The sequence below is a fragment of the Pogoniulus pusillus genome, chromosome 12 (assembly GCF_015220805.1).
Source record: "Pogoniulus pusillus isolate bPogPus1 chromosome 12, bPogPus1.pri, whole genome shotgun sequence".
NCBI classification, from domain to species: domain Eukaryota; kingdom Metazoa; phylum Chordata; class Aves; order Piciformes; family Lybiidae; genus Pogoniulus; species Pogoniulus pusillus.
This window is the reverse complement of record NC_087275.1, coordinates 13,963,978-14,252,335: the sequence shown is the minus strand read 5'-3', so window position 1 is coordinate 14,252,335 and position 288,358 is coordinate 13,963,978. Positions and strand designations below refer to the sequence as shown.

Here is a 288,358-nt window from a genome sequence, read left to right as displayed (position 1 = left end):
TAGATACTTCTACATATGCAGACATGTTGCAAAGTCAGTCAAAACTCAGAGAAAATGATCTCATTGCTGAGAGCCTGATCTTTCAGGATTCCTTATTAAACTGCTTGTCCAAGCTTAGTTTGCACTATAAGTATCTGCCTTCAGAGGATACACAACATGGCAACCACAGAAAATAATCATTGACTGCATCATCAGCAGTCAACTAAGTTCTGTGATCATTGACAGCCATGTAACTGCGAGCATCTGAAATGTGTGTGGCATCAGAATTTTGACTACCCATAATGACTTCAAGGCTGGGTGTGGTAAAACCCTGCTAGCTAGAAACTGGGGTCCAGTGTTGATAAGTCAGGAACCAGGTACCGCTTTCTGCTGGTGGTGCCCAGTGGCATAGAACATTTTGCTTTTCAAGCAAATGCAAGAACCTGGAAGACTGCGGACACTGCGTTCTGTTACAGTTCTGTTGTTGTTGGCACAGGTCTTGTAGAAATTGTCACTTCTGACAGGAAATCCAGGCAATCCATGATGGCTAAAATAATCCTGCACCATCTCAGGTTTCAGGTTTCCAAAGCAGGTCTCTGAAAGCTGTTTTATCTTGGATATAATGTGAAAAACATATTTTTCCCAATATTCTCCAAGAAAAACCTGTGTCAGGAAATTCATTCAGTATTGCAGGACTAACCAGCACTGCAGATTCTGGTCTTTCATTAGATCATACAAGCCAGCATGTTGGGAATGCAGCAAGTGGTTTCGTTCCTAATATTGAACAGGAACAAGGTAACAGCTTGAACAGGCTCTACAATGATCATAATTAGAAGTGTGTCCAATTTGTAAGCTTTTCCTAAAGTAGTGTTTGGAGAAAGTTTTACAAAAACAGTTTTTATATTGCAATCACTGTAGGACCCTCTGAAAATGTTCTTCCCAGTGCCTGGACATAATAGCCAAAGTTCCATATACTTTAGATAATCCATCAGCTGTTCTTAAGTAGGTTCTCTTCCTATGGCAAATACTGAATAGTAATCCTAAATTCTGGGTTCAAATTCTGTCTGCATATGTGAACAAATTGATATTTTCTGGTGAAAGTCCAATTTTTATTAAAAAATAATAATTAAAAAATTCATGACATTACCTGGTAGAACTGTTGTAGAAATATACTGAGATTGTGTGCTTCTCTTCAGAAAATGCTCTGGCTGTAATAACCAATCCTTCTTAAAGTCAGGTTAAGATTTTAAATCTCTTTTTTATTTAGCAGATAGTCATTGAAAATCATTGCTCTTTTACATATTACATAAGAATTCCAGCATAATTTATTGACTAGCTTTTCTTTCTGAATGAGATGAATACAACAAAAATCTCAGATCTCAACTGACTTTAAATATCATTATATCAGCAATTTCCATTAATGACTTTTCTGAAGTAAAAAAAACAGGTCAGATCTATCCTTGAGCTAATTTTTTTAACAAGACAGATTGTATGCTTTCAATATAGACTTCATATTGTATGTTCAACTGCAATGTTGGCTACATACTTAAGAGTTTTCTTTCTTGATTATGCTTCACCTGGAACCTAGAGGTGAAATTAATACTCCAGTATGCAAGTATACTTGTATGACAACTAAAAACTTGCATATAGACATGCTCATTGATGCCATATAAGTAAGGATGACACAGCATAGCACCCAGAGATTAAGCAATGATCAGGTGAAGTAAAGAAGAAAGATATTACTACTCCATAATATTTTTCATTGATTTTCACATTTCTCTTACAGTTATCTGACATCTACTACCAAAGGTAGATTAACTGATGAAGGAAGCTATTGTTCTGTTTTACTATCAGGATGGTTATGCTTCTTCATCCAGTGAAAAGTTACAGATTTGAAGATGTTGGGGAGTCTGTGTGAATCATTAATTACTGTTAGTTTAATGCATAATTGTCAAATAGTGCAAGAAATTGGAAATTAAAGCCCACAGGATATTTACATCTATGCATCCCCATGTTGTCTATTCATGAGAATGGAGTAGTAGATATTTATAAAACCTAAAGCATGAGGGACTCACAAAGGGAATCAAATCCTAGCTGCTAAGTGCCGGTATTCTGTTTGTTCTCTGCTGCCTAGTTGCAGAGTCTATTACTTTTTTCACACACCTTCTGTCAAAAAGTGTCAGCTATATATTGCAACTAAGTCCCAGGAATAAAAAAAAAGGGATAGCTAGCCAGTATCTGTGGCTGTATTTATGCTCTTGGTAGGAATGCATGTGTGGTGTCATAGAAACCTTGATTAGTAACTTCAGAGTCATGCTGAGAAGAGCACAGACAATGAAGAGATGGCCAGAGAACCTATCAGGTATTAGCACATGAACTACAATTTACATTGTACACCCTCCAAGCCTGAAATCTTAATTATTCCACAGGTCTCAGATCAAAAACCTTACTTTCTTCCCATATGGTCCCTGTACAGCCTACATTTCTCTGAGAAAGTAAAAAGAGTGACCACATCGTCGAGCTGTGTTCATATCATGAAACACAAGATTAGGATGTTGACACCTATACTCACTACAGCCTGACACTGCTTTGTTATTTTTTCCTCAATAGGTCAGCTCAGTATTAGTCAATGCTGATAAGACCTGGGTCTGTTGTAAAACTAGTCCCAGCAATTTCACAGAATCACAGGATCACAGAATTAACCAGGTTAGAAAAGAACGCTGAGATCATCGAGTCCAACCTAACACCTAACCCTTTTAATTAACTAAACCATGGCACTCAGTGCCTCATCCAGCCTCCTTTTAAGCACTTCCAGGCACAGCGACTCCACCATCTCTGCAGACAGCTCATCCAATGGCAAATCACTCTTTCTCTGAAAATCTTCCTAACATCCAGCCTAAACCCGCCCTCCTGCAGCTTGAGGCTGTGTCTTGTTCTGTCACTGGGTGCCTGGGAGAAGAGACCAATCCCTGCCTGGCTACAACCTCCTTTCAGATAGTTGTAGAGAACAATAAGGTCTCTACTGAGCCTCCTCTTCTCCAGGCTAAACAACTCTAGCCCCCTTAGCCTCTCCTCATAGGACTTGTGCTCCAGCCCAAATTTAACTCATGAAACTTCACATACAGTAGTGCACTGAAGATTGTCAAAATCCATTGCAACAGAATCATTGCTAATAGACAGTCAGTCAACAACATCAGTCACCTCACTTGAGTGATGACTGTGCCACCTAGCTACACATGGTGCTAAAAATGACCCATTTTTCCTAACCAAAACAGGGGAGCACTCATCATGCAACAGAACTTTATCTGTGTGGAACAGGTTTTGCTAGACACCACTGATCCCACATTTTCAAAGCCTAGAAATGATATTAAATGAAATTACATAATGGAACATTTATTCTCCCAAAACTGCACCATTAAGCCCGAAGGACTGGCTGTAGAATTTGTCACCTACCTGACTTTTGAATATATGCCTGCTCCAAACCTGCATGGTTTAAAGAACAGAAACCATCTTTACTTGAATACGCAACTTGATATGAACTTAATTCCAAGAGCAAATTACCACATCTGTTAATCTCTCTGCCTAATGCAGTAGTTCTGTCTCAGTGAGTATCTCTCCACAGGGCTGGACATTCCAGGCATGACATCACTGGAAACGATGCCAGACAACATTACACACGGGCGAATGGATAATGCAGCATTCAGCAGATTCTTGATAGGAACAAGGTTTTGGGGTTTGCATCTGTGGATTTAAAGTTACATTGTCAACTTTTCAAATTTGCAAGCAGTATTCTGACATGAAAGGAATCTCCCACTTTGGAACACTTTTACCAGAGGAAAAGACAGGGATCCAAAAGCACTTGTGAAAAGCTGTCTATTTCAAATCAGGGTTACATCCATGCTTAACTACATTCCTACAATGTTTACTACATTCACTTTTTCAGGAGAGTGTGTCTTCTTTATCCTGTGACTTAAGAGTATCTTTTGTTCCTCTGTAAGAAACAGCACCAAGAAAGTCATTAAAAACTGTTTCGCAGCAATCTGTTTTCCTAATGCTGCTGAGTTTCTGATCAAATCTTCAGTAAAGTTTGGACTTTAAGTAACACCTTGGACTTAATTCTTAGGTACTGCTAGGGGAGCAGAAGTGACAGAGAGGATTCTTGCTGCGTTAGAGTGTCTGAAAGAATTGTTTATAAAATGAAAAGCAACAGTGAGATTCTGCTTCTATTAACTTTTAAAAATGCTAAAACACATGCTCAATCTCTCCTAGTAATACTAGCCAGCACAGTGGCACAGGCACAACCAAACCTTTGCCCAGCTCCTCCCCACACTGCAAGTTTAGGGCTGGTGCTAATCTGGAGCAGATGATCATTTCTAGGGGAGCAAATTTAGCGCTTTGGTAAGGCAGAGTGAATCAGGAAAACACTTCACACTGCCTTCATCTCTGTCCTGCAGAAGTACCCAAATGAGACCTGATGATATGTGGCCTTAAGCTTTGAAAGAAAATACTGACTTTTTAAAATTTTCTTTCTCCTCCTTTCTAAAAACAAAATAACTCTACAGATATTCAAACAACTTGAGAGAAGCAATCAGGCATCCAGCCAACATAAGATCCCAGTAGGAAGGCAACTGTGGAGCTACCACATTATCCTTTTCTGGTTCATATGATGAGAAACTAGGGATTCTGAGTTGTTACTCCTTCCAGAAAAGTAATTGGATTTGCACTGTTAGCTTTCTTGGCAGTAAAGGGAAGTAACATATACAATCAAGATTTCTAATTACGCTGTGTGAGGCAAACAACATTACTTAATAGGTCAATATGTCAAAGCAAAACGTTGTTGGTGTGTGGTGCATATACAAGAACTGTAAGTATCTACAGAACAGATGAGCATTTTGACAAATCTTAGTCAGCTTTTCAGAAAAGACAAGATTTTATATGCTGACCATAAATAAGAGCTTCATATGGTGAAGGTGAATCTTCAGACCTGAGCAGCAGTGAATAAAAAAGACAGGAATGAGACTCTTGACTAGATAATGCCTAATTGCTCATCTCTCTGTGGAAGCACAGTAATTTTGTTAACAAGAAAATATATTCTATGTCTTCTATGAAACTGATGACACATACTATTGGAAATCTTCTTCCTGGTGACCTTGGAGGAGAGGACAGAGATGGAAAATTACCTACTGTCCTATAGTTTCCGTGTCCCTAGAAACCAGATACCAAGAGCCAACTGGAAATCAAAGTTTTATAGTAAGTTTTGCAACCAGCCTTGGGAATGTTGACTTACAAAAAACTTACAAGTCAGCTATTTGTGCTGGAGAAGTAATCACATATTAATACTCAAAGATTCATCCTAAAAGACTGTACTACAGGAAAACTAAGGTGAGGCACTGTCACTACCTCAAATAAATAAATTACAGTAAAATGAAGACAAAAGTGACCCAAAAAAAACCCACAAAAGCCCACAACCAAAACAAAACAAAGCCAAGACAAAATAAAACACAAATGAGCAAACAAACAAACAAAACCAACAAAACCAACCAATCAAACAAAAAAAAACCAGCCCTATATAAAAATCCAATAGCTAGTGCTTACACTTTTTTTGCATGTTCACTGCCATGGAAAGTAGGCTTTGCCACAGAAGCAACTTCTTCAGGTTTCTTGAAGTGTAGCTTTACTGTGTGAATGAAATTAGGTAAAGGAATCTGAACTTTAAAAAAAAAAATAAGGAAAAAACTTTGGCTACAACTCATAAGTCCAAGTTAAAAGCAACTTATTATAGCATTCCTCATCTTTCCAGCCCAAAGTTAATTTAGTAATAACAAATAAGGGTGAACCTAAGTAACTCAAATGTTGTTTCCTTACCTAATGTTGACTTTGCTTTCCCATTCCCATACAGATTCAGATTTCTAAATAAGGTTTTAAAATAAACATGGACAGTTTGGTGGTTTGGCCATGGACAGAAAGATGGAAAAGGGAAAGTGCTTTACTCTAGTAGTAGAGACATTATCGTTTTACTTTGTGGTAACTCCTTTCCTTTAGAATGCAGCAACTGGAGTAATTCTCACAGACACTAGTGAAACAAAGTAAAGGTTTCCAAACATTGTCCCAGCTGTTGTTTGCATGTTTCTATAGATAATTCCTACTCTGAAATTCATGGATGAGTAAAGAATTAAAAAATACAAAAGACTGGTAGTAAGAGCACAGTGTGGTCTGCAAGAAATGCTAAGACCTAGCAGTGGTTTGTTGGGACAATTAAAAGTTTTTAAAGCATCAAAGTGTCCTAAAGGATACTCTTGACGCTTACCAGGGCAGTGTCCAAGGTAAATATTCACTAAGAAAGGCAGAGTCTTGTCTGTTTCTATTTGCTCTTATTTAAGGTCAGCTTAAATGTGTAGCAGCCTATCAGGAATAGATGAGGTTTTTGACTTTCACCCATCTGAAGCTTACTGCAGAACACTTTTTCCCACTGCTGAGTACAGATCTATCTATCCACACTTGCAGTACTGTGTCAGTATAGCTATACAGCCATGGAATGCTCCTGAAAGCTTTCCCAGCGGCTTGCCACATTCACACTGTCATGACCAGACATCTCTTGGAATTTTCACTTCTCAATCTCTCTTAAGGTGACTTTTCGTAGTGAGAAATCTATCACTCCTCAAGGATTTTTCTGGCCTGTCAAAAGTAGTGCAGATGTCATCCTCAAGGTACTTCTTCTATCTCCAGACACAGCCTTGCATAGTATTAGAGTCTGTCATTTCCCTTTACATTTTGTTGATAATCTCTGTTCCCTGTGACAAGATTATCAAGACAGAAGATTCTAGCTGACTCAAATGTCAGGGATTGTAAGTGATAAATCAAATCAAATCAATTGCAAATTTCTTTTTCTAAACATGAGCTACTCAACAAAATTCTTCACATACCTAATTCCTTTTTTTCCTATTGCTCTTCACCTAGATATCAGTTACCCAGGCAAACTAAGTAATGTATTTGACATATACATGGTTTGGGTTCGTTTTGCAAAATTAACCAAAAATCCTACTATACTTCTGTTCTTTCTTGTAAAAGAAAGCCAGTGAAGTCAGCTAAGTCAGAGGCCAGCTCCATGGAATGATGCATCTAAGTGGGAAGTTTCAAGCACAACTGGGATCTGAGCAAGTAGTTGCTGTTTCCGCTCTTGGAGTGAACCAGAGGACAGGATACCACAACTGTTTACATCTCCGAGTAAGAATATTCTAACTGGGTTTTCCCTTTTACTTAATTTATCACGTTGCTCCAGTTCTGCTGTAACTCAAGCTTAAGTAACTTAACTTGTTTAACTTTTTGAGTTAATCCTTTGGTTCTCTTTACTTCTTTTCCTCTCTAAAATCTGTTTACTTGCCTTGTTCCAAAAATAAAAATTCCAGAAATGAACCCAGGGTTTTCAGGAAAGGCTTTTAGCAGGTAAGAACACGACTCTACAGAAGCCTATTGCCATTTCCTCTAGCTGAATATCAGCACCCAAATATGGCAACACTGCTTATGAACAGAAGTTAATTTCTTCACACATTCTCCATGATTTTGTTGCAAGAGTAGTCCAGTCTTGTTCCTCCTTTGTAGTTGCTATTCTACTTTGTTTACTAATGTGTAATATGCTTTTCTATGTCTGAAGACATTTTTAGCATCCAATCTTCTGCTCCCATTCAGTTGTGTGAGTTTTAGATCATGATAGCAAATAGAACTCTCTCACTTTAGCTGAATATAAAATTGCATTACCTTGGCTGGGAAATATGGGGTTTAATTAAAGCCAAAAGCTTTCACAAGTTAAAACAAGCTTTGTGAATCCTAAAGATTTTACAAGCATCAGACCACACTGACTTTCTTTTGATTTTGATTTATTTTTTTCTAAGATATATTAGGGGTATTTTGATGTCTTCGAAGGCAGAAGGCTAGATGCTACTTTAACAGAAGAATGAAAGGTAGGAGCACCAGGCCCAGTGTTGTGTTGCCTTTCTTTAGTTGAAGTATCACATGTTGGGTTTTAATTGTCAGTCTGCATATTCAAGTTTCTGAGGAGCTAGCATCCTGCAGAAGTGAAACTGCATCTCAAGTCACCAGGATGTCCTGCCTCAGAGCCCTAGATCCCCTTGTAGGAAGATCATCCAGTATCCAGCCATTCTTGCAGCTGTCAAAATACACAATAAGTATATTTTATAGTGATATGATGCAAATTTTAAAAGATAAATGTGTATTTGTGGAGTGTGTAACTAAATCTAAGTTAATGCTATTAACTGCTTGAGAGAGTCCAGAGCAGAGCCGCAAAGATGATTAAGAGAATGGAACGTCTCTCTTACGAGGAAAGACTGAGGGAGTTGGGTCTCTTTAGCTCAGAGAAGAGGAGACCAAGGAGTGACCTCACCAATGTTTATAAATATGTAAAAGGTGCATGCCAAGAGGATGGAGTCAGGCACTTCTCGGTGATGCCCAGTGACAGGACATGGGGCAGTGGGTAGACGCTGAGGCATAAGAAGTTCCATGTAAATGTTAGGAGGAATTTTTTCACTGTTAAGGTGACAGAATTCTGGAACAGGCTGCCCAGGGGGGTTATGGAGTCTCCCTCTCTAGAGGTATTCAAAACCCACCTGTACGCATTCCTGTGTGATCCAGTATAGGTGATCCTGCTCTGGCAGGGGGCTTGGATGGATCATCTTTCAAGGTCCCTTCCAGCCCCTGACATTCTGTGAGTCTGTGATTGATTCTATTAGTGTATGCTTCCTCTTTTTGCATTTGTCTGGCAGGTTCAAGTCTCCTATTTAGTGAGCACTTTGTTTTGCAAGCTGGATTCAGCCCACGTGCAAATAATGAATGCCCTTCTAAACATTGCTTGACAACACTGCTTGCTGTCCTCACTGTTGCTGTTCACTTCCAGATCTACCAAATCCAGATGAGTAAAGAAATTCTTATAAGGAAGCTATGCTTAGCAAGAACAATTTTAGTTCCTGTTTTTACAATCCTCTCCAAAGACTTTGGAGTTAGCTTGAACTGCCTGATCTGAACACTTAGAATGCCAAGTTAAACACCAAGGAATCCCACAGGTTTCACAGTAAGTTAAAAAGATGGAATAGGTGATCAAATTACAAAAGAACAGAAGACATTCCAAGGTAAGTATATATTACTAATATGCCTTCCACAATGCATCTACTTGACTTACATGAATATCTGATTTTCAGTTGACTTATACATCTAGACTCTCCAGGGTATTACTAGTCACCCAAAAGACTTAGGACAGTAAAAATCACAGTACATAAACCCACAGGTATGTCCTGACAGATTTAGTACAATCTCTATTATCACAAGGCTACTTTGAGTTAACCTTCATTGAACTAATAAGTAGTTTCATGTCCAGATTTACAAAACAAAGCAAGCAAGTATAGCCTTAAATTCCATTAAGGAACAAATTAAAACCAGCACTATCTAAAGTGAATCATACCCAAGTATTCTGCATGCGATCTTGTATTCGGTTACTAATCAGCAAGCATATTTGAAATTAAATAATTAGGGAGCATAAGGACAGTAGAATCAAAGAAATCTCAACAAAGTATATTTCTGCCATATCAGGAAAGGGCACTGCTGACTGGATGATCTTGGAGGTCTCTTCCAACCTGGTTGATTCTATGATTCTATGATTATTTACTACTAAATTATTTTTCTTATATGGGTAAAAATGTCACTGATTTTTATATTACTATGCAGAACAAAAGTCATATTGAGAAGCATACTACTTTTTTCATCTTGCTCAAAATATGCTGTAATGTTAATGCATTAAACCATGGTTCCTCACCTGGTTTATCCTATTCCTTTCATAAACAGAACTTGGAGAACAAGATATCTATCAAAACTCCATCTACAGCAGATGTGAGACCACAATTCCAACTCTTTTGGTGTTAACATTAGTTGCTGATGTGTTTCAGGTTACAGTAGGTTTTAGTTTTCCCTCATTTTTGTGTTTACTCAGCTGATAAAAGGAAGATGGCAGAAGTGCTCTGGCAGACATGAAAAATCAAAGTAATGTGCTTCTGAAAAACTGTAGCTGGGAACATCTGCAAAAGTGCATTGTTAAACACTGATTTCTGTGTGATTACTGCGTGTGAGGGATTGAGGTTTTTTCCTAAACAGTCTGAAGATCATTAGAATTTTAAGGTTGTGCTTACCAAACATTATTTTTGCATCCTCTGTGCAACTGCAGGTTTTGCCAATAGTACCAGTGCAGTGTCTGCTTGTTGAAGAAGTGCTCATTTTCATGGCCTGTTAAAAACAGGACTGTTTTGACAAAGATTTACTCTTCAGAATTCTCATATGAAAACTGGCCCAGTTGCCTTAGGTGGGGCTGCCCCTGGAGCTGCACTCTGTGGTACATGAAGGTTTATGTCTTCTAGCTTTCAATCTCTAATAATCTCAGCATAGAGGAAAGCATTTTCCCACAAAATAAAAGGTCCCTGTAGAATCACTGAGGCTGTTTGATGTGCATAAGAAGGCTGTCATTTCCCCTAAGCTGACCAGTTAAGCAACTTTTCTCAAGTTAAACCCCACCTCAAAGGATTATTTTGAAAGCTTAGGTATAAATTGCCTGTTTGGGGAAGTTTTGGGGTCTCAGTGCCTTTGATGGTGTCAGCAATGTCCAGTTGGTTGTCAACCACGAGAAATCCCACCGAGCAAAAGTGGTATTTGCACTGTCTTTCTACCACTGCTTTAAAAAGCAAATTCTCTCCACATCAAGTGTCTCCACTGAGCAATTAATGTGTGTCAGCACTCTTCAGTCATAAGTTGTTTGCTGGTTTCTGAAACATGAAAAACACAAGATGTCACAAAATGAAAACAGTGTCTGTTTCTATTCTGTTGATTTAGGAAGCAAAGCAGAGAAATAAAACAAACATTCTCCAAAAAATCCTAAGAGTTCAACCAGGATAACTGCAGAAAGAACTAGGTCTGTGACTCCCCTGAAATCTTGACTGCCCATATATTTTTTCTATTGTATCATCAAGGTAGATAGCAAAGTCACAATTATTACCAAGTCAGGAAAACATATTTTTTATAACATAAGTAGGATAATGGACCTGAGGCACTACCAAGAAACTTCAGTTATGCATATGGAAACCCTTAAATTAGAGGGCAAATGTAATGACAAATCAGTCCCATTTGTTCTAATCGCTGTAAAATATCCCCTTGGAAGTCTTAGTTTCCTGCAATTGTGCAGCCTGTGATCTTCTTTCCATGATTTCTACTAAATCCTCCGTTATGATTAAGCATGTCATTGCAATGCTTCTTCTCTTCTTCTAGTTTAAAATTACCTTTTTTTTCCACCATGTTTCTCATTCTAAGAGTTGGATCTACTTGCAAACCTAATGATTAATGAGAGTTTGGTACCAGGCAGGTTGATTTGGCTGAATTCCAGGATGAGGTTTGCAGCTTTCACATGGATCACGACAGAAGAGTTTTCAGGGTTCAAAGACACATGCCATGATTCTCTTTATCGTGATAAACAAAATGCTAAGAATGTTTGAGTGGTTTAGAACACTGAGACTGTGAGCCAAAACTGAAGCAACTTTCTAGATTAACAAAACAGACAGATGCAAGATATTAAATATTACTTGTCACAAACTCGAACTCAGTGTATCTAAGCAAAAAAAAAAAAAAAAAGGCAAGAGAAAAGCCAGGAACATGATGAACTGACCTTGGAACACTAAAATCCTGTCAGTAAATCAGGCTTCAAGGTCCTCAAAGTTCAGAATTCAGCAAACCACTGTGTGGAGTTCACTGTATCTGATCTTAACACTTCAAGAAAGAAAAACTGAACTATGTATTAATTGCCCTCAGGATTAAAAAGCAGATCACTTTCTTAGGGTTGATTGGTTGGGTTTTTCTGCCTACTAATTCAGTTTTGAGGGTTGGGGTTTTTTTTTTCCTCATGCCTATATTCTACACAGAGACTTTTATTTCCTTGTTTTTTTCATTTGAAGTAGGAATTCTATTTAGCTTATAATCACAGCAGGTATGCAAACACTCAGGCCCCATCCTACAAATTTTTGTTAATGGACCTTTAACCTTGTGTTTAAAACATATAATAAGGAAAAGAAGGCAGAATGTCAAGTAAGCAATGCTGATGTGTTTAAACTGATTTCTTTGGCCAGACTTGAAGAGCACAAGGCTTCCTACAGCTGCAAAGTCCTGGTAATCTAGGGGTCTCACCTTCAGTAGTAAATCAACTTACATGTTGCCCATATTAGAGACTATTTGAATACTCCACACACAGCTCAGTAGAGAAACATTCTCTACTTTCAAAACAAATAGCATTTGTGAATATTCTCCTGTGATTCATGGCAAAGACACTTGGGGGGAAAAAAAAGTAACTCTTTTCCAAGAGGAGAAATGCAGTTAACTGTGTCCAAGTTGGAAACACTCTGCGAAACTTAGAGTCGTGTTTGATGGTGTGCATTTAGTTTGGTGGTTGGTTAAAAATGTACTCTGCAGTAATCTGGCAAGGGGATATTTTTTTTTATTTTTACTGTGAGGCAGAGCTAATTTTTGTGCATTTATTTGGAATAACTTTATTATCTTTTGGAAATGCCTAAATGCTCTTTTGCTGGTTCATATGTAGTATTGAATATGTTGCATTAGGTTGCAAATAGAGCTCATTTTAACTTCCAGTTGATGGCACATCTAAAGAACTTTTAAGCAATGGACAGTGATGAATGATACACACCTGTTTTATTGTAATTATTTCACATAGAGTTGCTGCTTTTACCAGAATTTGTCATCTTTGTAACAATCAACATCACTTTTATATTTGTGCTAGATCTCTTTTTGGGTAACGTTAAAACAGATTAAATCCAGAGAAGGATGTGCAGGAAGTGAAATCTGAAGGAGAAATGTTGTCTTATATCCTATGACATACAATGGGTTGCAATAATTATTCTGAGCTGCAAAAAGTTGGACAAACACCCAGAAAATTTTGGATTTTGCATGACAGCAAAATTTTAGAGAGGGAAGAAGCTGTTTCATAGACCCAGGAAAAAAAAATCGTGAAGCAAAGTTGATTCTATGGCTTTGATGTGGTGGCCACTGCACAGCAGTATCTGCTTGCATTCTGCATCAGAAAAAAATTATATTGGATTCTTATAGTTGTGAGGGCTGTTTTCCACGTGACAAAATGTATTTACATCACCAATTTCTTTGATTTCCTCTTACATGTTTGCAGCATAAGTTTTTCTAGGAAGAAATAACTGACTTTGGTATTTGAAATTTATCCCACACTATCAGTTAATTAATGTTTTTATCAGTGCCTGATAAAAATATGGAACTGAATACAAAATGAAGAAACTGATATGTCTATCAGTACCAGGTGATATTTATTTATTCATCTTTACTTCTTTAAAGAATGGCTGGAAAAGTTTCCATAATATTTCAGGAAATTTGGTCCAGGTAATCCTTAGAGTCCCTTCCAACATGGCATCCTATGATTCTATGATTCTATTATTGTGGTAGTTTAAGGCTTATTGGAATGTTCTAATAAGAGAATTTGGTACTTTCCTGAAAGTCCAGTGCAGGTTCTACCTAAATTAGATCATTGGTTGTGAAAGAACAATAATGATAAAACCTATATCATTAATTGGCTTGCTATCAGTTATAAAAAGCCAATGTATAAACAACCCTCTCTTCATACCTCTTGAGTACTGGACCTATTCACTAGTCCTTCACTTCTCTCTCTCTAACTCCTACACTATAACCTTGGCTGGCCAGATAACATGTGAGTTTTGCTGGTTGTTTTCTATCTAGGGGGAGAGAGGGAGTCATTGACCCATTCTGGGCTTTTTCCTTTGTTTGGGAAAAGGGGATAGATTGGATTTCTGTATTATTTCTAAATTCTATTTAATTGTAAATACATTTAAATATATTGTGTATATATGCTTGTAAAATCAGCTTTGCTGTAAAACATAGCTTTATCTTACTCTCAGGCTGGTCTGGTAAATTTTAGCTGGAGGGGCAAGTTCCTAACCCACCACAATGGTTTATTCTAAAAGCCATGTTCAGGAACAAACAGTAGCTTACATATAAAATTTAAACATGTTTTGCTAACACATTTTAGTGAAACACTACAGCTAAGAAGTAAAGGAAAAAAATTATAGTGCAGTGAAATAATTCCAAAGCTACAGTTGTAGCTGGAGATCAGCCTGAAACATTCCTGGTCGTAAACACCAGCAAAGAAGACTCACAGCTCCAATATCAAAACAAGGCAACATAAATTCAAGAGTAGAAGACTGTCACCAGAGAGTTGTGCTTTATGATTCATGAAGAACAAAAGCAAGAAACATGCAGACTTCTGGTAAGTGAGAAAAAGTATTTGACTGCATGAACATTTCTTTTTGAAGATGTACAGTCACTTTTTCTAACATATTAAAAAGAAGCTGTCCATCATTGGCCTTCTGCCAGTCACAGCAGCTAGTCATTTGCTAGCACCAAAACTTCATATTGTGTCAGTGTAAAATAGAGTCAGAGCCTAGAAAATGTTAGCCTTTTTCCTTTGTTCCACTGAGTACATAAACTGTCAGTACAAGTTCTCTTCTATTTTTGACACAGGTAAATGTCACACATCTACATCTCATAGTCAAGAACCTGCTTTCACTGAATTTCCGGGGTGAGTGGATGCCTGCATAGTTTCACTCAGTTACAGCTACAGCTTCTCTTGTGCTCTCTGAGAGTTTGCTTCATCCTCCCACATGCTCACTGGCTCTGAAGGGTTCCTGGGACAGTGTTATGGGAGGGCAAAACTGCTCCTAATGTTAGGTTAATAACTGGTCTGCACTGTCACTATGTGGTGGTCCTAGAGGAGCAGATGCTGAAGACAGTGGCCATCACGGCTAGCCAGTTGCTGTATGCTGTGCGTGCAAGGCAAGACGTGATCTTGAATCATGAGACTGGGAAGAAAAAACTAAAAAACAACTGTGGGTCTTCTCAATTTATTTTGGAAGCCCTCCAAAAACAGGGGGGGTGACTTGTGCGTCTGTCTGTGTGGATTGCCTTTACACTACTGACTAAAGGTCTCAGAAAACAAATTCGCATCGCTAACAAGTAGCACCTCTTTAAAGTTGCCAGTAAATTTAATTATGTATACAGGTAATGCACCAGCACTAGGATCTCATTAGGGTCTTAAAAAAATAATAATAGTATTTCTGATAAGCTTCCAAAGGTTTTACCATATGAAGCTATTACTGTCCATCACTTTAGCATAAGATGCTCTAGGCCAGCTTAGAAGTAGAGTCAGCATGTCTGGTTAGCCTGTTCTCCATTAGCTGCCAACAAAGAGCTCAGGTTTATAACACAGTGGTGAGGATGTCAGGATTTAAAAGAAAAGATTATGTTCAAACAGGCTGGTATGATACAAAAAATACAAGTGTAGAAAGTAAGATTACTTCAGAACAGATGTGGATAGGTGAGACACCAGGGGCTTTAAAAAGTCAAGCAACCATGGACAAAGTAGGTTCTGTCAGCTGCCTCACAACATGTCACATAAAGAATGTTTTTCTGCACCTCTGACTTCTCATCATAGCAGGTTTTGGAAATTTATCAGATAACATATGACAAATTAAGCTGAAAAGCTATTTTATTTCAGATCAGCTATTACTCTTATGAACAGCCAAAAAATTTGCCAGACCCCTTAAAAGCTCATAAGAAGAAAAATAGTGAGTGTAGTCATTAAAAGGAGATTATCACTTTGATTTTATGTGGTAAAACAAAAATTCACAGAGAACAAAAAGATTTAGGGAGATAGAGTGAAAATTAATGATTCTATCATTCAGACAGGAAATGTGCTTATATATAAGGTTTATATGCTTGTATCTACTATTTTTCATGGTTCAAGAAAGCATTTCATTTCCTTCAGTGGGAAGGCAGAGAAGGGAAGGTATTCAGGTGTCTCTGAGGCAGAGGGTGTACTCTAGCTCTAATGCAAGCAGCTGAGATGGCAAATAAAGAAGCACAGGGTGTCATTGCTTCATTTATTGCCAAATGATCTATTATACACACATTCTTTAGAGACTGAAGTTCTGAGAAGCTCGAAAAAGAAAAAGGATGTTAAGAGTGGAAGAGAGGGAAGGAAGAAAGCGTTACCAGTTCTTTATTACAGCTCAAGAGTTTGATTCATGTCTACATTTTGAAAAGGAAAGAAATAAAATAAAAAGCTGTGAGAGGGTGGTTAATTCATTCGAAACAAGGAGTTCATTGTAGATGTCCCCTTCTTCTGAAGGCAGCATTAAAAATTACAAGCACTGGAGGCTCATGATGACATATTTTGAGAAAGACAGTGTGTGTCTATTAACATAAGCTACACAGTAAATCAGACCAATGTAAATTTTATTTTATTCAAAGGACTATCTCAACCAAGCCTCAAGATTTATGAGACTGCATCACTTTAAAGTCATCTTTTCACTTTTGCAAGGTCGAATTTCTCTGTAGGTGTTCACAGCAGCCTTTCTACTGGTTTCATTTAGACTACATGTTAATCATTTAATAGCAAATACATGAAGCAGAAATTATGCCTGTGAGTATCCAAATCTGTTGTTTTCCAGTGTCATTTGTAACTTTTCCTTTCTTTATATGACCTGGAAAACCAGAGGCATCATTAAGGTACTTTTGTTGGGCAGATTATCTAAATATGCTTGCTGTGATTCTGCTTAAGTCATGGTCTTTGTTTCTGCAAGGCATCAGTGTCACCTATCTTCCAAATGAGATTTCCTTTAATTGACATTTGCATTGTTTAATAACTTGTCTATACCACATGCAATTCAGAGATGGTAAATATATAGATTAAATTGTATCAAGCCAATTCAGACAAATGCAGTCAGGAATTCAGTTAGAAGATGCATGTGATGGTTTGGGGGTTACCCCGCCCCTCCCACACTTTGTATTTGCCCCAGCTAACTCAGACGGCCTCTGGGAATATAGATGAAGCAATTTATTTACAGCTAGCAGAATTTACAAGCAGCTATTTACAATATATACAGTTATATACAATTATATACAGAAATATACAAAGGATAAACAATATGAAAGCACAACTCCCCTCCCAGAAACCTGAGTCCCCAGGAGGGGCTCTCAAACCACCCCAACACCTCCCCCCGGCCCTCTCAACCTTACCCCAGTTCTCAGGAAGAAGAGAGGTGCAGCCAAGAGGTTAGGGAGCAAGGTTAGTAGGAGCAGGGTTAATGAGATGTGACCAGGTCTAAGGCAAAAGCAAGAGTGAGTAACAAAATGGAGAATGTTTTCTTCTTCTTCCCAGAGTTCTCAGCGTAACTGTGAGAGAAGTAGACACAATTGTTTTTCATTTCACTGCCCGTTATCTAGTTCTGTTACCAAAACATTCCAGCTTGCTTCAAACTAGCACAATCCACCCCTTGTCTACTTCGCTCAGAGCATCGCTGAGAATTATCCAATCTAATCTAAACCAATATTTACACTAAAACAATATATATACAAGTTCAGTTCACACTTCAATCAGATGTAGGTGATTCAAAAGCTCAGAACAGGGACTCCCAGGTGATGTTGGGTTCGTGCTCACGTACTGTAGATTCTATCGTAGATTCTCTCAGTGTTGGGCGCCGATGTTACCTAGAACAGAAAACTCCTAACAGCTTAATTTAAACTCTCTCAGCTAAGGTTAGATTTCTTTGTGGAATACACTGGATTTCACCATTCTCCTGCATTACCCAGTATGTATGACCAGGACCTTCAGCAGAAACCACCCCTCGGACAGGTTTCCCTTCGCCCGAAGGAGAAAATACCCAAACAGTTTTCCCTAACAGATTCTTCTCACGTACAACAGGAACTTTATCACCGTCTACTGTTTGGACCAAATCTGATTGTGCAGGTCCTGCTCTGTTTACTGAACCTCTACTATTTACCAACCAGGTAGCTTGTGCTAAATGTTTGTCCCAGTTTTTCAGAGTTCCACCCCCCATGGCTTTTAGGGTGGTTTTCAGCAAACCATTGTAGCGTTCAATCTTCCCTGAAGCTGGTGCATAGTAGGGTATGTGATAGATCCATTCAATACCATGCTCTTTGGCCCAGTTTTTCACAAGATTGTTCTTGAAATGAGTACCATTGTCTGACTCAATTCTCTCTGGAGTTCCATGTCTCCACAAGATCTGTCTCTCCAAACCAACAATGGTGTTACGTGCAGTAGCATGTGGAACTGGATAGGTTTCCAACCATCCAGTGCTGGCTTCTACCATCGTCAACACATACTGCTTGCCAGAACGAGATCGAGGTAAAGTGATGTAGTCAATCTGCCAGGCTTCTCCATACTTGTACTTTGACCATCTATCACCATACCATAAGGGCTTAATTCGCTTAGCCTGCTTAATAGCAGCACAAATGTCACAGTCATAGATGACTTGGGTGATAGCGTCCATGGACAAGTCAATTGACCTATCACGAGCCCATCGGTATGTTCCATCTCTGCCTTGATGTCCAGATGAGTCATGGGCCCACCGAGCTAAGAACAGCTCACCTCGGTGTTTCCAATCAAGGTCAATGTCAAGTTCAGAGTTGGTATCAACTTGAGCAATCTTAGCAGCTTGGTCTGCCTTCTGGTTATGTTGATGTTCCTCAGTGGTTCTGCTCTTGGGCATGTGTGCATCTACGTGCCGCACCTTCACTGGAGTTCTCTCCAGCCGTGCATCAATGTCCTGCCATAGATCAGCACACCAAATAGGCTTTCCTTTCCTCTGCCAACCATTCTTCTTCCAGTCCTTTAGCCAACCCCATAGAGCATTGGCTACCATCCACGAGTCGGTGTAGAGGTAAAGGATAGGCCAATTCTCACGTTCAGCCACATCAAGAGCAAGTTGGACAGCTTTTACCTCAGCGAACTGACTGGATTCTCCTTCTCCATCTTTCGTTTCGGTAACTCTCCTGGTTGGACTCCAAACTGCTGACTTCCATATTCGCTTGTTCCCAACAAGACGACAGGAACCATCTGTGAACAAAGCATAGCTCTTTTCCTGATCAGAGAGATCACCATAGGGAGGAGCTTCCTCAGCACGAGTTATTTTCTCCTCTGGAGGTTTGGAACAGTTTGTGCCTTCCGGCCAGTTGGTGATCACCTCCACCAGACCAGGTCGGTCAAGATTACCCATTCGTGCTCGTTGGGTTATCAAAGCCATCCATTTAGACCAGGTTGCATCTGTGGCATGATGTGGTGATGAACCTTTGCCTTTGAACATCCAGTTTAGAACTGGCAGTCTAGGAGCTAAAAGCAATTGTGACTCAGTTCCAATCACTTCAGAAGCTGCTTTCACTCCTTCATAGGCTGCTAGAATCTCTTTCTCAGTTGCAGTGTAATTTGTCTCTGAACCTCTGTAACAACGTCCCCAGAAACCAAGTGGACGACCACGTGTCTCATTTGGAGCTCTCTGCCAAAGACTCCAAGTTGGACCATTGTCACTGGCAGCCGTGTACAGAATGTTTTTAATGTCCGGACCAGATCTCACAGGTCCCAGGCCCACTACATGGATTACTTCTCGCTTAATCTGATCAAAGGCTGCTTGTTGTTCAGGTCCCCACTCGAAATTGTTTCTCTTACGAGTCACATCATGCAGAGGTTTGACAATCTGACTGAAACCAGGAATGTGTAGTCTCCAAAATCCCACCACACCAAGGAAAGAAAGTGTGTCCTTCTTACTGGTGGGAACTGCCATGGTGGAGACTTTGTTGATCACATCCTGAGGAATGTAACGGCGACCATCCTGCCACCGCACTCCCAGAAACTGAATTTCTCTGGCAGGTCCTTTGACCTTGTCTCTCTTAATGGCAAAACCTGCTTGCAACAGAATGTCAATGATTTTGTTACCTTTCTCGAAGACTTCCTTAGCAGTTTGGCCCCACACAATGATGTCGTCGATGTACCGGATGTGCTCTGGAGCTTTACCTTTCTCCAGTGCATTGTGGATGACTGAGTGACAGATGGTTGAGCTGTGTTTCCACCCCTGAGGCAAACGATTGAACTGGTACTGGATTCCTCTCCAGGTGAATGCAAACTGAGGCCTGCACTCCTTTGCTATGGGAATAGAGAAGAAAGCATTAGCAATGTCTATGGTTGCATACCATTTAGCCTCCTTCGATTCCAGCTCGTACTGGAGTTCCAGCATGTCCGGCACAGCTGCACTCATGGGTGGCGTCACCTCGTTGAGGGCACGAAAGTCAACTGTCAGTCTCCAGTCGCCCGTAGGTTTGCGCACAGGCCAGATGGGACTGTTGAAAGGTGAATGAGCTTTCTCGATGACAGCCTGACTCTCCAACTGACGAATCAGCTGATGAATGGGCAACAAAGAGTCACGGTTAGTTCTGTACTGCCTATGATGAACAGTTTGAGTTGCAATTGGCACTTCCAGGTCCTCTATGTCATGATGTCCCACAACTGCAGATTCATCAGAAAGTTCAGGTCTAACAGACAATTTCAATTTATCATCCTCAATCTCTACAGATGCTATTCTAAAAGCCCATTTGTGACCCTTAGGATCTTTGAAACAACCTTGTCTCAAAAAGTCAATTCCCAAAATGCAAGGCGCAGCAGGACCAGTTACAATAGTATGTATCTTCCACTCTTTACCAGTTAAACTGATCTCAGCCTGTACCTTAGTTAACTCTTGAGATCCACCAGTGATTCCAAAGATAGAAATGGACTCTGTCCCTTTGCAATTTGATGGCAATAAAGTACACTGAGCACCTGTGTCAACTAAAGCCCTGTATTTCCGAACTCTTGAACTGCCAGGCCACCTAATGAATACATTCCAATAGATTCGGTTCTCTCCACTATCCCTTTCCTCCTCCTGGCTGGAGGCAGGGCACCCCTAATGCTGAACATGGCATGTAGGGTGTACACAGTGATTGGTGTTGTTGCGAGAGAAATTGCAACTGTTGGAACAATTGCAGTTGCTCTCGGGAGCTGAAGAAGTGACACTTTGTATTTGCCCCAGCTAACTCAGACGGCCTCTGGGAATATAGATGAAGCAATTTATTTACAGCTAGCAGAATTTACAAGCAGCTATTTACAATATATACAGTTATATACAATTATATACAGAAATATACAAAGGATAAACAATATGAAAGCACAACTCCCCTCCCAGAAACCTGAGTCCCCAGGAGGGGCTCTCAAACCACCCCAACACCTCCCCCCGGCCCTCTCAACCTTACCCCAGTTCTCAGGAAGAAGAGAGGTGCAGCCAAGAGGTTAGGGAGCAAGGTTAGTAGGAGCAGGGTTAATGAGATGTGACCAGGTCTAAGGCAAAAGCAAGAGTGAGTAACAAAATGGAGAAAGTTTACTTCTTCTTCCCAGAGCTCTCAGCGTAACTGTGAGAGAAGTAGACACAATTGTTTTTCATTTCACTGCCCGTTATCTAGTTCTGTTACCAAAACATTCCAGCTTGCTTCAAACTAGCACAATGCACATCAGATTTGTGCTCTACATCAAGACCAAAAACTTATCCTTCCTTCACCTTACAGTTCCACATTATTATTATTTTTGTGGCACTCCTAAATTTTAGCTTTCTTTTTTTCCATCTTTCTTATTGTTTATTTTTCTTTATTTTCCTGGAATGTCTTTTTTCTTTTTGTTTAGTTGGTTGGGGTTTGTTTGGTTGTTTGGGGGTTTTTCTGTTGTTTGTTAAATAGTTCCATTTTCTGGTTGGTACCTCTCAGTGGATACAATTCTCTGCTACAAAATGGGATGAAGCATTTTCTGTACTGCAGGAAGTCATAGTTGAACTACTTTTGAAAGGTTGCACTCTACCTCTGTGAGAATCCTCTGAAAGATGTTGCTCAGGTCTAATTCAAATTTGCACTCAGGTGAAAGGTGTCAACAAGCAGCATGTCTGTATGCACTATGTGCATGGTGAGGGTGGCATTTTAGTGAGTTAAATTATTTTATTTAGTTAAATTTAATTAGTTAATTTAAGTAGTTAAATTTAATTATTAAAAGATTCTGTGAGGTTTCAGTTTAAAATTTTTCTTCCTATTCATCCCAGAGCAACTGCATTGCTTTGCTCCTCCTTCCTATGGAGTCATTGAAGTATTTGTCTACTGCTGAAATGCTCTAACTAATGCCAGCTTTAAATGATATATCAACTCAGCTTGGCAGACCACTGTGTAACCGGAGGGAGCTGTGACACAGAGCAGCACTGCAGTGCTACAGCCATGCTAAGCCACCTCGTTACTCACTGAGACTCACTTGCTCTCAGAGCGTAGCGTAACCAAGACCACAGACAAGCAACTCAGTATTACAGAGTAAAATACAAGATGTTAAGCCTTGAAAGGTATGTTGAATTTCTCTGTGTTGTGACACTCTTCACTTTCATTATGGATATTAGTTATCAAGAAATGTAAATCGCATGCAGTAGTGCAGGAATTACATTCCACAGTGAAAATCCATGTAGAAAACATTCAGCAAAGATAAGTCATTTTGTATTTTATCGTTTAAAACAAGTTTGTGACTAAATGTAGTTAAAAGGGACGTTATCTGGGCCAATGAAATACATAATATGATTTCTTGTCACTCTTCAGCATTCTGCTACAACTATTCTCTCTACCATCAAGAATGTAATAATGCTTGACTCAAGAGACTGAGAAACCTGGGGCTGTTTAGTCTGGAGAACAGAAGACTAAGAGGAGATCTCATCAATGAGTACAAATATCTGAGGGGTGGGTGTCAAGTGGATGGAGCCAATCTCTTTCCAATGGTCAGTAGCAATAAGCCAAGGAGCGATGGCTACGAACTGGAACATAGGAGGTTTCACCTCAACACAAGGAGAAACTTCTTTACAGTGGGGGTGACAGCACCGGAACAGACTGCCCAGAGAGATCATGGAGTCTCCTTCACTGGAGGCTTTCAACACTTGTCTGAGTGTGTTCCTGTGCACACTTACCCTAGGTGATCCTGCCTCGGCAGGAAGGTTGGATTCAATCTCTAGAGGTCCCTTTCAACCTCTAAAGCTCTGAAATTCTGTGACTCTACAGACAGTACTTTTCATTCATTAGTCTCAAAGTCTTTTTCTGAGAGAAAAGTGGTTTATGCCATTTCCAGATGGGGTAAATTTGAAACTAAGTAATTAATATTCCAGTATCTCATGAGGTGAAAATATTCTGATTTTGCTGATTGGATAGCTACACAATATTTACTACAACTAAAATGAGACTTCTTTCTGCTCTCTTCCATTGATTTTGATTTAAGCTGTAAAATATATTGTTTTAAAAAATAATAAAATAAAAAAGAGCCAATACTTGTATAAAGTCACTCAAGAATCAATGGCAAATAGAATAAATGACATTCTCTTTTTCCTCAGCAATAAAGTTAAATAATGAAGTTGTTCTACAGATTAAATTCACAGTAATAACAGATGTTCAACAGTCTTTAATTTCTCTTTTTTGAGTAATGTGGTCTGTGTACTGCCTGAAGCAGGATTTAATTTGTCTCATTGTGTTATCAGACAACTAAGCTGCTGTCAAAACAAGCATAACGAGAACATTTCTCCATACAGTTCTATGATGCTAGTACAGACATCTGTATTTTAATTTCCAAGTATTTAATGTTCACATCTATAAATTTCAGTTTCAAACTAAAATCAGATAAGAATACAGGATAAAGCTCACTTCGCACCTGAAAATCAAATCTTCTCATCAGAAAGAATGAATCTACACACAGGCTAATATAAATTCCCCTTAATCATCACGTTTCCCCAAACCCCTATTACAATTGGCACTAAGACCATTTTTTGTTGACTGGTCTCAACAGCCAGCACAGGGGTACTACTCCAAAAGATCTTACAATTCACACAGCAATGCTTTAAATACACATTTAAACCAAAAGGATTAGTTAGGTGCCTAAACTTCACTAATATACTTGTGAGAATTGTATGATCTTGACTGACCTACCTTCTTGGCTACCTCTCATTGTAAACCTGCATCCCTCTGTTTTGTGTAGACTCACATCAGTGGACCAAGCTAGGAGAAAAAGAGTGATAAATTTCCTTGGGGTATTTTGGTGTCATCATTAAAAGGACCACGTTTGTAATGTGGACACACCTGATTTGTTTTGCACATTCTACTTAATTTAGAAACATTGTCAAAGTCTGGAGAATTCTGTGAATGACTACAAAATGTCTCTTCATAAGCAACTGCAGGTTGCTTATGAAGAGACATTTTGTAGTCATTCACAGAATTCTCCAGACTTTGACCTTAGGCCCTCACAATTAGCATTCAGGAGGTGCCTCTTTATATGCAGTACAACAAAAATGAGAGCATTTTGGTTATGTGGTTATAAAGTGGAAAATTTGTCTTTACTCATCAGATGCATCTGTGTGTAGTAGACTTGATGGCTGACAAGCTTCATGGAGGCATGTAGTCAACTATATTCATAAGAACAGATTTAGTTTGAAGTTTGGGGTTGATTTTTTTAACTGTAACACTGTTGTTTTGTTTTGTTTTGTTTTGTTTTGTTTTTTCTAGTTCAAATTAGGAGTGTTGCTACTGAAATCTGTAAAGCCTTTACTGACCTGATTTTTGTTTCTTTTTTTTTCTAGCCCTGTATCCTCTCTTGTATTGTCCCTTAGATTATTTTATGGCAAATGCTTGTACTGATACACAGAGGGATGTAATGGGAAACTAATCTAACTGAAATGCAGTTTAATCTATCCCCTCCTTTCTTTCCTTTACTTATGCTGACATAACATCAACAGTAAGAGTTAATAGAACTGCCAACTGTATGTGCCAGTCCTGTCACTAAAAACTTGTTCAATTACTGCCTCAACCTGCTTGGTTCAGAGCCCATTCAAATTTATCTTTAATATTGTAGACCTGGTATTCAGCTATTTAGTGTGGAAAAAGTGCACTGCTCTCTGTTCTCTTTCTGGTTTTCATCATTTCCTGATAGCCTGAAAATTTTCAGTGTTTCATTCACCTTTAGTGATCACCCAGTCTGATCTTAAATACTTCCACAGCAACCTGTCCTAGAATCTCACCATACTCAGAGCTACAAAACTCTTCCTAATGTCTCATCTAAATCTACCCTGCTCTAGTTTAAAACCATTGCCCCTTGTCCTGTCGCCACATGCCCTTATAAATAGTCCATCTCCAGCTTTTCTGTAGCCCCCCTTCAGGTACTGGAAAGTCACTATAAGGTCTCCATGGAGCTGGGCTTCTCCAAGCTGAACAGACACAACTCCCTCAGTCTGTCCTCACAGGAGAGGTGCTCTACTGTAGTAGGTGAGCCCTATTCTGTACCCTCTCCAACAGATCCATGTCATTCTTATCTTGGGGGCTCCAGAACTGGACACAGTGCTCCAGGTGAGCTCCCATTGGCAAAATCATCTTCTTTGACCTGATGATCGCATATCTTTTGATGCAGCCCAGAACATGGTTGGTTTTGGGGGCTGCCAGTGCACATTGCTGGCTCACATGAGGTGCCTCATAAGCCAGCATTCCCAAGTCCTTTTCTGTAGGGCTGTTCTCAATCCACTTGTCACCCAGCCTGTATTTGTGCTTGGGATTGCCCCAACCCAGGGGCTGGAACTTGCATTTAGCCTTGTGGAACTTCATGAAGCTCATCATGGGACAACCTCTTCAGTCTGTCAAGGTCCCTTTTGATGGCATCTTTTCCCTCCCACATGTCAACCTCCCCACAGAGCTTGGTGTCATCTGCAAACTTACTGAGGATGAAATAACTTGCACTGTCCACGTCACCAACAAAGGTGTTACACAGCATGGGTCCTGGCACCAATCCCTGAGGATCTCCATTTTGATGTTGAGCCATTGAGAGCTGCCATGTAGATGATTCCTTATCAAATGGGATCATCATCCATCCACCAAATCCTTGTCCTTCTAACGTAAGGATATCATGCAGGACAGTGTCAAATGTTTTGCACAAGCCCAGGAAGATGATGTCAGTTGCTGCTCTCTTTTTCTGTGATATGGATATTCTATGCTGTAACTTCAGTGTTTTGGGAGACAAATTAACATGGATGCCATTTTTTTCTTTTATTGCAGTGAGGAAAGATGCTGAAAGAAGCAGAGAAGATGGCAGGTTACAGCATATTTAAGAACCTAAGATCTATTTCACAGTGGGCTTTTTTGTTTGTTTATTTGAAGAAACTAGAGTATTTTCTATGAAAGTACTCTAGCATTGTTAGACATTCAACTAGGAAGGAAATTAATCAGTATACTGAAATACTTCATTATCCTGAAGGCAGGAGCTACTATTCCTTTTCAGAGACATGTTTCATTCACAATCTCTTTTCTTTCTTTCCAGTGCCTGTAAAAGTTAATTATTTTCTAAAAGTATTTATACCATACCAATACTGGAAGAAAAGCATAAAACCCATTAATAGTTATTTATTTTAAGACATGTTGGGTCCATGTGCTTATCCAGTTCCAGGCAGCTGTTTGGAAATGTTACTGTTAGGCTCTTGACCAAAAGAAATGGAATGCCCCAGGTACAGCATCCCTGCAAAATCTGTAATCATGCACCAAAATCGATAAATCTTGAGCAGAAATTAAGAACTGAGCTTCAGGGTTGAAAGACATTTTTTAAAAAATACCAAAACCTGTCCTCTTTTTTTCCCCCTTCCTCCAAATGTAGAGTTTAATATATGTGTTGGCTTCAAGTAGCTAGAGTATTAACTTTAGATCCAAGGGTCACAGTGCTGTGGCTTGATAACATACCATTCTTGATTGCTGTTTGCACAAAACAAAAAATGCTGTTTGGCAATAGTCAGAACTAGAAAACCAAAATTATAGTCTGCAATAAAATCTGCCTGTAATAATCTGCAGTCTTTAAGAGAGAAAACATATGCTGTGATTTCAGCATTCTCAGCCCCACTAGACTGCACCAACACATGACATTTCCTTTCTTTTGCTTATCAAACCAGTCATTTTATTAATGTTTCATTGTAAACCTGCAAATATAAAACATAGCAGTCACTCTTCAGCCTTTCCACGTAGTCTGGATGTTGCTGCAACGTTATACTATGAGGGCTTTTTGTCAGCTAATGCAAAGACCCTGTCTGCAGGCAGTCAGCCATCTTAGAAGGTATGGATGAGGTTATAAACCTGACCCAAATGTTTAGCTCTCTCGGGATGCAGCTCTGTGTGGAAATCTTGAGGCAAAGGAATTCAGTCACATGGGTCATTCCAGCTGCAAGGAGCAAAGGAAGACTTAACCATCTTGTGAGTGGGGTACTATTCTGAGATTAAAGTTGGGTGCAAAAAGTTTTGGCTTTCTCTCAAACAGTTCTCACTGAGACACTGAGGCATGACAGTGTGACTAACAGACACCCTGCATTGTCGATCCAATGCAGTTGTTACAAGAACAAGAAAATGATCAGTAATATAAATGGTAATCATTCCCTTGCACTACACAGCAGTCACAGAGTCAGTGATGCTGCAGTCATTCAATCCTTCCATGTAAGAGGCTGGTACAATCAAAATACAATACTAAAACCTTTACACCCATCACTGTCTACCACTTTGAGTAGAGGAACTTCCCCCCTGCTCCCAATCGAAATTTACCAGACCAGCTCAGACAGCTTGGGAGTAAGATAAAGCTATACTCACAGCAAAGCATATATACACAGTGTATTAACAAGTATTTACAATTATATATGGTTCAGAAATAATACAGAAATCCAAACTTCTCCCCTAGACAAAGAAAAGGAAGCCCAGAAGGGGCTCAAGGAGACCCTCTCTCTCTCCCCAGACAGAAAACAACCTGCAAAGCTTTCATGTTGTCTGTTAGCCAAGATTAGCAGAAGATATTAGAGTGGATCGAAGGAGAAGCGAAGGGAGCAAATGCTCAAGGTAAAGAGGGACAAATTGTTTATACTTTGGCTTTTTATCCCTTTTAGCAAACCAATGAATGATATAGACTGTATCATTATTTTCTTTCTGCAACCAATGATCTAATTTCTCTTATTAGATTATTCCAACGAGCTTTAAACCACCACACACTTAAATGCAGTACCTTGAGACATCTGTTTTCTGATTGCTCTAACATCTTCTCACTAAACTGTTGTTGACTTTTAAATACCTACATTCCATGCAATATATGGGACATTTCCAGAAAGAAAGTATGAATTACTGGTATGACTGAGTGAGGTGTAGAGTTGTGTGCAGTGGGAGACAGGAACCATGCAGAAGCTTCCACTGGAAAGATTGAGGTAGTGATTTTTGGCCCAGCTAATTAACTCCCAATGGTATTAAGGAAAAGTTTTCTCCTTCCTGCAGTCATTAAAATAACAAGGCTATGGTTATACAAGTCCTTCACAGCTGGCATACCACAGAGCTTAACAGATCAAGGAGATGTGTTCCAGTGGTCCCAATCCTTTCTCTGTGTACGCCTGATACATACTTTGCAAAATGTTTGTGCACAACTTTGGACACTGCTGAAGAGGTTTCAATAAGCACATGAGTTGTAGTGGCTGTGTGAAATTTAAGAAGTTCAGAATGCCTGCTGCAGTTGCTTCCAATTCCTCTGCTAAAGCCAGATCTGCATGCTTCATGGTTTATGCATCCAGCATCCACTTACTGATACGTCTACTGTAGTAGCCGTCCCCTGGATGTCTCCAGAAACAGCTCTGAAACCCGTGTACCTAAGCTGTGGCCACTCCCAAAGCCACCAGATAGAATGGTTATATTAGTCAAATGGTAGCAGATTGGCCAAATTTAGGGTTCTCTGCCACACTTACAGCTAGACCTCCCAGACTGCTCAGCAGCATCTATAACCTGTAATTTGTATTATGAGAGATGTAGATTTTCAAATAAAAGGGCTGTGCTGATTGGAAAAACCACAGCTCAGCTGTAGAGATGCCTCCTTGCCTAAGTCATGTCTTCATGTACTCTCCCATGGCTGACAGATGCACAGCATGTGTTGGAAGGAGCCCTGTACAAATTCTGGGTAAAGAGGGAAGCAGAGCATTTCAGCAACTTTTGCTGCTGTAACATCAAAGCTGTAGCACAAACTTTCATGATTTATAATCTTCTTTACATTCAACTGCCCTGAAGTTTTAGCAGCTACAGAATCACAGTTGAGCTCATTGATATGATGACTGCCACCAACTGCTGCTGGCAGAGCTAAGAAATGCATAACTAATGGTGCCCAAGTTACCTGTTCAAAGTCCAGACATTACCTGTTTAATGCAATAAACGTTGCAGGCTAAGTAAACGTACCTGTTACATTTTTTAAAGCCTGATTTGCTGTGTGTACATAGACCTCTGGGATACAGAAAGAATCTTTTGAGATGAATCTGCAGCCTGTATGAGTAAGAAAGTGAACTTCTTACCCAAACTGCATTTGGTGTCGTGGCCAGATAGCAATTCTCCAGTTATCTCATCCTGGAGTGTTTTGGATGAACTAGAGAAGTTTTGGATAACTGCCTTTTCTATGTGTGGCATGTAACAGGATGTTGGGGAGCTATGTTTTCAGGTTCTGGCCTGGAAAGAGATCCTTGTCTGTAGTTCATCAGTGGAAATGTGTGGCTGCCTAACCACAACATACTGACATGCAATTGTGATTGACAATCCACACACAAGAGCCACCCATTTCACCGTTTTGTAGCAGGTGTTAGCAATATTTCATGCTAACTTGCAAGGGCAAAGTGTTATTGAACTAAGAAAATATCCTTTTTTGTTGAAAAGAGAGGACTCCAGTGAAAGAATTAAATTGCTCTATGAGGAAAACAACTATTTCCTAATGACAGAAATTAAGCATTATAATGGATAGCCTGAACTTTAATAAAACCAAACTCTTCTGATTTGTGATTGCCAGTCCAGAAACTTGTTAATTTGAAAAATTCAGCAGATCAAAGGAAATGTGCTTTTCTTTTCCCCTATGATAAGTTTGTTCATAAAGTACCATTTAATTACCTTTTCACTTTCTAGGGTCATGTTTTGTGATATTTTATGCATTATAACTTCAATTCTTCAGCTTGTCTCAGAAGCCCGTAAGTAATTTTGAGGAGTGTTACAAACAGATCATGGAATTACCCTGCTGAACAACCTCTGCAAGAGAATGGGTTTGTATGATCACTTAATTGTAGAGTGTCAGTGCCTGCTACTCACCTTCAGAAGACATTCAGAAAACACAGAGCAACAGGTCTTTAATCCTTCCTCTGCTATCTATCACCATGCTGCAAAACCTTTGTAAATTGTATGTTGTCAAGGTTCTTCAAAGCCAAATTAGGATCAGGAAGCCCAGATTTTTGCAATTAATTCTGAACTGAAGTATGAACATATTTTATGGACAGCTTTTACATGCAGGCAAAGACAAAATATTTTGAAAGGAACATTAAGTAGTAAATTGTTCATCTGCCAATTTGTTCAGCCCTGTTCTGTGCGAAGTCTGGGAATGCGCAGCAGAGGATGTCTTCCTCCCCTCAGAGAGGACAGCATAGATGGGAAGGGATCCATCCTCCCTAGAAGCTCATCCCCACCCCTGGCTCTCCTGATGGAGCAGCTGAAGAGGAGAGGAACATCTGGCCCCGAGGCGAAGGGAGCACTTCCTTTTTTAGAGCCGGAGCTTCACAGAAGATGGTTCAGCTCACAGGCAGTGCAAGCTTTGTTCAATTCTAGGCTTTCCGTGGAAAACATCTCTTGCTAAGCTGCTGGGTTGTTTTTTTTGTTTGGTTGGTTTGGTTTGGTTTTTTGGCTTTTTTTTATTTGGTTGTTGTTTGGGGTTTTGGTGGTTTTTCTTGTTTGTTTCTTTTGTTTGTTTGTTTTTTAATCTGCTTGTGTTTTCATAAGGCTAGAATCATAGAATCATAGAATCAACCAGGTTGGAAGAGACCTCCAAGAGCATCCAGTCCAACCTAGCACCTTGCCCTATCCAATCAACTAGACCATGGCACTAAGTGCCTCATCCAGTCTTTTCTTGAAGACCCCCAGGGACGGTGCCTCCACCACCTCCCTGGGCAGCCCATTCCAATGGGAAATCACTCTCTCTGGGAAGAACTTCTTCCTAATATCCAGCCTATACCTACCCTGGCACAACTTGAGACTGTGTCCCCTTGTTCTGTTGCTGGTTACCTGGTATGGAGGCTGAACTCATCTGCCTCATTCACCATACATACACCTGTGACTTGTGTGCTAAAGAAAGACCTTAGGAAAACAATCCAAAATATCAATGAAGAAACATAGCTGCTGCTTCTTAATAGTAAAGGTCAAACAATCTACCTAATATTTTAATTAAAAAAGGCTATTTTAATGGCTTTTTTTTTGTTGTTGCAGTGGTAGAGGTAGAAAGGAAAAGTGTGCTACTCTGAAAGGGACCATAACCATATGTACAAACTACTGACCTGCTAAAGCATGTTTCAGCTATTGGAACTAGGCAGTGGATGTTCTCCAAAATACAACTCAAGTTTAAAAAATGTATTGTAGTTCCCTTCCATGCTATCTGATTTATAGGTCAGCTACTTCTGATAAAGAGTTGGTGTTAAACTTTGTAAGTAGCTTGCATTTTGTGATAGCACAGTTTGCTCACAGAACCTGCAAATTCCACCGTGCTGGTTGTCGTGCTGGCGTGACTTGTAATTGCTAACATTAATTCACAAAGGAACTGAATTCCTTATCAATGATGCTCTTAATTCATGAGTCCCTACCCTCCAAAAATTTAAGCCTTTAGCTTTCCAGCAATGTACTCTGCATTTATTTGGATTACTCAAACTGAGTCTCAGAAACATCTTTTTTGGTTCATTTGTTTTCCTTCAGTCATTTGTTAAAAGTACTGCTGTGTTTAACCCTAATCTACCAAAATATTTTATCATACGATTAAAATTAATTCTACCTACCTAAGAAAAAGGATGAGGATTTGTTAAATCAGCTTTTTCTAAATATAAGGGGGGAGGGGGAAAGTACCATATTCAAATCTGATATATATATATATATATATATATAATTTATCTGAAATGAGTGGGGTTTTTTTAGGTCATTTATTTTATTATGTTGAAGTCAGGACAAAAATTTATTCTGAGCTCTGTTCTGTCTTTCTCTGGTTTAAATAGTTGTAAGGGAACAAGATGAAAGACAGCACCTATGGTAGTTATTTTTTCCTTCAGATAATCCAGTATTTACATAATACTGAGATTTTTTTTTTTTCCTAACACTCTTCTTAGGCAGGGAAGCAGAATGTTGTCTTCACAGGACATCTGCAGACACAGAACATGTGGTAGGTTGTCAGCCTGCTCATAAAAAGCGTATCACTTCTTTGAACTTCCACTGAAATGCACAGGCAGACTCCTTCTGAACTGAAAACCTCAAGACCTAGCACTAGGTATTTTTACCTTCATCTTTTCCTGATGTGTTTTCTGTTGATAAGGTCATCCTGGCTATCAAAGTCCCACTAGTTTCCTACTGCTTGAACCTCCTAGAGACTCAGTTTCCTACCTTGAAATACCTGGTCTTTTTTCTTGCCTCCATCAAAATCTCAACAATTTAAATCCTTTAAAATAGCCCTTTATTCCACTTCAGCTTCAACAGAACTGTCTAACTTAACAATAAGATACTGACCAAGAGGTCAGAGAATACCCTGGAAGCTCTGTGGCTCAGGCTTTTTCATTTACAAGTTTATGATCCATAAAATGTTCTAGCAGCTTCTATTAAAAAATGTGACTTTATGTGGTGAAAATTCCCAGTTTTGTCTGCTATCTCTTGCGTTTGGCAGCTCTGGTAAGAGTGGAAATCCAACGCTGCAGATGTAAATGCTTTGCTGCTTTCCTCACCTTCTGGAGGATTTGGCCTGCATTTCATGCACTTCAATGCAAATCTATTGTGGGATTTTTTTTTCACTTGACATAACTTCATGCTAATAATGGTTTTTGATATTCCTGTGACTTGCCCTAGATATCTGTGTGCTTAACGGCTACAGACATGACTGGATTTTTTCTAATCATTTTTTTTTTTGGCTGGTAAGTAGCATTATTCATAGAATCATAGAATCATAGAATCAACCAGGTTGGAAGAGAACTCTTGTCCTTTGATTTATGCTGAGCCAGTATCAAATTCCCAGATCAAAATGCACCCAAAGCAACACTTTTTGCACTTTTACACTTAACCAGCTTCCTGCTATTAAATCTATCTTTTTCCACCACAACTACAGGTTTGTTTTTACTGGGGAATGTGACCACTGGTTCTCCAAAAGGGAAAGGTTTGTTTCCACATTTCTTTTCCAGACTGCTCCCTTCACTGGGAATTAGATTGCTTGGTAAAATAGTTTTGAGCTCATATGAACAAACCATTTGCATCTTGGATGGATTTGACAACAAATGCAGTTTGTTGGGTAATGATCAGATTAAACAGGACATTCTACATCTCACAAGGCATGACATAATGGATTCCACATATTTTAATCACCAGCTACATCCTCTCTAATTGCTGCATCAATGTTATACAAGATTCAGTAAGATTGAAATGCATTAGTATGTTGGTTTCAGAAATGCATACGAGTAGCTGCCATGTTATTGACAAAATCCTGTGCTTTATTTAGCTGCATTGATAACAATACAGCTGTCTCTAAGTCAGCTCCTTTGCAGGCACACATGCAACACACTTTGCTTCTTCCAGTAGAGACATGTATTTTCAGATACCAAGTATGCTGTTCTTCACAACTGTTTCATGTCCTTAAATTGCATAAATAAGTTTTTTTGTGGAGCTAATAAAAATATTTCCAATGTTTTATTCAAAAAGTCATTACATACATTTTCAATGTGTTTGTCTTCCTTTTTTCTTATTTCCACTAATAAATAATACACATTCAGTTAGATATAAACAAGAAATAAAATGAGCTTCTCTCATTTCCTTTATTTTTTCGAATGGGCTGCCCAGGGAGGTGGTGGAGTTGCTGTCCCTGGAGCTGTTCAAGGCAAGATTGGATGTGGCACTTGGTGCCATGGTCTAGCCTTGAGAATTGTGGTAAAGGGTTGGACTTGATGATCTGTGAGGTCTTTTCCAACCTTGTTGATACTGTGATATTGTGATACTGTGATTTCTTCCCTCAGTTTTCTAGTCAAAAAGAAAATGACAAGGATTCCTAATAAAGGAAAAGAAAGCTGAAGCTTTTCTTTTCAATTCAATCTATGACATTTCTTCACATAAAACTTATTGTCCTCTGCTTCTCTTTTATTTTTTTTAACAGCACAGGCACTCTTTCATTAAAGAAATTCAGCATGTGATAGTAGTGGTGTTCATTAGCAGGAACTTTGAAACTATGATTGCACTGAGGTAATCTAATAAACTACAAGGGCAATGAATACTGTGCTAGTTTGAAGCTAGCTAGAGTGTTTTGGTGAGAAGAACTAGATTACAGGCTGTGAAAGGAAAACAATGGTGATGTCTACTTCCCTCATAGGCTTGCTGAGATGTGTAAAAATCTAAGTCAAAAGATAGATAAGACAATCAGCACCCCACTCTCGCTGGGGCTGCTGGCTGAGCTGCATCTCTCTAACCTCATTCTCCATTTCGGACTGATCCACTTTGCTTCCTAACCCTCTGGCCGAACCTCCATTCTTCCTTGGGACTGGGATAAAGTTGAGAGGGGTAGGGGGAAGGTGAAGGGGTGGTTGAGAGCCCCTCCTGGGGACTCAGGTTTCTGGGATGGGGAGTTGTGTTTCTGTGTTACCTTTTACCTTGTATATTTCTGTCTATACTGTAAATGTCTGCTTGTATATTGCGCTAGCTGTGAACATAAGCTTCATTCATATTTCCAGAGTCAGCTGAGTCTAGTCTGGGTGATTTCTAAAGTGTGAGGGGTGGGGAACACCCAAACCATCACAAATACTCAAACTTATAAAAGTCACTACTGTTACAAATTCTATGTCAAACAGAAAAGAAAAGCACTTTTAGTCGGTGATGTGTATTTAACATTATCTTGACTGTGCCGAGTGCATGAGCAAAAAATTTCACTTGGGGAACAGTATTTAATTTCTAAACTCACTGATCAACAGTATCAACACAGATTTTAGACAAGAGTTGAACTGATATCTGGTGCCAAATACCAACTAGTCAACCAAATAGACATCTAGAAGACTTGTTTCTGCCAAATCATGCCACTTTAGTTTTATTTAGATTTATAAGAGCATTCATAGATTAAAGTCAGCAACTAATCTTAGGCTGCCAGTGGGAAGAATACAAAGTTTGGTATATCTGGGTGTGGTATATCTTGGGGTAGCTAAAAGAAGATGTACTAATTAATGCACAGCCACAACATTACTCCCCAGGTATCCAGTATAGTTGGCGTTGGAGGAATGGAGAGGTGGGGACTGAATCTGCCATGGTCATAGCAGCTAAAAGGCCTAGAGGGAGATTTATCCAGTGGTAATTCCTGTTCGGATAAAGGAGACTCCACAGTCAGGTCAATATCGATGGGCTGGAACAAAAGGTCAGAGCAAGGCCAAGCAGTGCCATCAAAACACATTGGTCTCTTTTTGCCTCAGGGAGCTTGTAGAGGAGGGTGAGCAATGTTGCTCCCGTGCTGTGCCCCAGCCTGTGGTCTGACTGATTGGGGTCCAAGAATTCTGAGGATATAAAACCTTGTTCCAAGAAAAGGTGGGTGAGATGCCAGGTGAGAATTGGCAAGGATATTCATGTGCATAGTTATGTTCCTGGTTAGAGTTAGACCACAGCATGTTTCAAGGTTTCTACCTTCTTTACCTCCCTGTGAGGGTATTACTAGAGTATACCAGTCAGAAAAAAAAATGTATTTAAAGCCTATAAACAAAAATAGGGGTGTAAATCTTTTTAATAGGGGCATAAACATTTCACTCTGGGCACTTACAAAGCTGTAGCAAATACCTTCCCCACAGTGACAGCTTCTGGCAGCTGATCATTTCAGTGTTTTGATCCTAGCAGTTTATCCTGTCAGTCTGTGGCTTTTCTGTTTTTCAGTGTAAAGTGTTGTGTGTTCTCTTTAATTGTTCTTCTAGAAAAAACAACAACAACAAAAGTGTTGTTTCCTTGTGTTACTGTTCTTCTCTTAGCATTATCTCTGAAGCTCTGGAGAACATAAAAGTTTGCCTAAATATTTTCCTCGTGGTCAACCGAGCTGTGATTCTCTGGGTAAGCCACTGGTTATCCATCATGGTGCCTTTTCCCCTTTCTAGATCTCTGGATCAAATGCAACAACCTTTCAATCACACATACTTTCAGCTACTATTTGGACGATTCCTCAGCTTTGAGAGGAAAAACCAGTACAGACCAATTCCTATTAGATGTTTACATGGCAGAAAACCCAGCATAAGTTGTACTAGCTACGGCCTCACATAGTTTTTTTCAGGCTTAATTAAAATGATCTCTAGATAGAAAAAGATTAGCCACAACCTTTGAGGAAGTCTTGCGAGTTGATGTGGCAGGGTACTGGAGAAAAAAATCCTCTGCATTCCTCTGCCTTGTGGTGTATTTGATCTGTGGGCAAAGCAAGGACTCTCGTTTATTTTACAGTGTGCTGTGATATTTTTATGAAGGGCGTGATGCCTGCACTATTTGAGGTTGTTTCTCTGTTTCTTGGGCTGTCAGTCTAACACCTTTCACAGGCATTAAGTCCTCATTTAAAATGTGGAAAAACCAAGATACCTAAGATGATATCCAGATATCAAACACTGTCAGGCAAGAACTGAGAGAAGACTGTGCTGCTCAGCTATTTTAGCATTATTACATCCCTGTCTGTTACTTTATATTGCATAAAACTTCAAAGAAACAACATGTTTGATATCTTTTTTTTCTGAGAATTTAATCATTCAGGTAAGTTCTAATGAAAATAAGATGAAATATTGTCCAAAGACCCCTTCTTTTTTAGCTGAATGAGTTCTGCTTTGCTCAGCCATCATCTCTTACTCTCTGAACCATGTTGGATTAGAACAAGAATGATGAAAAGTCATCTACAGAAAAAAAAACCAATTTGATAGCAGCAAACAAAATATATTTCTGTGTGAACACTCTACCTGCAGGTTTTAGAATGATAGAATCAACCAGGTTGGAAGAGACCTCCAAGATCATCCAGTCCAATCTAGCACCCAGCTCTATCCAATCAACTAGACCACAGCACTAAGTGCCTCATCCATTCTTCTTGAACACTTCCAAGGACGGCAACTCCACCACTTCCTTTGCTCTCTTCTCAGTGTTTTGGAGAGTGTCTGCTCCATGACCTGCCCCTATGCCATGAGGTATTTGCTCTACAGCACTTGGTGGCATTGATTCTTTCTAAAATTGTGTTGTTCAGACCTTGAGGAGACAAAAAAATTCACATTGCTCGAAAATTTTCTCATTGGTGTGTTCTTTCCCTTAAACTTATTTCAAGTGATAGAAAAATTGACCAGGTCCTCTGACTTTTAAGCTAATTACAGGCTTGAAGAAATAAGTAATATCTATCCCTGAACCAGACATAAAAAGATAAAGCAGTTTTACATACTTCTCCTTGATGGCATGTGAAAACTAGATGAGGAAGAAGTTCTTCAGCACATTGCCTCATAACTTCTCCAGAAACAGTTTCACACTTAAATTGAGACTTCTCAAAGCAAGAATGCAAAGACTCTGTTTTATGCAGAGGAAAAAGCAAAGTGGGGGAAAAACAAACAAACCAACAAAGGCTATGTGTGCATAACCAAAAAAAAGAAAATAATCATGAAAGAATAGACAGAGATAATCAGGAAATATTGTACAGCTAATCAAAATGTCATGTACTTTAAAATAATGCTGGAGGACATGATGTTGAGCCAGAAATCTTACAGAACAGTGCCTCTTCTCTATTGCTGAATAACTTAAAATAAATATATTCCTTCTGAGAGGTCACCAGCGTGACAATTGTCACCCTTTAGTGAACTATCAACTTCTGATTCTGAAAATTTCTGATTTTCATTTTTAGTTTTTCTGTATGTTCCTAAACATGTGGCGTATTTCAGGTCAAAGTGTTAAGATATGTAACGTGTGAAGTTGGGACAAAGTATGTACTGCTTGCTTACACTGCAAAAGGTGTTTATTTTATTGTTTTCACACTCTGAAAAATGAAAACATTCTGAAATCAAGACAGTCTCAAGTTGTGCTGGGGGAGGTATAGGCTGGATGTTAGGAGGAAGTTCTTCACAGAGAGAGTGATTTGCATTGGAATGGGCTGCCCAGGGAGGTGGTGGAGTTGCAGTCCCTGGAGGTGTTCAAAGCCTGGCTGAGACACTTAGTGCCATGATCTAGTTGATTGGACAGGGCTGGGTGCTAGGTTGGACTGGATAAGCTTGGAGGTCTCTTCCAACCTGGTTGGTTCTATACCTGTTCAGAAGATGCCCTTATACACATAAATATGTTCTTTCTTATTAATACATTAGATCAATTTACTATTTCACAAATATTTCATTCTTTTTTTTCTTATATTTTTTGAATTGAAATAACCCTTTTAAACAAGAGTGGAAATTTTCTTATTATTTCTGAATTTTTTTTTAAAATTTAAATTTTCCATGACTTTTACTCAGAATAAACTGTTGCTGGTGAGCTAAACATTTTGACTAGATGTACATTTTCTTATTTGTTAACTCAGTGGCTGTAGAAAACAAATCTGCAAATATACCCTGCTGCATATGACCTTTAAACCAGCATGTCCAGCATTTCCAAACCAAGGTAGAATAATATCTCAAGCAATACCTCCACGTAGCCCTGATTCTCCCATGGTTGGATCAGCTTGTGTACAAAAACATGTCATGTCATATAAGCACACACATTTAGCTGGCTTCCACCTATGTATTACTCTCTAATTATTGCCTTATATTAGGTCTTCTTTCCAGACATGTGTGCTAGTTTGAAGCTAGCTGGAATATTTTGGTGAGAAGAATTAGATTATAGGCTGTGAAAAGGAAACAGTGGTGATATCTACTTCAGTTATAGGCTTGCTGAGATGTATACAAACAAGAACATAAATACAGATAACACAGTTGCTCTCTCTGGCCTGCCATATGTGTGACTAATCCATCTGCTTGCTAACCCTCCTGGCCAATTCTCCAAACTCACCTTGAACATAAGGCAAAGTCTGGGATAAGTTAGAGGGGTGGAAAGGAGATGGAAGGGTGGTTGGGAGCTCCTCCTGGGGACTCTGGTTCCTGGGAGGGCTGTTGAGTTTCTATATTACTTTTTAACTTGTACGTTTCTGTATATAGCTGTAGATATATTGTAAATATTGTATATAGTGATAAGCTGTGAATATAAATCTTTGGTCTAATTTCCATCTCAGCTGAGTCTCATCTGGGTGATTTCATGAGTGGGGGGGCAGGTAACACCCAAACCATCACAACATGAGGCCTTCATACAGCTCAGAGATGAAGTTTTAAAGCCCTTTTCCAAATCTGTAGCATGGAGATACCTAAAGTAGCAAGATAAAGGTCTGATTCAGTAACTAGCAAAACTATTTCAGGTACAGTTATTTCATGTGTGTATAAGGACAGAAGACACAAACCAACAAATGAACCACCCACTTAACAAATGTTTATATTGAGATTTTTGCCTTGGAACAGCACTGCAGGACAGATTGTTAAAGTCCAAACAGCACCTCAATGCTCAATGCAGAGACTGCTTTGAGTCCCATTCAGGAACCCATTCCCTGCCCACTAATATCAGGTAACATCCTTCAGGGCAACCTCCCACACAAGTGTACTGTGAGGGAGTTGTTTCATGTATTTTTTCAGGCTCAGTGGTCCATGTTTGAGATTGGAACCACGAAAAAGCCAGCATCGTATTTCATTAGCAAGCTCTCTAAAGAAACTCCCCAAGGGGCTTAGGAGTATGTAGGTTCAGAGTCAGTTAAGCTTGAAAATACTCACACTCTGGGTTTTTTTTGTTTGTTTGTTTGTTACCAATAGTTTAGCTTTAAGGTGAAAAAAACCCAAAAAGAATAGAATTCCAGAAGGTCCCTTGTAGTACTGCAAGCCTGTTTAAACAGCCTGAACACTGTCAGCTGTTGCTTTGAACTCATCTTAAAGGGCCACAATTTCTTTCTTCTTCTAATACTCATATATCTGGAATCTCTTCTGCTCATACTCCCTCACCTCTTCCCACAGCTCTTGTGGAGCTGAACAGTGTCTATAAAGATATCTTTGTTACTCTTTTAGAAAAAGGAACAACTTCAGTCTTGTAGCTCTTTGAGTTTTTATTCACTTTGAGTTTTCACTTGGCCCTTGCAAAGAAGATCACCACCTTGGCAGCAGAACTAGAGCCCATTGACAAAAGCATTTAAGGTTTCCACACTTTGGTGGGCAGGTCAGAACTCACAGTTCTCCCTTTCTCCAGAAAAACAAGAAGATATATTGTGCAATTATTTAAAGATACCCATAAACCTCTCATCATGACAAGCATACAGCAGTAAAAGCAAGTATCAAGAGGTTTAAGAAACACTATTCAATAGAGAAACAAATGCGATCTATGTGACTTTGTTGCTTCTGCAGCTGACAGATCTCAAAGTAATTCAGCTGAGAATTCTACTATAACCATAACTGTGAACTGGAAATGACAGTTCCATATTAGAGACTGTATGTAACCTCCCTGTATCAAGCTGATGAGCAAATTTATCACACAAAGGTTCCTACATCTATGTAGCAACCTCTCTTATCTCTACATCTTGGGTGCTATAATGCCAGAGTTAATTTCAGAAAGCAACTTCTTCCATGAAGCTCTTCAGGAAACATTCAAAATTATTCCTCAAAACAGAGCTTCCTAGTCAGTAGCAAAACCTGACCATAGTATATTTCCAAGAAATACAGTATTACTATTGTGGCCAACTTTACACTACAAATAAAATATCTTTGAGGAAGCATTTCCAGAGACCAAGCTTAGGTTATTTGAAAGACTAAGTCATCTGTGTACTATATCAGTTAGAAAGCAACCTGAGTGATTCCAATGTTTTATTCCTGGAGTTTCTACCACGACATTTTTCCCATTCCACTGGAAGATCAATTTCATATTTCATGTCACATGCACCCCATATGCACAACGATAATTTGTGTACCTTTCAGTTAACTTTATGGAGTGAACTGATTTAACTTTTCCTCAGGATAAGGCATCGTAAAAGTAGGTGTTGGTATGCCGTGCCCGAATGTTTTTCCTCAGAGTGAGCTGCAGCTGCTCCTGCCAGCACTAGAAGCTGATAAGAACAGCATTAAGATTCATTTCAGATTTAACCTGGATACACTTATTTTCTTCCACAAAATTTGTTCTGATCAGCATTGAGCACTGGGTAGCTATTTCAGCACTTTGCACACCTAAAATAATCTACCATGGCTTTAGGGTCAATATTTTTCTAATATGCCATGACCAGTGTTTTAGCCTTCTGTAACAGTGCCAAATGCATTCTTTCTTTCTTTCTTTGATTGCTGTTACTGAATAACCAGGCTATTCTAATTTTTTTTACTAGGTCCACAACACATATCAAATTAAAAAACCCTGATGTTTCTACTTAGTGGAGCCTTTAGCATTAGATTGAAATGCAGCCTATCAAAAGACCGGCTTCTGGGGGGAAAAAAGAGCTCTTCACAGAGTAAGACTTCTCTCTCTCTTGTCAAAATCCTGGGGTTGAGGCCATTGTTTTGTTTCAATTTAGAAAGCTGAAAAAGACTTGAAAAAAATTGGAATGATGTTGTGCCTTTTTAATCAAAATTGTCATGTACGCAAAAATCTTCTCAGTCTGTACATTTTGCTTTGATATGGATTTGATGGTTCAGATTTATGATTCAGTACAGCAGTTTAATTCCTTCCACAACAAAGCTGTGACTCTATCTTCTCTTACAAAGAAAGAAAGAAATAAAAGGGAAGGGAAGGGAAGGGAAGGGAAGGGAAGGGAAGGGAAGGGAAGGGAAGGGAAGGGAAGGGAAGGGAAGGGAAGGGAAGGGAAGGGAAGGGAAGGGAAGGGAAGGGAAGGGAAGGGAAGGGAAGGGAAGGGAAGGGAAGGGAAGGGAAGGGAAGGGAAGGGAAGGGAAGGGAAGGGAAGGGAAGGGAAGGGAAGGGAAGGGAAGGGAAGGGAAGGGAAGGGAAGGGAAGGGAAGGGAGGAAAAAAGAATAGAAAAGAAGAGACAAGGTGAGACAAGAAAATAAAAGACAAGAAAAGAAGAAACAAGGAAAGAGAAGAGAAGAGAAGAGAAGAGAAGAGAAGAGAAGAGAAGAGAAGAGAAGAGAAGAGAAGAGAAGAGAAGAGAAGAGAAGAGAAGAGAGAAGAGAGAAGAGAAGAGAAGAGAAGAGAAGAGAAGAGAAGAGAAGAGAAGAGAAGAGAAGAGAAGAGAAGAGAAGAGAAGAGAAGAGAAGAGAAGAGAAGAGAAGAGAAAATTCCTCTTCCTTTACAACATTTCTTCTGTTCATCAAACATATGTCCATAGCATGGAGGATGAATACCAGGGATTCTTTCCAGCCCTGAGAAGAGCAGAGAGTTGAAAACACTCTGAGCTGATGAAAATGTGGATATTGGACTCCCAAGCATCTCATACCTCCAAGCATTAAATTAGTGGTCTCCTGTTAACCTTTATCCATATATTTCATCTAGAAAAAAATCACCCAACTCTAAACGGATTAAAGGCAACACAGGGATATACTTGTGTGTCAAGTCAATAAACGTCTAAAGTTAAAGGACTGTAAACCTATGAAATATTTACTGACGTGTTAATGTTATCCCTACTATTTCCAAGCACACTTGGAGCATTTCCTGTAATGTTAATTAAATGTTTCTCATTCTATTTCTGCCGTCAGCCCAGGTGGCTGCTAAATCAATCAAAACAGGAGGCCGCGAGGGGAAAGCTGCAGTGTAAGGACTTGTTCCCCTCACTAGAGCTCACATAAATGTCCTGAAAACAGACTTGGAACCTCCTCTGGAATAAAGGGTCAGGGACTCATTAACTTCAAGAAGCTTTCCCACTTTATGCCACAGGAGGCACTTGCTCCATTGACATTTAAACAGGAACCTTCTTTTCAGAAGTGTCTTCTCACTCTGGTTTAAACTTTAATCTTTATTACCATTACCTAAAATCTGTTGTTGGGGTTTTTTTTAGCAGTAGTTAGTTTTGTTTTGTTGTTCTTAAGAAGAAAAATAGCTTTCTTTCTCCTCTATTGCATTTTATTTGAAAGTGTGGTTTCCAGGGCCAGCAGCCAACTCAGCAATTGCCTTGTAGAATGGGGATTTGACTGAGATTTATGGAAGAAATATAGGTGTGAGGCCTCTGCACAGGCTCTGGCTGAGCTTGTGTTTATAACAGAGCCTTTTGTCCTGCCTGCTGTGGAAGCTGGGCATGTAAACGCAGCAGAGCACTGTGATGGAAGAGTCACTGAAGTTATTTCAGCACAGAGAAAAGATGAAAAAAAATGGGATGGTTGGATTCAACTTTTAAATGCTCAGATAGGTCACTGAATTTATTAAGGCCTCTCTTTTGTAGTTGCCTGGAGAAGAGCCCTCTTTGCCCTTGGGCGTGTGGTAGTCACACCTTGCTCTAGAGGCAGAATGGCCTGGATACCTATTTTTTATTTAGAACTGAGACCCATCAAAAGAAGATATTATATGATGGTTTTAACTATTTTTTTCCCTGTGTGTATATCAGTTGTTTGTGCTTTTGTTGGAAAAACGTAAGGTTTATACCAGATATGCTCAACAGGTGCCCCTAAAATCTCATAGAGTGCCACTGCTCTTTGACTGCATGCACAAACGTGTGAAAGAAGTAGTAATATAAGCATATGGCCCAAGCCCACCTTCTCTGTTTTGAAAGATGAAACAGCTCAATAGCAGTATAAGAAAGAGCTTTAAAGATCTCTAAGACTGTCATGGATTTTGATGCCTGTCTACCTCAGAGCCAAGACTACAGCAGCTGCTGTAGGATCAGAGAACTGACACTTGCTCCCTCTCTCTACCCACTGTTTTGTGCTGAATAGATTTCAAAACAGTAGAGGATTCAGACAGCATCTCAGTTTAGTGACTTCTGTGAAAGTAGTTACAAGGGAAGTGTAGCAGCCTGCTAATGAGCTGAGAAGCTGGTGGAGTTACTCAGCATAAGGAGCATTACCTCAGAAACAGCTCAGTGGAAAACAACAAATCCACACTAATGTTAAAAAAAATTACAATCAGAAGACTTTTCCCTTGCTATTTCATAGCTCAGTCACATGCTTGAGCCCAGACTCTGACATTTCATGCCTTCCTTCTTGCTGTCAGCTCTCTCCAGCTTGGAGCAAGCCAAGAATCAGCCACTGTATTAAGCAAAGTCTTCTTTATGATGGTCATATGAAACTGACATTGTCCTTTTCTTCAAGGTAGGATGAATACAATTATGTTAGATGGAGTGGTGAACAGAACTGGAGCTCACAGCTCTATGCCACATTATAAATGACAGTATGTATATAATCAGGGCATCCAAGACTAATGCTTTGGAACTTGGGATTTAAATGTTTGGCTTTTTCTCTCCTTGTGGTTTAACTTATAGCTTGTCTTGATTTTTTGCTGTAAATTGCCCTTTGAATTTACTATAGCTTTGGTTTCCTGTTTTTGTTTGACAACATTTTAAAACAAGATGACATTGATGTAGCCTTTCCATATCCTCTCCCGCTCTTTGAAAACAAACCTGGCCTCAATTAGTGCAATGCAAACAGCTATGTGCCCTCAGACTGCTCTGCCAACACAGTGAGCCTGTGTCACACACAGTGGTGTGACATTGACCCAAAGACAAATTTCTGTACACTCTTTTCATGGTTGACAAGGAAGCTGCGCTTCTAGCCTTGGCGGGAGGCATCTTCGTGTAAATAAAATGTTTGTATTGTGGGTTTCCAAATCAAATCAAAGCCACAGAAAATGGTCTGAATCTAGGTGAGGTTTGAAGTCTGTTTAAAATACCTACCTGCTGTCAGTTTTACTGGGGAAAAAAAAATGTAAAAAATTTGTTCCAGGGGAAAAGAAGCTAATGGAAGTCCGCAACAAAAGGAGCAGAGGAGTCTAAAAGTCACAGAGCCTACTCATACATTCATATTTATACACCTTATTGTCTGAGTCTTCAGGTACTTCTCAGTTCTCTACTGTATAGTATACTAGTATATATAGTGTACTAGTATAATTTCCCATTAATGCTATTAACATTAATATTGGTCTTTAACTTCAAATTTTGATGATCATTGTCCAAATCACTTTCCCTTTTCATAGAACCAAGGAACCCATCCATTTGGAAGAGACTTCAAGATCATCCAGTCCTCCATTCAACCCAGCACTACAGGGTGAACATTAAGCCACGTCCGTAAGGGCCAAATCTACGCCCACTTAAACACCTCCAGGGATGGTGTCTCTATCACTGCCCTGGGTAGACCATTCCAATGTTTGATAACCCTCTCTGTGAATAAATATTTCCTAATATCCAGCCTAAACCTCCCTTGATGCAGCTTCTAACCTTTTCCTGTAGTCCTGTCACTTGTCATCAAGAAGAAAGAGGCTGGCAGCCTCCTCACTACAATCTCTTTTTGGGTAGTTGCAGAGAGCGATAAGGTCTTCTCTTTCACTTTTGGTCTTCTCTTTCATTTTTGGTCTTCTCTTTCATTTTCAGTCTTCTCCTTTGTCCCATCATTTGTTCTGTCCAATATTTCCTCACTCATTTGTTTCTTTCACCTTACTGCCATCACATACTCCTACTTTCAGATGAGGAGTATTAGCCATATAATAATGGCTAGTAACACAGCTGAAAGAATAGTCCCAAATGGGAGAGGAAAAAGCTTGACCAAATTTTGTCTGCCACCATTTTTCCCTCAGAAAAACCTTATCCTCAGATGAATTTCCCTGTTCTGAGAGGGTAAGAAGAGTTCTACAAATGAAATGAAGTGGTTTATCCATGTCCAGGTTATCTAGTTATCTAGAGTGTGGCTGGAACAGTTTGAAAATAAAGTTCTGAATAGTAGCCCCATCTGGAAAGATTCACAGGTCTAATATTTAAATGTAATTTGGGTTAGAGTAAGGTGGAAGAGTCACAGTGCAATTTAGTAGATGGAAAACTTCATTTCCCCCCCCCCAAGAAATTGATAACAATGAAATAGCAGTCTGATGTTCTGATACCCATTAGAGTATTATTTTAAATTGTCTTGGAAACAGTTATAAAAATACCAGAAAATGGAGTTGTCCTTTCACAGAGTGAAAAGTGTTACCCTTATTTGGGCTGCAATAGTCCTAAGAAGGTTGAAGTTGTTTGTGGTGGGTTGGAAACTCCCTTCTCCCCAGTTAAAGTTTACCAAACCGACTCAGATAGCTTGGAAGTAAGATAAATCTGTATTCTACAGCAAAGCTACATTTACAAGCATATATACACAATATACTTTCAGATATTTACAACTATATACATTTTTTTAAATAATATAGAAATTCAATCTTCCCCTCTGCTCCCCCAACAAAAAATAAAGTTCAGAAAGGGTCAACATCATCCTCTTTCTCCCCAGATAGAAAATGACCAGCAAAGCTCACATGTTATCTGATCAGTCAAGGTTACTTAGAGAGAGAAGCAAGTGCCCAAGAGCCAAGGAAATTAATTGTTTATACACTGGCTTTTTATACCTCTTAGCAAGCCAATGAATGCTGTAGACTTTACCATTCTTATTCTTTTGCAGTCAATGCCCTGCTCATTCAGATTCTGTACCAATTTCTCTTATTAGAATATTCCAATAAATCTTGAACTACTACACCTTGGGTATCAGTGCACTGCTCTATCTGGTGATGAATGTACCTGGATGACTAAACCTGCACACAGCTATTACTGATGATTATTTTTCCTGAGAATGTTCATGTAAACTTTTTCTTCTCCTTTGGAGTCAAAATTGCCTTTCCTCTCTGCTCTGCTCGAGCTTGACTTCCCTGTGTCTTATGAGAGATTATGCTGTCCCAAAGAGAGGACATGATTTAATAAAGGAAAATAAGGATCTTTGGGTTTTATATATACTTTGATTTTTTTTCCCAGCACTTCTATCCCTTACATTTAGCTCATGGTTAGTTCTCTTATTCACTGTCATCATACACTTATGTGTCTGGAATGCTTTCAAAGGAAAGCTAAGCCTGTCTCTAACCCTATACATGAATTCCTTTAAACTTCAGATTCTCATGTCTATTCAATCTGTTCCCCAAAAATATGCTCATTTTGCAGAAAGTATCCTGCATTTTTATCTGTTAAAGAGAGCACACTGTTTCTGTTCCTCTAGTGCTTTCTCCGTGTACTTAGTGTAGGTTAATGTGAATCCTATTAAGTGACCTGCTCAATATTCCATGCTCTCAAGCCTTGTCAAAGCCACTGCACTTAGTCTCATTTACATTAGTACATGCTCTAACTTGCAAGTTGGTTCCACAAGAAATACAGCTCTTGACAAGTGCTAAGTACATCTTACACTTAATAGCTTTTGTCAAATGTCTTTCCTCGTTAAGTTTAATGTGGGTCTCATAAGAAATTCCCTCAGAGGTGTTAGCTGTTTTCATCTCTTATCATAAGTAAAGAGTATAATAGTCTTTTAATTGATCCCTGGTGAACTACAAATGTTCAAAACTGCCAATTTCTTGAGTGGGTTCTCTCAGGGATATGAGCTCTTGTATGAATTTGCTGTTATCTGATGAATAACGTAATTTAAACACTGCTTGGGTTTGTGCTTTTGTTCCACTTGGTCCAAAGGAAAGAATAAAATTAAAGAAGAGAGAAGGGATTTTTTTTGTTATGCATTTGTTTAGGAAAAAGAGAAAAAAAACCCAGAGAAACTCCAGGATCAGTAAGGCATTGTAGGTTGGAAGCGTTTTGCTTGTTTTCCTGTAGCTCCCTTTAACTTGTGCTCTTATCCTCCTCATTCAGCTCTAGACCACCCTGGTTCCCTGATCTGCTCATCCACAAGACAAGCACTACTGTCTCCTGGCATAGTGTGACATGATGCAGTGTAAACGGGGGGGGTACATTAATTCTCATCACTGGTGTGGACCGAAAAGAATGTGACACTCTTGACAAACTTCCAAATAGGTCTTCTGGAGAAACGTTCCTTTCTGGCTATTTGCCACCCCTAGTCATGGTTTGGGGGCAGGGAAGGAGGTAATGGGACTCCAGTCCAAGACGTTTAGCAGCAGCAAAAATCCCTTTTCCTCCAAAGCATGCCACAAGGTCACTGAAGAGGGAGTAGGAAGAAGGAGGAAAAAAAGTAACCTATGTTGCAGATCTTGTACCTCCACCTTCCCTCTTGTATTAGTGTGAATGAAAGAGCAATTTTTCCTTTGGCCTCAGACTCCCTATTTCTACCCAGCGCAGTTATAGCAGATACTACTCCTCCCTTAATCTACTGCCTACGGTGGATGGATAGTTACTCTTTGAAAGTTGTTTACAGACTATTTGTACCACATTAATACTCATGAGGCATCAAGTTTCACATAATGCTTACTGAAATTTCTGGCACCTAGCTTGTATTTCAGAAAAGGGTTAAGCAGAGATGCACAAAGCAAAGGAGCATACGTAAAGTTGTCCCCACCTTTCCCTTTGCTGTAACAAAGCACAGACTTCATTAAGGAGAAACTTGAGAATACCATTCAGAAAGACCAAACTTTTCTAACACATGGGTAGCTTGCATAGTATAGTCTACATATTATATTCTACAATGTGAAATCTCTCAAACTCTTAGCAATTTTTATACAAAGCTGGGGATGTGAAAGGTCCATCCAGATTCCCTCCATCTTTTCCTTCTGCCATTATTCAGGATCTGTTTCTTCAATCTTTGTCAAGCTGCTGGAACATAGCCTAAAATGTCATGAATGGGACTTTAATATTCTGCACTGAAAATAAAAATGAAATAGAAGTTGTAATACAAATACTGCCACTGACAGACATTTGCTAAGGCAAAGTCATGAGGCTTAATTTAGAAGCTGTAAACTGTTACAGGACTATAAATTCCTGGTCCACTAATGTTGTGCCTTGTACCCAACTGAGGGGTAGGGGTAGGGCAGGAAAGACCCAACCCTGATCTTTCTAAAGCAGGTACCTGGATTTCTCTTTTTATAAAGGTGAAGTAATTGCTTACCACCATGCTTCTAAGCTTCTACCTGTGGCACTTCAAACTCATGAAAATTCAGTTCTTTGACTTTTTTTCTGGAGCTGTAGATTCCTGGATGAGAGTTAGTATTTTCACTTTCATGCTAGTACCTCTCATGAAAACAGACTAACAAATTGCAGTTCAGTAGAGTTAGCTATTACTAATGACTTGCAGATATTTTCCCCTATTAAATCATGTTCTCTCTTTGGGACATCATAATCTTTCTTTCATAAGACACAGGGAAGTCAAGCTCCAGCAGAGCAGAGAAGAAAGGTAACTTTGATTCCAAAGGTGAAGAAATCATTCATTATAGGCCCTCAGGCCAGGCTGTCAGGAGATTGTGCCAGGAATATAGACATTTTTTTGCTTCCACAGGTACTTACTGTTGATGCCCTCACCAGTACTTGCAAAGGTGTATGGAAAATACACACCTGCCTTCTTTACAATTTGTATTTAAAACAGAAGCTGATAAGGACACATTTTTTTTCATTTCCTTACACACTATGTATTCCAAAGGCCTGTCCAACACCTCCTAGATTGCATGGGAGAATAAAATATTATCTGTCATTTGGACTTCTTTCATCTGAGCTGCATCCATTCCTTGTAGAAGCAGGTTTCCCTCACAATTCAGTTTTCTTTCTGAAGCTGAAGTCAGAGGCAGAATGGAGCAATGACCTCTGCTCCTCCATCAATATAAATATTTCCCCAAATAAGACATCACATCATAATTTAGTCTGTGTTTTTTTTATATACTTCTGTGTTTCTATTCTTTCCCATTGGAATGTTATATGGCAATAACACACTTATTTAGTGCAAAGTCATATTGCTCAGTAATAACAAGGTAAATGTTAGTAGTGGTTTGGGTTTGTTGTGGTTTTTTGGTGGGTTTTTTGGTTGTTTTTTTGTTGGTTGGTTGGTTGGCTTGGGTTTTTGTTCTGGTTTATTTTTTATGGCACAAGATACAACCTGGAACTACAAAAGCTGGGTTTTACTGAAAATGCAATCTGTTCAAAACACTTTTTCTGTAACCAAGAAGCAAGCTGGCGAGAGTGAAGTGAGGCCAATGCACAAGTCATGTATACTCTACAATTTCATGTGTAGTAGCTGAGAGATAGAGCAGTTGTAGTACATTCTTGAGTGGGGGAAAATAACTCAAACAGTTCACCAGCCCAAAATAAAATTCAGCAACAACCCAACAGATACTGCATACTGTAGGGTTTACATCAGCAGTAATGTCATCAGTCCTGCTTGCTATTTAACTCCCATCCCTCTTTATAGTACTACATAGTTAATATTATCTTTGAAATCAGGATAGTATATTAATAAGGAAGAGTGCACGTAACTGCCAGGAAAAACTGTTCTCTCTAAAATGAAGGGAGAGGGGAAGTATTTGGTTTGTATATTTTTCAAGCAGTAAGTTTTACAGATTCACAAGAATCGATCTGTTGAAAATCATACTTACTTGCAAATGAAATAGTAACACGCATCAAAGTTGAAGCCAAACACTCATGAGGGCTTTCCTGCAGAACTTGTTCAGTGATGCTGCACTATGCATGTTCTGTAAGGTCATCTATTTCACTTGAAAATCAAATTGAAATTGAGGGTTAGTCCTGCCTTTCTTACAAAAGAAAGGGAAAACCACCCAGGAAAGAGCGAGCCAGTACATCAGCTCACAGCTGAGGATAAACATGATGATGGATGCTGAGTAAATACACAGAGAATGGTGCTTCTTAAAATCCTGGTTGTTCAGTGGGTATTTTACCTTTTTACTCATTTCAGGTTTGTGGCTGCCCAAGGTAAAAAGTTGTAGAGTATCTGAAATCATTTATGGTCAAGGGCATTGCTACTTAGACTGAAACAGGCAGTCCTGAGCACTGAATTGACTGGCATCTTCTTTCTTCTTTCTTCTGCTTCATTATTACTTCTTTCTTCTTCCTTCTTCTTTTTCCAGAGCTTCTTTTAGAGAAAAAGATAAGTTAGAAGTCTTTTCTATGGTACAGAAAAAGACATGAGGTTAAACTGTCTAGATGTAACCACAGGGAACATTAATGTCTTGCCTCTCCTTCAGAAAGGAGTGAGGGGAGGTGGGGGGAGCGTGTGCAAAATCATAGTTCCTGTCAGCCAGGAAATGTCAAAAGCAAATTACACATACCAAGATTCCATCTGGAGAGGACCAGCCATGGAGCCAGTACACTGAGATGAATATTTATAGGTCTCTCTAAAGGAAGATCCTGCTCCCACTGTCTGCAGTCTCACCTGCTCTCACAAAATTCTTCTCACCCTTGTGCCACCAAATGTGCTCTGGGAGTTGTGGCCTTATACAGCAAAGTATTATGGCATCATTAAAGAATTACATCTGAGGTAGTAGAGAACAACTTTGAGAGTTTTCTGAAGTATTTGTATCTGAATTTATTGCTGCAGGAGTGAAATATTTCATGCTTGCTGATTTGCTTCTGTCACTATATCCTTAATTATGGAATAGTAAAATGTGACAAATATTTCTGATTATGTAATTTTGTATAATAATATTTAAAGATAACTGTCTGATAGTAGCTTAGTATGGTGTTGTTGTCATGGGAGACAATGAAACTGTCAAAAACTCAGTCAGTTTAAGCCTTCCTGAAACAATAGGATGTGAGTATCCTTTAACAAAGATGGGAAATCCATGGGACCACACTGGGAAAAAGTCATCAAAAGGGAACTTCACGGAAAGCTTATGTGAATTTCATTTTCATGTGGCTTGCACATGTTTGGGGAAACTGCAACCAGGAGCTTTTGTACTGTTGGTGGTCTTTTCAAATATTGGTTGGCTTTGTTGTCATCTGTGAGTGCCCAGAGAAGTGTAAGTGAGAAAGTGCTTCCAGGAATGCCACTGTGGTGTGGCCACATGAGTTGACTCATTTGATCACGCTTTGTCAGTCATGGTGCTACCAGGCATGAGAGTAGTAGAATAACAATGGGTAACGACACTGCTAGAAATTATGGCACTGTGTTGTGTGGTAATAAATAGGTGAGACAGCTGGGAAGATAACATGAGAAAGAACATTTGCTCTTGTGACTTTTTCATGTGCAGAAGCTACTTTCAGCAGGTGCTTTTGTAAAACCACTTGCAATTGAGTTCTTGCCTAGCTTAACCTTTCAACATATGGGCAGCTAATGAAAGCCAGAGGTTAATTCATCCAGTCACAGAGATATCTTAGGTACTATGAGTCATAACTCAGTTGAGTTACAGTAGTATAAAACCAGCATCAGTGACGCGAGGATTTGCATAAAAAAATTCTGAGTTCCAGAACTGAGATTTGAAGCTTATCAGTTGCCAAGACACGCACAGCCTGGTCTAAGGACAGCACAGCAATGTACGTCATGGAGTAGCTTCTGACTGCTTATGTCACTGCAGCAGGCAAGGACACTTATTACAACAGCAAGAGATAACTACAACAGACTGAAGCAAGGTGGCAGCTTGTGCTGTCACAGCCTAATTTGTAGGCATGCAGTGAATAAGCTGTTGCAGTGACTAAGGAGATAGATAACTCTGAGGCTACATCTCTTAGATATGTCCTCTGAAGTGGGGAGAAAAAAAGGAATGACCCTGTAATATCTCATCCAACCTGCTTCACTTTGTAGACACCAGGCACAAGAAGCATACAAAGCTGGGTTGTTTTTTTTTCATGTCTTTCTTACTGTTCCTGGCTAGAGTTAGCTGATTAGTTTGTGCAATTCTGCAAACTTGTGTTGTGCAAGTTATAGAACATTAGTCTTATTTCTGAACAGAGTAGTTCATTTGCAAAACTCTGTGACAGAAGGAAGAAAATAGATGCTCCCTTTGATACCATGCCAGTGAGCTTTACATTACCAATATGTGTGCATATCAGAATTTGGTCCATCAGGATTCTTTCAAGTCCTTTGTCTCTCCTACACACGTGTGTGGAACAGGATGCTATTGTTTTAATGTAAGTTTTCCCTCCTTTAGAAGGCTTTTTTTTCTGGATGAAGGGTATGATTCTCACCACATTCACATTGCTTGGCAAGAACTTGGAAAGCCATAAGATGCTTCCTGTACACAGGGCTATAAACATAAACATACCTTCATATATCTATCTCTTCAAGCTTGAGTTTTTGGGAACTTGTCTTTTTATGGCGCAGTCTGGACACAAGGACACATTTCCATGGAGCTGATTTTTCAAATAAAGTAGCATGACCAAGCTGAAATTCTAACTGTGTGAATTACATTTTTCCTACTACTTGTTTAACATCTACATCATCACAGTATCACAGTATTATTAGGATTGGAAGAGACCTCACAGATCATCAAGTCCAACCCTTTACCACAGAGCTCAAGGCTAGACCATGGCACCAAGTGCCACGTCCAATCTTGCCTTGAACATAATACACATAATACAGAGAGCAAAGTTGTCTCATGTAAGTGTTCTAGTATCTTTCCAAATATACCAAACCATTTTTAGGAGAAGCAAGAGAATTAACTTCAGGCCATACAGAGCCCACTCAGAAAGAACATCTGGGCTGACGTGCTCTGTAACATGCTTCAGATCCTACAAGTGAGGCAGTCTGAAAAACTGATATGCACACACAGCTTCATCTTCCTTCACTTCTGGCATGACTTTGTTTTAAGTATGCAGTAACAAATATCACTAGATTTGACTGTATAAATTGTTGGCAAATCAAGTAGTAAGGTTATTACCAAGGAACTGGCTTTGTTAAGCTCATGCAATGTCCTTTGAACACTATGCTGGGAAAGCAGGCTTTGAAAGTTGAGAGGACAAAGGTACTCCTCACACATGCAGTGTAGAACTCAGTATCCCTGGGATTACAGAACAGCTGAGATATTTTGCTAAATAATATATTTGAAGGAAGATATAATTCTGACAAAAGTCAGAGTTTTCTCAAAACAGTATGCACCTCGTAATAAATCTCTGTATTTCATAAGAAAACACTCAAGATAATCAGCAGGAAAAATGTCACCTCTCAAACATGGCTTACTAATGATTAAAACAGCCTATCTGAATATTTGATTCATAAATTCCGTTCTCAAATGCTCTCCTTCAATTTTTTATTACCACCAACCATAACCACAATCCAAAGATCCAAAGGTGAATGATGAAAATAAAATGCTTCAGGTGTTTCTGCTATATAGTATCTACACATTTCTGATACTTCCAATAAAGTCTTTAATTCCAGATCATTTTGTATCTTGTCATGGTTTTCCTGGTTTGGTGCCTTCCACAGCAGCATCTGTCTGCCTGTGTAAGAACAAAAATGTGATCTGTTGGCTTTTTTCCATCACAATTTCTTGTGATTAGAAAATGGGATCAGACAATATAATCCGATTAGTACTCTGTCCCTTGTGATTAATTATGGTGTTTCTCTTAATATCTCAGTGTCTGCAAGGGCTCCTTACTCCTGAAGCGCACAGGCTGTCATGAGAGGGATTGTTTTACCACTCCTTAAAAGTTAACCTGTAGTTAATAACATACTCCTACGAGAGACCATGAAAATTAGTCTCTGTGGTGGAATAAAAGTGAAATCAGTTTTGAGTTTCAAAGTTACCAATGAATCAGGAAGAGTGGAAAAGCACTTGAGGACCTATTTCCTTCAAGCCTTATTCTTGCACAGAAACTAGGTTTCCTGCAATACATTTGAAAACTTAACTCCCTTGATAACATTATTCCAAACTTTTCACAGAAGGTAGAGGGGTTTTTGTTTTGGTTTGTTTTTTTGTGCATTTGTAGGATGGGGAGGTTTGGCTGCAACTTTTAGTTGGGGGGGGGAATTCCTCAAAACATTTCACAAAATTTTATTAAGTTCATTATGTTTATTAAATTTGCCTACAATGGATTTAATTCAAAGCTACTAGGAGAGAATGTGCTTTAACATACTTTTGTTAGCATCTCTACTTTTGTGCACACCTCAGAAACTTGCACTGGCTCAAATTAAGCACTACTATATTACCTGAGCCTTTTCCAGTGGGCTTTTGGGCTGATCATCCAACCCAAACCATTACACGATTCTATGATTCTATGATTTGTTCCCACTCCAAACTTGCTCTCTGGTTCCAGTGGTATGTTGCTATGTGTTTTCCACTAACTCAACTCTCCCTAAGGAGAGACCTATCAGTATGAAATTGTGGAAAGTTTATCTCAAAAAGTCTTATGAGCATGGATGCAAATTATTTCCCTTTCTCTTTGCTGCTTCATTTTCACCATTCCATGCACTGAGGCTGATATGAGAGATCACAATAAACCTCATCAATGATGTAATATCTTTTACTCACTGAATTGCTAAGCTTAGCAATGCTTGATCACTTAGAGCACTCGACCCCTTGGGAGACTTCACAAATTCCATGCTTAGGCTCCCATCAGGTCAATGCTTTTGATTTCTCACATCAGGTCGGTGCTTTTGATTTCTGAATGCAAACCAATGGCAGGTAGCACATGCATCTCCTGAACTGTTTAGCAGAATTAGACAAAAAGAAAAGATGACTTTGTGACTGCAGAAATAAATGGAGTAATGGCACAAATTACTATGAGGGGGGAATGCCAACTGTACTCTTTACTGGTATAATTAACTTTTTATTATTTTGAAATACATCAGAGCTTCTATGTAGAGGAACCATGGGACACAGCATTGATAGGGTTGTAGGGCAAAGCCATTTTTAAATACAGCCTGTGATCTTCATGTCCATGCCTGCTTCATTTTTCAAGGACTCATCTTCCAGGTTTTATGCCATGACAGCAGCAAATGTTTTGGTGATATCAGCACCACAAGATGGTGCTGATGGCTGGCTGGCTGGACACATTATTTGGCTATGAGATAGATCAGACTTGAGGACTTCTTAGGTAATCAGACGTGCAAAATGTACATACTCAAGAAGGTATCAGCCAGGGGCCTTTAATACCTGCGAGACCTTGACTACACGAGCAGTGAGGTGAAATTTCCAGGCAGACTTTGGAAGCAGAACTACAACCCATAATTTGATGAGTCTAGAAGATCCTCAGCATTGGCTCCAACTCAGACAACAAACAGTAAGACATTAAAAAAAACCTCTTGGTTACCAGAGACAGAAGACTGTTTAAGTACTCCCATCTGGGGACAGGTTTTGATCATGATGCTGTGATTCTACTACTTTCCACCCATTTATTTCTTTCTATTCTCCTCAGACCTCCATAAACTGAATAGATACATATAAAAGGTCAAACTCACCAAGAACCAGACTGGAGTAAGAAGGAATTTCCATTGAAAGCAAACTGAAAATAATATGAGGAAACCTGGAAGACAACCTGAGGGGTAAAAAAGAAAGGTCTGAACAACTATTTCTGTGGATAACTGAAATAGTTTGCTCTCCTATTCAAATCACAAGAAAAACACAGTGACACTGCAATTTGGGTGACTTCATTCCAATACAGTTTCTGAGGTACTCTGGTATTCTTTCTTAAGCCATGTAGTGCAGGATGAAGAAGCCATAATTTCAAGTCTTATCTTGCTGAAAGAAAATGTTGGGCTCAGAAATGTACAGGGGGAAAGAGGAGAGAAGACACTCATATTTATTAGTTTGCACTGGAAATATAAAGCTACAACCAATCATTTCATTGGAGGTTAAAGGGAGAAAGGATTTGGTTTTCGTTAGTTTTAGAGAATTGCTTTCATGGACTCATTTTTCATGGCTTTCTGTGGAGTTTCACAGCTAAGTAACTTAGTCTTAACTAAGGTAAGTCTCAAATAAAGATACAGACTTTAATTTCACTATTATTATATGGCACACTCAATTGAAAAAAGTAATGCACATTCCCTTTAAATCTCACTCACTGCTGTAATCTTCACAGAAGTGATGCCTTAGACAGGACACATACTTGGGATGAAATATTGGGTCATATGCTGAGCTGGCCTACACCAAATTAACTTCATTTACTAGCAAGGTTAATGTAGTGTGCACTAGATGAGAAACCAGACCTCAGCTATAACTGAAATGTTGTCAGCACTCTTTTCAATTCTCCAGTCATTCATTCCTCTGCCAGTTTCATGGCAAACTCTAGCAAATCAACCAAGGAGAGGATTTCATAGTGTTAAGGATTAGAGCTGGACACCCAGGATTGTGATCTCACGCTCTCATTGTGGTTTAGTATCTGGAAATGTAGGAAAATAAAGCTAAAGTGCATAGTCTACATGAGAACAAATAACCTCTCTTAAGGCTACAGAGTGAAAGAAAACTTTGGAATTCTTAATATGGTTCACTGCAAATCATAACAAAAACCATTAATAATAGATTTCTTTTTTTTCATTATCATCAGAGAATTTCAACCAGGGTGCTGCTTCCTGGATACTCCAGGGACCAGGTTTTACTGGTCTATTCTGCACTGAGCAATACAAAGCAAGCACTTTGTATGAATGGCTTTTTTTTTTCCTTTCTTCTTTCCTTTTCTTTTTTTCTTTTTCATTTATACCACATGGAAATAGGAGTTGGAGACAAGTTAATACTTGATATTATCATTTGTGTTATCACCATCTGGTATACAGTTAAGAAAGTACCTAAAATTATTCTGTTACCACCTGGCATCTTCTGGCAGAGTTAAATGTTGAATTTGGCCAAAGTAAGAATGGCACAGAGAGAGTTTAAATACATTCTGAGACTCAACTAATGCTACACAATCTGAAATGTATTTAGTACTATATATATATATGCATCCCAAATGGAAAAGCTGGGGGCTGCAAGGGGAGGGAAATTAAAATTACATTACTTGGTTTAATTTGTCTACAGAAGGATTTTAAGTAAACAGAAACATAGTGAAAAGAAGAATTTTAAAAGATGCAATATGTTAAAACCTAGCAGTGTTGCACATCAGCTGTTTACTCTCAAAAATACAATAAATCAGTGACTAGTGAAAACAAACAGCTCAGTTTACAGATAAGATCAAGCAGTCAGTAGAAGATTATTGCTTTTGGATCAAAAGTAATCACGCAACATTCATAGTCAACAGAAGAAAATGTGATGCTTGCAAGCAGGAAGGAGCTGAATTAATTGCTACATATGTTTATGCACCCTCAGTGACACTAATCATTCCTGACACACAGGTATCAGGCCACAGATGTTTGTTTTTTTCTAGTTATTCTACCCTCCCACACTTTGGTTTTTAAAATTAAAAACTCCTTTTTGGCAAAGTTACTCTTGAAGAGAAAAAAAAAACCCATAATGTTCCATTTTAAAATCTGATAGAAAGCCAGTTTAGGGACACAACTGCAGCACATTGCACTGTGAACTTGGAGACCTCAGCTGTGGAATGAATCCATCTGCATTCCTCAGACCCCTGCTCAGCACAGGGGAAGGGTGGGACTCCATTGCTTCACTTTCAGCATCCCTGGCAAAGAGCTCTTGGAGCAGCCTTCTTTTTGGCTCTGAGGAAAAGGCCCTAGCAGTTGTCAGCCCTCAGAGAAGAAAAGCAGCACTCATCAAAATGCATATGCTAAACAATCAAATTAGAGGGAAGTGAAGCCACTACAAAATGGTGAGATGATCATTAGCAGAAGCAAGCGGTCACACTGCACAACTTACACGAGGTGACATTGTGTGTCTTTTGAGGGAGAGAAGTTTTCAAAGAGATTTACTGTCCTACTCTCTCTGTAAATCAATAGATGTGATCGTATTTCCTTATGGTCCTTGCTTGGCCTCTGTTAATAGGGAGATATGCTGTGTAATAAATAGAGACCAACAGCAAATTTAGCTTGATGATGTAGCAGGTTCCTGGGAACTGCCTTCTAAAACAGCTAAGATGGTCCTCTCTCTACTCCACAAGCTCAGCAGGCTCTTGCAAACCAGCAAAAGCAGGAATCACGCTGAAGTTGTGAAAGTAGAAAAGCTACTACAAAAACTGTAAAAGGAAGGACGAAGTGATAAGCTTGTTTTAGTGCTTCCTTTTATCAGAAAATCTCTCAGAAATTATTTTCAACTGATTTATGGGGGTTCACTGATGCAGTCCGGAAAGTTAAGATAAATATGGACTTCAGGTGAGGCTCAGGGGTGATCTTATTAGTCTACAAGTATCTGAAGGGAGGCTGTAGCCAGGTGGGGGTTGGTCTCTTCTCCCAGGCAACCGGCAACAGAACAAGGGGACACAGTCTCAAGTTGTGCCGGGGGAAGTATAGGCTGGATGTTAGGAGGAAGTTCTTCCCAGAGAGAGTGATTGGCATTGGAATGGGCTGCCCAGGGAGGTGGTAGAGGCACCATCCCTGGAGGTGTTCAAGCAAAGCCTGGATGAGGCGCTTAGTGCCATGGTCTAGTTGATTGTCTAGGGCTGGGTGCTAGGTTGGCCTGGATGATCTTGGAGGTCTCTTCCAGCCTGGTTGATTCTATGATTCTAGCATTTGTTCCATCTGTGATGTCAAGTATTCTGCCTGTCCTCTAAATGGAGGTGGACAGTCTTTGAGTCTCACAGCTTCAAGCTGGATTCTGCTACTGAAGTAGCACTCTGAAAATAACAGAGAACGTAGTAATTTTATGTATATATATGCATAATAGCATATAAAATTCTATAAATCAATAAAAACAGATACAAAAAAAAATCAGCTCATACATATAAATCACTATGATAGCTCTGCTGCCCTGAAAGCAAAACGAAATAACTGACCTTCTTCTTCCACATTTATATTGGTGGCAAACTATTTGTATCAGCAGATTAAAGAGATGGTTTTATTAATGTACTGATTACCACCGAAAAACCCAGCTTCTTCTTTTGTGTTAGTGCATGGATACCTATTCTGACACCACATATTCTGCCAGGACAGGAGAGGCACAAACACTTATGGGAAGTCCCTAAAAGGTCTGTTTGGAAACATATATTTGGGGCTATGCAGCTTTTGACACCAGCTGGGTTCAGAGAGAGAAGGCTGAAGGCTACTTCATTTTTATGTACTGTAACAACTGAAGGTGTCCTGGGAGATGTGCTGCTGCTCGTGCACTGGTAAAGTTGAGGCAGCTTATTTTGCTCATGCAGATAAACCCAAGCCCAGGTCACTGAGCTTGCAAGCTAAGGAGGCCAGATGGAAATGCGTGGGCCAAAGGGAGCAACTAGTTAACAGAGGAGAGGTGAAGAGACCAGGCCTCAACCTTTAACATTTAACAGGGTTGCAATCCTACCTGTTCAAACCCCAGGACTGCTCACCACTGTGAAGTTAAAGATTTGCCTAAGTGACTTCAGAAGTGGGGCCTGAGCTATCCACCCAGCATTACTGTGGAAATCAGTAGCAGTCCTGTGGATTTAACCCAGATCTCCCAAACTTCCCCTCAAGACTCTGAATCAGATGTCTAGGTCACCTTCTTCAGAGAGAAAATGGCACTTTAACATAAACCCAGAATTTATATCCTTTATTATTGTCTCAAGAACACTTTGAAAATGTACTGCATCAGATTTTTTTCTTATTGGTAATTTTACACTATTTCCTAAGAACAGAATGCTGCTTTAATCCCACAGTTGCCTGCTTTTCAGTGTAAGCTAACAAGAGGCCACATTGTTGAAGCTCTTTCACTGGGAGCTAGAGAGCAAAGATCTTCAATTTTCTTGAGGATCCACCTACAAGAGAGACAACAAACACACTGAGCAAACAAGGGGAACATTTTGAAAGGTAAAATATTTCAAATGCTATCAGATGAAACACTGGAAAGGAAGAAAAAGAGAAAAAGCCCTTAGGAATGAAACAAAAAATCTAGTTTGCTGTATCATAATTATATTCTTGCTTCAGAACAATCTATCTATTTTCTTTCTGAGAATCTTTTCAAGCAGTTGTTGTTGAGCAATTTTTCTCATATGAATAATCAGTCTTTTGAAGCATGACTCCAGTGTAAGGTCAAAGTTGTTTTCTATGTTCTCCAAGCAGCTGAATTGCTCTCCGCTTATGTAATAGAGATGTCAAGCTGCTTGACATACTTGTGCACTTTGGTGACCACTAAGAAGCAAGCACAATCTACAGTATTTGATTTTGTAAGTCTGAAATCTCATTTCTCATTTAAAATGAACTTTTAAGTCTCATCAAGCTCACGCTTGTGCAAAACCTGCCTTCCTTACAGACAAAATGCAGCAGTTGCTAAACTTCCAGCATTGACTTTTTTGTCGAGATTTTGTGGCCTCTTCTCCCAGGCAACCAGCAATAGAACAAGGGGACACAGTCTCAAGTTGTGCCAGGGTAGGTATAGGCTGAATATTAGGAAGAAGTTCTTCCCAGAGAGAGTGATTTCCCATTGGAATGGGCTGCCCAGGGAGGTGGTGGAGGCACCGTCCCTGGGGGTCTTCAAGAAAAGCCTGGATGAGACACTTAGTGCCATGGTCTAGTTGATTGGCTAGGGCTGGGTGATAGGTTGGACTGGATGATCTTGGAGGTCTCTTCCAACCTGGTTGATTCTATGATGATGATGATTCTATGATGATTTAATGGTGCTTGCAGTGGAGTGGCAATACTCTTCAACATGAAATGAACACATTTCAGGCAACTTGGGAGCAATTTGGGAGTTGCATCTGGTATACCCTTGAATCTGAAAGTTTGGTGGTTACTTTGTGAAACGTGTAGGTAATTCTGATCTGAGGGAATGAACTTCTGGCCCCACTGAGCCTGTGTATGTTTTGTACCACTGTGCTGATGTGAGTTTTCTCCACATACAGGCTACAGCCACTAACCTTGTGTAAACTTTGGAGTTTGCCTGAAATAGACCAAGACCAAACTTACAGCACAGCTTCAGGGATGAGTTTGTACAGCCCATGTACATTGAGGCAATACAATGTCTACACGACCAAAAGACTTAATCTAAGATAATCATTGCTACTGTTGCTATTGAGTCCAAACTCAGTCTCTGGCACATTGTCGCTTAACAGTGATTAGCCTGTTCCCAGGCACATGAGAGAACTCTGTATATCACATGGAATTAGTGTCTCAGATTTTCACTACGTGAGGAATCTTTACCTATTTGTCTGTTATTCTGTGTGGATAACTCTAAACTGTGCAATAAGACAGTAAATATTTCCCTCCCTCTTCCTAAGTAATGAAATTCTAGAAAAAAATGAGTTTTCTGGCATCTCATAGATATCATTGGTTAGAGCTGAGAGTAGAAAACCATTTTGATGGTAGAGCCACAGAGCCTTCAGATATTCAAAAGGCAAAACAAAACAGAACAAAGCCTACTTTCATGACTAGAATATGTAGAGTGTTTTCTGCCACATCCACATTAACAGCACCTTCACCTGTTCTGATGGCAGAAATTTGATCTAAACAACGTAACTCTAAACTACATCTCCTTGAGAGGACACATGAGTCACTTTTTGCAGATCTATACATTTAACCTCATTAACAATCACGGAATTGAATTTGATTTGGTGATCTGATAATTCATCTTTGCCTCACCTTCCTCTTAACACAAGTTTAATTTTGACAAGAAACTAAAGAATTTAAAACAGGGAATTCCCGATGCCAAATTTCTCAGTGTTGTAATTTGGGTGGTTCCTGTCCTCTTTCTATTTAATTTCTATTTTATTTAAGCTCAAAATGTATCTTTGATAGGACACAAAATATATCTCTTGATTTGGGAAGTAACACATCAGAAGAAATTAATGTCATCACAAGAAATCTTATTTAGCAAAGAGTATACACACAACAACTGTCTCCATTTGGAAGCTGAACTAGAATTAAGATACATGAAACACCTCTATCTACTTTAGACAAACAGTTTTGTTTATTTGTTCTGTAAGAACATTTCTTTGGTAACAGATTTCTTCAGAAACTGAGTTTTCCTCTGAAAAGGTTGCAGCTCTAACAAGAAAGCTGAATTTGTGTGATGGGCTAAAATATGGCTCATTTCTTAGCAGATGATGTACAGAGAGCAGAATCTGTCCACTTTGGGAAGTTCAAAGGAAATAGAATGTGACATAGCTGAAAATAGCTTTCAGGTTGTAGAAGGTAACTAACTTCAGGAATAGAAAATTGGCCTTGCAGTTGCAATGACAGGATTACAGAAGAAACAGCACTGTGGCCAAAAATAATAGAAAAATCAACTAGAGATGGAAAATAGATGGGTGGACATTCAGAAGGAATATCTAGAGAGAGGGAGAGAATCAAACTGGAAATGAGAAAAGGAGATGTAACAATAACACTGCCTTAATTTAGACCTTGACGTGAAATGTGCCAATATGCAAGTCTCTATCCTCTCGCTGTCCAATACAAGGAATGTTGAAACTGTTTGCCTACTTAGTTGCCTAAAGTAAGACCAAACTTAGCCTGAAAGGTCTCTGTCAAAAGGATCTGTGAGACACTGACTGTGAGAAATAAAATATTTGTTCTATCAGCACTAATAGGTTAACAATGTAAATGCCTGATGATGTTTGGTTACAATATTCTTTGCATCTATGGAGGGAAGCAGCAGAATAATAAACTAATTAAATTGGGCTATTGGGAGAGAATTTAGGAACAATAAGGTGATTTTTTTCTTTTTTTAATGTTCAAGAGATTTAAAGACAACAGTAACAGCAGCTTAGGTGCTGAATTGAGAATTGACCAGTTTAAGAAAGCTGCTTGGCTATAGTAAGTGAGGAATTAGAACTTGAGGAAGGGCCATGAGGATGATCAGAGGGCTGGAGCTTCTCTTCTATGGGGACAGACTGAGAGAGGTGGGGCTATTCAGTCTAGTGAGGAGAAGGCTCTGAGGAGACCTTATTGTGGCCTTCCAGTATCTGAAGGGGGCCTGCAAGAAAGCTGGTGAGGGACATTTTAGGATATCAGGCAGTGATAGGACTAGGAGAAATGGATCCAAATTAGAGGAGGGCAAATTTAGATTAGACATTAAGAAGAAGTTCTTCACCATAAGTATGGTGAGACACTGGAATAGGTTGCCCAGAGAAATGGTGGAAGCCTCATCCCTCAGAGATTTTAAGACCAGGCTGCATTGGGCTCTGAGCAACCTGATTTAAGTGTGAGATGTCCCTACCCATGGCAGCAGTGTTGGAGCTAGATGATCCTTGGAATCCCTTCCAGCCCTGTCAATTCTATAATTCTATGAAGTAGGCTCTGATGTTGTCAGAAACAAGAACAGCAAGCAGAAAAACTTAGGAGGGTAAAATGGAGAGTGATATTTGAGTCGAACATCTCATTAAAGGAGGAGAATTGGCAGGGGAATGGAAAACGAGTGAGGACTGTGTTTCTCTCTTTAAAGCAAACAAAAAGTTAGCACGATATAAAAGAATGAAAGAGAATACTTTGAAGAAAAGCCAAAACTTTAAGAGGAACTTATGTTCCCATATTTATGAGATTGTATCATGAATAAAATTTGAGCAGGGATACATCCCACTAAACCCAAAACTTTAAATGATAGTTCTTCAAAATGTTTTCCAGCACTTCACATTTCCTGTAATGGAAAATGTTATCCTTCATTAAAGGACAGCAAGACTGTCAGTATTTTCCACCATCCTCTACTTTCTCCTAGGTCCATATTAGAATTTAACAACATTCCTTCATCTTAATTTTCTCATCAGTCCTAAAGACCTATCCCAATTTTTCCTCTGCGTTTTCATCAGTATGGAGAAGATTCCATTCCTCTGTGTGGAGAACAAACCCAAAATACTTGCCAAAAGCTCAAGGAAGTGCAAAAAGAAGAGGTAAGGAACAGACCTGATTCTACTGTGCTTTTTTCCCCCTCTCAAGTCAAAGCAACAACAGAAACATATGTCTTTCTGAAGTCTTTCACTAAATATCCCTAGCTGTGACAACCATGTATTCTCTTACTGCTCATTAATCCTATTGAAGTATAATCTCATAAGCCCCAGTTCACACAAATTCTCTATTGACTTCAGTGCAAAGAAGAACTTGCTTTGAATATGTCCCTTCTCCAAACTGGTTTAAGGAAACCAGAGATGGAAGAGTTTAAATTTAAGTGACATAGACTCCCAGGAATTGCAGCATATATGTGTTATCTTTAAAAACAAACAAACAAAGCAAAAAAACAACCAAACAAAAGAAAAAAAATCAACATTCCTGTTGCATCAACCAGATTAATTCTGCCTTTCCACGAGCACAATGCATTGTGTTCTGCATACATGTTCTTCAGAACACTGCCGTTCTTTATGGTACCTCAGCTGCTTTGCCATTATACATCACTACCACAGGCATCTCTTTTTGCTTTGTCACATGCACAGAGAGAATGCACAGCACACAAGAACCATTCTCTCAGCCCTAATAGACTCCAGAATAATAGACACAAGTGGTGAATTATTCTGACTGTTATGCTAGCTCTCTGGCACCAAGCATCTAGCTTGTAGCTCAGTTTGGGGCATGAAGCAAAGCAGAGGTTTTGAATTAGAGTTTGAGGGCCTTCAGTGGAAAATTGAGCTTGCTTAAGTTTAGTTACCTGTTCTAAGAGAATTGACCTAAACTAACAGGTGGCAGATTCAACCAAAGCAAATCACAGCAAAGCAAAACTACTGCGTTTCTTCATGTATTAAGTAGCTGAGCTGCAGGACTCAGAGTTTATATGGTTTCAGAAAGCAACTGTGCACAGCCTTAGAATAAAAAGCCCACAGAGGGCCACTAAGCATATGAAAATTAGTGAAGTGTTAGGCAATGTCTCAGCTACAAATTACCGAAGGCTGGAAGAGTCCTGCAGGGAAGGATACCTACACACCAATTCTTTTCTACACAGCAGTCAGAATAAAAGAAAGAATTCTGGACAAAGATTTGCTGTTCTTTAGGAAGACAATTTTAATGTATGAGAGATTCTCAAAACGGTGAAAATTCGCACAAGGAGAAAATGTCTAAATCAAGTAAATTGACCCTTTTCCCATCCTCTAATACATTTTATAATGGGCTGGTTTCATAACCTTTACTTTTCTAATGCAGTTCCTTTAAAGTAATCAAGAAGTAATATTTAGAGACAATGAATTTAAAATCATATGAGATTTCTTCTTTCTAGGTTGATAGCAAAATGAGCCTTTTGGAGACACCAGCACCAAGCAGAACTGCACCATCTGCTACTTTTTGACCAGCTTTCTTTTTCACTCTCCACTCTACTCACTTGCTCTTCTTAAAGTGAAATGCCTACAAGCAAGCTGCTTAAGAGGGTGCGCAGTACGGTATCGAACCATAAGTGAAATAATCAGAGAGAAATGTAACATGAGCTCAGAAGAGAAGGTACTGGTAAAAAGAGATTCCCACACTCAGATATTCTTTTCTCTTTCTTTAATAATATCCCTAGCCAAACAGGGATAGAATTCACTTCTCTTGGATGTCTCCTTCACTTAATTCCTAAATTATCTCAGCTGTTTAAGGTATTATCCTTAGTCAACTGCAGGCATTTCCAGAACCCAACTAGATTAGTCACCTGTGTCTGTGTGTTTGATACATGGGGTTTTTTTACAGCTTTTATTTAGGTTTCACACAGCAAGATGAAAACAAAAACTTAATATTATAAAGCATATTTCAGGAACTAAAAATAGACTACAGTATGTATTAAGTTACAAGAACACATCTCTGGAGTTATAGGGTTTCTCTAATTTGACATGCATAAAGCATGCCTGTCCTTTTGTCTTCTAGAAAGTTAACACGATTAAGTTTTCTATCTGACATGCCTTTTTGCTGTTGAAGCTACATGAAAACTCCCTAAATTCTTTTTATGTCTTTCCAAAAAGAATTTGAGCTTTTTTTCTAATGGTCTTTTTTTATGGTCTGGAATATGTTTTCATCTCTAAGTGCTTTTCAAGGTTGCAATTCATTACCTTTGAAAGCTTTGGTTACAAACACGCATCTCAAGACACAAACCCAAATGAGTAGATAAAGTGACCACGTAGGGGATGTCCTTTTGAAATCTGAGCTCGTTCTAGGCAATTTCATTCTAGATACTGGTTTTGAAGCCTATAACGTGAACTTCTTCCCTTTGGCAAACTCAAGCCGATAGATGATGTCACTGAAATGAAACTCCAGCACGTGTAAGCATGGAATTTCTATTATGGCCCCTTTTAGCTCAAAGGTTGAGGGGTTTTTTTGGTAGCAGAGCTGGGAACAGACCCATACACAGCACAGGAAAAGTCAAAGCTGTACACTCTGCCTTTTCTCATGTGAGCAGTTTTGTGCGTGCAATTTGCAGCTACAGGCCAAACGGAGAATCTGGGTACAATTGGATAAGCACATGTAATTCTCTCCTTGCTTGAAGTACTGCCTGTGAGATCAGGGAACCATCCAGGAAGAAACTGGGGATCCTGACGGTAAGAATGGGACACATCTTCCTGCCCTGCTGTTGGGAGAAGTCTTTCTAACTGCAGCTCATTGCAGAGAGAAGATGTCTCCCACAGATCCTTTGCTGTTGCAGAGTTAGCAGAGAAGGAATACGTGACAGCACTCCTATCTGCACTTACCTACATGTGCCCAGTTTACAGTCTAGGATATTCATTTTTGGTAGTAAAATAATAGAGGTTTAGATAGAGGTGATGGGAAAATACTGAGGAAAGCAGAAAGCCTTAATCACCTACAAGTCTTTGAACTGCTGAATTCAGGTTTAGGTCTTGACGTTTTTATTCTTTCACCAAAAGTTCCCATCCCAACTACCAAGACAGAAACTGAAACAGCATTTTGATCGAAGTGTTTGGAGAGCAGATTTCCCTGCCATACTTGGAAATTTTGCTATCAAGGGCAGTTAAAATTCAAAACTTTGTTAGAGGAACAAGGAAAGAAAACTTGTGGCTTGCTAGGAAGTATGTTCCCACTGAAGCAAAGTTGAGCTCCACAGCCACTAGGGAAAAAAGAAAGTTTAAAACAAGAATGGTGCCCTGAGGTTAAACTGAAAAGAATATTCAGCCACCCTCCTAGCAGAATGTTGTCAGAACATGTCCAGCACTTTATAATACTGAACACACTATAAAGATTAAGTCTATACATGCAAATGTTTGCTGCACTTATATTTCCTTAGTTTTGAAGAACAGCAGCATTAACTGTAATTCAGTAATGAATTTAGACATAGCTAATCAGTCCATTATGCAGTAAATTCAGTGTTTAAAATCCTTAAGTGTGCCAGTCTAATTTTGGCAGTTAATTTTCCTCTTTAGTGTATTTTTACAAATTCTTTTCAAGCTAGCTCTCCAGATATACAAGTTCCCCAAATGCTACTTCCAGTGTAAATTATCAGCCTTTCCATATTTAGGCACTGGAGATCAAGTTTAGTAAAACAGCCCTACATAAAAGAAGGAGAAATAAAATTCTGGGAGTTGCAGAAAAGAAGTTTTCAAACTTTACATCTTAGCAGCATACTGGGATTCAGCAAGAAAATATTTTGGAAACTTTCTTTGCTTGGAAACAGAAAGAAATTATCATTACAGTAATACCTTTGGGAGGAAAGATGAAAATTTCTTTCAGATAATCCTTTGGAACTTAGAAAATGTTGTTTTCAACCTGTTCCTTATCATTCTCTAATGTCATAGAATCATAGAATCAACCAGGTTGGAAGAGACCTCCAAGATCTTCCAGTCCAACCTAGCACCCAGCCCTGTCCAGTTAATGAGACCATGGCACTAAGTGCCTCAACCAGGCTTTGCTTGAACACCTCCAGGAACAGAGACTCCACCACCTCCCTGGGCAGCCCATTCCAATAGCAAATCACTCTGTGAAGAACTTCCTTCTACAATAGGAGATAATTTACATGCTGTACTCTAAAATTGTTTTCCCTACATTTCATGATTAGAAATAATTCCTGTAAGGTAAAGATGCTGGAATGTTCCATGAACACATGGAGATGGTGGTTTTCTTATAGGCATGAGTGCCATAGTCTAAATGAGATATATATAGGCATAAAAGGATGTCATATTGACTATAGTGATTCTTTGCAATCAAAAAGAGTATTTTCTCCTATCTTTGTTTATCATTTGGAGCACATGACAGTTACCTGTATTTAGAGGAATGCTCTTAGTTCAAATGTAGTTTCATTTATTTTCTACACTTTCTAGATGTCAAGAATAAAAGAGAAGTGACACAGTGATTGTATAATAAAATATTAAAGCTAAGGTGTAAACTTCCAGAAACATGTTGTATGGGATTAGACACTACATTTAGCATTATCCTGATAATGATCATTGAATACTGACTGTTCTTCTGCTGAAATTACACGGGGGGGGGGGGGGGGGGGGGAGAAGTTGTTGGGGTTTTTTTTATAAAGTAAAAGCACACTTTGATATACATTTCCCAAAATATGCTTTCAGATTTTGATTTTATAGTTCTGCATAATCAGGTTCCTCTGGAACTCAGATTGTGCACTGTCATTTGGAGAACAGATGCAAGTGTATAACCAGTATCTGAAGCACTCCAACCAGTAAGTTATTTGTTCAAAACTTTTATTTTTGCTATCTAGAATACATACACTGGGGGCTTGGTCAGCCATTTGAAATGCTTCACAACATCCATTAGCACTGGCCAGCCAGATGTGACACAGGGATTGCAAGAGACCTCTCTTCAATCACAATAGGAAATGGTGAAAGATAACAAGGGTACCCATCAGTAGAAAAGAGAATGGAGCCTTAGGCATTCTTGGCCAGTAGTAACTTACAGACTTCCAGAGGCACAGAAGAGCACAGCAGGTTTCAATGATAAAATTACTATTGAAATATCAGTGTTTAATTTGACTAACACTGTATCTAGGAACAATTACAAGGAAAAGTATGACAAAAGTTGAGTGGTCAGATATTCATTTCTGTTCTTCTGTATGGGACAGAGTTTGCTTAGGAGTGCAAGTTCTCAAGGTAGGCTGAAATTTCTTCTTGTTCTGATAGAAAATTACTTATGCTAATAGAACAGGCAGGGAAGGGAAGGGAAGGGAAGGGAAGGGAAGGGAAGGGAAGGGAAGGGAAGGGAAGGGAAGGGAAGGGAAGGGAAGGGAAGGGAAGGGAAGGGAAGGGAAGGGAAGGGAAGGGAAGGGAAGGGAAGGGAAGGGAAGGGAAGGGAAGGGAAGGGAAGGGAAGGGAAGGGAAGGGAAGGGAAGGGAAGGGAAGGGAAGGGAAGGGAAGGGAAGGGAAGGGAAGGGAAGGGAAGGGAAGGGAAGGGAAGGGAAGGGAAGGGAAGGGAAGGGAAGGGAAGGGAAGGGAAGGGAAGGGAAGGGAAGGGAAGGGAAGGGAAGGGAAGGGAAGGGAAGGGAAGGGAAGAAAAAGAAAAAGGGAAAGGGAAAGAAAAAGGGAAAGAAAAAGGGGAAAAAAAGAGAAAAGAAAAAAGAAAAACCAAACCATCCATTATGCATCTGCATATCTTAATCTAGAGTCAGTATACAAAAACTTATGTTATAAATGTTTGAGGAGGTAGAAAACAAACAGGTTTTGTAATGGTGTTTCATCACAGTAAAGACATCACCAGGAACTCACTGCACTTTTAGGTGGTACTGGTAAATGTGACACATAAGTGCAGCTGGAGCACTGGAGCAGTGCATTTAAGCCAGACAGATGTTTAAACGTGCAGCTGGAACCGGAGCAAGAAGAAAGAAAAGTAGCAGTCTAATACAGTGATCCATTATTTTCCATGTTTGGTTTGGCCACTGCTTTAACATAGGATCCTTCCTTGCCTCGTAGCTGAGATAATCTTCTAATGTCTGTAGAAGCATGGAGACCATTCAAAACATGCAAACATAATTGGGTCAAGAAATCTAAGCCCTAATACAAGATTTAGGCCCAAGTCAAAAGGAAGCTTGGCTGCAGTCTGCCACCATGAGGTCACTGCATTTTCAAATTGTAGTACAACTGTCACTATTTATTATTGTATTGGTTAGAGTTTCAGTGTCTGGAAAGATATATATAGAGATAGATATAGATATAGTTATGTCAGATGAAGCATCACATTCTAAAAGAACTAATACAGCTGACTTTAACAATATTCAAAATCTTAGTACTACTCCAATATACACCTCATTAAAGCAGAGAAAGGTCAAGTAAACTAAAGAGAATCCATCCAATTCTATACAATTTACAGGACAACAAGTCTGTGAGGGCCTGAGGAAGGAGGCAGGAACTGGCTTGCTCAAAGACACCTATCAGGAAGGTCTCTGACAGCAGATTTTGGGATTTGTGGGCTTTTATGACTGTTGCAACCTCTGCCTGTGCAGTTTCTGCAAGGATTCCTCTTTTTACCTTGCAAGGATTATGCTTTCAAATACACATCTTGTGGTTTTAGCTGCCCAATTTTATTTCCATGCAGCATGCATCATCTGTTACATGATTTAGACCTCTTCTGCAAGGAAAGCAGGAGCAAGCGTTGTTTGCTGTACTCTGATTGATCAAATGTTCTTGGTTTCCCCAAACTGTTCCTTTTCTAGCCCATTTTTCTTTTGTTTTGAAATTAGGCACACATGTTCCTATTTTTAACTCTTTTAGTCCTCAGGCCCAAAATATGTTTCTGATTGCAGATGCTGCCCTTCTTTGAACTTTTGCCTCCCTGACTCAGCTGCTGGAGTATCTGGACACTGAACTATCCCTGTGCCATCACTGGCTTTGCCACACTCACCCTCTGTGAGTGAAATTCACTATGTTTGAGCTTTGATCATCTCAGCACCCCATCACAGTCAGCAGGGGAGAAAAACAACGTACGTGAGAGTGAGGATGGGTTATGGTGATGAAGGCCACTGTGTCCAGCTGTCCATCATTTTCATCTCACCAGCAGTTATTTCAGGGTTGATGTGAGCCAAGGTCTTCTCAGTGAGAACAGATATTCAGCTGGTTTACATCCTCTGACTCGCTGTGCAGCAAGTAGGTGAGTTTCCAGCTATTTTGCTGTGTGTAGCCATGCAAAGTGAATTTGAAAACAAATAAAGCTATTACAGGGTAGCTTTGCAAAAAGAGAAACACCAGCTTAACTCAGGCTCACTAACTGCATGGCCCCTACTTAGCATTACTCATCAGTCTGTGGGAACAGTGCTGAAATTATATTTTTGTCTAAGAAGTCACTAGTTTGGGATACTCTTAGCCCTAGAGAGAAGGCTATGCATGTGAGGAATGCAGGCTTGGGTCAGACCATTCTGTCCCATTCCATTCCTGATGCTCATCCAGCTGCTGTGGTTTTCCTCATAAACAAGCTGATTATTTGTTTAGGTTTGTTTCGGCTTTTCCCTCTTGCTTCCTTCCAGAATCCCATTGCTTTGAGTACAACAGGAAAGATATTGGACACCTTCAAGATCCACATTTTTTCCAGTTAGCATGGTATTTTTCCTACTTATTTTTCATAGAAGGAATAAGGAAGGAAAATTTCCAATTGCTTTTTCCTATTTCTTTTCATTAGACACTATGTCATTGCCTATCTATAGCTGTCCCTTACAGGACTATGATCTGAGTCCAGAAGAGTATAAATAGTCTCTGTTTACCTGTTCCTGCTTTCATCCCTACTGAAAACATTTCCAGTGACCTGAGGGATGTCTGCATTTCACTGTGGGTATCTTACCTGTGTTATAGAAACTGCTAACAAAAGGCCACATAAAAGGGGTCATTTTTGTCTCATCTTTTCATGGTATTCTGTGAGGTCCTTACTGCTACCTTTCTAAGACAGAGAGACAGAGTATTTGTCATGAATACATGACACAGAGAGGTCTCAGACACATTTTTCATGGAGATATTTTTTATTAAATATTGCCTATAGCACCTATCTTTACATTTATCAAGTCAGACATATGCTTAAAGATGCTTTGGGGGAAAAAAGTTACAGAGGAAAATAAATGCAGTTGTAGAAATTCATTAAAAGGCAAAATAAGTGGCAGCAGGATATTTCAAGCAGAGAGAAACCACAAGAACAGAGTACCAGAGGGCAATTGTGAGGAACTCTATGAGATCTGCATTTTCCATGTACATGCTATACACATATAGGTTCTATATTTGAGAAGAAAAACAAATGTTTGTTTAAGGGAAGTTGTTTGGATATTTAGGCATCATTCCTTCTTTATGTTTACTGATTGTTTGGATATTTAGGCATCGTTCACTCTCTGTTTCCTGATAATAAGCTTGCTTCATTGTGGTGAAGAAATGTATGAAATGCTAAACGTAAACATGTGCCAGCCTATCACTGATTGTGAAAGAATAAGGTTTTAAATGAGAAAAAAAAAAAAAAAAAAAAAAAAAAAGGAGAAAAAGAAAGTGAAGGAGAAAACTAGCAAAATGGAAATGTAATTGAAAATTCTTCCTTTTCTGTTTAAAAAGGAATTACAGAGAAGACAGAAAACTCTTCTCGATGTGCACAATAGAAGCGTAAGAGGTAATAGTCACGACTTGCAATGTAGGAAGTTCTAGCTGGGCATTAGAAGACTGTTTCACTATGAGAGTAGCTAAGCACCAGCACATGTGCCTAGGAAGCTGTTCTCCACCTCCAGAGGTTTTCAAAAGTTCACTGGACAAAGCCCTGCTTAAGTCTGCAATTAGCCTTACTTTAGCTGGAGGTTGGACTACAGAGCCTGCAGATGTCCTTTCTAACCTATTATTTTCTGTGGTATTATGATTCTGTAATATCTCATTAAAATGTGAAGAATTCAAAGCAGTAGTAGGAAAATGTTAAGCCCCAAACAGACTACTTGTGTTTTCATGGCACTCTGATGGTGCCATGTATTTGAGGGAAGGCAAGAAACATGCCAGCAGTTGGCATTGTATAAAAATTGGCAAAAGTGAATGGTTACTTTAGTTTCCCTAAATGAGCTGTTGGCATATGCAATTGCCCACATTTTAAAATGGATGTATTTTGTGGGCATGATTTAATATCCATCTTCTTTGGTTCCACATAATATTCTCATGGTCATGCTGCCACTGAAAAGCCTTTCGTGATAGCAGACTGATGCTGAACAGTAGTTCAGCAGGACAGAGTTCTACCTCACCCAGCTCAAGAGGGGGCTCCTTTCCAGTGTCAGCTGTGCTCTGCCTGGGCCCTCATATTTCCATCTCAGCTCCCTGAAACTGCTGAGCGTTTGCTTCACAGATGGCCTGCACATGCATGACAAATCTAATGTATTCTGGACATACTGTGCATGTGCAGCAACCATTTGTCCTGGACTTCTGGGTGTCAGGCCGCCGGGTGCAGCTACTGCCCCAGCTGGCCTGCCTGCCATCTGGAAACCCCCTGATATGCAGCCAGATTCTTTTCCCTACCCCACCTTCTTTTTTTGTTTTTTTGTTGTTTGGGGGGGGTTTTGTCAGCTTTGCTCTGAGGAAGCTTTGGAGGGGTGAACTCTTCAATTCCAGAGCATGAAGAGCCTGTGATTTTGGCATGCACAGGAGATGGGCAATGTTAGGGAAACAGCTTCATGCATCATTTCCTGCAAGGCACAGCTATATGAATACTAGACAAAACTGAGCCACTGCTTATAAGCAGAAGTAGGCTGCTAGAGCAGGTGTGTTTATATATGTATATATATATATATATATATGTTTAAGATATGTGTGATATGGCTCAGTTCTAAGTGCTTGAAGAGCAGTGTTTCTCCAAATGAGTAAGCCTCTTGGAAACCAATATGGGTAAACAGTCCATTTCAATCTAATTTTTCCTTACAGCAAATAATCCTAGTCATGTAGTGTCACAAGCATTTTCTGATCTTTTTACACTAAGCAAAGGCCAAGCTTGCATCTCTGCAGCTCTTGATGTAATGTAAAATATTGATGACTGAAGGCGGTTCATTATCAAACCAAGGTCTATGCTGTCTTCTGTCAGCATGTACCCTGGCAAAGATCCCAGAGTCAATGTGAATTTCATGCAATTACATCCAAAAGCAGCTAAATCCAAATATGTGGTGCCTTCTCTGCTTTTCTGTAGAGAGGAAAAGACAGAGAGGTTAAAATTCAATTCCCAAAATTTTATGCTACACAAAGCAGGAATCCTCCAACTGACTGTTCCATTTTTGGGGTCTTCTGGGAGCAGACATAATTTGGAGTGTCTTCTGCACTCATCAATGGAAAACTGGCATGTCTGACATCTATACTAGCACATCTCTTATTCCATTTTTTTGGAGATCACTAACCACCATTAGGAATCTGCAATGAATATGTACCTAGGAGAAGAAGTAAGAAAATTTGACTTACCAAGTCCTGACTGTTACTTGGAAACTTTTGCACATGTAACTAGAGAAACTATTACAAAACGATCGTGGGTTGTTTTACAGATTTTGGAAGTGAAGAAAGCACTTGAGTCACCAGCTAGAAAAGAAAACAACCCAAGCAAAAGACCACCTGCATCAGCTGAAGGGCCAGATACCTACCTTTAACTGAGTGCCTAAAGAAAACACTGTATGACCACCCTTTAGTCTATAAGGAGTTCTGACTTGCTTTCATACAAGCTACATAAAGTGCCATGGACACTGATAATAAGAAGGACATTCTTGTGCTGGAGTACCTTGCGTATCTTTGTAGACCTGAAGCATGGTCCAAAATGTGAAAATGAGAATAAAATCCTGCCTGGCTGAACATAAAATGTGAAAATGTGCAGTACAGGATACACTGGACAGGTATGCTAATCCTTCTGACTGAAGGCTAATCACTTAAGTGCTTTTGTCACCGAACCGCTCATTATATCTTTCTGATCTCCCCGAAGCTAGTGAGAGAAAAGGTAGTCATTTTATGATCTAATATGGAGAAATACATTACTGCCTTACCTACCTGAAATTGAAGCATACTGAGATGCAGGAACAGTCAAGGTCAACCTTTGCCCTGATTTTTTTTTTCTTTTTTTTTTAACCCAGGCTGCCTCCTCTCATTATTTTTTTTAATCATTATATTCCTCACACTTTCTCATGAAGAGCTTATCCTAAATGCATCATAGATCCTAGCCTGCTTTGCATTTCTAACTTTCTGTCACTGCTAGAAATATGACTGCCTTTCTATCCTACCAAATTAGAAAAAGAAAAAGGAAAGAAAAAAAAAAAAGCTATTGTCTGTTTCTGCTTTATCCATCACTCCACATACCCAGCTTTTCTCCACGCACCTCTCAAGCTATTTCCAAGACCTCGTTCCACTGCCCAAACAGCTTTTCTCTCCTCCCTCATGCCTCCCCATCACAGCCTTTTTTCTTACTCTTGAATGCACGAGTGCACATGCACTTTCTGCCAAAATTATCTTCTTAGCTGGTCATCCTGTCTGCCAAACCTGCTTCCTCAGGCCTTTCATTGCCTTCCCTTTCACTACCTAATCTGTGCAAGCTTTTACTGAGAGTCATGAAGTCTTCTTAGCTCTGTGTTCCTGCTTCATCCCACAGATTGATTCCTTGCCAGATATATGAACTGCCCTTTTAGCTACCTCTTGCACCAGGCTGCCTGTTGCCATCAATGCTGTGTTTCTACACAGGTAATTGTTTTTACACTGCTGTAGAAAAGGTGCAAAAGCTATGTTCTTGTCCTCCTCTAACAGGGCTAAATGGTACCTCGATGAATGCTGACAGTATCTGGATTGTTAATTAAATAATTCAGCACATTTTGAAAAGTACAGTATTTTTAAGCCATTGCCATCACATAATCGAGACACTCAGACTAAATTCATATTTTAATACCATTATTTCACTCGTGGGACTTTTCCAGTCCTTCCTTCTCTGCATTTGTCATCTTGACCTTGAAAATACTTTCCTTTGACGTTGCTGTTTTAGCTATTGTTGTACAGCATCTGCTATGGGTAGCTTGCAAGATGTAATTTCTGAGAGAGAAACCCATGACTCTAGAGTGAGCATAGCTTGGAGAGTAAACTTACCATCAGCTAGATGACTTTAGGCCAAGCATGGATTTGTTTCCTTTGCAGTTTATTTTGTAAATCCCTGAAAGATAACAAGCTTTGATTAGATTTTTAAACTCAATGATGTTCCTTTATCATAATTTATGCTTACAGCCTTGTGTCAAATTGGTTTGGATGTACTCAGAGAACACACAATGTCAGCTGTTCATTGTGCATTTTGCCTTGCATAAGAAGGGTCTTGGCTAAATGCCATTATGATACTTCTGACCCAAAACTTCTCTTCCTTTGCATCAGGAGAGTAATATGGGATCAGGATGAGGAACAATAGTAGTCCTAGTTATGTGTAAATTTAGATCTGTAACAGTCATCAGATGACTCACTAGCATGTTGACATTGCTGAGTTAAAAAATAAAACCCTCAACTATCCAATTACATCTGTTTGGGAAGGTCCCTAGGATTGTACAGAGTTGCACTAGGGCTGGAAAAGTTATTCTTGGTCTATATTTAGCTGTAAATTAAAGCATAGTTCATTTAAGAGTAAGGTTTTGAGTGTATGTCCTTACAAAGCAAGAAATATTATGAGCTTCAGGTTTTAGATTGTTTTGTATTTGCAAGCTGCTCTCGTGAAGGTAATTAGCTTGCAAGAGATCTCCAGTGTGCTTGGTATGAGAGACACAAACAGGTCTTTCATCATGATCATTATACAAGAGGAATCTTTATATCAAGCACCGACTGATAATGTTAATAGCTATGATAAAACAGTATAATGAGAAGTACCTTCCAACAAACTACAATGAATCGTGCAGAGCAATTGACTTAAAAGGGCTATTCCAAATCCTTTCATTATACTTTTACAAAGCAACATCATTGCAAGTTGGATTTTGTAGTAAGTGGACAGTGCAGGAGGCTTTCAGAAGGAGGAAAATTGGGCTTTGCATTCTGCTAGATGAAGACTGCTTAATCTTTCAAGACTTTCCAGTCATGGCCAGAGATATCATTTTACAATGACTATTGTGTAAGAACAAATGAAAAGGCTTTTATATAGACCTCTGTGAAGCATTATTGCCAGACAGTATTTTCTTCTCATCTTACAGTATTAAAAGATGATGTAAAACAGGATGTAAATGATCTTTAATTTTCTGAACACACTAGAAGGTAATTCTATTTAACAAGAAGGCATTATTTTAAAAACAAAGGCTATATTCTTAAGACTTACATGCAAGATTGGTCTAACTGAAAGATAGAAAAAATATTTTTGGGGCCCCTCTAGACTGATTCTTTTTTTGACACTTTTAAAATAAACCGTCTGTTTCTTCTGGTACTGCTTTAGCAACTGGGGAACAGCCTCCAACTATTCCATCTAAGAGTAAAACTGAATAGGAAAGAGTTTATAGGTCCTAGTGTGAGAGAAAAATTATAAAAGAGAGAGCTTGCAGAGCAAGTCTACAATGACAAAGTTTTCCCTTTTTGTTTCTGTGATGCAGTTAAGAAGAAGGAAAATACTTTTAAAATGCATTGCATACACTGAGGACGTAGCAAAAGAGTTTTGGGGCAAATGGGCTTCAATGATTCTACATGAAAAGAGTGATTGGCCATTGGAATGGGCTGCCCAGGGAGGTGGTGGAGTCACCATCCCTGGAGGTGTTTAAAAGGAGGCTGCATGAGGCACTTAATGCCATGGTTTAGTTAATTAGGAGAGTTAGGTGATAGGTTGGACTCAATGATACTAGAGTTCTTTTCCAACCTGGTTAATTCTGTGATTAAAAGTCCAGTGCATTTAACCGAGACTCTGCAACTGACAGCAGAATTAATGTTAACATTTATTTTAGAGTAATTTCACATTTCTTTTAAAAATTATTTTTAATTCCATAGAATAGAATCATAGAATAGAATCATAGAATCAGCTAGGTTGGAAGAGACCTTTTTGTGCCTATAAAATACATTTGAAGTCAAAATAACTGCACTAAATCCCATAAATTTGTTGTGATGGTTTTTTTTGGGGGGTGGAGGGGGTTGGTTGGGTTTTTATTTGTTGGTTTTGTTTGTTTGTTTGGGGTTCAGTGGTGGTGGTTGGTTGGTATGGGGGGGGTTGTTTGTTTCAATTGCCACTATAGGCTTTGAGCATATCCCATTGTCAAGAGAGGTTATAATTGTTTACCCTGTATACTTTGGGAACAGACAAGTTAGTTAACAGTAAAGAAGTAATTTTTTTCCCCAGCTTCCACACTGCCGAGCTTTGTTGGACCAGATTCTTTTGTTCCTGTCGTTCCCCTGAGCTCTGTCTTCCATTCCCTGTGGCACAAAGGCTGTACGGTCCGGATGACATCCTGAGGAGAACGCCATCCGACTACTGCCAAAGAGCCATCAATACAGAGAAGGAGGAGCACACAAGAACAAAAGACTCTTAAACCCAAAATCCTCAGCAGGTGAATCATTGGAATAACTGACACGAGTCCTAAGATATCCTCTTCCTCAGTCCCAGGTTTCCCCCAGAAGGCATATTCTGATTCCTCATTTTCCTAGGATACTCTGACTGAGGACACTGTTAGCATTGACTGCCTTTGTCCAGTCCCCTGAGGCTTCTCCAACCCTGTCGCAGCTCAGGATCCCATCTCAGTTCCCTATAGCCATCAGTCTCTGCCTTAACAACACCAGAAGGGGCAGTCTCCAGCTCCCTGTAGCCTTGTCCTGCCCAGCCATAGGCCTCAGTGAGATCTGTGTCTCAGCCCATCCCCAGGATCTTTCACAGCAGCCTCTAGACCTGATTGTGGCCCTCACCTCTGGTCTGACTTCCCAGCTTGACCCCAGACATGTCTCATCCCACCTCATCACCATGATATTGGCATATGATCTGGACTCCTGGACAAACCTGGACACCACATCTGTGTCTGTCTTGCTCCCTCACCCAGGAGGGGCAATCCCTGCTGCTCCCAGAGTCACTCCCAACCGCCCTCCCTCCTGCTGCTCCCAGGCAGTAATTTCCCCTTCATAAGGAACCTCAATATCCTTTTGCCACATGTTGGAATTTCCACCTTCTGTGTTGTGGCAGCTACACAGTGACTACCAGCACAGCAGGAGGGAGAGCATGGGAAGCATTGCAGAGCTGTCAGCACAGCTGGGCAAGTATAAGGCTGCATGTACACCCTTATCAGTGCCAGCCAAAGACCTTCAAGACATTGACAGGGTAAGAGCCCCAGCCAAATTTCAAAGCTCAAGACTCCACTTCAAGGCAATCCTTCAGGAACATGCTACTGGAACATTTAATGATGCTTCATGTGTTTCACAAGAGGTCCAGAGAGGCACTGTGAGAGGAGGTTACATGTTTGAATGCCTTTTCTTCAAATGTGTCTGCAAACTGCCAGAAAATCAACAAATATTATGGATATATATAAAGAAATATAAATATATATACATATACAGTCTCATAAAGAACTGTAGTCATTTGCAGTTGCCAGGATGTGAAGTATGCTGTCCCACAGGATTTTTTTCCTCAGAAGATGACGGCACTGCTCCTAACCAAGAAGTCGAGTATTGTCTCCAGAAAAGCTAGGAAACAAATGGGTTTTTGATAGAGATTACCTTGCCTCTGGGATCTAGACTGTTCTGCACAGAAGGGAGCTGTGATGGGTGATTTGAGAGTCCAGGCCGGATACCTCTGTTGGACATCTTAACCTTAACCTCTGGGATCTGTTGGACATCTTAACCTGAATTTTTGAATGAAAGCAGCTGTACAAAATTATACTTGCCATGAAAAATACAAAATCAAGACAACTAAAGCATGTTTGCAGATGTTTCCAGGCTGTAAGTGAGCTGACAGCCTTAGCAACTACTGTTCTCCCAGATAATATGTACCTTATTCGGTGTTATATGGTTATTGTTAATTACTTCAGAAAAACGAATGCTTCAGCCTCGAGAAATGGGTGGAATTTGTACCAAACTGAAACAAAATATATATTCTGATCATAACTAAGTGAAAACCAGGGAAAAGGCATACATCAATGATGAAGCTACTCCTCTTCTAGCTGACAGCATAGCACTGTTTTCACAATTATATAGCACCGGAGTTAGGTTTGTCTGCTACAGCAAATTCATACATAGTAATAGTTCCCTTCTCTTATAACTGTGCTGTGCCACATGAAGCGTGTGCAAAATAACTGAGAGATGCAATAGCAAAGTGGCATAATGCCCTACAAAAATGTGAGAAATGGAGCTTTAAAACAGCAGGATGACTAGGATGTCTCCTACTCCTGACAAATGTATTAGATATTGCCTTTAGAGACAATATCCCACGCCTCTATCTATGCTGAAGGCAAGTAAACCATGTGTGAAGAGTAACACCATGCAGATATAATAAATTAACTTTTTAATAGTGCCCAGTAATATGATTTGGTGGCACCAAGAACAGTAAGACAATAATACTGCCAGCTTTCCCAACACACTGTGTTTGGAAAAGCCATAAACCCTCCCCCAAGCAAAACTTTACTTTGCTCCTGCTCCCAAGACAGTCATGGAAAGCAGCACAATCAAAAGGAAAAGTATTTTCTGCAGTAGAAAATCTGGTAATGGTTCAATGAAAAGTGAGCCAACTTTGCCAACTTTATATTTTCTTGGAATTGGGCAATATCTAACAAGGCAGAATTGTCTTATTAGATATTGAGAATATTAGATATTAAGATATTGATTTTAATAAGCTCTTTTTAAGAACAGATTTCATACAGCATCTTAAGAGAAGATCATTTCTGTTCTTTGTTTAGTTTGGTCTGTGATTAATTTTAAATAGGTTTTTTTTTCCTCTTGTGTCAATTTTCTTACAGAAAGGGTTTTTTAATTTTTCCTGTCTTCCCTGCAACTAAAAACACTCTCAGAGATTAGATTAGCATCAAATGACCCTTCTTTGTCAGGGCCACCTACCTCATAAAATGGCTTCTTGCTACAAGTACAGGAAGCAATGCAGCAGTTACAAAGTGAGGAAGTTACTGAGCCTCAACGCCTAACCCTCTGCAGTTTCCATAATGCCTACAAAAGCATCCAGTTTTTCAGTCTTAATGAGTTCTGATTGCTCTCACTGTCCTCTAGAAGGCATTAATCCAAGACCTAATGACAATGGTCAAACTTGGAGCCTGCTCTGGAAATATGAATGAAGCTCATATTTACAGCTGGCACAATATACAAGCAGATAGTTACAGTATATACAGTTAGAGACAGAAATAGACAAGGTAAAAGGTAATACAGAAACACAACTCCCCTCCCAGAAACCTGAGTCCCCAGGAGGGGCTCTCAACCACCCCTTCACCTTCCCCAAGCCCCTCTCAACCTTACTCCAGTCCCAAGGAAGAATGGAGGTTCGGCCAGAGGGTAGGAAGCAAAGGGGATTAGTCCAAAATGGAGAGTGAGGTTAGAGAGATGCAGCTCAGCCAGCAGCCCAAGCAAGAGTGGTGCTGAGCGAGAGTGGTTATTTAATGTTTTTATTTCTTGTTCCTATACTTCTCAGCAAGCCTGTGAGCAAAGTAGACATCACCACTGTTTTCTTTCCACAGCCTGTAATCTAGTTCTTCTCACCAAAACATTCCAGCCTGCTTCAAACTAGCACACCTAACCAAAAAAAGCAGGGGGTTCTCAAACTTTGAACACAAAGCAACTCCTTTTAAGAGCTAGATTAGCTACACCTGGAAAGTACCTTTTATTGTCAAAAAGGTACACAAGACACAAGCCCATGTTTGCTCACTTCATCTATTTCTTTCAAAGAATTGGAATTAGGCAAGAAAGTGGAGTGAACATTGAAGGTTTGGGTTTGGGAGTTTTTAATTTTTCCTTTCTGAAACAACAAATTCTCTATTTAGAAGTTTATGGAGGTTTTTTTTTTTTACTTACAAGCTTTGTAAATATCCATCACACTTTTGTCCCAGAAATAGTAAACTTAAAGCCAAAAGTGAATGCTGTCAAGTCAAGAACTCTGCATTTTGTTTCTGCACTTTCTTGAAGTGATTAAACCACAACGAGAAGTGATGCTTAATTAGGCCTAGAGTTGCTTATTTACACTTCACTAGCAGGCAATAAAACCTGAAATGTATACAGAGCATAAAGTTCTTGCTAAGACTTTCAAAAACTATGCAAGCTTTCCAGTAAACCATTTTCTAACACATCCAGTTCTTTGAAGTCCTCAGCTATACAAAATCATGTTTGATCAGTACAGCACTGGTTATCTCCAGGGTTGTGAATATTTGGGGCTGATTTTCTTTCAATGTTTAATATTGTGAGATCTGCAAATATTCTTTCTTATGTTCAAAAACTATATATGTCCTGAAACACCCACAGCAAAAGAATAAAAGATTCCAAAGCTTTACCATAATAAAGGTAAGCAAAGGGAAAAAAAAGTTAAAAAAAACCCCAACTAATGAACAACAAACAAACAAAAAAAAACCCAAACAGGATGTCTTAATACATTAAAAAACAAAAATCAGAAATTAAAGCAAGATCATGAACTGCTTTTTAGAAAGTCTAATGATTTCAAAGAAGGAAGGAGGAAGTTGATTTATATGCTTAATAATCTGGCGAGACGTTGACATGGTTTACTTGCTTTTCAGAGTAATTCTTTTCAGCTTGTGGAGTTGAAAAACTGGTCCTTATCTCATTAACTCTATCAGCAGTGGCATCAGTGTAAATTTAATCAGAGTCATGCCTTCTGGAACGGGAGTGCTGTATTTCAGTGCTGATTCAGTTGCCAAAATAAAGGTGATAAGGGACACTTGAGATGCCCTAGGGATCCTACCTGGCCTCTAACTGCTGGTCTAGAAGGATGCAAGTTTCCCAAGAGACCTTTGCCAGTGCTGCCAATTCTGCAGGACATGCACAGCTACTCCAAGGCATTTCCAGTGACACTGTGTGCTTCTACTTAGGCAACTGAATCCTGCTGGTTTTGACTGCCTCTGCACAGGAACTCTTCTGAATTGCTGTTGTAATCAGAAAGTGAGGCTGCTTTTAGCCTTGAGCTCAAGTAAAGAGGTCTCAGTGATTTCAAATGGTGAAAAGAAATAGAAGACCTTTAAAAGAAAGAAATACATGAGTCAACAGATGATTTTTAAATTGTGATACATGAGCCACACTTCCTTATTCTAAAAGGTCTGAGTGAGGGAAACCATGTAAATGTCTCTTGGTGAGGAAGGAAGCTTTTTGAGAGTGTTGACACCCCACCCTTAGACAAAATTCAGAAGAAGACAGCTGATCTGTCTTAAAAGAGAAAAATAGCTCCACTTCATTGACACTTTCAACAGATTTTCACAAACTTCTTTAGGAAAGTAGAAAAACCCAAGCCTTGCATAGTGACCACAAGTGCTCAGGAACTTCTACAGGTCTTTGTTTTGTTTAATTTTGAGTGTCATTATTTCGTGTGTGAATTAAACTAATGATGTGCATACAGCTGCCAGATGTTTTATTCCACAGATTTACATGGTTTTCTGGGGACCAGCGACTTCTGTGGGAAAAGAAACTGTGGAAGTCGGAGTAACTGCAAAGTTACCACAGTAGAAAAAGAAGGAAAAGACAAATAATCGCAAGATAAGAACAGTTGGAGTTGGAAGGGATGCTGAAAGACTTCCAAAAGGTAGAGGTAAAGCCAGAGAAATTACTCAATCCCTACTCTGCTCTGGAAGGTATAAAGCAGAGCAAAGCCTCCCTCTCAGTTACTAGATGCTTGGTGCCACAAAACTGCATTAAGAAAATGTGCTAATGAATATAATGCAGTGAAAGTAGACACAGTAAAATGCACCTGTTGAGAAGTACTTCAGTTTTTAGGGTAATTACTGCTCAGTAGCAAACTTAAAATAAAAATAGTGCAGGGTTAATAACAGTAATCATGACATTGTTAGTTAGAGGTTTAAAGACATTTTAAATTGAAAGATTTATCTCCCCAGGAGAGAACAGATTATATGCAATTCTGCAAATATGTTTTTAACAATGTGTGACTATTTCACATTAGTTTGACACCCTAAGGGAAGATGGCTCAGTCCTCTACAGGTACATTGTGTGCAACACAGCGTTTTTTTGTTGGGCTAAATTTAGTCTGCATCACTGGGCAGACCACCCTCATCCTGTCTGAAGCTACCAAAAGAACTTGCTGCTCTGAGCTGTTGCTCCATTGGGAACTAGAATGCATTTGGTGTACAACTGTAACAGACCATCTGTCTCAGGTGCTTCTGAAATTAACCTGTTCATAGATGGTGACACTACCCTGAGAACAGAAATGAAGTGCAGCAAGCGTGGACAAGCAGTGGGGCTCACTTCAGAGCTGTGCTACCAGAACAGAGCTGTAGAAAACCCCTTTGCTCCTTTACTTTGCTAGTCTGAGTATGAGCCAGTTTAGATTACAAATGATCTGGGGGAAGAGCCATGGAAATTGATAACAATTTAGAACAGCATAACATACTCAGGATATGGTTCTGCCTTGTTGCATGGTGAGGTGGGTAGGACTTCAAGGAACTCCAGTCCTCCACTGATCAGAGGTAGAAACAAAGCATGGCATGGAGCTTGCTGTAGAAACAAAGGTGTGATGGTAAAACAACAGAAGGGCAACCATGAGGTGACAGAAACTGGGATGTCACGAAGCCGTTCTTGGTGGGCTAATCCTAGCTCTCATGTATTCATCCTTACGTCTCCCTTCCCTTTCCACTAGAATTAAAAACAATAAATATGGAAGAGATATAAGCAGGGTAGGAGAGAAAACTTCCACTCTCTGCTGAAAAAATGCTGATGTTTACAAGAAATTTTTCAACTGAAAGTGTTAATTTTCATTATAAAATCAAATTAAAGCACTGGAAAAAGAAAGAAAAGCAAAATGCTGGTAGCCATAAAGAAAACACCAGCAGTTAAAATCTGTCACAACTGTGAAAAAGGAAAAAAATAATCATTCTCAGCTGAAAGACTGTTTTTTACAAAGAGATTGTTGTTATGATTTTAAAAGGGAAGTAAATGTTCACAGTGTCTGGATGTGTTCTGTGAAAACTCCCAACTTATTGAAGGGATGGAGGTGTGGGAATCTAAAGAGGGAAAAGATGTGCTGGCAAATCTTGAGAAACTTCTTAGTGACTTATGTAAATGTTATCTTACACACAGATTTATGACTACATTAGATGCTTTTGCTGCATTATGTTTCCCCCCAAAAATAGCTTAGGAAAGTCATGGTCAAGTCAGATTAAACATCAGGACTTATTCTCTGGTCTTGAACAGCATTTTTCAAGGACAAGAGATCTGCTTACAACCCACTGCAGTGACTGGAAATCTGAAGGGTAAACGTGATCAAGATGTATACTTATTTCTGTTTCCATTTGAATATAAAGACGTATGTTTGTGCTTGTTATTAACCAGTACTGAGACGCTGAGCAGTTCTCCTGTCTTCAGATGTCATGAGTTGCTTGATGTATTGAGATATTTGTGATGCTGGATTCTAGTAACCTCCTACAGTAGTGACACAGCTTCACAGGTACTGCTGCTTCAGCATATGTCAGGAAGCTGTGTGTTTGTCAGGTACCATATGGAGATTCCCAGAAGAGGCTGCACGCTCTCAACTTTATTGCCTTCCCAGAGTTTGAGGTCACTGAGGAGCATGAAAACTGAACCCTTTAGCAGTTTTAGTGTTTTTTTTTTTAAATTAGATAGCCAAAAGAAGTAGCAACACATGTGCTGGCTCAGATATTTCCATTTCAAGCCAGCCCAGCTTCTGAGCATGTTGAGAGCGTGGCCTCTTTTGGACTTGAGAATAAAAAAAGAGTATCTGAATAAAGCTTCCTTTTATTTGAGAAGAGACACATTCTTTTGAAACTGTCTCAAATATCATACTTGGCTGCCAGCACGTTTTGGGAAAGACAGGTGAGAAGTGAAGCACATTCCTTCCATTATGCCTTTTGCCACAGTGTCCAGCTTTATCATCTGGGCAATTATATGTCTTTGAGAAACAAAAAAAATCAAATAGCATTGCAGTTTTGACTGAAGCCAAGACAGAAAGAAAAAGGGGAAAAATGTATTTTAAATTTATTACACCAGAACTTTACCTCTGCTTCACTTTGGGAGGACCAGAACAGAATTTAAAGAAAGCAGCAGACATTCTATCACTATACGGGGCCTGATCTTTATTCTTAGATGATAGGATAACTCTTAACACACCATAGCTTGAGTACAAGATGGTGAGAGATGGGAGTGATCTCTGGAGTTTGTTGAAGGTTGATTCAAGTCTAAATAATTAATTTAAATTTGTGAGTTACTTTTGTCTAGGTTTTGTACATCAAATAACCTACTTCCTTTTATTATTACATGTATGAGATAGATATAAGTGAAAAACCTCTGCATCAGAACACGTTTTGGGACAATATAGCTATATAGTACCCTCCCAGTATCCTGTATTGACTGCTGAGGTACCAGATGATGTCTGAAATAGCAGCAAGCCACTGTGCTCAAGGAATGTTGCATACCATCGTAACTGCTGCATGCACCTGGTCTGATTTTCTTTTCATACATTTAACTAATATTTTTCTTCAACACTCATATATAATTTCTAATAACTACCTAAATGAGTGCAGCCTCTGTATGAAGTGTGCACCAAATGCACTAAAGAGCTAAGCTTGCCTTTGGAAGAGTGTTACAGTAAAATGAATTTCATCACAGTGCTGAAGATAGAGAGGGCCTTTATAAGCAGTGGGATCACTCATACTATTCTCCTCCAGGTGTTGTAGGGTGAGGGTTTTTACAGTTTGCCTGATTTTAGAGATAAGTATTTTCATAGTCCTGTGCATACTTCAGTTACTCAGTTTATGTTGCTCATTCTGCATATGGTGCTCAGAGTCACAGCAGTGATTAACAGGCTGCTCAGGAGGGCGTTCTTGTAAGAGGAACAGTAACAAGATTGTGATATGCTGGTGGAACAATCCTTGTATTGCATGCCAGCTGTTGCTCAGGCTTTGCAAAGAGCTTAAACCCCACTTAAGACCTACTTTGATATTTTTTTACTGCATCTCCAGCTAGTAAAAATTGACAGTGACATCTCTGTACTATAGCTGAGGAGCTGGTCACTTGATCTAAGAAATGCTAATACTTGTCTAAGAAACTGACTTTTTAAGAGTCTGGGGGAGAAATGTAATACCCTCTGGGACACTGAAGTTCAGAATTGTTGATGTTAGAGTTTTTTTTCAAAGCAGCCTTATTGAATAAAATGTAGTCTTCTTCACTCTCATTTTTCCTAGTATCCCCTCCACTTATGTTTGCTGTTCTCCTGGACCTCTTCCAAACAGGATAAGTTCCTGACTGAATTTTTCTTAATCACCACCTCATAACAGCAAAAGAATCATCTTTTCTGGGGAAAGCCTCTTCCTGAATAAAAAATGAGTCTGTGGTGTGGAGTATCTGCTGCTTTTGAAGACCTGCCCTTGAGAGTTGTTCCTGCTTTGCTTGCAAAACTGAGGTCTTGAAGTGGAGAAACTCTTGTCCTGGACTCAACAACGGAGTCAACAAGACACAAGCAGGACTGCTGATTATAGTTTTTGTAGTAAAATCTGGTCACTGACTGGCATTATCTTGTATTTTTCATTTTCAAGACAAAATATATTTTTTTTAAAAGCTGTAGCTGTGCTAAGTACATGTTGTCTTTTCCCAAGCTCTCCTCTCCCATGCACACCAGAAGTACTGGATGTAGATGAAACCAAGCGGACGAGAAGTTATGAGTTTGGAGCTATTAGGTTGCTTTCATTTGGCTGGGGTTTTATTTCAATTTACACTTATCCAGAAATGCAATTAGACACATACTTAGGGCCTGCCTTTTCTTGAATCTAAACTTTAAAGCTGTAACATTCTTTTATTCTGTAATTAGCTGTGTCTTCTTTAAACTTTACCAAAGTTCTGTGAATCATTTTGGAGGATCAGACCCTGGATTTGTAGGATTTCTCCTGATCGTTGACAGAGATTCCTGGTATAGTACAACAATATCTCCAGGAATTTTCAAACCTCTACCTTCCTATGGCTGTCAACAAGTGCAAAAAAAGCCCTTTGGCACACCTAAACCTGTAATGAAATAGGGAGCTGTGTGTGTTCCATTCACAGACAACACAGGGAAAACCTGGAGAAGATTCCCATGAAAGAGGAAAAGGTTTCCCTGACAGAGTCAATTTAAGGTGAAAATCGATGAGAACAAACAGTAGGTCTACGTGAGTTGTATCAGCCTGGATGCAAAGAGATAAAGAGTTATGTCATGGAAGTACAGTACATCTGGCTAATGGACTGACAACAGGGGAAGTTCAAGTTTTACTGAAGTGTGCCAGTACATAGGAGAAGACTTTACTTCCCATGCAATTAACTGAAAGGAGAATATTCTCCTCTGAACACCTAAAGTCTCAGCTTGACACAGGCAGCCTTGAAAGGGAATCCTCTTGAAGAGACTTTGCTGAGAGTTTATACTAGCTCCCACTTGAATTGAAAGCTGTTCCACCTGCTATCTGGCAGAAAGGCAATGTGCATAATTAAAAGCAGACATTTCAAAGACTATGGGTATCCAGCGGGGTTTTGAATACTAAGAGTAGTGAGGCGTTCTACTTCATCTATACATTTTCCACCCTTTAAGGACTCTGGAGAAATTACCTAGTGATATTTGGTTATTAATCTTTTTTTTAAATGGAAAGAGCATATCAAAGAAAAATTTTTTTGGTGCCAAGAATCTGTTGTTTCAAGCAACTCACTAAGCGACCTCAGACACTGGAAGCCCTCCCTAGTTAAAGCTTCTGTGGTTTAATTTGTTCCAGAGACTGGATCAGCAATGATGGGAAGGTGAAAATTCTGTTTTGGGATTAAATTTAGTGAGACTGAGAAACTGTTTTTCTTCCCAGGCTCAGAAGGGAAGCTGACTGGCATAGAACAGGCTCTTCCTAGGGAAAAGGTTTTATTAGTATCATGGACAAATTTGTATTTAAGGATGCTGATTACAAATTACTTTTTCTTCAACAGATCCATGTTATTAGATACTACAGACTTATAGTTATTCCATCCCAAATGTAATCTGTGCTTGTTCTTATATCTGCTCTGAATAACTGGTAATGTTGCTGAGTGAGGAAGTCTACTTTTTTTTTAATAAGTAGTGGCAATAAAAAGCAAATCATAGAATCATAGAATGATTGATGATATGGTGATGATGATGAAATTAAAATCCTGAAAATAAAAGCCTGACCAGTATAAATTTTCCATACTAAAACAGTCACAAAAACTACTTTTGGTTCAGGAATGCAAAAACATTGTATACACTGACAAAAACCAACTACTCAAAGAAATCACATGCTGATGATATCCCTTACAGACCATATGGTGATAGAGCTGTCTTACTCTTCTAAGAATGTGAGGATTAATCACCAAGTACTAAAAGTGTATTTTATGTTAATTAATGAAAACCAGACAAAAACTTTCTTTCAATCTTCTTCATTACAAGCCAGTCCTCAACATAGCCAAGAACTAGAAGACCACTTCACACCTCTCCAAAACTTAACATAGCCAAGAACTAGAAGACCACTTCACACCTCTCCAAAACTAATATTTATTCTCCTACATTAAAGTGAACAATTTTTTTCTAAGTATTCTCATCTGATCTTTTACTGGTTCCCCCTATTGTACTTGTACTGGTTTACTCATATGAGAGGGATTCATCCTTTGCTGTCTTGATCCAGGAGGTGTACCAGGAAATGTAATCATTGTATTTCATGCCCATAAGCCCTGCGTCCCTATAAAACCGGATGAAAAGTCAGATTTTTCCCTTTTGCCCTTTCTCTCTCCTCCCAGGAAGGACAAGCAGGTTCTTATCTCCTGCAGAGCAGATAAGGCCTGGTTGGCCTTGGTGATGCTGCCAATTAGGCCTGGAGCAGCTTAACTGGGGTCTGGAGTTGCCTAGCTGAATTTTGTGCTGTGTCACAATGACTTTTTTGGTGTGCGAGTAGAGAGGCATGGTAGAGAGGGGGCATTCAGGCCTGGGATTTGGGGGGTTGTATGAAGCTTTGGCTTAATGAGCTTTTGTGTAAACCCAGATTATTAATTTCTTTGTCTATTATATGCTTTGCTATGCTCACCACTATAGAACTGCAGCATTGTAATATATTAATCGCTTTTCCATTCAGACTTCCAAGTTCTCCAATCCTGTGTGTGAGCAGTTTTCATTTGCCCTTTTTTGAAGAGATAAAAGAGCAATCTGTCCTGTTTTAAACCACAACACCATGTAACAAAATAGCATTGATCTTAACAGTTATTTACATGAATATATGTACCTCCATATAAATAGGGGTGTAGAATCAGGCCAGAATCGTGCAAGTCACCACATAAGGATGGAGTAAAGTATTGGAGATGAATAAGTGCATGAATTTGTAAACCCCATTGTACTCCTCATTGTATTTTGGGTCTCCTTTTGTATTAAATATTTATGAGTTACAATGTTTATGAATCATAAAGACACCCTGTGAGAATTGCAAGGCAGTGTTTTAATATAGATCCTGCCTGAGCAACTCTTCTACTCATGCATAAATCGCATTCATTTCCTCTAGCATCCGATTTCAGCTGAGGCTGAAACCTGTCAGTACAAGGAGAGTCCTGATGTTTCTTCTCTGGAGTACTTAAAGTGCTGGGACTCACTGCAAGAGTGCACTAGGCTTTTATATATGTGAACAGTAGATGAGTTGTTTGTATATGACAGTCAAAAATAGGTGTCTGGCTAACAGAAAAATTCCTGAGTTTTATGAGATCAGTAAAACTTGTTGTTGTTCAGAGTACTTGGCTTCCACTAGTAGTCTCTTACGCCGGCTTTAATCAGGTTTCTTCCTGCATCACTGCAGGGAGGGAGGCAGCAGCACTGTGAGTTTCTTTGGCAGCTGTTACAGAAAGCCCAATCTAAGTCTAGGCTTAATGGCCCACTGGAGTGAATGAAGCTTATGGTTGCACTTGAGTGTTTTGCTGAAGAGAGGCCAGCCTGGGCGACAGCTCCAGGCACCCAGTCTCATTTGTTCTGGAGGCGTGTCCGTGGTGTGAGACATTATTTTCCTTTCATGTGCTATTTTTTTGGTGTTTTTAGGCTTCAGGGTTTTGTTTTTTTAATCAAGAGTAAGATCTCCAGAATGAAAATGTGTGATATTCTCTTGTATATGGAAAATGTCATAAATAAGAACAGATGGCTGCAGTACAGAGGCATTTAAAAGGCATTTCTCTTGAAAACAGCAGTTAGTGACTCTTCGTAGCCCTCCTACCTTGGATGATAAAATTATTGAGCACTGAGACCTGAGGTGGGACGGCTCACTAATCAGTTCCTTCCTCTGTAACATAGACACTAAAACACAGGATCACAGGATGTTAAGGGGGTTAAGGGTTGGAAGGGACCCAAAATGATCATTGAGTCCAAAACCCCTGCCAGAGCAGGACACAGAGTCACAGAGGAAGGCACACAGATGAGCCTTGAAAGTCTTCAGAGAAGAAGACTTCACAACCTCTCTGGGGAGCCTGTTACAGTGCTCAGTGACTCTTACAGTAAAGAAGTTCCCCCCTTGTGTTGAGGTGGAACCTCCTGTGCTGCAGCTTATATCCATTGCTCCTTGTCCTATCACAGGGAGCAAGTGAGAAGAGCCTGTCCCCCCTGCTTCTGACACTCATCCCTCAGATATTTATAAACATTTATCAAGTCCCCTCCCACTCTCCTCTTCTCCAGAATAAAACTCCCCATGTCCCTCAGCCTCTCCTCACAAGGCAGTGCTACAGTCCCCTAATCATCCTCCTAGCCCTTTGCTGGACTCTCTCAGGCAGATCTCTGTTTCTCTTCAACTGGGGAGCACAAAACTGAACACAGTACTCAAGATGTGGTCTCACCAGGGCAAATCCTCTCTTCCATTCATTCTAACACACACCTTGAGTCTGAGCTCAAAACCACTGAGGTCAGCTGTGCAGTTGAGGGAGTATCGTATCTGGTATAGACTTGGGAAATGTCAAGGAGGCATTCCTGGCTTTGCTAAGGAGGTGGGCTGCTCTCATTAACCATGGCCTCAGAAACAGACAACCAGTGCCACATCTGAACTTAAAATCCAGAGAAAAGCAGAAAAGAAGGTCAGAATAAACAATGAGTCCATTTGCATTCAGATCCCATTTTTCACATCACCTAGGCCTAGGCCTCGGAGGAAGATTTAATGCTGGCTTCCTTCTAACAAAGTTGTGACTAATGGCATTATATATTTTTATTTTATTTTTTAGACCAAAGGTAAAATGAGAAAACAAGAGGGGAAAAAAACATCTTACAAATAGCTCACATTATGTTCATGGCCTTTCAGGCGGATTGCACAGTGGGTGCACCCCTTACCCCTTCCTCCTGAGGATGGATCTCTTCCAGTTTCCCTGGTTGTCCTTGTTAAACCAAAGACTGCTTTGCACTGCTCATCTTTTCACTGAGAAGACAGTATTTTTGCATTATTTGGGAACCACACCTTCAGCAAAACAAACAAATGGGGGAAAAAACCCACAAGGCTCATTTTGCAATGTCAGCTTAGATATAATACTCTTTAAGAGACGTTTTACTCAACCTTTTTGTCTCAACAAACGCAGCAGAATGACGTTCTGAACAGGCTGCTCATATACCAGTGCTATTTTAATTTGCTTTGAGCTGATAGGTAGCAAAATCAATTAAGATCCTGCATCGTAAAACAAAACATAGTTCAAGAATGAATGTAGCAAATTACCCTCCCTTTTACCAAAAGTAAAACTTGGGTTTTGAAGTATGTAAAAACTCTTCTTTTTAATGGTATATGACTATTTAAATTACCTTATTTGGATAGATAAAAACTGTTTTAGTTGAAACTCTGGTTTAGCCGAGCCAGTAAATATTTGTACAACTAACATCAGCAGAGGAAAAATCAGGCAAGGCAAGTTTGCTTTTGTTTAGGCAAACAGAATGATAAAAATAAAAATTATGTCATTTAAAATGAGTGCTTAGTGAAATCTTACTTTTTCAAGTACTGTTATTAGGCAAAGCTGTAGATCTGTCAGCAAAGCCCTAACATAAATGTATGAAGTAGAACTTTACAGTATCATAGCAATATTACTAACAGAATCAAGAGGCACATGTTTTCAGGCATGTAAATGTGTATGAAAGAAAACTTCCCTTGAATTGGCTGGGGACCAAAGAGTTCTTTTGTTCCAGGAGTTGAGAACAAACTGAGGTAAAGATGCAGGAGAAGAAGATAAAACAGGCTAGCTGAGGTTTTCCAGGACAAATGAAAAGTCTCACCTTTTCACAGATTTTCCACAATCATCTGTGCTTTGGAATGGTAAATCCCTGTTGCTGTGATTTTTCCAAAGTATACTATTCTGAGGGATTAGTAAACATATTCTTAAGCAATTTCAAGTTATAGAAAACTCCTTGGCCATCTCTCAGCCACCTTCAATGGCATTAAATATTTCCAGAAAGGCCTTAGAAACTTACCTGGAATATGAGCCTGAGAAGCTGTGGAGAAGGTTTTTCTGCCATTTCCCAAAAGTATCATACAGGTAATTTTACACACTTCAACTACAGCTCATTGCAAGATGCTTACTGAGTTTGGATAAGGGTCTGCCATGTTCAATGCATCCTTGATAAGCTGGAGAACCAAACCAAAAGAACATGTGAGTTCTGAAAGACTCCTCATTTCTCTCAGTGTCAAAGTTACTCAGAATACCCAGCTGACATGACACCAGCCTACCTCTTCATTTCTTTGTGTGTGCTTTGATAGTTTATGAATGTGCAAAGGGCTGAAAACCTGACCTCAAACACAGTAAAAAAAAAAAATTAAAAAAGGACAAGGCCCTGAGCAGAATGAATTAACAGGAGGGATTCAATAAATAGGTAACAAAGGGAGGAGAAGATCCTCAGGGGCATCAGTATTGCCTCCTTCCTCTCTGGCAGGCAGCTGCCTTGCATATGCACCTTGGGTAAAGCATGATCTATGCAGCAAGAGGGTTAGACTGGAGAAGATGGAGGGGCCAAGGCAGCTCCTCACCCACCCCAACCATAAGGACAGCACTCCCAGCTCTCACACCTGTTGTGTCTGGGACTGCAGCCCACTATTCTCCTGGTTTATGGGCCATGGGTAGGTCCAAGAGGAAACAATTTAGTATAATGGGGGTCACTGTGTTCCCAGGTCAGTGTTACACATCCGTCTCTGGCTACTCTTAGAGGTGACTTTCTGTCCCTGCTGAAAGGAAAACAGCTTCATTATTGTGTTCTAGGGATGTGTTCCTCCAGCCCAGGCTCTCCAGGTGACTGACCACAACACCTGATTTTGTAGGGTATCAGCTTTTCTCACCTGCTTGACTTGGAAAGCAGAGTAAGATGAACTTCCCTGTGTGTAGTGTCATGCAGAGAGGTCTCAAATTCCCTGATAAAGAGGACCTTGGGGAAACAGATGCCACTCATGCTCCTTGTTTGGTTTAAGTTCCTTCATGAAGAATTTCCCACTATTTAACTGATTTTATGTTTATCTACTAAATCTGCATAGCTTTCTGCCACAACTACTTGATAACTAGAGAAGGAGTAGAGAAATGTGCAATAAAAACAGCAATGGCAGGGTATAAAACAGTAGCTTTTGAATCTGCTTACTTACCAAGCACAGTGCTAAAAGCAGAACGGCTAGAGATTTTTGTGTGTATACATGAGGCACTGGATATTTCAAGACCACTTCATTCTAAGCTTTCAGCTTGGAAAGTTGCCTAGTTTCCAGAAAACTTCTGATTAAGAGTTGCAGTCTCTTAAGTCTATGGAATCAGAAATTAGTCCCTCCGGGTAGCAAATACAGATGACAATGATGATGACTACTACCATTACAATTACTGTTATTAAGGAGCTTTCATTGTTGCCATGCTAAACAAGAAAAGGTCCCACCTGTTTACAAATAAAGTTACATTTTAAAAAACAATCAACCAAACCCCACACACATAACCTGTAGCCATCAAGCTGAAAGCAGCTTCTCCATCCCTGCTCATTCCACAGCTCTATGGTAGTAAAGAGCTTTCAGGCAGACCAACAAGTCAAACATGACCTCCCCTGAGGGATGGCAAATAGCCTCTTGGGTATTGGAAAGAGAAGGAAAGAACCAACCCACACAGCCATGGCATCAGGAGCCTAATCAGAGGATACTAAATGTTGTGATGAAGAGAAATGAGACTCCATAAGCAGTACCTGTTAGAGACGTTTTAAGAAAAGAGCAGCCAGCTATAGGTAAAAGAGTGTGTGGAGTGTACAGAGAGTGTAACAAACACACTCAAAGGTCATGAAGATTCCCCAATATTCTGCAAAGGTTTTTTCAAAATGACCTCCCAGACTTTTGAAAATATTTCCTTGCTTTCTTGAGTGGATGCAGTCAAGAGGCAAAACAGAAAGCAAAGCAAATACAGCCACTACATACTGTTAAGAAACGTTATGAACTGTGACCTGAGCCAATAAAACACCATTTGACTCAGCTCCAGATTAAAACACTACCTAACGATCTTTTGGAGCACACTGTTTCACAGAAGAGAGTTTTCATTGTTTCTGTTTTCATTTGAGAGGGAGCTTTTCGAAGGTACAGACAGCATCAAGGTAATGTGAAAGACACAGTCATCCCTGGGCCTTTCCAGGAAAGAAACAACAGAACAGTTATTCTGCACTGGGTTTTGTCTAACAAAGTTTTCACAATCATTCTCTGATAGAAAGACTTTCCATTACCACTTACCTCCTGCCTCTGTAAAAGAGTTGTGAAAAAAGCTGGTAAATGGTAACTTCAAATTCCATTTCAGTAACCTAAGTAGGCTGCCAACAAGGAAACTTTACCTAAAGAATCTGAGTCTCAAAGAAAACAAAGCCTATCTTATCTCCACATCAACTTACATGCTATAATCCAGAATGCTTCCACATTTCATCTTGTTTGAAGAACTAAAAGAAAGGTTTTACAGGAATTTCCCTTATTTTAAAGAGACCTAATTAGTCCCAAAGTTTGCATAGATTTCAAATAAAAAATCAAGTGCAGTGAGACATAAGCTGTTCTTTGCTTTGTTACCCATCTGTTTCCCTGCATCAAGAGCAGAGGAAACGTGGCAGAACTATTTAATGCAAATAGTACTGAGAATATGGAACAAGTTACTACTGTTGGGAGTTAGTGAAGAGCATACATGTGTTTGAATCACTGTAGATTTGTTTCTCTGGTAGGGAGGATTGAGGGATGAGAATGCAAAACCATGGGATCCTGCTAAACTAAACAGAGGAGCTGATGCTAGGTTTTGGATCAGATGGCTTTTTCCTGAAAAGGTTTTGCTTCCAAATGATTCAGGTGCAAACTTGTTTTCTGCTGAGACTGAGAGCCAAGAGTCCTTGATACTGCTTCTGGGTGTGACACGTGACTACAGGCAGGGGGTTTCTGGTTGCTTTTCTTCTGATGTGGGACTCACTTTTTTATCTGTAAAGTACATGCACTAAGGAGGGAGTCCTACAGGCTTTGGCTGAGGACTGGATTTTGGCCAGGCCTGAGTGGGTGCAAAGGAAGGGAGAGAAAGACAGGTTGGGGGTGGAGGTTGTTAGTGAGCTGCAGGTGGAGGTTGTTAGTGAGCTGCTTCATGTTCAAGAGGGAGGTCACTGGGTGCAAGGATGCTCCCGTAAACTATCTGTAGACAAAGCGTCAGTTCTGCAGAAAAGTCTGTTTGGCAAGAGGAATTGTTATGCCACATGTGTAACATAAAAGAAAAACACAAACTCTCTTACATGGTTTTCTTCTGAGGCTAAATTCCTCTGACATCCACGGAGGCAACACAACTCTGAATCACCTGAGGACTGAGGTTTACCTACAAGGCATCATCTCAACCCAGATGATTGCAGGGCTTTGATATTAGCTCAAACACAGAACTGAACTAACATGTCTGCAGGACTTCTAAATTAGAGCTGGCTCACATTCAGGCAGTTCGAAGCATAAGCAAAAAGAGCCTCAGGTCTGTCTGAAATGTCCATATAGATGGATTCTCAGATAGGATGCTCTGAAGTGTTGCCTCTTGTGGTTACAGTTAGTGTGTGGGTGGCTGAGTTCTCTGAATCACACATTGTAAAAACAGCAGTTTGACAGTTCCATTAACAATACAGATGAGTTTGGTTTCAGTATGAAAATGCTTCTTTTTGGAATTCCCCAGATCTGCAGAATGGGTCAAAAGAAAAGAAAGAAAAAAAAATCTGATTCAGAACTTGAAAGGAATTCATGTCTTTGCCACAACACTTACTACTGGGAAACATTACTAACTTTTACTATAAGAGCTATTGACCAATAACTCTCCTACTGTTTCTCTGGTAGCCCAGCAAAGCATTAAGTGAAAAAAAGACTAGAGAATGAGAGGGGTTTAGTTCTCCACATTAAAAAATAAAATAAGATGCTCCCCCTGTGCAGGCAAACATACATGCATACAGAGTAGCTTCAAATCTGCAGAAAAGGTCTGGAACTCAAAATAATGGCACAGCCACCTAAAATTCATTTGGCCTTGTCAACACAGGGTGCTTGTACCACAGCATAATGAAAGCCATTAAAATGCCAAATTCATGTGGCTTTCATGGACTCACAGCATCTCCTTGCTTTGTTTTGGAATTTTGATTCTGTCCCATGCAAGCCACTGCTTCAAAAGAAGTATTGTGAAGGAGTCAGTCTGGGTCTAGAGAGCAGGAACAGCAGGAATATCCAACTTGAACCACTCTGGGTGCTTATTAAAGCAGGTTTAGCCAAAGGAGAGGAGAAAGGTCCATGAGGGTTGTACTGCAGAGAACAGACAGCCTGATATGGCATTGCCTTCCATTTTGTGCAGTCATTAATTTTCATGTGTGCAAACTAGGATTAAGACTCTGCTCCATCAGAATTATTTGGATAATTATGAGGACTACTCCATTAAAAGAACAAGAACATCATCAACAACAAACAAAAAAAATACAAGAGATTAGAAGGCCTCACTCAGACTTTACTTCCAAGGAAAAAGTACAGCTTGTACACAATGATATGCATCACAGATTTTTGCCAAGGCTAAGTGGATTTTCCTCACCCACTATTTTTTTCTCCTTGATACTTAAAACTGAACAGTGAGACTACTATATTGCTCTTCACTAGAAAATGGTCTGAATGGGACCAGTGAGTGGAATGATGTGTTAAAGATTACACAAAAGAGTGGACAGATGTTCTAAGTAAGAAGAAAAAAAAAAAACACAACCAAACAACAACCAAAAAAATATAAACCAACCTGCAGTGAGAATCCACCAAGAAGAGCTCTTCAGAAGATGCAAACAGGAAGGGACAGAAGTGTATGTGTTTGGTTTTTTGTTTTGGTGGGGTTATTTTTTGCAGGAGGTGCTATCTGAGCCCTGTAGGTAGAAATATGTATGAGCAGCAAAACCAAGTTGGAGTGAGGGCAGCAGGCAGAGGATGTAAAGGAGGAAGTGACCTATATGACAGAGAACTATTATCCAGACTTATTACAGTGTAGTTGGTCAGGGTGGTTCATGTGGATTTGCCTAGGCATAGAAAATAGGCAGCAAATCTTCACTATATTGGAAACTGATAGACCTCAACAAGTGATTGTAGAGAATTGCTTATTATCAAACAAGATTTTCTGGATGAATACCAAGAAACACAATTCTTGGCACAATACAATTCAGTGTTTTTATCAGTGACCTAGAAATAAATACAAAATCATTTATTATGTTGGAGAGACACTCTAAGCTTTAAAATGAGCTGGACCTTGACATGAAGAACTTAGGATGCTGAAGAGTAAGTATTGAGCAGAGCAATACATCTGGAAACGAAGACCTTAGTAGAGGAACATTTTTTTTTCAGAGAAGCAGGTACTAAACAAAAGCCAAAGGTGAAGCTGCTGCTGTTAACCAGCTAATGTGAGTTCCTGGTGTGGTGTCAGTTATGGCAAGCCACATTGTATGTGTATTTTACACTTGCATGAGCAGCGTTGTTTTATCCAGCTGCAATATCCACATCCTAGAGAGAACTTTGATAAACTGAAGGAGGCTAAGACAAGACCCTAGCTGAAATATTGAAAAGTAGATTTTTGTATATGCATAAGGTCCTTACCATGTTCTAGCCTCCCAAAATAAAATACTAATGGGTATTAGCTATAACTTTACCAAGAAGGGAAACCAAATAGTAGATCCTTCGAGCTATCAAGGAAATGTTTAACAAGGTGTCATAGCTGGGCACTGCAGCTAAAGGAATTCAGATTATAAATCAGATGTAACTTCTTAATAGTTAGGGTTAAAAAGTATTGGAACATATTACCAAAGGCTGTTATTTCTTCCCTGGAAACATTAAGATATTGATTTTAATTACTCAGGTGGGTCAGGCTGAGTATTTGGGGTGTGAACATATGGCTCTCCTCAAGCCCAAAGACACATTGACTCCAAACTTCATGTATAAACTCTTGCACATACGAGAGCTTCCCAGCCACATCGGGGGAAGAAGCACAAGCACACAGTATCCCTTAAAATGCTCTGCCTTGAGTATAAGTCAGTGACCAAGGAAGAAGGTGGTAAGGCTGAAAACAGGCTGACTTAAAAGCTGCCAAGCAGAAACACGGTGTTAACACTTCCTCACACAACAGGAGCTGGAACATTGTGGGAGACCAGATGGTTGCACTGGTCAGTTTTCCAGGATGAAAAGGGTGGGGTTCTGCTGGGGGGAGGTCATGGGTGGGACATTGTTTTGCTATATTTTCTTTTAAAACTTGTCACCATATGGTTTCCGTGTTCTGAAGCTGTGAACTGCTCTGTGCAAAGGAGAATGGTTTTCCTACACAGGGAATGGGTGAGTTTTTATGAACCATGGAAAGTCATGCTGTTCACTGGCAAGGGCTTGAGTACACACATTTTTCAGTTCATATTGCAGAATATAAACCCCAGTAAACATCAGGGAGGAAAGAAGGTTGCCTGGTGTGGTTATGATCTGGACCATGACGTGCACATTTCAAAATGTCCTCTTGGGAGGAAAAAAAGTCTGAAAACACTGCAGACAAGGAGGCAGAGAGGCAGAAGAGCTCTAAGACAGTGTAGGTAATTTGGGGAAAAGCCTTGAGGCTGCGAAGGATTCTCTGTAACTCAGACTACAGAGGAGAGCAAAAGTTCGGGTTGATCTAGAGGTTCCCTGCCCTGTTCTCCTAGCACCTTGAAAGGCAAGCTGCCTCCATGGCTATATGTGTTTTGTATAGTGCTTTGTAAATCTACTCCACATCACATGAGAAAGCAATGGTATTTTGTAGCATGATGTATAGTGGAGGTAGTGTTGCTGAGTGGGCCACTCTATTTTTCATCCTGCTGAAGATCACAGTAGATGGGTTTTGAAAGACCCACTTGTTTGGATGAACTTAAGATCAAACTCTTCTCTTTTCTGTCCATATGTTATATCTGCTAGGCACTTCATTTGTTCACTTGTTCACTTCTTTGCAAATTTCTGTGCAACATAGCTGATGAGGATTTTCAAAACTCATATTTGACAATATTTTGGGTGTGTAGTAAAGAGGGAAATAATCTCATCTGGTACATTGCAGTGTCATTGAATTGAACTCCAGGAAGATTTATCCATTCCTTTTAAATGCACTCCCTCCTGGAACAGTGGTGAAAATGGAGTCACAACACCTGGTGATTGCCACCATTTAACTTCCTGAAATGAAAAGGATAATGAAATATCATGCACACTACAGTACCTTACGGTCAGGGAAACTAGACAAAGTCTTCCATTGTACCAGTCTGGTTGTTAAGGGAGAGGATCTGCCTACTTTGGTGTAACAGGATGTACTGCATATTTTGTATTTTTGCCCAGTGCTCCAGTCCCTGTGGGCTAAACCTTTTCAACAACAGCAATAAAATTGAAGAAAAAAAACTAAAAAAATACTGAGGCCCTTCTCTTATACCACTTTTATTTTAGGGAGATATTAAATACAAAGTTTCACTCTCTGTGGACGTTGTCCAACTGACTCCAGGATACTGTGTAATCATTAGGAACTGGAAAAACTCAAGCTGCCTGTCTATAGTGGCTTGGATAAGACCTGCTGGGTGCATTCCAGAAATGAATATTGCAGCTGTGATGAGACTTATGTTCAGTCTCTTCTTTCAGGGTGAATTGTGCCCTTATGCCCAAGGCAAGCATAAGCCTTGTACACCATTTGATATCAATTTAAGCCCTTAAAATAAGACTCACCTACCATTTTAATGGTATATGGACCTCCCAGCCTTTTTGATGAAAAGTGTATGCATTACAAGATGTGTGCTAATCATTAAAATGTATGTTTTTCACTGTTAAAGTATATCCAGAAAACTACTTCCCTGTCTTACATATATGCTCTTTTTTTCATTTCTTCATAAAGCAATCTTGACTACAATGTTTAAACCACTTGCATCTCAGAAAGAAAACTGTACAGCCTTGAGCTGATACTGCAGCTTGTTTGCTGTCCCTCTGATATTCCTAAATAGTGGTAGCAGAACTGGACAGTAGTAGGACTAGAAAGTAGTGCAGACAGACAGGAGACGATCTGGGCAGCAGAAAAGCTGGTGCCAGGCATGTGGCATCTACTCAGTATGACTTTAAGTGAATTTATTTGGTCTAGCTCTAGTCTAGCCCCATGAATTTTGTGCCAATGGGAACATATCTGCTGGTTTAGCTTCATCTGAAAAGAATCCCACTTGTGTGCTGCATGGCTCCTACCTGGTAGAAATCAAAGCACAATAATTGGAGATAATAGGGAGAGTTACTTCAAAAGCATGTTCATGATCCTACCCTAGATGCACCCTGTGTGCACCTACGTAACTTTTCAGACAACATACAAGACAAACAAGTGCTCACAGTATGACCATACTTGTGGATTAATGTTACATAAGCTACCTATGGAGAGAGCAATTTGCAGGTTTCCACATTTCCCTTCCATGGCAAAGCATTCTAGGATTCAATGGTTACTATTTTGAGTGATGACAAGCCAGATGAAGCTTTGTGCCAGGCATTAGTGCCACCTAACAGTGCTCCCCTCAGCCCTGCCTCGGAGGACCTGCAAGATTCTCTCCCTTCAAGTTTCAGGGCAACCAGGATTCAGGTGGAAAAATCTGTGCACATGGCAATATTAACTTGATATCTTAAGTGGTGCAGCGTGTGTATTAATGCCAGGTGAGATCTGGCAAGCGAGTGTTTGTTTTAAATTTCCCTTTAATCATTCTTACAGTTTTAACTTTGAAGTCTAGGGAAGTACATTTTCTGGTTTATGCCTCAGATGACATGGAAAAAAGATATTCCACCTACAGAACTGGAATATCATTTATAGATGTGTAAATTCATAAAGCTATGCCTCTAACAGTTCGCCCACATGGAACTATCCCAATTTTCACTGACTGAGAGCTTGCCCAAAAATAAATAAATATATTTAAAAAAAAAAAATAATGCATATGATAATTGCTCTAATATTTCAGATCCAGCTAGTTTAGAATATACAGAAAAATATATATCTGACCTATGTGCAAAAAAAAAAGTCAACAAGATTTGGGTAGAAGTGAGGAGAGGCTGTTTGTCTGCTAAATCAGCACTGAACTAGTTTTTGCTTAGATGTAACTTACTAAACATTTTAAGGCACAAGGCTAGTGGAAAGAGTGGATTTGTGAGCAGATCTAGGAGGACAACAGAGAAGCTGAACACACAAATCTTTGGTAAAATATTTAAAGAACTAATGATAGAAAATGGTAAGGTTTGGAGGGGTATAAGAATACTTGGATTTATTTAAGTTCTGGTTTTCTACTACAGATGCTCTCCTAACAAGAGCAGAGATCTTCAGAAACCACATACTGGCTGTAAAATTTTAGGACTGAGATTAATTAAATGTCTGCTGCTCCTCATACAAACTAGACACCAGAGTTTTTTGAGCCTTCTAGTCTTCTGAAAAAAACAGCTGTTGAATACATCATGTGCATACCTTGCACTCTTGAAAAGCATTTTTATAACAAGTGTCACTTTTTTATAAGGGATGTTTATCATCTTAGCCTCCGATTATCTTGCTGCTGCTCAGGAAAAAAAGAAACTATAAGGATCTGATATTTACTATACTAACATCTGATACTTCCTGCAGAGCACTGCCTCCACCCAACATGTGTTTTTAAACAAAATTCATAGTAAGTTCAATGGTCACAATTATTCACTTATGTTATGGCTTATGTGAGTTCATTTTCTTGCGTTAGCCGTTGGAAGGTGAGGACCCCATTCTGGTCTATTTTCTAGGTCAATATCTAGGAAATACTATTTTTAATCTGTAGCTCCTTTTAATCCTGATTGGACAATGTTACAGGTTCTTTTGATAAGTAAACCCACCTCTCCTTGGAATCCTGCGTTGCAGGCAAGATCTATATTTTTTTTTTATGTGATATTTTTATATAGGATTAATCCTGCAGAAATCTCTTTTCCTCCTCCATAAGTGGATACCCTAACAATCTGACTTGTAGCCAGGCCTCAGACAGTCTTCTATTTCAACCTGATACAATACCCACAAATTCACAATACTCTTATTTCGTTACTCCGAACCAATGCAGCTATTTAAATGGTGTCCAACTCTGCTTAAACACCATATCACTTATGGATGCCTACTCAGCTCTTATAGCAAAATGAAGCTGATGTCAAATGTAAAGTTTTCAGCCTACTGGAACTTGATATATTATTTGCACATGCCACTTATAAAAACTTAAACCCCAAGCCAAAGGCGTCTCCTCTCCCACATGGCTGTAGTTGAAGATGTCATTGACCATAAAGAAGCAAGTAAAACATTTTGCCTTAAAATTACAGTGTTTCACACCAAAAGGGCTTGTATTTCCTACTAAATGTGGCTGATTTAAGTTCATTATTTTATTGTAACCAAACATTATTTCTATTCTGAATACAGCTAAAAGTGATCGTATGCAGAGCTGGCTTGTGAGGGGCACAAAGGTACAATCTGACTAATGCCATTCAGAAGCCTCCACAGTGTGTCTTCACTGTGAAAATGCTTCTATTTTTTTTTCCTGAGGTAGATGTTGCTTGACTTTGAAATAAATAATTTACAGCCTACAAAACCTTTGGACTGGACTCCTTAGAAATGCCAGCTGTGTGTGGAGGAAATGCCAGCCATGGAACTGAAAGAACATGCAGCCCACAGCAAGCTTCCCACTACTGCCTCTGCCACATGCAATGTGAGATGGATTAAGAAGTTAGTTCAGTTTCCAGAAGCACTTAGTTCCCAGCACATAGTTCAAGCACAGGACAATGTTGGCTGCACCACTGTCTTAGAGTAGGGGTCAAAGGCTGTACAATTTATTCCAAGTGGCAGTATATCTGGTCCTTTCCAAAACACTAACCAAAAATATTCATCTCTAAGGGCACTTTGCAGAATTACTTACAATGAGTATTTTATTTAATAACAAGTTTAGAAATTAATACCTTCAGTAGTTTTAATGTATCACCAGAGGGAAGCTTCAAAATGAATAGACTTGGGCATTATAATCATAGAATTTGTATTATTAAAACTGATGACAAGACCAATAAACCACAGTGGATTTGAAAGTTTGAAAGCTGCCCCATGTTAAGAAGCATGTTGCTACAGGTGGATTCTTAGATAGGAACTTACCCAAACCTGGGTCCAGTTTACAGCTACAGGCTTGTGTTGATCACAAATCTATAAGATGTCATTTGGTTGATATTACTTTAGAACATGTTGAGCAGGACATCTTCTTGGATTGGACCTTCCTATGATGGTGTACTAAAAAATAACACATGGTAATTGCTCTCTTCTCTGTGCAATTACATAGAAATGTCAGATACTTCTAACATCAGAATAGCTGAACTGATACCTTTTTCATTTCCAAGGAGGAAGAGTTAATGGTGGTGTTGGGGAGGCAATATCTGCTAGGCCTTAAGTACTATCAGATGGCTATAGGCAGGCACAGGAGTAGTTTGCTGACATCTTAGGTTTATGGTTTTCCACTCCTAGAGAATTGTAAAAATGTAAAACAGGACCCTGCTATAAGGCAGCTTGAAGGACATGTGGATAAAATAATCAGCAATTTTTTCAGTATCTCCATCTCTCTCAAGCTATTCCTTCATATAAGTGTTTACAGTGCTTGACCCTGCTATAAGGCAGCTTGAAGGACATGTGGATAAAATAATCAGCAATTTTTTCAGTATCTCCATCTCTCTCAAGCTATTCCTTCATATAAGTGTTTACAGTGCTTAGAAATTTATTTCTTATGAATGTAAAATACTATATACTCTGAATCCCCAGCTACCAAATCTGCTACTCAAAGGATCCAAAAGGGGTTTATGGGCAAACCCAGAAAGTGAAACACAACCTTAATGAAAGCATCTTGCAGCTCCCAGAAATTCAAGAGGACTGCACTTTTTTACATCAGGATTGAATTTGATCCAAAGTGTACAAAACTTGTGTTATGTCTTAAATCTAATTGAAGATTTGTGGTTCTCAGTCCCTCAGTTAGGAAAGGTCAGCTTTGAGATTTCCAGGTCAGAACTGTTTGACAAGGATTTAGTGTCATCCACAACTTGAGACATGCTAACAAGCTCTCTTGTTTAAAGGCAATGCTGTAACTGCAAAAAGAGACTGAGAAGGCAAAACGAGGAGGAAAAGGAAGACAATGAAACGTTTTATCCTTACAGTTCAAGACTCTCAGACTAGAAGGGTCATGAGGCATGGCTGACCTATCTTCCCATTACTGCACTGATGAGTTATGGTTTTCAAATGTAAATAGGAAAGATTTTGTAACCTATGGGGTAATCTGCGCAGGCTAATTTGTACCTTCCTGGAAAGCCTAGATCCTTGCTCAGTGAAACAGGGCATTATGGAAGTGTAGCAAACTTTTCCTGTCATTTGGGAAATCAAAGACAACACAAGGCACGAGTAGTGAGACACACTATTTAATTACCACTAAGCCTCCTCAGCATTCCTGTTTTTTCCTAGGTTACATGACTGGACAGTTGGAATATCGCTGTAGCACGGGAGAATATTACATTGGCCTCTTGTGCACTATATGCCTTTTCATTAACAAACTAACACTTTTTTAATGAGAGTTTCTGAGGCTGTTATCCAAACTGCATTCCTTATCCTAGATCTCATCTTTAGCACCTCTCCCAGAGGTATCAGGGAGTTTGGAACAAGACATATATGTGAATGTAGAGCTTGATCAAATCCCTGTGAAGTCAATAAAAGTATTTCCTGTGCTGAACAGGTATCTTCTAGGCTGAAATAAAAGATATAAGCAATTCAAGAAACAGTGAGACACAAAATACAGTTTCTTTTTTGTAATCAAAATATGCCTTGTTCTTCTTGATACCTCCCTTTAATTTTTTTTTTTCAACTATCTTTATAACTAAAGTAACTGAGAAAATGTTTACATTTTAAAATGTTGAATAGTCCTGGACCAATGCCCAAAGACTGTCATGTGACCTTCCTGATATATAACTCTTCATTTGGGAATTTACTGACTCCAGTCAAGAATTTTTGGTGATGATAAAATACTGAAATGTAGAAAAAGAGTCGTCAGGACATTGATAAATGAACTTCTGTTCACAGTTACCATTATTTCAGGAAAAATGTACAAGGATGACCTGCAAATTTTTAGTACTTTAGCTATTTAATAAGCATAACCTCAGAGTTATTTTAATGTAATCTTTTACGTGGAGTGTTTTTTGTAATGAGTGTGCATTAGTTAACCTGCTCTTAACAGAAGTGCTAGACTCTCAAAGCAGTCTCTGGAAGCTAGAGAGGCAGGTGTTGGTCTGCTATTCTGTGAGCATCCCACCACCATGATCCTGACTCTGTGAAGTACTGCAGATGTGCACATCATTTCCTTGCAGGGTGAATGTTTGAGCTTGAGATGCTATTTACAAGCTATGAGACCAGAGAGCTGCGTCTCGATTGGAGTCCAGCACTAGGGAGCACCTGTTCTTGACACTCGTCATGGGACATGGGAAGGAAACAAGAGATAATAACCAATTTGTTTCCCATGCATCAGTGTCTGACTGGCGCACGGCAAGGCACCTGGTAATGCTGGCACCTCAGCAGGAGGAAAGCCAGCCCAGTCAGACTCCTCTCGGGTCCTGCCTCCTGTCGCCCTCCCAGAGCCCAGGCTGCCTTCCAACCCTTGCTCTCAGCAGAGTGAGCCGTTTGCGTATCTCCCCTCATTCTGCGAGCAGTGTTAATGTGGAAAGGGCAGTTGAAAAAGTAAATGCAGACATTTGCCCTTTACGGTGTCCCTGGTGAAGCACAAAGTGGGGCAAGAAAGACGAGGGGAACGGGGGAGTGTGCATGTGTGTCAGTCGGCAGAAAGATGATCTAAGTAACTGAAGTCATTCAAAAGGTTAAAGCAAGCAGCAACTCATCCCCTCCCTTTCTTCTCCTCGGGGGCTCGGGGGAAATCACAGTCCGCCCAAACTAGATGACAGCTTGCCGGGCCTTAATGACAGGCTGGGTACAGACGAGCCGCGGCCTCTCAGACAAAGGGAGGAAGTTTGGTGCTGCCACTGATCCGAGCAAAGGTGCCGGCCCCGGGGGCGAGCCGGGACACGCGGGGCAGCGGCGGGAGCGCGCTCTCCACAGCCCGGCGCGGCCGCTCCCCGGCCGCCCCCAAGTCCGCGCCGCACCGGCGCTCTTCCAAAAGCCCAGGCCACTTCCCTCCTTTCCGAGAGCCAGGCGTAAACGTGCCTCCTCCGCTCAACACTGCAAAATCAATGGCCGCGTCAGGCAGGAGAGAGGGACGCAGGCAGGACGTGAGGTAAGCTCAGTCCCGCCGTCCTCGGCCAGCGGTGACCTGTCAAACTCTGGGTGACTGCAGCTTTAAGCGATTCGAGGCAAATCTTGCGGGTTTCACGCACAAACGTTTTTTCTCTATGTCGTTCTCTCCCCCCGGCTTCCTCCCGCTCTTCCCGTCTCCTGCTTCCCTCTCTCCCGTCTACTTCTCCCTCCTTTTCTCCTCCCCCCGCAACACCCCCTTCCCTTTCCCCCTCCCCTCGAGTTTCTCTCTGTCTGATTAAATGAGAAGGAAGTGTGGGAGTGGTGGTTTTGAAGCTCTCCCTTTAAGAGGCAGCCTGCAGTGACGAATTGTTGAAATTGCCATTGCAGGATGGCATTCCGCTATAAATTCATTGTTCCACCTCCTCTCATCTTCACATTTCTCTCCCTTCTCCTCTTGTTCACATCGACAGACTGGGGATAACAACAACATCAACAACAACAACAAAGATACGGGGAGGGGGCTTTTACAAAAAACCGAGACGTTTTGCACTTCTTGGTAGTTTTGGGGTTTGGTTTGGGTTTTGCTTTTGGTTTGTTTTTTCACTTTTGGGTTTGTTTTGTTTTGTTTTAGTTGGTTGGTTGGTTTGGGGTTTTTTTCCCTTGGTTGTTTTTTTCTTTTCTTTTCTTTTATTTTCTTTTTCTTTTCTTTTCTTTTCTTTTTTTTTTTTTTTTTAACTTTTAACCATCTCACCGGAGACGATCGAGGCAACTTTCGGTGCCTGAATTTCTTCTCTCCCCTTCTTCTCTTCATAACACAAGGGGGCAAAAGAAGGAAAGGGAGTCCACCGGAGCCCGAGAAAGTGCCGAGTCGCAGCAGACCTGCCCCCTACCCCTGCTGCTGCTGGTGATGATCCGGTAACTACAGCAGAGAAGTGGAAAAGGAGTGGAAGTGCTCAGACTTCTCTACTTGCCGGGTCCGAGCCTCCTCTCCTTTTTTTCGCTCCCCTCTTTGCCTCCCCAGCAGCAGTGATTTGGGATTTTTTGCCTCTTTCTCTCCTTCCATGTGCTCCCAGCTCTTCCCTGCAGAGAAACACAAAGTTCACACGCGAGCGGCTTTTGTTGACATTTTTTTTTCTTTCCCACTCACACTTGACTCGAGTTTGGGAGGGACAACTTTTCTGTTCGGGCTTGGGGGTTTTGTCGTTGTTTGGTGGGTTTTTTCCTTTCTTTCTTCCTTTCTTTCTTTCTTCTTTTTCCTTTTTTGCCCTCCTCTCGTTCCTCTTTCTCTCCTTCCCTTAACTACATAGCCACACTCTTCCGACCGGCTCTTTCCGCCTCCCTTCCCTAGTCTTGTTATTATTACTACTACTAATTATCACCGCCACTGTGGCCGCTCCTGACGGCGAAGCAAGCATGTTGCTGAAGCTGGTCACCCTGCTACTGGCTGCCAAGCTGCACATCGCTTTGGCTCAGGCGCCGGCACCTGCCGACGACGGAGCGCCGCCGCCCCGCGCTGCTGCTGCCGCCGCCGCCGCCCCACCGCCGCCCCGACCCCAGCCAGGCCCTCCCCCCGGGCCGCCTCGCCGCCCCCAGCTGCCCCGCGGAGCCAGCGGCGTCGTGCAGCGCCTCGATCCGACGTACGCGGGGGGCGGCAAGGCGGGATACGTCCTCTACGCTGGGGGCCAGCGCTTCCTTCTTGACCTGGAGCGCGACGAGGCAGTGGGGGCGCGGGCGCCGCGGGCCGGCCGGCCGGCGCGCTGCTACTACCGCGGCACAGTGGACGGCAGCCCCCGCTCCCTGGCTGTCTTCGACCTCTGCGGCGGCCTCGACGGCTTCTTCGCCGTTGGCCGCTCCCGCTACACCGTCAGACCGGCGCGGCGCGGCGGGGAGGCAGCCGGCCCACGGATCTACGGGGAGGGCCCGGCCCGTGTCCCGCACATCTTCCGTCGAGACCGATTCAGCTTCGAGACAGTGCCGGCACGCACCAGCTGCGAGACGCGCGACATTGCCGGGGCGGCGGTGGTCGCGGCCGGGGTCACTCGGCGGCGTCGACGTCGCTCCGTTTCCCGGGCCCGGCAGGTGGAGCTGCTGCTGGTAGCCGACTCCTCCATGGTCCGCAAGTACGGGAAGGGACTGCAGCACTACCTGCTTACCTTGGCCTCTATCGCGTCCCGGCTCTATGCCCACGCCAGCCTGGAGAACCACGTCCGGCTGGCTGTGGTGAAGGTGGTGGCCCTGGGGGAGAAGGAGAAGGGGCTGGAGGTCAACAGGAATGCCGCCACCACCCTCAAGAACTTCTGCAAGTGGCAGCACCAGCACAATCGCCTCGACGATGACCACGATGAGCACTATGATGCTGCCATTCTGTTCACCCGCGAGGTAGGCATCATCTCAAACGACAGCAATTTGGTGCCTCGAATGGTGTGTCGTGGGCTGGTTGGGCTGCCAACCCACAGCCTGGTGATTGTTTCCCTGCTTGCAAATTTGGTCTTTCCTTTGGGTTGCCTTGTGTCTCAGGGACAGGCACCCATGGTCACAGCCACTGGGGATGGAGAAGGGGTTGGAAACTGCACAAATTATGTATGCATTTGTGTATGCCCCATCCACCGTGAGGTCATCCCTACTGTGGGTATGATCATCTCCACTGTGGTTTGTGCCAGTGCGGTGCTGGGACTCCTGCCAGTGTGGGGAGGTGGTGATTTGCCTGGTCACAGGACTTGGCTGAAACTGCCTTAATTTATCTCTGCTTGAGAGATGACGTTGTTCCATCTTTCTCTTGAGATGATTCACACACATCGCCTTTCTCTCCAGGAAAGTGGTCCAGACAAAAAGGGCTGATAGCGCTTCCTAGCCTGAATTAGCCCCCAAACAAACCTGCTAGTGAAAATGGTAAACACCTTAAAAGTACACATGACTTTCTTGTTGAGTGCATGGAGATGCTATTTCCAGCAAGAATAGCTCTGCCACACTGGAAGCCAGAAGCACTTGTGGTTCAAGGGTAGGACATAAATGCAAACTGCAGGTAAACAGAGCTGCAGAATTTGAGTGAGTTAGGCCAAGTGGTTGTTCCTCAAGTGAAAAATAGGCATTCTGATCAACTCTAGGCTGGATACGGCCAGTATTACCCATGCAGAGCTGTGCCTTGCTCCCTGCCTGATTGTTAATTAACTGCATTACCAGAGGTCGTTAAGGGACATTGCTTTAGTAGACATGTGGCCGAGTTTATGCAATGAAGTTCTTCTGTAAGAATATCCCTTCAGTGGTTTGGGTTTGGTGTTTTCTCTTTTTCCTTTCCCCAAGAATGAAAAAAATAACTGCATGACTTTCCGTTCATTTGAGTTCTGCTTTTCTACATCGTAGGAGGCTGCCAAAAAGGATGCTTTGGATGGTTTGTGGAAGGAGTTACTCCAGAAGGGGGAAAAAAAGTGCCTGGCTTGCTTTTATAGCTGTAAATAGTTGAAACATTAAGTTCTGTGTCAATCAGGGATGTGTAGCAGGAGCCTTTTTTAGCAGTGTAAAAGCTCACTGGTCCAATTTGCAAGCTTTCATTTTTTTATCATTACAATCTGAACAAAAGCAGGCTACCTAGGCTGGGGCAGAAAGCTCTTGCTTTTTGCTACAAACATCCTTTTTAATGGCTTATTAATTAAGCCTGGGCCAGAATCCATCACTTTTCACTGAAGAGTGTTTTTCTCTGCCAGTATTCCCATTTATTTCCCTGTTACTTATTACAGTTCAAAAACTGTATCAGGCTGTGAATCTTCGCATCAGCTATTAAGTTAATTTATATTGAAATAGGATGTGCATTTAAAGTGCACTTGCTTTCCCGATGGTTATCTGTAATTCCTTTGCATGGATGCCCTCCTGCCGGAATCAGTGTGCTGCTAATCAGTAATCTACTTTGAAAGAGTCCTGAGCAATGCATCTTCCATGTGTAGAGTTACTTCTTTTGGATGTAAGTAGTACCTAAAGTAAACAAAATATCACAGTTCCTGTGGTCTGCTTCCACTCTTAAGATGCAAATATCGTTTGCCTTGTTATTTAGGGATGCAAATGCTTTCCAAGAAAAAAGCATCAGCTTCTATTGTCTTGGTTTACATTTTAACATGTTTAACTATAGGATTAGCTCCTCAATGCAGTTCAGTATAGCTTAGTCTGCTTTGGTGATTGGTTGTGTGCACATGCACGTTGTTTGGCATTACATTTCAGTATTTGGCTTAATAAGAACAAGACTGTAGCTTCTTAATGGATGTGCTCACGACGTCCTTTTCAAAGGGTATGTGCATGTCCACAGGGTTTTATATGCTTACACTCGAAATGTCAACATTTGCTCCTCTTGGAATGTAAACACAAAAAGGGTTAAAGGATTAAAAAGTAGTAGAGATGTTTCCCAGATAAAGCAGCCCCGTTTTGAACTAAAGAGAGATTTTTTCCAGTTTAGCTTTTCAATGAGAGTGGCAGCAATTGGCAGGAGGATCTGACTTTTACAACTATGTTTTGAATGTATGAAGTACGTTGCTTAGCTACTTAGACGCTAAGCCATGGCTGCATGTTTTGATGGGCTCTGAATACCGTCATGCTAATTTTTTTAACATCCAGATGTCTTGTTCTAAATGGCTTGGTTTTTAGGCATGGGGTAAATGTGTGAGGTACATTTTCCATCCTTGTTTACTAACTGAGGCCACCTTGAACTCTGTGTGTCTGTGTCGACAGAATAATATTTGGAAATCATTTGTCATCTGAACACATGGCCTCTGCTCCGTGTAACTGTTATGTGTAGTTAGAATCTCACTTTTGCGTGCCTGCTGCCACACAGGTCTCTAATATAGTTCTTATCTTCATTCTAGAGTGACATTTACTTACTTTTGGCATTAAAGGGGCTTTTTTGAAAAGATAGTAGCTTTGCTTTACTTTCTTACAGAGGAAGAATCCTGTCAGAGGTCTGACATGTCAGGACCAAAAAGGTGATCATTTCCTAAGAAATCCTGTGAGAGTTCTCATTAAGGCGACTTGGCTGTAGGAAGGAACCAAGTCAGTGTGAAGGTGTGTGGTGAGATTGAGGAAGAGCTTGTGAAGCCTCCTTCCCCTGGAGATTAGAGCACTTTGTTCTCAGTGGCAGTGAAGTCAACAGTGAATTTAGAATTTAGTCCGTTTCAGCCATTTTTATTGTGAACAGCTCTCAGAAGCTGGAAGCAGGTTATCTTCTGTCTTTGGGTGTTTTGTAAGTGCAACTTGCCAGATTTGTCACGGTAGGAAAACATTCATGACTTGCACACTACACTTGAACTTAGGCTGTTCTTTCTGGAGATCCAGCTTACTGTGCAATTATCCTCTTGTATTCATCCCATCTATTTCATTAGTGACCTTTAGCTATATTTCAGGCGAGCTGCTGAATACAGTTGAATACATTTGGACAAAATCCAGTTCTCTGCCTTTCGTACTTCTCTAATTCCGAATCATGTGAAAATTACAATAGGTATTTCTCACGGTAGATACAGGCAACAAGAAAAAGAAAAAATACTTTCCTAAGTGCTTGTTAGCATCTTCTGAGATAGTACCATCATGCTTGACTCCATCAGAAAGCTCATATTAGAGCCAAAGGCTACTGTTCTGCCTTTCTCCATGCAGTATGGGTCTTGGTGTGCTTTAGTTTAACTGTCAATCTGATGGTGCTGTTGAAGTTTAAAATCAAGCTTTGGATTTGAGCCAGCAGTGTGCTCTTGTGGCCAAGAAGGGCAATGGTGTTATCCTAGGGTCCATTAAGAAGACTGTGACCAGCAGGCTGAGGGAGGTTCTTCTCCTCCTTGACTGTGCCTTAGTGAGGCCAGATCTGCAGTATTATGTCTACTTCTGGGCTCACCAGTTCAAGAGAGGTGGGTAACTGCTGGAGAGCATCCAGCAGAGGGCTACAAAGATGATTAGGGGACTGGAGCATCTCTCTTACAAGGAAAGGCTGAGGCCCGAGACCTGTTTAGCATGGAGAAGAGAATATTAAGGAGTGCATCAACATTTGTAAATATATATAGGCAAGTGTCAAGAGGGTGGGCCAGGCTCCCTTCAGTGGTGTCTACTGATAGAATGAGGGGCAGTGGGCACAAATCAGAACGTAAATGTTCCACCTAAACATTACAGAATCACAGAATTAACCAGGTTGGAAAAGATCTTTGAGATCATCAAGTCCAACTTACTACCTAACACCATCTAATCAACTAAACCATGGCACTGAGCGCCACATCTAGTCTTTTTTAAAGCACTTCCAGGGATGGTGACTCCACCACCTCCCCAGGCAGCCCATTCCAATGCCAGTCACTCTTTCTGTGAATATTTTTTTCCTAACATCCAGCTTAAACCTGCCTTGCTGCAGTTTGAGACTGTGTCCTCTTGTTCTGTCAGTGGGTGCCTGGGAGAAGAGACCAACCCCCACATAGCTACAACTTCCTTTCAGGTTGTTGTAGAGAGCAATTAAGGTCTCTCCCTTGAGCCTGCTCTTCTCCACGCTGAACAACCTCAGCTCCCTCAGCCTCTCCTCATAGGGCTGTACCTCAGCCCCCTCACCAGCCTTGTTGCCCTTCTCTGGACATGTACAAGCATCTCAACGTCTTTCTTAAACTGAGGGGCCCAGAACTGGACACAGTACTCAAGGTGTGGCCTAATCAGTGCTGAGTACAGAGGCAGAATGACTTTCCTGGTTCTGCTGGCCACACTATTTGTGATACAGGCCAGAATTCCATTGCCTTCTTGGCCACCTGGACGCAAAACTGGCTCATGTTCAGTTGGCTGTTGATCAGTACACCCAGGAAAAAAAACTTCTTCCTACTTGGGATGATGGAGTACAGGAACAAGCTGCCCAGAGAGATGGTAGAATCCTCTGGAGACTTTCAGAACCCAATCGAGCATGTTCTGTGCAACCTGCTTTAGGCAAAACTACTTTAACAGGGCGGTTAGACTAAATGATCTCCAGAGGTCATTTCCAGCCCCTGCTATTCTGTGAATATGTCAGCTGTGTGGATGATGATTTCATTGTGTGGAGCACATGCTTTCTTCAGTTCTAGTTCCTTCTTCTTTTTTACTTCTCTGTGTTATCATTTTCACACAATTATTATCCTGTATTAGTAGGACAAGTTCACTGTACCAATTATCAGTAGAACATATTTCACTAATGTTTATTATCATTACATCAGGGAAATTATAATGTGACACTTTTGTAGTGTTTTCACCAATTTTGTTACAAATCTAATGCATTTAGATAATATCCCTGAGGAAAATAAAGTGGTACCTAATTTGTGCAGAAGTAACATGATGCTCATCTACAGAGATGGTGTGGCATTTTCCCTTGGAGGAATTATGGGTTAAGCAAGTTAAATCACATATTTTTTCCTTTATCATTCATCATGTTTTGTGGCTGAAACTTTTTTTTGTCTTTCCCCTCCTCACACAGAGTACAAAAGGTTTTATCTGCATTTTCCCAGTATTTTAAAATCATCTGTGGCTTGCATAATGCTATTTAGGGAAAAAAAGAGGTTGTTAATTTGGACATCCAGAGCTTAATAGCTTAATCCAGTTTAGGCTGTATTTCTAACAGTTTATTGTAAACCCTCCCGAAATGATGACTTCCTAGGCTACTCATGCCTCATGTACTCAGCTTTGGTGAGGCCACACATCGACTATTGCGTTGAGAGCATCTCATTACAAGAGGGATGTTGAGCTGCTCAAGCAAGTGCAGAGGTGGGCAACAAAGCTGGTGAAGGGTCTAGAGAATAAATCTTTTAAGAAGCAACTGAGGGAGCTGGGGCTGTTTAGTTTGAGAAAGAGGAGGCTGATGGAGACCTCATGGCTGTCTACAGCTACCTGAAAGGACATTGTGGAGAGGTTGGTGCTGGTCTCACACGTAAATAGTGATAGAACAAGAGGGAGTGGTCTCAAGCTGTGACTGGGTAGGTTTAGACTAAATATTGGGGATTTTTTTTTTCATTGAAAGAGTGGTCAGGCATTGGAATGGGCTGCCCAGGGAGGTGGTCAAATCATCACCCCTGGATGTGTTTAAAAGTTGTTTGGATGTGGTACTTGGGGATATGTTTTAGTGTGCACCTTGTAGAGTAGAGTTATCAGTTGGACTCGGTGATCCTGAGGGTCTTTTCCAAGCAGAATGTTTCTGTGATTCTGTGATATGGGGAGTGTAAGAACATGGCTAAATATCCAGTCTGATGAGGAGGTAATTTCTGAAGCCAGCAAATGCAGACCCCAGGTTCAGAGAACAGGGCATCACCTAAGCATTGGGTTTTCTTGATTTTGACCTTAGCTAGAATTCAGAAAGACAACTCTATATATTTCACATTCAAATGCCCAGAACTCTGTCCTGAGTGAAGCATATTGACCTGAAAGGAAGATGATCCCAAGTTAAACCAGTGGAGGAAAATACGTGACTTCTGTTTTGATCTGTATGGCAGGTATCCCACTCCTGTTTTCCCAGAAAGTTGACTAGACTTAGACCTTTTCTTTCAAAATATGGCCATGGGAGAACAAAGAAGTAGCTTTATGAGTGTTTACTTGATTTAGGCCCTGTATGTGGTGCCCTAACCTGGACAGCCCCCATGAGTGAGGCTCAGCAGTATCTCCTTGGGGAAAGGACTTTTCATATCAGACTTCCTCCAGGGCAGCTTTCCACTGTTTCAGCTTGTAAAGTCTCTCTTTTTAAGTGTCATAGTATTGACTGAGTGGTGAAACAGATGATTCCCTAGTTGCTCTGTTTACCAGTTAGTCCTTATCTTAAGTACCCTTTGTTTTGTCTTAGGTCTTGTGTTTCTTTTGACTTCCAGATATCATGCACTCCTTGGGTGATACCCATAGCACTCTGAGTGAACCTTACTTTCCCCATCGTGTGTTGTTCTGCTTTCCTGTGACACTGATACACTTTTGCCCACTTTGCAGAGTGGAATGTGAGAGGGTGGATGCAGAGGTCCCAAATACCTCCTGACCCCACTTTCCCTTCACATGGCTGTGGTGGGAACACTGCTGCAGGGAGTTGAAAAGTCATGTTTAATTCCTTCCTCTGCTTGAGGGATTTTAGGTCAGTATCACCTGCCTCCCAGGAGAGATCCTTAACCAGTTGGTTGTGAACTGTTCCAGGTGTTAAGGAAACTTTCCACTCCTCAGAACAAAATTATGTCACTGTTTAGAAAGTAATTTAAGATTCATATGGTGAGGAGAGAAATCGTGACCTGAAGCCTCTGACTGGCGCACACTGCTCAGAGCAAGGTGGGCTGAGTTTCCAAAGCATGGAGAGATGATTCTTTCTGTATTTTACCAAAGGACTGTTCAGTGTTAAATACAGAAGCAGGCTGAGGAATAGGGACCAAAAGGTAGATCCCTCCACCAAGGACTATAAACACTAACTGCAAGCTGGAGTTAGGGAAACCTTTGGCACAGAAGGAGACACAACTCCCTGCACACAGAGATGTGCAGACCTTCATTCTCAGCCATCATCTTTTGTAAACCATGAGCACACTCCTAATAAACACACTTCAAAATATCCTCATCTCTGAAAGGAATTTGGAATTGGATCACCATCTTATTGGGCAAAGGCTTTAACTGGTGAGCCATTATGAAGAAACCAGAAAAGCAAGTCAACAAACATATAGAGATGTAAAAGCCGTTAGCTGAGCTTTAAAAGAAGGTGATGTGCAGCTGTGCCTGCCAAGTCTAATCCCATTGGTTTCTTGTACATCTCATTAGAGAATGTCTGTAAGCTTAGCTTCCCTTGCAGGAATAGATGGAGAAGCATTAAGCATCTCAACCCCAGTCAAGTTTTAGTATAAAAGTGCTAAGGTGCTCAGAACTATGTGGTTTTAAAACTGGGTCCATAAGATCACAAATTGCACACTATATGAAGGGTAAATAACTAAAGACCAGAGGACATGTGAGCCAGTTTTATTCTTCCACCCTTACATTCCACCATATTGTCCATGTGGTGCTTTGCATCAGGTCCGCAAGCTCTGGCCTAATACCAGGTTTCACTAAACAGTTTATTCTTGCTTTTAAGCCTGCCACATAAATACAAGAATTTCAGGTAAAATGAATTAACTGCTCCAGTGGCTGCCACAAGTTAGCTTCATTCTCAGCAATGCCATGTATAGATGGCAAACAGCCAGCTGCTCTAGATGTGCTTAAAAGTTCCAAGAAAATCTGGCCTTTAATAAGCTGTCTAATTAGCTACTCATCTTCTGATGTACAGCTCAACTTTCCTGGGACATTCCTTTGCCAAAGCTTAAGACTTAACATCTATTGTCTCCTGTCTAGCAAATACACTCCCCAGTTATTCTTCTGGTTTGAAACTACTGTAATGCAGAGTGAAGACCAGACTCTCCATTCTTTCTTTACAAACATTAAGAGACAGTTATTCTTCAAAGCTTCTGCTGCTTTGCACTTAAACAAAATAATTATTAGAAACTGATTTTGACTATCATGTGAGTCCTCACTTTCTTAGTGCTTTCTATGGAGTGTGAAAACTTGAGGAGACGCACACAAACTTTTTAAATGGTATAATTTTTTATATATATATATATATAAAATTATTATTTTCACAGGGCATAAAAACTTTCATAGTCCTCTCAGAAATTTTGCTTCATGAAAGTCTGAGACTACTTTCCAAGACTGCCCAGGACAACTAAAAATATGGCTATTGATACTGGTCACATATAATCCATGGTTTATACCAAAAGAAATATTTTGCCATAAATCAGTGAAAGTGTAAACAGATGTGATTTTCACAAATGCCACTTGAAGTCATGTTATTGGAAAGGACTGTGTAGATATGGAATGATGAATTAATCCAGTAGCAAACTTTTCAGAATGTGTGTCTCAGAGATGCTACTTGGTAGGCTTCAATTACGTACATTATTATTTTATTTGGTGCTATGAATATAAATATAGGAAAGGTCAAATCATGCAGAAGCAAGAGAAATAGAAATAAATGAGACTATATGTTGGGAACATACTGGAGCCGAGTCTCCAGTAATCTCACTAAATAATTATGGACAATGGCAATATTAGCTTTAAAAAGGCATCCTCATGAAGTCATGGAGGACTGAAGCCTCCAACAGAAAACTTAGCATATGCTCTCTGTTCAAAGCACAGGCAATACATGACTCTGGGATGCATCTCATCAGGTCCCATAGACTTGTGTATGTTCAGGTTTCTCAAGTGGTCAAAAACTTTGCCTTCGCTTACAGTGGGAGGGACTTTGTTCTGCTGGTCTTCTGGACCACAGTCCTTCAGCCTCAGCCTTCTCATCTGTTGTTACTAGCTTACTTGCCCATCCAGGAGGAGTTATGTTTTCTTTGACTTTCCTTTTCTGACTGACACACCTGCAGAAGATCCTCTTGTTATTCTTCACATCCCTTGCCAACTTCAGCTCCAGCCACAGCCTGCCTTCCTGACCTCATCCCCACACAAGTGAGAAGCATCCCTATACTCTTCCCAAAAATCCTTCTTGCCTTTTAGTTTGGTCAGCAGGTCTCAACTTAGTCATGCTGGTCTCTTCTCTTCCTTGCCCAATTTCAGACAGTTGGGAGTTGAGAGCTCTTGTGCTGTGTGGCAAGTGTCCTTAAAGATCTGCCACCTCTGCTCCGCTCCATTGTCTCAGAATGCTGTTTCCCAGAGGGTCCAAATGACAAACTCCCTGAAGAGCTGGAATTTTGCTTCCTAAAATTCAGGGTCCTGACTATGCTCCTTGTCTGATTTGTATCTCTTAGGACTGTAAACTCCACCAGTGCATGATTGCTGCAATCCAGGATGCCTCCAATCTTGACATCCCTGATGAGCTTGCCTGCACTGGTTTTGCAGCAGATGATGGGGTGGTTAAAATCTCTCAGCAGGATGAGAGCATGTGAACATGATGCCTCCTGTAGCTGGAGTAAGAAGACTTCACCAGTAGGCTCCCTTTGATTGGGTGGCCTGTAGTAGGTTCCAGCCACAAGGTTGCCTTTGTTGCCTCAGTCTCTAATTCCTACCCATAAGCTTTCAATTTGCTTGTGGCTATTCTTTAGGGACATCTCTTCACACTGTATCCATTTCTCAACATAGAGGACAACACCTCCTCCCCTTCTTCCTCCCCTCTCTCTTTGGAACAGCTTGTAGCCTTCAGTAGCCACACTCCGTCCGCAGCACTTGTCCTGTCAAGTTTCAGTAATGACTATTATATCAGAGCTTTCATATGGACATAGCTATTTATTTTTTATTTTGACTGAAGGGGATGTAACACAATCTGGTGCATACCTTTCAAAATTTTGAGGGTGGTATTGCTTACCAGCCAAGAGTTGGAAGGGCTGCTTACCATTAACATTCCTGTAGTAGTTTTCCATGCTCCACACTTCCCATCAGAAGTAACTGAATAAGTTTATGAGATGCCTGCTTAGAAAGATTGTGTTCTTTTAATTACATTTGTGTTATCAAATCTGGAGAACTGTGAGGTCTGGTTGCATTTGCTGACAGCACTTCATGGCCATATCACTGGCATGGCTTTTTCTTTTAGGAAAGTGGAAATAAAATCATGCACTCACATAAGGCACCTGTATATTGGTATGATTTTGTGCACACTGACAGCAGTGCTGATGTATCTTAGCAATAATGACCCCTGAATGTAAGAAAAGGCCAAACAACATGGCATCTGCCTGCAGGGATAAAGCCTGAATTAATTCATTTTATACTATTTCTGGTTCTGTCAACTTGAGAGTAATGTAGACCTCCCCCACTAAGCTACTTACTGTCTGATTTATGTGCTTTTTTGTACTTGTGTTAGGAATTTCAGTTCAACTGCTTGTGTGAATTCAGTGCAAATTCCATTAGAATAAAGGTACCTTAGTTCCTGTATAATTTAGACTCATTTACTTAAATCAATCCTATCACTGGAAAAAGATATTTTTGTTGGCACTATGCACATGCATTTTTTTCTGAGTTTTGTTACTTGTGCTGCTGTAGGTAAACCACTTACAGTTACATTTATGTAGAGTTTACACTGTGTAAACTCTACCCTCAGAGTGAATGGTCCAGATTAAGAAGTAACATTTAAAAGGCTGAGTGGATATGAGCTCGAGCAAAAATAAAAGGTGTTTAAGGATTATATTTTCCTTGTTGGACATGTCCCAGATGTTTGATGCTATAACACAGTCTCACTTAGGGCCTCTTCCAGCATTGATCCAGAGATGCTGAAAATTCCATGAAGTTTATTTGCCTAAATAAAACTGGAAAAAAGCTTGCATTTGTTTTACTTGAAAATTAGCATCCTTATTCTGTACCTTGCCGTAACCCATGCAGAGCCAGAATCAATGTCTAAGGAGTTAATTGGATGCCAAGGGTGGGAGACAGTGGGGGTCAGAAGGAAAATTGTCTGCATTGCTACAGAGTGGAAGTTTTTCTTAAATCATGGATTGTGAAGATCATAGAATGGTTTAGGTTGGAAGGGACCTCAAAGATCATCCAGTTCCAACCGCCTGCTATAGGCAGGGACACCTCCCCCTAGAACAGGTTGCTGAAGGCCTCATCCAACCTGACCTTGAACACTTCTAGGGATGGAGCAGCCACAACCTCCCTGGGCAGCCTGTGCCAGTGTCTCACCACCCTCACTGTAAAGAACCCTTCCTAACATCTAGTTTGAATCTCCCCTCTTGCAGTTTAAACACATTACCCCTTGTCTTGTCATTACAAGACCATGTAAACAGTCCCTCCCCAGCCTTCCTGTAGGCCCTCTTCAGATACTGGAAGGTCATTATAAAGTCTCCTCAAAGCCTTCTCTTCTCCAGGCTGAATATCTGGGAATTGAAATACTTTTGAACTTTATTCCTTCTCTTCCTGTGAGGCTGTTTTGTTTATTGTTACTGTGATAGTTAAATCCTGGTATTAAGTAGCACCAAGAGTACATTTACCAAAAAGAGTTCCCAGACTCCTGAAAGTCAGAACTGATACCAAAATTCTTGTTCCATCTATGTATTATCCCCATGTAATTCTAGTTTGAAAATGTCTATTTCCTTCTTGGTGGGGGAAGGGAGGATAAAAAAATGCACCACTTTTTTTTTTAAAGATATCTTCTGTTATGGTATCTGAGGTCAATGCATTTTTCTTTGACTTCAGTAGGATTTGAATCTTGGGTGTTTTCAAGTTTTCCTAAATTTGAAACTGTCAAAGTCAGTGAATATTTCTGACCTGAAGCCTCCTACAGGACATATGTTATTCAGATAGGTTTGGGTTTTTTCTATGAAAGGCTTCAGAAAGGAAAGTCATTACAAAAGGAGATATGAAGGGAAGAAGAAAGTCCTAACAATTAAGAGGAAAAGATACTCTTTGATAATTTTGATAATAACATTTGGTAATACTTTCCTGCCTTAAAAATAACAATTTCATTCAACCACAGTGAAATGCTAAAGTGTTCTAAGTATCATATAACCTACTTTTTCTTTCACAACTAAAGTATATATATCTACATTCAGACTAGTATTCTTCCCTATGCTTCAGCAGAAGCACTAAAACATTACTGCTGATAATTAAAACACTATGTCTGACCAAAGCTGCTGTTATCATTATACTTATCACTATCATTCTGGAACAGAAAGAATAAACCTCAGGCAACCTGTGTGGTTGCCATATCTACAAGCAGGAAAGGCGATCAAGTTGTTGCACTAGTAAGACAGAGTCATATCACTGACTCTTTAAGCAACCTTTGAGTGTTGCATAAAAATTGGGTATTTTTAGTAATACATTGTATTTCTTGGCAGATGCATGACATCAAGTTTAATATATAGCAATCTAATTTCTTTAAGTGCAGATATAAGACTTGCCTTTAGGGAAAGAAGGTGATTTCTGGTTCAATGACTGATCAGGAGTCTGAAGCTTTCTCTCTGTGCTGCGCTTCATCTTCCAGAAATAAAAAGAATAGTCTATTTTTATTGTCAATGAAGAAATGTGTTTTGAATACCTGACTCAGTGCAGGTTTGAGCCTCTGGATGCACTGCAGAAATAAAAATTTAACGAGGAGCAGTTAATTACAGAACACAGTCAAGTTCTGTGATATGAATGAAAATACTCCCACTGACTGTACCAGGCATAAAATTGGGTCACTGTGCTTTTAAACTGCACTGGCATCTTTAGCTGGAAGCTTCTATGGATGTTTTTTATCCAAGTTCTCCTGTTTGCAAAATTCTGGTGACTTTAACCTGTTGTTGCCTGGGGCTGTAAAAAACTATTTTAACGATTATTTTTTTTCCCCCTTTCCTGGGCAGGATTTATGTGGGCATCATTCATGTGATACTCTGGGAATGGCAGACGTTGGGACCATATGCTCTCCTGAGCGCAGCTGTGCGGTGATTGAAGACGACGGCCTCCATGCAGCTTTTACAGTGGCTCACGAAATTGGTATGCAGTGCCTTTTCTGTTCGCTTGCCAAACCAAACACGTGTAACAGCTGCATTAGTAACCAAAATACTTTGCAATTAATTCCAGATTTCCCCTGGTCCAGATACTCACTTGGGGATTCGGGCTGTATACATATGCACTTCAGAGTTAACTAATAAGGGATCAGAAGGCAAGTGAAGGCACACAGTAGGTGTTTCCTTTCTGACAGTGTCGTTTCTAAGCAGTAGTTGAAGTGAAAATTCAAAGGCTGCTGCTACTGTCCAAAGATGTCAATACTTGTCCCTCCTGAGAAAGCATTTACCTTATCTATTGTAATTTGCATTCATTCAGTGTACACAGAGTGGAAAATAACTCACCTTACGTGGCTCTACTCTTACGTAACTACTTGGGGGGCACAGCATTTGTTGCAGAGAAAGGCTTTTGTGGGTGAAAACAGAAATCTGATCTTTTCCTAAGTGTTAGGAAGTTCCATCTTCCTGGCAAAATACAGTGCTAATGGAAATCTTGGAGTAAATAAAATAAGATTTAGGTGATAAAGGTCTGGTCAAGAAAACTTTAACTGTTTCAGTTTTCACCTCAGTGGGCAACAGTTTAATGTGGGAGCCTTGTGTGTACCCTTCAGAGAGATTTATGAAAGAATTAGTAACAGAAGAAAGTTCATATTCTGACATGCTGACTGCTGCCATCTTGATTACTTTCCTTTTACTAATGTTTTGTGAGCTATATTCCCTGGAAATACTTTCAGTATGAGGGCTATTCGCTTTGGTGAGTGAACAGCAATTTGAAAGTGGAGAACATTTTTTTTTAACATTCTTGGAAGGAATTAACAAGGAAAGGAGAACTTTCAGAGGGAGCCAGTTGCTGAATTGCCTTGTACCTCATGCCAAACCAAAGTAAAGTTTGCTTTGGGAGTATCATTGCAGTAGTTCAATTTTCAAGTAGCTAGCAGGTAAAGCCCAAGAGTGGCGTGCCTTATAGATGCATCTGGCTGAGCAACCAGAGGTCACCAAGTATGAAAAGGCAGCTGGTATATCAGCAACCTCACTCTTCACTGATTAGTAAACTCAACCCTACTGCTCCTGCGGTGCTACAAAGAAATGAAATCAGTAGTGGCTGGAGGGAGATCATGCATTGCATGAAAACATGAAATGTTGTGGCAGAATCAGTCCTCAAAACAGGGATTTTATTTTAATAAGCATGAGAATAATTATGAGAGAAAAAGCTCCAAGAAAGAACTAATTCAAAGCATGTGGAGATAAGTACAGCAAAACATCAAATGCAACTTCACATCAGATGAGTTTAGTGGTATCAGACTTGGATGCTCTGAAGCTAATGACCCATCACAAACTGGTCTAGAAACGGTACAAATGGAGAGATTGGTGAACTTACCCCATCACTCAGAGAGCAGTCTACTAGAAGGACTACTCGTACGCAATCATAGAATCATAGAAATTTAGAATGTAAGGGGCTGGAAGAGACTTTGAAAGGTTGTCTGGTCCAAGCTCCCCTGCCAGAGCAGGATCACCTAAAGCAGATCACACTGGAACACATCCAGACGGTTCTTGAATATCTCCAGAGAGGGAGACTCTGCAACCCCCCTAGGCAGCCTGTTCCAGTGTTGCATCACCCTCACAGTGAAAAAATTCCTCTTCAGGTTCACATGGAACCTCTTATGCCACAACGTCCACCCACTGCCCCTTGTCTCGGTCACTGGGCATCACCAAGAAGAGGCTGGCTCCGTCCTTGTAGCACTCACCCCTTACATATTTATACACATGAATGCACCCCTTAGTCATCTCCTCTCCAAGCTAAAAAGCTCCAGCTCCCTTAGTCTCTCCTCATAAGGAAGATGTTCAACTTCCTTAATCATTTTTGTGGCTCTGCATTGGACTCTCTCAAGCAGCTCTATCTCCTTCTTGAGCTGAGGAGCTCAGAACCGGACACAATACTGCAGATGAGGCCTCACCAGGGCAGAGTAGAGGGGAAGGAGAACAACCATCAACCTACTAACCACAGCCCTTCTAATACACCCCAGAATGGCATTTGCTCTCCTGGCCACAAGAGCACACTGCTGGCTCATGGCCATCCTTTCATCTTCTTGCACCCAAAAGTGATGCTTACTGATGAAAGGTAGTGAGCAGTGGTCAGTGTGGATGAGGAACTTATGATGACAGTGTTGATATGTCTAGTGCATGAAGAAGTGACTAATGTGTTCAGGCTGCATTTTGTCAGCAGCAAATACATGTTTAGGTAGATTAAAAATGGAAGAACATAGATGAATAAAGATAAGGATGAGCACTAAATATGCATATTATTACTTTGAATTCCACACAAAGAAAAAGAGAAGTGAATTTTTGGAGATCTAGAAGCATGTTTTTGAAAGAGAACCATTTTCATACCTGGATGTTTACAGGAATTGTAAAAGCTGTAATTTTCAAGGTAAAAAATGCATGAACTGAAATGAGTAAGTACCCTAATGAACAAAAACCCTCTAGTCTGAGGTTGTTTAAAATAACATCCCTTTTTTTATATACTCACCATAAGATATTAAGAAAGGAGGGGTGTCAAGTCACAAAACTATCTTTGTTTGTGTGGCCTGAAGTGGAAGAAGTTGAGAAGAAAACAGCTGAAATTGCTTGAGTATTCATATTAAATTAGAGGTCAAAAAAGGATGAAAAATAAAAGTGTGGCATGGATACCCTTTAGTTAAGCACTTTGGGGAAAACCTCACTTTATTTTATTTGGAGACCAGATTTCTTCCTACAATGCAGAAGACATGAAGTTCCCCCTGTCCTGTGGGCAGGGTGTAGCTTTACTTTTCTAGAGGCTTAGTTAGTAGGTGGAATTCAGCTGGCATCATAGGAAAGGGGCAAGACAGTGGGGATGCTAAGGGCTCTCAGCTTAAGATGCTCCTTTTTGTCAGTAGGAAGAGCAAAGTGAGCTGCTAAGTCAATTAGTCACCATCTGCAGTTTTTCAGATAACCCTACTGCATGTGCTTGGGTAGCAGATACAGCATCATTAACATGGACTTAATCCAGAGAATGGCTGTGTGTCCTCACTTTGACTTCCAAGGGGATCTGAATGCTCTTATTTCCTCTCTGAAAGATCCAAGAGCATTTTTAAGGATCAGATTCTTTCTCTGGAAGGCAACCAAAGTAAATGGAACTGTAGGTCAGCTAAGGAGGACAATGAACAGACCAGGGTCTCCGGCTGGATACATGCATAGCAAGCCAAAATACAGCCTGCTTGAGAATAAGCCTGCCACTTCTGTTGCCAGGGTTTCTACTACATTATGTTAGATGTTTAGTTTATTCCTTTCAGATGAAATAGGTGAATTTTGACCAGTGGATTTTGAGGGAGAAAGTATGAATGAACAGTAAAGCTTGCAGAAGTCTCCCAAGAGCTGTAAATGAGAGCACAGAAAGCAACCAACCTGTTAGTACAACTTATTAGCTGACAATAACAGGTAGCTATCCATATATATAGATTGGCAAGATGGGATGTGAATCTTCTCTTGCTTGTATGCTTGTATGTGGGAAAATCAGGAATAATTTGTCTGCAATGTCAAATGCAGAAAAGGAGGATAATGGGAAAAACCCAAACAAATGAAAAAGAAAATGGAAAAGAAAACATGTTGTGTTATAGGGGTGTCTCTTTTAACTTAAAGCAGCTTATTCAGCTATGCCTTCATGGCTCTGTTGGCATATCTGAGCTCTCTTAGGCACAGTAAGGAGGCATTCTCCAGTTGCTTGTTATCATCAACCTATTGGCTGTAAAAACAAAAATGATGTCTCCGTATTTTTCACGTGTTTCCATGCTTTACAGAGGCATCTGGAGAAAAGTAGTAAAGAACCTGTGATTGCTCAATAATCTCAACATTTATTTAGTGTTTCACACAGATCAGCACCAGCATATTGCTTCTCCATGTATCTCTTATTAAAATAGCCATCAGGAAACAAAAATAACTAGATTCTCATTATAGTACTCTGGACTTTTGGGTTGAGATTTGTTGCTGTAACTGTGTTGAATTATAAGCCAACTGTACAGCCCAGGAAGATAAGGATGATCCAACAGATACAGTCAATAGATACAGTCCTTCAATTTGAAGTTATGTTCAACAGTTCTTATGATGGGGTATATTTAATACTTTGTTTAGTAGTCTGATTTGATGCAGTCACAATCTGAAGTTTATGCTGACATTGGCTCCCTTGGAGTCTCTGTAGGGTTAACACTCCAGGGGGAGTAACCCTGAACCTGACCCTAGGTGGTCTTGACCACTCCCCAGGGGTGGGTCTGAACACCACCAGGTGATGGTTAGCCCACTCCCCCTTCCTGGCCCATAAAAGCAGGGGGACTGCCTGTTTGGCTCACTCTGCATCATTCCCTGCTCCCTGCGTACCACCATCACCATCTGTTCCTGGCTTCTCTTTTGTTTCACCATGTGGCTGTCACCCACGAGGCGGACAAAGCCATCACAATCAGGTTGTATTTATACCTTTTGTATTTGCTATTTTCCCTAACCTTTGTAACTTCCCTACCCAGATACCTTTTTAAGTTATTGTTAAACTTTTCCTTTTTTTAACTTCCAAATTGAGCAAGAGTGATTTATTTGGGTGTGCTTACCTTTCCTCTCTCTCTACTTCTAATTCCTTTCTTTTGGGAAAGGAGGAGGAAGAGGGAGAGGCACTCTACAAATTGTTATTGGTTCTGTCAAATTTATTGGAGTCTCTGGAAATTTAAATTAGAACCAAGACAGAGTCCCACAAGCTTCAGTATAGAGAGCCCACCATGCTAAAGGGTTTCTCACTTACAAAAACAAAGCGAAGACTTCAAGAGAATATAAGTGGAGCTACTGCTTTTATCAATAGGTAATTTCCCAAAATCACAAAGGAAATCTCAGGGAGAGCCAAAGATTAAACTTGTTTCTTGAGTTTTGGTCCAATCCTTAAACACAAAAGCATCCTTCCTTCAGTCTTTAAGCAAGCAAAGCTAGAGTGTAGTTTAGTGAGAGCTCTATGAGTCTAATAACTTAAATTATGTGTATCTTTATTCTTTCCACTGATGTTAAAGAACTATCTTTTGTTCTTTTTTTCTTTTTTTAAGAGGAGATAAAGAAAATGCACTGGTATTTTGCTCAGTGGCAATGTTCATTTGACCTTTTACAAAGTTCCACTCTGTTATGCAAGCACACTGGCATGCTATTACTCCTTCTATCCTCCTGAGTACTATGGTTTACTGATGGTCTTTTCAAGTGATTTATTTTTAGGATATAACTTTTAAATTGCTGCATGGAACTAATTCAACTTCTGTTCATTAGTTTACTTTTATCTTTTACATATGATTTTAGAGAAGGGGAAGCCAAAGGGCAGCACAAAAGCAATCTTCAAATACTCTATAAAAAAATTTTGATGCAAAGTTCTATATAATAAATCATTCTTGTGTCCACCTGGGACAGCATAAGCGGTAATGGCCTTAAATTGCAGCAAGAGAGATTTACTTTAAGCATTAGCCAAAATCATCTAACCAGAAGGACAGTTAAGGGCATAAATAAATTGCTTGGGAAGGCTGTGAGATCTCCATTACTGGAGGTTCACAGGAGCTGGCTGGCTAAAACAGCTGTAGGTTAGGGTATATGGATCCTACCCCAGGGCAGAGAAATGCACAAGATGGCTTTTTGAGGTCTCCACTCGGCCTCATTTTCTATGGTTGTGAGTAGTTATCACAACTTTCTCCACAGCTATACTGTGTAACACCTAGACCCAAGGAACTGTACAGAAACTAAACCTAAAAACTAGCAATGTGCATGATATTTAAATGATAACCTGCCTATCCATGTCCATGAGTCAGAAATACTCTTATCCCATATTTTGCATGTGCTCACTTTGTGTACACTCAAAAGTAACCAAACACAGTTGTCTCTTCCGCTGCTGAACATAAACTTTGATTTCAAGGCTGTCAAGATAGAGCAGATAAAGGCAAGCTTCAGACTGGACAGGTACAAATCTTTTGTAGCCTTTCATTAAATTGGACTTTCTGATCCTGAGGGTCTTTTCCAACCTGGATGTTTCTGTGATTCTGCGAAAGCTAAACCTTCACAAGAGGTAAAAAGTGGGGCAGAAAATTTAAGGGATGCTTCAGAAAACAAACAGCTGTACAAAGGGTTGCTAGTTAAAAATTCTTGACTTGCCCAACAATATTTTAATTAACTTACAGTGTTGCATGTAATATATAATTGTTCCACCTGAAGCACACATGGTGCTTGAAACAAACCCTTTTTCAGTGAAGTTGAGAGAGCTTTCATGGAAGAGGGGGGAGATGGATGGGGGCAACTGATAGGATGTTGAAAAATTTGAGTCCTGAGGTTCTGAATATGCTACCATATACTTCACCACATACTTTGAAGTCTGAGTTAGGGGATATTTGCCTTGCTAATGTCTGCAAAGTGATTCTTACAGAGTGGTGAGGAGGTAGAGGTTCTCAACAGGAAACTTCAGGAAGTTACTCAGACACAGTACTAACATTGCCTGAGTTTTCAGAGGTTTTTAGGAGCTGTGCTGATATTTGTGTACATCTGACCTCATGAATAATTAGATTAAACAAGCACTGTGCACTGAAAAGTTACTGCAGATCCTGAAACATCATATCTGAAAGCCAAATATGTAGAGTAAGATATCAGTATCTCTGTAACTGTGAGGGAATTGAAAATAAAACTGTTTTGCCTAATGTTTCAGAACAATTATCAAAAGTGACTTAAAAGGACATGGTTTAGCAGTGAACTTCGCAGTCTTTGGTTTATGGTTGGATTTAGCAATACTGACAGTCTTTTTCAGACAATGATTCTGTGATTCTAAAGGAAGTCCACTTCAGCTTTGTGTGCCTAAAACCCTGGTCTTCCAGATTGCAGGAGAAAATAGAGATTGCTTTCTTCTTTGGCAGTTAAGTGCTACTGATATGGTCATGTAATTCTTGTGCAGCAAGTACTTCAGTACAGAGAGGAAGGCAACACTACCCAGTAAACAGGCAGCAGGCAGGGTGGTTTTAATGTTCTTGCATTAGCTGCTGTCACAGAGTTCATTTGTTTACCATGAGTGGCCATCAGTTCTGTTCTTTGCAAGTTACTTTGAGTTGGACAGATGTGAAATGAGTGTCGCCATCTTCTAGTGTTTCATTAAAATTGCTATTTGCCTTCTGCATGCCCCACCGAATAGCATAGCAAATGTAGCATGGACCTCCAAGACCACATCTCTTTAATGATTATCTGAGCCTGTGTGCAGACAGTGGTTTCTGATTGCCCAGTTGGCATTGCCTGGGCAGAATCTTGCCTGCAAATTGTCTGTCTGACGAGGGTGATGTACCTGTGATCTCCCATGGAAGTCTGTTATAACAATCCATTTCAGCAGGAGTTTGTTCTGTGTAAAGTCTGCAGGGCTGGTGTATGAACGTCTGAGTGTGCCTTTTTTTATGTCAGCTCCTGAAAAGGAGCTGCGCTTCAGACTACTGTTTTGTTCAGTTTGAAGAACTCTTTTAACCTAGAAATATTAAGAGCTGCCTCTGGCCTGGAGATTTTAGAGAGAGACTGATTACTTTTTTTCTCTTTAATAAGTGGCAGTAGTGAAAGAAAAGAAAACGAAGGGAAATCGAAGTACAAAGAAAGAAGAATAGCCAGTTATGTGTTCAGTGCTTGGGTTTTGTAAGTCAGATAAGTCAAAACACTTCTGTTTTATAAAAAATACAACTTTATTCATCATTATTGCTTAGATGCATTATTTTTAATGCAACATTTCCTTGACTTGAAGAGGATTTCTGAGTGATACCAGTATGAGTTTCTTAAAGAGGAGTCAAGTACTTGCACAAATTAGTTGTGTGCAGAAAAACCCATTTATTTTAAAAGAGTTACTGCATGCAACCTTTGTTTAGCAAAGCAGACAGCAAGAGAGGCTCATGCAGAAGGTATAGGCTGGTGATTAGAACAAGGAATGCTGAGCCAAGGACTTCCTGGATCCTGGTCCCCTGAGAACCAGTGGCTCATGGGGTAACCCTGGGCAAATGACTTGACCTTCTTTTGCACCCTAGTCATGCCCACTGAAAATTAGCATGACCTCAGTGAGGAACACATGCTTCATTGCAGCTGAGCTTTTCTACAAGTATGTATTGCAATGCCTCCAGCATTTTTGAGCATGCTGTGTCACTTTTCATGTACCCTGTGGTCAGATTCAGTGCAAGAGCTGTACTTTGAAGTGCTGTTCAGTTTGGCTAGAGATCTGCCGGTGTCCATAAACAAAACAAGGTGGTTGGTTTTGTTTTTCCAAAGAGACACTACAGTTTGTATTTTAGCAAAGCTGAGTTTTGCTTGCTGCACACTGGAGACACATTTTGTTTTCTTTATTCCTATTGTTGAGGTACCAGTGGAAAATAAGTTGGCAGCCAGTCACTACTGGTGTGCCCCAGGGATCAGTGCTGAGCCCAGTCCTGTTTAATACCTTTACTGATGGTCTGGATGAGGGGATTGAATCCACCATCAGTAAATTAGCAGATGACACCAAGTTGGGAGCATGTATTGGTCTGTTAGAGGGTAGGAGGGCTCTGCAGAGGGACCTGGACAGGCTGGACATACGGGCACAGTCCAGTGCCATGAGTTTTAACAAGTCCAAGTGCTGGGTTCTGCATTTTGGCCACAACAACTCCATGTAGCACTACAGGCTGGGGAGAATGGCTGGAGAGCAGCCAGGCAGAGAAGGACCTGGGGGCACTGGTTGACAGCCAACTGAACATGAGCCAGCAGCGTGCACAGGTGGCCAAGAAAGCCAATCGCATCCTGGCCTGTATCAGGAATGGTGTCACCAGCAGGACCATTCTGCCCCTGTACTCAGTGCTGGTTAGGCCACACCGTGAGTACTGTGTCCAGTTCTGGGCTCCTCAGTTTAAAAAAGTTGTTGAGGTGCTTGAACATATCCAGAGAAGGGCAACAAGGCTGGTGAGGGGGCTGGAATGTAGCCCTATGAGGAGAGGCTGAGGGAGCTGGGGTTGTTTAGCTTGGAGAAGAGGAGGCTCAGGGGAGAGACTTTAATTGCTCTCTACAACAACCTGAAAAGAAGTTGTAGCTATGTGGGGGTTGGTCTCTTCTCCCAGGCACCCACTGACAGAACAAGAGGACACAGTCTCAAACTGCAGCAAGGGAGGTTTAGGCTGGGCATGAGGAAGTTCTTCATGGAAAGAGTGATCACCTATTGGAATGGGCTGCCAGGGGAGGTGGTGGAGGTGTTCAAGAAAAGACTGGATGAGGCACTTAGTGCCATGGTTTAGTTAATTAGAAGGGTTAGGTGATAGGTTGGACTCAATGATCTTAGAGGTCTTTTGCAACATGGTTAATTCTGTGAGATTAGAGTCATCTTTGCATGCTGTTCACTCAAAGAACCTCTACAGATAGTGTGGCAACATATTTTAATAAAATTCCTGAGAAGAAACTAGGTGCAGTGCAGTTGTGTTTCCCCACACATCCAACATAGCTCTGATGAGCTCCCGATTTACCTGAAAAGCACATTGTGTCCTAATATTTTAGAGCACATGTTGTATTTTAGCTGACTTGTCATAATTACCTAGGAGCATCCCCACTTCATATTAGGAATACATATCCTGTTTCTACAAGGTGTAGGAATTATTTCTGAACCCATTAAGGGATATTATTTCCTGTTGGGCTTTAACAGCTGTTGGCCATCAGTAGTTTCTGGGGTAGGAAAACTTGTGCAGTGCAAGGTCAGCTATCAGGAACAGACAGTGAAACTGAACTGGGATCCAAGGGCTGATGAATGGCTATGGAGTCCTTCATTTCTTGCTTCGGGATCTAAACAGACTGAGCTGTGCCAAGTGCCTGTTGCAGAAGATGTTCCAAAGTCTGCAGGTTGCTTTCATACTGCTTTCAACAGTTCAAGGGGAGAAGGAAGGCTGTGAGGAAGGGCTGTCAGTCCACTGAGCTGGTTGGTCGTTTTGCTGTTTGGGAAGGAACCAATTTACAGAGCTAGCTGCTCTACACTCACATGAGGGTAAACGCTGCCTCCTCGCCATCTGTTCTTTTACCATTCTCTGCATTCCTACAGCATAACTTAACTAAACACCATCCTGCTGCTAAAACTGTATTATGTCATTTGCACTCAGTGGAAACTGTCAACACTAGTAATATGCTTCATTAAGTAGAAAACATCAGATGATCTACTAACTCGTTCCCAATCAGTCATCATTCTACAGAGCTGCTGGTAGCCTTTTTTTTCCAATAGCCTGGTTTCAAGTTCATAGTAGTACAAAACAGTGTGGTAGTAAAACTGACATTGCTTTTAAAGGCCTTCTTTTTAAGACTCTTGTTCCCCAAGTCTTCACTTTTGCTCAGAGTTTTCATACAATTATGTTTACATACAAATTCACTTAGAGTCCACTCTAGCCTTTTCACTTTGGTTCTTCTGAAAGGAACCACCCCCGCAGTAAATGCCAGAAATCATGGTAATGCCCTGAGCAGTGAGGTAATATGTGCATGCGTGCAAGCAGTGGTGGTAGTGATTAGACTTTTCAAACAGGATGATCAGAGGGCTGGAGCATCTCTCCTGTAAAGACAGACTGAAAGAGTTGGGGATGTTCAGTCTGGAGAAGATTCCTAGGTGACCTTCTTGTGGCCTTCCAGTATCTGAAGGGGGCCTACAAAAAAGCTGGGGAGGGACTTTATAGGCCATCAGGTAGTGACAGGACTAGGGGGAATGAAGCAAAGCTGGAGGTGGGGAGATTGAGATTGGACATAAGGAAGAAGTTGTTCAGCATTAGAGTGGTGAGAGCCTGGAATGGGTTGCCCAGGGAGGTGGTTGAGACACCATCTCTGAAGGTGTTTAAGGCCAGGCTGGATGAGACCCTGGCCAGCCTGATCTAGAGTAGGGTGTCCCTGCCCATGGCTAGTTGGAACTAGATGATCCTTGTGGTGCCTTCCAACTCTGATTCTGTGAACAGAAAAGGAAGTGTCCCTTCTTTAATTCTTAGATGCAAAAGTACAAAGGGCACAGGTGTAGAAGTACTGTCATTCTCACTTCTGTGCTAAAAAGAGTATACCTCAACTAGGCACTATTTAGAAATTAGAATTATTTAGAAAATTTGTGTTTTGATTGTTTTAATGAAATGCAGAAACACTGGAAAAGAGTCACTGGAAGTTTTTTACATCCCTTAATCTATTTTCAGTCTGATCAGAATGCCTTAAGAGGCAAAGTTAGTGGACAGAGATTTTGCTTACAGTAAGAATTAGGCAATTTAGTTCCATAAAGTTCTTTAAAAGTTGTATTCAGAGTGTTTGTAAGCAGGCATACAATGTTCACTGGCAAACAGCACGGAGAGCTAGCATCCATATATTTAATGCAATAAACAGCCTTTGTTATGCTCACAAATGTCACTGCTGGCTAATTTAGCAGCTGGGATACTGACAATCCAAATTGCGTCGTTTTCAAATTATTCCCTAGTTGAAACTTCTTTCCTTGTCACCATTACTGAATATCACTCTTGAAAATTTTAAAAATAATGAGATTCACAAATAACTTGGGAAAATTCTCCTCAAAAAGCTGAAGTCTGCCAAGTAAGTGACTTAGTTCTCACCGTGCATCAGAACAATGGTCTGATTTAATGCGGCAAAGCAGACGCTGTTAATGAGGTGTGTCCTCAGCTCACCCCACTTGTTACAGTATGGAAGTTACACTGCACTCTGAAGGTGAAGCCAGTAGCTTGACACTTTCCAGAAGATGGCCCTGTTTTGTTTCCCTGTGTTTTTGCCAAAGCATTTGGGATGAAATGTTCTCTGATGAATAGTCGCCTGAAAAGCATTTCTTTTTTATTTACTCTGAAGACAGAGACTGTCTGAGGGGGACCCTGACTTCAAATCATTTTATGGAAGAATTTTCAGTGTCTGCTCGAAGTGAAGAGCTTAACATTTGGCTGAAAGATTTCTTGTGTCTGGAAGAAATCTCTACCTGAAGGAAAGAGACAGTGAGAACAACTTAAGTCTATCGTTCAGCATTCTCTGAAGAGTTAGCATGTTTGAGGGAAGAAAACTACACCATCTTTAGGCAGGGAAGGCAGGAGCGAGCTAGAGCACAGTATACTCCCTGGCCTGCTCTAGGAGCAGTCACATTGCCTGGCTGTAGGATTTGTGTAGTTTAACATAGTGTAACTGCGTTGCTCTGACAGTAGGTAATGTAAGCTGAGGTTGTTTGCAAATTGCTCTACAGGAACAGATGGAGCCAAAAAATGCACATAGGAAAGACAGAGAGGTCTTGCCAAGGCCAGGGCTGATGAAATTCTTGCAAGGAGGAACTTAAACACACAAAAACTGTGTTAATAGAATGCCACAGGTAGCAGAGAGAGTTATCCAAGTTGCTCATTCAGCAGCATCAGCGTTAACAAGCCTGTGCATATTTGAACCATATTAAGTCTTTTATTGTGTGCTCATGTGAGATGTCTGTCACCTACGATGAACAGCGAGAAGAGGTGACATCTGGTTATGCAAGGGATTTGTATAAAGAACAAAGTTGTATCTTCAATGAGTGGAGTGTTGCAGGGTGTTATCAGAAGGTGTGAAGGTTAAGAAACTTGAATTCTGACCTACAAGACCAAATGCTTCATATCACAGAGTTTTAGGTAGTTCTGAATAGTGCTGCAAAATGTTGAGCACTCTGAAAATTATGTTCTTAAATGTCAGTGAGTGTGTATTGTGTGCCATGTAATGTTATTCAGCTGAATGTTTTAGAACAATGCTCTAGCTTTTGCTATTCACCCAGAGTTACTTAGTACCAATGACTGAGATGTGGAAGTCCTTTTCCACTGACAGAACCCCATTACCTTACTTCAAAAGTGTGCCACAGTGATTTCTTGCAGTGTTACAACTATGAGCAGTCTTGAGACATTATAGACAAATTCTTCCTGCAACCGTTAAGCATACAAACTGTCTCAGAAATGATTGCTGTAGTGAGGCTTAGGTCTAAGCAGCATGGTGTTTCAGAAGAGATTGCTATAGTGAGGCTTAGGTCTAAGCAGCATGGTGTTTTCTTGCTTACTGGTCTATTGTTTGCAAATGATTGTGTAATTGATTGGTAGGGTGTGCATGTTGATGCCCATGGATTGAAGTAATATACAAGAAACTGGCTGAAGTTCCCGAACAGCTCTGCAAAGCAGAGTGTATGTGGTCTTGATTACAGTGGGGAGCTGTGCCACATATTGAGGGGTCTGTCAGCAAAAGCTAGTGGACAGGCCTAAAGCCCTCTCTAGTAGGTGTTTGCTTAAGTTCCCAGGACACTGGTGAAACACATTACAAGGAGTTAAAAGTCAGCACAAAATGGTTCTAGTTGTATTCCTTCTAGGCATGTGCTGAGGTTCATGAACCCGTCAGCTCTGCTTACAGTTCTCAGACACGGGGTGTGACTTGGTGCCACTCAGTGCCTGAGCATGAGTACAAGCTTAGTGATAACACTATAGAATGGCAGCCTAAAATAACATTGTCTTTGCGTTTCATGAAGATATTCATTGTCAGAGTCTAGGACTTTGGCAAAGTCAGAGGTGGCCTTCACTGGCACAGTAGCTGCTGATTCACCAGTTGCTTACACTGTGACAAGTCGCAGAATCCACTCTATGGGTTAGAAGTGATGGCGCAGATTATTTGGTTACTCTGTCAGAGAAATGCATCTGTTTGAAATAATCTTACTAGAGGATTATTTTGCTCAACACCAGCATTTGGCTTAAATAAAATAAAGATGTCATCTCATCAGAGCAAGTATTTATATAGTGCTATATCAGCTTGAAACTTGCCATGGACCTACTGATACTCAGTCATGTCCCAGGGCAAAATGAAAACATCATTATCTGGCCCGTGCATACTAAGTACTGCCAAAGGAAAGTGGGTTTGCCAATCAGAACAAAAATAAGCCATAATCATCTGTATAAAACACACTGGAAATCAGACATGCTTTCTGTATGAAGTTTTGATTTGTTAGGGTTTTGCAGCAATGAACTTGTCCTGTAGCACTGCACTAGCAATTAGCAACAGTAATTGGGAAAGGAGTGTTAGGGCTCCTCAGTGTTAACCCAGGTTACTTGAATAAATTTATACTAGCATTTGTAATACTGGAAGTCCTTTTATTTGAATAGTGGCTATATTTGCATGATAGTGGTAAATGTGTGCACATCAGGCAAAGAGATTAAAAAAGAGAAATGCCCTCTTCATTCTCCTTCCCACCTTTCCTCCAGTGAAGATTCAATTGCTGCAGAAGACAGATGCTTTTCTCAGTCATCACTAATACAATTAGAAGTAATAGATCAAGGTCCTCTTGTCACTTTTGTTGTAGTCTTATCCTTAGTCCGGAACCTAGCATGTGAGTAAGGCTGACAGGTGATACCTTGACTTTTCTAACAGGACAAAACCTAATTTGGATCCTCACAAGTCACAGTATCACAGTATCACCAAGGTTGGAAGAGACCTCACAGATCATCAAGTCCAACCCTTTACCACAGTGCCCAAGGCTAGACCATGGCACCAAGTGCCACATCCAACCTTGCCTTGAACTGCCCCAGGGACGACGACTCCACCACCTCCCCAGGCAGCCCATTCCAGTGCCTAATGACTCTCTCAGTGAAGAACTTTCTCCTCACCTCGAGCCGAAATTTCCCCTGGCGCAGCCTGAGGCTGTGTCCTCTTGTTCTGGAGCTGGCCACCTGAGAGAAGAGAGCAACCTCCTCCTGGCCACAACCACCCCTCAGGTAGTTGTAGACAGCAATAAGGTCACCCCTGAGCCTCCTCTTCTCCAGGCTAAACAACCCCAGCTCCCTAAGCCTCTCCTCGTAGGGCTTGTGCTCAAGGCCTCTCACCAGCCTCGTCGCCCTTCTCTGGACACGCTCAAGCATCTCAGTGTCCTTCCTAAACTGGGGGGCCCAGAACTGAACGCAGTACTCGAGGTGTGGTCTGACCAGTGCAGAGTACAGGGGCAGAATGACCTCCCTGCTCCTGCTGACCACACCACTCCTGATACAAGCCAGGATGCCACTGGCTCTCTTGGCCACCTGGGCACACTGCTGGCTCATGTTCAGGCGGGTATCAATCAGTACCCCCAGATCTTCAGGTAGCTACTTCCCTAGTCTTACATATGGCTTGGCAGTGAGTGCTGTTTCCACCTCTTTCCTCTTGGCTTCTGCCCTAGAGCATATGAAAACACCATAACAGCAAATGTATTTAAGACAAATAGTAAAATTTACTTTTTTGTTCTTTTCCAGCCTGTATTATTGTTATTTTCATGCCTATTGCTATGAATATCAGAATATAATATCCTGTCATCAGTGTCCCTATTTGTGTCACCTTACAGCTAGTCTACAGCAGTTATATGAAACCATGAAGCTGATGATACATGGAAGGCTTTTAATTCTTGTGTATATATACACTGTGTACCATACAACTATATGCAATAATGTCTTTTCAGCTGCTGTTCGAGGTCACCAGGTTTATTTTTCTGCAGTGGCTTTGGTGGATGATCTTTGTCCTTATCACTTAATCTCTCTTGGTTTAGCCCTGAATGTCTGATCATCCATCTCCCGGCCTAGGCTGAAGACTGTCAGTGTAAATTTCAGGCTTTAGTTCCCTGCATCTTTTGTTCTAATTCAGTTTTCTACCTCTCGGATAGTAAGGTGGCTGTGAACTGTTGTTAAGTTAAAGTGAGGTAGCAGTATAGACATGGACTATAAAGTTAAACCTGATGCTTACAGGGGGAAAAAGTGTGTTACCTAGAATTGTTGCTCAGAAGCTGGAGTTGAGGGTCACTGTTCTCCAGGAAAGGTTGCTGTGTCGCGTTTAAAAACTCATCTAGCACTGGACTGGACATTAAGAATATTTGTAAGTTCCATCATGTGCTGCTTTGTGTGCACGATTATTTTGAGTTCTGGTGTATAAGTATCTAATACCATATACATTTAAAAGTAAAACCCAGCAAAACTAAAACCCTAATCACAACCATACTAAAAAGCCCTCCCGCAAAACAAGGCTGTCTACCTGGAAGGGATAACTTGGATCGTTTGATGTATTGTGGGGGTTACTGAGGCTATAAAAATTAACATAGTTTGCTTAGTTATTAGATAAATATTAGTGGGTTTGTGCATTTAGAAAGATATTGCAGCATCTTTCAAGACAGCTGCAGAACATTTTTGCAGTGAAGTATTAGTCTTTCTTGCTGAAGATGACTTGTAAAGCAGTAAGAAACAAATTGCTGCTAATATGAATGAGTGCAGTTGAATTTAGTCTTCATCGTCTTCATCAGGTTTCAGTTGGTGTAAGCTGATGAGACGTCAGCTGATGGCATTCCTTCCTTGCTATATGTTATGGTGTGAACTGTCACAGCTTTTTGTCTGCAAGCAGACACCATGTTTCAAATGGCTGGCTTTGGGCCATTTGAGAATGAATTTTGCACAGTTCATTTTACCTTTACTGTGAGCTCCACATGGAAAAGTCTGTTAAGGATACTCATGTAATTTTATTTCTTTGCCTCATTTCTGTAGGGCACTTGCTTGGGCTTTCTCATGATGACTCCAAATTTTGTGAGGAGAACTTTGGTTCCATGGAAGATAAGCGCCTAATGTCCTCCATTCTGACAAGCATTGATGCTTCAAAACCCTGGTCCAGATGCACTTCAGCAACTATAACAGAGTTCTTCGATGATGGTCATGGTATGTATTATGACCCCTTGTGCCAGCTATGTCTTGGTTTTTATTGTGATTTATTTTTTAAATAACTTTTTATACCAGCTTGTACATTCCTTTCTCATCTTCTTAAGTGCATTGGAAGTGCTTGCAAAATGAGCAAAGGTCTGAAAGGTTGGCAGAACCTTTACATGGTTCAAATGCAAGAGAAAAGGAGTTGATGGAGTGTGTGTTGGCAATAATTTGGCTTGGAACATGTAGTGGCTTTTTGGAAAACATGAAATTAGTCTTGTCTTCCTAAATGCCAGAGATAGGAGCTCAGAGAGTACTTTAAACCAAGAACACAAGGATCACAAAGATCACAGGGATCAGCCTCTGAGATAAACCAAGATCAGCTCCAGAGCTGAACCATACCCACCACAGTTCGTCAGAGTGGCAGAGCTCAGTGGATGGGATCTTTGTTTCCTGAATCCAAGTTACACATAGTGAGAGATGTCTATATCATCATGACCAAAACCAGATCTCTGGTTCCTTCTGTTTGTTGCCCATTCTGTGTGCATTAGTACAGATGAACTTCAGCTGGGCCAGTGATCCTGCCACTGTTTTAGAGGAGAGAAGCCCTATTTCCTAGCTGACTGTTCTCAGCTGCTTTCACAGGTCCCTCTCCTATGAGGACAGGCTGAGGGAGCTGGGTTATCGGAAGCAGGCAACATGGATTCACCAGGGGAAGGTAGTCAGTAGCCTTTTATGATGTTGTGACTGAAGGGGTAGACACAGGAGGGCAATGGCTGTTTTCTTCCTTGACTGTAAGGCTTTTGACGCTGTCTTCCATAACATACTTGCAGGATAGCTCAGGAAGAGTGTCTTTGAAGAGTGGATAGTAAGATGTATTAGGAACTGGCCAAACACCAGAGCCCAGAGGGTCATGATCAATGTCACACAGACCATCAGGAGACCTGTAGGTAGTGTTGTTCCTCAGGGGTCAGTGCTGAGTCCAATATGTTCAATGTAATTATCAGCAACCTAGATGAAGAGACAGCGTGTTCCCTCAGCAGATTTGCTGGTGATGCAGAACTGGGAGGAGTGGCTGACACATCAGAAGGCTGTGCTGCCATTCAGTGAGACCTTGGCAGACAGGACACCTGGGCCATGATGAGTCTAATGAAGTTCAACAAGGATAAACACAGAGTCCTGCACCTGGGCAGGAATAACACTATGCACCAGTACAGATTAGGGGTTGACCTACTGGAGGATAGCTCTGCAGAGAAGTATCTTGAATCCCTAGTTGATAAGAAGTTATCTATGGGAATGCTATGTGCCCTGGTGGTCAAGAAAGATGACAGTACACAGAGTTAATTACAAAGAGTGTGTCCAGCAGGTCTAGGGAGGTTCTTCACTCCATGTACTCAGCCCTACTTAGACCATATCTGGAATATTGTGTACAGTTCTGGGCTCCACAGTTCAGGAAGGGACAAGGAACTACTGGAGAGAGTTCAGCTGAGAGCTATGAGTATGGTTACGAAACTGGAGCATCTCTTTTATGAGGAAAGACTCAGAGACCTGGGGCTGTTTAGTCTGGAGAAGAAAAGGCTGAGGGAGACTTTACCAATGTCTACAACTATATGAAAGGTGGAAGTCAGGGGGATGGAGCGAATCTCTTTCAGTGTCACCCAGTGATGGGACAACGGGCACTGGATGTGAACTCAGTGACAGGAAATTAATTCCATCTCAACATGAAAAAAATATTTTGGTGTGAGGGTGATGAAGCACTAGAATAGGCTGCCCAGAGAGGTTGTGCAGTCTCTAGAGATCTTCAAAACCTGCGTGGAGGTGTTCCTGTGTCATCTGCCCTAAGTGATCCTGCTTTGCAGGGGGGTTGGTACTTTCCAACCACTAGCATTAGATGATTGCATTTTCCTCAAAGAGATTAGAATGGTTGATATGGTCTACTTAGCATTAGACTACAGATAAGAGTAGACTGTATGTGTTCTTGTTACCATTAATTACATTCATTATCTTTGTAGTGCCATTATATTTATTAGATTTATAATGCCATATTATTTATTACATTTATGTAGAGGGATTGTAAGCAAAAAATAAGATTCTGCTGTATATGATGATAAATTACTTCTGCACTTGGAAGGAAATTGCCTTCCAAGTCATGTAACTAATAGTTGTGAAATACGTCATTTACTCTTTGGAGAATAAGTGCAAAACTTTATTTTCCACAAGTATTAATAAAAAGACACCATAATATCTTCTCTTTAATGCATTTTAAAGTCTTCATTGTGCTCCCAAAGCAACTGCAGTTCTTAAACCATTCAAATTCCAAAATGCTGAGATAAAAATGACGTAATTGAGTGAATGGATCAAGTTGTTACAGCAACCAAAATGATTATGGATAAAAAAAGTGTGGTATGTTTGCTGAATGTAAAGTTCTTTTCAGTGTTACATATTTTGTTGGCTAATTTCAGTGTGCTCTGAAATATTTTATCCTATTTTCCTCTATTGGGTAATTATTTTTTCTCTTAATTTTGTTATCCCCATTAATCTGTACTGCTCTGTTTGTTCTGTGGTCCCTATTGCTCTGGCAATGACTCATTATTGCCAAGTTAGTTTCCATGGACAAAGAGAACTTTCCTTTTTTGAGGTTAGTTACTGAGGTGCAGTATGGTTCACTAGGATAAAAAATTATTTATCTCCCTTGCCATCCATCAGTGATCTCTTAGTACAAGGAACTCTGAACTGCATTGCTGCTTCTGTTCCTCTCTTGCAGGCAAGTAGAAAAGTTGTTCTCGTTTTTGTCTCTTTTTTTCATGATCTGAGTTCTTCTCTTTACTCCACATTCAGCTGGCTACTCTCTTCAACAACAAAGAAAGCAAGAAGAGCATTTTTCCCATGCATTTCACCTTTGGTTTGTTTGTTAAGTTTGCAGGTGACACCAAGTTGGGTGGCAGTGTTGATCATCATGAGGGTAGGGAGACACAACAGAGGGACTTGGGTAGATTGGATCGATGGGCCAATACTAATGGCATGAGCTTCAACAAGGCCAAATGCCAGGTCCTGCACTTGGGCCACAGTAACTCCAAGCAGTCTAGAAGCTTGGGGAAATGTGCCTGGAAAGCTGTCTAGCTGAAAGGGACCTGGAGGTTGTAATTGACAAGCAACTGAATATGAGCAAGCAGTGTGCCCAGGTGGCCACAAAGCCAATGCCATCCTGGCTTGTATTAGAAATGCTGTGGCCAGCAGAAGTAGGGAGGTGATTGTCCCCTTGTACTCAGCTCTGGTGAGGCCACACTTCAAGTACTGGGCACCTTGAATCAAGAAAGATGTGGAGGTGCAGAATCGAGTGCAGAGCAGAGCAAGAAAGCTGGTGAAGGATCGAAAGAATAAATCTTAGGAGTGACTGGAGGAGCTGGGGCTGTTTAGTTTGAGAAAGAGGAGGCTGAGGGGAGACCTCATTGCTGCCTTACAGCTACCTGAAAGGACATTGTGGAGAGCTTGGTGCTGGTCTCTTCTCACAGGTAAATAACAATAGAACAAGAGGGAATGGTCTCAAGCTGTGACTGAGTAGGTTTAGAGTGGGCATTAGAAACGCTTTTTTTCACAACAAGAGTGGTCAGGCATTGGAATGGGCTGCCCAGGGAGGTAGTTGAGTCACCGACCCTGGATGTGTTTAAAAGTTGTTTGGATGTGGTGCTTAGGGATATGGTTTAGGGTGAACCTTGTAGAGTAGGGTTATCAGTTGGACCCGGCGATCCTGAGGGTCCAGCTGTTTCTGTGATTTTGTACCTGGAGTGATGCTTGAGAACTGGACCCTTATCCATGAGCTGGATCCAGTCTCAATGTGGAAGTTAAGAATATAATTGACTTTTTTTTCCTGTAGAAGTAGCTAGGAGCTTCACATCCTTCAGAGCTGCATTATGGTCTTGCTGTTCATGATTGCTGACTTCTTGTGGAAGAGGTGTTACAGTCCTCAACTGCTGACACTTTGCTGCATGTAAAGGGCTTAGGATCTATCAGTCTTAACAAATGTGTTGCAGTATGTTGCCCTTTCTAATACTCCTCAGTAGTTAGCACTCCAGCATGTAGTCTCAAAAAGCAACTGATGTGATGAAATAATTCACAGAATCATCACACAGTGCCATAGTCCTCTAGGAATGAATTTTATTAGTGATGCTATTGGTGTGATTTCAAGTATACTACGTTTAGGGAATCTCTTTTCTTGATAGATCAGGCCATTGGAGACCTTTTCTAAATAACAGTCTGCCTTCTCTACTGAAGTTTATTTCAGCTATTTATTTTAGATTAAATATTTCTCTTAAGAGAAGACAAGCACGACATATGAAGTAAAAATGGAAGTCAATTATTTAAGTTGCAGCTGTGCTAAAAAAGTGCTATTTTAGAAAGGGAACTTCTGGTTATTTTCTAGCCAGTGGATGAGTCCATAGGTCCATAATTCCCATTTGTACTGTATGCTGAGTGTAGTAGAGCACTGGCACTGCCTTTCAGACTGCTTTGGGGTTGATAATAAAACAATGCAAACAGGCCATATTTCCATGCCTCCTTCAGGCTAAGCATGTGTCTGCCTTTGGGATGTTCATTTTCTTCCTTAACTGCAGCAGGTGTACTGCTGAATAGTTGCAGTGGGTTTGCTCCCTTTCTGTTTTTTCCAAGAAGGAGCTCACCTACAATCTTTGTATAGAAAGAAGAAAATCCAACCTCTCTCAAGTGCTGCTAGGCAAAGAAAACTTTACCCATTCAGGTGGAATTTTGAACAGTGCTGCAGACATGATGTAGATAAGGCAGGCACAAATCACAGGTGCAAGGAAAGAATACAGGTATGCACATGCCAACCTTTCCTATAGAATGTGTGTGACCAGCTTTTGTGTAGTCACAAGAAGCTTATCTGGAAAATGCTACACAAGAGGACACTTTTCCAGTCTCTGATAGGCAGCATAAACAGTTGTCAAAGGGCTTTTGGTCTGAATGAGCATAAGCTTGTGAGCCATGTTTTGTGACAAGCAGAGCATGGCAGCATTGCTGTAAGGAAACAGAATAGTTCATTGGTCCTCTTTTCAGGTAGGCATAATGAAATGTAAATGAAGTCCAGAAGTTTGGATCTCTGAGCAGTATTCTGTTAAAAAAAGACTTGATGTCTTATCAAAGCTTTATTATATAGATTTAGATGTTCACCTCATACTGCTGTAACAGAAAGCACCAGTTGTGACTCTTAATTCCTTAACATCACTTCAGCAAGTATTGATGTTTTTGTTTTCCAAGTTTGGGAAGTGATGTTGGGAAGCAGACTCATCTTATAAAATGTGGGTATTTACAATGTAGGTAGACACTCCTAAACCGTGCATTTAAGTTGCCATCATAGTGCAGAGGGGGTCTGATCAATAACATCAGTGGTTGGGCTGATCTCATCAGTTGCATTAGTGGTGCTGAATTACACTGTAAGAGTGTTTGTCTGAGTAGTAAAACATCTGACAGCTGACTGAATTGCAGACACCAGCATTACACACAGCTGAAGTCAGCTAAATAAATCCCAATATAAATGTCTTGTCCAAGGTCAACCAGGAGGTCTGGGGAGGATCAAGGTGCTGATTCTGTCTCCTGAGGCCCACTCTGAGAACTATAAACATCATTGGCATGATACAACCATTTGTTTTATACTCAGGAGATGACCCCAGACAGCAGTTTGACATCTAGAAAGAAAAGGCTCAATTAGTGTCCAGAAGACAGTGACATTTATTTCCATCTGCTTTTAGGCAACCCTCCTCCTAAGGTACTAATTGCCTTTATTGTCATGCCAACCACTAGGCTGTAGTATGATTGCTTGCAATTTATTGTGTTTATTCAGAGTACTTGGTGCTCTGTGCAATTTGAAACAAAGACTATTTCTTTTTTAATTAATTTATATCATGGTTATCTGCTTCCTGCACAGATCTTATTCTGCTTTTTTTTCCCCCAAGTGATATTACACGTAACATTGAGGAGAGATAATGAGATGGCTTAATTAGCACCATCATCAGCCAACAATGCTGCTCTATTCCAAGGCACACAGATGTTCTTTGATACTGGGGACGAAAAATGGGAATAGCAGAATATACATGCTCTGCATGTTGCAATGTTATGGAGTGAACAGAAGCCTTTCTGCTTTCTAAACCAGGAAGCCCAGAGCAAGCCATTCTTAATTCCACTTCTTAACTCTGTCTTTTCTGACTATTACAAGTATGAGGCTGAGCAATCTAGTGGTAAAAACACCTGCACTTCATTGAAACTTACCTAAAGATAGACACTGCAGCTACCTATAAATACAAGAATTTTTACTTTAGTGTGTGTGAGGAGTCTTTAGAGGCCTTTGCTGTCTGCAGTTTTGAATTTATCATGTGTGGTCAGATGGAACATTTGACTTTGAGGTGTCAGGAGGGTGAGAAATTCAGCATTTCTGAGGAAATCACACATTTCCTCAGAGCAGTATCAGTTAAGAAGTTTAGATCTCATTCCCCTATGGTCTGGAGAGGAAAAAGTGCTCTGTTTGTTGTCCAAGCTTGTGAAACCTGCTTGTTGTTCACATTTGAAAGATATTCAAGTGAGTGTTAACTAAAGTGATTGACAGATGAAATATATACAAAGATAAGACTTTTTTGTTCTCTCTAAAGTTGTATCACATATCAGTGATGGGCAGCAGTATCTGTCATGTGAAATTAAGTGTTGTTATAGTACTTTCAAATACTGAATAATGCTTCTGCCTGGGAGTATATATGCCACAGCAGTGTACATTAGCAAATGTTAGCATGCTAGTGCCTTCCCATCATCCTAACACTTGTACTAGCTTTCTCCTTCATCAAAGGGTACATGAAGAAAGTGTATTTTTAATAGCAGTTGTGCCAGTTATGGCCTTTTCAGAAACTCCAGGAGAGAAGCTTGTGTTCCTTACTCTTGCCATGTCTCTTACTATTTTGTTTGAGCAATAGGGTGCTTTTAAATACATTTGCCTCATGCCACTCAGCTCATCAGTTAGCACTGCCACACCTTGTCTGCATTAGAAAAGACATCACCCAGATTAAACATAAGGCTAGAGAGAAATCAGGGTCAGCAAAGGACAAATGGAACAGGTTTAACTGAACAGAGAGGATTTTGATAGTAAGTGATGATGCAAAAAGAATCTTTGGGTGATCTGGCTAACTGGCCTTAGTCTTTAGAGGGAAAAAGAGCAGTTGCAGGGAAGGGAAAGCCCAACCCATTGACAGATGGGGTGTTTGTTTTGTTTCCATTCACTGCTGTAGGCTGAAATTCTATTCCTTTTAGTGTAAGTAGTGAGGGGTTTATAGATAGCCTTTTTTCACCCATGGTCCAGTGAAGAATAGCAGCGTAGGTTCCAAAGTGAGGTTAATTGTGGTAAGTTATGTTGGCCAAGGGTGGGTGAAGCTTGCCCAGACCACATAGACTCTTTATGAAGTGTAGAAGAGTTGACACTGAATAAATAGTTCTGCATGTCAACAAGTGAAATTTTCAGTAGTAACAAATAAATTATCAGCACATGCTCTAGACTCTAAATGTGAATTCTCATTTTTAGAGTCCTGAAGACAAATCTCAACCTATACAGTACATCTCAAAACACACATACAATTCTTTGTTTATGCTATTTTTTTTTCTCTTTGTTATGTATTTTTTGTGTAAAATGAATAGCCTTCTTCAAACCAATTCCAGAAGCAGCCAAGTGTCACTCCTTACAAGGGAAGCCCAGTTCAGGTTTACTGCCCACAGGAGGTTTAGTGTGCAGCTTCGAATTTTCTTTTTTAATCTTTTGCATTTTGTTCTAAGTGCCTCATTGGCTATGAGTCTACTTTTTTGTGATTCCCATGACATCTCTTTAGAAGCTTTACCATTTCTAACATTCTGTTCCAAAATTCAAATGACAACTTTGCTTACTTTACCCTGAGTCTTATCATTCCCTAAATCACAAACTAATAGAGTAGAATGTACTTAGTCAATTCAAATAAAGAACCTTGAGTAAAACTCATTTACACCCTGGCATTGGAAGTAAGCAGATAAATACATAGGTCACTGCTGAGCACAATAGAAAAGCCTTGGCCAAAACCTGATGACACCTCAGAAAGCCTTTCTATTAGTGTCAGCATCCTCTGAATGAGATTCTGTGCTATTATTTGCCTGCCTAACTTATTATTGATCTGCCTAACTTGAATGAGGAGCAGCTGAGGGAGCTAGAGTTCCTCAGTTTGGAGGAGGTTGAGGGGAGACCTTCTCACTCTCTACAACTACCTGACTGGAGTTTGGAGCAAGGAGGGGGCAACCTGCCCTCCCTGGTAGCAAGCAACAGGACTAGAGGAAATGGATACACGCTGCACCAGGGGAGGTTTAGGCTGGGTATTATGAAATACTTCTTCACAGAGAGGATTATCAAACACTGGAATGGTCTGCCCAGGGCAGTGGTGGAATCACCATCTCTAGAGGTGTTTATACAGCATGTGGACTTGGCACTTAGGGACATGGTTTAGTGTTGACCCTTCACTGCTGGGTCAAAGGTTGGACTGGCTGATTGTGATGGCCTCTTCCAACCAGATACATTCTGTGATTCATGGTTGGACTCAATCTTAAAGGTCTTTTCTAACCAAAACAATTTTGTGAAATGATTCTATGATTCTGTGAAGCACAGCAGAGAAAACTTGCAAATGAGTAATAAAAGCTTGGCTTGCTCTTTTAGGTAACTGCTTGCTGGACCAACCAAGAAAGCAGATCCTGGGCCCTGAGGAGCTTCCAGGACAAACCTACGATGCCATTCGTCAATGCAAACTGGCGTTTGGGTCTGAATACACAGTGTGTCCCGGTATGGACGTCTGCTCTCGCCTCTGGTGTGCAGTCGTGCGCCAAGGTCAGATGGTTTGTCTAACTAAGAAACTGCCTGCTGTGGAGGGAACACCATGTGGAAAAGGGAGGATCTGCCTCCAGGGAAAATGTGTTGACAAAACCAAGAAGAAGTACTACTCAGTAAGTTACCAGCTGTGAACTTAAGGACTTTTAGAAGGCATGATCCTCTAAGGTGCAGACTTCTGTGGAAATGAAAAGGTCCTTTTTGGGGTCAGATTGAAAGCTGCCTTATTTTTTTTGGCATGCGATCAGAGTGTTATTGGTGATACAGGGAAAATGCCATCCAGTTTCATGGAGCATGTTTTCTTCTTGAAGTATGAAAACCTTCTTTCATGGAAAACTGGGAGAATCCCTTCAGAATAGAGCATTTGCACATTCAGTACGTCAGGTCTCAGGACATGTGGAGAGAGTGTTGAAGACCCATTCTTAGCTTCCTGACTTTTTGGCAACAGACTGCAAATTTAATTTGCAGCCCTCATCTGAAAGGCCCTGGGGCCCTAGCTCTGCTGAAGAGAAATGTGGATGAAGTTCATCCTGAATATAATTTCTGGAGCAGAAAAGGTTGTGCTTCCAGTGACAGAGTCCCCTCTGTCAGTTTTATACACCTGACAAGTCCCCAGGCGCAAGAACTGTGGACTGCACAGTTCAAATACTTAGAAATTACTGGGTAGACAAGTAGCAGTGCCCCTTCTGTTTTACCCACTGAAGATGTATGGAATTGTAGTGCTTCTTGAAGACACTTGCAAACTGTAAGAATCATTCAAATCAAGCTCCAGCCCTTATAACACCCTGTTTTAAAAAAAAATAGATGCTTCTACATACCATTACAGTACTTTACCTCAGTAGCCAGTTTAGCAGAGTTGCAGACTATATCTGACAGCTCTATCTCTTGCCAGTAACTCAAAGCAATATGTACATGCAACAATAACTGCATTTAATTAATCATAGATTAGCCTTGTGAGCCTATTCTGGAAGCCAGATACCCTGGTGCTAGTTTAAGGGAGCCTGTTAGTCAAAGAGCAAACAATGAGAGAGCAGAACATGAGACTAGGGGCTTCTTTCCTGGTGCATGTTTGTCTTCCATGAAACAGACTGAAGGCAGCTGTGCAGAGCAAGGACTAATGTTGCCTTTGCACACACAGTGCCACATAAGATGTCATCAATGCACAGGTAAAAGTCAGATTTAACTATGCTGGGAGGAAGAAAGCTCCTAAGGTCAGGTATCCCAAATTAATGACAGGAGTTGCCTTCAGCTGAGGAAAACATTAGCAGTGCCTTTGAGATGCAACACTTTTAGTCACACATGGGTGATGTCCTTACCTCCTACTATTCCATATATTTCAGGCTTCAAGCCATGGTAACTGGGGGTCCTGGGGACCTTGGGGACAATGCTCCCGTACCTGTGGTGGAGGAGTTCAGTTTGCTTATCGTCACTGCAATAACCCAGCTCCTAGAAACAACGGCCGGTACTGCACTGGCAAGCGGGCCATCTACCGCTCTTGCAACGTCACACCCTGCCCAGTCAATGGTAAGTACCCTCAGGCTGCAGCCTCTGTGTTCATAATAGTAAATGCCAAACATCTGCCATGAAGGGAAACAACAGAGGTTCAAAATACATTTACCAAGGCAAGACATTAATACAGTACCATAATTCTTCCCCTATCCCCACCCTGCTGCTATATAGAAAGGACAGTTGAATCAAAAGAGATTTCAGTCTTGGAAAATCAACTGTAATGCAAACTTTAATCCTGTAGTGACTATTATGTCATGGGGAGATTCCAAGTTAGAACAGGACAGTTCAATGATTTGAAGGCCAGTCCTAAGTAAAGACGTTGGGTGATGTAACTTTAAAATCATGTATAAAAGAAATTGGAACAATAGATGGGCTTAATGCTATTTGCAGCAAGGTCTGAAATAGTCACTAATGGTGTGAATAATTCTACAGCTAAATCTTTTCGACAAGAGCAGTGTGAAGCAAGGAATGGCTATCAGTCTGATGCAAAAGGTGTCAAGACATTTGTTGAATGGGTCCCCAAGTATGCTGGAGTACTTCCCGGCGATGTTTGCAAGCTCACTTGCCGAGCCAAAGGAACTGGCTATTATGTGGTATTTTCTCAGAAGGTAATGACATCTCTAATGATGATTTCATGCTCCAGTTTAGAAGTGTCCTCTATCTTAGAAAACTTCTACGACAAGGGAACAAAAGTTCATCATATGATTTAGAGATTTAACTGCGTGCTTAGATTTAATAGTTTGAGCCACTGATTATACATTTGGGCCAGAATTAGGCTCTAAAATGCAGTAAGTTTTTCCACATCTTAATATGTGGATTCCTGAAAAATATGAGCTTCTCAGTGCGCTCTGCACTCATTTGTTCTCAATAGTGGATAAAGAGCTTTTTGTCTGGAGAGTCATCACTCATTCTGGGGGATTCTGGAGGAGAAATATAAGTAAAAGAATAAGTTTTCACTTCAGCCATATTAAGGTAGCCTGGAGTAACTCTTAGGGACCTGATTAATAGAGCATAATCAACCAATTAGTATAGATGAGACTGTGGTCAGTTTCCTGTATCAGATGCAGTTTGAACTGAAATATCTCCTGTGCTCATACTGGCAGTTTTCTGCCTCTGAATGTTATGTAGGGAACATACAGCTGCAGATAGCTCAAATGAAAGGCTATCTGCAAGTATTGGTATTGTTATTATTAATAAACTGCAAAATGATCATTAAAGCCAGGAACATTGTAGTGTCTCACAGTGGAGTAATCTGTCATTGCTTTCAGCCGTTTGTTAAATCATCAGCTTTTGAGCTGGGAGTGTTAAGAGAAACTGTTTCACCTGTTAGGGTAGGCACTCTGTTCTGAGGAGGTGACCTAAATAAGTAACTGGCTTCTGCCAGACAGACTCACCAAAGCAAATCTTTTCCATGGTAGTTTTGACTAACAGCCACTTGATTGCCTAGGTAACTGATGGTACCGAGTGTCGACCCTACAGCAATTCGGTCTGCGTCCGGGGAAAATGCATAAGAACTGGTTGTGATGGCATCATTGGTTCAAAGCTCCAGTATGACAAATGTGGAGTGTGTGGAGGAGACAATTCCAGCTGCACAAAAGTCATGGGAACTTTTACCAAAAGGAGGTATTGATCTTGAGTATTAGTAAATGTACCTTGTTGTGCTATGTGGTTGCTTTCTTTCTGTTTCTAAGTGCAATTTTTTTGTCATAGGAAGATTGAGCAAGAAACTACATGGCCTGTGCTTTATTGCACTTTCCAGATGTTTACAGCTGGCCTCTTAACATTAACCCAAAGCTGACAAATAATCAACTGGCAAAACACCCTGTCAAATTCTTTTCTGTTATAAAGTACTAGTGATACAGATGAGCACCCCATTAGGAGGAAGTCTGCTTAGAATAAGGCATAGGATCTTGTGCTACTTGCTAATCTTGATGTGTCAGAGGAAAGGGAAGAAAGCAGTGAAACAGAAGGTTGTTTGGGTCAGAATAATCTAGGTGTCTCTGAAACTCTGCATTTCCCAGGTGATTCCATGCTAGTAAGTTACACGTGATGAATGTGTTTTGTCTACCTTTGAATAATAACAGGGACATCCCACCTGATTTAGTAACACGGATTCCTTATGCAGGTAGTGGAGAGAAGCAGACAGCATTACAGCACAACTGTAGAAGTCTTCTGAACACTTGAAAGGGATTATACTCTAAAAATGCCTTGTCACACTGCTGAATACATGTGGAGCTTAGATGGCTAGCTGAGATGTCAGATGTAAACTCAAGTATAGCTTTTGCTTTATCCCTTCATGTCCATTGGCATAGTATCAATCTCCAGGTGGATTTTTTTCATGTCAAATATTTGTAGCAATTATCCATAAGACTTTTTCTGTAAGAGTTCAGCTTTCAACTACAATCACAAGTAAAATGAAAGGAACTACCTCCATGATTTTTCCTGACCATACTGAAGGCAGGCATAAGCTTCATACTGAGATACCAATGTCAAGTGAATCTGCTTTCTACCTGAACTCGTTTCTCTTCCTCTTCAAGTCTTAAGACTCATAGAAAGTTTTCTTAATTATTATATATATAGATTCTAAGGTCTCAAAGGACTGCTCTAATGATCAACTCTTAGAAACTTTGAGTTGGTGATTTCTAATCTGTGATTGCATTAGTGTATCATTTTTTAACATGTATGTGAACTTGATTTTGCCTTTTTTGTCTTCCAAATTCTTCCATAGCATGTTGAAAGCTACCAGAAATTGAAATTTGACTCTTGAAATGACCTTTTATTTCTGTACATTTCAACATGCTGATTAATAACAGTCAAACATGGCTTTGAGAATGAATTTATTCTAAAAATAAACACAACTAATCTTCTTCCTGGTAAACCAATGATTACTCACCTAACAATGCCAGAGGGCCTGTGCTGAAAAGAATTACTTCCCATACAAATCAGTAATTACATAAACCAAATATTTTGTGGTTTGTAAATACTGACAAGTCTCAGATGTCTAAATAAAGAAGACGATGTGAGATATACTTCATGTGATTCAGTAATGATCTTTGTGCTGGAAACTAGGCTCCTGCAGAAATGTTAAAGGGACTCTGTAAATTTCAGTGAGGTCAGATTTGTAGCACAGATACATTTGGAGGGTGAGAGACTCTATTGTGAATTTTCCTATGATTTTGCTACACGAATCATGCCTTTAACTGGAGTGAGACTGATGTGAAAGTAACATACTAATTCATCCACACTCCATTCAGAAAGTTGCCCCATTTAGCAAGTAATAGTCAACCTGTAATTAACAAGTACAGTCCAATTTGATTTTGATTGAATTTTGCAGCAAAGAGGATGTCTTTTTTTGTTGGAAATACTGCTTGAGACAATTCCCTTATGTGACTTTAAAATAAACCCCTCATTAAAATAATGAAATCTCATCAGTAAACTGTTTCTACACGTGAAAGATGTAAAATTATCTATAATATAGATAATAATTAAAGATAATTTTACTATAGATGTAGTAGATCTAGATAATTATATTATCTTCTCCTCCACTGAAAAATATCAACCCCTGCATTTCTGTCCATTATAAACCAATCTATACATAAAATATACAGGAAACTATTCAATGTACAAGGGGAAATGAGCATTTCCAATGCAGACAATTGCCATAACAACATTTGTTTTTACTTTTGTCTTTTAAAGCAATCAAAGCATAACCTGCTAGAAAACTTCCTTCCTAAGAACTTTTTAAGAAGGCTGTAAAGCCATATTGTCAGAAGTTGAAAAGAGGAGAATCAAGGCTGCACGTGCTTCTTTGTGCACACAGAGTTCTTCCTGCAGACAGCTTGAATTCTCCAGCACTGCCTTTTATTTTTTTACTGATTTTTGTAACTTCAGTAACACATTTTAACAGAGTTATTTTGGCAACCACTACATAAAAATATTTGTGCAATGCTGTAGAGGAGAGTTCCATCCCCCAGCCTGTTATTCACACCATATTCCTTCAGCCTAATGGAGGTGCTAAATCAGTAGTTAGTCATTGTCCCATAACTGCTGGAAGTAGCAGGGGAATAGCACAAGCATTTAATCTCTAGTCTGTGCAGTATCTACTTGTGCAGCCAAAAATTCTCAAAAATTAACAGCCTGTTCTTTAAACAATCCCAAAGGAGGAGACCACTTCACTTTTATATAACTTTAGTATATTATTCTTTTTTTTCTAGAAGATTCAACAGTAAACTTTTCAGAAATGAGATACTTGCAGAATGGTTTTGGCACAAATGAAGATAGATGTCTCCCAAGTCCAGCTGGTAGCTTATAGCTATGTATAGTCTTAGATTTTGTTTCTGTATATCAGTATAGTTAAGATAAGTAGCTGGCTTGAGAGATTGATAAGTTCCAGCACACACTTGAAGTTTAGGAATGCCTGTTACTTTTGGTAGAAGAGATAAATGCCTTTTCCTAAACTTGAATTAAGATACCTTGTAATTAGCAACAGAGAGAACTCTGTGATGGTCCAAATGAAACTTTTGGGTGCACCTCATATTAGACACTTGACAATTTATGAATTTCAAAGTAAACAAATTCTTTCTCAGTGATCAAGATTATTTTTTTAATGTTCCCAAGGTACCTCTACCCAGCTGTTACTCTGCTCATGCTTTCCTTAATCATCATTATAGCAAAGACAGCAAGAAACAGCTGTAACCAATGCATATCTCATTATCTTTTCCTTGGCAGGCAAAATGTGCATTGTATTTCACATCTCCCACCCACTGCTGAGACATATAAGCTATCTGTTGTTTTTCATTCCTCTTGTATCTGAGTCACGTAACATTATTACTAAAGCTAAAGATTAAGCAGTCTGAATTAAGTGCAGTAAAAATTTCTTCAAGAACATGTAAAGAATAATACAGTAGACAAACAGTGAAACCTGGTTAAATTAATCTTAGATGACCCTCAATCCAGATGGATTCAGAGCCTGAATTCAAACAAAGCAACGTGTGCCATGCCTGTGACTGCACTAGGCACTGCAGCAAGACTTGAGGCTCATTTCACACTAGCTACTGAATATCCTCTTCTCTTTTTCTCCCTCTTCATTCAGCAAGGGCTACACAGATGTAGTGAAAATCCCAGAAGGGGCAACTCACATCAAAGTTCGGCAGTTCAAGAATAAAGACCAGAGCAGGTTCACTGCCTACCTGGCCCTGAAAAAGAAAAATGGTGAGTACCTTGTCAATGGAAAATACATGATCTCCACTTCAGAAACAATCATTGACATCAATGGGACTGTCATGAACTACAGCGGCTGGAGTCACAAAGATGATTTCTTGCATGCAATGGGACACTCTGCAACAAAAGAGGTTCTTATTGTGCAGATACTTGCAACTGATCCAACTCAACCAGTGGATGTCCGCTACAGCTTCTTCGTGCCAAAGAAGCAAGGGCAAATGACTAACTCTGTCATTAGCAGTGGCAGCAGCAGCAAAGTAACTCCAGAGCTCACACAACCCCGCTGGGTTACGGGGCCGTGGCTTTCTTGTTCTCGAACATGCGACACGGGATGGCACACCAGGACTGTCCAGTGCAAAGATGGGCACGGAAAATTAGCTAAGGGATGTCTTCTCTCTCAGAGACCATCAGCATTTAAACAGTGCTTGTTGAAAAAGTGTTAACCTGTGGTTGTGATCTTCTTTTTAAAAAGAGGCTTTATTAAGCCATTGTTGACATACTGGTATTAGGTCTGCCCAGTCAGAGAGAAGCAAAGGCTTCAATGTACTTATCTACAGTCTCAAATTATGGGCAGAATCTGCCTATTTGGACCAAATGAAGAGGTGCACTGCTTTCAGTAATAGTAAGGTGATCTTAATATGTCAAAACCTAAGCATTAGAGTTGTTATATGCCCTCTATGTCTGCAAAAATATAAAATAAAATAATGCAAAAGAAGAAAAAACAGTGGATCGAGGATCCTGGGATATTTGAAGGTTACAGAATCATCTCCCCTTCTTCACCTACCTCTAATACAGTATGTCCTTAGAAAACATCACATGTACCCATGATACTACAGTAGCTTATTTCATGCTGTTTTGTAAATATCTTTCTTTTGGTATGTCACTTTATATCACTTGGTTCTATTAAAAAAATCAAAAGACAAACTAGATAAGCAAAGAGATTGACCAAAGTATATCTGCAGCTCTTGTGGGCATGGTCCACTCTTCAGAAAGGGCTGCAGATGTTTTACTGGAAAATTAAGAGCTTGCTGCTGGTTCTAAGGTTTTGACAAAAGGAATCATTTTTATGCTAGGAATTTCCTGAAGCAGATCTTTATTCTTTGACAAATACTGTGTTTTTTCACCAGTGAATTCTCAGGAGCACTGCAGCAGTTTGCAGGCCAGGGATCCCTACTGCTCAAATGCCAGCACCAACAGCCACTCCTCACCATGCGTACCAGACAAAGAAGGAGGAGTTGGACTGCTAGAGGAAATTTGTGTACACTTTTCTAGTAAACCTTCTGCTAGTTTCATCTGTGTCACAGCTTGGGGTCTTTGACCAATAGCTGCTAGCTTCTTTCCATAAAACAAAGGCATACTGTAATTTGTAGAAACAGTTAGAGAACCAAAAAATCACAGGTAAGTTAAGTGTCTTCTAACTCAGATATTCTGAGGTATATTCAGCTGCTTTCTCTGTTATTTTCTCTATGGCTTCTGCCTTGACTCTAACAATGTGTAATGTACCTACATCTTCTGAAGAGGCTATAAAGGTCAAAAAAACACAGCAAGCAGTTAATATTTTATCACTGTTTTGTCCATCGTGTCTAACTCTGGTATTTGTCTTACCAGCAAAAGTTTGTAACCATTTGTCTTATTTTTATTGTGTGTTTGGGGTTTTTTTTAAAGCTAGAGAAGGCATTCATGTTTTGTACTTTTGGGAGGAAGAGGGGTCACTAAGAAGTCAACCCACATCAGGATGTGGAGGACTTGCACAATATCAGTAAGACTGTTTCCACAGTACAGGCGCTAGCTGGTAATAGTTTTCATTGGCAGCAACTTCTGAATCCTGGTAGAACTTCTGGTGACCAAGGATGGGCATTTCACCATAAGCAGGTGGAGGCCTGATAGCAATCTGTTAAAACTGCCTCTTTTGCATCAGCAGGCTTTGAATTAAGCCCTAGGATGACAGGTGCCAAAAGAAATGGTTATAATATGCTGAAGAAAGTAGAATCTCATGTGTCTTTTATTCCTCCATCCACACCGGAGTATGAAACTGCAGGAGGATTTTCAGACGAGCCTCACACTGTAAGTCAGTGATACCTGAGCACTGAAATACCCTAGGCTCCTCTGAAAATCCCAGTTATTAAAGCAGGAGAAGAAACTTGTTGATGTGTGTAGTGAGATGGGTAGGTCTCACTTCAGGGTGACACAAACATGTTTTTGCAACTACGGCATGTTTGTGTGAGCTCCTAGAAAGCATGTGATGATTTCAAAACAGCAAAGAATTGCCGCATCTGCAAGTGTGAGACCTGGAGAAGCATCTATTTTTGTACTCCATTCTAAATAAACAGTCATCTCTGTCAAAATAAATTACCAACAAATGTTGTTAGTCAGCTTAGCTTAGGAAAAAGGTGTGGCCTTCTTTTTAGCAGTAATCCTATGAAAAACTGTGGATCTTGAGGAAACCTCCCCACTTAACTCTGATCCCAGTCTAAGAACTGAGATCAAGGCTCTGAATATTTTCAGAGTTCTGGAAAGTTAGGATTTTTGCCTTTGTTGTGCATTAACATAGGATCACTTTGAAATGTCCTCTTTTCCTTTCAAGTAGTCTAATTCTTATGTATGTATTGCACATGTTCTAGAACCTCTCAAAATAGTCCATAGCAAATAGAAACCATCATGAGAGGAAAAAATGTGAACTTAATGTCTCGACATACACTAAACCTTTGTCTAGACACACAGCTGTATTAAGTGGCATTTGTTTTTTCCTGTGTTTATCAAAACAGAGACAGAATGTGCACGTACTTTTGTTTGCATAATAGTAATTTATTATATATTCAACAAGATGAGTAAAGTTTTTGGATGCTATTCAGGCTCCAGAAGAGTAATGCCATAGATGAGTATAAATGTAAAGGTTCCTCAGATCAGAAGTATCTTTTTGATAGAGTTTATTTATAAAAAAAAAAAAAAGTAGGACAATGAACCACTGTAGTGATTTTTCCCTCTCACTAGTGTGGTAATGAAGCATGCAAAACTGCAGTTGCTGTTACATTATGAAAGGGCAAAGAAGATAGACCAAGAAAGTAACTCTCAAATTCTAAGATAAACTAGGTCAGCCTGCTTTAGCTGATACTTGCTTTTAGCTGGTCTTTGTAATCAGACTCCTGTTCCAAACCTCACTGTTGTCAGTCTTAAGATATTCCATGTAGCTGATGAATGAAAAATCGGTGCAAGGTGTGTAACTGTCAATTCAGCTTCTGTTCTTAGCTGAATTCCTTGTGTCTCACGCTGTTATGTTGTTGTTTACATTACTGCTGAGTGTTGCCAAACAGGATTTATAAAGTGCATCTAGGGGATAGAAACCTGGAGTACTGCTCTTTGCATAGAAATCAGCCATCCGCACTGCTAAATTCATTGCTGACTGTTTGGGCTGTATCTCCAGTGCCCTTAAGTGAAGCTGGACCTCTAAACATCAGTGTTTTTAAAAGTATCTGCTTCTCAAATGAGACATTCTCTCTATCAAAAAGCCTATCATCTTTGGGCTTACCAGAGACAAGAAATTAAATTCAGCTGCCCTCCTGTGGAAACAGTTTTATCATAAGGGAAGAGGGAATAATCTTGTGGATTTATCATAACTGTAAAAGGAAAAAAAAGGCAACACAGCACTGAAAAAAAATAAAATAATTTATTGTTTTTACTAGTATGTGAATGGATGTAATGAATTTATTTATTCTTATTTAACGAAAATACCAATTGTGCAAATTCTATATTTAAAATGATTTGCTATTATCTGTCTGTGTCTTTCTCCTCTCTTTTAATTTATGCTTCAGGTTTATGTCGAAAGTACGCCTTGTGAGTTTACATAATGTATGGCACTGGTTATTTTTTTATATGTTTTTACTTAGAAAGCTTTCTGCATAAAACAGGAATATCTGTGTATACGTGTGTGCACACTGTAGAGATGTGTATTCTTTTTCTACTACCACCTTTTTCTTTGAGAAGTTGTGGATTTTTAGTTTTGTGACACCTCAAAGCTCCTTCTTATGCTTCCCTTCAAAAAAAAAAAATCTTACAGCTAGCAAATCACACAGGTCTGTGGACCTAAAAAAAATCTCACCATACCAGCTCCTAAAGAAGTCATAACAACAGACTTAGTTTTGCACAGATCCCTGCAGTTCATGTTGCGTGCCTTGGCAATTTACCGTCAAAGCTGGCAGAGTCTTACCCTTTGCTTCAATGGGAGCAAGTTCAGGCTTCTAGTAAATGGGAGTTCTCTACCTGTGAATGAAGTTTCTCTGAGTTGTCAGGGTGGCAAGTGAGCCTTCTGGTCAAGCAGCTTCTTAGGTTTAAGTGAAAACAAGAGAGAAAGTTGTGCACCTCTAGTAAATACTGCTGAAACAATGTATGATTTGGTTTATGAAGACTGACCCATTAAAAAGCTACTTTTTTCAATCTTTCCAGTGTTTATATACATATACAGTTTTATACATGTGGCTGTAAAAAGTCCAAAGCCCAGTTTGGAAGGCTTTTACAATGTTTTTACCACATCAGGCAAAGCTAAATGCAGAAGAGACAGCAAAGTCTCTATTCCCAGTGTTTCATTGAAAATAACAATAGCTGATTGCTTCAACTGCTACGCTCAAGGGAACTCATATTAGGCCCAGTGTAAGGAGGGAAAAAAAGGCAATACAGACAAACCTGCATCTTTTCTCTATTCACAAAACAAATTACTTCTGTAGCCACTTTACCATAAGTCAAGTGGCTACAGACTGCAAATAATCAGCTTCAGACTGTTGGAAGCTACCTTGCTCATCAGTGCACACATTCACACAATTCCAGTGTCTGCTGCTGTCAAGGCATTCCCAAAGACCCAGAGCCAGCCACAAGGCTTAAGATGAAATTGTGATGGCCAGTGGGTGATGCTTCCTCTTGAAGACCCACTCTAAAATGCCAGGAAATCACTCTAAGCCTTGACTTTGATCTTTAGGGCAGTCTTTTAAAATTACTTGTAAGAATGATGTGTTAATAACTGTGGAGTTTCATCAGTATGTTCAGGTGAGTGTTTCTCCTCGTGCTAATGAAGGCCATGCTGCTCTTTGTCACTGAGGAAGATTAAGCCTACAGCAAGAATGAAAATCAGATTTTCTGAGCAAGAGCTGCAATTTTCAGGGCGGGGAAAAAAGGAAAGAAAAAACAGTTGGTTTGGAAGGGCTTATTCCCTTTTTACATTAAGTGATGAGTGTTTATAGTGCATTCATACTCACTACTGGTAACATTTTCAGGAGATTTGTTTCTTTACTGTGAGTACTAGCATGTATAGCAAATCTAGTTCTTGTTTTGAAAAACATTCAAAGTGCAGCCATTTCTGGTTTTATCAAATGTGCCAGTCTCTTACTGTAAGAGAAATTGTGACACTGCAAAATGTAGCTTTGGCATTTAGAAAAGCTTATTACAAGGGCAAGTTGTCACGGGTAGGGTACAAAAACTGAAAACACTACAAACGTATTCTAAGCCTTCCACATGAGTGGTTTAAGAACTTGTCCTGCAGACAGCACTGCAAACATCTCAACACTGTCCCACTGTTCTGCAGCTCTAAATCAAAACTCAGTATATTGTTTGTCCAGGAAGTTTTCTGTAGAAGCTCATGATCACTGGCAGGATACTAAAGTCATTGTACATCAGCCTTGCATAGTCTGGGTTGAAACACATATGTGAGCACATGTGGAACTTTACTGTGGCTAAACGAAAGTGCTTATTTTTTGTATACTTGTGTATATCTAAACACATAAATCTCCACATACAAAAGTCGGTCTCCATTACTCCTTCTCACAGGGCAAAAATGTTATACCAGTTTTTGTTGTAACTGTGGAAATTCAGAGCAACTTCATTACATCACTTGGCTTTGCAGGAGCTGCTTCAGTCTTTTACCACTATAACTGACAGCATAATTTGTCTTTTAATTTATAGGAACAGGTTTACACAATTTATCATGCAAACTGTGAAATTTTCAGATAGTTTATCATATGAAACATACTCACTGGCAGTCAGGCATACAGGCATTGGTAAAGTCCCATCAGATACAGGAAATAATAGACTGAATTCAAGTAAGTTGGAGACAGCTTAATACTCCTGTATAGCAATAAATCAATTTAATTTCTATTGTCAGGTCATCTGCCCAACATCAGATGAGGTAAAACAAGAGAGGCATTGTAGGGAAGGCAAATGGCAAAGTTTTTGCTTAAGTTTTCTTCATGTGCCTCTTCATCCACTATATTAGTGTCAGCATATTCTGGAAAGTGTCACTTTGTGCATTACAGATAACTTGGCTGAAATACCAGGAACCTCTGAAAATACAAGACCTGTCACAAAACTTTTTGTCACCCTAGTATGTGTCTAACTGAAGAGAAGTTAACATTTTTAGAGCACTATGTCGTCAGTTTACATCGTAAGTAATATGTTATGCAAAATCTAAATTCCTTTGAAACTAATTGTACAAGGTCTACACTGTACTATGACACATTGAAGGCCAATATTTTGTTTTGTAAACTATGCTGTATGTACAATTTACCGGCTGTAATCTTAAAACATTTGATTCTGTGATTTCAGTAAAAGTAATAAATACAAACTGTATCATAGGTCCAAAATACTTGTTCTATATGGTATATTTGTGGGCTGCTGGCTGCCATTCTAGCCCTACTAGAGACAGACAAGTGACAAGATTGAGCTTTACATTAAGGCATCAATATTCTTTGCACATGTAAACAGTGAATTTTAATTGTAGTGAGGTGGAGTTGTGTCAGAGTGTTCTTGTGAGTCATGATACTGCAGGAAGTGGCCTTCAGTGCCCTTCCAAAGCCTTGGACAAAGTTCCTATTTGCTGCAGTTCACGAAGATAGCCTGAGCCTCAGTAAAGCCCCCATGAAATCCATGACATCTGTCCTGCAGAACTGGCACATAAAGATATTCTGAGTAATTAGCCATGTAAGTCAATCCAAGAGTAGTAAAAACCTGCCTGAATGGATAATGGCAGTGCAGGGTGTGTGCTGAACTGGTGGCACAGCATATGTCTCAGAAGAAAGGTAAAAGCAGTAGCTGGAGGTTTGGGCTGGTGAGACCGAGTTGTAGACACACTCCAGTCAAAGTCTGGCTCTTAAGATGAGTTATGACCAAGATTTGCTTTTCTGATAAAACCTTATTACCATGCATAATAATTCAATTTTCATGCTGATTTCCTGCTTATCCTTTCTCATTCCACAACACTACACTGGAGGGGTTTTGTTCCCCTAAAAGATGCTTTCTTTCCAAAAGTGAAAGCAAACCAGTCCTGTCTAAGTCTTACCATATGCATGCATCTAATCTATCAATCAGTGACGCTTTTAATGAATTTGGGATTTTACCTTTTTTTTTTTAATGTGGAGGGTTGTTTTTTTGGGGGGGGGTGCTTTTTTTGTTGGTTTGTTATTGTTGCTGTTGTTTTTTACAAAGTATAAATGACATTCTTAAGCACAGAAAAAAAAACAACAAAGCAGGCACCTGGGAATAACTTCTCTTCCTAGGTTGTTCAAACAGCAGCAGTGAAGTTTGACCTATAGACAGGCCCACAGTCTTCAGGAAAAAAAAACTAATAATCTGTTGCACTACATAGTAATCTGCTTGAATCACACTACAGAACATCTGACCTGCTCTTGCTTGGTACAGTATATGGTTATATATGCATATACACATTATTATCCAGTTGTAATATTATTCTTATTATATAGTCTACATAAGATGTTTCAGAAAGTCTTGGTTTTACATTTACATTGAGTGGTTGTAGGACTGGTTGCTGCAAATCAGAAAGAATACAACATCAGTGAAGGGTGCAGTGAAAAACCTCTACTAGAAGGCAAAATTAGTGTTTGCCCTGCCTAAAAGGTCTGAAGGATATGAGTCACCTGCTACACTCTTCAGTACAAATTGACTAGCAGGTGTTCCTACCTCTCTGCATGTTTCCTTAGCCATGATGTGAGGGCAGAGCAAAACCTCCACTAACTCCTTATCTCTCCCTGCCCACCTGCAGGTAGAAATAGTAAACATACAAACTACATCACAATTTTACTCCTCTAGTTTTATATACTTTTTGTGTCTTGGAGAATTCCCTGTTTCCACCACCTTCACAATACAACAGTGCCTCTGATATATTTTTGTCTGCAGAGAAAGCAGCAGTGTCACCAAATGATTATGGCAGGTCTGACTTTCTCAAAATTAAAACTTTATTTCCCATTTTAGAGTGCAGTGGGTCAGAGAAAGCCATTACTGGGAACGGAAATCCATGTGTATACAAATCAAATAGAGCACAAGGCAGCAGTGTAGACTTCCCTAAATGTCCAGTGCTGTCATAATCCCATTACTATGCAAGGACTGTTCTGTATCAGGAAGATGAACTCATTCTCTTTTAATGTATTTTCCACTCTTCACAATATGACATTTCACCTCTTGAGACACTATACCTAATTACATGTGAGGAGGGAGATTTCTATCCCTGAGACTTGGATCCTGTAGGTTTTTTTAGGTGAGGATGCAAGACGGACTTGATCCAGTTTCAGTCCTCTAACTAAACTGATCCTCAGGAAAAAAAAAAAAGAAAAAAAGATTTTAAAGTTTTTTAAAAAAAAAAAAAAGTTTTGGAAATTTCAAATTATATCCAAGAATTAAACATTACTTGTACCCTTACCTCATTCTCCTTATGCTGTGCACTGTAAAGTTTAAAGTCATAAATTCATCATACTTAGACTACTCTGCATTCTAAGCTGACCCAAGGATAGGGTTGAAGAGTAAATGTGTGGGAAAATTACTTGAGAAAAGCCAAGGGAAAAACTATTCTTTTCCATGCTTAAAGGACCAAAGCAGCAATCTTTTTGCTTTCCCTTGATTATTGTGGGAAAAGTATGTCCAAGTAAAAGTGCACAGACGTTTTCTCAAGCAGCTGCTTAAGATTGCTTTGTTGCAGCAATTGTGTCAGCCTAAGAATGAGCTTATTAAAATAGACACTGTGGCCACTGTCACCATAGTCTCACTGTTCCAAGGAAGACAGGATGAAATCCTGCATTTAGGGATGAGAGAGAGAAGGGTGCCTCAGAAGGCACAAGAGGCAAGAAGTGTTGTATTTTGTAATCTTTGTTAGCTTAAATGCATTTACTACAGGAAATTGATAAGCATGTACTTCTGTCTACTTGATTCACCGGTGTGCCTTTATTTGCTTTCTTCCAGCTGCTCCTCTGTCTTAGTAAGAATTTACCTAAAGGGCCCAAATCTGCAGAATTAAAGCCAAACATTCCTGCACGTCTATAACTGCATAAATCCAACTTCTGCTAACAGACTCATGTCAGCAGCAACTCTTCCCAGTAAGTCAGCACAGTTGCTAGGCTCAAGGCAGCTAATGGAGGGACATCTCCCACCTTTGTAGCTGCCAGGCAAAGAGCAGGGAAGAGGCCTGAGCCCGGCAGTACCACACAAGAGCCCTGCTGGCAACTGGCTCTTGAACTGTCTCACGGGGTGAAGTGGGCTGAACTTTCAGGTCCTGTGTACGTGCAAGGACATGCCCTTCTCATCTGACTGCTTCATGCAGGCATGCATCAGAAATAAGGTTCTTCTAAAAGCGCCAGCTCCACGAGTCACCTTTTTCCCCCCTTAGACATTTGTGATGCTATTTTGAGAGAGTGCAGCTAAAGCAGGTTCTACATTTTTGCTCTGGAGGCACTGAAGCACACTCATTCTATGCTTTAAGTTGCTGATGGGAGCTGGACGTGTCTTGTGCCCACCGATAGTTTTGCTTATCTGCCGTAATGCTGAAAGGCCACATGGCACAGTGAGGTCTGCAGATGCAAATTCTGCCCTGGCCATGCCAGTAACCACAGAAGGGCTGCAAGCATGTGTTAGCACACAGAAAATGCACATCCTTGCAAAAAAATGTGCAAATTGCCCTCGACTGGCAATCCAGCAGAGACCCGTTGAAAACCAACCCCTTGCAGCCATAAAGCTGTGAAGGTACCACAGGGAAACATCTGGTTGTTAAGCAGGAAGGCATTGCTATGGTTCCACAGTGCCTGAGAGCATCAGGTAACTCACATCTTGAAACACTTGAAAGCTGGCAGCAGGCCACCTAGGCAATTGCTTATATGGCAGCTGCCCAGTGGGTTGGCAAACACGCTTAGTTACCTAGTAAAGGTGGTCTGCAACTAAAGGGTAACGAAAATTACCCTGGAAAGGCTTTAAAGTGGTCAATTTAAGACAAGGCCCTGCCCACTGGAAGTGGTCCTTTGCTGAAGGCCTTGCTGTAGTAGGGCTGGTTTTGTCCAGACAAAACAGTGTGAGCTGCATTCTGTGTGGGCTGGGAGGAATGTTTTCGCACTGTCATTTATGTGGCAGGCTAAGATGTGGCAGGCGTGCGGGGGGGTTTCAGCCAGTGTTCAAATGCACGCTGCACACAAGCGACTAAAGGCATGTGAAATGGCAGCGCTTCTGAGGCGCGCGCCCCGCGGCACAGCGGCCGCCAGCAGCCCAGACAGGCTCCATATGGGAAACCAGCAGCCGCGGACGTACAGGTTCTTTCGACAGGAATGTGAGCTATGAGAGGATTTAAGGGGAAATTACCAACCAGTCTGGCATTCCAGTGCCAAAACACACAGTCAGAACTCTTGGCCATACAGGCACACTGTAATGTGCTCGGCTCCACTTCAAAGGGAGAAGGGAAGTTGCAGGAGTTCTCCCTGTAGCCCTCAGTCTCTTCGTGTATGCAGGACAGCACCACCAAAATGCCAGCCCTTCTTCAGGGTGAAACAAAACGGTGAGATGAAGCACTGTATGTTAAGAACTTTCCCTTCAGAGGAGCGGAGAAAGAACCAAAGGATTGTTTATTTCCCTCTCCATCAGAATCATTATTTTAGGATGAATTCAGTATGTATTTTTGGCTATTCTTTTCCCCCCAGAATAGTTTCTTAAGGCAAGGCAAAGCCAGGGCCAGAGCCTAAGACAAGTTGTGAGGTTACTGTGGAACAACTTTGCCTCCCCTGAATGTCTCTGCCTGCCTCAGCCTGCTGAAGGCCCTTACAGTACAGCTCTAATCTCAGGCTCCTGCTCCCCAGAACCTGTACCTTTGTAGCCCAGAAGCCATTGCTTTGCTCACAATTATAGTGGTTATTTAAATCACCACTTGGGGTTCTTTCCAGAGGTAGTCAAGTTTCTAGAAATATGTAAAATAAAATGTTAAAGTTACAGTAATTAGAAAACAAAAAAAAGACATTGAAAAATAAACTAGAAGATGTAGCTACTTCTCATTACATAGAATCATAGAATCAACCAGGTTGGAAGAGACCTCCAAGATCATCCAGTCCAACCTAGCACCCAGCCCTGTCCAGTCAACTAGACCATGGCACTAAGTGCCTCATCCAGGCTTTTCTTGAACACTTCCAGGGACGGTGCCTCCACCGCCTCCCTGGGCAGCCCATTCCAATGGCAAATCACTCTCTCTGGGAAGAACTTCCTCCTAACATCCAGCCTATACCTTCCCCAGCACAATGTGAAACTGTGTCCCCTTGTTCTGTTGCTGGTTGTCTGAGAGAAGAGACCAACCCCACCTGGCTACAGCCTCCCTTCAGGTAGTTGTAGACAGTAATGAGGTCACCTCTGAGCCTCTTCTCCAGGCTGCACACCCCCAGCTCCCTCAGTCTGTCTGAGGGCTGTGTTCCAGGCCCCTCACCAGCTTTGTCGCCCTCCTGTGGACACATTCCAGTATCTCAACATCTCTCCTGAATTGAGGAGCCCAGAACTGGACACAGTACTCAAGGTGTGGCCTGACCAGTGCTGAGTACAGGGGCAGAATAACCTCCCTTGTCCTGTTGGCCACACTGATCCTGATACAGGCCAGGATGCCATTGGCTCTCTTGGCCACCTGGGCACACTGCTGGCTAATGTTCAGCTACTATCTACCAGTACCCCCAGGTCCCTTTCCACCTGGCTGCTCTCTGGATACTCTGTCCCCAGCCTGTAGTGCTGCTTGGGGTTGTTGTGGCCAAAGTGCAGAACCCTGCACTTGGCCTTGTTAAATCTCATCCCACTGACCTCTGCCCACCCATCCAGCCTGTCAAAGTCCCTCTACAGGGCTCTTCTACCCTCCAACAGAGCCACACCTGCTACAAAAGAGAGAAAAAAAGAGAAAAAAAACTCTTCTACCTTGAATCTGGGTCTAAGCCATAACCAGGCAGCATCCAGAAACTTTAGAAAACTGGACAAGTATTTTTAAATCTTGTAGAAAGCCACATATTGGGATAAACTTTAAAACAGACTTTCAAAAAGCATTTGACACTGTTCCCCACAGAATTTTCATGGACAAACTGGATAAAGCACTGGTTGGATGAACAGCTGGAAAGCTGCCTGGCAGGAAGGGACTTGGGGGTTCTAATCAACAAGCAGATGAACTTGAGCAAGCAGTGTGCCCAGGTGGCCAAGAAAGCCAATGGCATCCTGGTTTGTATTAGAAATGCTATGGCCAGCAGGAGTAAGGAAATTATTGTCCTGTTGTACTCTGCTCTGGTGAGGTCACACCTCAAGTAAGGTGTTCAGTTTGGGGCACCTCAATACAAGAGAGATGTGGAGATGCAGAATCGAGTGCAGAGCAGAGCAACAAAGCTGCTGAAGGACTGAAAGAATAAATCTTATGAGGAGTGACTGGAGGAGCTGGGGCTGTTTAGTTTGAGAAAGAGGAGGCTGAGGGGAGACCTCATTGCTGCCTACAGCTACCTGAAAGGACATTGTGGAGAGCTTGGTGCTGGTCTCTTCTCACAGGTAAATAACAACAGAACAAGAGGGAATGGTCTTAAGCTGCAACTGGGTAGGTTTAGAGTGGGCATTAGGAACATTTTTTTTAACAGCAAGAGTGGTCAGGGACTAGAATGGGCTGCCCAGGGAGGTGGTTGAGTCACCAACCCTGGATGTGGTGCTTGGGGATATGGTTTAGCATGAACCTTGTAGAGGAGGGTTATCATTGGACCTGGTGATCCTGAGGGTCTTTTCCAAACAGTATGTTTCTGTTATTCTGTGATATAAAGCAGACCAGATAAGAGAATGGATTAATCATAGAGGGGGGAAATGCTTTGGGATTACAGTTAGATATAGCAAGGGACAAGAAGCAACTAAGAAAGGAGTGTGAGTATTTAGGCTAACTTCATACAAGATTAAATTACCCAGATAACTGTAAGGAACTATTTATTTATTTATTTAAAGGGTAAATGCAGATCTCTATTAGAAGCAGTAGCTGGAAACTTCATAGCCAAATCATGAATGTGGATATTGTTACTGAAAAGTCTAAAACACAGAGCCCAAATAATTCTATCATTTTAAGCCTCTTTAAAGATTGAATTAAATTGCACATTGATTTATTTAATTAGATATGCCAAGAGATTACTACTCTTGTATGGATGCATTTGTATCTGTAATACACATCATGAATCACAAAGAGATGGGAGTGAACCAAACATTCCTTATGGACTTCCTACTGTAACACTTGCTTTTTGAAGCAAGGGGTTAGTAAGTAGACTAGAAAGTTTCTGTGATGCACATGCTCACGCCATGAAGATGTACCTCATAGGGAAGGCATTTAGACTTAACCTTAATTAACAAATACCCCAAAGGCTCTTGGTGCTAGAGGGTAGGGAAAATTTACAACTGGATCTGGGCAGGTTAGATCAATGGGTCAGGGACAATTCTATGAAGTTCAACAAGGACAAGTGCCAGGTCCTCTACCTGAGTCACAAGAACCTCATGGTATGCTACAGACTTGGGGATGAGTGGCTGGAAAGCTACAACATGGAGAGGGACCTGGGGGTATTAGCTGATAGTCAATTAAATGTGAGTCAGCAGTGTACCCCGGTAGCCAAGAAAGCCAGGGGCTTGTATTAGAAACACTGTGGCCAGCAGGAACAGGGAGGTGATCATCCACCTGTGCTCAGCATTGGTGAGGACACATCTCAAGTACTGTGTTCAGTTCTGGGCCACTCACTACAAGAGGGACATTGAAGTGCCAGAGCATCTTCAGAGAAGGGCAATGAGGCTCGTGAAGGGCCTGGAGCACATGGCCTACAAGGAGCATCTGAGGGAGCTGAGGTTGTTTAGTCTAGAGAAGAGGAGGCTGAGGGGAGACCTCATCACTTTCTACAACTGGGACAAACTGCACGTTTTCTGTGATTCTGTGTCACTACACAAGAGAAAGCCACTGGCTCAATAAAGTGAGAACATGGGAACCTCCTCTCTGTGGGACCAAAGGAAGGATCCCAGCTGAAGTTGCACCATGACAACAGATTGCAAAGGCTTGTTGAGGGCCAGTCTCACAGGTGCTCAACACCATAACATTTGTAAGAATTAAGGGAAAAAGCCTGCCTAGGAATGAGTGTTTGAGTAGAGGCATGAGTCCAATTCACCTGCCTAGTTCAGTAGAGGTCCCATGAGTAAATAAATAGCTTGGTCACTTGGGACACACTCAAAGTACTGCAGGAAAGCAGCTAGGAGAACCACAAAAACTATGCTGGCATCCATATGGCAACAGACAAGGTTATTTTAACAGTCTGAAATGTTTTCTGATTCCAACAGCACACCAAAAAAGTGCCAAAGCAGTCTGCCAGTGACAATAACGTGTGGTGCAATGTTGAGGATGAAAAGCCTTTGGCTGGGTTTGACCCAGTATAAACCACCTCTTGGTCTGCTCCAGTAATATTCAGTGTTAACCAACTATACATGGGCTCTTTATCTTAGTTATACCTGTCACTTTAATATAGATAAATATTAAATTATGTCTATGCCTAAGGCAGAGGCTTTAGTGTTGACTTAAAATGTAACTCATGTTTCTAAATCCTTTCAGTGAATTTGTAAATCCCATCCTTAAAGCTTTCAAAAAAGCCATATATTATTATTTGTTCAGTCTGCTATTTAACACCACAGTGTGATTCAAGCCAAGCCCTGAAATCCCACGCAAGGCAGATTATGTTCAGTTCTCTGGCTGTCTACATATTTTCCTCCCCTATGTACCTTACAAGCCAATGCCTGAATATAGCCTTAGCATGCACCCAAGAGACCACATTTGGTGTCTTGTCACCTGTCATATTGAACTGATTGATTTTACCAGGATTAAGAAAAGCTTAATTTCAAAAATATCTCTTCACTTAAAGCTTTTTTTCCTCCTTTTTTTTAAATGGTATAGTAGTTATGGCAACTGCTTCCTGCCACCTTTGCTGCCAAAAGCCACAATCCATCCATGAAAAAGAGCTCCTCCATCCAAACACATTTTTCAGTGGACAGCAGCTTTCCCTGGCTAGAGCACACTCTTCCTTTCCCTTCTGGCAAACTGGAAGCCAAACAAAATCTGTAACAAATGTGAGCTGAGAGCGAGGCATTATGTGAACTTCTTACAAATTACTTTGTGTTTTTACATGTACATGCAAGTGAAAAAAACCAAACAAGCCAAATACAAAACAAACAAACAAACAAAGAAAAAACTCTCAGGGGGAGATGCAGGGTAGAGGGAGAAAAAACTGCCATTCCCAGGGCTGTTCAGTGAAAGAAGGCATTTTCCTTTCTTAGAATGCAGATTTGGGATTCGAACTCTCTTAAAATTCTTGACATAACAGTAATTAAACAATTGGTCATAAAGGGTTTTTTTTCTATTTATTCTACCACAGAGAGCAGTAGCAAAGCTTTCTTAAGTCTATGTGATGACCAAAGTTTGCTTTAGAATCATAGAAGCATAGAATCAACCAGGTTGGAAGAGACCTCCAAGATCATCCAGTCCAACCCATTACCCAACTCTATCCAATCAACTAGAGTGCCTCAGCCAGACTTTTCTTGAACACCTTCAGGGACAGTGACTCCACCACCTCCCTGGGCAGCCCATTCCAATGCCAATCACTCTCTCTGGGAAGAACTTCCTCCTAACATCCAGCCTATACTTTCCCCGGCACAACTTGAGACTGTCCCCCCTTGTTCTGTTGCTGGTTGCCTGGGAGACCAATCCCAGCTGGCTACAGCCTCCCTTCAGGTAGTTGTAGACAGCAATGAGGTCACCCCTGAGCCTCCTCTTCTGTTCTTTATGAATTTGAAAATAAAATGATCCTATTCTTTGCCAGTACCAAAATCCTACTTCTTTGAGCAGGTCTTTCTGGTCTGGACACAAAATAATTCTCAAATTTCCTGCTTGACAACATGGTAAAGCTTTTTGGAAATCTTTACAATTATTTTTATGGACTGTATTTATAAATACTCTTTTCCCTTCCTAGGCATAATTCCAATGCACAGTTATGTGAAGCTTGCTTGTCTTTCCCTTGCTTTGTTAGCTCTGACCTTTTCCCTACTCAGAAAATAATTAGTACATTTTCCAGCATATAGTTGGATGAGTTCATGCTCTCTTATTATGGGAAAACATCATAACAGACCACTTGAGCAAACAGTTTAATGTGCTCCTCTTTCACGCCCCTGTATAGCAAATGAATACAGATGTACAAGAACGTCAAAAAACGGAATGAATCACGAATCATGGTAACTGTGAGATGAAGAGTCACTTACAAAGCAAGAATTCTCTTACAGAGTGAATCTGGGGTTGTTACTAAAATGCCACACAACCGTCACGATTCAAGTGATTTTGAGATTTTTGGCTGCATGGAGAGGATAAGGCTCAATTCCAGTACTAATTAGGCACTGCACACATTGTGATCATTAATAATTTCCACCACGGTAGCTTCAGCCAACGAGATATTTAGCAAACAAATTGTAGAAACAGTGTAGACAGTGTAAGCACCCAAAAGCACAGACAGTACCCAGGCCTGAAATTAGGAAAAACAGAAAGGAAGGTAAAGTAACAAGAGACCACAGGTCCCACCCAGAACTGTGAGGCAAATCTTACTAAGGTTTAGCTTCCAAGCTCAGCAATGGGACATCATCTAGTATTCGGTGTTGGCTTTCACTGATTAAATCCTTTTTCTCCCCATGAAATGGATTTTCCCTTCAAAATTATTTTCACTGCCTTCATGCAAGTGATGTATTATACAGTTATGTTAGGCACTTTAGCTTTAACACAATAAACATAGAGAGCTATGGTAATAGGACTTTAGAGTATTTAAATATCCCTCCCCAGTGGTTAGCTCAATAGCAGCAGTCATCAATTGGCCCACTCATGCTTGTTCTTAGCGTGCATGTGATTTGTGCAGCTAATGGTGGAATTACACCAGGCCTCTCTATGGAGCCATTTCAGAAAAGAGGAAGGCTGTACACCAACAAAGATGCCTCCTCCTTGCTTTGGACTCCAGTCCCCAAACTTGAGCCAGCATGCATTGCAGCAACAGGATAATAAAAAGAAATGAGAAAAGGCAAAGCATACATGTACGATGCTGCAAAATGGAGTTTGTATCTCCAGGAATTCACTGGGGATTGGTTGGATTCTTCTCTCAAACAAGTTATGCTGGGTTGACCCAAGACTGAGCTGGCTACACCAAGACTGGACATTCAAAGAATAATCCTAAATCAAATATCCATGAGATTCACTTAACTGTGAAGTAGAGCTGCAAGATTTCTGGATTTGCCTGTGCACACACAGATCAAAGGAAGTGATGACAAACAAAGAGGCACCAGAAGACATCCTTCACCCTGTTCCTCAGCTGAGGCAACTGGAAGACATGAAAGTCATAACTATCCCAGTTTAAGTCACACAGCAAACAGAAACACAGCAAGAAAGATACGGTAGATTTCCAGGCTCCAAATTAGCAAAAATCCTTTTACCAGGATTTTTGACAGCTACTTTCAGCATTCAACCAACATGTAGAGTTGCATGGAGCTGCTGTAAACCAAGTGCAGTACTTATACTTGTTAAACTTCATACAACAAACCTTGGCCCATCAATCCAGCCTGTCCAGATGCCTCTGCAGAGCCTTCTTGCCTGCAGACAGATCAACAATTCTGCCAAATCTGGTGTCACCTGCAAACTTACTGAAGGAGCACTCAATCACCTCATCCAAAACACTGATAAAGATATCAAACAAGACTGGAACCAAAACTCGAGCCTGGGGAAACTCCGTCTGGGTTTAAATCCATTCACCACCACTCTTTGGGCTCAGCCATTGTCCTGGTAGGGCATAAATCCTGCCTGGAGGGTTTAACCCTGGCTTTCCTCCTCCTCGACCTGCAGGGGTCGGGGAGCAAGCAGATTGAGCAAACAATAAGGGTTTGGCCCCAGCAAAGCCTTGAGGGCTAGCATCTCATGTCAAGTGTAATGTGCTGCCCTCACCGTGCCTGCACAGCCACACTTGTGGCTTAGCAGCATCTCCTTCCTCCTCTGCCTGAAATATTTGTATTTTTAGTTAGAATTTTCCTGTTCTTGTGTCATTGTTTTCCAAGTTCTGGTTGATTGAACTGTTTAATTCTATGCAATTGTTCCTTGTCAACTGAAAATCCAAAGAACCTCAGGGATTTTCCCTGAGTTTTGAATACTAATAATAAAAATTTATATTCATAATTCATAACCAATTATTAATTACTGATACAGCCATCCACTCAGCTTTTTACCCAGTGCAGAGTATACCTGTCTAAGCCACAAGCTGCCAGCTTCCCTAAGAGAATGCTGTGGGAGACAGCACTAAAGGTTTTACTAAAGTTCAGGTAGACAACATCCAGAGCCTTCTCTTCTTCCCCTAAGTTAGTCACCTGGTCATAGAAGATCAGGTTGGTCAAGCGAGTCCTTACTTTCATCATCCCCTGTTTTTCCTGCACATGCTGTCTGAGTGCACTCAAGATGAACTATTTCATAACTTTCCCTGGTACCAAGATCAGGTTGACAGGTCTGTAATTCTCCAGAACTTCCTTATGGCCCTTCTTGTAGATGTGCAGTACATTGGCAAATCTCCAGTCAGAGGACTGTTCTCTGTTCTCCAGATAGAAAAAAAACAGACGCTGGAAAGGAGCAATACTTTTGGATTCTTGATGTCAGCATAAGATGCCACACAGGCTCTTTTTCCTCTTCACTGGACTAGGGTATTGGACACAGAGAAGGCTTCCACCTTTGATCGGACAAATTCACCTCTGGCCTCAGACTGCTCTACAGACTACTTCATGGTACAATGGCTGACTTCTTTGCAAGTTGGTCTACCAAGAGAAACAGTGCTGTCATAAATTATTCCAGTGGCGTGTTTGCTGCCAAGAGTATATTACACTGTTCCTCCTACTATTTTTTTTTAAGTCTAAACACATAAAACTGTAGCAACTCTTTCAATAGTCTTTCAAATTTTTTTCTTAAAATAGTTTGATGCCAGGGAGGGGTTTCCTCTTGTGGACTGTCAAATCTGTATCCAAAACAGTCTTTATAGATACCTTTTCAATTCAACAGAGAGAAAATAGGCACTTCACACATGCTATTCATTTCACCCTACAGTATATGTTCATAACAGGTTAGATGAATAGCACATTGCAAATGTGTATTTCTTTCCAGTGACAAAAGAGACATAGGGTTCAGATGTAGACAGCTATAGTGTAGATGTCTGAAGCTGAGTGAGATGAATCTCATTCCAGGTTTTGAAAGGGCTGAAAGTGCTTGGGAGCAGTATCCTGTTTCCAAGAGTTTGAAAATAAAAACTCCATTCCAAGTGGCTATAATTCTTTCCAAAAATTGACTGAATGAAGGCAGGTTTCTTCTGCAGCACTTTTTTTTCACTGAGTTACCACTCTGAGAATTAGCAATGTTCAGTTCAGACTCTCCCTCCTATCCTCCCCCCACCTTACATCCTCCAGCTCATTGCAAAGTTCTTCTTAAGCTTGTGTAGGAAATTATACATCCCCACTGGTATAGAAAACACCTGCACTGAATTCAAAATCTCTCAGAATGCAAATTATGTATATTGCAATGACTGTCAGAAAAATGTTTTGCTTTTCACTCTCTGCTCAACATACATGCCTGTGGACTGATTTAAATTTTATGCCAAGACTATTTTGCAGATTTTTTACAAATATGAAGCTCTTTAAAATCATATTACAAAGGCCTTGGAGAACTGTGGAAGTCCTGATATGCAATATCAAGATGTTATATTACTACAGAGTTTTTAAAGTCAATTACTGAATTATATACCAGTACTGCTCATTATAGTTCAGTATCTCTATTACACATCTACTGTAAGTAAGCCTTCAGCTTCTACAATGACAATGAAATCTAAAATGTAGCCATGAAAAACACAGTGGCCATGAATGCTGTGTGTTGTGCAGAATCTCTCAATGATTAGACCTCGTTGCTGTGCTACAAGCACAAAAGAGAACTCATCTCCTTGCCCGTTCACTGTGTGTGTACTTTCCACTATCTCTGCTCTCTTGGATTTACCCCATGGTGAATAAAGGTAATCAAGCCAGCTGCTGCTTCATGTCTTTTACACAGGTGCCACTATATTCTCTTGAATATGCTCCACCTCATTCCCTGAAGAAAACCCCAACATCCAGTATTGTCTTTTTGATTTTATAAACAAGTAATAGTTATAATTTAACAAGAATATAACCAGATTATAGTATGACCTGAATGCCTTACCTGAGCTATTAAAAAAATCCAAACCAAACCAACCAAACAAAAAAAAATCCACTCCAGATGTAAAACCTTTACTCAATCTTTTTTGAGATGACACATTAGATTGGAATGCCTTTAATTTCATGTTACGTAGAACTACAGAGTTCAACACTTCATTCTGGCTGTGGTAATAAGAAAGACAGAAGTGATCAAAATATTAGACTCATGAGGGGACACACTTCAGAGCAAGTGGTGAAAAAAGTTTGGGTTTTTTTATCCAGGCAGACTTTACACTGCTCAATTCTTACTACATCCTACCTGATTCCTGGGGAGCCTCTTTTCATCCTACTTTAGCTGTAGGTTCACAGGCAACCACATTCAAAAGAGAAACCTCATAATACAGGTGAATCAAACACCAGTGAAAGGCATCAGATATTGCAACTCCTTTTGGTACCCAGATGATGCACTCTAAGCAAAGGTGGTGTTCTTTCATTTGCACTGTTTAACATTTGGTTAAAATCATGAAACTGAAGTCAATGTAGAAAATTACTTTTCGAAGATGTGATGATTCCTCCTCCAGCACTTTTCACAAGCGCTCTCATTTTTAGGGTTCATTATAGATTAGATCCCATTACTGTGTTTTCAAATGCTTTAAACATAAATGGCCTCTTTCCTTCTTCAACAATTCCTTCCTGGAAGGTGACTCGTAGAAACATGTTTTACTCTTCCCATTGCAGACAACTGAGCTAATTTTAAATTTAAATAATGAGCCCTACCTATCAAAAAAGGTAGTGACAACAGGCCAGAGCTTCCCCTTGCTAACACATGTCATTCCACATTGCTCAGTGGACATTGGTAGAATGACTCCAGGGTACAGCCAGACAAATAAAAGTTCTTTTGGCCCAATAACCATAGATTGTACAAAGGTCAATACAAACCAAAGGCATCATTAGCTTTTAAAGAAAAAAGTATTTTAAGTGCTGTGCCTAACTGCTGAATAATTTTACCACACTTGAGCTGTTCACTAAATGTCATATTGGCATATTTACAAAAATATGAATGCCTTCATGTGGGTCAAGAAAAGTAATATTTGCAGTAAAAAGTTTATGTGCCTATATAAAATGTTTGGCCTCGATTTTCCTGTCTGGCTAACACAACATTAACTAAGATGAGCTCTCCTTTTGCACACAAAAATTACAGAATTAAGCTAGCAAACTACATGAGTATTCTGAGCAAACTCTCTGTGTGTACATGTATGAGACTAAAGGTTGTTTAGTGCCATCTTTTGGGTGGTCCTAATACTACAGAACAGTTAAATCAATTATGCATTCACCACCACGAACGGGTAGGAAGCCATGTGTTAGTAGTTCTCCAAACGTCTGTCTAGAGAGCTTGGGGGGTTTGTCCTAGATTATAGCTCTCTGTAAGACCTCACTTTCTAACATGCAGGAGCTCTCTAAAGGTCCTATGAGCAGAGATGAAGTAGGCTGTGCTGGTTTTAGGCTGTCCAGTCAGAGATGCAAAAGCAGGGGCAACTGTGGGGACCAGGCTGGTAGAATCAGCGAGATGAAGATGAGGATGTAAAATTGGTGACAGCAGATGTAATTATATCATAGAGGCAGACACGCTCAACAGCTGTGTGAGAAAATAAATGTTTGTGCCTCTTGATTGGTGCAAGGCTGTTGTGGAGTTGCTGAGGATGGGAAGTGCCTATAGCAATCTCATACTTACTGATTTAGTTAGAGCAACTAACAAGGCAGGAATTATCAAATATGTAGTTATTTTTATTTCTGGAAAGCCCAGCCCACAACTATATACTAATTAGTTACATTTTGGGTTCTAATTCAGTCAGGAAAATCTTCAATAGGATGCTGATGGGCAATTCACTCATTAAGGAGAATCAGAAAAAACGGAAAAGTTTAGCCACAAAATGGCTTTGCCTCACTTACAAACAGGTAGCCTGGAGCCCTAGGAGAGGTCTGTTCTACTCACTGAGTGAAGTAGAAATTTCAAGATAGTCCCTGGCTCCTTTGTGGCAGTGTTGGAACTGCTCAGACATAGAGAGGCTTCTAGATCTTCCCAGAGTGCTGGGAAAGAGGCAGATGATCTCTGACCTGATCTTGGTTCCCCCTGGCATGGAGGTTTGCAGAGGTGCAGGCAGGATCTCTTGCAGATGTGCAGAGAGCACATTGTAGCCAGGTGGGGGTTGGCCTCTTCTCCCAGGCAACCAGCAACAGAACAAGGGGACACAGTCTCAAGTTGTGCTGGGGAAAGTATAGGCTGGATGTTAGGAGGAAGTTCTTCACAGAGAGAGTGATTTGCCATTGGAATGGGTTGCCTGGGGAGGTGGTGGAGGCACTGTCCCTGGAGGTGTTCAAGAAAAGCCTGGCTGAAGCACTTAGTGCCATGGTCTAGTTGACTGGATAGGGCTGGGTGCTAGGTTGGACTGGATGATCTTGGAGGTCTCTTCCAACCTGGCTGATTCTATGATTCTATGATTCGATGATATCGATGGCACTTCTTGCCACATAAGCACTCAAATGCCTTCTCCTGGTAAACTTGAAGCACTCAAATTTCCAGGTAGTTCATGCCCAAAATATCAGTGCTAAGCTGGTCTGAAGCTCAAGTCAGAGCAGAACACATTGTCCAAGAGCAGTGAAGCAGAGGCAGTTACGTAAGGCTGAGGCAGCAAGGCAGAAGCAGCACAACTGCTTGCAACTCAGGTCAATTTATATTACTTGCCCAAGCATAATCGCTCCTTTGGCCATAGAGATTCACCAACCAAACTGGCATTTGCAAAAGTGACCATATTAGGTGAAACCAGGGCTTGCTCACCCTTATTTGGGCAGGACACCAAGTACTCAAACACTTCTGGGTACCTGTTTATCACTTTGGGAGGGGACACAATGGCCCAAAAGCCTCTGTTTTCCTCCTGCCTTTGCTTCCTCTGTCAGCAGAAGTGTGGGGAAAGCCAGGACTCTACAGGCCAATTAGCCTTCCAGGACACCTACTTTGAGAATTGAAAGAAAATGGGCCAGAGGAGCTGTGCCCACCACAGCTCTTCAAACCAGGACAGAGCTCCTTTAGGGCACTCCTGAGGAGCAGGACTGCAAACTACCTTGACAGGCAGCAGATGCCTATGTAACAGCACAAATCTCCTGTCTTCTTTCAAAATTATTTTTCAGGATTTTTTTTTTTTGCAGTACATGCCTTTCATTATGAGATTTCAGTCCTCTTCCAGCATCAAAATGCTTCCAGCCCTCCCCACAGTCACAGTTAAGTGAAGACTCTATGTGGCTGAGAGGCAGTAGTCAGATGACAAAGAAACTCAACTTGAGGATAAATTGCTGGGAGTGTTTCCATGCTGTATAAAGAAGTCCCCCAGCCCTTTCTTAGCACACAAATCCCCAAATCCCCAACAGCAAAATGTTTTCCTATTTAGAAACACTGAGGTTTTTTTCAACTTTGGCCAGTGTTCCTGCTATTTTATGATATAATTGTCTATGTACCCCAGTCACACCCTCTATCACCAAATTTCTTTCTTCTGACTCCTAAGACCAACAGAAAACTCATTACATTATTTGTTTATATTCTCTCTTTATTCTGTGGTCCTTTCTAGGTCTAAAACCAGATCATATATCAAAATCAAGCATCCAAAAATCCAATCTAAACTCTATACTGATGCTACAGAATTAAAAACATATATGAAATATTATACTTTCTGGTATCTGGTACATAGTAACCAGTATCTCAGTCTACCCATAAAATTCTTCCTTTTCTATAGATGGTCTAAATAGGATTAGATTACAATGTCCTTCTGAAAAGGTCAGTAACAAACTAGTTTCATCTTAGGCAAGAAGTTCAGTGTGGTGAATTAGGCAATGATTTCAGCTGGATTTCCTTTTCCCTTAATGAGATGAGAGGCCCTTCTACCCCTTACCCCATTCTACTCAAAGACAGGTGAGCTACTTCCCATGGCAAAGCCAAATTTCACATGCCATAGAGAGCATAGAGGGCTCAGAGGTAGCTGGGCTTTGGATACCCTCTTGCCAGCAATACAGGCACACAAAGAGCAGGTCAAATTCTCCCTGACTCACAGTCTCAGAGACAGCACAGAGAGAGCCAAAAGAATTACTCATGTGGAACAGCATTTACTGTAGATACTTACAACATTTGGCCTTGGAGTCTAGAGCACCAGCTGATATTTCTTTGCTAGCTGTTATGCCTGGAATTGCATATGCACACACTGCAAAATTTTGGACAAGGCAGTCTATCCAATAAAATGCTGATGTCTGCAATTACGCTTATCTCTGTGTGGAAATATTCCCCAGACACTGCTTCATAGGCCAAGTACTTATTGGACGGTTTTTGGAGGTGTCAGAAGGTTTGCATTCCCATACTATTGGATAATCAAAACTGCTTGCAAGCTTATTTGGACGTTGAAATAAACCAAATCAGAGAGTTTATGCATGTATAGTTTATGGCATTTTAGGGGTATGAGTCTGGAAGGTGGTTCCTTCGTCAGTGTATCACTTCCTCTGCTGTGGTAGGAGATAGATACATGTAACTCAGATCAGAAATTCATCAGTTTTACAGACATTGTGCCCTTTATCTCCATCCTCCTGTTGGAAAGGGATTTGCCCTTCGTTTCCATTCCTCATGTTGGAAAGCAGGTCTACCCATGTACACCTACAGCATGAAACTCCACCTGTGAGAGGCCACATAGGATATGTAGTTACCTCCAACATCAGTAGCCTGGTCTCTTTTCACTGGCACTAGTAAAAAATGTCTGGATTGCAGACAACCACCACTTGCATTGCTCACAGCTAAAGCTTTGGTACTTCTCATGTCGTAACTACAATCAAATGGGAGTTAAACAATGCACAACGTATTTCCATAGTTCTTTGCAGAGTTGCAGCAGTCAGGAAGAATTGCACTGAGCAGTCAAGTAAAAAAAAACCAGTTTTTAAGTGGCAGGTGTGTGCTGGAACAGTGCTGTAGACAAAAGCTAAGAAGAGATATCCAGCCACACAGATCAAAGACCTCAGAAGAGATGCTCAAATGACATGAAGTCAATAGGCCTTTGTTCAAGTCCAGCTGTCAGCCAATATGTGAAAAATGCTGTGGGATTTGGGCCACAAAGATTAACACAAAGCAACAAATGCTGACAGTTTTAGCAACAGATTTCCTCACCTTAATTGACTTTTGTTTTTCTGCCCTCCCTGAAGAAAATAGCACAAGTTCATGTTGTCACTTCTTCCAGTTTCAGAGTTTTCGGCATCTTATGTCATAGCTTGAGTGTTTATAGCTTTTCACCTTGTTTTCACTTTTTTTTTTTCATTGTAATTGTTTTGAAAAGGTAAAAAGAGAATATTTTCCTTGGAGAGCTCTGAAATCCAAATTAATAGAGCTAGTAGGACCCTCTCAGTTAAATTTTACTTCATTTTTTGTCTTGTTAACAATTTCTTTACATAACCAATTCTAGCTCATGTATTTACCCTGTAAAGCAACGACAGCTTGTTTGGCATCTGTGCTGGTTTGAGGCTGACTGGAATATTTTAATGAGAGAAATGAGATCATTGGTTGCGGAAAGAAAATAATCACTCACTGGCTTGCTGAGAGTGATAAAAAGCCAAAATATAAACAATTTCTCCTGGATCTGTTCTGGGATATTGCCCTGTTTGTTTCTGCTTTGCTCTGATGTTGCATCTCTCCTCTAATCTCAGCTTACAACTAATATGAAAGCTTTGCTGGCTTCTGCTTTCATTTGCCTGTTTGAGATAGAGAGGGAGAAAGAGAAGGTAGCTTTGAGCCCTTCTGGGCAGTTTCTTTGTTCAGGAGGGAGTTTGAATTTTTGAATTTCTGTATTATTTCTGATTTGTATATAGTTGTAACATACTTATAAATATTGTGTATACATGCTTGTAAATTTACCTGTGCTGTAAATACAGCTTCATCTTACTTCCAAGCCACCTGCACTAGTCTGGTAAATTTCAACTGGTGTGGGAGGAATTTCCTAACCCACATCAGCATCATTAGAATTATATAAATACAAGTTTCTTAAAAGCAGAAATCTTCACCTCCCTGTTTGCTGAAATACCTGAGGATGGTATGGTTTTAAAAGGTATGTTACGTGTGATGTCTGTGCCCATGCCTATCCTCTAGCTAGGGTTTTTATCAACATTCAGTTCATAAATGTTATTGAGCAACAACCTATTAGATCTATAAATAATCAAGAAATAAAATGTTAGTGAGAGAAGCAACATAGACTAACACTGATAGTCCTTTCCAGTTGACCAGGAATTGTGCTCTTCTACTTTATAAGTGCAACAAGTCCAGGCTCAGAGGGAGCTCTCCTGTGAGACGGGAGGTCTCAGAGAAGCAGTTTCCCTACTTGCTTTCATTTATGCCTTTGAAGCCTCTTAATTTGTAACCAGATCGTGCTTCTCCTTGAGATGTCAGATCAGAAGTCCAAGAAGTCTCCTCCAGTGCGTGTCTCTCATTAACACCCATAGGATGACTCCAGGTTATCCCTGAACTAGCCCAATGCCACTCTGTTCTTGCCAGCACACCACTGAAGAACAGCCATCGGTGGCCACATGACTTTGGCCAGCAGCACTACCAAGCCTGAAACAGCCTGTATCTGCCAAAAGCAGCTGGAGGACACTCTTGTTCCTCTTCACCCACTTGCATTTCACAAGGGGCACACAGCTATCCCTCTGCCCAGGCTTTAGCATACAGCTGTGGCAGGCAAAGGCAACTGCAACCCAGAGAATTTCAGGTTGCTTCAGCTGTACTCCCTGCAGATCCTAGGAAGCCAGAGGCCAAACTAGGCTTCAGACCCAGACCCTTTCACAACAGCAGAGGGTATTGCTAGCATGCTTGTCTGCCAGTTATGCCCATCTTATGATCAGAAATGACAGCCAAGTTTGTGCAGGCAATAAAATGAACTATTCTGATTTTAATAAAACAGATCCATGTGAAACTATGATTCACTTTTCTGTCTGCAATATTTTAATTCCACTTCTAAATATATTTTTAATTAAAACAGAAGGTGGAAGTCAGCAATAAAATAATGAGTCAAACGAGATTCATTGGTAGATACAGTATAAGGAAAAGCTTTCCTCATTATTGCTTTACCTCTCCTCTCTCTCTCTTAGGCCCATGCACACCTACAAGACCCAAGAGACTTCAAAACCTGTGGGCTTTTTCCCTTTGTCAACTTTAATCATACAATCAAACTTCTGCTTTAAGTACAGCTTTTAACTTTAAAGCATGCATTTGGCAATCTGAACTGTTCAGTGAACTATGCTGTGACTTCACAGGATGTTAGGGGTTGGATGGAATCTCCAGAGACTGAGGCCAACCCCCTGCCAGAGCAGGACAATAGAATCTGGCACAGGTCACACAGAACGCATCCTGACAGGTCTTGAAACACTCCAGAGGAGACTCCACAACCTCTCTGGGGAGCCTGTTCCAGTGCTCTGTGACCCTCACAGTCAAGAAGTTCTTCCTCATGTTGAGGTGGAACTTCCTGTGCTGTAGTTTATATCCATTACCCCTTGTCCTATCACAGGGTACAACTGAGAAGAGTTTGTCCCCTCCCTCTTGACACCCAGCCCTCGAATATTTATTAACATTGGTTAGATCCCCTCTAAGTCTTCTCTTCTCTAGACTAAAAAGCCAGAGGTCCTTCAGCCTCTCCTCACAAGGCACGTGCTCCAGCCCCTTAAACATTTTTGTGGCCCTCTGTTAGACTTTTTTGAGTAGATCCCTGTCCTTCCTGTACTGGGGAGCCCAAAACTGAATGCAATACTCCAGGTGAGGTCTCACCAGGGCAGAACAGAGAGGGAGGAGAACCTCTCTCATTCTGCTAGACGCATTTCTCTTCATGAACTCAGGATCCCATTGGCCTTCTTGGCCACAGGGGCACACTGCTGTCCCATGGATAGCTTTTTGGCCATCAGGACTCCCAGGCCCTTCTCCAGAGGGCTGCTTTCCAGCAAATCACCTCCCAGCTTGTACTGGTGCAGTTCATTGTTCCTTCCCAGTGACATTCATGGAAGTAAGACTGAATCAAAAGTTTTCATGAAAGTCCCATGCTCCCCAATTTTAACTCTTTATCACTCAAAACAATAATGTATCTTGTGCCATGCTATGAAAAAAAAAAAAAAAAAACCCACCCAAACAACAACAATAAAAAAACCCAAACTAAATAAAAGAATAAAAAGTTGGTGGCACAACAAAGGCAACATTTCAGTAAGGGTCTCAAGTATTTCTTGCAAACAAGTTCACATGCTTCACACCCACTGGAAATCAAAGAGCCTCTCTACACTATGACAATGAAGGGTTGGCATACTGAAGTGAAAAGGAGAAATTTAGAGATGTTAAATGGTATTTTAAAAAGAAACCTTTGCTGATTGGCTTTTTGGTGTTTGGTCTTAAGCAATAACAAAGCTTTTTCAGAAGACCTACTGGTAGCAAGAGTGAAAACAGAAATCCAAGTACTGGTTTACTAGTGTCTGTTTATTTCTTTCCATGCTCTCTTACAGTGTCTACTGTATAAACTGACACAGAGGATGGATGGATGGAAGGGTGTTTTGTTTTAAAATGTTCAATTCTTGTAAAGCTTCATTACTTGTGTAAGCCACGTGCTTCCTCTTGATAGAATTTCTAAACAGAACATTTTAGCCGTCATTTTATTGAGTTTCAATCCTGCAAACACTTGAGAAGTTAGCAAGATGCTGGAAGTTAAGCCTAATTATAAATATTTCCAGACTGGGGACTACGTGTCTGCTCCAGTTCTCTTTGTTAACATTACGTGATTGGGCTGTGTGTTACATTGCTGCAACTAGGGTTGCTCACATGAGTAAAGTATATTAATAGTCCTAATATGGGGTTGTGCAAGTAAGGTTATATGCCAGAGAAGCTGCTCAAATGATTAGCCAGGGAGATAGCAAGTGCAACTTCACAGTGAACTATGACAGCAATTTAAAACCTTCCAAAAATTGGAAGAAGCAAGGAGCAAAAAAGGGAGGGTTGTGCTGCCCCTGTACTCACAGTCTTCCTACTGATGGATACTGGTCTGATCCAGGACCTTGGTGGCAGAAAGCAGCAGGTGCATGGGCACAGAGGAACGCAGAGGGCAGCAAGAGGCCTTCTATTTCACCTTACCTGCACTCCTCAGAGAGGAGGGACAGCACTAGTCAAAGACTAGTAAAAATGGTTTGATCTATTTTGTCAAGCATTGAACTGCTGAAGAGAGAGCCTGCTGTCACATTTGTACATGACCTGAGAAAATCTTACACAGTAAACAGAGAAAAGAGAAAAGTTGAACACACTCATCTGTACAGCAGCATGAGTTACCCACACCCCTACTCAAAATCTCTTTTGCCCATGAAAGTAACTGGTAAGTGATCTGCCTATTTTTATCTCTGTTCACAAGAGTTTAGATCTTATTTTTACCCGTCCTGTTGAAGAATGAGGGAGCACCTAGGTGCACATCTAGTAGCCACACAAGGTCAACCTATCATAGTATCCTATAGTTTTTTGCCTAAGATTAGTGTTACAACCTTGTATTTTACCCACATCATTGATAAAATGAGCATTTCAATGTGTTAGACAAAATCTGTGAGAAAATCCCATCTCCAGCTCAGTTGAGCTTGTGATTAAAATAGCACATCAGCGTTTATGCATAGATGATCTCTAATGTCCCCTCCAACCTAAGCTGTTCTATGATTCTATAATATATCCAGAACTGAGGGCAATACTTTCAGTGTCTGTTCTATCCCAATCCATCTAAACAAGTCTTATTGGCCTATATGTCCTTACAGATGACAGCAAGCAAGGACTTCTGGTTTTCTTTTCTCCTGAAGTTATAGTCTAATATTAGAAAACAAGGAGAATCAAAAGCAGAAAAATAATTAAATAAACAGATAAACAAAGAGGTAGATATTTGCAGTCCTGTTGAAAATATGAATAAAACTGTCAAAAAGCAAGAGCTGATCAACATCATCATGAGGCCCATCCTGAAAGAGCTGAAACAAGTTATGTCAGAGCGAGAAGCTATGCAAATGTCTATGAATTGCACTGATGTACCAAAAGTATTTTGTCATATTGCTAATAAATTGTTCACCCCCTTTTGTACCTCGGTTTTCTACCTGTTAAGTAAATACAATGTTTGACAAGGGCTTGCTACAGGTTGAAGAACAAGAGGTGCCAACTGCTAACAGGAAGGTGCACTGGCAGCTGTATCGCACAAACCGAGACTCCCTGGCTTCCATCCATCAGCTGATTCATCAGATGGAGATCCAGGGAGTGATCAGCAAGACACACTCACCCTTTAATAGTCACATCTGGCCACTGCAAAAATCTGACAGAGGGTGGAGATTAACAGTGGACTACTGTCGCCTGAATGAAGTGATGCCACCACGGAGTGCTACGTTCAACATCACCAATGCATTCTCAATTCTGTTGGGAGTAGAGCACACGCCATACTTTGCTTTCGCCTGAAATCAACTGCCCCAGGGGTGGAAACTTAGCTCTACCATTTGTCACAGACTAATCCAGACTGCACTGGAACAAGGTGATGCCCCCCAAACATTTACAGTACATTGATGACATCATAGTGTGGGTGAAAAGGCAGAAGCATTTGAGAAAGGAGACAAAATCATCCAGATTCTTCTGATGGCTGCATCTGCCATAAGGAAAAGTAAGGTCAAAGGACCTGCACAGAAAAATTCAGAGTCTGGGAATAAAATGGAAGTATGGATGTTGTCATGTACCTATGGACCAATATCCCCCTACTTGCCTTCTTTCACTTAGTGTATATATATATATATATATGAGCTGACGTTACATGGCATGGAATATCCCTTTGGCCAGTTTGGGTCAAGTGGCTTAGCTGTGTCCCGTCCCAAGATCTTGCCCACACCTCAGTATACTCTTGGGATGGGAAATGCTGGAAAAGCACAGTTCAGCAGTAGACAAAACACTGCTGTATTGTCAACACCCAGCTACAGGACTGCAGAGCACAGCACTGGGATCCTGTGAGCACTTGAAAGATCCTCTGAGGAGAATTAACTCCAGCTCAGTCAAACCCAGTACAGGGGTTTTGAAGAGATATTCCTTAATAATTGTGAATTGTTCATTTGAGAGTCATATAAGCACACAAAAATACAGTGTCTAGAAGGAGGTAATTATTGAGGGCTACTGAAAGCCAACAAGCTTTTAAAAGAAGCAGTTGACCTAGCTACTGGATTCAGTAGCTGATTCTTACACACATATGGTTCTTTGGACCTAAAACTGGGTGATTTGCTCCTCATCTCAAAAGGGGTCTATGGCACAGCTAGGTCTCCTGAAAGCTACAAAGACATCTTACCCTGTTTTGGTTGAGAGCAAATATAAAAGAAAGATAGATAGAATTATACTTCAAACCATGACTTTGCATCATAATCTCTTGCAGCATTTCTGAAATATTTGCTTAGGTCATAGGATAAACTGCTGAATGTCTGGATTAAGGCATCTACATAATGGCCCTCATGCAAATCCCCAGATCTGCTGTGAAGTGGAGTGGCCTTATAAGGTTCTCTCTATTGAAGTATGCGTTGTTGAGTTTTTCATTTGGTTGTATGTTATTTCTGTTAGCTCTGAATAAAAGACATGCAGCCATAAGTATTTCATGCTTGGCTGGCTAGCACTTTCTCCACTTATGATACGGGTCCAGCTTGGCAGTAACATACAAGCTAACAAAATAAGATGAGGAGACTATAAATGTTGTTTTCCATTTGTGACACAAGTCTTGTGGAAGAAAGTGGCTGCTCAGCCAGTACAGACTTTCATTTAAAATTTAAAAAAAAAGACTTAAGATAGAAAATACCAACTACAACCTAGTGTAATTACTAAGATATATGGAAAAAGCTTAAGACTGTTCATAATATCCACCTCTGTGCCAATGCAGACAGAAAGAGTAGTATCTTATGGTGCCACAAAGTCTACAGATCTTAAAGATTCAGACATCACAGAATCACAGAATGCTAGGGGTTGGAAGGGACCTCAAAAGATCATCTAGTCCAACCTCTCTGCCAGAGCAGCATCACCTAGAGTAGATCACACAGGAACACATTCAGGAAGGTTTTGGATATCTCCAGGGGAAAAGACTCCACAGTTCCCCTGAGCAGCCTGTTCCAGTGTTCCATCATCCTCACAGTGAAAAAAATTCTTCTTCGTGTTTCCATGGAACCTCAGACCACGTGTCAGACTACAGAGACAGGAAGGCATTGTCAAAAGGCAGAGGAAGCAAGGTTAGTGCATCAATAAATTCAAGGACCATGTCCTGGGTGTACTGAGAATCACGGAGACGGCTCGTGTATTTGAAACAACTGAAATTATTCCTATTTTCTACCTTTTGCAGAAGGTGGCAGAGGGCTTCTGGTCTGCTCATGTAGCAAAATCTACCTTTGGCTGTACTGAGCAGGGCTTTAACTATGTGTCAGACATCCGTGTGGCACAAGCTGGGCATTATTTACTGTCAGCAAAGGTAATAAATAGAGTGATCTAAGCAAGATATCTAACTTTTATAAATGATACTCATAGTGAATGCAGAAACATTTTGCAAGGTGTAGAAATACATGGGTTTTAAAAGGAAGGGGGGTAATGGCAATTTAGCATTTGCAGTTAGTGTAATCTCTGTTGGTTTAGGTAACCTCATGCAGCACACTGGACTATAACAGAGACTAGAAAATACTCCAACCTCCCATACTTGAATTCATAACCAAGAGTCTAACTTTCTCCCTGAGTTGTCATAATTATTCAAGACAGAATAAAATCTGTGAAGGCAAAAATAAAGTTTTCACATGAATGCAACAACAAAGGCTATTTATCCAGCAGCAATCACCTTCCAACACACATTAAAAAAGTGGGATATTTTGGAAAGGGAGAAGGAGAAAAAGAGGAACCCTCTCAGAACAAGTAAACAAACCAAGACCAAGAGGAGCGCCAAGAACTGCAGTTCTAGAGGACCAGTCCCCTCCCTACAAACCAAAAAGAAACATCATCTAATACTTTTTAGTAAAGTATGGATCAGATGAGTCAATATATGTACAACTTGTCTGGGGAGTGGTTAATCACTTTCCTTAATGTCTTTTGCCCTTTGTTAAACACAGTTACTGCCAACTCTTGATTATCCAGTGTAATAGGTAGGAAGGGTGGGATAAGAGAGGCTAAAACAAAAATATGGGCAAGGCTATTAAAATCATATATGGAGAATGTGAAGTAAAGGAAGGTTAATAGAATGGATCCTCATATTAGTATGTCCTCATGTACATTAAGTTCAATACAATACAATGTATACCTGGCAGTTTCAATCTGGAATAAGCTAATAAACCAAATAATGATAGGACAGCAACACCAGCTCTGTGGACTTCCTGCCCCTTCCCCTGCCTGCCACACTGCACTATCCATTTCCACCACTTGCTTCAATGCATCACAGCCTCTGCAAAGCCAACAGGATTGTTTGCATGGCTGTGCTAAAACTAGGGTGAAGTAGCTGCCCAGCCTGAAATTAAACTCAGCCAAAAATGCTTGCTGTTTATGTTCAAATTTCTTGACTTTTTTTAAAGGGGTATCAGTATTATATAGGCTCTCGTCACAATGACCAGCACATGTCTGGGTAGACTGGGAGAGCAATAAACAGCCCAGTCTAGCAAGACATAAATCTTTTTGGAATCAGCATGGCCAATGCCTACATCTGCTAAGTGATGGTAATTGTCTGCTACCTGACACACACATCTCAAAGGTAAAAATTCATCAATAAGTACAGTGAAGACCTTTCACTGGGATGAGTACTGGAGACTGTAACACTCCTGCAGTACTTGTGAAATCCTCTGTCCAAAGCACACAGAGAAAGTGTGGTATCTGTTGAAATCGCAGCATGATAAAAATATCAAAATGACAGTGGAGCTCAGGGTATGCATGAACGTGATCCTTGCCAGTTGCTGAAGGACTTTGCAGCCAAAATTATGGTTATATTTAACATCTAAACCACTTTTGCAGACATTTTGTTTTACCTAATTGCTTTTATTTGATCCTTTCTTCCCAGGGAAATTTTTTTGTATATTTGACACTAGCAGTTGCTCTGACCATGAAAATTTGGATTTAACTCAGCTGTTCACAAGAAATTTAGAAGGTGACACAAATGCTTCAGTAAAAATATTTCTGCCACCAGAAAGTGAGATACTATGTCAGACCTTAAACCACCATGTCTTTTAAACCACTTGCCTGTGGCTTTACATGTGATACAGTCATGCCTGAATTCACATTCTTATACAGTCCTCCCTCTTCAGACTTAACCATGCTATGATAACAGACTTTTGTTGTGGTTTGTGACTGCTAATAGCTGGGGGAGAGGTTGACATAAAACTAAATGCTAAGCCATCCCCTAGGTGTCAATCTAGCCAGAAAATTTTTATTCAATATATGCACAGCTTTGCCTCCACTACTCTTAGAATGGACTTAAAATGCATTAGCTCACAGGTTCTAACAAGCACATCAATCAACAGTCAGGAGGTGCTTACACCCCTTTTTGATGTCTTGGATCAGACAGAAATGCTACAGTAAATGGTTGTACACACAGCTATAAATCACAGAAACATCCAGGTTGCAAAAGACTCTCAGGGTCACCAAGTCCAACCTACAATCCTACTCTACAAGATTCACCTTAAACCATACCCCTAAGCACCATATCCAAACGATCCTTAAACACATCCAGGGCTGGTGACTCTACCACCTCCCTGGGCAGCTCCTTCCAGTGCCTGACCACTCTCTCCGTGAAAAACTTCTTCCTAGTATCTAACCCAAACCTAGCCAGTCTCAGCTTGAGGCCATTCTCCCTTGTTCTGTCTCAAATTTCCTGTGAGAAGAGACCAGCACCAGGCTCTCCACAATATCCCTTCAGGTAGTTGCAGGCAGCAATGAGGCCTCCCCTCAGCCTCCTCTTTTTCAAACTAAACAGCCCTGGCTCCCTCAGTAGCTCCTCATAAGATTTATTCTCCAGATGTGGGTAACTTCTGGTCAAGACTGAGACCTGCTGTTCACCATAGAGCTGATTCAGCTCAGGCACATGAGCCTGTGTAGAACATTACACAATCACTGAAGTTTGGGGGGTGGAAGGGACCTCCAGAGATCAAGTCCACCCCTCCGCCAAAGCAGGTTAACCTAGGGCAGACGGCACAGGAACACATCCAGGTGAGTTTTGAAGTTTACAGAGGAGGAGACTCCATGACCTGTTTGGGCAGCCTGTTCCAGTGCTCTGTCACTCTCACCATGAAGTGTCTCCTTGCATTGAGGTGGAACCTCCTGTGTTCTAGATTGTCCTCCTTTGTACCCAGACAGTTACAGCGGGAAAGATGCTCTACATCAGTCCCATCACGACTCAGATCATCATGTTCATCACCAGATCTGACCTACTATTAGTGTCAGGCGACTATGACTCATGCCTATGACACTAAAAGGACACAGAAAGCCACAGGTAACCAGGACAATTTTTCAGCTGTAAAGGAAGTGTTAAGGCTGCAGCCCCTGACTTCTGACCTCCCTGTTTTTCATTTCCCTCTGCTCTTGCCTAATGATAAAGTGGTTGAAATCACTTTATAGTGAACAAAAATCAATACATCTTTCACCACGTTTTTTGAGGATAAACCAGATGTAAAACATTCTTGAAGAAGCCATAAGGAAAACTCAGCTGAAAGACAGTTTGACAGCTAATAACAGTCCTCAGGACATGCGTAAGGTGATCTGGATTACATAGATTACATATGCTCCTATCTGTGCCAAATTAAAAAACCCCGAAACGTTAAAAAGAGAAATTAGGGCATCAGTTACAATGCCTGTAACTGCATCAAAGACACAGAAGGGGTATTACATTAGTCAGTGCAAAATATTTGTTTTTGCAATAAAAATTGTGATTTAAATAAGGAAGAAGAAACAGGTTCTTATTTGCGCAAAAAAATGTTGAGTTTAAACTAAATCATGCTTTCTGGCTGCTCCTACCTTTATAAATTGAAAGAATCTACATTCTGAACCCTGGAGTCCCGTGCACTGTATTTGCTGAATGTCCTGGTAGGGCATAAATCCTGCCAGGCAGGTTTAACCCTGGCTCTCCTTCTCCTGCCATGCTGAGGTCCAGAAGTGAGTCAGATGAGCAAAGCCTTGAGGGCCAGGGGACTTAGCACCACCTGTCAGGTGTCTTGTGCTGCCCTCACTGTGCCTGCATGGCCAAAGGAGGCACAAAGCTTTGAATTCATTGGCCAGAACAATGGTGCTAGTGCCTATTGGCCAGTTTGATTTTCAAACTGAAGTATTTAAAGAGGATGATTTAGAAAACTCTGCCTTTCTTTATTCAGCCTTTTCTACATTCAACCTTTGACTGCATGGAGCCATCCTGCCTATCCTCATTTGTGGCTTGTTAAAGGTGGCCAAGTGTTGCAGCTAACACTAGCCAGCTCAGCAGCATCTTTTTCCCTCTGCCTGAAATATTTTATATGCTACCCTGGGATCATACAGTGAGTTTGAAAGCATCTTTGACACAGGAGACTTACTCAGGGACCAAAAGTGTCATGAGTACATATGCTGGAGTAAATGCTGAGACTCCATAAGCACAGTTACAATTTTTCCTGGTTTTGCTTTACTATTTTCCAAGTTCTGATTGTTTAAGCTGTTTAATTCTGTGCAATTGTTTCCTGTGGGCTGAAAATCCCAAAGAACCTCAGGGAACTTCCCTGGTTTTTAATAGTAATAACATAAAATTTATATTCATACATAAATTAATAGTCATAATTCATAAAGATTATTAATTTCTGATACAATGAATAATAAAATGTTTGACTCATGCAGACAGAGGCAGAGCAAGTTTCCATTGAATCCAATCTTAATAGAAGTTTACTGATGGAAAGAAATTGGTAGTGCTTAATTTTGAGTGTTTTCAGTCCTACATAGGCTACTTAGGAATAAAACTGGGGTTGGAGGACAACATTTCTGCTTTGTTTATTTCAACTAATGCAAAAGCAAAAGTCATAGGGAAATGGATAACCACAACAAATCGCATACATCTCCTCCCCCAGAATAAAAATATACACTTCTCACTTAAGCAATTAGGGGCATCATTTTGTCTTTTCCCACTACTGCTGACTATCAAAACACTTAGGCAAAATCAGAGGTTTTCTCTCTTGTCCCTGTTAGCTTGCTTAATAAAAACATTAAAATTAATAATAAATGGTAAAAATAACTATTTAATCATGCATGTAACAAAAGACCTGTGTTAGCACAAGGAGCAATGGACATAATCTGCAGCACAGGAGGTTCCACCTCAACACAAGGGGGAGCTTCTTCACTGTAAGGGTCCCAGAGCACTGGAACAGGCTCTCCAGTGAGATTGTGGAGTCTCCTTCTCTGGAGACTTTCAAGGCCTGTCTGGATGCATTCCTCTGTGCCCTGAGCTAGATTGCATGGTCCTGCTCTAACGGGGGGGGGGGGGGGTGGACTCGATGACCTCTTTGGGATGCTTCCAACCCCTAACATCCTGTGATCCTCTGACATCATAGAATAAAAATCTCCACAAATAATCTTGTTCAGTAGAGACATTCACCCTGACTGACAATGACACTTAGTGCCATGGTTTAGTTAATTAGAAAGTGTTGGGTGATAGGTTGGACTCAATGGTCTCAAAGGTCTTTTCTGACCTGGTTGATTCTGTGCATCCCTTCATCTGGACACCACCAAATCACTCATGCTTCTCAAAGACTAACATAAGAGTGCTTAGAACAGAAGTGTTGATTGTAGGTGACCGTTTCAGCAGTTACATGAGAAAAAAAAGTTCTGCAAAATCAGATTAATTTCCAATTAAAATTATTTTTTTAAAAAGGGGGGGTTAAGTTTATTGGAAGGGTTCTTTTGAGGATTTTTTTACCATATTAGGTCTCTAGTCCCCTGTTCAGTGGGCGTAATGTGCCATCTGCTGTTTGCATTCTAAATGACAAGTTTGTGAAAGAAGCAATCATTCTGCAGCATTTAAACAAACAGTCTGAAAAAGTGTGGCTTTGTATTTGTTGTTTTCCTGGGTTTGTTTTTTTGTCTGTTTGGCTTTTTTTTTTTTTTTTGCAACAGCAGTTCAAGCGATGACTGACAAAGAAACCAAAGCTTCACTACCATTAATACCGCTCAGATACTGAACACTTGAGTGCAATCCTTACAAAGCTGTTCTTGCACGGCAGACTAAAATGCGTTCTCTTTGCTCCATCTGGTGGCTTATGTTGCATTACAACTCTCTGGTATTGTCAGTTTCTTCCCTGGTATTGACAGTTTCTTCCCAAGCTCTAGGAACGTATGAAAGAGTTTTACACCTTTTCTAGGTTTTTATCCTCCTAAGTGAATTCCTATAACAGTTCAGTATGTTTAGCTTTCCAAATCTTGATTTGCACAAAATATGACTGGAGATGATATGGACAGTGAATATACACATACTCTCTCATCTCAATAATCCATCTAAACTCGCTGCAGTTACAGACAGCAATTTACATAATCACAGAACTGGCAGAGTTAGAAGGCATCTCAAAGATCACCCAATTCCAACCCCCCTGCCATGGGCAGCGACACCTCACACTAGATCAGACTTCAGCATTTGCAAGACTAGACATGTGATGTGTCACAACAGTGCACATTTCTTAGGTATCAAACCTTTTGTAAACGTTCCTTCACAACGCTGTGTTCACACAGAGCAAAGCATTTATGTGCGTGCCAGCATGGTCACAGCATCCTATCTAGCAGTAAGACGAATACACGGCAATGGCCGAGTTCTTTACTAAAACGCTTCAGTGGATACTACATAAACGCCAAGAAAACCACTGTCTTAATCACGGAACTGTTAAAAGCAGTACTAAAATGTAAGCTTTGCCACCTGAGCAGAGTCTGAAACCCCAGAGGAGCTGTGAAATACTCCTCGAGAAAATGTTTTTGTAGGAGAGTGCCACCTGGTGGACACCGAGAAGGCTTCTCAGACCAGAGAAAGCTTGTTAAGGTGGTCAGGACCTTTTCCAATCAGAGACTTTACACTTAAAAACTAGCAGCAAAATGTCACCTCAAAGGTGCACCTGGCAGCTGGGTGGATATGTCTTTGGTGGATAACGATGTGGCCTAGTTTTAGTCCCTCCTGGTCTATGCACTGCACTAATCACACTGACAAACTAGGAGGTTTTCGTATTTCCCATTCATGCCTTCACAGGCGTATTTCAAACTGAAAAAGAAAGTTTGAAAAACAGAATGCTTTCCTTTTGATTCTGCATCACATTCCCAACCTTCTAGATGTTTAAACTGCCAGGTATGTACCATACGCAGCATGAAACTAACAGCATGAACAGACTGCACTTCTGTTCAGAATTTTCTGTCCTAGGAAAAGCCTGAGAGAGCTGGGTACACATTACCAGATCTCAAAGACAAGGCTAGAGATTGATACACATCTCCCAAGCCTAGTGAAAAGTTAGGCCTCTGTCATAAATTAATGGATATTTCTGCTCTTGATGTATTAAATGGGAGACCTCTCAAAAACCAAGACTGCTCAAAAAGACCACTAAGGAAAATCCTTCATCTGAAGCCCTGTTTCTGGTTGTGTTCATCACTACATGGGACAACAGCACTTTTGTGACATAAGTAATGGAAATTATGGCTCACTTCCTCTCTCCCCAGTTTCAAAAAACACGCATTTTCAAACTGGAATGACTTACAGAACACCATGGGAAATAAATGTATCATCGGAACTTAGCAGGCAGTCAGGCTGCGCAACTCACGTGGAAGCACAGCTCCAAATTCATCTGATAGTATTTAAACCAGGAAGAAAATGGTCCAGTTTATATTTTTTAGCATAAATGGAGTAGTTCACCCTAAAGGAACAGTGGATGTGTTCCCTCTGTCACAAGGGATATCTATTGTGTTACTTCAGTTTTCAGGCTCCCAGTGTCGTGCTTCTGTCGAACACGGCGTTGACTGACACCAAAGCACCTTCGTTTAAATTCAGAAGCCTAGCAGCTGTCATCAACAGGTACATTGCTTTTGTTTCCATTCACACATTTGCTCATCACTTCTTTGCCTTCCTCTCCCAAAAAGGCCTCAAGAAGAAGGAAGTATTACCCGGGCTGCACACATCATATGTGCGTTTCGTATAAAGAATTAAGTGGATTAACCGTACCACTACGGTTGGTTATGGCTTCAAAGGAAAATACTGGCTGCATCTCATGAATGCTTCTGCTTAAGTGATTTAAAAGAAACCATTTCCCATAAGTACAGGTGCATAGCTGACTTCAGCTCTTGGTGCCGAGAAAAAGCAAGAATTGCTTTGAAGAAAAACGGAAAGGAAAAGCCGCGAACGGGAGGGGGGATCTCCCTCTCCGCCAGGAGCTCCGGGATGTCAACCTGCCACTCCCCAGCCGCGGGTGGACACCCGAGACCCCGGCCGGAGGCCTGCGGGCGCCCTCACCCCATCTACGCACTCCAAAGAGCGACCTGCGACCCCGCGGAGCGGAGCGTGGGGTGACGGAGGGGTCGGCAGCCCACCCGTCCTACCCCGCACAGCCCACGGCTTCCCCTGGAGCGGGTGGGGGGCGGGAAGATACTCCTGTCGCCAGATGGGCGCGGGGGAGAGGGAGTCGCGGGGCGGGGGAAGAGGCCGGGCCCCGGCAAAGCGCAGCCCGCCCCCAGTCCGGCAGCCAAGGACCGACCCTGCTCTCTGCCCGCCGCGTCCTGTCCCGCCTCGTCGGGGGCCGTGGGGGGGAAGGAAAGGGAGGGAGGGCGGGGGCTGCCCGCGGCCGTGTTACGCACACAGTGAGCTCAGCGGCCGGGATCGAGGGGCGGCGCGGCGGGGGGCGGCGGGCCGCGCCGGGGGTGGGGGCAGCACGGGCAAACCCCATAAAGGGCGGCAGCGGCGGTCCCGACTGCTGCACTCACCTCGCACGGCTGAGGCAGTCCGAGTGCAGCAAAGGCGGCCCAAACGCAGAGGGCTGGGTTGGCGCTCGCTCTGGTTTTCATTCCGCTCTGCAGCGACGGGAGGCTTCTCGGCGCTCGCCTCCCCCTGCCTCGCCAGGCCGTAGAAGTGCAGGCGGAACCGTCCCGGGGCTGCTGGAGTGGAGGAGTCATCGGACCTTCCTCCCCGTGTGCTGCTGCTAAGGACAGCTGAGGAGGCAGGAAAGAGAAAGAGGACCGATAGACGGACAGAGGGGAACGGCTGCTCCCTTCGCAGCCCCTGACTCCCTGCTGCCGCGCCCCGGCCATGGGGAAGCCAACGCCGCCTCTGCAGTGACCGCGAGACCCGGCGCCCGCCCGGCGGTCCCCACCTCTTCGCCAGCAGAAAGAACTTTAGAGATCCCCAAAACTTGAACGCAACTTACATATTTATATAATAGAAACAAATAAATAAACGAAAAGGGCTTTGTGAAGCCAGCGGCCGCAGCAGCAAGTCTCCCCCACCCCGACCTCGGCGGTCGCGATGAGGACCGAGGGGCGCCTGCTGGTGCCGGTGCTGGTGGCGCTGGTGGGGCTCTGTAGCGCCGAACGCCCCGCCGAGCGGCAGGCGCTGGTGGTGCCGCGGCGCCTGGGCGCTGCCGGCGGCCGGGAGCGTTTCCGGCTGGAGGCCTTTGGGGAGCGCCTGACGCTGGAGCTGGAGCCCGACAGCAGCTTCCTGGCCCCGAACTTCACCCTGCAGTATTTGGGCAAGCCGCCGCCTCCGCCGTCGGAGGACGACCTCTCCCGCTGCTTCTACTCCGGCACCGTCAACCGAGACCCCAGCTCCGCCGCCGCCCTCAGCCTCTGTGCGGGGATGCGTGGCGCCTTCTCCCTGCGGGGTCGCCAGTACCTCATCCAGCCGGCCCCCGACACCACACACCGCCGCGGTGCCCACCTCCTCCGCCTCCGCGGGACCCGCCACGCTGTGCCTGCCAGCCACTGCGCCGTGGCCGAGGCGAGGACAGAAGACGAGGCGGCGGTGATAGAGCCTCCCGAGCACGCAGGTACCGTCAGGGCAGCGCACCGCCCTTCTCGGGGAGGGGGATCAGCCTCGCTTTATGTCCAGCTACGCCCCCGTCTCGACGGGGGCTGACGACGGAGCCACGGCTGGTGCTTACCCTTCTTCGTCCCTACCCCGAGGGAAGACGGAAAGGATGCGCTTACCTGGGTGCGGGTTTCTCCCTTCTTCCAGCAAGCGGTGTGAAGCGGTCATTCAGCCAGGGCTGTCGAAGTTACGGTGCGGGAATCGGGCGCGGGGCGGTGGGATACCTCCCTTAGGAGCAAACTGGAGTATCAGTGGGTTTGGAGTTCCTTACGGTGCCTTTCTGTTGTTGTGCTCACGTGCGCTTTCGCTCCTTCTCCCTCTTCTCCCCCCCACCCTTTTATGCAGAAACGATAAGCAGAAGGAAGAAAAGGTTCGTGTCCAGCCCCCGCTACGTGGAGACCATGCTGGTAGCCGACCAATCCATGGCTGAATTCCATGGCAGCGGACTGAAGCACTATCTCCTGACGCTGTTCTCCGTGGCAGCCAAGCTGTACAAGCACCCCAGCATTCGCAATTCTATTAGCCTCGTCGTGGTGAAAATCATGGTCATCTATGAGGAGCGGAAGGGACCCGATATCTCTTCCAACGCCGCCCTGACTTTGAGAAACTTCTGCAGCTGGCAGAAGCAGCACAACCCACCCAGTGACCGGCATGCGGAGCACTACGACACAGCAATCCTCTTTACCAGACAGGTGAGGGAGGTGGAGATCAAATCCATCCCCACTCCTATCGCTCCCTGCCGCTGGAGGCCTCCTCTGCCAGGAGACCTGCAAAGAAAGCGTTCATAAGGCAGTCTTGTGTCATTACACCTTCAGCAGAGTAGGCTAAATATGAAACGAACTGCTTTTATGTAGTCAGGAATTTTTTTTCCTGCTTTTTGCAGTGTCTCACAGTCTGGGCAATGGATTTCAGTCTCATATACTTTTAAGCAGATACGGAAATTTTATATTTTCTTTCTACGTATAACTTTTGTGTATGTCCCAGGGATAGATTTTTGCCATCGTCCCCGTTGAAGTGCTGATTATTTATGCTCTTTCCATAAGTAAAGGCAAACTGCCAGGGGTGGATGTTTCTTGCCAAGGTTAAGTCTCTGACCTGATTAATAATGAAACTGCTTTATTTTACAGGACCTCTGTGGTGCCAAGACATGTGATACTCTTGGGATGGCTGATGTGGGAACAGTTTGTGACCTAAACCGCAGTTGCTCTATCATAGAAGACGATGGTTTACAGGCTGCCTTTACAACAGCCCACGAGCTAGGTACTTGAAAGGTGATTTCACATGATTGATTGAAGCCAGCTCAGTGCTGGAGAGCAAAGAGCTGCCCAGCCCTTGCGGGCCCACTCTGTTGCAGTTAGGAGGAGGCAAAGCTTTGCCTCATCGTGTGGTTGAACTGTGGAAAGCAAATGTTGCCTACATGGCATTGTCTGCAAGAGCTGTGTGTTTCCTGTGATTGCAGGAAAAAAGCATGAGAAGCCTGCTTAAAATTTGGCAGTGTTCAGGATTAAGGTTGTTATTCAAAGGCCAGACTATGAGCAGCTGTATTTAGAATAGTATTGATAATGCATAGGACTAACTTCTTAAAATCACAAACTTCCTTTTTTTTTTCCCTCTAAGGCCATGTGTTTAACATGCCTCATGATGATGCAAAGCAGTGTGCTGGCATTAATGGAATGAGTCGGGATTTCCACATGATGGCATCTATGCTTTCCAATCTGGATCGCAGCCAGCCATGGTCTCCATGTAGTGCTTATATGATTACAACATTTTTGGATAATGGTCATGGTAAGATTATTAAACTTTGTACCTCTCTCTTCTCTTTCTTTCTTCTCTCTCTTCTCTCTTCTTTTTTTTTAACAGAGCTTTCTGCTGCAGCATAGTTGGCCTTTTGCATGCTGTCAGTGCATTTAGAAGACCCTTCACTTTACAAAAATGGTGGCACAAACTGACTCAAGGACTTAGATTACAAAGCAAATGCAGTTCCCTTTTTGAAACCAAATTCACTGAGTGTTTCTTTTTCCCTTTAATTTTCAGGTGAGTGTTTGTTGGACAAGCCCCACAAACCAATTCAGCTTCCTTCTGACTTGCCTGGCACCTTGTATGATGCTAACAGACAGTGCCAGTTTACATTTGGAGATGAGTCCAAGCACTGCCCTGACACAGCCAGTACTTGTACGACACTGTGGTGTACTGGCACTTCTGGAGGACTCCTTGTGTGCCAAACCAAACACTTCCCTTGGGCAGACGGCACCAGTTGTGGGGAAGGAAAGTGGTGCATGAATGGCAAGTGTGTGAATAAAACTGAGAAGAAGCATTATGATGTAAGTATTAAAAAAGAAATTGGAATATATCTTGGGCTGCAGAGGAGCACAGATAACACTTCAGTTAAAAGGGCTTGAAAAAGTGGAGGCAGACAGCTGATAACTTGGAGCTTTTTTGTTTTCCACAAGTAGTTTAGTTAAAAATGAGTATGACTGAGTTTTTGTGGTTTGATTTTCTTTTAATGTAGTAGCTTTGGTGTTTTGCTTTTGTTTGTCCTTGCAGACACCGGTGCATGGCAGCTGGGGATCCTGGGGTGCATGGGGAGAGTGCTCCCGGACCTGTGGTGGTGGAGTGCAGTACTCCTTCAGGGAGTGTGACAACCCTGTCCCGAGGAATGGAGGAAAGTACTGTGAAGGGAAGCGGGTGCAGTACAGATCATGTAACATCGAGGACTGTCCAGATAATGATGGTAATCTTTTCCTCATTTTTCAGGTGGAGGAAAGGTATTCTGTGGAGAAAGAGTACATGATCTGATGTCCACCTGTCTTTGCTCTGTCTGCAGGCAAAACCTTTAGGGAGGAGCAATGTGAAAAGCACAACGAGTTTTCCAGGTCTCCCTTTGGAAGTGGACCTGCAGTGGAGTGGACACCCAAATTTGCTGGTGTCTCTCCAAAGGACAGATGCAAGCTAGTCTGCCGAGCAAAAGGAACAGGATATTTCTTTGTTTTACAGCCAAAGGTATTTCAAAAGTACACTTCTTCCATCTGAACAGGATTTTTTTTCTCTAACTCTTTATGTGAAGTTAAGTGAAGCAGTGTAGAGATCTAAAATTCTTTCAGAATTCTTTCTTAAATAGAAGTTTTTTCTTATATTTAAGATGGATTCTTCTTTCTTCTCCTTTCTTCTCTTCCAACACATAGAGCTTGATCAGTTGAAGCATGCATTAAATATTCTGGCACAGTCCTTCCAGTTATTTCACACGTAACCACCTCTTCTACCCACTCCACCCTAGTTTCCTTTCCTGAGCTTCCACCAACTTCATTACATTGAAATGTATTCGGAAAACTGGGGCAGTTCTTTGCCAGAACATTGGTGCTTTCTCATACTGGTTACTAATATGCTGACAGCTTAAAATAAACAAAAGGAAAAACGTTCATCTTGCACAGCTACTTGAATGCACTGTCATAAGATGCTGTGAGCCAGTAACTACTGGAGCGATGACACAGATGTTTTCTCTAAAGCAATAGTCCTAGAAATAAAAAATACATTGAACACTATTGAAAGCAATTTTGGCCCTGTACTTCCAGGACATGGCTTACCTTCTAGTGACATGGGAAACAATAGTCTTTCTTTATAAAAAAATCAGTAGCACGTTTCTGTGGGTTTTGGGTTTTTTTAGAGGGGGGGCTGTTGATGGAAACCGAAATCTGTTTTTCTGTCACTGTGGCATCGTTTTTGCAAGTGAAATGAAGTAGCACTGCATACCTTCAACAATCAGTGGCCTGCTTTGGTTTTGACTTTAAAAAGCCCTGAAAACATGAATGTTTCAGGTCTTCTACCTGTCCATATTTTGCATTTTCTGTCTTAGGCAATTTTAAAGCAAAATGTACCTTCTAATTTAACACCCTACTGTTTGTTTCCTGCAAAGGTTGTGGATGGTACCCCATGTAGCCCTGATTCCACCTCTGTCTGCGTCCAAGGCCAATGTGTAAAGGCTGGCTGTGACCGTATGATAGGATCCAATAAGAAGTTTGACAAATGTGGTATCTGTGGTGGCAACGGATCCACTTGCAAGAAAGTGTCTGGCACACTTGTTAGAGCAAAGTGAGTATATGACTGCTGCTATTACTTCGTCCTTGTGGGAGTGAGCTTTTGGTTTCCAAGTCAATGAGATGTTGCCCCAGTTTGTCACTGGTACTGCGATTTGATCTGTTAGAGCCATCTGAATGAAGATAACTTAGAGTGAGCTCTCAGGGAAAGGAAACCCCTTACATGTGGGATATGGGCATGCCTGTGCCATAGCGATAATGTGGGATGTGACTTTGCAAATGCCTTAATCTATTAATTCCATTAAGTGAGCAGCTCATGAGCTTAACACTTCAGCTTCAAATGAAATTCAGTCTTGAGCCAGTCAGCTTCTTCCCTTTCCCAGGGAAGAGCAGGAGACTCAGTCTTTCTCTTTTCTCTTGAGCAGACCTGGCTACCATGATGTCGTCACCATTCCAGCTGGGGCAACAAACATTGAGGTGAAGCAGCGGAACCACAGGGGTGCAAGGCATGATGGCAGCTTCCTTGCCATCAAAGCCGCAGATGGCACCTATGTCCTCAATGGCGATTACACTCTGTCAACTCTGGAGCAGGACATCACCTACAAGGGCAGTGTGCTGAGGTACAGTGGCTCCTCTGCTGCCTTGGAGAGAATCCGCAGTTTCAGCCCTCTAAAGGAGCCTCTGACCATCCAGGTCCTCACAGTGGGAGACCTGCCACAGCCTAAGATCAAGTTCACCTATTTCGTGAAGAAGCCCACACAGCCTGGGTCTGAGAAGGTACCCAGTAGAAAGAAAGAGTCCTTCAACGCTATCAGGGAGATCATCTCCTCTGAGTGGGTCATCGAGGAGTGGGGTGAGTGCTCCAAGTCTTGTGGCTCAGGCTGGCAGCGGCGGACAGTGGAGTGCCGAGACCCCCGCGGCAGGCCAGCCACCGACTGCACCCGTGAGCTGAAGCCCAGCGACATCCGTCCCTGTGCTGATGTACCCTGCCCTCAGTGGCAGCTGGGAGACTGGTCACCCTGCTCCAAGACATGTGGGAAAGGTTTCAAGAAGAGGTTGTTAAAATGTATTTCTTATGATGGCAATGTGCTGCCACAAGAAAGCTGTGAGCTCTCCAAGAAACCAAAACACCTAATAGACTTCTGCAATGTTACGGACTGCAGTTAAATACTATAAGTTGGGAAAGCTAATTTTTTTTATTATTATTATTATTATTATTATTATTATTATTATTATTTTGTTGTTTTCCTTCAGAACAGTGCACTGAAAAAGAAGGCTAGAGGCAGCGCACATGATTTTTTGCATGCAGAATTCATGGTGAGGATCCATTGAGGTGGGGCAGTGCAAATGGCTTCAGTTGGCGTTGCATCCTAAGAATCCTCTGCCAGCTGAGAATTTGATAGGATAGCAGACCCATATCACTCACTTGTCTTCAGCAGATAAGGCTCCAGGGCATTAAAACTGCCACCTTTAAAGCATGTTGCAGGGTAAGCAGTGCCCAAAACGCATTTAAGCAAATATTTTGGAGTTCAGTGGTTCAGTTATTTCTCCCTTCTTTTGGTACTGATCAAGTCCCCATGTGTAGGAAGGGGAGGGAAAGGAGAGCAGAAAAGATAGATGAAAATAATTGGTCAGGGCTTACCTACCTCACAAAGGGCAAAAAACGGGATTGGAAAATGAGCTTTAATTATATCATTCATGGCTGCTATTCAGAGAATAGTTTTATATAAAAATAAAGCCATATTCTCTACCTATAAAGAGTAAGAAAGTATACTGAGAACAGTCAGTCAACTCCACAAATAACTATAATGTGTGGTTTTTAAACCATATGTCATCCCAATGTGCCTGTCCATTTCTCACAAGTATTCCAATGCCATTGTGGTGACATGTAATCCAGAGGCTAGAAAAGCAGGAATACTCAGGGAGCAGGTACCATCTCTTGAGTAGTTGCTCTTTGTGCCTTCTTCATACTTTCCACTAGCTTTCCTGATTCGAGTTTGGTCCTACTGTCCTGTCAAAGAGACTGATGGCATTTGTGAGCATTTGAGTCATGCTTTCACAATGAGATCTTTTACATTACCCCAGCCAATGGAAATTATTTGCACTTGAGTTAAACAAAAAGCAAGAAAAAAATCCCCGCTATGAATGGGAACCTCTCTTCTGTGGCCTCTGATGGGTTTGTAGTGCTTAAATGACTGAAAAGGCGGGAAGACAAAGCTGAAGGATAGCAGGTCCATCCACAGCAGTACGCCAGCATTCACATAATTAACGTTTGTGCCAGTCCATAGACAATGAGAGAATATGGCTTTCCATATGTATATAGTAAAATATAATTACTATAGATTTTATATACTTTATAAGTATCATATATATTTTTTTCCCTTCTGGGAAGGGTTATAATTTGTAATAAATGCATATAATGAGTGTATTTATTTTTATACTTCTTGTCCAATGTGACCTTCTAAGTTATCGCTTTTTTTTAAAGGACATATAACAAGGATAGAGTATTTATACACTATAATATGTTACTAGAGGTAATAAATGAAGCCTATAAATTTTGGAACTAGAAGTGTCTTTATTTCACTGGAGTAAAACTATCCATCGAGCAGAAGGAGCTTGCAATCTAGGGCAAATGTTACAAGAAAAACTTAGACCACATTTGTTTTGAAATGACTGGTAGCTTAGCCTACTAATTGACAGCCTTAGTGAAGGGGTATGGAAAACTCGAGCCATAATGTCAGACACCACGTTAAAAGGGGTAATTTTGTGTTTTATTACTTGACCACTAACAGGGTGCTCACCACTGTTGTTTCGGCCTTTAAAAAAATGGGAGTGCAGCCAGATTGATGCCACTGGCTTTAATAACAGCTTATAGAAAGAGTATTGCTGTTAGTGCGTTTAGAACCAACAAAAGATGTACAAAAGCAGTGGTTTACCTGCTCCACTTAACCTTACCCTACTGGGAAGGAAGCATTCAAAAGCATTAACTAGCAGATGGGTTTCCCTCACAGATTTCTGGAGAGCCTTCTGTTCTTGCTTTTTTTTCTAATTAGAAGTACTGCGTGAATGAGCTGTTCTAATGCTGTTGGTAACACATCTTACAACGTTAAAATGCATATTAAGCAAGAAGAACCAGATTTTTCACTCTCTCACTTCTGATCTCATGACCGCTGTAGTCAAGAGGAAAATCTTCTGTTGCACTCGGTAGGATTTTTGCCATGGAATTTGAGACATCAGTCATTTATGAATACTTTTGGCTTTGTGTCATGTAAAACTCTATTAAAACTTCCTTTGCCAATGTTTGGACTCTCTCTTGCAGAAATAGTTCCCACTTTATTCCACGGATAAAATCCTGGCCCCTCTAGAGCACATAGAAAAATTTTCATCACGTCACACTTCATTGAGCATTACTTTGACATGTAAAAATACTGGGGAACATTAGGAGGGAGCCAACCACTTCCTGGTTTTATGAATACTTAAGTATAAATGCAACAAATAACTATGTATGTATATATGCATAGACATTTTGCTACAGCAGGTTAAAATATATACATTTTCCAGTGGAAAAAAAAGTAAAGGAAAAAGCAATTGCATTTTTATTTGCATTTTCTACTGGTTTTCTTACTCCTTTTTGACTTCATATCCTAACATGTAAGCTTTTGGTTGGTGTTGCCTGAAGCACAGCCCTGAAACCACAACACCTTGTGATATCTGTGCAACTGGTGAGGTTCACTGGGTGATAGCGATCGCCCAAATTCACTCTCATCAACCTAGAAGAAACATTAAAGGTTAAGAAAGCCCTGCAGAGGAAACAGCTTCTCACAAGCCTACCCCTATCAATTAAAGCAAGCCCAAGGCTCTGACATACTCTAACCTCTTGCAGTAATGCTTAAGGAGGCTCTTGGAAGAGAAAAAATGGTGTTTCACAGGTACTGCCTTTCATGCTGAAGGGAATTTGCATCAAATCATACATGGCAACTTCCCCCTTTTTCATCAAAAGGTGCTGAAGTGTTCTGCATTTCTGAAGTGCTTTGGCTTGTACTACCTACATTATAGCGGTCAGCCCCATGGCTAATGACCTAAGCTTTTAATAGAGATGGGTTATAGAGAATATGCTCCAAATAATGTGTCGATTACACAGTGCAATCAAAGAGCTGCTTCCTTCCAAAATGCCCTTCAGTTACTATGAAAGCCTGCTGCTTGTGGTGACCCAGCAACAGGCAGCAATCAAAGACAGTGGCGCATACTTTAGCTGTGTAGCAATCAAGATCTAAATGAAACACGTTTCCTGCACCAAGAGTCTGGGAATTTATAGCTTTTGTTATAAAGGACTGGATAGTTAAGAGGTTTTCATGTGGATGTTCATTACCATGAGCAAGAATTGCAACATTTTGCTACTGACAAGTCAAACTCTTCATAGCAGAAGTGACACTGAAGTTTGTATTGGTGTGAGCATAAGACATAGTGCTTTCCACCAGCCCAGGAACACTCTCTTTGGACCAGAGCCACTGGTTCCATTGAAATCCAAATGGCCTTCAGACTGTAGATGAAGACTGTTGTTTTCAGTCAGGTTGTCTCAGCTGTCCAGCTTGACAGGTTGGGTGAGAAGTTTCCTGTGACCAGCATCTCAGCTAAGGGCAACCTCATACCAGATTTGAGGCAGATTTGTCAAGCTTCCCCCAGGTTCAGAAAATTCAGGTGCTATAGATTAGTTTTTGTACCATTTGCATGTCATGAGATAAATGGGTTTAGCTGAGCAGCATGAGCTGGATAGATGCAATCTGTATCTTCAAGTACTTTCAGAGGTGTGGGGTGAGGCAGGTGTCTAAATGAATGAAATGTGTCTTCCTTAAGCACCCTAGATTTCATTGCTTTCAAGGCTGAGTGACCTTCCAGTTCTTGGTAAGGCTAATTTTCTTGGCAGAGGGGGACAGATGAAAAAAACACTAGTAGTTTTCCATTTCAGGCATTGTGAAGCTGAGGGAAAACTCTCTCCAGCCTTTCAGCGGCCTTGAAGAGCTTGGCACTAGGACAGAATTCAAGTCTGAGGGCTAGTTCTCCAGAACCCAATCTTCAGACTTCACCACCTAAGTTAGAAAATAACTGAGAGTTCAAAGAGGGAAGTTGCTAATGCTGGAGAACTACCTTCTGAGCTGATGAGATGTAAAATAGTGGTATCTATGCCGAGTAAGCACTGTAAATGGTGCTACTAGAAAATCTGGTTTAGCCATTTTCCCATGGTACTGCTAAAATCACAAATAATATAATTTACAGCTTGAAACTATACTAACAGTAAATAGGATAAAAGCCCAAACAGTATGCTGTAGGGTTCTTTAGTTGCTGCATTCCCCTCTCTGTAATCTTCTTGTTGTACAAACTGGAGAGTCTGGTGCTGCCCAAATAACTGTTGTGCCACCAATTGTTATACCTGAGGTTTCAGAGCAGAGAAAGGTTGGTTCTGTTTGAACTTGGAGAACAGAAAAATAATTCTACATATCTGGTATGGAAAAACTCTGAAATTGTCTAGAGCTGCCATATACTTTAGCAGCTGATGCCCACATTTCAAAACCATCAGTCACTTGAGCATATTAAGAGCTGTAATTTAAATGTCAGGACATTGACTTACAGAATAAAGGCCCCAGAGTTACATACATGAACACTCTGATTTGCCAGATACTAGCAAAGCTGGCATTTCATCATCTGATATGCAGCTCCATATAGCTTGTAATGTGGCAACTGGATTTGTAATTTCACTGCAGCTTTCATTTAAATCATCACCTCCAAGCACTGTGTATCTTTCAGTAGAAGTCTAGCATGATTTGTAGAAAAAAAAAAAAAAAAAGCAAGATCTTTGCTTTTATCATTGCCACTTTGCTGTGGGTAAGCAAAAGTAATGCAATGTGGTGAAACAGGTGATTTGGGCTAGGTGAGGGGAAAAATTATATAAAATATTTTAACCCACTACCTAGGCTAGGGAACAGAGAAGAAAATCTCTTCTTGAGAATTTCAGAAAGACAGCTTCAGAAGAATAGCTCAGACTCTTCAGCAAACACTCCCTCCATAATAACTGGCTTTTGCCCATCATCTGACTATGAAATTGCTCATACAGCTTTGCTTCAACAGCCTGATGTTGTTACGGGCCTCACACACCTGGGAAAGTTTTTCATTCCATGCAATTGCAAACATGCCTACCAACCACCTTTTGGAGCAAAGATCAAATCCTGTGTGATATGGTCATAACCGTTTAGTCCTCAAGGCAGACAAGGTGTAATTAGGAGGAAAATTTTCTCTAGCAAAGGTCACTCAAATATAGCAAACTGATTGCCCACCCCACACCTCCTGAAAACACAGGCAAATCCCTAGGACATGTCTAGGCTACAACAGGACCATATAAGCATTCAGCTGTAGACCTCGTTTTGCATAAACATTTACACTTTGACCATTTTTCATAATGAGTGTGCACTGTTATAACATGCAGAGCAGAAAAAGAACAGACCAGGAGATTGCCACCTCCTAGCAGCACCCACCCGATGGCTCTTTCACGGCAGCACCAACTTTTCATGCTTTCCTAATAAAACAGCAGCTGCAAACATGCATTCATACTTGATATTCTCCCTCAAAGCAGAAAACAGCCTGTATCAACCAAAGGGAAGTAAAATTGTGGTTAACAGGCTCACGAATGGTGCTATGAACACAGTATTTTTTAAAAGGCTTGTGTTCCCAAAGCCTGGGGCAGACTGATGATTGCTGGAGATGCAAGTAGCGTCACTTGGACTCGCAGATCTATTTTACAGTACCAGACAGTGTAAGAGGGTCTTGTGCAAAAGCAATTCAATGCTGGGCGATAGGAGTACATTTTCATACAGTACTTGTAGGCTGCCAACGTGTGCTTGTTAGCTTCAATGTGACAAAGTCCTTTGTCATATTGTAGCCTATCACCATAAACCAGTGAGATCTCAGATGCTTGGACAATACTTAAATTTAAGCATCCCAAGGCTAGGTTGAAGCAGTGCAACATCAGTCATCCCTAATACACTGTACCTTGATATAAGAATGTTACAAAACTAATTTGAGTTTCTACAAGCCCATGATTCTTTCCAGATACTCCATAGTGAAAATTAGTATTTTCTCCAATGTTAGCTACACTCACATATAATATATTTTCCTACAAGCACAGAAAGCAGCTGCTTGTTCCAATGTAGTGGGAACAATTTGAGCTAGGAAAGAGGAGAGTCATATGGTAAAGATTATAATCAGGCAAGTTGAAAGCAGTGGCTATTTTAATTGTGCATTGATATATTTTTCAGTATAACTAAGACAATATGCCTGTCTTGTCACAAACAATTTGAATACGTGCTGCCACTTTGTAAGAGTTTTCACTTACAAAACTGAAAATTAAATTAGGGGTAAGAAAAATAATTGAAATTCAATTATTTTGATTAAAAAATTCTCTGTCAAGCAACATGTTAATGAGGAATCTTTTCTAAGTTCTTTTGTGTTTTGGTTTTGTGTTTGGGGTTGTTGGTTGTTTTGTTTTTATTCTTAATAGAAAGCAAATGGAAAATGCAAAGCTTTAAAGTAAATCAGTTCTTGTTTTCTTATTCTGTTTTCTTCAGGTTTCTGACACCCAGACTGGCAAAAAAAAAAAAAAGGAGGGAAGGGGGGAGGGAGATGCTGCAATATCAAGAAACATGTATGCTCAAAACACACACTGATGGCACAACTAAGCACATAGAAATGGCCTCAAAGTTCACATAGATATTGACCACATCCTGCTGAAGTATGTACTTCTTATGTTTCTCACACATATGATCCACTTTTGTTTACCAAGAGCTTTGAATAATTAACTTAAGCAGTAAAAACATGGAGTACTCTTTAAAGTGAGTCACAAAACTGGCCTTGCCCATAGCTACTTTCATAATAGATGTCTCGTGGGTACAGCTCTGATTCAGTAGGGCACTTAAATGCATGCTTATACCCATCATGATTTAGGACAGCTCTGGTTAGACCTGAGAGGGACAAAAGAAAAGCTTACCTTGTGTTGTTTAACTTGATCTTAATTACATGCTGAATTAACTTCAGAGATCGCGCTTGGATTAGAAGTTCTTCATGGAGATAAAACTGTGTGAGGAAAGGGAGAAGAGAGAAGGGAGAAGGGAGAAAGGGGAAGGGAACTCTGCTCTGGCGAGACCTCACCTGAAGTACTATTTCCAAGTCTTAATCCCTCAATACAAGAAGGACATGGACACGATGCAGCAGGTCCTGAGGAGGGCCACAAAAATGATCAGGGAGTTGGAGCACCTCTGCTACAATGACAGGCTGAGGGAATTGGGGTTGTTCAGCCTGGAGAAGACCTAATAGTAGCCTTCCAGTACCTGAAGGGGGCCTACAAGAAGAATGGAGAGAGACTATTTACAAAGGCCTGAAGTGATAGGACAAGGGCCAATGGCTTCAAGCTAGAGAAGAGCAGATTTAGAGTAGATGTTAAGAACAGGTTCTTTACTATGAGGGTGGTGGAACACTGAAACAGGTTGCACAAGGAGGTAGTTTTTGTATACTTGTAACTTTATTCCAGGTTTTAAATTAGATTCCTGCTGGTCTGACTTTAAAAAATCAGATTGATAATATTTAAGTCTGTGCCACAGATGTTCTTAAGCACTCTATGACTGCTTAAACTGCAAGGAATGAATGATGGAGCTTCTGCCTTTGGGGTGTAGTGCAGAGGCTGCCACTGTTCTGCTGAATACACTGTTAGTGCTGGCAGAGCAGGAGCAGGGCTTTGCAGCTGGGCTTTGCCGATAGAAGATCAGCTCTCAAAAATTTCTGGATGAAAGTTCATGGAAGACACCGACAGAATATTTGTTGGGAATTTGACAGATATGTGAAAGAGTCTCTGAGTTGGTTACAGTAATATGGAAATTTCTCTTTGTAGTACTGAGAAAGACATGTCAAGACTTGAAGGAGAAAATTAGGATGTTGGCAACATCAGATAGTTTAAAGTGAGTGTAGCAGTTTTAGAGCTAATGCTCCATTTTTTATTCCAAATTATAAAGAAGAGAGAGAAACTTTCTAGACATTCTTTTGAATATAGATTGAATGAGCAAGGCATTAGTTGTAAAAAGAATAATAATGATAAAGTAATTCATTGGTTTGGTAAGAGGGATAAAACAGCAATGTATAAACAATCTCTCTCTACTGGCTCTTGGGCTCTGGGCTCTGTTGCTGTTCCTTCACCTCTCTGACTCCTCCACACCAAGTACTAACCTTTTCCTCATAATATGTGAGCCTTGCTGGTTTTCTCTCCGGGAGGAGAGAGGAAGGTGACATTGGCCCCTTCTGGGCTTTCTTTGTGCAGGGGGGAGAGGATTGCATCTCTGTATTATTCTTAAATTGTAAATACATGTATATGTATTTTGTATATATGCCTGTAAATTTCACTTGATGTAAAACACAGCTTTCTCTTACTTTCAAGCTGTCTGAGCTGGTCTGGTAAATTAAATTTGGGGGGTGATTTCTCAAAACCCACCACAGTAAGCTTGTGGCATCATCTTGGTGCTAGCAGTGCTTCGGGGTTTAGCAAAGCAACCTCTCTAGCCAGGTTCCTCTTCCTCAGCTGCAGGTACTGACATTTCCCTTGGGCTCCAGGGTCTGTGGCCCAGCATCATTCTGGGCCACAGACCAATCAAAACTCACTTCACCATGAGGTCAAGAACGATCACAAGCAGCCTGCAGCCAGGGTGAACCTGATCTGAGTTCAGAGCTACTGAAATAACTTGCATATTTGGCATAATTGATTCTACATGTCATTGGTTTCTCTTGAGACACGTTCTCACTGGTAATGTGCAAATTAATTGTTCAAAATGCAAAAAATGAAGGCAAGGTTTGCACTCTGCATTCCCTAAAGATACTAGCATTGAGCTTCCTATCAGACATGGTTGATTGGATAACTGTTCCCTAACTACCTAATGTCATGCAACAAAGCTCCCTCTAAGGATGCATAGGGCATATCTTCCAAGTATAGAGACAGCAGGTTCCAGTCATCGAGCTCAAACAGTTTTACAGTGGCAAAACTATAGAGGACCTTGTTGAATAAGGAGGAGATGAAACCTACGTTATCATCTCCTGCAGAGATTTGGTTTAGTGGCTTGGGCTGAAGAGAACCACAGTGTCAGAGAGCATAAAATATTATCCCATAAACTTACTGTACTTATTGTCAGGGTGTGTTTACCTCTTGGTTCTCAGGGAGAATCACTTTCTTTTTAATGTCAAGGACAATGGAGGGTCCTTTGACAGAACTGGTTTGAAAAGTGAGGTTTGACCTGGAGTTATCTAGACAGTCCCAGCTCTGTACCTGTGAAGTGTAAAAGATATGTGTTTGGCACATGCATTTTTGCAGCTCCAGAGGAGAAGTTTTAACCTACAGGCATGCTGCTCAGATGCTTTTCACCACAATTCACATGCCCATATTTTTTTACATCTACCTGAGTATCTGACATGCCAAACATCAGGTGGCCTCAATCTACTTCATGTCATCCATCAGTGGAGCCTGAAGTATATTGTAGCCAGCCAGCTTTCCTCACACTTCGGGTCTGCCTATGCATCTGGCAAGTGAGAGCTTGTTTGCTTTTGCCAGGGGCTGTTTGACAGACTCACACAAGACCTGCCTAAGTAAGGCTTGCTCTTAAAAGCATTGCTGGCATAGTAATGTCATTAAAGAACATGGAAAAGAAAAACATAACCCAATTTCCTATAGCTGTAACAGCAAAAAATCCCAATGATAAGGATTTATACTGGCCTAAGTCCTTTATTCCGTTTTGAGAACTGATCTAAACTATACCAACAAGGAAATTTCATTCGCTTATCTAAATTAGGTTTGCACTCTCGCATGTACAAAAATAGCTGCACTGGTTAGAGCCATATTGACCAATACACTTTCATACAGACAAGCATTTAATACCTTTCTGTCTCGTGTGCTTTAGGAAGTCTTTCTGCTGGTTTTCATGCTGGGTAGGACAAGAAGGAAGCCAATAACTGTTCTCTCTAATGCCTCTCCTTTACTGTTCAGAAATGCAGGAGATCACAAATCTTGCCTGCTTTTCTCCTTCATTTCAAACTACAGTGTGGCAAGGCTGCAAAGGAGGTTGGGTGCCACACATTATCTCTTGTACATCCCTATGTCCATGCTAGTTATTCACTACCTTTAGTTAGTTTAGCTAGCAGAAACCTAGGGAACATTTCAGAAACTGGGTAGCATACAAGGTTTGATGACACCTCCACCAAAACCACCTCAATCAACATAACTTTACACAAATAAGCATCCAAAACCTGGAAGAGTCAAAATTTCACCTCACTTGCCTTTTCAGCTGTCTGAAGATAATAAAACACACACCATATGCTTCTCAGCAGGGTCTGTGATGGGAAAGCTGACAAACTCATAGAAGATAAAGCACAGTCAGCATACTTTAAAACCTGAGAATAGCACCATTGTTTTTTTAAAACAAAAAATGCTATTATTAATCAATTTAATATTGCAATCCTTTGAAATCCAAATGTGAAGGCAGTGTCATGAAGAAGCAATAGTTAGAGCAGTCTTGTTTAAGCTTAAATCTAACATCAAATAGTCATTACAGGCAAGCTTTGTTCCCTAGCAATAAGATGTCTGAACATAACAGATGCACAACTTCTTCAAAGAATTGCCAGATTATGGGATCACTCTCAGGAAAATTTCGCAATGGCATTTGATTCCTTCCCCATGAAGTGATTTTCCACGACACTTTGCTCTTACAGTATATTGGCAGATGAAAAGAGACTGGGGAATGAAATGCATTTGCATTGTATAGTGCCACATAGTAATGATAAATGCAAAGTTCAATGTCTCAATTAAGGAGTCCAACCCTATGGATACACTTATACTAGTAAGACCACCTGAGTTCGATGTGATTCCCTTTATAAATCGAGTAAGATCAGTTCATTCCTGTTAGCAAAATCACAGTAGGGAAGTTTGGGCCAAGAACTGTTAAAGTCACAATTATGACTAGCAACATGTATTAAGTAGAGTTTGAAATAGTTCAGATTCCTCAATCTGCTCAAACTGTGCGCAGAGCAAGGAATGAAAGGAACGAAAGCAGGAAGATTCAGAGCTATACCACTTCCCTTCATCACAGGCAAACAGATGCAAGTGGCCAGGCAGCCCTTGCTTTGAGAGGAGTGAGGGGCTGTTCAAGTGGGCTTCCTCTGTGCCAGGAATGCAGAGCAGCCTTGCTGAGAGAGTATTCTGTGTCACCTGAGGATAAGAAGTTATTGGGATGGGGAAGATGATCCAGCAGCTTCACAGACTGCTGATCCTGCAGAAAGAGGGGGAAGTAAAGGCAGCAAGGATTAGTATTTGCTCCCTTTATTAGCATTCATAGCTTGCAAATATTTAATTATGGCTACCTTAGCACAGCAAGACTGCAAATTCAGGTAAGATTTTTGACTTAGAATTTTTTTCTAAGAGGGGTGGACTCCAAAGGGGCAACTCTTAGTACTGACATTTTCTTTGCAGTAAGTATGAATCAGAGCTCTTTCTGTTGGTTGGTTGGTTGGGTTGGGTTTGGTCTGGTTTGGTATGCCATGGGTTCTTTTTCCTGTTTTACAAATCCAAGGGCTGTTCCCAAGGGAACTCCACCACTTTAAGGGAATGACCACATTCTTCTCCCCAGCCAGCAGCATGCCAGGAAAGCCATGCACATGAGCAAGGGTCAGGCGTTCCAGGCAGGAGATTGTCTGCACCTTCCCTGCTCAGTCTCTACTGATTAGCTTAACATGACCCAGGTGGCAAAAGCAAGAAATAGGCCTTGGAAGAAAATACCGAGCGGGAAGTGTTGGATGCAGCCCTTGAATTAACTGCAGCTGGTTGAATTAGAGGCCATGCCTTTCTCCTCCTCTCTCTGCAAAATGCTTTGTACTATAGTGCTACAGTAATACAGCTAATTACAGGCCAGTGGTTGCTCGCTCTAAGTGATGGAGGTTCGTTAAGATGTATTGTGATGCGCTCTTTAATTACTAATCTTTCTGCCCTTTCAGTACTTATCTTTACAGCCTGTGTGTTCTTTTCTGTGTGTAGTAAGCGGTGAAACGACGCTGTTTTGTCAGCTTAATGTCCTTAATGGAGTCCTGTATACCCCAAAATTCCTCTCCCTCTGTGGTTTGAATGGCAGAGGAAAAGGCGCGAACAGACCAGTTCCCGCCCCCTGCCCTGCAGGCCTGAAGCGGGCAGCAAGGAGCCCTTCCGGCAGGAGGGCTGCCCGTGCAGTGCTGGTGTGTCGGGCTGGGGTTGGCTGTGGTCTTCGCGCCTAGGCAGTGGTAACTCGGCTCTTAGTCTAGGAGGAGCATAAATATTGGGGGACTTCCCGCCTTAGAGTTCTCCCCCCCGCCTGGATAGATTCTGCGCTCGGAAGGACAAGCTCCTGAGGGACAGGGCCGCCTCTGCTTTGGACGGTTTCCACCATTAGCACCCCTTATGCAGGCTCAATAGGCCTTAACGATCCTTGGTCGGCTTCTGAAAGAGAGCGAGGGGACAAGCATCTGGACCGCCCTTCCTCTCAGCCAGCCTGGCTCACCCGTGAGTGAACATTAATATCATAGAATATCATAGAATCAACCAGGTTGGAAGAGACCTCCAAGATCATCCAGTCCAACCTATCACCCAGCCCTAGCCAGTGAACTAGACCATGGCACTAAGTGCCTCATCCAGTCTTTTCTTGAAGACCCCCAGGGACGGTGCCTCCACCACCTCCCTGGGCAGCCCATTCCAATGGGGAATCACTCTCTCTGTGAAGAACTTCTTCCTAATATCCAGCCTATACCTACCCTGGCAAATGTCTCAGCCTGATTAATAGCTTAGCCTTTTCCAACTCCTGACTGCCAAAATAGTCAAATTACCTATGGTATCCTCGTAGATCTTCTTAATCTGACTGAATCTGCTAGCTAAAACTAAATTAATGCATGTATATAGTTTTGGAGGTGGGTTTTTGGGAAAATAAAATAACTCTGTTTTTCTATAATTCCTGACTTGGCTGCATTAGTTCCCTGCCTCCACAACATTTAAGATCAAGAGAGATGTTGAGGTGCTGGAACGTGTCCAGAGAAGGGCAACAAAGCTGGTGAAGGGCCTGGAACACAAACCCTATGAGGAGAGGCTGAGGGAGCTGGGGGTGTGCAGCCTGGGGAAGAGGAGGCTCAGGGGTGATCTTATTACTGTCTACAACTACCTGAAGGGAGGTTGCAGCCAGGTGGGGGTTGGTCTCTTCTCCCAGGCAACCAGCAACAGAACAAGGGGACACAGTCTCAAGTTGTGCCAGGGTAGGTATAAGCTGGATGTTAGGAGGAAGTTCTTGCCAGAGAGAGTGATTGGCATTGGAATGGGCTGGCCAGGGAGGTGGTGGAGTCACCATCCCTGGAGGTGTTCAAGAAAAGCCTGGATGAGGCACTTAGTGCCATGGTCTAGTTGACTGGCTAGGGCTGGGTGCTAGGTTGGACTGGATGGTCTTGGAGGTCTCTTCCAACCTGGTTGATTCTATGATTCTGTGATTCTATGATTCCATGATTTTATGATTCTAAGCAGCTTTATCAGAAACTATTTTTGAGAGCAAGAAGCTCTCCTTTTCCAGTCAAATGTAAATACTGTTCAATGCTGCACATGTTGCAAATATTAGAAGGGAATTCTGAAAAGCTATTAGCAGATGCAAAAAGAAATGCTAAGAAACCTATTTGTAATGGCTGGAGCAAAGATAATTTATCCCTTTTTTTTTATATTACTCAAACATATTTTTTATAATCTCAGTACTTGCACAAATAAGCAAACATTTTATTTTGATTGTGCTTTTCAGTTTAAATTTGGAGAAGTTTATTTTATTTACTAAGGGCTGAGTACATCTTTCAAACGTGATAGGCTCTACATTAGCAAACATCCTTGTGTTGTTCAAGCACAATAGGAGAGCATAAAATCCTGTCTCTGCGTGTTGTACAATAAGCAGCTATAGTATCTGGGCCATATGGTCTTCTCTTTCTCCTCCATTCTTTTTCTGTACTGAAAAGCTTGCATGCCTTTTTTTTTTTTTTAATCCTTAGCCATAAAATGTGCACTATTTTTTTTTTTTTTTGAGAGGGTGCTAAAAGAAAAAGAGAGTGAGCTAATTTATAGGGTGAGATAATGTGATTGCTGTACTGAAGCAAAATACAAACTCACTTCAAAATCAATGAGATAATGTTGGTCCCTGCAGCCCTCTAGAAGAGTTAAGCTTTCCTTATTTTCTTTGCATCTTAACCAGTGCTCCACTCTCTGTCATTCCTGAAAGGAGGAAATGTACATTCATTGTGTAGCTCAGTGCTCTCTAACTTTCTTTCTCCTCCACCGCCTGCAATAAATGGTCAAACGGGTTTTATCACTTTGCCTCCTGACCCCCTCCAATGCCCAAAAGATGACTCAGTGACTCAGAGACAAGGGTGGCATTTCCCCAGCAAACAGCTTCACTTTGTACGAATGCTCCAGATCAGGATCTGAGGCTGTCACTGAAATTGGGAATTGCCAAGGTGGCACAAGCTGCCCAAGCTAGTTAAACTTGTAACCATTTTTGTTTTCAACAAGGCCTGTGGACAAAGAGTTAAACCAGCTGCTTGGGGAGGCTTTCTTTCTTATACAAGCACTGAAGGGAGGGTCTAATTAGAAGGCTCCTTGGGAATTGTGGAATAGAAGATGCCTGTGGGGAATCCTATCAATTCGTTCAGGATTATAATACAGATTAGATGTTATTGTGCTGCTTTTCTCTCAGACTTTGTTGCTGTTATTTTACTTTCCTACTGACAGAACTTTCTGAGGAGAAAAGTCTTGGTGACAGTGAATGTATTTTGCTTTTTCAGTCTGCATTTTGCACTATCCAAATGAGTAGTGGTTATCACATCTCAGACCTCTGGCAGATGCATCTTTAATACTCTGTCATCTGCCACATGGCATGTCCTGAAAGTTCATTTGAGCTTGCTACACAATACTGCAATGTCTCAGGTTCCCTCTGCCAACTTGTATACTGCATTAGTGACAATCTTCAGTGTATGCATGGCAGTGAATACCCTGGCTTATTCAGTGGTTAAACTCAGCTCTCTTTCTGGCCCACAGCTGTCTAAAGTTGTAGTGGGTTGAGGAACTTCACACACTCCCTGCCATTACTGAAATTTACCAGACCAGCTCAGACAGCTTGGAAGTAAGTTGAAGTTATATTTACAGCGAAGCAAAATTTACAGGCAAATATACAGAATGTATTTACAAGTGTTTACAATTATATACAAATAAGAAATAATACAGAAATCCAGACTTCCCTCCCAGACAAACAAAGAGGCCCAGAAGGGTCTAAAGGCCACCTCCTCCCTCCCCCAGACAGAAAAACAATCAGCAAAGCTTACTTGTCATCTGGTAGTGGAAGATACTAGAGCAGAGCAAAGGACAAGTGAAAGGAGCAAAGACTCTGAAGCAAAAGAGATAAAATTGTTTACACTTTGGCTTTTTATCCCTTTTAGAAAAATAACAAATGATGTAGACTTTAGCATTGTTTTCTTTGTACAACCAATAATCTAATTTCTCTCATTAGAATATTCCAATTAGTCTCAAATCAGCACAAAAGTAGACAATCCCATGGAAGAACTGTGTGCAAGCCATGGGGATTGCACCACATATATGCCTACACAGACTTTGATTTTCCAGTATTGGCTTCTTCTTCCAATAAATACTATAAATTAATAATATATTAATATTTGTGGGGAAAAAAAGAGAGAGCCAACCTGTGAATTACATGCATAGGAGTCTATAAAATAACTGAGAGCTGAGAAAGGAAAATTAAAACAATTCTTCAGAGACTGCATAACATGACATAACTTACAACATCACATAAGCTTATTAAATAGTCTTAAGCCAAGATCTAATGGCTTTAGAATTACAAGCTCTTTTTTAGCTAAATAGAATAACTCAAAAGCAAAGAGCATACAGAATCACAGAACTGTCAGGGTTGGAAAGGACATCAAGGATCATCTAGTTCCAACCTCCCTGACACAGGCAGAGACACTTTCCACTAGATCAGGTTGCCCAGAGACACATCCAGCCTGGCCTTAAAAAATTCCAGGGATGGGGCTTCCACCACCTCCCTGGGCAACTTGTTCCAGTGTCTCACCACCCGTATGGTGAAGAACTTCTTCCTAACCTCTAATCTCAATCTGCCCTCCTCTAGTTTGGATCCATTTCCCCAGCCCTATCACTACCTTACATCCTAAAAATCCCTCACCAGCTTTCTTGTAGGCCCCCTTCAAATACTGGAAGGCCACAATAAGGTCTCTTCAGAGCTTTCTCTTCTCCAAACTGAACAACCCCAACTCTCTCATCCGGTCCTTATAGGAGAGGTGCTCCAGCCCTCTGTTCATCCTTGTGGCCCCTCTCTGGACACATTCCATCATGTCCATATCTTTCTTGTGATAGGAGTTCCAGAACTGGACACAGTACTCTAGGTGAGGTCTCACAAGAGTGGTGTAGAGGGGGAGAATCACCTCTCTTGACCTACTGGCCACACTGGCCACTTTTCTTGATGCAGGTCAGGATACGGTTGGCTTTCAGGGCTTCAAGTGTAGACCAGTGGCTCATATTGACCTTCTCATCTCATACAGACATGAATAAGCAACCCCTGAAATAGTACTACAGTTATATCAGTTATTGTCCTAGACTTCATTAGCAGTTTATTTGCCTGATGTTAAACAATTCTGTCTGCATAGTTTTGATAAGCAATGTGAAATCTACATCATCCAAGCCAGAGCTGAGGAGAAGATAGGCCCTTTAATGGTTCTTATAAAATCCTTCAGCTAACAATCTTGTCCATGGTCATTTTTCCCTTGAAAAGAATGATTATTTAAAGCTGCAAACATTTGTGAAGGGCACATAGGCAGCTTAGTTGCTTAATTATTCTTTCCTTAGCAGTGTTTATATAAAATTCTACTTATTTTCTTCATCGTTGGATCTTGCACCATTTTTCAGTGCATTCAGTTTCAAATATGCTACTGTCCATGAAGTATGATAAACTGATTTCTTTTTTCAAACAAAAAGCAAAGGAAAGTTAAGGACCACAACATTTATTTATTAAAATTTTGCTTTGTAGACAAAAATACATGAATAGAAATTAATCTTCTCAAGACCAAGCACGTCCTGAGGCAGCAGCTTGCAGAATAAGTTTATCGTGTCACTGGATCTGATTTTAGGTAATTAAGCATTTATTTCACAGTGCTCTTCCTCCTGGGGAGAGTGTCTGGGTTGTATGTAGATGTAGCAGAGCCCTTGAGACTTCTTATTCCTTGCCTAGATCTCTTCTCCCACTCACACACATCTCTGAGGAAGCAAACAAGGTTCTGCCATCCCTGCACATGGTGGCTCCCTTCTGCAAGTCCTGCATACAGTAAAACTCTGTAAGTTTTCCCTCCTGCTGTTTTATTGACAGTTTCTGAGCATGCTCTTTCATATGCTCCTCTGGGTTCTGCAGTGACTGATCAACTGTTTCAGAAGATTTGGGTTTAATCTGTGTTTTAGACAGCAATTTCCATTTTCCCTTGTGGATTCCTTGAAGATAAGTGATCAGAGACTCCTCTGACAGGACTCATTAAGTGTTACAAATCTATTTAGTAAAGAAATTCAATAATGGTTCAAGTTAACATAAAATAAGGATGTTAATTCATTTGTAATCTACTTTTCTTTAAAGTGTGTGTGCAGTCTGTGAGGCACAAGAGTCAAGAGATGGTGTAATTTCCAGTGATTCAAGAGAAATATGCAGAATATTGCATTCCTCCTTCTCATCTCTTAGACGGCTTGAAATTGTTATTTTATGCTTTCTTCTTTTTGCTCACTGACCTTAATTTCTTGCTGACCTCAGTGGCGTAAAGAAGGGATGGGGGAAGCTGATCTCCAGACATCAGATGTCCTTGTGGATGGCCTCACTCCCTCTTCTGCCTTTGTCCATTTCTCCATCAATGATCTAGAGCTGTTAGACCAGTTCTGTGCTTTTGCAAAACATTTGAAAAGATTTGGAGTAGTTGAAACTCCTTTAAGACTCTCAAATTTCCACTTAGAAGTTAGGCCTGCTACAGACTTCAGTGAGGAAAACAACCTATCATTTACAAAATAAAATCATGGCAATTGCTTATTGTCTGATGTGCTGTTTTTGTTATGTTTTTGAAGATGATAGCTTCCAGTCAGAAAATCTGACGACTTCCCACATGTTGCTTCATTGCTTTTTGGTTTGTTTTGGTTTGGTTGGTTGGGGTTTTTATCTTGTTTGTTTGTTTTGAGGCTTTTGGTTGGGTGGGTTTTTCATCACAGTAAACACACTCCAGTTCTCTGATCACATTTTTATTTAATTTTTGTGGTGTATAGAGGGAGAGATTTCTTGAATCCTTCCCCATTGCTTTCCAATAATCTCCTCACTTCTCATGTCCAGCTCTACTTTTGTACATATGTTTATCTTTTGTCATATAATGTGAGAATAGTTGTGGTCGTTGCTCATCCTGGATGAATTTCATGGTAATTAATGTTTTGAGTCTTTGTTTTTAAAATATAACTTGCCTAAGGGGCTGAATCTATTTTTAAGCTCTTCCTTACCCTAGACTTCCTAAAGTGCTTATCATGTGAAAAAAGTGCTTTGCTTTTGATAGAGTAGCCATATGCATTAAGAGGAAAAGTTTGTGTTTCGGCAGGTCACATCTAGTCTCTGAGCCAGCTAAGGGTGTCATGAGCAAAATAGATAATTAAATAACTTTTTAAAGGATTGGGAGAGTAAAAGCCTTCACTGTTAGTTAATTGTGAAACAAATCTCACACAAATACAAGGAAGATAAATATTCTGCAGTCCAGAAATCTACATGCTCAAATTACCTATGCAAAACCCACTGATAAAGATTATTCATCTCAAGAAAACACCGTTCTTAGATGGATTGCAAGACTGAGCTCACAGTGGCTTACCTCATTCTTACTAATTTGCCTCAGTGGAATTCAGGCTTGGGCAGTATTATTTTGCTGTACTTGAATGTAACTTCTTTGAGCATGCTGATTGCTTTATTTCTATTGCTAAGAATGTAAGTAATTCCAGGACTTAAAATGTGGTGGGATACAAAGTTTATATGGGGCTTATAAGTCCTGAGGAAGTGGAATGAGCACTCAGTACTTTGCTGGATGTATCAATTGCAAAGATGTGACTACTCTGGTATCTCTTATTATGTTTCTCATTAAAAAAAGCAGAAGGTAGCAGTTCCCATAATATCTGTCTAGTGTATTTCATATGAGCTTGCTTGAAAAGAATTCCTATCTTAAGATTACATTCTTTCTCAATTATTGCAAGGTTGATGGTGGCATCATCGAAACAGTCACCATTACAAGGCTATTGGTACTGTAACAGGCTGTATGTTTTACTGCAACAAAAAGTCAACACAGTGTTAGGGGCTACTTATACCTGTAGCTGAAACTGAATAATCTCACATATCACCTAGGAAGAGAGCAGGAAGGATGACTAGGGCATGTATTAAACAATAAAGGGCATCCAATTACTTTTCCCAAATAATAAGAGTCAGAGAATCTCTCTACACCAAACTTTCTGTCAAAAGATAATCACCATTAAAATCAATTATGCATTCTGAATAAACTGTGGCACAATGGTCTGTACCACAGAAGTGTGGCATCCCAATTCCTCACTCAAGGATTGTCTCAAGACAATCATTCCTAAAGACCCACTCTTATTCATATTGTGAATTTTCAGTAGTAAACCATGGCAGCTAGTGCACATTATGGTTTCATTCTTACAGCACAATCAATATTCTAATCTGTTGTGGTACTTTCAGATTAGGGTCATTATCTTCAGAATAAGCGCACAGCAAAAATGGAAGGAGGGAAGTGTCCCAAAGAGAAAAACATTTCACAAACTGCAGTGGCTCATGCAAGCATGCTCTCTGCTGTGCTTCAGGGAAACAAGTCATCTACCAGATGTTTTAAATTGTGTGTAAAATAGAAAAGAACATATTGGAGAGATGTATTTAATGCTAGAATACTGGTCTGTCTATTGTAAGAATACTGAATGTGAAACTTGATCTAGCTTTAAAATATTAAAATGCATCCTATTTTACCCTTGCAATAGATAGCTACATCTTTTTCAAATTATTCTCTTTGCTCACAGGATCTGAGGAGATTTTTATGTTTGCTACACTTTTTCAGCTGTCAAAAATGAGCTGATTCCTCTTTTTCTTTTTTTCTCTCTCCCTTTATTGACTTTCATTGTTTGGTTTTTTTTTTCCTGTGATGATGCTTTTAAGCAGAATAAAGACATGGATGCATACAATAAGAACTTGGTTGAATATCAAATGACTGCTCCAGCATGCACAGAGAGTGAAGAGACCAGACTGGGAAGATTACAGACAGGGTGCCTGCTACATGGAGTCTGCTTAGAAGCAATACAGTAAATGTACTTCTAAGATATTTGCAAGTAATTTGCCTCTTAGCAAGTCGTCACTTGCAATTTTTTTCCAGTGCAGATTATTACCTGGGACATTGTCTTTTTGGTCTGTGATAGCTGAACACAAACTTTTTGGTATCCAGACCCAGTTAGGATAGAGGTTGCAGTCTTGTGCACACCCATCCTACAGTACCACTGAGCACATTTCCCAAGTAACAAGGAAGTTGTAGCAAGCAGTGGGCAGCAAACCCCACAAAGTCTGTTTTCATGTAGATTTGTGTCTTGAAAATTAGTTCCTGTGTATCTTCTGACATTTGATAAAGACAACTGGAAATTCAGTGCTTTTCTGTATATTACTATGAGGGAATGGAGAGTGAAGAGAAAAAATACTATTTAATTTCTCAAACTGCCACAGGGATTGCATTAAGATGTCTACTGTCTTCTCTCTGAGCAGAACAGCAACTCCCACTATAAAGGAAGTGGGTATGGCAAGGGTCTGCACTCAGAAAGGCTCGAAGCACAGTCTAGCTCTCATTCTCCACGGTCCCTTGTAAAGTGATGTTGCAGTGACAGCAGCAAGCACATGCTGCGGAGGGGCTCAAGCTCAGATGAAGCCTGTATGATTGCTTTAGAGGTGTGCTGAAAGAGCTGCACTGAAACAGAGACAGACAACATGTGGTTACAGTCCTGACCCAAATGGGCCTCACCCTGCCTGGGACAGATGTAACTCCAGTTAAAACTGGTAGACTAGAATAGAGTGATAGCAGAGTAGCTGCAGGCATAGGCATTACCAAGTGTCTTCTAGTAACATTGTGCCAGCTGAGTTCTTTTTTGATTCATCTTTTATTAGCCTTTCCTGAAAAGACATTACTCAAAATATGGCTAGCATCTCCTGACGCAATAAACTTTTCTTTTGGCTATATGGCTGAAGCACAGCACTTGGGGTTTGTAAATTTTCAAGAACTGGCTGATTTGCATGGGCACATTATTTCTAATAAGCAGAGCTGGCAATGCTGCCAATAGTTACACTTGGCCAGCCATTTCCCTTGTAAAATTCTGCTTCTGCTGGGGCAAATTATTTTTCAGTGCTCTGAAATTTCTCATGCCAGGCCTCTGTCTCAGGGTGAATACTTGCAGTTTTATTTTACAGTTACTGGTGTGGTTTTTTAACATTTCTGCCAAGAAAAAAAATAATATCATCTGTTTTCAAGACAATTGGGGCATGATGCATTTTCTGATGTCCCTGTCATGCTTTGTAGCAGCAACTCGACTTCTGGACAGGGAGATCCGTGTGTGTCTCTCTACACATGTCTCTGCACTACTTTGCTCATGAAATTTTGCCCAAATGCGGTTAAATGCATAAGCCTTTGAAGCATCTCTCTTCTACTGTGCTAATGTGAAACTCATTAGGGTTTCTTGGCAAGGGCTCTGACGCTACATCTCCATGGGCTGGGAGCTTCAGAGTTGATGCAACATTGCATCCAGCAGTTTCAGGGCTGATACAGCAGCAGAGCCAAGGCTGGAGCAGCCAGTGGTTCTCCTGGGTCTCACAATCCCTCTGTCAGCCCTGGGACCATCTGGCCTCAATGCAGCAAATGCAGGCATGGGCTGGGTCACTGAGACCTGAGAGAGAAAATGGAAGGAGCAAGTTTGACTGGAGCAAGAGACTGAGACTTCTGTAGCTCATCTAGAGAGTTGTACATTTTACAACCCATCCATAGCCTGGATGCTTTGAAAAGCTCTAAAATTTAGGAAAACACCTGTAATTTAAGAAAATGCTGATATAATAACCACCTCAGCAAGGAATAATTTAAAATCTGGACTCTGAAACTGCCCAGGTTAAGGATGGCTCAGTAACACTCCCAGAAATGAAGCGTTCTGCTTAAACTCATGTCAGTTCTCCCTTGTCTACTCCAGAAGGGTGTTTTCACTTTTGATTATTGTTTGTTTGCTTTCTAATTGCCTGTTCTGGAAGGATCATTTGACTATGTTTTCAGTCTAATCATGTCAGTAAATCAGTAAAACTGACTATATGTGTCACAGTTGCAATGCAAACTTCAAAAGAAAAACTTTCTTCTTCTTTGAGGTTATTGTTGTGGAGCACTCCAGACCCCTTCTTCCCCCTCCCGGACTCTGTCTCCAGAGGTTTGAATGGGGGAAGAAGAAGTTGCAAACTGGTTCCCCCCCACCACTTGTGGGCTTGAAGAGAGAACAGCAAAAGACACCACACGTGCTGACTTGTGGGAAAGGCCACACTGGAGTCAGCTGGTGACTGGCTGGATACTTCACGCCCAGTATATATATGGCAACAGACACACTGTCTAGGAAGCTTATAAGTAGAGTGAGGAAAAAAAGTGCATAGTTCCAATTGTTTTCCAGTGTGCTGCAGAGATAAATGTCAGAAAATGGATGTAATCAATCTGGCCAGTTGACATCACCTCCATCCCTGGAAGGGTGATGAGCATCTCATTCTGGAGGTCATCTCTAAGCACTTGAAAGAGAAGAAAGTTATCAGTAGTAGTCACCAAGGGGAAATAATGCTTGGCTAATCTGATTGCCTTCTAGATGAGGTGACTAGCTGAACAGATGAAGGAAGAGCAGTGGATGTTGTGCACCCTGTTTTCCATGACATTCTCATAGGTAAGATCATGAAGTGTGGGTGAGATGAGCGGATTCAGCACTGGCTGAACAATAGAGCTCAGGGGGTTGTGATCTGTGGTGCAGTTGGAGGCATGTAGCTAGTGGTGTTCCCCAGGGTTGAGTACCAGGGATTAATACTTATGGTTCTTGAGATCCCAGAAGAGTCTATTTATTTATTTATGTCTGAAGTGGGTTTTTTGCACATGAAACACCTTCTAACATGAAACTTCTAACAAATGGCAAATGTGAGAGGACAGAGTCAAATTATGTTTGAAAAGGAATTCAAGACTGATTTATTATCTCTTTTACTGTGGGCTTTTTTTCCCTTTTTAAATCAAGATGACCACCATGTAAGGAGGCTTTGAGGGAAGAAAGAATTACTTGTAATAAAGGGAACTGATGGAACAGTTAGCAAAGATAGAGTTTGGGCTGTCAGAAAGACCCTAGTGTTTGCCTGAGGCCTGCTCAGCTGGTCACCTTGGACAGTGCCACTATTTGCCCTGTGACCTTCCCTATTCTCCTAGGCAACATCAATCCTGATGAGAAATGGGTGTAAGTCAGTGTCCTCTACAAAAGAGTAATACAAGAAAACAGTCTTCAAGCAGAAGCTAGTTTTGATTTAGCTGTTGTAATCCATTGTTTCAGAGAACATGGGAACTGCTGTGTTACATAGAGACCTGATCTATTCTGATCACAGCCTGACTGTATAACTCACACTGATAAATAGCTTCTTTTATACTAAACATCTGTGGGAAAGGCTGCTTCCCATACTGGCCACATGCCTGCTAAATAAAACCCAGAGGAAATTGGCCAGGCAGTTTTGCATGCCATTGTGAGAGAGGTTAAGGTTCAGCAATGACCTCTGGTCCCTTAGCCCTTGAACTGTTGGAGATAGATGCACCATGAAGTTGGCATACTACGTCTTTGCTTTGCTATAGGAGTGCCTTAACCAGTTAGGATATTCTTTAAAGGCATCACAACTTTGAAAATGCGTTACAAGTGGCCAGAGTCCTGCTTTTTCTTTCCCATCCAAAAGAGAGACTGCAAAAATGCAGTTAAAACATTGAAATGCAGAAGCCAGGCTGAAGTAGTTTTTCAACCTGGTTGATTTATGGATAGGAGTTTTATTAACAGTAGCTTACCAGTTACATAATTGGTTGCATGCAGAAATCTGTAAAATTATAGGCCAATAATATTTTAAAATAAATTTATGCATCCCTATAAAATAACCAATGATGAGCTCAAGCAAATACTAACTATGCTCTAAAGACAGATTTCCGTGATGGATGATACAATTAGCAAGAGTGCAGAACTCTTTTAAACCCTCTTTTTCATTCTTGATGAAGGTTCTTGGTGCTTTCACGATGTGTCCTATAACAAACCTATCGAAGGGACTACAAATAGAGAAGTCACTTTGCAGTATGATTTTGCAGTTCAGCTTTTGCCAGCGGAGAACAGTGTGTGCTCACACATTCAGAGAACTAGGGAGGATAGAAAGGATTTCAAACAAGGAAAGAAGTACTGTTGTGAACTTAGTGGCGTCTCAGACCTCAGATTCTTTAAGTGCTCTGGGACTCATTTATCTTTTTTATACACAAGTAAAACCATTGAAGACATCTATGCAGTAGGTGAAGCTAAGCTTCTGTATAAATGTTGAGATGACTGAGCATGTATTTCTATGTGGTTATTCCCAAGGTTGGGTGCTTGGAAGTGGTAAGTGAGAAATCCTGTTTCGTTCAACTCAAAAGACATAAATCAAATTTAATAGCTTAAGGGTCCTCAGAGAAAGGAGGCTGGAAACTGAGGGAGTGTGTTGTTTGAATAAAACAGAGATTTGCTTTGCCTGCCCTGTGCAAATTTTCCTTATTGCTTGATATTAGCAAATTACTTTTCCTGCAGAGAAGTGCAAAGAAACAGAAAATTCTGAAGAGGTTATTTATGGAAAGTAAATATTGAAATCCTTTGTACAAGAGCATGCTGAGATGCCTGATTTTAAATGCCACTCAGGACTTAAAGAAAAGCCTGCTTTATACATCAGCCTAAATACAGACCAAATAGGGTCAAAAACACTGCACAATTCTTACCAGCCATTGCAAGTAACCTAGTAAGAAGTGTTTGCTTATGTGTAATTGTTGATGAATTTTACCTATGTATGTAAAAAGGTAATCCTGTTCAGATCATAGAATCAGCCAGGTTGGAAGAGACCTCCGAGATCATCCAGTCCAACCTAGCACACAGCCCCATCCAGTCAACTAGACCATGGCACTAAGTGCCTCATCCAGGCTTTTCTTGAAGACCCCCAGAGACGGTGCCTCCACCACCTCCCTGGGCAGCCCATTCCAATGCCAATCACTCTCTCTGGCAAGAACTTCCTAACATCCAGCCTATACTTCCCCCGGCACAACTTGAGACTGTGTCCTCTTGTTCTATTGCAGGTTGCCTGGGAGAAGAGACCAACCCCCACCTGGCTACAGCCTCCCTTCAGGTACTTGTAGACAGCAATGAGGTCACCTCTGAGCCTCCTCTTCTCCAGACTAAACACCCCCAGCTCCCTCAGCCTCTCCTCATAGGGCTGTGTTCCAGGCCTCTCACCAGCTTTGTCGCCTTCTCTGGACATGTTCCAGCACCTCAACATCTCTCCTGAATTGAGGGGCCCAGAACTGGGCACAGTACTCAAGGTGTGGCCTGACCAGTGTTGAGTGCAGGGCAAGAATAACCTCCCTTGTCCTACTGGCCACACTGTTCCTGATACAGGCCAGGATGCCATTGGCTCTCTTGGCCACCTGGGCACACTGCTGGCTCATCTTCACCTACTATCTACCAGTACCCCCAGGTCCCTTTCTGCCTGGCTGCTCTCCGGACACTCTGTCCCCAGCCTGTAGTGCTGCTTGGGGTTGTTGTGGCCAAAGTGCAAAACCCTGCACTTGGCCTTGTTAAATCTCATCCCATTGCATAATGCTTCATTCAGCAATGTTACTCAGTTTGGAAGACATCAGAGAAGGCACAGAATTGGAGCTTTTGTGTCCCTCTCTGCCTGCCCTTGTTTTTGTGGGCATTAGTCAGGCCTTAAACAATGTTTGTGTTTTTCATCACAGATAAGCTTCCAGGCAAACAGGAAGAGAGTGTAGTAAAAAGAGAACATAAACCATATATTGGAATTGCTGGCATCCAGAGATTTTTATCAGCATTTTAATTTTTTCATATGTCTGTATTTGCAATATGCCTTTTTATTAGTTTGTTTGTTGTGTTTTTTTTCATTGCTGAATCTTGACACTAATAAGCACCATATAATACAGGGTATCTTTGTGTCCAGACTGAAAATTGTTAAGCTGTAATGGTTGTGTTTGCATGTCCTCTATGAATTTGCACTGTTTCTGTCAGATACAGTCGACTTGCAAGTGATGGCTTCAGGAGAACACTTATCATGAGGAAAACTCAGTCTTTCTCTACAATTATCCAGGCAAATATCAAAAATGTTTTTCCTTTATGTTCCTTTCATGTAAATTCTTAGACTAAAAAAAAAAGCTTTACTGTTACCATGTGTGATCTGAGGGTCTGAAAGCAAATCAGCTGCAACAAAAGCAACAATTTCAGCATCAAAAGTCACTGATCTGCAGAAGCATTCATTGAATTCCTGAGCAAGGCAGCTTTTAACTGTGGCCCTCTCATATAGAACATGGATATGGTAGAATAGGCCAAATTCTCCCAGAGGCTAGAAATAATTTGTCCCTCTGAAGAAACCACTTGGGGAAGAGAGACACTTAGCACTTTGCCATCTCTTAATTTGTCTCTAATTTTGGCTTACCCTATTTCTTTTCTGGAAGCTTTATGATTTAGATGCAAGACAGGCTCTGTTGCAGTCTCTTCCTCTGAGGATGAAGCATTATTAGTAGTATTTTAATTTTTTTTGCTTGTCTTCTTGGTTCAGACTTAAAATTTATTCTAGGTTTTGTTTTGCAGTGTTTATCAGAGTGGTTCCCCAGCCTCAGATAAAGCCATCATAAAGCATTATCATAAAAACAAAGTCCTGCTCTTTCATTTGCATAATGCAATTACAAACAACCTGCTGTAAACAACTATGGCTCTTGGTTAAGTTAGCAACATGTCAGAAATCATATTAAAAGATTGCCCCAGAAATACTACCAGCCTTAGTTGGTTGAAACATCTCTTTCTGTCTAGTTTTACATATGCTGTTTTCACTTCAGTGCACTGCACTCTGTGACAGACTGTGCTGAGAAATATCTGGAGTGATCTACCTTGACTTTGTGCTGAAGATGATTTTGTTTCCAGGGATGTGAGACATCTGCAGGGCATCAGAGCCATACTAGGGTAAGTCCTGAAGTCAGACCTTCAATTACTCTTAATTTTTTTTAGCAGATACTTCATTGTTTTCTTGAGGTTGCTGCTGCCACTTTAAAAACAAGCATCCCAGGAATTTTCTTTTGAAACAGGCTTTCCCTCTCCAAATCCGATTGTACTATTTCAGCTGGGTCATTTTCAACCCCTGTCGCATTTTTTGGTTTCTTTAATGAATTTATCAAAACATGTGGCCCTACCATAGGGAAAGCAAGGGCAGTTTTCACCATGCTGACTCACAGCTCTGCTCCAGCGACCCTCATGGCTCAGAAACCTGGCTGGTTCCGTTTGGAAACCACAGGAGGGCAAGACAGGGGCAGCCCTGCAGGGCATGGTAGAGGGCACCATCTCCTCTCAGGTGGCCAAGGCCTGTCTTGCTCAGCCCAGTCAGGAAGAAGAGTGAGCTGGGATGCAGAGAGAGGTAGCACCCAGGAAATCCTCCACCTCCTTTAAGCAGAGCCAGGTTTGTGCTTCATGGTGTATGGCTGCATAACTCACCAGGCTGCTTCCAAGGGTGCAGAGGCAGGGATGACCCTCAGCTTCTGGATTTGCCATCCGTGACTCTGGAAGCACCTGAGCATAGGCTGTGCTCTACACAGGGATAATGACTGGAAGGACTTGACAAGACAGACATGGGGGTAATTGCAATAGGAAAAAGATGAAGGATGTGGAAGTGGAAACCAAACTTTATCATTCATGTAAGTTTAGGTAATGAAGTGCATCTTAGTTTAGCAGCATGAGAAAAAAAAAATCAGCCTGCCAGATTCCCTAGTAACGTTACTACCACCTCATCATCTAAATCTTTAAAGCAACAAAAGCCATTTCTAGTTAAGGTTGACAACTCCTATTTCCCTTTGATCACCTTTGCATCATTTTTGAGTGGAGGGCATAGTGTCAGTGCAGAAACGGCAGTGTCACAGATGCCACATAACATGTCCCACACGCAGTTGACTCTACAGTGCGACTGCAAACTGGCACACCGGCTTGCTCAAAATGCACGAGGCAGGAGAAAGAAAGTACCATCAGAATCGTCACCAGAATTTTAGAAGAAATCGTTTCAATTTAAAAGGAATAAATACAGAATGCTTTACTAATTAAAAAGAAGAATCCTCCCTGAAGCACTTCCATACAATTTCCCCCTCTAGCAACGGTACTCTCAAGTGTCAATTAGCATTTGTGTTGCAGCCACGTATAAAGAGTCTCTTGTTATGGGTAGTGAAAGAGGACAATAATGAACCATACTGCCTTCTTCAGAAAAGTGGACATCTGTTCCTCGAAGACAGTTTTAGGACTTTTTCGAATGTGGTAGAATTAAATGTATTCCCTAACTTCCAAATGAAGTAAAATATATGTTTGTACAATTTGTGGTTTTGCTCTCTGCAGAGCGCTGTTACCTGGGTTTAAATGGGGAATTCTAAAACACGGATCGTTTTCAATTTTACTTTTAAGTTAAACTCTTTAATTTGTCTTTCAAAGGCTTCTCAATCTTTCCTAATGCAGTGGTCTGGGCAGACAGAGTGGATGTTACTGTGGTGCTTCATGCCACCAGGCGTAAACTCCCTTCCCAGCTCCCTGCAAGCTCTCAGCTACAGAGTGGCAACAGGCACCACGGATGCAGAGATAGTCCATGAGTGTTTCAGTAAGCTTGGAAGCACCAATAGGTTCCTGCAGCACATGCAAATTGGGTGGATGCCATTTCTCTACCTAGGTGTCCTTTTGTCCAAGTTGCTCAGCAAATGACGCGTGTAACACTGTGTTGCAGCACGATTTTGCAGTCAAGGCTATGCCCCATGGCAGAAACAAAGAAACAAGCAGAGAGGCTTTCAGAACCAAAACTCGCATTCATTTCAGTTGTGAAATCCCCTATAAATTTCCCTCACAGTTGTGCCACTGTGGGAGGGCGAAGATGTCTGTTTCTGACAGCTATCACTGTTTCTTGCTTCAGCAGAGAGTTTCATCTTACCAGCTGAAAAGAGGCTGAAAAGTTTATAAACTCCCTGAATCTGGGTCAGGAAATGTTTCTACTTATTGCAAGCTGATTTCTCCATCTGATGTTCGCTGGAGGTGTTAAGAGCAAAGTGTTGCTTCACAAGTGCCCTGCCTTCTGATAATGAGCTGTTCAGAGGCCAAGAAGAAAATTCTGGGGCAAAAGTACCAGGAAGGCAAGCAGGTCACTGTGTTAACTGCTGCTTTCCTGTGCTCCTCTTGCCATGTGAGTGCTTAACCTGAAGGAAGAGAACACACATCACTAATTCATGTATCCAAAGGGGCACCTGCCAGCACCCAGAAGCAGGGAGGAATATGCAGAAAACTGAGTGTGTGACTGATCTGCCAGTTGAGGGTAGAGCTTTCTGCTCAGGAGCCCTCAACACAGGAATGATGTGGACCTGATGGAACAGGTCCAGAGGAGGGGGTACAAAAACGGTCAGGGGCCTGGAACACCTCTCCTACATGGATGGGCTGAGGGAGTCAGAGTTGTTCTGTCCAGAAAGAGGTGGCTCCAGGAAGACCTAGTAGCAGCCTTCCAGTACCTGCAGAGGGCCTACAAGAAGGATGGAGACTCTTTACAGAGGCCTATAGTGATTAAAAAAGGGATGATGGGTTCATATTAGAGAAGAGTAGACTTAGACTGGATGTTAGGAACAAGTTCTTTACCATGAGGGTAGTAGAACACTGAAACTGGTTACCCAGGGAGGTAATTGAGGCCTCATCCCTGGAGTCATTCCAGGTCAGGCTCAACAAAGCTCTGAGCAACCTAGTCTAGTGGACGATGTCACTGCTCACTGCATAGGGATTGGACTAGATGATCTTTTGAGGTCCATGCCAACCCAAACCATTCTACAGTTCTATGGTTCACTGGTACCTTTTCTTCCTCCCATATTACTGCATGGCAGCATAGTAAGATTCTCTCCCCAGTAGCACTAATTGTTACACCATACAGAGATGGATTTGACCTGACCCTTTGCAAATCCTAAAAATGGTGTGTTAATAGACCCAGTTGAGGACTGGCATCATGGAAAGGAGATACATGCTCAGCTTCGGCTAGTGTGTGTCTTGCAAACACCTGTCCTTGTGGGGTCTGGCACTCTCATTACTGGGGAGAATATTCACTGTTTCACCCTCTGAGCTTGTGAAGAATAACCTCTGGAAGTGGTTTTTTTTCTTGATTTTTATCTAAGGGAAAACCGTGAGGCAGTTTTGCATTTGTGCTCCTGAGCATTAAATCACTTCTAGACCTCAGTTAGATAAGGAAGAAAAGTTAGTAGCTCAAGATGGGTGAAGTTTGCCTTCTCCTCTGAATTGCCAGTGCTTCAGCCTAATGTTATGCTTAAGGGAGTCATTCTCAATTCTGTACCATGGAAGCAGATGTCACCACATACAGCATTTACAGTTTCCCCATCCCCATTGTCCTCTGAGGTTTGCTCTTTTTGTACCAATCAGAATTTTCAACTTCCCATCCTAGAGGCAGCTGTATTTCACTACTGAATGAGCTGTGTGTTTATATTTCAGTTCATTCTGTGCAGCAGTTGTCTCCTGAGATTAAAAATACACCAGAAATACACCAGATTTGTAATGTTGTTGTGATTGCTTGCCATTTTAGAAACTGCAGACAGTAAATCACTCAGTCTTATGTAATAAATCATGTCACCTAAGCATCTATTTTGTTTATGCTGTTTCTTATTTCACCTTGGCTCCCTTTTGCTTCTAATCATATGAAAATCCACAGAATCATATGCTGGCTTGAAAATGATTTTGGGTTTTTTTTTTTTAGGAAGGAATCTTTACTGCTGAGTCAAACAAGAAATACTGCTGCACGTGATTATTCAGTTGCATATATATTAGAACATGATGTTGAAACCTGCATTTTGAAAATAAGGGAGCTAAGGGTTGAAGTCTAACAAATTTTTTTATTGTTATGATTTGTAAAGATCAATTATCTTTTAAAAAGCTGTATCAATGTGCTCTTGTGGCCAAGAGGGCCAATGTCATTCTGGGGTGTATTAGAAAGGGTGTGGTTACTATGTCAAGAGAGGTTCTCCTCCTCCTCTATTCTGCCCTTGTGAGGCTGCATCTCAAATGTTGTGTCCAGTTCCAGGCCCCTCAGTTCAAGAAGGATAGGAAACTGCTTTAAAGGTTCCAGCACAGAGACACAAAAATGATTAAGGGAGTGGAACATCCTCCTTACGAGGAGAGGTTGAGGAAGCTGGGACTCTTTAGTTTGAAGGAGACTGAAGGGTGACCTCATTAAAGTTTATAAATATGTAAAGGGTGAATGCCAGCAGGATGGAGCCAAGGAATGGGTGGAAGTTGAAGCATAGGAAGTTCCATGTAAACACAAGGGGAAAAAATATCACTGCAAGGAAGACGGAGCACTGGAACAGGCTGTCCAGGGGGGCTGAAGACTTTCTATGGAGATATTCAAGACCTGCCTGGATGCATTCTTCTTTGAGCTACTCTAGGTGATCCTGCTCTGGCAGAGAAGATGGATTTTTTGAGGTCACTTCCAACACCTAACATTCTGTGATTCTGTGAGTGGAAATGCAAGGAATCTGTTCGGGTTTTTTCTCTTCTTCATTTTCCCCCACTCATGGATATGGTCACACAAAATCTGACTTTGGCTCAGTTCATTTCACTGTTCTAGTGAGGCTGAAATACAATACAAGTTACCAGGGCAAACCAGAAAGCTGTACCTCAGAATGGTCACTGGAATATGGAAAACTCAGATGTACTAAATGTAGGGAGGGCATTTAAGCCCAGAGTTCCCAGCTGCCCTCCTTCAGGTTGTAGAGGTTTGCCTGCTATCTTGTGAATGGAACGTGCATCGTGTGCATGTGTCTGCGTGCCTGTGTCAGGGCTTTTGTTTATGAGCTTGGTCACTGTTTCCATTTCAGAAGAAATAAGATAAATCCTTTTGACATTCCAGCTCTTTCTCTTCTTGGCTGTAATTCATGGTGAATACTTCAGATCTGGCAAAGATTTTTGTCTGCCCTAAAACTACATTTCTCAACACATAAATTATTTGCTGGTATAAGTTTGCCAACTCTACTCAGGATTGCAAAGGCTTTTACACATTTCGAATGTGAAGCCCATGTGTTTTCTTTCCAGCTCTCTATTGTTCTAGTAAAAGATATGGCCTCTCTCATCAAGCTTTTCCTAACACCATAGATTAACATGGTTCTGGATCTGCATATAAGTAAGATTATTTATATCTTTATTTCTGTAATGTGAGTTGAAATGTTTATCAGGTGCATAACAGAAATCAGCATAATAGAAAAATGGCCTTTGGTTGTTTTTTTAAGGACTGAAGAAATACATGGATGATAGTTTATTACCATGATCTGTTAGCCTTGGTAAGTAAACAGATCTTGAAAAATCATCCCTCTAGGATGTATGTGCATTTTATGTTTTGCTGCGTGCTTCAGAAAGTTAATGTGAGAGTTGCTCTTGGCCTCATTAACAAGTCAGGGCAGGACCATCCACTTGCTACTGTTAAAATGTTCTACTTTGGGCAACACATTCCTCAGGCAGGAACGGGGAATAGATCTGTTAAGAATCTCTCATCTTTTTTTTCTTTTTCTTCTTTCTTCTGGGGATTCCCATTGGAGTCTTTATCCCTCAACAGAAGCAACATTTTCCACTTCCATTCTCCATGAGGCAGAAGACATTATGCATGTGATAGGAGTAAACTTGCAAAGGGGAAGCTTGTTAGTTATGCAAAGCCGAAGTATCTACGGAAGGCAATGGTGCATTCTGTGTTAGCTGATAAAAGCTAGAAGCTGACTTGTTTCTGCCAAACCATGTCATTTAGTAGGGACTATGATAGGAATGTATTGGAAGTAGCAGAGCACCCAGAGACAGGTCTCATGGATTTCAAAGGAATGTCCTGTATTGCCACTTTGTTTTTTTCAGTTGTAACAAACTAATCTCTCACTTGCTGCAATCTGGATGAGGCTACCTGCAGAGTTTTCAAATGTAGGCCCACTATGAGCCTATTTGTGAAAGAAAGCAGAACTGGAAGACAAGAAAAAGAGAAAATAAAAAACTGAAGCATTGACTGCTTGGATATGTTCAGAAATAACCCAAACATGCATTTATTATCATTTGCTGTTTCTTTTCCTTTCTCATGCTGTAGCAGACCTCTTCCAAAACAGTCACTTTGCTTAGATTGTAAGCAGGGGGTTCTTCTGCTGTTGCCTGAGAAACCTGAGCTGAGCAGCAGCAAAAACTCTTAGAAGTCCTTAATTAGGTTATCTGAGATTTGGGTTGTGGGGGTTTGGTCGTGGGATATTTTTTTTTCAGGTTGTTTTAAAAGGCTCCTAGCTTTTTCAGTAAGAGCCTTGTGAAATATCTTTCATCTGAAGGGCAAAAAATGCATCTGTAGAAATCTGACCAGTGTGTTGTTAGACTTCTTTTTACAGCTGTTTACTGGCAGCCAATTCAAACATTGTGTATGTTATTTTGGATGTGACTGTCAAGAGCTCAGAAAGAGCAAAACAGAACATTCAGACAGCACTGAAGTTCTGGGGTTTTTTTGTGTGTTGTATTCCAGGTTTTACTGGGAACATATAGAAACAACTGTTTGCATAGACAGTCTGAGATTTTACTTTTCTAGATATACATTAAAGAAAACCAAAGTCAGTGCTGTTCTCTTTCCAAAGGCAGGGGGCAAGGTGAAGTAGGAGAAGAACAAGGGCTGTACCATGGTGCTGTGGCAATCCCTGTCATCTCAGTGCTTTTGCTCACTGATGTTTGTTGACCACTGATGTTTATTGGCAGTGAGCAGTGAGAGAGGAAGCAACAACTCTAGGACAGAAAACCCCAGGTGGCATAAAGCAATTTATTCACTAAAAATGGAAATTGAGGTGAGAGTTGTTCACCCAGGTCAGACTGATAAAACATCTGTGAATTGTAGATAAGCAGCTTGCAAGTCCCCAGAATCATAGGTGTCTCTTTGGTCAGATGTGCACGAGGGAATGAATGCCTTTATTTATTTTTTCCCCTGGTTTCAAACTGTAAACAGACCACTCAAAAATCAGATTAAATCACAGGGAGTCAGGTGATTTTTTTTTCCATCAGTTTTCAGACCAAGTGTTGATTAATGCTTAAAATGAACTTCAGTGGAACTTAAGCAGCTTGAGCTCATTGCCGAAAAGGCAGGCTGAATAAACTTGAAAATGTTGGCTGGTTTTCCCTGGGGATTGACCTGATGGAGAGAAGTGAAGGGGAAAATGACCTAGAGGTCTTAGTGGATGGAAGGTTGAACATGAGCCAGCAATGGGCTCTTGTGGCCAAGAAGGCCAATGCCATACTGGGATGTATTAGAAGGACTGTTGTTAGTAGGTCAAGAGAGATTCTCCTCCTCCTCCACTCTGCCCTGGTGAGGGAGCATCTGGAATATTGTGTCCAGTTCTGGGACCCCTAGTTCAAGAAGCACAGGGAGCTGCTTGAGAGAGTCCAACACAGAGCCACATAGATGATTAAGGGAGTGCAACATCTTCCTTACGAGGACAGGCTGAGGGAGATGGGTCTCTAGCTTGGAGAAGAGGAGACTGAAGGGTGACCTCAGTAATGTTTGTACATATGTAAAGGCCAAGTGTCAAGAAGATGGAGCCAGACTCTTCTCGGTGATGCCCAGTGACAGGACAAGTGGCAATGGATGGAAGTTGAGGCATAGGAAGCTCCATGGAAACATGAGAGGGAAAAAATTCACTGTGAGAGTGATACAACACTGGAACAGGCTGCCCAGAGGGGTTGTGGAGTCTCCCTCTCTGGAGATATTCAAGACCTGCCTGGATGTGTTCCATTGTGAGCTGGTATAGGTGACCCTGCTCTGGGAGGGGGGTTGGACTAGATGATCTTTTGAGGTCCCTTCCAGCCCCTGACATTCTGTGATTCTATAATTCCCCTCAGCAGCACCAGGACAGCAAAGTCCTCCTTAACTAATCAATCAAAGCACAGCATGGCCTTTGTTAACTGTTTTTATGCAGACTACTTAATGCAACAGCACCTTGGTCTCGGGTGCAGATTATAGTACCATTGCTGCTGTGAAGAAGTTTACAGGCTCCAAAAGGATCATCTGGGCTTTCTGAGGCAGAGTCATCTGCTGCAGCCAAGCAAGGGGTTTGTCAAACTAATCGCTCCCAGCGACAGATGCTTTTTCTGTGTAGCTATTTTTAACAGAATAATCTGAATACAGGATATTTGGTAAACATCAACATCTGATGTTTATTTTATCAAAATAAAAGCTCCCACATGATTTGTACAACTGTAAATAAAGTAAAAGGTTCCTCTGCATTTAAATTTGATTTATTATTTGCTTGAACGACTGCACAGACAGCTCAAACCTCGCTATGAATATTAAGCGTGTGATACAGATGTTCTATTCCCTTCTGCTTATTGGCATCTAATTGCTGAAATGCTTGATCTTCAGCCTCTATTTCAGGTAGTTGCATCAGTAGTTAACAGCAGCAGCTTGGCTTTCAGATCAACTATGAAAAAATGCTTTAGTTGTAAGGTGAATCTCTAGATTTTCCTGCTTAATTTTTATCTAAGCCTCTCAAATTGCTGCCTTGCTGTGTATTTTGAACTATTTAGTCACAATTAGAATCATAGAATTGTTCAGGTTGGAAAATGCCTTTAAGATCACTGTGCCAACCACCCAGCATTGCCAAGTCCACCATGAAACCAAGTCTCTAAGCATCACATGTACACCACTTTTAAATACCTCCAGGGATGATGACTCAACCACTTCCCTTGCTCCAATACTAGATAACTCTTTCAGTGAAGAAATTATTCCTAATATCCATTCTAAACCTCCCTCAGAGAAACTTGTGGCTGTTTCCTCTTGTCATATTTCTTGTTACTTGGGAAAAGAGATCAACCCCCACTTCACTACATCTCCTTTCAGGTAGCTATAGAGAGCAGTATTCTTTTCTCCAGGCTAAACAATCTCCACTCCCTCACCCACTCCATGTAAGACTTGCTCTCGAGGCCCTTCACCAGCTTCATTGCACTTCCCTGGACACACTCCAACACCTCAAATGTATTTCTTGCAGCAAAGGGCCCAAAACTGAACCCAGTACTGAAGGCATGACCTCACCAAAGCTGATTACAGGGGTACAATCACTTTCCTCGTCTCACTGACTGAACTGTTTCTGATACAAGCCAGGAAGCCTTTGGCTGGCTTGTATCATGCTAGCTCATGCTGGCTCATGTTCATCCATGAACTGTATTCATCACATTCTGATATGCTGAAGTGCAGCCAATAAAATACACTAGTGCAATCCCTGCATGGAAAAGAGTAGAAAAGGGAGGTCCAGGGGAGTACTTAGGACAGACAGGCAGCACACAGGTAATAAATTCTACCCTAAGGCATCTGCATGCAATACACAGAGCTTGCTGAAATGGGCCCAGCTGGTGTCTAGTCAGGGGAGGTTGCAAACGGCTGCATTCCATTTAGATACAGAGAGAAAAAAAAGTCATAGAAAGACACAGAGAGAGAGCTCCAGTGGTGATGCATTTGTCATTTTAGCCTTCCTTAATCTGTAGAATCAGCTAGCTATTACAGCAAACTGAATCCACTCGGTTAGCTAATTATATTCAGTACAAATTTAATTAATCACAAGAAATAAGCACAACATTTATATGCACAGAAGACACTTAAGTAACAGTTTCAGCTTAAAAATGTGGCTGGATTGTTTTGTTTCTTTTTTTATCAGTGACAAAGGAGTGACTGTATAGCATTTTTAAGGTCCAAACCAGATGTCTGTAAGAGCAGACTGATAGTTCAGCGTTACAGCACTGACTTCTCTGACTCCACAAGCAGTACAGGAAAGATAAGGGCAGTCTTTTTAGCAGGTCCTGTTGCATCAGGACAAGGGGCAATGGTTTTAAACTAATGGAAGGGAGATTTAGTCTAGCTATAAGAAAGACATTTTGTGCAATGAGGGTGATGAAATACTGGCATAGTTGCTCAGAGAGATGGTAGATGCCCCATCCTTGAAACATTGTTGGATGAGCAACCTGATCTAGCTAAAGATGTCCCTGCTCAGCACAGTGGAGTGGGACTAGAGTACCTTTAAAGGTCCCTTCCAATCCAAAACACTCCATTAATCTATGATTCATTAAAATCCCTGTAGAACCGTTAGGTAAATTAACAATTATTTCAGAAACTCTGACTGGCATGGGATCAGGTCACTGACAGGAAGAGAGGACCTGCAATTCAGAATCACAGAATCACACAGAATGAACCAGGTTGGAAAAGACCTCTAGGATCATCAAGTCCAACCTATCACCTAACCCTTCTAATTAACTAACCCACAGCACTAAGTGCCTCATCCAGCCTCCTCTTAAACACCTCCAGGGATGGGGCACTTCACCACCTCCCTGGGCAGCCCATACCAATGCCAATCACTCTTGCTGTGAAGAATATAATCTTTGCTCCTTTCCCACCTTACATTTCCCCCTTTTTTCTTCCAAACTCACAGCACCTGGGTGCTGTTGCAGTCTCCTCCCACCCCAGGTGTGACCACTTTGCCCTCCCTGCTCACTCCCCTTTATAATCGTCCCCAGAAGAGGCAGTAGCTCCAAGTTTGCCCAACTGGGCAGAGGATCCTCCTCCCATCACCACTGGTGAGTCTCCCACCCTGGTGAGTGCACTGGGTGAGTGGTGGAGGGGATCAAAAAGGCCGGGGGGCCTGGTGGCCCCCCGGCTATGTAGGACTAGGCTTGATGATTGCTCTAACATCACTCGTGGGTGCTGGCTGGGCTTCCTCAATTAGGCTGTGTTTAACTGCTGCTTTCTGCTTGCTTGTCATTGTGTGAAACGGGCAGGACTCAATCTGTGAAGCGTTTTGAGAAGCACTGAATGAGCATGTCTGTGAGTTCCTGACAAGGAAAGTGGGACAAAACTCCAATCTCATTGGCACTCCTTAAAATCAATCATAGAATCAACCATAGAATCAACCAGGTTGGAAGAGACCTCCAAGATTATCCAGTCCAACCTAGCACCCAGCCCTATCCAATCAACTAGACCATGGCACTAAGTGCCTCATCCAGTCTTTTCTTCAACACCTCCAGGGACGGTGACTCCACCACCTCCCTGGGCAGCCCATTCCAATGCCAATCACTCTCTCTGGCAAGAACTTCCTCCTAACATCCAGCCTATACTTTCCCCTGCACAACTTGAGACTGTGTCCCCTTGTTCTGTTGCTGGTTGCCTGGGAGAAGAGGCCAACCCCCACCTGGCTACAATGTCCCTTCAGGTAGTTGTAGACAGTAATAAGATCACCCCTGAGCCTCCTCTTCTCCAGGCTAAACAGGCCCAGCTCCCTCAGCCTCTCCTCATAGGCTTTGTGTTCCAGGCCTCTCACCAGCTTTGTTGCCCTTCTCTGGACATGTTCCAGCATCTCAACATCTCTCCTGAATTGAGGGGCCCAGAACTGGACTCAGCACTCAAGGTGTGGCCTGACCAGTGCTGAGTACAGGGCAAGAATAACCTCCCTTGTCCTACTGGCCACACTGTTCCTGATCCAGGCCAGGATGCCATTGGCTCTCCTGGCCACCTGGGCACACTGCTGGCTCATCTTCACCTACTATCTATCAGTACCCCCAGGTCCCTTTCCTCCTGGCTGCTCTCCAGCCACTCTGTCCCCAGCCTGTAGTGCTGCTTGGGGTTGTTGTGGCCAAAGTGCAGAACCCTGCACTTGGCCTTGTTAAATCGCATCCCATTGGCCTCTGCCCACCCATCCAGTCTATCTAGGTCCCTCTGCAGGGCTCTCCTACCCTCCAACAGATCAACACCTGCTCCTAGCTTGGTGTCATCTGCAAACTTACTGATGCTGGACTCAATCCCCTGGTCCAGGTCATCAGTAAAGATATTGAACAGGACTGGGCCCAGCACTGGTCCTTGGGGAACACCACTAGTGACTGGCTGCCAACTGGATGTGGCACCATTCACCACCACTCTCTGGGCTCTGCCATCCAGCCAGTTCTTGATCCAGCACAGAGTGAATCTGTCCAAACCATGAGCTGCCAGCTTGGCCAGGAGCTTTTTGTGGCAGACAGTGTCAAAGGCTTTGCTGAAGTCCAGGTAGACTACATCCACAGCCTTCCCCACATTCACCAGGTGGTAACCTGATCATAAAAGGAGATCAGGTTGGTGAGGCAGGACCTGCCGTTCCTAAACCCATGCTGGCTGGGCCTGATCCCTTGGCCATCCTGTAGGTGCTTTGTGATGGCACCCAAGATGAGCTGTTCCATGACCTTGTCTGGCACTGAGGTCAGGCTCACAGGTCTGTAGTTTTCTGGCTCCTCCTTACGACCCTTCTTGTGGATGGGTATCACATTGGCAGCTTCCAGTCTTCAGGGACCTCTCCAGTGAGCCAGGACTGCTGATAAATGATGGAGAGTGGCTTGGCCAGCTCAGCTGCCAGCTCTCTCAGCACCCTAGGGTGGGTCCCGTCCGGTCCCATGGACTTGTGAGGATCCAAATGATGCAGCAGGTCCCTTACTGCTTCCTCATGGATTAGAGGGGGACTGTACTGGTCCCTGACTCCATCCACCACTTCAGGAGTCCAGCTGTCCTGGAGACAACCTGTCCCACTAGTGAAGATTGAGGCAAAGAAGGTGTTAAGCACCTCTGCCTTTTCCTCATCCTTTGTCATAATGTTCCCCTCTCTAATAAGGACTGGAGGTTGTCCTTGGCCCTTCTCTTGCCATTCATATATTTAAAGAAACACTTTTTATTTTCCTTCACAGCCGTGGCCAGCCTGAGCTCCAAGTGGGCTTTTGTCTCTCTCACTTTTCCTCTACAAGACCTAGCAACTTCCTTGAACTTTTCCTGGGACACCTCCCCTCTTTTCCAAAGGTGATACACTCTCTTTTTAATCTTTAATTCCTTCAGCAGCTCCCTGCCCATCCAGCCTGGCTGCCTCCCTCGTCGGCTCATCTTCCGGCTCAGTGGCACTGCCTGCTCCTGTGCCTTCAGTAGTTCTTTCTTGAAGCAGGTCCAACCTTCCTGGACCCCTTTGTTTCCAAGGGCTTTTTCCCAAGGAACTTTCTAAATTAGTTCCTTAAATAGGCTGCAGTCTGCCCTTCGGAAGTCCAGTGTGGAGGTTCTGTTGATGCCCCTCCTGGTTTCTCCATGTATTGAAAACTATCATTTCATGGTCACTGGACCCCAGGCAGCCTCCAACCACCACATCCCCTGCCAGCCCCTCTCTATTTGTGAGCAGCAGGTCAAGCAGGGCTGCCCCCCTGGTAGGCTCACGTAACAGCTGGGATAGGAAGTTGTCTTCCATACATTGCAGAAACCTTCTAGGCTGCCTCTTCTCTGCAGTGTTTAAGTCCCAGCAGATGTCTGGTAGGTTAAAGTCGCCCACCAGAACAAGGGCAGGTGATCTTGAGGCAGCCTCCAGTTGCTTAAAGAGTAATAAATAAACCTCTTCTTCCTGGTTGGGTGGTCTGTAACAGACTCCAACCAGGATATCAGCCTTGTTGGCCTTCGCCTTAAGCCTCACCCATAATGACTCAACTTGAACATCTTTGATTTCTACCTCCATGACATCCAGAGCATCCCTAATTCCTGACCAGACAGCCGCCTCCTCTGTCACCAGGTACGCGGCGGCTAAGGGGCGCAGCCTGGGCGGAGGCAGCGCTGCCGCGGCGGGAGCGCTGCGGCCGGCGGCCGCTGGAGGGCAGGCAGAGCGCGCGTTCGGCCGCCGCCGCTCCCTGCCGGCTCCGCTCCCTGCCGGCGCCGCTTCCCCGCATCCGCTGCTGCCGCCGCCGCCGCGGGGACCCCCTTCACTTAGTTAGTTAGTTATTTCAGTCTTAATGCCACGCAACACGTCGCATGCGAAGTGTAAACCGCCTTTCGCCTGACAGACCAATCTGCATTTCAGACCCCCCCGGAGCAAAGGCCGGGAGGGAGTTCCAGTCCAGCTGGTGTAGGGAAAAACCTGCCATAAACGTTACATCCATCGAGAAAAAAAATGAAGTGCACCTTTGCAAAGAGTGAAAAAATCAGCTTGGGGGCTTCAGATGCATTGAAACATTTAATGTACTTGATGAGAAAGGTGATCCAGTCATATATTTTTCAGTAAATCCTTTCTCATGTTACCGAAAAGCTACGGTTTTCATATCTGATATCACTGCCACCTTGGGCTTGGTAACCAAGTCTAGTTTTGTATTACTTGTACCTAAATAGATGCGAATGCATTGCCTGGCTTTGCTGGAGCAAATGGATGGCCTGGGCTGCATATCCAAGCCGGGTTCTGTATTTCCTGCAGGATCTGTGAGCCTTCTGCAGGTAGAGAAGTCAATCCCAGGCTGCTGCGCTGGTGCAGCCTGGGCCCTGCCCTTCTGCCTGCGCCCTGCTCCACTGCGCGGGACAGCTCTACTGCGTGGGAGGAAGATGAAGCCAAGGCTACCTCTGGAGTAGGATCTCTGCAGGGACCCGATTTCAGTTTACAGCGGTGAAAGGCAGCCTCCTCCCTTGGCAGTCCTCCTGCGTGTTCACTAGACTCTTCAAGTCCTCTGATAACTCTTGGCCCCGGAGTTGATGGTTGCTGCTCCAGACTTCCTTCTCAGATAGCTGCCCCCTTCCTTCAGCAGTGCACCGGAGCAGGAGGTAAGTGTCAAAGGGGTGGAAAGGTCACTCCTTCCCTCATTCAGAATGTGGTCCAAGGGGCTCAGCCATGTGGCATGTGGCAGGGCCCAGCTGCAGCTGCCCGCCCTGATGGCTTCTGAGGGACACCTGCCTGGCCCATCACTCAGGCCCTAAGGTAACATGGAGTTGTCTAGAAGTGTCGTAGGTCATGAATTCACTCTCCACACCTTCCTTCCCTTTGGCATTCCTTCTCCAGTGCCTCATAGTGACAAAGAGCTGTGCCCTGGGACAGAGGCTGCCTGTCTCTGCAGCAGCCAGGCACTTTCACACTGCACTCGCATCAATGGCAACCCGCTGGGGTGCAGATTCAAGCAACTGGTTCAAGGGAAATGTTAAAAGCAGAACAGTAAAGCTAAATATTGAGGTATGTTGATTCAGAAATAGGCATTTTTAATATCAATGAGGACTTCAATGATTAACATAGCCACTGAGTTCCCCTGAATTAATTTGTGCTTCAAGTTCAAAATTAGGTATAATGAGCTATAAAAGTGTATAATTAGAAGGCCCATTTCATCTTAGAGAATCTGGTCATATCAGCCTTCTTAGCTCAGCTGAGTGAGTTGACTAATTAAATATAATAGCTGATCAGCAGACATGGACTTTCGGGGGTCTACTTTACTTATTTTGTAGGGTCGTGCACAGCTATTCTAGACATTTCTCAGTATTTTTCTTTCTGAAACAATGGAAGTACTACTGCTGGGGAAAAGAGAGGTTTTTCTAAGCATATCAGAGTAAAACATTTAGCAGTAACCTTCTGGAAGATTCAGAAGGTTTATGTGAATTTTGAAGGGGCTCCTATCTTAAGTTCTGTGACTGCTCTCTGTAATGTGGTGACTTGGGAAATGGTAAAAGCCCTACAGAGGGAGGAGATGACTTTTCTCCTTTCAGTTTTGGAGTAGTCTGTGAATTTTTTTAATTGTTTTTAGTGCTTCTGTACTGCAAAATAATGCAGGGGAGCATGTTCTACAGTGTTTATGGTTATAGGAAAGTTTATGCCTTTCTGTCAGCTTATATACACTCCCCCAAGCCTGCATTTTAGGAATACTGTACTGAAAGAGACAGTTTTTTGAAGATTTTATCATTGGGAAAATAAATTCTAAACTTTTGTATTCTGTCCCAATTCCAATATTTTACCTGTATTTCTTGATCCAGTGAAAGATGTCCCTGCCTATGGCAGGAGCTTTGAACTAGGTGATCTTCAAAGGTCCTCTAGCGACCCAAAGCAACCTGTGAGTTGATGATCTACCCTTCCTTCCTTCCTTCCTTCCTTCCTTCCTTCCTTCCTTCCTTCCTTCCTTCCTTCCTTCCTTCCTTCCTTCCTTCCTTCCTTCCTTCCTTCCTTCCTTCCTTCCTTCCTTCCTTCCTTCCTTCCTTCCCCATAACAAGAGTTTTAGGAAATATATTTTTCCTGCTCTTTTGGAGTCAGTTACCAGTTTTGCAGAGTTGTTATCTGGTGAGAACATACTTCATTGATAGCATATAAGCTAAAGAAGTAGCCAGATGTTTGATAGCCATTATCTGCACTTAATAGCAGTTTAATATTACCTTCCCAATTCATTCCCACAGGTGATAGAGATCCTGTGACATGATAGTTAGCTTCCAGATGTAGATCATGGACATCTTAGGTGCCAATGGTTTTTTTTTTTAACTGAAGCACTTGTAATATGCTTTGACAAGGGTCGGTCTCTATTCCCAGGCAACCAGTAACAGAACAAGGGGACACAGCCTCAAATTGTGCACAGGGAGGTCTAGGCTGGATGTTAGGAGGAAGTTCTTGACAGAGAGAGTGATTGGCATTGGAATGGGCTGCCCAGGGAGGTGGTGGAGTCACTGTTCCTGGAGGTGTTCAAGAAAAGCCTGGACGAGGCACTTAGTGCCATGGTCTAGTTTATTGGCTAGGGCTGAGTGCTAGGTTGGACTGGACGGCCTTGAAGGGCTCTTCCAACCTGGTTGATTCTATGATTCTATGACAAACTAAAAAGGAAATATTTTGACTTTTCAGTTTTGCCCTGCTTTTAACTCGGCTAGTAGCTGACAGAGGGGTTTCTCCTTACCCTCCTCCCACCCCTTCTCCTCTGGGTGAGCAAGAAGAAAATAGAGATGTTAGTTGAGGTATGGACAATCCTCTGTTGCAGGGATATCAGATTATGCAAAAGAAAACAGGAATACTGGCATATGCAGCAGCAGGAGAAGACAAAACCCAAACTGCCCACACCTGTGAAACTGAAGGACCAGGAAAGGGGACACACCCCTGCCCAGAAGCTGGGGCGGGGGGAACCACTACACACAAAACGAGGAACAGGAAACTTTGCAACCTATAGAACATACTCCAAATCTAATAAGCCTTGGTTGACCCCCTTCATGTCACGGAATGAGCATGATGTTAGCATGGTGTAGAATAACACTCCAGCTTCCAGTGTACCACTTTGAGGGCTGGGGTGGTTAGTGCTGTCCCCTGTCCCTCATCCCTTCTAGTGCAGACAGTCAACTTAAACCAATACAAGTTACTTAGTGAAACAACCTCATCCCACTCTCACTAACTGATTAGTAGGTCTTCCAACCAGTGAGTTCCCAGAATCTATGACTGTCTGCAGATGATCTTCTTTGAAGTTTTAGGAAAAGTGACTGAGTGATAGATGAAATATACTCTCTTGCTTGGATTGGTGGCTTCTTCCATACAAAGACATTCACAAATAATTCAATATTAGACTAAACAACTAATCCATCAAACTTCTGCTCATCAATCTACATGAGGGTTGTCAGTGTCTTCGCTATGAAGGTGCTATCGGTGTTGACACAAAGGAAACAGGGAAGTCCTTTCTGAAATACAAGTTTTGTCAGTGGAGCTGGATGTGCATGGTAAGTACCCAGCAGTGGTAACACTCAGAGGACTGTTGTATTCTTTCTGCAGTGCTACTGAAGTCATCAGAAAAAAGTTAGCAATAGGGAGAATGATAATGAAACACCCAACAGTGTTAGTGGTCTACTGGGCAGCGCGCTTCCCTTGTCATCTTCACTGTGTAACACTAGTACTGATTGTCAGTTACAAGAAGATAGTGTAACAAATGTAAGCATATTCATAATTTTCTAAATATCTGCTAATTGTAGCATCCATCTCCAAGCATATTCCATGGCATATGTGCCTTACGGAAATAAACAGAGTCGTAGCTTAATGGGACTACACTGACAGGCACACAGAGTCAATACTTGGGAGTGTGAAGCTATTTCCTTACTTGCCATCCAATCAAGAAAATTTGGTGCTTGCTGTGTAGTCTCAGTTGTATGGTCCAGTCTGTGCTGAGATGGCTCTGGTAATGCATCTGCCTCTGCTTTTTGGGAAATGGCTCTACAATTCTCTAAGATGTTTAAAGTTTTCTTACAACAGTTGCTTTCCTCTTATTGGCACTCCAGTTGTTTACATCAGCAGAGCTAAAAGATGTCCTTCTGAACTTGGCAAGTGCAAAAAAGCAGCTTTGTTCCAAATTGTGAGGAGAAATATATGCATTGCTTAACCGAAATCTCTTTGCTCAAGGAAGAAATTGGCAGTTTGGAACTCTCAGGTCACTTCTAGTCCAATTTAATAATTCAGAGGGTTGGTTATACAACTGACTTCTAAACAAGTGGATGTGTAAGAGTCCCAGTATAATATTCTGATGAACAAGAACAGATCATTTTAAACAAAATGAGACAGATGCTAAAGATAAAAATGTTTGAAAGATAATTTGCTGGGATTGTGGAGGAGAGAAAGTTTAATTAATTTGATCCAATTAGTATTAAAAACGAACATAAGGATATTTTCCACAGCTGTTATTAAAATGGTAGAATAATCAGAAAAGGGAAAGCTTAGGGAGAGTAAATAAAATGGAAAATGTATCCTATACTTCTGGGGGTCCATTTTCAAAGACAGTTAGCTATTTCTCACAGAAAATTCTGAAAAACACCTTTGTTAACTTCAGAAAATCTTCCTGTCTCATGGTTTCAGGTGAAGGTCAACTTTGCAGTCCTGAAGCTTACACACACACACACACACAGAATGATCCTTGTGCTGCAGGAAGGTTATTTTTATAAGCTGAACTGCTCTCTCATATTTGGCTGATCACAAGAGATGCTGTGCTGAGCTCCACAGCCTCCCTTGCAAAGTGTCTAGTATCTGCAACTGCCTTTTTTTTTTTTCTGACAGAAAAGCACAGTGGGAAGTGTGGATTTAGTACTCACTGAGACTAATGAAAACCCTCCTGCTGATATCTGGACTAAGGATGAGGCCTTAAATTAGTTCAGTGTATTAAAAATGAACCCACATTAGTAGGCAGATATGGTAAATTTCATGCCATATCAGTGGAGATAAACAAAATCAAGTCTTTTTAATCTCATCAGCTTCCTTTTCTGAGGAGTACACATTTTCCAGCTTCACTGCAGCGAGGCTGATCTGCTGTATTCGGTGTATTACACACACCAGTGGATTCACATATTTGACTATTAAGGCCACAGTGTCCAAACCTGGCTGAATGCAGTGAAACAGGCTACCACTGTTCTCCTCAGAACAAGATCTGTTGCTGCAGTGATCAGTAGAGCATCTTGTTGCAGTGAATCCCTAATAAATACCGTGAGTCCAGCATAACCTCAGATAATAAATATTGGCCACTGAATGCCTTCAGAGGAAATGACAGGCCTGAGAGGCTGTTTTAATTATGAGATCTCTGTCAGTGGCCAGGGGAAAGAGTATGATCAGAGATGGGCAGAATAGATATTTGGTGAGTTCTGAGCATGGGTATGGCAGTGCGTATGGATGCAGCATGTCCCTGGGCTGTGTGACTGGCATAGGCATGACTCAGGACAGAGGCAGGAATGTTGTGGGTAGATTTCACATTTGCCTAACCAGAGGTTATGTGATGGGAGGCAGGGGCTGCCCTACATTGTAGTTTGTCAAGCTAAGTAGGAAATAACTTGAAGCCTCCGATGTTTGCAAATGTTAACCTTTCCTTCTGAGGTGGGCTAACTCCAGAGACTACAGTCTAACAGCCTTAAGTGAGCAGTGGCGAAGTGCTCCTGCCTGCTTCAGCCATGTTAGCATTTCTGTGCAGCAGCCTGCATGACACAGCTTTATCCTATCTCCCTCCTGCCTTGTGAGATAAGAGAGATTTGCATTCAAGCTGATAAAGCTCTGCTTTCAGTGTTTCTGCTGCTATAGTTAGTCTCTTTTAAAATGGTCCTTTCCCGAATTATTGTCATTTGGAAATCATTAGATTATATTATTAGTAAGTGCTAATGTATATTTGGATTTGAATATTGAGTGCATTTGTCATTCCATTGGCTGTTTCTGAAGATACAGCTATTTATTACAGCTCTTTCTTTAAAAGTATGTGTGTCTTTGTAGTCATCTCGTACACATTTAAAAAGTGAATGACACCCTAATAGTAAACACATGTGGCACTTTGTGCAGAAATTATTGGGATATAGCAAAGGCTCTTATTACATGACCCATTCAAAAATCTTCTTACATTTACAAAATGGATCCTTTATGAAATGTGAGGACATTGTTAATACCTACTGAAATACTGCTGAATGCTCAGCATCATAATCCAGTATGAAGCTACTGGACATTTCAGAGAGACTGAAATTTCTCCAGGCTTAGTGCTTTTGAAAAGTGGGGGGGGGGGGGAAGGAGGAAAAAAAAGAAAAAAAGCCCAAAACATAAAAAACAGACCCATTACAGTTTTCCTGAGTGATTGGTGATAGTAAACTAGATGATCAGGGTACTAGAGCATAGCCTTGGCAACCCATGCTAGAAGGTAGCCCTGAGCAGTGTGTTGCTTGACATGTTTGCCAGAGATTGCTTCCAACCCAAATCATTCTATGGTTTTGGCCCTCAAATATGTTTATTTGCCCCTCGGACAAGTTTTACTGTGACCTCTGATTGAAGATTTTTCTTTGTGTTTAGGCACTGTAGTCATTAGGCCCTTTTTTTTTCTTGCTCAATATTGCTGATTTTCTACAGCTTAAGTAGAAGATAGATTACTTCTATATCCAGGTAAAATGAGCACCTTAAATGCAGATATTATTAATAAGAAACTTAATATGATTCTTTAAGTAGCTTAACTGTAGCAGAACTACATCTGCAAAGTTTCTAATTTGGATCTCAAGTCAGAGAGTCCTTCATGTTCTGTTGTATGCTGTAAAATAAAATGTTTTTCCATAGAGAAATGATTGTTCCCTCCTTCTTGTGACATTTTTCAATTTCATATTCACTTTGTCTGTATCATCCATGAGTTAGTAGACTTTTTTTTTTATATCACCCTCCAGCCATCTCACCTCTAAGCTGCACTCCCTCTCTCCAACAATCTTAGAGAGGTAGCATAACAAGTGTGCTCTGGTTGTTTTCTGTTCTTTCCTAACATTTCCTGACCTTGTGGTCATGTTTTAGTCAATGTGCAGCAATGAGATATATTTAGAGAACCATCTGCACCGTCTAGAAGGTGTCTTCTGAAATTACTTTCTTAAGGCTTAGGACTTGTCGTTGTTCACATGGTGTTAGAGTTATTTCATTTTACAGGTGCTCCTTTTGTTCTGAATGTCATCTGCCTTTTTTTTTTTTTATCACTATGCTGTGAGATTCCTCTGCTACTCTTTAACAGCTTTAAAATTTATTTTCATATCCTTAGTGATTATTGTTACTTTGCTTCTCAACTTCTTTTGAGGTCATTTATGTCTGTGTTGAACTTCACAGAGTCTGTGCATCTGTGCTTGCTGGGCTCTGCTGGGTACAGGGTGCCTTGTGGAGGAGGACTCAATTTAGGCTACCTAAAGTGTAAAGAAAGGTATTATTAAGTCCACAATCAAGAACAGCTTTTCTGATCCTTTTCTCTGCTTTGCCTGAACATCAACAAACTAAATTCTGTAGGTTCATGTTTGAAGTGAATATAAACATTGTAGTGTGCAAAAGTTTTGAATATTTGCTAACAGAAGAAGTGCAGTGGTTGTTGCGTGTTGCTCCTCGAGTGTCCTGAAACTTAGCTCTCCAGTCACAGGACTGCAGACTTTTAGCTTTGCTGGCTATGGACTTTAAACCATCTCCCCCATTATTGTCCAGTCCAAGTCTGGGCTTCACCTTCCTTCTTCCCCACATGCAGTTTCTAGTCACTGAGCTCAGGTGATCCAGCCGCAGCTGCACATCCTCGCTTTGGAGCTATGACAACTGGCCAGGTGGCACAGGCCCCTTCTTCAAAGCAAAGCACAATATAATCAGCAAGAAATGAAGGTTATTTTTTCTAACTCGAACTCCATAGCAACTGCTGAGGCAGTTTTGTCTTGTTCCACCAGAGCCTCCAAATTTGCCACATGTTTTCCTTCTACAAGCCTTCTGGATTATATCTGCAGTCTCCTCTTCAGAGCCAGCTTTTAACAGATCGCTTAGGCTTCTCTCAGGTAGATCAGAACTCTTATAGAGCAAAACCGAGGCCTTCTCTGTGGTTATAAATACAGTGTAGCAGACTTAAGAGAACTCTCTTTCTGAAGACCATTGTTGTGTCTTCCCCTGGGGGTACACGTAGGTAATCCTGTACAGCTGCCTTTCATTTAACTCTGTTCGTTTTGGCAAAGGGTTCTCTGACACTCAACAGTGCAATCAGACCAGACACATTACTCCTAAAAGCACCAGAGATTTATAGTACACTTCTCTGGTTCACCTCACTGCATTGGGAAGTCACACTAGTCGGTTTTGTAAGCATATCTGCTGCTTCATTGATGTTACCATCACTGACTCCACCATTTTGACTGAGTTTTATGGCTTCACTTTTTGCTTTGTTGTCATAGCTCCTGGATCATGTGGATATGATCTCATTTATAAAAATTAAAATTTCCAAACCTTACAGGTCTGGAAAGAAACTGGAAAGTAAGAACACATTTCAATCTGTGAAGAGAAGCAAAGACTAGAAAGTTACCAGTACAAATTCATAACTTAGAATCAGAAAGACTGTAATAATGTGTTCCTTAGCTGGGTATTCAGCTTCATTTGCCTTTTCAGAAGACAATAAGTGAATATTTGGCAATGCAAAACTCTAGTATGGAAATTAATTTTGGTTTGGATTTATTTTTACAGTGCACTTCTGTCTTATTCAGGCAGCCCAAGATGAATTAAACGTAGGATTACTTTTGTTCATTTGCTTAGTGAGAGATGTATCTGAAGAGACTGGAAAGAGAAGTACCTCAAGAGGCTATAGAAAGAGGGCATTGAAATGTCTATTGATTGATAACCAGTCCAGAAAGTAATTGCATTGAATGCTTATAAAGCTCCTCAAAATATCACTCAAACAGAGGAACAAGACAATGATGATTAATATCTGGTTGTCCAGACTACTATTTTGCTGTGGCTTCTTCCATATTTTCTTGAGACATCTTGCCTCTATTGGCTTAGGTTAAGGCATTAAAAATGTTTCTGATGTGCAAGTTATTACTTCTGCTGAGTCTATTATTTGAAGGCTCCTTCTTATGACTTTTTTACCAGTCACTAAAGAAAAATACAGCCAGAAGAACATAGAGAAAAATAACTTAGTAATACAGCTCCAGAATACAAAACTGAATCTAAATGCTTGAATAAGCAGAATTAGGTGTTATGATCTCATTTTTTTCATCCATATGTGGATTTCTGTATAATAAATTGTCCATCAAACTATATTCAAACCCAATATTTTTGGAAAGCATAGTAAATATGGATTTAGCAAAAAAAAAAATTGTTCTAGCACTGCAATGTAATAAAATGCATAAATATGTGCACATTATGAAAGACATTTCATAACTTGGCATAAATAGAAATTTTGGACAAAGTTAATGTTTTCACAGCCATGTCAGGATTCCCCAGTCCATCTCTTAATTTTTATCTAAAAAATCAATTTTATAGACCATAAGAACATCCTTGCAGCATCCATTTCTAGTAGTACATGCACTGCGCTAGCAGCAAAAGCCAGCCTCTAGTCTTGCAGAGAACAGTATCAGAAATATTATTTGTTCTTGCAGAAGTGTTTCTATATATATTTCCCCTTGATGTTTAAATCTAAAATAGCCATTTATGGCATTGCACACTTCTTTCAGGAGATGCTTTTCCTGCAGAGAACTCTCTCCAGTGTTATAAAGCAATGATGGATTAACTATCTCCCATAGTGTTTCTGCAAGTAGCAGTCAATGTGGTTTCAAATATGGAGAACTGATATTATCCAGTCCTCAACTTCTTTTCAGTTTGGGAAGATTTTATTGTTGCTTTCTTATGAAGACTTGCATGAACAGGTTGAAAAGGAAAGGAATAGAAAGTCCGTGTGAATGCAGAAAAGGAATCACAGAAAGATCCAGGTTGAGAAAGACCCTCGGGATCACCAAGTCCAACCTCCAAGATCAACCAGACCAACCTACCAGCCAGCCCCATCCAGTCAACTAGACCAGGGCACTAAGTGCCTCATCCAGTCTCTTTCTGAACACTTCCAGGGACAGCGACTCCACCATCTCCCTGGGTAGCCCATTCCAATGTCAATCACTCTCTCTGCCAACTGAACTCCACCTGGGAAATGATGTACGAAACAGGAGTACTCATGGTTTAGTTTGTGATTAAAGTTCTTATATGCCATATCTGCCATAATTTCTCTAAATGGAGCTGTGCATCTCTCCTGCATTTCACATAGCAACTAGCTACTTTTTGAAATTTGGGATGAAGGAGGCTGTTTCTCTGCCATTTCTTCTTTCATTCTGTGCCATGCTTCTTATTTTTCTTGGTTTTTTATGGAAGTGAAGAGGAAGTGAAAGAATGAACATGGCCCTGTGCATGGCTACCACAAAAAAAATGTAATTCATTCTGCCAGAGTAGTTACCTCCCTAAAATATTTACAAAGATTAGATTTTAAAAGATCTAGTTACAAACCCATGAAAAGTTAGCACTCTTAATTCTGCCTATTGTGATGTGGAGTATTGATACCATGAACTTGCTCCAGATGCTGACTTTTTCTTCCTATGTTTTTCTTGACCTCTCTTGGAGTGTTTTGACAAACATTCATTAACAATCCACTGTGATCAAATACACAGATCTGTTCAGAAGAGAAGGAAAGTTTCACCTCGTGTGACACTGTTATGTTATTACAGTCTCAGTGCCCTCCCTTCTGAGTTACCCACTTTCATTAAAGAAAGTAACATTCAAATGGGTGAAGTGATGCAGAGTTTTAAACCACTGTTGTTTACTTATTTTTACCCATTCCATTCCAAAGTTTAGTGTGGAGGCACACTGTAAGTTATAAAAAGTCCCAAATGGATCTAAGGTCCCATTTATGAATCCCCGGGACAGTGTAGCAAGTCTGGATATGCTCTACATCTCCATCAGCAGTATCTCTGGTACCCACATGGATAAGCACCATGTAACAGCAATGAGCAGTTCTCAGCAAGATCCCAGAACAGGACCCTCAGCAGCAGCAAACCTGCCAGGACAGCAAACCAGTCAGTAAATGAGTCCCTGTGACTGCCTAACTATTACTAAGTTACATGACTGCAAATGTAAACTTCCCAAAGCTTTTTAAAAGCCATGAGGAGAGACATTTATTTAGTAGATGGCAGGAAGGGAAAGGAAGTTTGCTTAATCCATTCTAAATCTACCCTCCTCAAGCTTAAAGCCGTTCCCCCTTGTCCTATCACTACAAGCCCTGATGAAAGGTCCCTTTTTGACTTTCCTGTAGGTCTTCTGGAAGGCTGCTATAAGGTCTCTCTGGAGCCTTCTCTTCTCCAGGCTGAACAGCCCAGACTCTCACGGTCAGTCCCATAGGGTAGGCGCTTTGGCCCTCTGATCATCTTTGTGGCCCTCCTGTAGACCCACTCCAACAGTTAAATGTCCTTCTTATGCTGGGAGCTTCAGAACTTGGCACAGTGCCTCACATGGGGTCTCACAAGAGCAGAGGGGTAGAATCACCTCCCTCATCCTGCTGGTCACACCTGTTTTAACAGCCCAGGGCATGGTTGGCCTCTGGGCTGCAAGCACACATTTCCAGCTCATGTTGAGTTTTTCATCAACTCACAGCCCCAAGATCTCCTCAAAACTGCTCTTGTGCCACTCTTTGCCCAGCCTATATTTGTGCTTGGGATTGCCCCAAGCCAGGTGTATGATCTTGGGCTTGGCCTTGGCCTTGGCCTTAGCCTTGTTGAATTTCAGTTTCTAATAAGAGCTTAACAGATCATTGCTAGCTTTTAGATGAGGGCTGAACCCAGATGAAACCCTTCTTCCTTTCACGTAGACTATTTCATACTGGTCCAACAACACTTCAGTGAAAATCAGCTCTTCCATTCCCTAGGTGTTGTTCCATCCTAAAAGCAAGGCCATGATGAAAATGTAAAATTTTCTCCATCCATGTTGCTCTTCTCAAGTGGCAGAATTCCAAGGAAAACTATAATGTTTTACCTCACTATGCAGGCTGAGGAAAAGAGGGACTGATTTTAAATGTCCTGGTAACAAGTACTTAAAAGCAAATCTGAAGGCTGATTTGAAGGTTCTGATTCAATTTAATTCAGTGACAATTCCAGGGAGGCTGGAGTAGATGATCTCTAAGGTTCCTTCCAGCCTAAGCCATTCTATGATTCACTTTCCCAAGACAAACTTGATGGGAATGCCAATTGGCTTGCAGGAGTTGCTGATAAAAACCTAGAAATCACTGATAAGATACAAGATATATAGCTTCACATTTTTCATTCTTTACATCTCAGGAATTTTCAGTTGTGTCTGCCTGTGCAAGATGAAATATCTGTCTCATTAAAAAAATTATGAAGAGATATCATAGAGCCCAATTTCACTTCTGTTCCTCTCACTCCCAGTCCAAAAAGCAGATGAAAAAATGAGATAAAATATTCATATCAAATACCATAGATGACCCAAAAAAAAAAAAAAAGAATTTATGAAGAGGACTGATGACCTTAATGCGCAACCACACACAGCTAAGGCAATTTGCAAACCCAGAACAAGGTAATAGAAGCATCAGCTGAGTGCCATTTAAAGTAAAATGGCCTGGTGTTGCATCACTCACTATGGTGCCATTTGCTATGGATTTTGTTTTTCCAGCCTTTAAATAGCTCACATATTCTGTTTGAGTTATCTAAGGTTCTTGTCTTACCTTTTCTTTCATTGAGAACTTTTAATTTAGATCATTTAGTATAGCTTTTATGGGAGGAGAAAAAAAAGATACAAAATCCCAGATACTAGGGAATACAATGCTTTGTTGCTGCAGGCTAGTGCTTGCTGTGTGATCTTTTCTGAAATTAGTATCATAATTATTATTTGCAGTATCATGCCCTGTGCAACAAATGAATGTTGTGTGAGTAACAGGCACTGTGTTCTTTTTCAACTGACGTGAACACAACAGAAGAGTAATTAGTATAAGCAGGGAAAAAATACTCAGATCTAAGGCTGCAGCATTATGGAGTTTTGGGGATTTGTTTTCTTTTTCTTTCTGAATCGCTGTATCAGATGCAGATTCTCACACAGCTACCTAGCCTATGCAGGGCCCAACTGTAGGCTGGACAAAATTTTGCCTATGGTCATAATAGAAAAGATTAATTGCTTAATGTCAAGTCTGTGTAAATCTTTAACTCTTTGCTAAATCAATAGTTTTGCTGTTTAGAGATTTAGTCTGCTTAACAAGAGAGAGAAACTGGTAAAGAGACATTATTATTATGTTATCCCCTGCACCAAAGATGGCACATGGGAAGAGGAGTGCTAAGCACCCTCTTGCTTCCTCTAATGTCTTCCTCAGAAGCAATTTCTTTCACTTTTCTTTATTTCCCCTACTGCCTTTCCTTACCCCTGTGCTATTATCATTTTCTATTGTTCTGTTTTTCTCTTCCAGCAGCCATCCATGGGCTTTAATTGGTAGCAGGACCTACTGTGCTGGGCACAATGCAAACACAGGTGAAGAGCAATAACAAATTAGTTCTGGCACTCAACATCTTCCAGGATGTAGAGCTACCTGTTTTCTATTTCTTTTCATGACTTCATTCATTTCTTTGAGATAGAAGTGATAGGCTATTAAAGGTGTGTGAGATGAGCTCAGCTTCATATCATCTACAAGAGATCTTGGAAAGTTCTAATATGCTGCTGGAACTCTCCTATGAACACAAGAGCAGAAGTAGCCTTTTTAAGCAGCCTTCATTTTACAGGAAATGATCATCATAATAAATCACCTTCTGCATCATCTTTCATAGAACTTCCCTTTTTTAGATTGTCTTCCTCGTTTTTATTTCTGTCTGATATGGGTGTAAACTTTCAAAGTATGGTTTGCATGACTCTGTAGGGTGCTCTGTGAGGTGCTTTGTTTAAGTCACATCAGAGACTTGCTAGTCATAAAGTTGGTGGCATCATCCATGGTTAAAAAGAGCTAGCTTGAGAAGTTTCACAGCAGTCAAAGGGTAAAAGAGTTTTAAATAGATTTTGCTGCAGCATGTTTGAAAACTTTCTATTCAGGCATTAGTAAATCTGTGTGGGAAAAGGTGTGGCTAAATTTCTTCAATCTCACACAGTTTACAGTTATCTCAGACATAAAGCAGCACAAGGGCCTGATTGAGCCATTAGTCAAGAAAGCAAATAAAATAAAATTATTAAAGTTACTTCTGCTCGTGTCTGATGCTCCAGTTGAGAAGAGATTCTCTTTGTGGCTGGTTCTGGATCACTCTGCAGCAAAGAATCAGGGCCTACACACATACCCATAATGACACTTTCTGGCCTTTGTAATACCATTGACCTGGCAGCCAAGGAAAATTTCCTGAAGGTGCTCTGGTCAAGTCTCTTACACAGCAGGCATATTTTGAGACTATTTCCTGCTGATTGAGCTCAGCACATCTGGAACATGTGCCAAAACTCCTGACTGAATGTGGCGTGAGGCAGCTGCACCTTTGGCCAGGAATGGCCGGGATTCCTCTCAGGCAGGGGTCACAGCAGAAGCCGATAAGAGTGGGCTTAATTAAAACGACCTTTTGGTTCCCTTTTCTTGCCCCTTCTACCTGAATGAACTTCTTACCACAAGACACTGTTACACTAAGACATCTGCTCACCCACACAAATTCATCCCATGGGCAGGGCTGCCAGCTTCTGCAGAGTTTCTTGCTCTCCCTCCTCACCTGTGTGTGAAATAGAGATGTTGATTACTTCATATTTGCTTTTGTTCCAAATAATACACCTGAAGTAACTTGTACAAAATGTCATGCAGAACCAAAGAAATGTGGACCATCATAGAGCTGAGACACAAGAAGTGGAAAAAGTGAAGGGGTAGAGACAAAGATGATACAGGAATAATACTGATGTGTTAATCAGCAAAAGCAGGTATGGGCAGAAAGTGACAATCCTCCAATCTTGCCTAAGGGAAGATCTTCTTGAAGCCATACTTTCATGCTGCTGTATGACCAGCTCATGCTTGTCTCACTCTGAGGTTAGAGACATTTCACTCTGAGCTATTAAGTAGAATCTTTTAAGAAATGTTAGTATTTTATCTCATGTGTTTCCTTGATAGCTACTAAAGTTCTTGTAATAGAGCTAATGTTTAGGTACAAAATGCTGACTTTCTCCCCCTTCTAATGCTGCACAATGCAATGACTTGCCCAGTTTGCTTAGTACAGCAAACTACTTTCCAGTAGTAGGGAGAGATAAGCAGATGACAGTGGCCAAAGACCTTCCAGGATAAACAGTAGCTTTAAAATAAAACATTGTGAGAGATGTATGTTAGGATTCTTTAAAAGTATATATCACCCATAATTGCTTTATCAGATTCATCAACCATGTCATGAAGGCCAGTGATGTGAGAGAAAGAAAAATATCTTTGTAAGTGCCATTGTATTTCACAAGAGGTATCAATACTCAACACTTTTGTTACAAGGTGTATAGTAAAGTCCATAACAAACTAGAACTTACCTACAAAGCTCAAAAAGAAAGGTGGTCAAAAAGAGAAGAATTTAGTCAGCTTTACATCCTTCCTCAGTCATAAACAACTTAGGATAAATTCAGTTCTTTATTTTAGGGACAAGGAGTGTGAGAATGTTTGAAAGCAAATTCATCCTAGTACTGTCTGCTCGACTGATTAATTTCAGATTAATTCACATTAATTTCACTAAACATAGTGAATGAGTGGGAGAAGAGATTAAGACAGATGTAACTAATCTGAATGTCTAGAGATAATAACCTTTTCCTTGTTAGAGGAGTGTGCTTTACCCAGTCCTGCCCAAGTGATGGGTCTACATCCATTACAATTTATTGTTATTGTTATTATACTTTGATGTGTTGGAAATGTACAGGGCACCTTACACTATTAAATCTGTAAGTTGCTGCTACTTTCAAATTGAACTGCGAAACACAAAGCAAAGATATCAGTGATATAAAAATTATATGATGCTTTCTATAATCATTTATATGGAAGAATAAAAAAATCTTCTTAGAAAGTATTCTAGCCTCTGACAATGAGCATTCCTAGCAAGAGGAAAGAACTTGCATTAATCAAACAAAAGAGATAATTCTGATGATGTACTATCTTAGCATTCTAACTTGGTTATTTTTTACATGAGAGAAGGGAAAGAGGATTTTGAAAATGGAAGCAAGAATGCAGTTCATAACTCATGAACTGGTTAATACAGCTTTTAGATGTTTTCAGTGAGGTGGTACCCTTGGAGATAAGGGCCCTGTTTTCCTTCCTTCCCTCACATCTGTAGGAATTGGTTTTCCCTAACATCTGAGACCTTTCCTTGTATAATGGCCACACATCCATCTGAGTGTGGTGCAGGCCCAGTAGAAGGATGTAAGGCAAAATTAACGGACAGGAGGCATTTATTCACCACTCTGAGATGGGAAATTCAAAATTAAATGCAGGATTTAAAACTTCAGTTTTCCCTTCTTTGGGATACCAATAATTTTAGCACTTACTCATTGACAAATTACCAAATTTAAGACCTGGGAAAATTAAATAGCTTTACCTGCATTCAGATATTTACAGCCATGAATATTCTACCAAAATAAGTGGGAACAGCCACTTCAGCATTACAATTATATGCAGTTACAGAAGATAAGTATGAAAATCATGTATGAATTAATTGATATAATTAAACAGTTGAAGAATTACACTAATCAAACACATAAAAAACAAAGAGTGTGTGAGCACACACATGCAGTCTGGACCAAGCTGTGCATACTTTGGTCCTACATTCAAGTCTCTGTGCCCACAAATGTTCACACAAGTGGTTTCAATAACGAGATCTAGCACAACTGATTGAATTTTGACTGTAAAAGAGTCACAAGGGACTGCTTATAAACTGTCTGGGGGAAAGCTCAATAATGAGCAGATCCAGGCAAACAGCATGCTGCTCTTAAGGAAACGAACAAATGCATCCAAGCTAAGGTACCCTTGTGGGTACCTTGCTTTCCATTGGCTCTGCTGGAGCTGGCCACAGATGTTACTTAGCTAAATTACTCCATGTTGTTTTTACAGTACATTATGAATAACTTTTATGGTTTCACAGACACCAGTATTTCTAAAACAATATAAAGGCTTTTAATATTTTCTTTCTCGTGTTCTTGTAGGCTTCCCTATTGTCTCCCCAATTGTAACTACAACAAAATTGCCATTGATTGCAATGTGAGCCTCAGTACAATCCTTCACCTGTGGCTTTTATTACTCAGGGTTTAATCTGTGCTCTTAGAAATAAATATGTTCATTTGCCCTTCACGTAATTAGCCTTACAGATTGCAAGTCATTTTGAACTTACTATAAGTAGATCCATTTAACAGTATGATTACCAAGCTGTTAAATCTGAAACACTAGAACCTGAAATTTTATAACATGCATGATTAATACCCTTGTCTACACTAGAAGAAAGGTAAGTGTTATTTCACACCAATATGACACCCAGACGTGCTGCAGGCTTCTGGTGTCATAACTCAGAATCACAAAATCACAGAATTAACCAGATTGGAAGAGACTCCTATGATCATCGAGTCCAACCTATCACATAACCATTCTAATTAGCTAAACCATAGCACTAAGTGCCTCATCCAGCTGCCTTTTAAACACCCCCAGGGATGGTGACTGTGCCACCTCCCTGGGCAGCCCACTCCAATGCCAATCACTCTTTCTGTGAAGAATTTTTGCCTAACATCCAGCCTAAACCTGTCCTGGTGCAGTTTGAGACTGTATCCTCTTGTTCTGTCGCTGATTGCCTCGGAGAAGTAACCAACCCCCACCTTGCAACAACCTCCTTTCAGGTAGAGAACAATAAGCTCTCCCTTTAGCATTCTATTCTCCAGGCTAAACAACACCAGCTCCCTCAGACACTGCTTGCAGGGAGTCACCAGGCCCTCACCAGCTTTGTTGCCCTTCTCTGGAAATGTTCTAGCACCTCAACACCTTTCTTAAATTGAGGAGCCCAGAACTGGACACAGTACTAAAGGTGTGGCCTGACCAGTGTTGAGTACAAGGGAAGAAGAACCTCCCTTGTCCTACTGGCCACACTGTTCCTGATCCAGGCAGGATCTCCTGGCCACCTGGGCACACCACTGGCTCATGTTCAGCTACTATCTACCAGTACCCCCAGGTCCCTTTCTTCCTGGCTGCTCTGCAGCCACTCTTTCCCCAGCCTGTAGTGCTGCTTGGGAGTGTTGTCATCAAAGTGTAAAACCCTGCACTTGGCCTTGTTAAATCTCATCCCATTGGCCTCTGCACACTCATCCAGCCTGTCCAGGTCCCTCCTCAGGGCTTTCCTAGCTTGGTGTCATCTGTAAATTTACTGATGGTGGACTCAATCCAGATCATCAGTGAAAATATTGAACAGGACTGGGCCCAGCATTGATCCCTCGGGGACACCACTCATGACTGGCCACCAACTGGATGTGGCACCGTTCAGCATCCCTCTCTGGGCCTGGCCATCCAGCCAGTTCCTAATCCATCACAGAGTGCCCCTGTCCAAGCCATGGGCTGCCAGCTTTGGCCAGGAGTTTGCTATGGCAGACAGTGTCAAAGGCTTTGCTGAAGTCCAGCTAGACTACATCCACAGCCTTCTCCTCATCCACCAGGCAGGTCACCCGGTCATAAAAAGAAATTAGGTTGGTCAAGCAGGACCTGCCCCTCCTAAATCCCTGCTGGCTGGGTCTGATGCCCTGGCCATCTTGTAGGTGCCCTATGATTGCACTCAGGATGATCTGCTCCATTATCTTGCATGGCAGTCAGGCCAGGCTCTATGAAGAGTGTATTATCTGACAGTTTGTTTGCAAAACCACAACAAATTAATGCTGTAGTCAATCACTTGCCATTTCACTGCCTGCTTCCCCAGTGAAGACATGTCAGGGGAGAGTTTTTTTGTTAGGCTTAGCCATCCATGCAAACATTTAGAAAACAGGATGTGATGGAGAGCTGTAGCAACTATACCAATTTGGAGGTGTTTCTGGCATCCCAATGTGATCACACCTGAGCTGTGTTTTCCGATTCTACTCAAGAGTCCCATGCACCAGGGATGCTCTCCTAGCCTGAAGGAAAACAAAAAAGGCCAGCTGCTAAATATAGCCCTTTCTCCTCTGCCAGCTGCACTTCAGTCCCAGACTCTCCCTTAACCTGAGATGACTGATATAGCAGAAGAAATGTCCTCAGCTCTGATTCTTATTCTGCAGGAATGGTGCAGATAAGCAAAGAAAGCAAACTTTATGAAGAGACTTGACTTGAACAAAATGATGATTCTGAACTTCTTTGTAAGTTTCTCTCTGATCCTAGCATGAAAAATGTGAAACAGGCTACATAAAATGGCTTGAGTGCCACTAACGTTTCTGGCCTATGGTCTGCCTCTGTCCTGTTTGTTTTGAGATGCTGAAAATCCTGTGCACACACACTAACATCTTGTTCAATGTACTGTAAGGAAAGGGTCGGTTTAATTACTGTTCAGAATATTGACTGTGACACTACATTGTGTATTTCCATATTTTTTATTTCTCAATACACTTCATAGAATCACAGAATGCTAGGGGTTGGAAGGGGTCTGCAGGGATCATCAAACCCAACCCACCTACAAAGCAGAACCACTTAGAGCAGGTCACATAGGAACATGCCTAGGCAAGTTCTGAAGATCTGTAAAGAATGAAACTCCACAACTTCTCTGGGCAACCTGTTCAAGTGCTCTGTCACCCTCACAGTAAAAAAGGTTTTCCTCATGTTGAAATGGAATTTCCTGTGATTGAGTTTACATCCATTGTATTTCATCCCATCACTGGTATTGCTGAAAAGAGACTGGATTCATCCTCCTGAAGATGAGACTTCAGATATTTGTAGATATTGATAAGGTGCCCTCTTAGCCTTCTCTTCTCCACATTAAACAGTCCCAGGTCTCTGAGTCTTTCCTCATAGGAGAGATGCTCCAGTTCCTTAATTATCCTCATAGCTCTCTGCTGAGGTCTTTCCAGTAGTTCCTTGTCCCTCTTGAACTTAGGAGCCAGGAACTGTACACAATATTCCAGATTCTAAACAGAGCTGAGTAGAGGGGGAAGACAACCTCCCTAGACCTGATAGACACACTCTTCTCAATGCACCCAACTACACTATTTGCCTTCTCGACCACCAGGGCACATTGCTGTCCCATGGATAACTTATCAACCAGGACTCCTAGCTCCTTCTCTATGGAGCTACTGTCCAGCATGTCAACCCCTGATCTGTAATAGTGCATGGTGTTACTCCTCCCTAGGTGCAGGGCTCTACACTTATCCTTATTGAACTTCATTAAGTTTGTCTTTGCACAACTGCCTGGGTCTCACTGAATGGCAGCACAGCCTTCCAGTGTGTCAGCCACTCCTCCCAGTTCTGTCAGGGTACGCTCTGTCTCTTCATCTAGGTCATTCATTAATATGTTGGACAACACTGCAGAGACTGTGTGGGGTGTGAAATGAATTTTTAGAAAAGATAGATGATGATGATGATTTTTAGGTTCATTAGGTGGCATATGGCTTTGAGGTGTAGGGAAAAGTTAAACTGAAGAAGTGTCTGCAATGATGCAGTAGAACAATTCCCATAGGGTGCATTGCAATAAAGAAATGTCAAAATGCTTTGTCCCTGTCTGTCATTATTCAGCAAAGCCAGTTGCTTTAATAATTTCTAGGTAGAGCTCATAAGGCTGGTACAGGGTTTTGCACTCATAATATAGAAAAGACCATGAAGGGCATTCTTTCTGCCATTGCTTTTACAAAGCCTTCCCAGTCTCAGTCACAGAGTCTTAAATTATAACCTAAAGAACCCAATAATTTAAATGATACTGATGCTTGCAAGTGATACCTGCTCAGAGTGTCTGCAAGTGTCAGCAGAGATGGGGTTTAGACCTAGATGTCTGCTGTCCAACTTGAAGCACCCTTAGTGTGAGAGGTCCTCTTCTGCATCAGCCTGAGATCTCTAACGTCTACCTATAGGCACAGGGAGAAGGTGGTGGTGTAAAAAGCTGCAAGTGGTCCCTCTTTGGCAAGCAGTACTTCTCTCTGATTACAGCAGAGTGGGAATCCCTTGTCTTTTTAATGCCACCTACTTCCTTTCAACTCCTAAAGAATTAATAGGGCATGACCATACTGGAAAAAAAAAAGTAATTCTCAAAAGCTCTGCTGACAGCAGTGTTAAAAATATAATGCAAATAGGCTGAACACAGAGAAGCAAAATGAATGAGGCAGACAGCTTAGTACTTTTATTTTTAACTAGTCATTCCTAGATGGTTATGTTACAAACAAGCCCAGGTTTCATCCTAGTGTGGGCAGATCCATGTAATCTTCTCTCAAGGCACTAGTTGCAGATCACTTCCATTTGAATGCAGACAGAGGCACATTTTATAGGGATAAACTGGCAGAACTCTGGCATTCTTCTTCTTCAGTGGCTGGGTTCTACACTCTTTACTTATCCTAGCAGTCTCAGTGATGGATCAGGGCTTTAAACATTTTGCTTCAACTGAAGGTTCATTGGGTACCTAAAAGACACATTAAATGATTAATGTATGCCCTTCTCATCCAGCCTTAAGGGTAGTGGTGCATGATGTCATCAAGGCCTCTTTAAGTGTATCTTATTAGCATGGGTTTGTAACATTAAGTATAGTTTTAACTTTGATGGACTTGCCCCATTAATATTTAGTAGAATTTTACAAGCACTTTATCACCTCATATACAGGAGGCTGACAGGGCTTTTTTACACCTGGGCTGACATTTTTAACTCACTGTTGCCCGTGGTTTTGTGTAACTCACTGCCCTTGTAAGCACAAGTACAAAGTCCTCAACTGTGAACAACAAGCAATGTGTCAACAGTTTCAGCAGGAGATTGGCATTTTTGTTGAACAGTTGCTTTCTTTCACTCCATAAAATACAAACTATTCAGCTTGGCAGATTTGGATTTGCAGTCACAAACAAAAGAGAAAGGATTAAAAAGGCTCAGGTGTGGTAGTAGGCAATGAGTTTAGATTAAAATGCAGGTGAGGGTGGCAGGAAGCCTTAGATTTCTTCCACTTTATATAATATATTTTTTCATTCTTTGCTGAAGGGTTCAAGGCAAGAAGGGGACATCAAAAAGCTGTTGGTCTTTTGGTTGGGTTTGTTGTTTTTTTTCTTTCCTTATAGTAAATTTTAACAATAAGAATCTGGAACATACCACGGAGCAATATGTTGCTTCAGAAAATCCTGTTCTGGAAATGGTGTCTGAGAAGAAGACCCACCTCAGACTGCCACCTGGGGTTATGAAGAGAGAATGGGAGGGTTAGATAATTTCTAAGATGAGGCACAAAACAATTTCACCTTTTAACCTTCCTTCCCCTGCCTCCCTTGGTGTTCCTTGGGGTAGGATCCATCTGTTTGACTCTCTCTGAGTTAGATATTGAATTTCAGTTAGTCAAGGGAGAAACAGGGGTACAGGCATCCTCTACCAGTATGTTATATCTCCACAGCCAGCATCTCAGTCACAATGGAGTAAATCATCCCTAGGTACTGCCTTTCCTATCAAGTGACCCCAACAGGCATTTTGGCAGCTAGTATAGTTACGCAACTAATGTGTAAGTGTCTGGAAAGAGGTAAGATAAATCCTGGCAGAGGAAGTTTTCTATTACCAAATCAGAGCCGGAACTGGTACTATAATACATTATGGCTTTTCAGCTAAGCTTATAACACTTTGAATCTCAGTCTGATAATTAATCATGGTAAAAACGAAGTCAGATTTTAAGAGGAGAGTGGAAGATGCAGCATTTCTTTACCAGAAGGAGCCTGATATCATCTTGTGTGACCACAAACCCAAGCCAAGATCTGTATCAGTTCTGGTGGTTTGGCAGAGGAGAGTGTGCAGAGGTTGCAGAGGCCTGTTTTTCACTCTTCCACTAAAGAAGCTAGTGTGGCTGAATCAACAGGAGATGGTTACAGCTTTCTCCTGGCATAGGGACAAAGCAAATTACCTTTCCTCAAGCAAACAAGAAAGAAAGAAAAGAAATTTAGGATTAGCTCCAAGAAAATAGTCACCACCCCTCCCACACAATTGCCACGGAATAAAAAGTGCTGGTCTGTAGGATGCCAGGGTTCAGGTACAATCAGTAAGCTAAAATGAAAAAGACCCAGTAGGTTAGCACATATTCTGAGTGAACTGTAATGTCCTATTTCTCAAAAGAGTAATTTTTGTATTTTGGGTTTTGATGTATTTTTGAAGTTCAAGGCATTATGAAAGAACATTAATTGAATCCAGAATACGCGGTCTCTGCAGGATGATATATGAGTCATGTTTATTTCCAGCTAAGAGAAGCTCGATCTCACTACAACCAAAGATCAGATGGTCTCAAATGTAGTGAGGGAATATAATCTTATTCTAAGATTTTTGGGCAGTTCAGATTAAAATTGTTTTACTATGTAATATTTAAAACACTTCAAAAGGCCATGAGAAGTATTTGTGCCTGTTAGTTTCCTTTATTCTGATTTCAAAAGAGATTGAACTCTAGGCAAAATGAATCTAGCAAGGTTTATGTTGGCCTGTTCAAATACTTCAGCCCACGTTTATGCATTGTGTTGTAATAACCAGTGACTCAGCTAAGATTTAGCAGAACAATTCTTTCCTTCATATTTATTGCAATTTGACAATTACAGGCCATCAGCTATTGACTGCTCATGTGTGACAGGCTGAATGTTTAGTGGCAGACAATATCTTCAAATAGTAAAACATGATGACATCAACATTACTGTGACACAGTTAACTGAGCTGAGCACTTGAGCATTGCAGGCTAGAAGCAAAGGCAGAGTTTTCATTAGAGCAAGGGCAATTGTAGCTAATAATCTTTCATAGAGGTTTAAGTGTTATTAACTGGATCCTAGGGTTTGGGTTATAAAGATCTAGCATTACCATTCTGAGATATTACTTTTTAAGCTGAGAAGCTAAGCTCAGTGCTTTGGGTACATTCTTTGCTGTGCTGTGTATATATCTCACTATAAAACCAGTATAAATTATGTTGTTGTAGTAGTGGTACTAAGGGACTGGTTGGAGTATGGGACCTGTACACTGTCCTCCACCACCTCTGGTGGTAAATCTGTAAAGGAATATCACACTGCCCATGCTCTGGCAGTACAACAGAGGGGAAGTTCCTTATAGTTTGTGCTAGTTTGAGCCTAGCTAGAATGTTTTGGTGAGAAGGATTAGATCACAGGCTGTGAAAGAGAAAACTGTGGTGACGTCTACTTCACTCATAGGCTTGCTGAGATGTATAAGAACAAGAATCTAAACATAGATAAGGCACTTCTGCTGGGGAGATCTGAGCTGCATTTCTCTCTCATCTCTCTGCCATCTCTCTGATTAATCCACTTTGCTTCCTAACCCCCTGGCCAAACCTCCATTCTTCCTTGGGACTGAGGTAAGGTTGAGAGGGGTGGGAGATGGTGGAAGGGTGGTTGGGAGCCCCTCCTGGGGACTCAGGTATCTGGGAGGGGAGTTGTGTTTCTGTATTACCTTTTACCTTGTATATTTCTGTCTATAACTGTATCTACTGTAAATATCTGCTTGTATATTGTGCCAGCTGTAAATATAAGCTTCATTCAAATTTCCAGAGCTGTCTGAGTCTAGTCGATTTCCAAAGTGGGGGGGAGGGTGTTGGGTAACACCCAAACCATCACATAGCTCTAATGATTTCTCTCCTGTTCTCTTGACAAGCTCTGAGGAATATGCTGAAAAGAAGAGGGCTTTTGTCCTTCCCAAGAATCAATCCTGTATTCAAGCAGGATCATTTGAATTCTTGCTCAAGAAGTAAAGAAATAGTAGCTAGTAGTAGTTAGTGCTTTTCCTCTGTGTGTGCAGCACTGCCTGGGTACGAGTAGGTTATATTTTATTTGTTTGGGGTTTTTCTAATATACATAGTAAGTTCTTCTAAATCCCCTAGTCCTGCCTTATTTCATAGGCCAGACTGGTTCATTTTTTCCCTGCTGCATTATTGCAAATCATGTCCAAATGGATTGTTTTGGCTTTTGAATGTCATCACACTCAAAGTGTTCAAATCTAACTCCTTTTTTTTTTTTTTTTTTTTTTTTTTACAATTTATTTAACCATTTTGCATGGATATACAGAATCTCAAAGGCAAGTTTTCAGTTTCCAGTGGAAGAGAAGATTATAATATCCTATATTCACAGCATTAATACAGTAATACTACAAGTAGCTTTCAGTAATGTAGGTGAGGTTCTGGAAGCAGGCAACCCTAGAAGCATAGAGGTCCATGTGTCTCAATTTGGTTGATTCTGGCTTAGAAATATCTACTGTGTCTCAATGTTGTTCTGCAACTTGTACAGACACTTCCTTTGACATCTCAACTCCATGATGGACTTCTGTTTCACTATTGGATACAGTTAGTCTACGTTTCCTTGTGGCTTTAGAATTTAGTTCTGTACTTAGAAGTTAGAGATTAATCAAAAAAAGGTTGCCATCTTAATACAAGATACAGGACGTGTTAACAAAACAGTTAATAGGATATTAGACAAGTTAGAGTAGAGTTTTGGTGGTTTGGTTTGTGTTTTTCTTCTCAGTTGAATTTTGAAAGTCACAGGGTAAGAAGCTGTATATTTATTTCTTTAACAGGCTGGTTTTAAAAGAATTACAGGGGGAAGGAGTGTTAAAAATAATTCATTTAGAACTAGACATCTGACATGTTATTCCTGGAGTTTCAGACCTGAAACCAAGTGCCACAAGTCCAGACAGGACAATTTCACATATGAATTCAAAATATCATTATTTTCTCTCTGAATTACAGCTCTATATTTTGGCAGATTAACAGGAAATATATAACCAAAATTAATCTCAAACTATTAAAATGTGATTCTGAACTTTTACATGCAGTAAATTATTAGGTTTCACATTTTAATCTGGCTTGCATTTTGGTGAAAGTTTGGAATCTTTTGCAATTTGCTAGATGTCAAGGGATTTGGGACAATAAAGATGCAAGTAATCTTTTGGACTCTTCATCTCCCTTTTCATGACAATTGATAAATTTATTCTATTTTTATTTATATTACATGAAGGAATTTGATCACCCAGTTTGTTTTCAACCAGTGTAGGAGCATTAATCAGAGCTACTCTGAACTTGCAGCAGTGGCAAGTGATCTATTCATAACAAGCCAGTGAGCATCAGCGTATTTCTCCATGGCAGCACATGTATGGGTGTTTTGGCAAGACTGAGGCTTGCATGGGTCTGATTCTCTGAAATATGCTATTCTAGGCATGGAAAAAATTTGAAACAGATTCTGAACTTTTAACTCAGCACATGCAAAAAGGACAGGAAAGAAAACAACTTTCCCTGCTTCCCTATTGAAATATCTTTAGCCTGTGTTGTGGAGGGTGTTTTTGAGACATCGATCACTCTTCCTATCTCATTTGTCAGACTGCTAGTGCAGAGTATAAGAAGTGTACCATTTCATACTCTTTTATATTGCTTTATACTATTTAATAGAAAATGACACTATTTTCTACCCACAGTCCATATGCTACTGTTTATGTTCTCAGATTTAAAGGCTTCCTGGCCTCTTAGGGAGGAGTTAACTTGGTTTCAAAATACTGGATTAGTGTTTGATTTCCTCTAGTGCAGCCCATCATGCAGCTCCTCCCATGTGCATTTCAATATTTTCTTCTCATCTATGTTTCCTTCGAAAAACTCTGTCAGAATTATTGTGCCTACTAGAAGAGGAGGCTCAGGGGTGACCTCGTTGCTGTCTACAACTACCTGAAGGAACATTGTAGCCAGGTGGGTGTTGGTCTCTTCTCCCAGGCAATCAGCAATAGAACAAGGGGATACAGTCTCAAGTTGTGCCGGGGGAAGTATAGGCTGGATGTTAGGAGGAAGTTCTTTACAGAGAGAGTGATTTGCCATTGGAATGGGCTGGCCAGGGAGGTGGTGGAGTCACTGTCTCTGGAGGTGTTCAAGAAAAGCCTGGATGAGGCACTTAGTGCCATGGTCTAGTTGACTGGATAGGGCTGGGTGCTAGGTTGGACTGGATGATCTTGGAGGTCTCTTCCAACCTGGTTGATTCTATGATTCTATACTACTTCACCATCTGTGATGTCTATGCAAAGCCCAGCAACAAGACCTATGCAAAAGACAAGCTAACACAGTGACTTCTGATGCTTACTGCAATATCTGCAATTAAAGCTAGTTAACATAACTTAAGGCTGAAAAAAAAGCTCCAAAACATCTTACAAGTATTAAAAAAACCCACCATAATTCAGTACTGAAATCCAATATCATGGTGGGTTTTAGGATAAAACATGTTGTGCAATGTTGATCATTTGTAATACATCAAGTGGCTCCTGGTGCCACGCACTAGCTGCTAGATTAAAATTCTTCCTGAATAAAGATCATAGTTATATACAGAATAGATGACCAGATTTACACATTGTGCTCAAAGTTTCTAATGTCCCTACAGCCTGCCTCAATGTTAGCTTCTGTCTCTGCCTTCAAATGTAGCAATACCCATCGTCAATTTAATGTCAGCTTCCCTTTCATACCTGAATAGCCCTGTGTGCTTGTGCCTTTTCTCTCTTTTCCTGCAGATCTATCTTTGGCCAACCTTGTTGATGTTCTTCATAACAGCCTTTTTTTAGACTAACAGAGTATGGTTACTTATAACTATGTGAATTTAGTTAGCCTGCCCACCCTCCCTTCCTTCCTTCCTTCCTTCCTTCCTTCCTTCCTTCCTTCCTTCCTTCCTTCCTTCCTTCCTTCCTTCCTTTCCTTTCCTTTCCTTTCCTTTCCTCTTCTCTTCTCTTCTCTTCTCTTCTCTTCTCTTCTCTTCTCTTCTCTTCTCTTCTCTTCTCTTCTCTTCTCTTCTCTTCTCTTCTCTTTTCTTTTCTTTTCTTTTCTTTTCTTTTCTTTTCTTTTCTTTTCTTTTCTTTTCTTTTCTTTTCTTTTCTTTTCTTTTCTTTTCTTTTCTTTTCTTTTCTTTTCTTTTCTTCTTTTCCTTCCTTTTCCTTCCTTCCTTCCTTCCTTCCTTCCTTCCTTCCTTCCTTCCTTCCTTCCTTCCTTCCTTCCTTCCTTCCTTCCTTCCTTCCTTCCTTCCTTCCTTCCTTCCTTCCTTCCTTCCTCTGTCTTTCACTCTCTCTTTCTCTCTTTCTTTTTTTCTCAGTGAGGTATCAATTTGTGTTCCCTGAAACGCAGTATGTTATGAAAAGAATAAGACAAGTCATAATGTGGAGTGAAAAAGGTGCTATACATTTCCTTGCTGGAGCCACCTGAAAAGATGGAGAGCATGATGAAGACTGGCAATATGTGGGTGATTTTTGTCTAACAGAAGGAATCCACCATGGGGAACAGGGCACCATGTTAAACTCTCCAAATAATAGGGCAGTGTATGTTTTTCTAATGTGGGAGCTCCATTAGGCATTTCCTTCTCTGAAGCAGCAGGTTCTATGCCAAGCACATAACAAGCAAACAAAGAAAGCATGAGTGTGCATGCAATGTTTCCACAAATTAATTTCTCTGTAGGACCAACTTGTATGGAGAAAAGTATGTAGTGCTATGTAGTAAATAGTCTCTTTCTGTTTACATGTGTAGACTTTGCCTAATGATATTCTTCAGTGTAACATTTGTGGTTGCTTTTCTTACTCAGATATCTATGCTTTGCTGTGTTTTCACCCACATGAAGTGATACATCATTGACCACAAGCTTTTTATTAGGTCTTTTACTACATGGATGCTTGTCACTTCATTAATAAACCCATCACAGTATCAGCTTTCAGGCAATACTCTGCCCACACAAAGTCTTCCCTTTAAACCATTATGTGCTTACTCGATTTATGGAAAGATTAATGCATAAATTAAGAAATTGCTGAGCTATTGAAAGGTGCCCTGTGAAAACCTTTCTCTTGTCTCTGAGGAACTATAAATCTGTGGGGAAGGTTTAGCCCTTATGAAGATTAATATTCTAATAAGAGCCTGCTGTCTATGTAATCACAATTGTTCTGCAGGAGATTTTCCTTTCTTTACATGTCTCTGCCTTACTGTCAAAGAATTTATTCAGGAATATTTCTTGTTGTCAGGTTTGGCTGGGGGAAATGAGACCCCTCTTGCATTGCTCTGCAGCAGTGATTCCAGGCTTTGCTCTGCTGTCCCCAAATATGCTCATGAGCACACATCTCAATGATGAAGCACGAACTTCTGTTTACATCTGTCATAGCTGAGATATGAGATTTCTCCTAACATTTGCAGTGTTTGTACAATCCATCCAGAATAAGCATGCTTATTAAGACACTGAAAAACAGTCTAGCTAGTCCCTAGACAGTTTGAAGCCTTAGGGAGACTATTTCTTCATTCAGATTGATTGTTTCAGGAGTTCAGTGGCAATGAAAAATTTTTGCATATCTTGCTTAACTTTGAAACCTCAGACTCTGACCAAAACTTGCATTTAATTTAAGGCTTTTATTCAGAAGTCAACCCTGGACATTGTCAGAGCTCTGTCTGGGTCATTGGCTCTCTGGGATGCCAGGAGTTCCCCTGGGATGCCAAGGCCTGTCCCACCACCCCAGTCAGGAGCAGAACAGTCAAGAGGCATGGGGCAGTCCCAGCCACAGGCACCAAGCACTTCCCTGGGGATGGACTAAGGCTGGTGAAAGGCATGGCCCTGTGGGTAGACCCAACTGGGGGACCCATGGCTGGGTATAGCAGGGTTGTAGGGAAGCTGGAGACCAGCTCCACTGCTCCTGTCGCTGACTTAACAGCCTCGTGGGGTCGAATGGTGAATGGGAAGACTAATGGGTTCCAGCTGCAGCAGGCAACATTTTGGATCATTAGGTAAACTAGTCCAAAAGACTGTTGTAACCCACCTATATGAAGTGAATAGACATGATCACAGCAGTGCCAGTTGCTTCTCAACTTCCATCAGAAGGAGCAATCTCTTTCTAATCATTGCAGTATGACTCAGTGTTCTGTATTTCATGTCCTTTAGAATCATTTTGAAGAGATTTTACTCCCACTGAAAATAGAATTATGGGATTTTTTCAGTGTTGTTATTCTCATGATTCTCCTTTGACACATGCTGATACTGTATGTGATATGACAACAGCTTTGTGATGAAAGAACTTAATATTAGCCCTAAAATTGCATTTCTTCAGCAGCTTACTGCACAGATCAGGAGCCATGTGAGAGCCACAGAGAGCAGACCTCTCAGCAGGAGGAAATTTTCATAGCTCCTATGGCTGGCAATGAACTCAAACTGAAAACTTGATTCTCAAGCCTTTTAAAAAATGGGGGGGGGGGGAGGAATCCATCAGTCCTCCTCCTCTGTAGAAACACTGATGTCCTGTTCATCTCTGCTGGTACTGACTTACTGTCTTTTACAAATACACTACCTGCCCATCTTATAGTTAAAGAAAGGTGCTGAAAGGCTTTCGGATTTGTCTAGAGCCAGCTGTTACAAATAAGGTATCTTTAATGAGTTTTCTTAATTTGGTTGTTGGTACTACAACTGGAGCTTTCTCTGCCTAGCACTTTACTAACAAGAGAGGGACAATGTTTTTACCTTACTTGCACAGCTGGGAAACCAAGGTGAAGATTAGTGAGGTCCTTAAAGCATCCAGAGCTGGGGAAAACCTGGTAGGAATTCTGTGACTGGGTTCAAACACCCATGGGTAAGAGAACAACACATCTTTCTTCCTAAACCTCTTCTTCACAATTATGGGAGAATCAAATGAAGAAAATGACTGTGATGGCTTCTGAATCATCCCAAAGTGCAGAGCAGCTGTAAAAAAAAATTGAGGGAAAAAAATGAAATAAAAGGAACTTGATGGTCTGATAACCTAATTTAGGTAGATGCAGTGATTTGTGTCTGGCTGGCCTGTGCTGTCAGCATGAGGGAAAGCTTCCACATATCTTAGTCTGTGACCCATAAAATACAAAAAAGATCATGCACTGGAAAATGATAACAGCATGCTGTCAGAATCAAACCAGCAGTTAAAAGTAATTTTGAAATAAGCATTGTACAATCTTTGTGATTAATGGAAATAGGGGGAGAAGAAATACTTAAAATTACTGCTCTGAGATCGCTAGAAATTTAGCTCTAATCCTTCTGGGATCTGCAGGGGACTTGCAGTGGCCACCAGTGTACTTCACTGCTTTTAAGCCAATCAGAAAAACCCACTAAAATTCAATTAGTGACATCATTCGCTTATTGCTTTGTATTTATCAGTGCTTTGTACTACCCAGTGCCTGCTTGAAAAATAAAATTCTTCCTTGAATCTTGGAATAAGACCTTCCTATGCTGCAGAGGCTTGACTCTGCTATTTGCCAGATCCAGCATTCTCCTTCACTCTCAGCATCAGAGACTGCACAATTGGATCCATGCAACAAGATCAGTTACATATATTTATGAAAGCAAACCTGTTCACTTCAGTAAGAGTATTTACCAGAGCAGTGAGATGAAGAGCAAGACTTTTTGGATTCCCAACATATTTCTGATCATTCTACTAAAATGACATCTTACATCCTGGAAAATAAAAATATCTGATTGCCAAAGAAAGCACCAAATAATGGGGAAATTCATGGTAAGGAGAGCAAACATCAGGAGCAAACACATTTCTTTTTTCACTGTGGGACGACATAGAATCATAGAATCAACCAGGTTGGAAAAGACCTACAAGATCATGCAGTCCAAACTATCACCCAGGTCCTCACTATAAAATCCAGTGGGTAGCTTTGTGAAAACAAAAGATCCGTGTGTGTCTGCCTGTCAGCACTGTTAGCTGATAGAAACTGATTTTATTGTTGTAGTTTCTCATAATAGTTGTTTCTGCCACAGTGAGTGCTTCACTCCTACCTTTTGAAGGTATTTTGATACTATAAAAGAAATCAAACAGCCTTAGGAAATTTACTCTCTTACTGACTTTAAAGCACATGGTATATAAACTTCATCAGATAATTTCTGGTGTTTCTCAATTATTTAAATTCAGGATGGAAAAACCCCAAGGGAAGTTTGAAGGCTTCTTGAGACCTGACCCACTGAGAAGTAAAAAATGTTATACCTGTGATAATGATTATGATTTCTACTTGTTCTTGGGTAGGTAATGAGTTATTGCTGTCATAACTTTCAAAGCAACAGTTCAAATACCATTAGCATTCATAGAATCATAGAATCAATCAGGTTGGAGGAGACCTCCATGATCATCTAGTCCAACCTATCACCCAGCCCTATCCAATTATCTAGACTGTGGCATTAAGTGCCTCATCCAGTCTTTTTTTTGAACACTTCCAAGGACAGTGACTCCACCACCTCCCTGGCCAGCCCATTCCAATGGCAAATCACTCTCTCTGGGAAGAACTTCCTCCTAACATCCAGCCTATACCTACCCTGGCACAACTTGAGACTGTGTCCCCTTGTTCTGTTGATGATTGCCTGGGAGAAGATACACCAATCCCCACCTGGTTCATATACTTCTACTATTTAGAACTAGATCCTGATACTTTTGCTTGCATTGAGCATGCTCTTAATCTGTCATTTCCCCATGAATTCAAGTAAATGCTTGAAGAATAACAGCTGTGTCTGACCAAAGATAGCAGATTTTGGAGTATACTTTCTGAAAACCAAACCCAAAATACCCTAGCTCTATCAGATAACTATGCCATGTCTAGGAGCTCATTTTGGGTATATAACACAAGGTTAGTGTGGTAGTTTGAGGGGGAACGAGGTTGCCTTAAGAAAACTACAGAGATGAAGTCCCTTCTCAGGAGGAAGGACCTGGTCATCCCAGGATGTTGTAATATTGTTATACTATTCAGGTATCATAGCCTATAAGGCAATGCCTGGCTGATATTGCTCTCCTCTTCTCCTCCCTGCCTCTCCTCCCTTCACTTCTTTTCTCCAGGCAGAGCACATCCCTCCTTATCTCATGGTTTGTGTGTGGGAGATGGCTTCTAGCTGGCAGAGAATTTTGAGCTGCGCCATGCGCCTGCTGAGACCTTGTAGGCCTAAGATGGGGAGGGCAGTTGTGGCCTACTCTCAGGCTTGCAGAGGATGGAAGGGGTGGAGGATTCTAGAAGGTTTTAGTCCGATAGACTTGGCTTAGCTTGTGGGTGTATTTATTCTACCTGATGGCCTTTTGCATATATGCACTGGTAAACAGAACCTCCCTTTAAGCTTCCAGTCAGTGTGCAGTATCTTCAGTCTTACCCTTCAGAAGGAGTAAGAGTCACTTCTGTCCTCCAGTCCCAGGTAGCTCATGACCCTAAACTGGGACAAATAGAAATACAAATTCCTCAGTAGGAAGAGCATCTTTAATCCATACCAGAAAAATGTGGTACATCCATGATTGTCTCTTTGAAGCTGTGACACAGCATGCCAGACTACACACATCAGTTTCATTAAAGACATTATAAAGAGTGTTAATGAACCAAACATATGGAGGTAATGCATTTAAGCTTGTGCAGCTTGCCTGAATGGACACAATTCTGTGCTTTGGTCAAGGAACTAGAATGACTCAAAATCAACTTGATATTCACTAAAGGGACCTAAAGTGGCTTCAGTAACATTATCTCCAAATGTAATTGTGAAAAATGACAAGCCATGGGGGTTGCTGGCTCTCTTTGAAGACCTCTTTATGCCTTGGATCTGTGTTGCTTAACATTTGAGATGTGACCTGTAAGGGCCCATAAAATCATTGCTAACAAAATTTGCAATGAACATAAGTACTGGAACAGCAGCAAACAGAGGAAAGGATGAAGTCACTGATTCAGTTAACCATGGATAAGCAGGAAACAACCTAACAAACCACCTGGCTCTTGATACAGCACAGTGCAGCCACAGGTGTAAGTGGCAGTGGCAGGTCGCACTCCCGTAGGAGGTGACGGTGGCAGATCGTCAGATGAACATGCAATCATATGACCCATGTAGCCCATGCACCCTTTGACTGCATCACTGGAGGTAGGGAGAAGTAGGAGGTACACCAGATTTGGGGAGGGTTTGCTTTAACGCTCTGTTTGGGTGTCAGTGGTGTCTGCAAATCTGAGATGCTCATTCTTGATTAGAAACAAAAAAGGCCAGGCTTTACAGTCAGAGACAAGTACCTTGGGGATTTTTTAGAGTTAAAAACGAAAAATAAATGGGTAATTTTAATAAATTTAAATACCTTCAGTCAGTTCCTGCCTGGGGAAGAAGTGGGGATGCAGGACCATCAGGAAACTGTGGTCCCCTCCTTCTACAGCCAGATCTTGTCTCACAGAGCCCATCAGAGAAAGGCGTGACCAGCTGAGACAGCACTGTCTCCAAGGGCAGAACTGTCAAACACTGTCACCATACAGAGATGTGTATTTTCTACTGTGGGTTATATGCATTCCCCACTTCTTTTTAAAGCATATGGTGTGCTAGCATAGGGACCTGCACAGGAGATCCTAGCTCAGGATCAGACCTATAGCAAAGAGGAGTTAGCTGTCACACACATAACATAAACCAGACAAGGAACAAAACCATGCTTCAGGGAAGCCATGGTCTTTCTGCAGTGCCATCATATACTGACTTCTGACAGCAGCCTGATTTCTTGTTCCCTGCTCACTACATAAAATTCTGCTGCTGACATGAGCTTCCTTTTGAAGTGCAGTAGTGTTACTTGGACATTTGCAATGTAATTGACAACAGACTACCTGGGCACTGGCACAGCAATATGTCCTCCATAGAGCAATGGTAGGCACTGACTCCTGCTTCTTCTTTCCATTCAGCTTCTGTGAGCCAGAAATAACACAGAATTAATTATACCAGGTAATAACCTCTGTGCCCCAAATTGAGCTCACTGCCTGCAATGTTTGGACAACAAATGCTGTTAATGACCTTTCTATCTAACATATGACAAGAAATTCTGCTTCTATTGACTACATTTTTCTGTAAGTGAAACGGAATTTTTAAAACTCTTGTCAGTAAATTACCTTCAGATAGGGAAGTCTATCCTATCTCATATTCCATATGGATCATTGTAACCTGTCTCACTAGAGGTGGCAGGCACTCCATGTCTGGCTCTGGCTGTCTATCTCATAATTTTGTAATGCATTTTAAGAGAATTCTGCAAATTAAGACAGAAGGACCCTTAGAAATTAACCTAAAGGTGAAATGAGAGTACAGGGTACATACACTTGCTATGAGAGCTGCTTTACAAAGTGGACAGGTTCCAGAAAGTTGAATCTGGTATTTTAAGTTTCTTAAAGCTAATACCAGAAGAGCCTAAAAGAAGATGCAGTCTGTATCTCTGGTGTCAAATTATGTTTAACTTAACACTCCAGTCACAGAGACGCACAGTAATGGATACAGAAGTATTTCTTCTCCTCTTTCTCTCTTTCTCTTGCTTACCACCAAGTGCAGAACGAAGAGTTCTCACATGGAGAATGTAGCTAATTAGGGTCCAACATACCTAATGTGGCCCTCTACAGAGATGTCAAACAGCTTACATCTCCTAGAAATGTTTCTGTCCAGCCTTTCTGTGGTCTTCTTTTTCCATTGACGCAGTCCATGTAGGGTCCCGCTCAGATCGCACAAGGCACCCTGAGGCCACCTGGCTCCCAAGGACTGCTATGAAGGCAAGTAGCAGTGTCCCAGCCATACCATCTCTGGGAACACCTCATCTACTAATTTGTCTATAACATAAGAGCAGGTTTTCAGTTAAGCAAGGTGTTCTACAAGGTACAGAATAAAAGCTTACTCCTTCAGTCTTAACAGGATAAACAAGAGGCTGAAATGAGGAAGATGAGAACAGACTTGCTAATGGACAGGGAACTCCAGCTCAGTGTCTTCAAGTTCTTTAGGCACTCCTCTTCACTGGGTGTCAGGTCCTCAAAAACTCCTTGAGTACATGAGCCCCAAAAACATTGTGAAAGAATTAGAAATCAAGATCACATTCTGTGTTTTCCAGTTCAGGGACTGCTCAAAAAGCTTCTGGTTAAAGGACAGTTGCTGCAAGGAGCAGAAGGGGTATGTCCCATGACAGTATGCTTTTACCAACAGCCCACTGGTTGTGCTCTGCCCACTGCAGGGCTGAGGCTTGGTCTGGCCTCTCTTACCTGAATGCTAGAAGCAATTGCTGCTTCTGAAGACTGCTTCCTTTTAAGACTACTTGACAATTTCATTGTAGATGTAAAACTGGACTACGTGTGGAAAGGATAAGCTGAGGTTTGATTACTTCAATTAGTCTCACAAAAATAAATTTACAAGCACTGACTTGCATGGCTTTTATCAGTAGGCATTTCTCCTTTAATTCTACTTCAAAAATAGCAAAGAAGATGGAAGCATACAGGTGAAAAGAAGATCTTGTGACTGCTGGAAGGTCTAGTGAATATCAGATGAAACATCAAAGAGTTTGAAAGATGATGCAAAGAGTTTGAAAGATGATGTTTTCTATGATTTTTAACAGCTGTCCTTAAAGTCTGCCTGACTTATACCTTAGCAAACTATGTCTCCATGAGGAAGAAAAGACCATTAATTCAGCAGGAGAAATTATCTTTCAGCATTTGAGCTGAGTTAATTAACATGAATTGAGAACATATATTACATTCTACTGACAGCATACTATGGAATGCCCAGAAATAACGTGGGGGGGGTTGTTGACAGACAATCTAGTAGTTGTTTAATTCTTAAATGAAATGTTACCACTGCAGAATTTTTAATAGAACCTTGCTGATTTATACAGAACATGATATGCTGAAATTAAATAGGTGTTTAAGAAAGCAAAACAATTTCTTTTTTAACAATTGTGTTGAAACCCTATTTTGTTGCAATAGCTCATTTTCTTGTCTCTCATGGAGCCATAGGTTCATGTTTTGCAGTTAGAAGAATCATCAAGTTCAGGCAGGGTCTGAATCCCTAATGACAGACAAGATGGAAGGGAAAAAAAATAAGTGGCCTTAATAAACAAGCCAGACTAACTCTAGTCCAGCCTTGGAAAGCACCACAGATGCAAATAAAGAATCACAGGGAATTAGAAGAGAGTATATCCTCTCACTTAAAGCAAATATCCCTTTCTTCATCCAAAAGCTCTTAACTATGCAGCTTTATTTTTTTTCAAAGCATCACATTGTCAATGCAATATGTTGCTTTTGGTGATAATCTGCAAACAACACCACATTTGCTTCTACTCTGACAGTTTACCTTTATGGAATTTTTAAAAATCAGAATACTGTCTGTTGGGTGATTACTAAGCTATTCATTAAAGAGATATTTCCATATTATATCTGACAAATTATTGCTTAGACTACAAGGAAGAGAAGTGTCAGAGGAAAGCTGCCATTTCGTGATTCATCATGTTTCCGGCTTCCCTCCTGCTTTGTATGCATCCTCCTGCAAGTAGCTGCTATTGTGCTGTTACCGATGCATTCTTCACATCAGCTGTAATCTCAGTCTCTGCTTGCAGCAGTGAATGTTGTATTTCTGTATTTTCTGCATTGTTTCAGAGGTCAGGAGACTGCAGATTTACATGGCATGCTGTGTTATACAAAGCATGCATATTCACTAGGAAGAAAAAAAAGTTGATGAAAAAGAAGAGGCAGTCTTGTAACTCTCACACAGATAAACAGAGCCAAATTCTTCCACATTAATTACACCAGTATTTAAGGATGAGAAGTCTCCATGGCAACCTTATTGTCTCATGGCATGCAAAAAGCTCCAACTATCCTGTAAAACTACTATTTTACTTTTGAAAATACTCAAGGAAGGGGGGAAATCAATACACAGTTGTGTCCATAAATAACCAGAGCAAATCTGGGGTGCTTACTGGTGTGACTTTTTAACCCGTCTTTGCATGTGCAAAACATTTATTCATGACAGCGGTGTTTAGGATCTGTATGAGGACTCCAAGGTCAGTCAGTTTTGTTGTTTCTTCTTTTGATACTGTCAAATGAAGACTTGTAGGCTTGATATCAGTGCAGGGCAAATTGACAGCAGCTGCACTAAAGAACCAAATTCATAAATGCACACACAAATACGACACTGGGGAAGATCACATTGGGTTTTTGTAGATACAGGTCATGCCTCACAAAACCACAAGTCCTCTGAAGTGGATTGACAGCACTGAGCACGCAGATAAGCATCACAGGCTCATGGTCTACTTCTTATCCAGAATGCTGTCAGCAAGACCTCCTCCTCTTCCCCAAGCAGAGAAGCTCTCAAGTTCTATAGAGCAGAAAGTCCTCTCATGGATTAATACTTTACTAAAAGGCAAGAAACAAGTGGTGAGAACAAATGATTTTTCGCAAAAGAGGAGAGGTTGCAGGAATTTGTGCTAAGGCTATGAAGTCTAACATATCCCTAAATGATCTAGAAATGAGCAGAGTGCAATCTCAATGTGCAGATCTTGCATATGTTACAGGGCAATGGTCAGAAGAAAAGAAAAAAGTCGGCTGTGACAATCTGCAGAAGGTTCTTAGAGGAATGATGTTTGAATAAAATGGCATATGAATTCCACTGTTTCTGAGGTAACTCACAAGAGGAAAAGCAACCCTCACTTTGCATATAGAATGATGGGCTCTGAACTAGCAATTATGATTCAGAAAAGAGATCTTGGGATTATAATAAATAGTTCTGTGGAAATGTCAGCTCAAAGCTTGGCAACGGTCAAAAAAGCAAATGGAACAGAGAACAAAAGAATAAACATCACTAGGATGCTGTATAGATCTAGATGGTAGCTTCAGTCTCAGTAGGACACATAACCTTCATCCCTCCATCTCAAGAGAAAGAAGTACTATTAGAAAAGGTGCAGCAAAAGGTAACACAGATGGTTAAGGTGTGGGGCTTCCATACAAGAAGAAATTAAACAGACTAGATTCATTCATCCTGGATGATAAATGACCTTTATGATATCTACAGAGTCTTGATAATGAAGAGGCAAATAAAGGATGTAGTCTACCTGGACTTCAGCAAGGCCTCTGACATTTTCTCCCGTCGCAAACTCCTGGCCAAGCTGGCAGCTCATGGCTTGGACAGGGGCACTCTGTGCTGGATTAAGAACTGGCTGGATGGCCAGGCAGAGAGAGTGGTGATGAATGGTGCCATGTCCACTTGTCAGCCAGTCAATACTGGTGTCCACCAGGGATCAGTGCTGGGCCCAATCCTGTTTAGTATATTTACTGATGATCTGGATGAGGGGATTGAGTCCACCAATAGTAAGTTTGCAGACAACACCAAGTTAGGAGCATGTATTGATCTGTTAGAGGATAAGAGGGCTCTGCAGAGGGGCCTGGACAGGCTGGACAGATGGGCACAGTCCAATGCCATGAATTTTAACAAGTCCAAGCGCCAAGTTCTGCACTTTGGCCACAACAACCCCATGCAGTGCTACAGGCTGGAGACAGACTGGCTGGTGAGCAGCCAGGCAGAAGGACCTGAGGGTACTGGTTGACAGCTGAACATGAGCCAGCAGTGTGCCCGGGTGGCCAAGAAGACATCCTGGTGTGTATCAGAAGTAATGTGGCCAGCAGGACCAGGGAAGTCCTTCTGCCTCTGTACTCAGCACTGGTCAGGCCACACCTTGAATAGTGTGTCTGGGCCCCTCAATTTAAGAAAGATGTTGAGGTGCTTGAACGTGTCCAGAGAGGCACAACAAGGCTGGTGAGGGGGCTGGAGTACAACCTTACAAGAAGTGCCTGAGGGAGCTGGGGTTGGTCAGTCTGGAGAAGAGAAAGCTCAAGGGAGACCTTATTGTTCTCTACCTGAAAAGAGGTTGTAGCTAGGTGGGGGTGGGTCTCTTCTCCGAGGCAGCCTGTGAGGACACAGTCTCAAACTGCAGCAGGGCAGGTTTAGGCTGGATGTTGGGAAAAAATTCTTCACAGAAAGAGTGATTGGCATTGGGATAGGCTGCTCAGGGAGGTGGTGGAGTCGTTGTCCCTGGAGGTGTTTAAAAAAAGACTGAACATGGCACTTAGTGCCATGGTTCAGTTAACTAGATGATGTTGGGTGATAGGTTGGACTTGATCTCAAAGTTCTTTTCCAGACTGGTTAATTCTGTGACTTTGTTATTATTCAGTGCTTCCCAATAAAAGGTCAAAGAGACATCAAATGAATCACGAAAGCAACAGGATCAAAGCAAACAAATAAGTCACCTTCTTCTACAAACTATAGCTCAGAAGTGGAACACAGGATGTGCAAGGAAAGGCTGAGAAAACTTAATTTGTTTATACAGAAGAAAGGAGAAGAAAGGAGAACTTCAGAGTGTTCAGGGCATCAATTGCCTTCTTCCTCTATCTTATGTGGTCTACAGAAAAGACCAATTCAGGATGGCTGTGTAATGGTTTGGGACTTATACCCCACCCCCCCCCCCCTTATAAAATCACTCAGACTAGACTAGGCTGGTTGGAAGTTAAGGAATGAAGCTTTATATTTACAGCTTAGCACAATATACAAGCAGATATTTACAATGTATTACAAATATATACAGCTATATACAGAAATATACAAGTTAGAAGTAATACAGATACACAATACCTCTCCCAGAAATCAGAGTCCACAGGAGGGTCTCCCAACTACCCTTCCACCTTCTTTCCACCCCTCTGCCTCATCCCAGAGTTTGCCTTACATGCAAGGTGAGTTTGGAGGATCAGCAGTGGGGGATTAGAAGCAGAATTAGTTGGGTTATGCAGCCAAAGCCCAGGAAGAAAAGCACAGGCACCAACTCACATAGATAGAGACTCTCACACTCTCAGATACTGTCTTATCTATATTTGTGTTCTTGTTTTTATACATCTCAGCAAGCCTATGAGTGAAGTAGACATCACCACTGTTTCCTTTTCACAACCTATAACATAATTTTTCTCCTTAAAATCTTCGAATTTGCCTCAAACGAGCACAGGCTGGCAGTGCACAGCAAAAGGACAAGAGCCAGTGTTCAGAAGTCACAACAAGTGAAAGTCCAACTGTAAGGTAAACAGGTCACAATAATGGTGTTTTACAACACTGGCTCAGGTAGAACTATTTTTTAGAACCTCCATGCATTGAAATGTTTAAAACAAGACTATATAATGACAGGCCAACCTAATCTGATTTGTTTGTCCTGCTTGGAGCAGGGTGTTGAGTAGCAGTACAGTATCTGGTTCTCCTGTGTGATCCTGTGATCCTGGGTTTCAAAGGGGTGCTGGGCATTTCTCTATCATATTCAAACAGAACTGGGTGCACCTGTGCATGTGTGCTGAGCAGATTGGTGTGAATCTGCTTTTGCAGCTGCTCAGAGCACCTGGAAGAGCTCAGAGCATATTTCCAGAGCCAGCTGAGTCTAGTCTGGGTGATTTTTAAAGTGTGTGTGGGCGGGGAACACCTAAACCATCACAAAGGACTATCCTCAAGATCTCTCTTGACATCTACCAGGCCCCATAGAACATAAATACCTCCCAGCTGGCAAGCCCACGTATTCTTTATAGCACAGTTTGTGCTGCAAGGAGTGAAATTAGTGTATAGATTTTGGCATTTTAAAGAGGTAAGAGGAGTTTCCTTCTCACCTGTGGATATTTATAGCTGGAACATCACCTGGGGAGAGACTGGAAAAGTATCTTACCATTGTGCTGCATCATCTGTGAAATCTTTTTCATGTGCTGATTTTTATGTAGATATTCTACTAGGAAAAATATTTTGCTCTTTTTCTATTTGGGGAATTCTTTTGTTACTCTTTTATGTTTGCATAGAAACCAACAATTCTTACCTTTCATTCATAAGAATAGGAAGGCTCCATCTAGGGTAAATGCACATTTATTCATACCTAATAGAGCAAAATTGCACTTTCCAGAGCTATTTGTCTATCAGCTAAGTATGTAATTAAGCTTTTTAAAGGCGCATTATGTACTCCTCAGACCACAGTGACAGTACAGAAGTTACTCTAGCCTGTCTGGTAAACAGACAATTACACCTTTTTGTTCAAACTTTTATTTACCATTTAAAAGAGTCATTCAAGTCCATTGACTTTTCTATGGATAGTACTTATTCATCTTCAAAGGTATGCAACATTTCATTCATTCAGCTGAATTGAACACATATTTTGAGTTATTAGTCAGGTGTGCAAGAAGAAATATATGTTATCCAACATAAGTCTTAGCCATATGAAATAAAATGCACCTAGGGTGCATCACTTACCTTCTGCCTATAGCTGCCTCTCTTGGGTTTTTGCCAAGCTTATTATATCCCTACCACTACGCATATATCAATATTTCAAAAGTTACAAAAATCTTCCACAAAAATATTTTGCCTTAACATGTGAATGATAAACAAATGCATATAAATACTTCTTCTGACTAATGACAGGATAAATATGCACTACAGCTAGTAGTAACTGGATGTGAAAACCTTACAGTATAGGAAAAGGAAAATTCCTTGCTTTCAGAACCATTTAATGGAAGCCTTTATGATTTCAGCTCATCCTTCTTTAGCAAACATGGGTGCGGTTGAGTGCCCTGTCTGAGCAGGTTCTTACTTCATGCTAATTCTGAGAACATCAACACTGAAGGGTGATCACTTTTAAATAATTTCTAGAGACTTCTAAAATGATTTTATTTTACTTTCACAGGTTATGTATGCAATTTAAAATGCCTAAAAGTGACACTTAAATAGGGTAGTTTTCCATAAAATAAGCTTGACCACCATTCTAAATGGATTGGTCTACAGGCAATGAATTGCAAATGTAAGCAAGCTGGTAAAAGTTACAAGTCTAGGTATTGATCCAGCAGTGCCTTTAAGCACAACCCTAACTTTACTAAACAGCTAGCCCCACACATGTGGAGTAATGAGACCATTCCATCTGAATATAAGCAAAAACTCCTTTACTTTTCAGGGTGATGAAGCACTGGAACAGGCTTCAGAGAGGTTGTAGAGTCCCCTTTCTCTGGAGACTTTCACAACTCACC

At 41.2% G+C, this 288,358-nt stretch overlaps 2 protein-coding genes and 1 long non-coding RNA gene across 3 annotated transcripts; 2 read left to right on the top strand and 1 right to left on the bottom strand.

The window, feature by feature from the left end:
* Nucleotides 1–74,447: 74,447 nt before the first annotated feature.
* LOC135180120 (uncharacterized) lies at nt 74,448–197,826 on the bottom strand. The gene is made up of 3 exons (XR_010304284.1): nt 197,739–197,826; nt 76,749–76,812; nt 74,448–74,823 (listed from the first exon to the last, which is right to left on the bottom strand). It is a non-coding gene; the product is annotated as an uncharacterized LOC135180120 (long non-coding RNA).
* ADAMTS5 (ADAM metallopeptidase with thrombospondin type 1 motif 5) lies at nt 108,885–162,849 on the top strand. Its single transcript, XM_064152373.1, has 8 exons — nt 108,885–110,870; nt 123,761–123,893; nt 140,446–140,613; nt 149,321–149,604; nt 150,829–151,012; nt 151,430–151,605; nt 152,445–152,620; nt 156,090–162,849. Exons 1-8 carry the CDS (start codon nt 109,905–109,907, stop codon nt 156,658–156,660), a joined length of 2,658 nt encoding a protein of 885 aa, XP_064008443.1. The 5' UTR covers nt 108,885–109,904; the 3' UTR covers nt 156,661–162,849.
* ADAMTS1 (ADAM metallopeptidase with thrombospondin type 1 motif 1) lies at nt 197,811–206,166 on the top strand. Its single transcript, XM_064152372.1, has 9 exons — nt 197,811–198,796; nt 199,183–199,529; nt 199,965–200,097; nt 200,455–200,622; nt 200,872–201,158; nt 201,382–201,568; nt 201,662–201,837; nt 202,748–202,923; nt 203,294–206,166. Exons 1-9 carry the CDS (start codon nt 198,277–198,279, stop codon nt 204,033–204,035), a joined length of 2,736 nt encoding a protein of 911 aa, XP_064008442.1. The 5' UTR covers nt 197,811–198,276; the 3' UTR covers nt 204,036–206,166.
* The last annotated feature ends 82,192 nt before the right edge of the window (nt 206,167–288,358 follow it).

Coding starts and splice junctions, on each gene's coding strand:
- ADAMTS1 (XM_064152372.1), top strand. CDS start 198,277: ATGAGGACCGAGGGGCGCCTGCTGGTGCCGGTGCTGGTGGCGCTGGTG. Junction 198,797..199,182: donor AGAGCCTCCCGAGCACGCAG/GTACCGTCAGGG, acceptor CCTTTTATGCAG/AAACGATAAGCAGAAGGAAG. Junction 201,159..201,381: donor CTGAGAAGAAGCATTATGAT/GTAAGTATTAAA, acceptor TTGTCCTTGCAG/ACACCGGTGCATGGCAGCTG.
- ADAMTS5 (XM_064152373.1), top strand. CDS start 109,905: ATGTTGCTGAAGCTGGTCACCCTGCTACTGGCTGCCAAGCTGCACATC. Junction 149,605..150,828: donor CCAAGAAGAAGTACTACTCA/GTAAGTTACCAG, acceptor CATATATTTCAG/GCTTCAAGCCATGGTAACTG. Junction 151,606..152,444: donor ATGTGGTATTTTCTCAGAAG/GTAATGACATCT, acceptor TTGATTGCCTAG/GTAACTGATGGTACCGAGTG.